The 288,358-nt window shown below is 42.1% G+C and overlaps 7 protein-coding genes, 1 non-coding gene and 1 pseudogene across 14 annotated transcripts in view; 2 read left to right on the top strand and 7 right to left on the bottom strand.

The window, feature by feature from the left end:
- LOC117450890 (sterol regulatory element-binding protein 2-like) overlaps window positions 1-23,886 on the bottom strand; it is a 45,401-nt gene extending 21,515 nt beyond the window's left edge. Inside the window, exons 1-11 of one of the 6 annotated variants that reach the window (XM_034088906.2) lie at window positions 23,567-23,886; window positions 12,063-12,475; window positions 10,791-10,980; window positions 10,109-10,165; window positions 9,605-9,753; window positions 8,252-8,401; window positions 6,389-6,673; window positions 4,770-4,884; window positions 4,505-4,656; window positions 3,582-3,789; window positions 676-851 (exon numbers count right to left, since the gene is read on the bottom strand). In XM_034088906.2, the coding sequence (XP_033944797.2) occupies window positions 676-851; window positions 3,582-3,789; window positions 4,505-4,656; window positions 4,770-4,884; window positions 6,389-6,673; window positions 8,252-8,401; window positions 9,605-9,753; window positions 10,109-10,165; window positions 10,791-10,980; window positions 12,063-12,475; window positions 23,567-23,657 (1,986 nt within the window). In that variant the 5' untranslated portion in view covers window positions 23,658-23,886. The remainder of the gene's footprint in view (window positions 1-675; window positions 852-3,581; window positions 3,790-4,504; window positions 4,657-4,769; window positions 4,885-6,388; window positions 6,674-8,251; window positions 8,402-9,604; window positions 9,754-10,108; window positions 10,166-10,790; window positions 10,981-12,062; window positions 12,476-23,566) is intronic. The other 5 variants (XM_071204116.1, XM_071204115.1, XM_071204117.1 and 2 more) reach the window with 5 other exon arrangements.
- An 851-nt stretch (window positions 23,887-24,737) lies between these two features.
- LOC117451379 (uncharacterized) lies at window positions 24,738-28,255 on the bottom strand. Its single transcript, XM_034089649.1, has 2 exons — window positions 28,097-28,255; window positions 24,738-27,236 (listed from the first exon to the last, which is right to left on the bottom strand). The coding sequence occupies exons 1-2, from the start codon at window positions 28,104-28,106 to the stop codon at window positions 25,357-25,359; spliced, it is 1,890 nt and encodes a 629-aa protein (XP_033945540.1). The 5' UTR covers window positions 28,107-28,255; the 3' UTR covers window positions 24,738-25,356.
- A 72-nt stretch (window positions 28,256-28,327) lies between these two features.
- Window positions 28,328-42,388, bottom strand: LOC117451673 (coiled-coil domain-containing protein 134-like). Its single transcript, XM_034090073.2, has 7 exons — window positions 42,112-42,388; window positions 35,738-35,856; window positions 33,766-33,887; window positions 32,514-32,598; window positions 31,809-31,990; window positions 30,319-30,390; window positions 28,328-29,504 (listed from the first exon to the last, which is right to left on the bottom strand). The coding sequence occupies exons 2-7, from the start codon at window positions 35,832-35,834 to the stop codon at window positions 29,379-29,381; spliced, it is 684 nt and encodes a 227-aa protein (XP_033945964.1). The 5' UTR covers window positions 35,835-35,856; window positions 42,112-42,388; the 3' UTR covers window positions 28,328-29,378.
- trnar-ccu (transfer RNA arginine (anticodon CCU)) lies at window positions 33,306-33,378 on the bottom strand. The gene has a single exon. It is a non-coding gene; the product is annotated as a tRNA-Arg (tRNA).
- Window positions 42,389-56,580: 14,192 nt separating the features above from the next.
- Window positions 56,581-228,181, bottom strand: LOC117451744 (meiosis inhibitor protein 1). Its single transcript, XM_071203907.1, has 33 exons — window positions 228,117-228,181; window positions 227,613-227,770; window positions 226,737-226,860; window positions 223,522-223,572; window positions 212,026-212,099; window positions 210,114-210,219; window positions 202,320-202,529; window positions 192,035-192,238; window positions 188,579-188,698; window positions 187,402-187,501; window positions 178,683-178,817; window positions 177,005-177,119; window positions 172,880-172,971; window positions 171,666-171,813; window positions 167,789-167,900; window positions 160,404-160,464; window positions 159,583-159,680; window positions 147,808-147,988; window positions 141,726-141,876; window positions 133,831-134,013; window positions 133,508-133,648; window positions 126,493-126,682; window positions 121,850-121,852; window positions 105,673-105,789; window positions 99,556-99,666; window positions 91,996-92,171; window positions 89,803-89,887; window positions 86,793-86,977; window positions 78,198-78,279; window positions 77,976-78,010; window positions 77,040-77,174; window positions 62,103-62,215; window positions 56,581-56,762 (listed from the first exon to the last, which is right to left on the bottom strand). Exons 2-33 carry the CDS (start codon window positions 227,754-227,756, stop codon window positions 56,699-56,701), a joined length of 3,846 nt encoding a protein of 1,281 aa, XP_071060008.1. The 5' UTR covers window positions 227,757-227,770; window positions 228,117-228,181; the 3' UTR covers window positions 56,581-56,698.
- LOC117450722 (apelin receptor B-like) lies at window positions 184,438-185,798 on the bottom strand (annotated as a pseudogene).
- Window positions 228,182-233,686: 5,505 nt separating the features above from the next.
- LOC117450610 (ankyrin repeat and fibronectin type-III domain-containing protein 1-like) lies at window positions 233,687-266,631 on the top strand. Of its 2 annotated transcripts, XM_071204217.1 has the most exons (21): window positions 233,687-233,820; window positions 234,706-234,791; window positions 236,617-236,720; window positions 237,303-237,660; window positions 238,508-238,847; window positions 240,378-240,578; window positions 246,310-246,423; window positions 246,791-246,888; window positions 248,032-248,122; window positions 249,550-249,657; window positions 252,352-252,451; window positions 253,101-253,230; window positions 254,053-254,172; window positions 254,367-254,473; window positions 255,966-256,080; window positions 257,074-257,240; window positions 258,633-258,810; window positions 260,648-260,810; window positions 261,906-262,072; window positions 263,562-263,766; window positions 264,543-266,631. In XM_071204217.1, exons 4-21 carry the CDS (start codon window positions 237,499-237,501, stop codon window positions 265,208-265,210), a joined length of 3,234 nt encoding a protein of 1,077 aa, XP_071060318.1. In that variant the 5' UTR covers window positions 233,687-233,820; window positions 234,706-234,791; window positions 236,617-236,720; window positions 237,303-237,498; the 3' UTR covers window positions 265,211-266,631. The 2 variants fall into 2 exon arrangements, with proteins under 2 accessions (XP_071060318.1, XP_033944353.2); XM_034088462.2 differs by lacking the exons at window positions 234,706-234,791; window positions 236,617-236,720.
- Window positions 266,632-274,539: 7,908 nt separating this feature from the next.
- On the top strand, window positions 274,540-278,764 carry LOC117451604 (GTPase IMAP family member 7-like). The gene is made up of 3 exons (XM_034089990.2): window positions 274,540-274,826; window positions 276,463-276,776; window positions 277,650-278,764. Exons 1-3 carry the CDS (start codon window positions 274,793-274,795, stop codon window positions 278,343-278,345), a joined length of 1,044 nt encoding a protein of 347 aa, XP_033945881.1. The 5' UTR covers window positions 274,540-274,792; the 3' UTR covers window positions 278,346-278,764.
- A 993-nt stretch (window positions 278,765-279,757) lies between these two features.
- Window positions 279,758-287,161, bottom strand: kdelr3 (KDEL endoplasmic reticulum protein retention receptor 3). Its single transcript, XM_034089986.2, has 5 exons — window positions 286,747-287,161; window positions 286,257-286,357; window positions 285,612-285,770; window positions 283,162-283,414; window positions 279,758-280,632 (listed from the first exon to the last, which is right to left on the bottom strand). Exons 1-5 carry the CDS (start codon window positions 286,835-286,837, stop codon window positions 280,589-280,591), a joined length of 648 nt encoding a protein of 215 aa, XP_033945877.1. The 5' UTR covers window positions 286,838-287,161; the 3' UTR covers window positions 279,758-280,588.
- Between the last annotated feature and the right edge of the window lie 1,197 nt (window positions 287,162-288,358).

The raw sequence follows: 288,358 nt of genomic DNA, 5'->3' as shown, positions 1-288,358 counted from the left end.
CTCTTGAGAAAGTTAACTGAACACAAAACTCTTATGCCAGGTTAAAATACATTTTAATAGGCTGGCCATTTGTTTTCTTGGTTTCTTTAAAGCCGGGGTAAGAAATATATTTAAATGATTGGGACACAATTCCCAAATAACCGTAATGTATTACAGAACAAAAGACAGTGAGTGATCAGAGAGGCTTTCCAGGCCCACAAGCTTGGAAGGTAAACCGGAGGGTAATACTACAAAAATGTTTGCAGCAACGGGATTATAATGAGGATGTTGGAAATAAAACTCGTCCAGCTGGAGGTGGTTGTTTTGCATTTTCTAGACAGCTACCTACCTACCCTGGGGATCTATTGAATTACGACCCGATTAATAATAATAATGATAATACATTTTATTTAAGGCGCCTTTCATGACACCCAAGGAGGACACCGTACACGTTGTTAAATATTCTAAGAGGTAAAAGCAACAGAACATGATACAAACACAAACCTACCGTCATGGAGAAGACAATTAAAGTGGACACAAATGATGGGGACAGGTTATTCAGAGCACTACAGTGAGTAGGCTGCAATATATATATGAATGTTATATTCATGCATATATATTACAGAAAGGTTATGATGGGGTTTTGTCCCAATATAACGAAGGACAGCTCTGGACACATGACTGGTCTGTCCTCACCCTTTTGAGATGCAGGTCTGCTTGTTTGCGATGCCTCCAGAAGGACACAGATTTGGGGGAGTGCAGCGGTGTGACGGGCTCCCACAGATAGAGCACCCTCACACACCCCCACACCGCCCCCACCCCACTCAGCACCCACACCATCACCCACGGCAACAGGCAGCGCAGCCAGGATCCTGGAGGATGAGAAGAGAAGGGGTTACGGTCATTTTACATTTTAGAAGACATCACAACCAAGTGCTGGGTCACAGATTCAAATCCAGACTTATAGGATCGATATAGATTGACGATATACGATAATGGATTTCCAACGACTGTTTATGATACAGAAAAAACTGAATGAAAGCTCAAACGATAAAGACAAGTTTACGGAAACCCTGAGAGAAAGAAAAAACGTTATCAAGTCTGATTTAAATTGTTATATTTACTGTGTTTATGACTTAAGAACAGCTGAAAAAAAGGCACATACTACACATGTTTAAAATATAAAATTCTGACTTATAAATTCAAGTAATTTCCATTTTTAATTCCTCAGATTTTAAAAAGAACTTGCCTGGCATTCTCACCATTAAAGGGTCCCTTATTACACTGTTTTTCATCTATATATTATAGGTGTCAGTTATATACAAACATGTCTCTGAAGTGTTTGGCTCCAAACACAAAACAGATCATTGCAGCATTACCCATAATCCCCTCTGTTTCAGCCCTGTTTCCAAAGTGCTGATTCTCTGTCTGTTACTTTAGATGAAAATAAGGAGCCCCTCCCCACGCCCCTCTGAGAGACATTTGGTTACAAAGAACTCAATGGAGCTCTAGAGGAGATTCAGGTGATAAGGGGGGGGGGGGGGGGGTTACCCTGGTTGCTGATTGGCTAATGGTTACTCAAGACAACACATCGTTATGACATCACAAAGTGGCCAAAATCTGATTGTCAGAGGATAATTGATTCCTTACTCCTCAGATATTTAACTTTTCGCCTGTTGACGTTAATAACCAACCCTGACTCTGTCATCTCCTTTAAAGAACTCTCGGTCACAGAGCCTAAGAGTCAGGCAAGTGATTCAGTATCTCCAGATGTCGGGGATATCTCCAGTGTGCCCAGGTGTTTACGCACCGTCCCCCAACATGTGGATGAACTCTCTGTGAACTAGTTCAAAGGTCTATCGAGAGAGCGGCTGGGCAGATTTGATGTGGCAACCCGCCGGGCCGTCAGAACCTCGGGCTGCTGTGACTTGTGATGTGAAGTCTCCAGCTGATGCTTGTGATAAACTACCAGTGTTTGACATCGAAGCTCCAACTCTCCTCGTGCCTCTCGGAGTCCTGACTCTCCATTGCTGCAGAAGCTTCCCTCACACTGATCAGCTCACTTTCAGACAGGTTGTTATAGAAATGGATCAAAAAGAGAGAGAATCTTTGTCCCTGAAACTTTCAGAGTCTCTTTAAACAGAGGGGACACATGTTGATGTAGAAGAGACATGAGGAAGAGGGGACACATGTTGATGTAGAAGAGACATGAAGGAGAGGGGACACATGTTGATGTAGAAGAGACATGAAGAAGAGGGGACACATGTTGATGTAGAAGAGACATGAAGAAGAGGGGACACATGTTGATGTAGAAGAGACATGAAGGAGAGGGGACACATGTTGATGTAGAAGAGACATGGAGAAGAGGGGACACATGTTGATGTAGAAGAGACATGAAGGAGAGGGGACACATGTTGATGTAGAAGAGACATGAAGAAGAGGGGACACATGTTGATGTAGAAGAGACATGGAGAAGAGGGGACACATGTTGATGTAGAAGAGACATGAAGAAGAGGGGACACATGTTGATGTCGAAGAGACATGAAGAAGAGGGGACACATGTTGATGTAGAAGAGACATGAAGAAGAGGGGACACATGTTGATGTAGAAGAGACATGAAGGAGAGGGGACACATGTTGATGTAGAAGAGACATGAAGAAGAGGGGACACATGTTGATGTAGAAGAGACATGGAGAAGAGGGGACACATGTTGATGTAGAAGAGACATGAAGGAAGAGGGGACACATGTTGATGTAGAAGAGACATGAAGAAGAGGGGACACATGTTGATGTAGAAGAGACACGGAGAAGAGGGGACACGTGTTGATGTAGAAGAGACATGAAGAAGAGGGGACACATGTTGATGTAGAAGAGACATGAAGAAGAGGGGACACATGTTGATGTAGAAGAGACATGAGAAGAGGGGACACATGTTGATGTAGAAGAGACATGAAGAAGAGGGGACACATGTTGATGTAGAAGAGACAGGAAGAAGAGGGGACACATGTTGATGTAGAAGAGACATGAAGAAGAGGGGGTACATGTTGATGTAGAAGAGACATGAAGAAGAGGGGACACGTGTTGATGTAGAAGAGACATGAAGAAGAGGGGACACATGTTGATGTAGAAGAGACATGAAGAAGAGGGGACACGTGTTGATGTAGAAGAGACATGAAGAAGAGGGGACACATGTTGATGTAGAAGAGACATGAAGAAGAGGGGACACATGTTGATGTAGAAGAGACATGAAGAAGAGGGGACACGTGTTGATGTAGAAGAGACATGAAGAAGAGGGGACACATGTTGATGTAGAAGAGACATGAAGAAGAGGGGACACATGTTGATGTAGAAGAGACATGAAGAAGAGGGGACACGTGTATGAAAGACGTGAGAAAGTGGATTTTGCACAATAGGTGACCTTTAAAGCTCGACATGTATAAACAAGTACACGGAAGCCCGGAGGAGGAAAGTAAAAAGACCACTTCTGATCTAAATGGTTATATTTTCTGTGGTTAATATTGAATATGACATTGCACATGTTCCAACACGTCTTAGATGTTGCCATGAACCTTGAAACAAACGACCGGACCACCGACTACTCACCAAAGTCCTGAGTGGGACTGGGGAACCACCAGACGAGCGTTCTGGACGGCCCGTGGCCCGGAGAGAGGCCGGGGCTGCCCGAGGCCTCGGAGCCCAACATGGAGGGCAGAGGGTTCAGAGAGAGGCAGAAGAAGGTGAGAGCGCAGAGGAGGAGGCGAGAGCCGTCCATCACTCCCACCGAGGAGGGAGAGTCTGGCTCACTCTTCAACTGGGAAAGAACAGGTGAACGATAACGAGTCATTATACTTTCAAATGACTGGCTTTTTTTTACACTTGAGATGTGTGTGATGTGTTCTGCTGTTGTGTGTTCCTCTCGGGGCTCCACGTGGTCTGCGTTTTGTTTTTATGTCGACCTTACATGTCTGCCTCATGTGGTTATTGTATTCATGTTTGAATGTATGCAAGTCGCTTTGGATAAAAGCGTCTAACAAGTGACATTTAATTAATTAAATGTAATGTTTCTGTGGTCTTAAGTTTAACTTTTGTTCTTTCTTGTGAAGCACTTTGTGAAATCTATTTCTGTGAAAGGTGCTATACGAAATAAACATATTATTAAATAAATAGAATATTTGTAATAAATACTGTATTTTATAATAATAATATTTTTCTTTTTTCCCCCTCTTGTTTATTTTACTTCACATTTTCTAATTTTTTTTATTATTAGTTTTAATTATCTATTATTCTTTTTTGTATTTGTATTATAGCACTGGTCACTCTTTGGCTACTATTACAGCTAACATGACAGTTATTTTAACGTCAAGATTCAGATCAATACAAGGAGGGTACTGCCAATTTGGAAATAACTTAAAAAGGTATTCTGTCTGTGTTTCCACGGACACTTCATTAAAGCCATTTGGTATCCTAGTTTGAGAGACACAAGCGAGATGTTGTTCTACCACCACTCGAAAGCTAAGGTGTGTCACCTGGTCGTGGTCCAGCAGGGGGCTGCCGGGCTCTGAGTCCACACAGTAGGGAGAGAACTGGGAAGGAGAACCAGAACCAGAGTCCGAGGCCGGAGGAGACATCATCACGATCTCCTCCTTCATCTCCACATCTTCCGAGCGAATCACTGTTTCTGAGAGAGAGAGAGAGAGAGAGAGAGAGAGAGAGAGAGAGAGAGAGAGAGACTCAGAGACATCCCTACAGATCACACTCCACTTCTAAACATTCACTTTGTAAATCACTCACTGTTTTTCTGGTTGCCCATCTTTAGCGCCATGTTCTCCTGCCGCAGCTTCTGATTGGACGACTGCAGGTATCTGATGTAGTCGATGGCCTTCTTCAGCACTCCTGATTTGTGCATCTGGGGAAAAGGGCACAACAGGATGCTGGGATTAATTGGAGAATTCAGTGGATTATTTTACACATTTAATAAACACTAAAACAATTAATGTTACATTTGCTTGATGTATTTATTAAATGTAATAATGATGAAAGGCCTTTAAATGCCACAGTACTGGTTCTAAAGGTCCCCTGTTATACTGTTATTCATCAATATATGACAGGTCTCAGATATATCCAGAGCCTGTTTCTGATTGGCTGAAACACCAAACAGATCATTGCAGCATTACCCATAATCCCCTCTGTTTCAGCCCTGTTTCCAAAGTGCTGATTCTCTGTCTGTTACTTTAGATGAAAATAAGGAGGGGGGGGGGGGGGGGTTACCTTGGTTGCTGATTGGCTAATGGTTACAGAAGCCAAAACATCGTTATGACATCATGAAGTGGCCAAAATCTGATCAGCTCATTTTCAGACAGGTTTTTATAGAAATGGATCAAAAAGAGAGAAAATCTTTGTTCCTGAAACTTTCAGAGTCTCTTTCCACAGAGGGGACACATGTTGATGTAGAAGAGACATGAAGAAGAGGGGACACATGTTGATGTAGAAGAGACATGAAGAAGAGGGGACACATGTTGATGTAGAAGAGACATGAAGAAGAGGGGACACATGTTGATGTAGAAGAGACATGAAGAAGAGGGGACACATGTTGATGTAGAAGAGACATGAAGAAGAGGGGACACATGTTGATGTAGAAGAGACATGGAGAAGAGGGGACACATGTTGATGTAGAAGAGACATGAAGAAGAGGGGACACATGTTGATGTAGAAGAGACATGAAGAAGAGGGGACACATGTTGATGTAGAAGAGACATGAAGAAGAGGGGACACATGTTGATGTAGAAGAGACATGAAGAAGAGGGGACACATGTTGATGTAGAAGAGACATGAAGAAGAGGGGACACATGTTGATGTAGAAGAGACATGAAGAGGAGGGGACACATGTTGATGAAGAAGAGGGGACACATGTTGATGTAGAAGAGACATGAAGAAGAGGGGACACATGTTGATGTAGAAGAGACGTGAAGAAGAGGGGACACATGTTGATGTAGAAGAGACATGGAGAAGAGGGGACACATGTTGATGTAGAAGAGGGGACACATGTTGATGTAGAAGAGACATGAAGAAGAGGGGACACATGGTGATGTAGAAGAGACATGAGGAAGAGGGGACACATGTTGATGTAGAAGAGGGGACACATGTTGATGTAGAAGAGACATGGAGAAGAGGGGACACATGTTGATGAAGAGGAGGGGACACATGTTGATGTAGAGGAGGGGACACATGCTGATGTAAGAGGAGGGGACACATGCTGATGTAGAGGAGGGGACACATGTTGATGTAGAGGAGGGGACACATGCTGATGTAGAGGAGGGGACACATGCTGATGTAGAGGAGGGGACACATGTTGATGTAGAGGAGGGGACACATGCTGATGTATAAAGATGTGTAAAAGCTTCATAGCTGACCTTCAGGAGACCCACCTTGGCATCGTTTCCCATGACAAGGTCCCTGAGCTCCAGGATCTTGTCGTTGATGGAGGAGCGGTACCTCTTCTCGATGATGTTGTGAGTCGTCCTCCTCTCCCCCTCCTTCACCACACCCCCCGGGCCGATCATCCCCCCCATCATCTGGCTCTGATCCATCATGGTTCTGGCTCCCGTGTTGCTGTGGGCGTGTTGCTGTTTGATTGGCAGCTTGTCTCCGCTCATCATGACGGGGACGGTGGTCAGGATGTTGCTGCTCATCAGCGTCTGGGGGAATCACGAGCGGCACGTTAGTTTTCAGTGTGGGACGGAAACCGTGTTTTCAACCCCCGAATATCACTGATGGGACGCAAGTACACAAAGTACTGTACGGAATAACATCATTGCACTTTGTCTGTTTCTATTGTATGCTCCTCTATACTTCTACCCCACCGCATTTCAGAGGCATATCCAGAGGCGGCGTGAGGCTCAGGTTTGGGAAGGCTAAATAACTTTCTTTTACCTGACGCTGCCCGCCCCCGGCGTCTATAGACAAGAGATCAACTCAGTGAAAGCACCGCCTGCTGACCAATCAGAGCTCAGTGTGCGGAGTTTAAATCTATCAAGTCATATTACAGGAGAAAGGAAATACAGTTTAAACTGTCACATTCCATCAGATCATCGATCATATAATATCATAGCCTATTATCTCCTTATCTGAGTCAGCTGAGCCGCATCTGGCCGTGCAACACTCAGTGTCACCTACGGTATGCAGAAGTATTATTTTAAGCAACACATTAGGTTGATAAAACACTCAACTCAAATGTAATTAAAGTCAGATCCACTCGTGTCTTAGCAGTGATATCATAAAACTGTTACGCTTTCAAACACTCGGTAGTTTATTTATTTTGTAACCAGTTGTTCGTATTCACCTTGCAGGTGGCTTGTATCCTGGATTATATGTTTAAGTCATGGATGACTAATATTAGACAAATATGAACTTTAAAGTTCTATATCTGTCTAATATTAGTTTACTTTTCATTAATGAAGAATGACGCTGCGCTGTCAGTACACTTGTCCCTGTTTGTGATTGGTCAAATGTAGCTAACCCCGCCCCTTTCACGTGAAGGCGCTCTCAGCTGGTGAGAGAAGCCCTGGCTTGATTTACGGAGTTGATATTAACCAGCGTCGAGATCTCGTTTGTTAGGGTTAGTTTAGATAACTCAAACATATCCAGGGTTTGAACTGGCTTCGTAGTGCAGGGCTCAGGTGGCTGCATAGCAGCGCTAATGTCAAAGACACAAACATTATACATTATATTTTACCAGGATGCAGTGACACAAATATTTGGGAAGCCTTCCCTAGCCTACAGCACCAGCCGCCCCTGGGCATATATCAAGCTTTTTGCACTTTTAACACAAAGTTACTGCCTACTTTTTACACATAAATTCTATAGTAATATAGTCCTGTAAAAAAAGACCAATTAGTCATAATGAGTACTTTTAGCTAAATATACCTCTGCACTTCTACTTAAGTAACATTTTGAATTCAGGACATTTGTCGTCAAAAGTTTACATACACTTGTAAAGAACATGTATTTCACGACAGTCTTGACTTTTCAATAATTCCTACAACTCTTATTTTCCTGTGATAGAGTGATTGGAGCACTAAATGAACTTTGGGTCTTTTATGAATTTATAATGCGTCTTCTGAAAATGTGATCAAATCTGCTGGGTCAAAAATATACAGACAGTGATCAAACTGCATATTGGAGCGTTAAGTGTTTCTACTTTTGGCTTCGTTGAGGATCCAGTACCTCTTCCACCTTTGCTAATAATATCAAACTTGAATGCTGTGACGGTGTACCGGGACTTGCAGAGCGGTGTTCTGCATGGGCGTGGTCAGGGTTGTTATCCCCGGGCTCTGCATGGTCGACAGAACCTGCGTGCCGTCTGGTTTCAGTGTCGTCAGAACCAGAGAGTCCGTCTTCAGGATCTGAGGCTGCTGCATCAGAACCTGAGGGGAACACATGGAAATCATGGTACAATGATAAAGTCAGGCATAATGTGGGTGACCCCCCCCTGCCCCCACTGGACTTTAACTCCCCACACACACTCACACACTTTTTACGCTGCTATGGACAATCGTGCACTAATGTACATTTCCCAAACTTATTGAAGTGACTGTTATTTTGTATATATTGATTGTTGTGCTTTTATTTATGTCTTAATGTGTACATGTGTATATAAAGGATAAACATATTGATATACATATTTTTTATATATATTTGTATATTTGTATTCGGGATTGTGGGAAACGGTATTTCGATCTCTCCGTCTGTGCACACAATAAAGTTGACTTTGACCGGCTCGATGCACATTATCCCGCTGACTACACGGCTACTTACTAAATAAGAAATTAGTCACAATATTTATCCAATAAAGGATTTTATTGAGGAGTATTATCAAATCAAATCCAGTTTTATTTATATAGCACATTTAAAAGCGATTTTTGGTCGAGCCAAAGTGCTGTGAATGCAATCTACAATCACAATAAAAGACAATAATTTACAACAGAAATATAAAAAACCAGAACACAGGGAAAAGTCAGGAGTCGTGCTCCGCTCTGACGGCCAGGGAGAAGAAGTGAGTTTTTAGTGTTGATTTAAAAGCCCTAGGGTCTGGGCCGACCTCACGTGGAGGGGCAGAGTGCTCCAGAGCCTGGGGCCAGCTGCTGCGAAGGTGCCCTCGGGGTTTGAGCCTGGTCTTGGGCGCTACCAGCAGCAGCTGGTTAAAGCGCTGGAGCAGTTCTGCTATATAGGCCACAGCCAGCCCATTTAGTGCTTTAAAAACATGATAATAATAATACATGTTATTTATATAGCGCTTTTCCTGGTGCTCAAAGCGCTCATTATATGAATATCGTGTGGATTCACTGCCTCGCTCATCCGTCTGTATGCAATACGTTGGAATGACGAAGTGCAAATGCAAGGTATTTATATTTGTATACAAGATGTTTAAAAGGTCAAAACATTGGTACTAAGATCTCCTGGGCCTCTACACAGCAAACATGATTTGTGTATGAGATATCTTTTGCACTAACAAGGGTAAGAAAGTTAGAAATATTTATCTTTTATTACCAAATATCAGCAAAAAACACACCATATTGCCTCATTTCCTGAAGGTGAACACTGACTCTAAATGCAGTGGTGATACTCACAGGGAGCTGCTGCATGGCGTGCACTGTGGTGGGCGTAGCGGAGAGCGTCTGGATGGTCTGACAGGTGGGCGTCAGGACGCGCTGGTGCTGAATGGTCATTGGTTGGAGCTGTGGTGATGTCATTATGCTCTGCATCTGTGGTTGGAGGACTGAGAATGGGAAAATAGATTATAGATCATTCAAAAATACTCTGCAGATTCTAAGAAAAAACATATCATTGCGTAACATGTGTCTCTCCGTATCTTCACCAAAATAACAAAACGGTTTGATTTAACACTATGATGTTTATCATCATACCAGCATGATAGTTATAGTGAACTTATCGGTTAACTGTCATTTTGAAGTCAGATTGGGAAATGTCTTTTTTTATACATAAGATTTCTTCATTATTCACATAATTGAAAACTATTTTTCTTATACATTTATTGTTTATTTATAACTGTCACACTGACTGATTTATGGAAGGTGGCTTTTATTGTTTGCACTCAGTTCTTACACTCTTACCGTAATGCCTACCATACAGACCAGACTGGCATCGGTTCATCGCCAGGATGTCCCCTTCTGAGGGATACAAAGCAGAAGACCCTAAAGATGTCAAAGCAATTTTTTTTAAGGACGTTTTGGGGCCAGAGGGCCTTTTTTGGAGGTCTGAGAGTGAAAGGGGGAGATAGAGGGGGGAGGACATCGCCTGAAATATTCAGCCGGCTCGGGAGTCGAACCGGCTTACTAGGCAGCAATTTGTTTTTACATCAGAACATATGGGACTTTAAGACACAGATGGAAAAATGGTTTGGAATCAAAAGAGAGAGAGAGGAAATACTGTTCAATTCAAAATAAAATCCATCCAGTCAAAATGCTTTTACTATAAAGTCTTAGTCCTAATTTATGAGTAGATTGGTCACATTGACGACATTTCTCATAAGATGTCATCGTCAAATTGACATCTACGGGATCTTCTGTTTTTATCTCCCATAAAGTGGAGTGAACGTGGCGATGACAAAAGGCCGTCTGGTATACACAGGTACGGTGATACAGCGGTGCTTTCCCCAAGTAGAGGGTGCCATCTCCTCGGTCCGTCTACAAAAACACGTCAACCCTGCACTTCTTTATGAACCCTAACTTTAACCCCTTCCTGGAAACTATTGTGTCGGTTCACCACCCTCCTCCTCATCTCCTTCTTTGTCACCTTGGAAACTAGTGTTATGGCTCTGGTGGCAGATGACGGGGCTCTGGATGAAGCGCGACTGCCCGCCGTTGGAGGCGATCATCACGGTTTGAGCTTGGGTCTGGATGGGCAGCGGCGTCTGGCTGTGGGTCTGAACCAGCGTGTGCACCGGGAAGCTCTGCGTCTGCATCTGGATCCCCTGGGTGTGCATCTGCATTCAAGTACAACAAACAATTCATGTCAAGATGCAATTTCATATCAGAAGTTATTCAGTTTGGCTGCAATACAAGGAAGTTCATCTGGATTTATATCGCTGCAGATTGTAATCTCAGGTCATTTAAACATTTCAATGTATTTCCAATGTTGATTTTAAACTTTCTTCCATTTTAGATTCCCTAATTTGGGAAATGTTTGCGTTGCAGCAGCATCAAAAACACAAGGCAATGAGAGAAACTAAGACACAAGAAATAAACAGTCCAACATATTTCAGAAATAGCATTACAAATTAATGACTTGTCTTGTTTCGTTGCACTTGCTCCGAGTGTTCATGCCTAAGTAAAGCGTACTTTGTGCCTGAAAGGGGCGATACACTTTATTAGTCAGGCTGACTGCAGTTCTGCTGAGGCGGTTTCTAAGCCTGCAGGATAGTATATTTGACTGGTGTCAGAACTCGGCGTGTTCCTCCCGTCAGCAGAAGCCTTTTTAGTGCGGAGGGCACAACGACAAAGAACAACACACCGTCTCCACGACAGACAGTCACATCACAGCTGGAGAGACGGGCTGACTCATAACTACAGCACTGATCCATCACAGCAGCACTTTATATAAACCCACGCATTGATCCGAAACGCCACATAACAGTGCGTAAAACTAACGCACCCTTGGGGAATAACTAGCAGTTTGCCTGAGTTCTAACGCATGTCCTTTTTTAACTGTCAGTTTCAGCAAGTGTACAAACATATTCACACTTTCTGTTTTTATATATTATTATTGAGCTTGATTCCACAGAGAGAATGAATATATAATAAAAACGATATAATAAAATAATAATAACGAATAAATGAGTGAAAAAATAAATAGATAAATAAATAATAAAAAGAAAAGAAAGCTTGAATAAATAAAAGATACAAATAATAAAAACAAATTAATTAATGAATGAAAAATAACTAAATGCATTGATGAATAAAAACAAATAACTGAATAATTCAATAAAACCAGAAAACTTAAATAATTCAAGGAAAACAATTCATTAAAACAAATACATGAATGAATGAAAAAAATGAGAGTACTGACAGTTGTTACCTGGATGGTGGGCTGCGCTGTCTGTAGGGGCTGAGGCTGGATGGGCTGAACCATCTGAGGCCTTGGCTGGAGGAGAGGGGGGGTGCGGGTCACCTGTACCTGCACAGAGGGGACGCTGGGGGGGGAGGGGGCCTGTACGGGGGTGAGGGGAGGGGTGAGGGGGAGATACTGAGGAGAGAGAGTCTGGGAGGGGGCGAGGCCAACTGTGGAGGTCTGGTAGACCACAGGGGAGGGAGTCTGTTGAATCTGAGGAGTCTGTGGAGTTGGAGGGGTTTGGGGGGTTTGGACGGCAGGTCGTGGGGCCGTGTTGGCCCCCCCACTCTGTCCTGAGCCTGCTGAGGCCATCTGATCCTCAAACAGATCGGGGAAATCCCCCACCTGGTTGCTGACGAACTGCAGCATCTCTGAGGAGAAGAAGAACAACATTACAATTGGTCTGGAATTGATTGAGGAATCAAACTTTTGGGACAACTCTGACATTCATTTAATGGTTTGAAACATGAAAAAAGGTAAATTACAGAGAATCATTTATAGTTCAATACCATTACAATTCAAATAGGCATGTTTGTAATACAACTATATTATATAGAGTTTATTCTTCTGTCGACATAACAGTACTGGGAAGTCTTTTTCTGAACTGTTTTGGCAGTTTTATTGGCGGTGATTATTTATAAAAGAAAATGGTTTCAATGTACTGGAGCTCACTGCGGCAGACCCAGATTTGAATCAGGCCGTTGGTTTCTTTATGTGCCGATTTTGCGGGGGGGCAGGGGGGGCTAAGGACAGCTATCCAAATCTATACAAGATGCTTCGGTTGGCCCTGACTCTGCCCATCGGATCTGCCACCTCTGAGAGAAGTTTTTCTGCAATGAGGAGGATTCGGAACTGGCTACGGTCAACGATGGGAGGAACAAGATTTTCCTCACTTCGGTTCTTCACATTGAGGACGACATAACCGCACAGCTGTCACCTGAACGCCCCCCATCCCGTATCAAAGACATCCAGAATTTCAACTTCACCATTGACAGCCATTGACAACCATTGACTATCTCCCCCCCCTCACACCCGCAACCTCGGAGTCATCTTCGACAGTCAGCTCAAATTCAACCACCACATAAATCACATCACCAGGACCGCCTTTTTCCACCTCAAAAACATGGCCCGTCTCCGCCATCACTCTCCTCCTCTGCTGCTGAAACCTGATTCATCACTTCACGACTCGACTACTGCAATAGCATCCTCTACTACGGCATACCATCCAACCTCCTCAATAAACTCCAACATATCCAGAACTCTGCTGCCCGCCTCCTCACCCACACCCGCTCCCGAGACCACATCACTCCCGTCCTCCAGAACCTCCACTGGCTCCCCGTCCGTCAAAGAATCGACTTCAAAGTCCTCCTGATTACTCACAAAGCCCTCAACAACCAGCCCCCCCCCTACCTCACAGACCTGCTGCACCACCACACCCCTTCCCCCTACCTCACAGACCTGCTGCACCACCACACCCCCTACCTCACAGACCTGCTGCACCACCACACCCCCTACCTCACAGACCTGCTGCACCACCACACCCCTTCCCCCTACCTCACAGACCTGCTGCACCACCACACCCCTTCCCCCTACCTCACAGACCTGCTGCACCACCACACCCCTACCTCACAGACCTGCTGCACCACCACACCCCCCTACCTCACAGACCTGCTGCACCACCACACCCCTTCCCCCTACCTCACAGACCTGCTGCACCACCACACCCCTTCCTCACAGACCTGCTGCACCACCACACCCCTTCCCCCTACCTCACAGACCTGCTGCACCACCACACCCCTTCCCCCTGCCTCACAGACCTGCTGCACCACCACACCCCTTCCCCCTACCTCACAGACCTGCTGCACCACCACACCCCTTCCCCCTACCTCACAGACCTGCTGCACCACCACACCCCTTCCCCTACCTCACAGACCTGCTGCACCACCACACCCCTTCCCCCTACCTCACAGACCTGCTGCACCACCACACCCCTTCCCCTACCTCACAGACCTGCTGCACCACCACACCCCTTCCCCCTACCTCACAGACCTGCTGCACCACCACCCCCTTCCCCCTACCTCACAGACCTGCTGCACCACCACCCCCTTCCCCCTACCTCACAGACCTGCTGCACCACCACACCCCTTCCCCCTACCTCACAGACCTGCTGCACCACCACACCCCTTCCCCCTACCTCACAGACCTGCTGCACCACCACTCCCCTTCCCGATGCCTCCGCTCATCAGAAGCCAACCTCCTATCCATCCCCACCCGCACCAAGCACCGGACCTGGGGGGACAGAGCCTTCTCCGTCGCTGCCCCCTCCCTCTGGAACTCACTCCCCCAACCCATCAGGGACGGCACTGACCTCACCTCCTTCAACACACTCACCTCTTCAATCTGGCTTTTAATGTGTGATTGTTTTTGCATTATTTGACTTTAACCATATATTTATTTGTTGTTCCTTTCTTTTCTCTTCACTATATCTGTAAAGCGTCTTTGAGCACCTGTAAAAGCGCTAACAAATTAAATCTATTATTATTAACGTAAAAAAAGGCGTCTAAGGTAGGAGTGGACACTGGTTAATAATATTGTAGCGTGTTCAAGTAACCAAGGGATATAGTAGTTATCAAATAAGTATAAGATGTACACAGTTATGATACGTTTTACAGTTATGTAATGCATGTTGTTGGGGGGAGAGACCGCCCCTTCCATATGAGTGTGTGTGTACGGCGGGCATGAGGCGTCATGACGGGACGAGTTGTGTTCGTATGTGGAAAAGTCATACTCAGTGCGGTGAGCGCTGGCTTTATTGCTACTGTATCCGTAGCACCCCACGCAATAGTTGGGACTGTGAAAAAATGTTAAACTCCGCCTATGCTCATCCGCCTCCTACACCTCCTACACCTCCCATTTAACTAGTTCATATTGTGATAAAACTTTGATTAATTGTTCAGCCCTATTTATACCTAAGCAAAAATGATTGTAGTATTCATTAAACAATTTCAAATGATTAAATACCAAGAAATATAATTGCAATAATAAAAGACACATTGGATTTGAGATGTACAGTGTTGTTGTGTCTGAAAGCAGAATGTGGAAATGTGGAGAAACCTGCAGATCGACATATTGCTTCACTTCCCTTAAGGTCAGGCCTCAGCTCCTCCCAGTATCACAGAACTGGAAAGTAATAATCTATATATTGCTCTGCCAAGTGGCCTTGAAAACGGTTCAATTGTAACTTAATATGCTGGTAAGGTCGTCCTAAGGTGGATCTGGCCTCAGATGTGTAAAGGTTTTTTATTGCTAGCAGATAAGATTTAAGCATTTCAGGCACTGGCCTTGAATTGGCTCACGCAAACACAAAGAGAAGCTACTGTTCTGGCCGTAAACCAGACAGGAGATTGTGCAGAAAGCAAAAGGCCTTCAAACTGATAGCCTTGAAAAGGTGGGTAGTAGTTTGACTGATGGCCCAGAGAGACAAAGGCAGCTGGGTAAAGAGGACACTTAGATAACCTGATGGATGCAAGCCACTATAAGGATGAATGCTCTGCTGGTGTTAAACAATGGAGGACACCATGTCTAACACCACCTAATAGCATCCACTAAATGTTCCTCACATACAGTGGACACAAAACGTTAATCAGACTCACATTACAACAAATCCCCTCCTTATTAATATGAATTCATCTGGTTTTTGCAGATGTTTTATGAGGAAGATACCTGTACAGGTGGACAACCCGTCTCTTGTTTTGTCGAGGAATACTTAATTTGGGCACCTTTAATGCTATTTTAATATTTACCGGAGCGGAGCTCGCTTTAAGCGTGCCCGGCCCGTTTTTTGTTGCGTTTCCACTTGGCGTAGTTCCGGCTAGCGGGTACTATTTCACAGTTTTCTGGCCCCATAAAATCGAGGTTCTTTCCGGGCCAACAACCAGGCTGAGTCGGGCTGAGTATGCTAAACTAGAGAGAGAATCGCTGGCAAGGGGGCTACAACTACAACAAGATGAACATATTTGACCGTGATTTAATTAAAATACACGTTTCAAAATGATGCCGAAGTAACAACATACTGATACCGGTTAGTAAAAACCATGAATTAATGCTTTGACAAGTCTGCAGACAGACGGCAGAGAAACACCTTTTAAAATGCGTGTTGTCTAATGGAGCTTGGCTAAGCTAACGCAGTATATGCTCCGACACACACAACAACGGCCTATACAGACATAAATAAACCAGCGACTGTATTCGCCATGACACAGACAGTCTGTGGTTTGTACTTGTTTAACTTTTGTCTAGTTTCTGAACAGATATGAGGAGCTGTGAGCTTGAGTGCTAACAGCTAACGGCTGTGTTGTTCTTCTGTGGTTCTCATTGAAGATGACGTCACGGCTCCGCCTACACTGCGTTACTATAGTTACTGCCCCAGCTACTAAACTGTAATGGAAACGCAGCATAAAGTGAGCCTGTCCTAACAAGGCCTAGCCATACCGAGCGAGGCCTGCAGTGGAAACGCCCCATTGTGTCTTTGGGTTAGTTAACTTAACACCAAAACGCTGCAGTAGGAAGTGTATGTAAGCCAATTTGGATAAAAACACCAGTTAACTGACTTGTAATGTGATGAAACAGAGCAAAAAAGTAATGAAATATATACCACTATTACAGTATAAAACTATGTATACTATGATGAATAAAAAAAGCAATCCATCCCCATCACTATTGTGTGTTACCAAGTATTTTTTCACTTGAATGACTTCACAGCTATAAGACAAAAGCATGTTGCCAAAGAAAGATAAAGAAGTGGTCTGTGGTCTATTCCTGTTCCGCCGCCACGTTTCTGATGGTCCTTCAGGACTTTGGACCTCCAAGACCTTCCGTTACAGGGTCCATGCTGTGGAAGCGTCCCTCTCTGATCACTGATATCTGTGTTCAGACATCAGAGTCAACAAACACAGCCTGCAGCCTTGAACTTAAGTCTCACTGTAGAGCCGAGTGAGACAAGTACAGGCCAGGAAATCACCTGTTGTGGAACGTAATGGAGTAAATGTTATTATGTACCATACCTGTTTACTTAAAGGCCATTTTGAGGTACTTGAATTGAGTATTATCACTCTATGCTAGTGTCTCTACTTTAAAGAGTCCTCTCCTGCTGATGTTCAGGTGTATATCAGTGTGTAGTGTCTCTACTTTAAAGAGTCCTCTCCTGCTGATGTTCAGGTGTATATCAGTATGTAGTGTCTCTACTTTAAAGAGTCCTCTCCTGCTGATGTTCAGGTGTATATCAGTATGTAGTGTCTCTACTTTAAAGAGTCCTCTCCTGCTGATGTTCAGGTGTATATCAGTATGTAGTGTCTCTACTTTAAAGAGTCCTCTCCTGCTGATGTTCAGGTGTATATCAGTGTGTAGTGTCTCTACTTTAAAGAGTCCTCTCCTGCTGATGTTCAGGTGTATATCAGTATGTAGTGTCTCTACTTTAAAGAGTCCTCTCCTGCTGATGTTCAGGTGTATATCAGTATGTAGTGTCTCTACTTTAAAGAGTCCTCTCCTGCTAATGTTGAGGTGTATCTACTTTAAAGAGTCCTCTCCTGCTGATGTTCAGGTGTATATCAGTATGTAGTGTCTCTACTTTAAAGAGTCCTCTCCTGCTGATGTTCAGGTGTATATCAGTACGTAGTGTCTCTACTTTAAAGAGTCCTCTCCTGCTGATGTTCAGGTGTATATCAGTATAGTGTCTCTACTTTAAAGAGTCCTCTCCTGCTGATGTTCAGGTGTATATCAGTATGTAGTGTCTCTACTTTAAAGAGTCCTCTCCTGCTGATGTTCAGGTGTATATCAGTATGTAGTGTCTCTACTTTAAAGAGTCCTCTCCTGCTGATGTTCAGGTGTATATCAGTATGTAGTGTCTCTACTTTAAAGAGTCCTCTCCTGCTGATGTTCAGGTGTATATCAGTATGTAGTGTCTCTACTTTAAAGAGTCCTCTCCTGCTGATGTTCAGGTGTATATCAGTATGTAGTGTCTCTACTTTAAAGAGTCCTCTCCTGCTGATGTTCAGGTGTATATCAGTGTGTAGTGTCTCTACTTTAAAGAGTCCTCTCCTGCTAATGTTCAGGTGTATATCAGTATGTAGTGTCTCTACTTTAAAGAGTCCTCTCCAGCTGATGTTCAGGTGTATATCAGTATGTAGTGTCTCTACTTTAAAGAGTCCTCTCCTGCTGATGTTCAGGTGTATATCAGTATGTAGTGTCTCTACTTTAAAGAGTCCTCTCCTGCTGATTTTCAGGTGTATATCAGTATGTAGTGTCTCTACTTTAAAGAGTCCTCTCCTGCTGATGTTCAGGTGTATATCAGTATGTAGTGTCTCTACTTTAAAGAGTCCTCTCCTGCTGATGTTCAGGTGTATATCAGTATGTAGTGTCTCTACTTTAAAGAGTCCTCTCCTGCTGATGTTGAGGTGTATCTACTTTAAAGAGTTCTCTCCTGCTGATGTTCAGGTGTATATCAGTATGTAGTGTCTCTACTTTAAAGAGTCCTCTCCTGCTGATGTTCAGGTGTATATCAGTATGTAGTGTCTCTACTTTAAAGAGTCCTCTCCTGCTGATGTTCAGGTGTATATCAGTATGTAGTGTCTCTACTTTAAAGAGTCCTCTCCTGCTGATGTTCAGGTGCATATCAGTATGTAGTGTCTCTACTTTAAAGAGTCCTCTCCTGCTGATGTTCAGGTGTATATCAGTATGTAGTGTCTCTACTTTAAAGAGTCCTCTCCTGCTGATGTTCAGGTGTATATCAGTATGTAGTGTCTCTACTTTAAAGAGTCCTCTCCTGCTGATGTTCAGGTGTGTATCAGTATGTAGTGTCTCTACTTTAAAGAGTCCTCTCCTGCTGATGTTCAGGTGTATATCAGTATTTAGTGTCTCTATATGTCTCCATGCTTTAATGTTCAAAAAGCTCTTTATTTTTCTCATGCTGCCTGTGCTGCAGCACCTCTTTTCACACTCTGTCTGAAACCAGAGCCCAGTCTGCTCTGATTGGTTAGCTGGACGGCTCTGTTGTGATTGGTCAACCAGCTTAGAGATGTCCCGCCCCTTAGCCTATTACGTACAATGTGTTGGAGCGCTAGCCAATAAAAGTGCAAGTGTGGCATAGTGATGTAAATATGTATAAAATAAATGTATAAACGATGTATAAAATGTACTTCTTCCACCACTGGATATCATTAAGCACAACTCTACTGTTATTATTATAATTATTAACAAATGGAAAATGTATTACAGAGATATTATATATATATATATATATATATATTATGTATGGCACTTTGCATCCACACCAAGAGATCCAAGCTGCTCCGTTTAATTTCAAAGACTAAAAGTAACAATGCGTTTTTCCTCGTAGAAATGAATTCCAGTCACTACTGTCATCATAATGCCCGACTTCATTCGTCATTGCATTCATTACATGCAAGGAGTGGCTCTCGAATACCATACTTCATTAACGCTACACAATATCGATCATGGCGCAGCGACACAAGCTTAACAGGAAGCGGAGGATAAATCAATCCTTTAGTGAAGTTATATTTAATCTCATTACGCTCGACAAACACAAACGGGATCGGATATCAGAGCAGGTGTACAAAGTTAGAAGAAAGTACATCAATTAACTTCCTCGCAAATATTACAACACCCAGACTTCTTATCTCTTTCAGCAACAGCAGCTTCCTGTCTGTCTGTCTGTCTGTCTGTCTGTGTGTGTGTGTCTCTGTCTGTCTGTCTGTCTGTCTGTCTGTCTGTCTGTCTGTCTGTCTGTCTGTGTGTGTCTGTGTGTGTGTCTCTGTCTGCCTGCCTGTCTGTCTGTCCTCTCTGCATTGCTAAAACTATAAAAGGTGTTCTTATCTGTGTGCATATAGCTGTTTGCATGTCAAGACTGTAAAAGGTGATCCGATCAACGGTCACTAGTACGTATAGAAGATGTTTGCTCCTCCAATGGTAGGCTACTGGGGACTAGACGAAAGCATACGTGTCAAATCCAAGGCTTTGCAAAGATGTTATTTGGTTATCACATACTTCTACGCCAATTTAGAGTAGTACCACCATCAACTACATGTCCCACAATGCACCACGATGCTGTTACCAGTGCACTTGCAATATTAATCAAAAAAAATCGCTATTAGTTACTTTTTCCTTCTCGTGACGCCATATTTGACTTCACTGGCCAAAAGGTTAAAAACAATGACAGCACTTCCTTGATTTAGAACATAACCAGTCCAGTATTCATGAAGGCTAAACTAGAACATTAAACGTGAAGGTTAAACATATGCAAACTGATCCTTTAAGCCACAGCCTTGTTTAAATGCAGACGCAGAATCAGATACAAAACGCTGCAGGAACATTTGTTGCCTCTCTGCTCAGGTCTTTTAGCAGCCAGTCATCACATGTCTCGTATACATGCATACACAATGTACTGAGCAGACACCAGGCACATGTACAGCTCCCTGGGGGGGGGGGGGCAGACTGTTGATGACATTCAGGACAAAGCAGCTCTGAGCCCCCGAGACAAACAAGCTCACACAAAGGGTACGTCCATCAAAGGGACGGTTTCCTAGGCAGCAAGCAGCAGGAACAGACCTTATATAACAGGAGCTGCAGTTGCTAAGAACATAATTGGGAGAGGAGGAATGTGACACGAGTCTAGGGTCAGTTGGCCGAGCCCTCGGAGGGGCCTGACCTTACAGTCTGTGAGACGCACATGGCTCACTGGAAGGGCAACGTTAAGACATAGCACTGTCTAGTTTAGATTAAAAGAAGAGGAAATACTTGATTTAAAAAATAATAGTTCACTTTGTGTTTACCGTTAGATAACATTTCCACAAACTGCATTAAGGGTTGCACAACTAATTGACATTTTTGAAATTATACAAACTTCACACGGTTTTTTATTGATTATAGCCTTTGCAGACCCATGTGCATCATCACATGACATTGTATATAGAAAGGGAAACCCCAAACAAGTATAATAGAGCCCTTTAATGTATTTTTCAATAATAATGAGAGTACTGACACTTCATATCGTGGTTCATATCTCTATTTCAAAATGTGTTTTTTTGGGTAATTCTGCAGCCCTTACTTGCATTAAATGGAGAGGTGTGAGAGCGAGGGGCTGCCGGAGCAGTTGGGGTTCGGTGCCTTGTTAAAGGGAACCTGAGCGGGGTCTGGAGAAAAGCTGGCACCTCTCCAGCTACCTGTCTGTATGATCGGGACTTGAACCGGTGACCTTTGGGTTCCCAACTCAAGTCCCTGCAGACTGCCCTAAAGAGGCTGCGACGCTTTTAAATATGGATGATGGTGCCTTCAATTTCAGTAACACGGGTTACAAATGTTCTGCAGTGTGCCGCACTTCCTGCCTGGTGGGAAAACTGCATGTATCGATTAGCCGCGGGCCAAACTGAGTGAATACAAAAACTAAAGTGTGTCTTTGTTGAAGCCTCAGTTGTCATTTCTGTCTCACTCAATCTGCACATTCCTGTCTGAACACAACGATTAAGAGGGATTACATAACTGTGGGGGGGGGGGGGGGGGGGGACAGAGAATCAACACCAGCAGACATGCAGGAAGAGATTTTTCCAAAGTCAAATTCAAGCACTTTCCCAACCTTGAAAACACCACGTCAAATTTTCAAGGATTTCAAGCACCCGTACGAACCCTGATACTATTTGTTTGCAATTTAACAGTAGTTGAAATAGCTGAAGTTGAAAACTGAGAATGAAGACAAACCGTCCCCATTACATTTGAAGTTGAAAACGTAAAAAATAAAGTCAAAACTTTGAGAATAAAGGAAGCAAATAAAGTTGAAATGTGGAGTATTAGTCACGCTTTCACGTTATGCATTACGCTAGCTGCCGTTTGACTTATTCTCATTGTGTTGAACTGAAGCTCAGTCGGTCTCGCTGACTGACACAAACATCGCTCCAGCAGTGCGGCTGGTGAGGACTTGGCATCGAGTTAAACCCCACCCTAGTGGGAATCTGGTGACTCTGCACAGGCCTGCGTTTCACCAAAATCCCTGTCCTTTCAGTGTGTGCCAAGCGATGACACTTGTTTTGATACGAGAGAGATCGGATGCCGTTTGCTCCCTGCATACAGAGAGCAGGGTCTTTACAGAGGTGTGGTCCCACCAGCTCATTCGTTCTGCAGATTTAAAAAGATGCTAGGGAACCTTTTTCTACCTCGAAATCTACGAAAAGCAGACAAGGAAGTAAACAAGTTGAAGTGATACAGATCTACGTGGTTCCCTTTTTAAATTCTAAAAGTAGAACATCTTGACGTGGAAGTTATGATACCTAAAAGATAATAATCTACATGGTTTGTTTTATGACTCACAATAAAACTGTCAAGCTTGATGAGCAAGTTTTGTTGTCTTCCTCTACTTCCCACAAACACACCCTCCTGGTGAATAACCAATACCCACACCACAAATTAACATTCTGCCCACAAATACACTCAATACACGCACCATTGAAGCTATGTCACATAACATGTGAGACATATTACTGTAGCTTCCCTAAGACTTCATTTGCAAATTATGTTTATCTGCAATGGTGCGGAATAAATGTTATAGAAGTAAATAACAAAGAAGCACATTCAAATTGGACTAACAACAGGTAGTGGGAGTGGGAAAACAAGTACTCTGATCTTAAGTAAAAGTTATGTAGAATACTTTGTTACTAGTAAAAGTATAGCACAACTCTTTAAAGTTAAAAAGTTTTAGGATCAAAATATATATTTAAAGTATAACATCACTCACTATACAGATTGGTCATTTTTGGAGTAATATATTTATCCTACCACTGGATTCAAATCAGTGATCCATTTATTTATTATATACATTTTGCACTGGTGGAGGTAAATTGAATTACTTATACTGCTGGGTATCTAAATTCATAATAGTACATCATAAGATCCACTTGCGAAGTAACTAGAAATGTATGTCCTCATTCGTCGATGTAACAAAAATAATTTCCCTAATTGGGATTAATAAAGTATCTTGTATCTATCTATCTATCTATCTATCTATCTATCTATCTATCTATCTACATGTAGTGAGTAAAAAGTATGGTTTCAAATTGTAGTGAATAAGTAGTACGAAACAGTATGTAATGGACATGTTTATCTAAATAACAAATACCGCTAAATTGTACTTAAGTACAGTTATATAGTAAATGCTACTTTGCAAAAGTATATGCAATTTCTAAAAATCTTTAAAATCACTTTTAAACACCAGTTCTGTAATTAACACTTTTAATATTAATAATTGTGTCTTGTGCATCTTTCGCAAAAATCATAAACAGCCCCCTCAGCAGGGTGAGCATCTCTCAGTCAGATCTCTAAAACTGAGCGGAAACAGACCCACACTCATTCAGGAAACAACAACAACATTTAACAGTGTTGACAGTGTCACAGCAACTCACCGTCGATGTCTCCCAGAGTAAATTCATCCCCTAATTCCGCTAACGTGGGGTCCATGTTCTCCATGGTGGAGATGTACTCTCCGCTGTCCATTCTGTCTGTTAGCACCTCGCTAACGGCTGTCACCCGAGGATAGCAGGGTGAAAAGGGTGTTTTGTGGCGCTCAGCGACGCCTACAAAACCCTTATCTAATTAACTAGTTTATTATTAACCGGAACAAGCCTCAAACCACCCTAGAAACCCCAAGAGAGGCAGACTTCGGTGTCGATAAAGTAGTTCACTGAGATATATGTTTAAGTTGTCGCCATCTTGCATTACGCTCATTACGTCATTCACAAACAGACTCTGTGGCCCAGAGCGGGTCCTGATTGGCCGAGAGAGATCTGTTGTTGTCATGAGACCAGTCGCCATCGTCCAATGAGAAGGTCGTATTTGCCGTGGTCTGATAGTACGTCAACCATCAGAAGCTTCTTTGTGATTTGAATAAACCGCGCCCCCTGTCTTCGTGAAAATAAGTGGTGGACCTCGTTTGACACAGACATTCACCACTTTGGAAGTAATGACTCATTGAGAATAAATACTTCAGACATGTCATTTCGCTTCTTGTATCCGTCACTTTTAGTCAAAAGACTGGCACTAGGCCTTACTTATCAGCAGCCAAACCATTTTAAACTGCAATTAATTATATATCTAATAACAATAACACACCACTGTACAGTATATAGTGTAATACACGTTATGTGAGTACAATGTGCACATTCTTACTCAGACATCTTACGTTTATATAAATATTTACATGATTCTTTATTTATTTTGTTATCATATCAAAATGTCAAGAAAGGCAATTTCCCCTGGGATAAATAAAGTATTGTCAATGCAATTCATACGGTTAGTGCACATAAACGTTTTGAGTACTTTTATAATATAGCACCAACAGTGCAGACAAAATACTCCAATACTTTAAATGAAAATATAAAATATGTAGGCTGATTAATATACTTAAGGTAAAAGTAAATACAAATACAGTTGAATTATTAAATGAGTGTATCCAACTATTATATCTAAGGTAAAGTACATGTAAAGATATACTCAAGCACAAGCACCTTAACATACTTCAGAAAATGCTTTTGAGGCAGTGGCAGAAAATAAAAGACAAGAAATAAGGCCATAATATTCAGTCATGGAAGAATACTTTATTCCTTTCATTTTATTGCATCAAAGTGAACACACAATACTGCTGATACATTTGCAGTAACTATAAACAAGTTGATCATAACTAGTTTTAATACATAAGTGCAAAACGGTTGACAGATGACAGGAGGTGAAACACTGCAATACAACCAGGTCTTTTTATTATTTTAATACATTAATGAAAATATAACACTTCTACTGCTTTTGTTCATTTTTCAACACCCATTAATGCATGAGTTTAACAACATCTTAGAAATAATATCGCACCTATCTTTTTTCACTTCTTTGATTCTTCTTGAGAAAGGTCAAAATGAAATGTGTGTTTTTCACTTCATTCTAAAAGTGTGTATATCAGTTCTTGTTCAAAACCAAACCATTGCGAGATGAATGACAATCTTACAAAAATTGATTCGTTTTTTTCTTTATCAAACCTCCCAGGCACGCAGCACTGCAAACGTCACTGACTTCATTCACCAGCCTCAAATAGCTCCAACCAACATCACTGCAACTGCAACTTCTGCTCTCTTTGATCTATTGTGTGATATCTCTCGCGGAGGGCAGCGACTGTGGAGTGTGGGACTTCATAGGGAAAATCAGGATCTCACTGTTTGTTCCAGTAGATCTCATACGACTTCTTCTCTGAGAAGTTGGCTTCAGTTGTTGCCGTGCCACACCTCACTCTTTCCTTCACCACCTTCACCACCAGACCCCCCGCCAAGGCAATGCCCGCTGCAGCCTTTCCGATCTCAGCCACTGCACTCAGGAGGCGTGTGGACACAGCCACCGTCCCCCAGGGGTCCGACACCACGCTGCCAGCCACAGAGGACACACTGGGCCCTGTAAACCCGCACAGAACACCAGGAGTCCCAGCAGCCACCGGGGCATTTGCAACCGCTGCAGCTAACGGAGGAGCTACACTTCCTGCTACTGAAGCTACATTAGCTACAGCTGCTGCCCCGCCCCCTACTGCTGCCGCTCCACTGAGAGCCGCTGTGCTGAAAGCTGCTCCCTCCAGAGCGGCTCCTAAAGCGGCCCCAGCTCCCAAGGTGCCTCCCACCCCTGCTGCCACCCCCACAGCAGAGGCCCCTATGAGACTAACCTGCCCCAGGGCATCCAGAGCGCCCTCCCCAGGACTTGCAGCTTCAGCAGCAGCGATAGCTCCTACAGAACCACCCAAAAGTCCACCCGTTGCCGCCCCCAGAGCCACTGCAGTTTTCCCAGAGGCCGCCGCTACTATGGCCCCCACGGCGTTCCCAACACCTGAACCTCCAGCGACAGACATCCCGGCAAATTGACTTGCAGCAAAGCCAATAGAGTTCCCCATCAAAGAAGCCCCGGCAGCGGCTGCTAAAGGTGCAGCGGCCCCGAAAACGGCCCCCACTGCCAGGCCTGTGGCCCCAGCAGCCACCATGATCTTAACCCTCTCCAGAACCTTAGCAGAGAGCGCTGCCTCCCTCCTCGTGAGAGAGGAATGGAGAGACCTGCTCACAGACCTGCTGCCTCTGAACTTATCTCGACATCGTTCAACTCTGTTTCTCAGGAAGCTAAAAGGATTGCCTGTGCTCTCTTCTGTCCACCTCTCCATCCTAAAATCCTCCTCCCTCCCTCTCTCCAACTCCCTCCTCCTGGATCCTATATCGCTGCTTTCTACTTTGTACGTCTCCAAGTCACACTTTCTTCTTTTTCTAAACACATCCTGCTCTTCCCCCTCTGCTTGCTCCCTCAACATCCTCTTGTGCTCCTCCTTGATGGCAGCCTCTGCTTCTAAAAACATGTTATTGGTATAAAACCCTTCCTTGGTCTGCCTCACCATGTCGCCCACCTTCAGTAAGAGCTCTTGAACCTGCGCTGAGTTGCTGGGGTCTTTGTTGTTGAGTACATGGTACCTGCCTCCACACCTGTCAATCAGAGCTTTAAGCCCAGCAGGTGCGGTCCCCCTGAGATAATCTTCGATCTCTACGCCCTCCAGGTCATCACCCCTGGTAAAAAGAATCACTGTGTGGTGACGGACTGCCTCCTCGCCAAATATTTTGGTTAACTCGCACGCAGCCTGGTTCTCATTCTCAGTGTATCGTCCTATTGGCACCACCAGCAGGAAGGCATGCGGCCCGGGGGCAGAGAGAGACACACATTTAGCAACCTCAGCATGGATCTGCTCCACAGATAAGTGAGTATCCCCAAACCCCGGCATGTCGACCACCGTGATCCTCCTCATCCTCCTCCTCTGTGTGACAGTCTGATCTTCCTCCTCAGCTTCCTCTTCCTCAGTGCTCCCTAGCTGGCAGCTCTGCGTGACTGAGCTGGCGCTGATCTGTGACAGGAACTGCCTTCGACCCAGGATGGTGTTTCCAGACGCACTCTTTCCGGACCCAGTTTTTCCGATGAGGACCAGCCTGAGCTCTTCAGTCCATCTGGATGCAGGGTCGTCTCCTTCCCTCTCACCCTCCATATCAACTGGGTCCTTTGTCTCTTCCTTATATCCTGGAAAATATGCAATGAAAAAGTGTCTCTAATGAACGGAGTGTGTTGGTATTTTCTGTGATGGAACAAGTACTCAGATTATTTAATCAGACTTTAGTTCCACCTGGAGTAAATCCACAAGCTACCCTGCAGTATACAAAGCCATTCAAACCAGCTTTGAGAACACTTTCATGATCAATCATTATAAAACATATCATTTATATTATTCTGAAATGGACCAATCTGTAGAATCACTACTTTTACTATTGCTACTTTAAGTATATTTTGATGATAATACTTTGCTACCTTTACTTGAGCAACATTTTGAATGCAGGACTTTTACTGTAACAGAGTATTCCTACACTCTACTTTTACTCAAGTACAAGATCTGAGTACTTCTCCAACCTCAATACATTCCTAAAGTACAGTACTTATACGTAGTTACTTTCCACCACTGCATATTTACTTTTTGATAGGTTAATTGCAACTAGAAACAATATGAAGGCGACAAAGGTCATTTACCAAGCCTAGAAAAGTCAGTGTCTGTCGGGAAGTTTCCAATGTAAACAAAGCATCTCCATTGAGTAGGTTAGCTAACAGCTAATGTTATATAACAGCTAGCCTTACCCACTAACATTAGGGTGCTTAAGTTTGATGTTTATAGCTCAAATGCTACCTAATGTCAACCAAAATCAAACATCAAATACAGAAATCAAGTTTTAATCGGAAATACTTCCCTGTAGCCACTGCTATTTATTAGCAATGCGAAGCTAGATAAAGTAAGCAAATATCAACAGCTAATTTAGCTAACAGCTAGCATAAGCAAGTTGCTATTTTATGACAGAACCAGCCACTATAACGACATTAAACGATTATCTTACCTGAGTCCATGTTAATATAATTGTTAGAAGCCTTTCTCAGTCTCAGTAAAAGAGGTCGTTGCGTCTCTACATTATTTAGTTTCCTTCTGAATGCAGTAACAGTTCAGGTTGAGCTTTGTTCAACCATAAACCAAAAACATTGGACTTTAGTCGGTGTGATTTTGGGAGGACTGCCTGCCCTCTGTTGGCTGATCTCTACAACTCTCTGTGACACAAACACACTGTGCAATGTTAACATATGAAATGCACTTTATTTTGTATATCCGAGTCACTTTATTTCATTAAATTTGATAACAAAATGGCTTGTTCATTCTGCAGCAATGATATTATTTCTCTGAATATACACATATAGTTTGATAACAGTCTATTTCAAAATTACAACAATCTCAATTCCATAGATCTAAACCACTCAAATATGTTGATTCCCAGCAAAGATAAATAGAAAAAGACAAACAAAATGAAAATAAAGAAGCTGGTGCAGGGCTGCAAGATAAATGTTTCTATTCTGGACCTCTGGTTGAGGGATACTCAACAGGATGACATTATTGTTAACTAAAAGTCAATATCTGAAACGGGGAATGATATAAAAGGAAAAATCCCTGATGACGGTGATAAACAAAAAGACACGAAAAAAAGGAACAAATTAAGGAATAGGCCTACTGTCTTTCAGGCAGACAAAACACAAGATGTGTCTTTTAAAACTTTGAGCAGCAATAAGAACATTAACCTGCCCACTCATAAACTTCACTCTAGATATATCCAACATATCTCAATTGAAGGAAAACATTTTAAACACAAATAAAAACGGTATTCCATCAATTCAAGGCGAGGACAATTTATATTTGGCAAACACACTGATTTTGAAGCATATGGGTTTTAGACACATAATCTAGAACAGACACAATACATTGGGGTTTATTTTAAGATTATACTGAAATTAAATATATTCCAAAGTACAGTTATTGAATCCTCAAGTTATCAAAAATGAGTTTCCCTTTTCAACTCCTATTTGAGACGTCTCCACTTCTTATTCAACGTTAGATTCTCCAATTATAAATCGCACATGGACAGCAATTCAAGCCTGCGTCAGCAACTGACTAACCACTTCCACTTTATTGGTGTCACCTTGAGGTTTTGTTCTCAACAGAGCACCAGGCTTTTGTACAAGTGATGACGGCTTTTTATTTCCTTCACTGTCATCGCAGTCTACAAGTCAAGCCACCCCTTGTTGACTGTTCCTCCTTCTCCTCCTCTTCTTTTACTAACGCTCTGTTTTGCAGCGCTATAGCTCGTTGCGGGAGCGGGAAATGCGAGGACCTTTCCGGATCTCTTTCCTCTTCTCCTCTTTCCTCCTCCTCTTCTCCTCCTCCCTCAGAATCTTCTGGAAAGCCTCGGCAGTGTGAAGCACCTGAAGCAAGGAGTAGAAGAATAGAGTAGTATACAAAGTATGAGTACCTTAAAATGTCCATTAAAGGTGGGGTAGGTAATTCACTTCAGAAACACTTGTTATATTCCATGGAATGCTCTTAACATCCCGATAGCAATGAATACATTAAATGCTTTGACAATAAATACATAAAAAAATGTCATCAGTGGAAGCCGTAGCGCTGTAAAAAGCATGACCAATCATCTGAGCCGGCCCGGCTAAAGTAACTGGATGGCCTACCTGCCTGTCAGCCTCCCATCTGTGCTCAAACTTATCTCGTGCCCTCATTGGTCATGTGCGCGTTCGTGTGTGTTGGGGGAGGGGCTCTGTGAGGAAGTCTGAAGGAAGGGGGAGATTTTTTTCGGCTGCGTACTTTCAAATTCTAGCGCACTCGAGCTGGTTTCTCCATTCTTACCTACCCTACCTTTAAGAGGACATACAATGCTAATTTTCAGGTTCATATTTCATGTCTCCATGCTTAATGTTCAGAAAGCTCTTTATTTCTCTCATACTGCCTGTGCTGCAGCACCTCTTTTCACCCTCTGTCTGAAACCAGAGTCCAGTCTGCTCTGATTGGTTAGCTGGCCGGCTCTGTTGTTGGTCATCCACTTACGTAATACATTTACTTCCTTACATTTCACCACTAGAGATAATGAAACAGTACGATATAGCGATATGATTGTCTGGTTGCTAGAAAGTAAAGGACATTAAAGGTCATTCGAAGAGGGTGTGTGTGTGTGTGTGTGTGTGTCTGTGTGTGATTGTGTGTGAGTGTGTGTGTTTGCATTTTACTCACGTCGTCTCTCTCTGTGCGATACGGGTTTATAAAGTCTGGGGATTTCTCTGTAATTCCCAGCTCCTGTGACATCTGACAGATTAGCAGAATAGACAGGTGACAGGGGAGAAGAGGAGAGGAGGGGGGGGGGGCACATTGTCATTTATTCAATAGAAATACGCTTTTCTGCAGACAAAAAGCAGTATAAGGAAAGCAGCAACAGTTCTTCCATATATTATTTTATCATAATAGCATTCGACCCTGTGGCTATATGAAAAATAGCGGGCTCAGAAACTAAGAGTAGCCGAGGAGAAGCTAACTGCTGCTGCTGCACCACTCAGAATTAATCCACAATATAATCCCCTTGGCACGTTGCTAAAGTCACAGATTAATGCTGCACGAGTTTAGTTCATTAACCCTTAACATTAAACAAAACACAATTTTATCTGCTTTTAAATTTCAACTCAACATGGACAAATCCGATGACGAATGGCACCTCTATCAGCGTCTGTTCAGCAAGCAATAAGGTGCCTTGTGCTGCATGTATGACATGTAGTGACATCTCCATGGATACTGTATAACCTGAACAAGTATGGTTCCGTCATGTAACCAGGCAATTTACCACACTGTGCACTGTATTGTTATTTCTTCCATGTCCTTGTCTCCTGCAGAGAAAGTGATTCATTTCATCATGTACTTACAATGGATTCTGCATCTAGACTTCAAAATAAAAAAGCAAATATTTTGGCATTGATTTAAAATGGACAGAAAACCGCAAAGAAAGACAAAAGTATTGTGCGATTTTTTCATATTTTCAAGGCCCTTAAATGTGGTCCGATTTAAGAGTTCAGCATCTTTACCAAAAGGTAAGTCTTTCTGTTTAGCTCTGCAGAATAGTGATCTTAGAAAAAAACGTCTTCCTTTAAAATTCAGTAGCTGGATTTTTATAGTTGGCATTCATTCTTTTAAAAACATTAAAGGCAGCCGTTGTTGAATAAAAATGTCAAATCCGGACTTCACTAAATGGCTGGGCACTTCTAAACAAGTTACTCTACTTAAGGCATTTCATTTGTACCATTATTTTCCCTTTCTTTATTATGTCTAACCTATTTCAACCAATGTTTAGATCATGAAAATAATGTTTTGGGACCATTTAGTATTAACAACTAGTGTAGTTTTAGGGTACTTGGTTAGTATTAGGTGTTTATTAGCTTGTAAATGTTTCTGTAGAATACACAAACTCTCTCCAATTCTAGATGTGTAAGTCACACATATTGTAAATACTTTGTGTCTAGTGTCCATTCCCCTTTTCTAAACATTCAGATAGTTTATCAAGGTGTCCCATTTCACATGACTACATTATACCCAAGGATTGAGTTTGTATTTTTAACTATTTGTGAAGAAAATGAATTGAAATCAAAGCTCAGAATCCTTTGTTTACATCAACGGACTGTGACGAGACTCATCAGCAGGTAATATTAGGGACAGGAAAGACGAGAATCCACTCTTACCAGCGTGAGGACGTGTTGGTGGGCTCCTCCTGTGAAGACCCCCGACTGGTTGCAGAAGTTCAGGCCCCAGCGCAGCATCCCGTCCCAGTCCTCGTTCCGGTCGTAGTAATGGTGGACGATCCGGGGGAAACGCAGCGCCACGTCGCCGAAAAACGCCGTGTTCTCGACCACGTGGGAGTACGCTGCAGAGAGGTAGAGAGAGACGGAAGAGACAAAAACATAGCTACATTTAAATTCTGATATACTGCACATACTGTATTGTAATAAATTAAAGTTGTTGTTTTCTTGTACTTACATTTTTTTTGTACATTTCTTCTAATCATTTTTTTCAAATATTTCTATAATAGTCGTATATTTTCTTTCTTTCTTTTTTACAACCTAACTTCTCTTACTGTGTTAATATATGCACCATTATACACCAATGTCATTATACTGTGTAAACATATACAGGTTAATTGGACAATTTTGATGTCTAATTTTGTTTCGGCAGGACTCAAATAGGTGTTGGGTTTGGAGAAGCCTGGGGAGAAGGGAAGATGATATTCGTGACATTCAGACGCTAAAGCTGACATTATTGACACCCTCTGGCACCGAAAGAGGATGAAAGACATCCCGGAGAAGCTGCTAAAGAAAGTAGCTTATATACTGTAAGAGCAGGAGACATTTCAAATGAGGAAAGAGCCGAGGTGTAAAAGCGAATCCGACCTTCTTTGATCTTGTCGTCCATCGGGAAAGGGTCGTCAGGCTGCATGTTGGCCGAGATCAGGATTTGTCTCGAATCCTCCAACACCTTAAGAATAAGAAAAAAAGCTGAGCAAAGCAGGTTTATGTACTTTACAATATGTGCTTGGGATGTAGGTTGCTGTGGTGATGCAGGTGAAAAATAACAGTGATGATTTGAAAGGAACCTGCCTGCCTATCATGACATTTTACACACCACTTCCCTGCTGAGACTGTGGGATGCAGTGAATCTGCTCAAGAAACTTTACAGAACATTAGGGTTTTGAAGTAAGAAGGTACATTGTTTTTAAAGGGGCCATTTTATGCTCATTTTCAGGTTCATATCAGTATGTAGTGTCTCTACTGTAACACGTCTCCATGCTTTAATGTGCTGCAGGGCCTCTTTTCCCCCTCTGTCTGAAACCAGAGCCCAGTCTGCTCTGATTGGTTCGCTGGCCGGCTCTGTTGTGATTGGTCAACTGCTTAGAGATGTCCCGCCCCTTAGCCTATCACGTACAATGTGTTGGAGCACTAGCCAATAGAAGTGTTGATGTCACTATATTAAAGAAGTAAACAAAAGAGTCCAATGGAGGTGTTTCAGGCAGGAGGGGGTTTGGGAACATAAGCTTATTAAGAAGACTGATTCAGTGGTTACCTCTCTTATTAATGTACATGTACACCAACCATGCACACAGACGGTGCCTTCCTGCTCAGGACTCTTTGGTCGTTCATGTTTTTTTTATTGATCTTAGTCCTAATGATTGCCACTATAACTGTCACCCCAGATGGGACTCGAACCCACAATCCCTGGCTTAGGAGGCCAGTGCCTTATCCATTAGGCCACTGGGGCTGTGCAACCATGTGAGATAGGTGGCCCTGTTGTGATTGGTCAACCGCTTATAGATGTCCCGCCCCTTACGCAGCGTCCACACGGCGGCGTGCGTTGAAGCTTGCCCCACACACACACACACACACACACACACACACACACACACACACACACACACACACACACACACACACACACACACACACACACACACACACACACACACACACACACACACACACACACACACACACACACACACACACACACACACACACACCCACACAACACACACCACACACACACACACACACACACACACACACACACACACACACACACACACACACACACACACACACACACACACACACACACACACACACACACACACACACACACACACACCTTGAAGAGTCCTTTGAGCATGATGTCTATGATCTTGTACTGCTGGTTGATGTCGTTCAGCTCCACCAGGTTCTTCAGCGCGCTCAGTTGATCCTTCCTCTTCGTCTCGAACAGACGCTTGTCTACGAAGGCAGGTCAGGAGCCAACACATGGGAGCAACTCGCATAAACGCTCGCTCGTGCATCCATCCGTCGCATTAAAAACGCACAGGAATGTATAAATGGGCGATAAATCAGTAGTTTGATGATACGATGTTTTGCTGTGAGCTCATTGAATAGAGGAAAACTGTTTCTTCATGTGTGGGTTTTCACGTTCATCTGGAAAACTGCAAATGTAGTCGGTTTTATGATGTCAGAGGAGCTCGTCTCCTATCTCTAAAGTGATCCATCACTGATAGATAATCCATACGTTGATCTGGCCACACAGACAACATGCTAAAGGGACTAACGTCATAATTCTTCTCCTTTGTTTTTGCCTCTGCTGAAGCGATCGTGGGATTTTCTGTGCTACTATAATTTTCCTTTTACCACCATTAGCCTGCCAGGGTGTGCGGATGACAATGAGCCTCCGTGGCTAAATCAGGCACATTTACCTGATGGATGCTAATTCATGGGCCTCCTCCCTAAATACATACACAGGTCCGAATGCCCACTTTCACATCGTCATATAAACGCTTGTTTTGGGTAAAAGAGAGTCTAAAAGCTGTTAGAGTCTCCGTCTTTAGACTTAGCTTCAGACTGACTTGTTGCAAGTACTTGGTCTCCTAAACCTGTGTTTTTCAAAGTCGGGCCCCAACCCCCCGGGGGCCGCCAGGGGGGTCACGCAAAGTTCGAGGGAAAGGTTTTTTTAATTTATTTTTATTTTTTTAGATGTTATTAATAACTGCATATCTATCAATTCATGTGTCCTTTTATGCCAATCTTTTAATATTTTTTAGTTTTTAAATCACACGACCCGCCCTTCAAGCCAATCAGAATCGAGCTGCCGCGACTGAGAGTGAAACAGAGTATCTGCTCAGCTTCTGGAGCGAGTGAATATTTCGCTCTGCAGCTGGATGAGAGCACGGATGTAGCAAATATTGATGTTTATATATATGAATATAAATGTTTATTGTTAATATTACTGTTGAATATTACATATAATATTATTAAGGCATAAGTAGCTTTCAAGAATGCTAAACATATATGTTAATTGTTCACATTACTGTTCAAAATTATATAATATTATAAAGACAGAAATCACTTTAAAAATATGTTTAGTGTTGAATTTTGTGTTAAGAATGTTTATAACAGAAGACACAATGAATGCAATGAATGACAAACAAAAGATAAATACCACATTTTTTAGAAGAATAACTGAACTAATCATTAATTATTAAGACAAATATATATTAAGAAAATGTATTAAGCTGTGTGATTAATTTGTCATATTCTCCATCATAATGTACTCATCATTTAAAAAAAGAAATTGCAACAGTTGGGAGTCTGTTGCGTTATATATTCTAATGTTTTAAAGCATCAGATCTACAACTGAAATGCACGCGCACACACACACACACACACACACACACACACACACACACACACACACACACACACACACACACACACACACACACACACACACACACACACACACACACACACACACACACACACACACACACACACACACACACACACACACACACACACACACACACACACACCACACACACACACACACACACACACACACACACACACACACACACACACACACACACACACACACACACACACACACACACACACACACACACACACACACACACACACACACACACACACACACACACACACACACACACACACACACACACACACACACACACACACACACACACACACACACACACACACACACACACACACACACACACACACACACACACACACACACACACACACACACACACACAGCAGAAGGATACAGATGTCCAGGCTGGAGTCGTGTCTCACACGGTGTGTGTCCGTGTCCGCCGAGCTGAAGGCAGCCAGCGCCAGCATCACCGCACACACACTCTGCATGGTCAGCAGGGAGGACACACTCCTGTCGGAAAGATCACAGTAAACCACGTGGTTAAACATCCACATACTGGCTCAGAGGGGGGAGGAGTGAGTCCCAAACCCGTCAACTAGTTAGCATCGTAACACTTCTCACCTGGAAGTCGCTGGTTATTTGAATGAGTTTTTCGATGCCTGAAACTGGACTAAAAAGGACTGCATTTTAACAGAAAGCTTGGATACGAATCATGGCGTTCAAATAAGTGTACAACGAACACGTTTATATAATTCACCAGCTTTCAACTCCCGAAGAGGAAAGGAGAAAGCTGGCAATAGTGGTGCAGGAATGAGTCCTTACATCTTGAAATGAGTCAGCACTTCTGGCTCTCGCATGGAAGTCAATGGTTTTGTGAATGTGTTTTTGGTTTGAGGCCTGATATAAGGTCTGTGGTTAACACAAGCTGAAGATGATTTCACGATTTGTTCTACGACATAAAATACATCAGGAAATACCAGAGGTGAATATCTGAAGCTTTTACGAGGAAATAAAAAAACTGTGTTTGCCAACAAGCGTCTAAATGAGACGAACATTAGCCGCCTTTAGCTTAGCGGTGGTGACATGAAGTCATGTGACCGTGCTGTAGTTCCTTTATAGCCCAACATTAGCCGCCTTTAGCTTAGCGGTGGTGACGTGAAGTCATGTGACCGTGCTGTAGTTCCTTTATAGCCCAACATTAGCCACCTTTAGTTTAGCGGTGGTGACATGAAGTCATGTGACCGTGCTGTAGTTCCTTTATAGCCCAACATTAGCCGCCTTTAGCTTAGCGGTGGTGACATGAAGTCATGTGACCGTGCTGTAGTTCCTTTATAGCCCAACATTAGCCGCCTTTAGCTTAGCGGTGGTGACGTGAAGTCATGTGACCGTGCTGTAGTTCCTTTATAGCCCAACATTAGCCGCCTTTAGCTTAGCGGTGGTGACGGGAAGTCATGTGACCGTGCTGTAGTTCCTTTATAGCCCAACATTAGCCGCCTTTAGCTTAGCGGTGGTGACGTGAAGTCATGTGACCGTGCTGTAGTTCCTTTATAGCCCAACATTAGCCGCCTTTAGCTTAGCGGTGGTGACGGGAAGTCATGTGACCGTGCTGTAGTTCCTTTATAGCCCAACATTAGCCGCCTTTAGCTTAGCGGTGGTGACAGGAAGTCATGTGACCGTGCTGTAGTTCCTTTATAGCCTAACGTGAGCTTTTTACTTCTGGCAATTGCATTTATGCGTCAACAAGGATACAAGTGGTGTTAATATGCCGAGATTATCCGACTGTAACGAAACATGCATCATAAACGTGTGTTTGCTACAGATCTTATTTTCTGCAGTATTCTGTAATCCAATGGAAAAATCCCATTGGTTTTTGTCGAGAGAGCCCTTGAGATGCTAACTAACAATCGGCCTAACATACGTCATCCCTGCCCTCTATGCAGAGAGACAGAGTGGAAAGGGAGAGTGGACGACATGGTGTTCTTATACAACAAAGATCTTTTGTTATTCTCTGAAGATGGAACTCAGAACTGAATTAGTTTGGACTTCCACAGATTTCACTTTCATCTGAAACAGTGTTTCTTATTCATGAAGCCCCTCTTTCTTCTTGCAATGCTGCTTCATGTCTCGTGATACTTTGACACAGAGACATGCTGGGGATAAGTGGTCAGCGCCCTGGAGGGGGATCCGCCTTTTAAAAAGACACATCTGATGTCTGGCACTTGCGTAATCCCCAGAGGAACATTCCCTGAAGCAGACGCTCCCCCGGCTCTCCGTCGAAAGCAGAGGTCTTCTCCGATATCTTCACCCCCCCCCCCCCCTCTTCGTTTTCCCCTCAGAGGCTTTTTATGCTTTTGAAAAAGGGAGGGATGAGAGTGAGGAAATAAATACAACAGTTAAAAATAGAAGCCTCATCAAATTAAAATGTAATGAAAGCCACATTTTAAGAAAAACATTAGCAGAGGGCGGAAAATGTTGATGAAAAGCTAAAAGAATATTTCTCACATGCATAATTTATCATTGGTTCCCATCATGGTATTATCTCAGGGACGCAGACGGGGGCGCAGGGCGTGAAGGGAGAGCCAGGTTGTGAAAAGCAGGTGGAGAGCAAGAGATGTGTCGAGGTGAACATTGGTAGATATGGTGGCCTGACGGGGACAAACGCACTACAACGGCACAAAACACTTACATTAGGAGAAACGCGCTCCAGTTTAAAAACAATTCAATTTAAAAAAACACAAATAGACCAAAACATGCAAATGAAGAAACATCTTCACCAAACACATCGCACAGGTTACTAAAAGTGCTGCATTAATGAAACCCTGCGACTACAAAACGCAGCATGAAGCTCAAACCACATCGGAAACGAAATGGGGACACTAAAAAGTGCACGCACACAGCTGGGAGTGGAGCGCTTGTTGACGTTCGGGGATTAAAAAGTACGACTATCACTGGAAACTAGGGCTGCTCGATTATGGCAAAAGTCATAATCTCGATCAGTGTTTCCCCGAGGTGTACTGCTTTGGGGGGGGGGGGGGGCTGCCTGAGCGGGGGGTCATGGTGTCATTGGGATATATATTTTTTATAAATCTTCTGGAGCAGAGAGAGGTGCTGTGGATTATTGTTATTGATTAGTGCATCAGTATTTCTTAGGGTCAAAAACACTAAACTCACTTCAAATGAAAGCGTTTAGTTTATTTAATAAAAGGGCAGATGTGAAAAGGGACAGTAGATATAGATTAGTTGCAATTTGGTTCCAAATTAAAAATGTTTTTATTAAATATATATCTTTTTTAAAAACACCTTGAATTTCAGGGGGGGCGCGGGGCTCCGTCGGCGGGGCTCCGTTGGCAGCGCCCCCCCAAGACAATGGTAGGGGAAACACTGTCGATTATTTGGGTCAATAATTGATATCACGATTATTAAAAACGATTATCCATTTACTTTGAAAACATCAATGTATGAGAAAAAAAAAAAATCGTTTTATTTCCATTACGTTGTTTTCGTAATCGTTGCAAGCCATAATCGTAATTGCGATTAAAATACGATAAATTGAGCAGCCCTACTGGAAACTAACCTAAAATCTAAGTTTTATCGGCTTGTTTTATCTGCTGCTAGCTAACGTAGCTAACCTAGTCATTTCAAATATACTGAGGACACATTTAAAGTTATGAAACAGACTGAATCTGCAAACAGTGAAATGTGCATCACTTTGAGCGTTGGTTTCGGTTGCGTTTTGAGCTTCTTGCAGGGTTTCGTTTAGGCAGCACTTTTCGTAAACGCTGCTCACGTTTCGTCAAGTTGGTGAAGACGTTTCTTCGTTTAAATGTTTTTTGGCACATTGGTGTTTTTATATTTGCATTGTTTTTCAGTGCAGTGCGTTTCTTCTAATGTAAGTGTTGTGGGTCGTTAGTTGTCAGCCACGGTGGAGGAGCGTGAAGGCGAGAAATACCAGCTTTCCTGGTGAATATTTCCATCAGTCACACCTTTAAAGACACCGTGGGTGTTTCTCAATGTCGAGGAAGGATGCTCCAGAGCCACTATTTAAAGCATACTACGTCATCGAGTCCCGCCAAAGACCTGTTCCAATGTCCAACATACTTGGAATTCTACCGAGGCCGGCGTCCTTCGTAGCGAGAAATTTCGAGGCTGCACATGTGTATCCTCCGGTTTTAAAATCCCCACAATGCTTTGCGCACGGACGAATTTCCAAATCTTTGTCGGAAATCGCGCTCCATTTAAGGCGGGGCCTGTCATATGACGCACACCTGTTAGCCTGTTCCACCATTCTTCGTTTTCCGAGGCCAGGAAGGATTCTTGCCTCGCTTCTGAAGGACCTGACTCGGAGGGACACGTCCTACCAAGGAAGCCTCCTCGACATTGAGAAACAACCCACCGTTAAACACTCCCAGATAGGAGTCAATGGAAGAAGATAGCGATCACCAGGGACTCCATTTTGCATGTCAGAATTGATCTTTACAAGGCGGCCAATTCTTGAATCTGAAGGACTAGTAAGTGCACAAAGAATGAGTGTTAATTTAGGCTGAATGAGCATCACTTAAATCAGAAGGAAACCAACCATATGCTGCTAAAGAGCAGATAACATCGAGCACCTGCAAACATCTCGTACTTAAACGTCCTCCTGTTTCCCCATCAGCTTTGCTTTTTACGGCACATCCCGACAACTTTCCAACGACTCCGCAGTAGATCTCGATAAGATTCTGCCAATGTGACATAAAATAATCCCTTCTGTTGCAAGCGGTGTCGTCTGAGGTCCCTGAAGTCTCGCATTTATATTAAAAACAGCAACTTTTTCTTCCCGAGTCAGCAAGAAAAAAAGTGTTTCCCGAAGACAGCCGAGTGAAAACAATGTTCGATTAAGGCCAATTTGTGCGTTCTGAAAACACCTTTTGGGTAGCTTCCCAGCTTTCTGAGACACGCAGCGCTAAATATCCTTAAGTGCTGCTCCGGAGCCTCAATATTTCTAGATAACAACCAAGATAAAAAAGGGGGCCTTGTCTCTCCTTGTCGACTTATTTGATGTCCTCCCCCCTCAGTGTGCTTCCATGCAGTCAGCCATGTAGCTCCGACAGCTATTTAAGGGCAGAAAGGTTATCGCAACCAGCACGATTTAATGCCGTCAACACATATATATATTTAATACATCCTTTTGCCGTTTCCGTGCAATTGGGCGAAGTGCTGAGTCCTTAAAAAGGAGAGGGAGTGCATCAATCATCTCCTAATGTGGCATGGGCAGCACGGGAATGAGAGTCTAAATGCGTCCATTAACCCGGACAAGGGTTGATCATTTAAAAGAAGCACTTATGTTCTGAATCAGATTACTCTTGAGAAATGAGACCTTTGACATGATGTCTCCTTTTGGCTTTCTCCCTCGAGTTGTACAAGACAGTACACACATTATTACAACACAGATGCTCTGCAAGATGCACGCTTCGGATGGGTTTCCCTGCAGCTGATGCGCCAACGTCGGTTCAGATTTGGTCTGTCAATGTGGCACTCAAGTCGGGCGAGATGTTTTCGCCTCGGGTTGTTCTGTTCTGCGGTACAGCCGTCGTTGAAGCCGTGTACATCTCTTGGCCGGAGGCGTTTCTCTTCCCTGCCAACAACCGTCTCCTGTGGCAGAGAGGCTGAAGTCTTGATTTCCTGTGTGGGGGATCCAGGTTTCCAGCTATGTCATATAAGTAGGCTAGCGTATATATCTGATCGTACACACAACCTGCAGCGGTTAACATCCCTGTGGTGTGCATGAGATATTCTCTAGAGGGAAGCAATCTTCAATCAAAAAGAGATCCAACCAGCTCTGTGACGTTAACTTCAAGAGGCAAAACTCGCCCTGGAGGCGACTCCTAAGCAGATGGAGCTAGAGGAAAGGATACAGAGAGATGGATGTGCAGCAGGAGTGGATCCATATTCTGTCTACGGACAATAAGAGCGAGTTCATTTTGCAACTCTGCAACACATCACAATTATTCATGTCGGAGGGCGCCTATGGGTGATTATGGTAAATACACCAAGTACTCCAAGTCTGCGTTTATAGATAGGAGATGTACCTTCAGGACTTTTGGTTTGTTTCTTCATGGCTGATTGCACTTATTGTAAGTCTCTCTGGAGAAAAGCGTCAGCTAAATTAAATGTAATGTAAGAGTCGCTCCTAGACTATTCGATCAATCCCGTTTTTCAAAAACTCTTCAACCAAAAGAGATCCATCCAACTCTGTGACATTAATGCCAAGAGGCAAAACTAGCCTAAAACACGACTCCTAAGAAAAATATAAAGCAAAAATAAAAGACGCTTATCTGGATTTGTAGCAGCAATAGATCCAGATTTCTTCCCCTCGGGCTGCGGGATGTTTGAGGTCCAAGGACTGACACACCATCTCTCTCTCTCTGTTATCATTCATGCAGAGGCACGGCTGCACGGACATGCGTAATGGTGATGATGATGGCAGAGCCTGGATAAAGACTGTCATGTGGACCATCAATCATGCATTGCCTAATTGATTGCAAGCCCCCTTTACCTGACCCGAGTTCGAGACTCGCTACGGACAATACAATTATTAAAAAGCTGCGATGTGGGACTATTTCTCCTGCTTTAACTCCGCAATACAACACCATCATGTATGTAAAGGAGGGCGCGCAAAGGGCAAATTCACCAAGTATTTGAAGTAGCTCCTATACTTTACTCGATTCATCGCATTTTTGCAAAACACAGGTGACAGTACAGTCAGAAAACTCGCCTTTCACTCACCGTGTTGCAGAGAGAAACAGCCCGATTAGCGCACAGCGTTTCCCCCAAAGTAGTGCAGATGAATCTCCTTTTTATATATAGATATATATATATATATATATATCTCCACACGAAGCGTTTAAGGTCAGCTCGGAAAACAGCACGTGTGATTGTAGACTCTCAGGAGGTGGAGGAGTTCATTTGCATGCGGATCTCTTGTATCCACTCCGCCAGCGCCACGATCCCACCCGGCTGGCTCTCTTTGGACGAATGACAGCCAGCGGGCGCTAACCGTGGAGGAGGATGCTGTTTCCGCACGGACGGTTTATGAGGAGACACCGGTCGGAGCGTGGGGTGCGTTCCGTTTCCCTTTTTGTGTGTTTCCTCTGAGATAATACAGGGTTGCCAACTCTCACACACCTGGCTTGTGACACACGCTTTCACTCTCAATCTCACGCTGCCCAAACTATTCTCACGCCAAAACAAGAATACCGAAGACTAGAAACGGTTTTGAAAACTGTTGTCACGTAGTGATCGTCTTCTCAATAGAACATCTTTGATAATGTCTTCTGGCCAATCAGAATCAAGATAACAGCGTGGTGTTGTTGCAGGAAATCCCGACGGAGAATACTCTTGCTGTAGTACTTCTCTATATACATCGATACAACATTACGTGTTGATAGAAATCAACACGTAATGAAATAAGACCCCACGGTTTGATAGGTGTGTGGGCTGTCTTTCATTTTGACAACAGAACAATGGGGGCTATCCACCCTTATCCACAATGTAAAGTAATTCACAGCCTCTTCCCTCTTCTCTCTGTGAGGAGCAGCAGGTTCAGCTTCATTTAAATATGTCGTGTAGTAATAGATTTATTTATTTTTCTTCTCAAGAGAGTACCAGAATGTGTATTTTATGTTAGGATTTCAAAAAATCTCCTGGGGGAGAATCCCCACAGACCCCCCTGCAGGGGTTGGGTTTTCAGCATGTCAACTCTTTCACCTGTGGGGAAATTGCAGGATTGGCTCCAGGTCGCCCTTTTTATTTACTACAAGACAAATGTGCCTTTTTGTTTCATACAGTTCAATTTGGATTGAGACAGGGAAATAATCTAAACCTCACGCGTGGCGTTTCACTGTCAGGGGGGCGATATAGCGTGTATGTAATTACATTGCAAATACTGATTTGAGCCCCACCACCGTATGGGTTAGCCCTACCATAGATTACCCAACACAAATACTCCGGAGCCGATAAGTCAATTAATTGCTTATCGCGACAGGCACACAATAAAACAGTGGAAACAAAGATGTGTTTGACTTTCATTAGTGAATGAAACTGTGTGCCCTTTATAGTCGGTGTCCAATATTGTGTATTTGTATATATATCCTAAATAAATGCGAAGGTCCCGCTGCTGACACGATAGCAGTCATTTCGTGCGCATGTGTAATTAAACCCATGATATCAAAATCTCACTCCAGCCAGGTACCCAAAGTTGGCAACCCTGGATAATAAGACCTCCCTAAATTAATCTTTATGGAGGAATTCATTAGCTATAAATGTGGCTAGAGATCAAGTCTTGAATTATTAAAACATTATTAGTAAAAATGTAAGGAGGTGACTGTACTACTGACTAGAAGAACCATGTTTATTTTGCTCTATCACTTTAAGTGATATATCAGACATATTTATATATTTTTAAGGGGATCTGTTGGACAAAGATCTGTACGTATGTTCCCGTTTTGTGTTTATATAATGTATGATGTTATGTGTGTTCATACATTTCGTTGACTACATCAGTTGTGTTTCCTCTTAGAAAGTGTCCTGAAAGGGTGAAGGAAACTTAATGAGTTCATTTTATCAATAAGAACCTCTGACTTTACTATTTCTTTGAATTAAATTAACATAATTAGACCATTTGTACTGTCTGACTTGATTAGAACTACTTTAGTACAAAACAACTACTAATATTAAGTTTCCTGCAATACTTAAATCCTATCCAGACATCCTAATTATGAACATTATAGTTACGTTTTCAGCTTTGTTAAAGTGCTGATGGGTATCCAGTACTTCATGTCTTTAATGGGACACAAAGGTTCTCCCTGGATACACGAGGGAAAGAAGAGCTGAGGTTTGAGGTTTGAGGAAATTATCAGTGGATTAATTACTTCTGTGGATAATTTCTTATTTTCATGTGGTGCATTAATCACAGTCAGCCTTTTCACTGCTCTCTTTGTTACTGAGCTCAAAAGCCAACTCTGTAATAAATGGCTCCATTAATGGCGGCTTTCACCTTGACCGCCGCTATCGCTCTAAAGTTGTACAACTCTAATAAAACACAAAAATGCCAGAGGCAAGTTTTAGGTTGTATTTTGTCCTTTAGGAGGTCAGGGATTCTTAAAGTGGAGAAAAGGCACTCTGCCAACGAGGCTGCGGGAAGTTTCAAGATGTATTTAAAGGTAACCTACTAAGAAAATCCACTACTCCGTGTCTCTTCTACATCAACATGTGTCCCCTCTTCCTCATGTCTCTTCTACATCAACATGTGTCCCCTCTTCTTCATGTCTCTTCTACATCAACATGTGTCCCCTCTTCTTCATGTCTCTTCTACATCAACATGTGTCTCCTCTTCTTCATGTCTCTTCTACATCAACATGTGTCTCCTCTTCTTCATGTCTCTTCTACATCAACATGTGTCCCCTCTTCTTCATGTCTCTTCTACATCAACATGTGTCCCCTCTTCTTCATGTCTCTTCTACATCAACACGTGTCCCCTCTTCTCCATGTCTCTTCTACATCAACATGTGTCCCCTCTTCTCCATGTCTCTTCTACATCAACATGTGTCCCCTCTTCTCCATGTCTCTTCTACATCAACATGTGTCCCCTCTTCTTCACGTCTCTTCTACATCAACATGTGTCCCCTCTTCTTCATGTCTCTTCTACATCAACATGTGTCCCCTCTTCTTCATGTCTCTTCTACATCAACATGTGTCCCCTCTTCTCCATGTCTCTTCTACATCAACATGTGTCCCCTCTTCTTCATGTCTCTTCTACATCAACATGTGTCCCCTCTTCTTCATGTCTCTTCTACATCAACATGTGTCACTTTGGAAACAGGGCTGAAACAGAGGGGATTATGGGTAATGCTGCAATGATCTGTTTGGTGTTTCAGCCAATCAGAAACAGGCTCTGTGTATATCTGAGGACCTGTAAGTAAACAGTATAATAGGGGACCTTTAAGATGAAAGATTTGTAGCAATTCATGAACAACGAAACAGATCAGACTCAGAAATGGGTTTATTGCCAGCTTCACACGTACATAAGGAGTTCGACTTGGTGTCGCGCTGCACTGCATACGTACACATTTAAAACAAAAACGATTCCAGCCAGATTCATGGCTTGTTGAGTTTTGGAGTTTACTGGAAAACTTCGGATTTCACTGTGAAGTCAGAAAGACAGATGGAGACGCCTCCAACTCGCCTGAGGACAAAGGTTCAGGAGCCATGAAGCAGATGTGTGTGTGTGTGTGTGTGTGTGAAAGTCAACAATGGGACACAATTACTGGACATAAAATACACAGTTTCCACACATTCATGTAAATATATCCAACATGTATATATGACCCAACATGTATATATTAGGGATGCCAGCGATTATTCGATTATTCGCTACAGTCTCCATAATCGAATATTATTTTTAAAAATCATTTTATTTATATATATATATTTTTTTTATTTATGTTTTTGAGGCGGGCGGCGGGGACGGTCGAATAATCAATTATTATTCGCCAGGGCTGCCGAATAATCGATTTTGATCATGGTCAGTTTCTGGAAACCCTAGTATATATGTTCATCTGAATTAATCTCTTATTTCAAAGTCTTTTATCATGTGTATCTTTGATTGTGTTAATCTGGGCGGTCCTGTTTTCCCTTCTAACCCTGTTGCTGTTAAACATTTCCCCACGGGGATTAATAAAGGTCCATCTTGTCTTATTAAACAGTAATAATCATTATTTTGTATCGAGGTATTAATTAAATCGCTGCCGATATTGCCATGTCGCATTAATAGAAAAATAAATACACCCCAAGCTTCAAAACGAGGCAAAAATACAAATGAGAAAAGCCTGAAAAGTCCCCAGCGAGGCTCGAGCTTCTGCCGACTTGTTACGTTTTATTTATTCACTATAAACGTGACAAGGCAATATTGTGTTTATGTGAAAGTCGCCATTAAAGCCGAGCGCTGAGTGTGTGAGAGTCAATCAGCACGACAGATGCACTTAGCCCCGCGGTGGAGACCGACTGAAATACAGTAACGACCCCGTGTTGCACTACACACGTTCGAGGAGGAGATTAAGTTGAAGGCACGGCGCAGACATTCAATACTTGGCTGGGAAATCAATGAAGATGCTCTGCTGAGGTTTGAAGTGCAGAATGTGAATCCATCAGGTGTGTGTGCAGCGAGTCAAATGCATACGGACTGCTTCTGCGCCGAGAGGAGGAACCAGTTTACTTTCCAGTGACCACGAGAGGATCAACGTCATGAGGGCAACATTTCCCTCACAACAACAACAACAACAACAACAACAAAAGAGGGGTGCAGGAAAGAGTTAGCATTTCAGCACTTCTGGGGCCTCTACTACGAAGCTGGTTCAACCTAACCTGGATATGTTTGAGTTAGCCGGTTGGCCTAATCCAAAACATACGCGCTCTCGCTAAACTGTACTACGACGCTGGTTATCAAGTGGATCGCTCAAGCCAGCCGTGTCCTATCTAGTTAGGTGCGCGTTCACATGAAAGGGGGGGTATCTGGAGCATTCGACCAATCACAAACATGGAGAAGCATACTGACAGCGCAGCGTCATACTTCCTGAATGAAAAGTGAACTTTAATATTAGACATATGAAGAAGTTAAACTTTAAACATCCATGACTTAAACACTTGATCCAGGATCAAAGCCACAGAGCTGCAGCTGCAAGGTGAACACAGCTGGTAACAGAACACGTGTTTGAATGCGTACATTAACAGGTTTATGATATCACTGCCCCGTCTAAAACACGATCTGACTTCAATTACATTTGTCTCGAGTGTTTCGTCAACTTATGTGTTGCTTAAAATAATACTTCTGCATACAGTATGTGACGCTGTGAGTGTTGCACGGCCAGATACGGCTCAGCTGACTCAGATAAGGAGATATATAATACATTATGATGTGATATGCCGCGGACTGTACTTAATGTACTCTGATCCGGTTACTTATGTTGTGTCCGATATGTAAGTAAGCTTTCTTAACGCTAATGTTATAATAGTCAGATTGCTCTGAAGATGGAGGTAATATTCTATTCATGTTCACGTTCACACAGTCGGTGATTTTTGCCGGCCGTCTTTCCTGCAACGGCAGCTTTTCTGTATTTCCTCTGAGTCTATCCTGTAATATGACTTGATCGCTTTAAACTCCGCACACTGAGCTCTGATTGGTCAGCAGGCGGTGCTTTCACTGAGTTGAGCTCTTAGCCTGCAACCTAACCTGGTCCCGACCAGGTTAGCCGCTAAGCATAAGTTACCATGGAGATCTAGCCCGCTAAAAAGAGAACCAGCTTCGTAGGACCGGAAAGCCGGAGTTTCCCCTGAATTTAGCCGGCTAAGCGAAAATCCTGCTTCGGTAGTATACCCCCCTGGTTTCCTCGTCTCTCATGCGGCTTTCACTCCAGCGCTTTCCTCTCTAGCTCCGAGCGGGAGCTTTTCTGGTTCAGCTCCGGTTTCCCTCTTCTGCTCCCGCTCTGTTCACACCGCCCAGAGCTGCCGCTGCTGCGTCATGACGCCACCGTTTACGTGCCTGCTTCATCAAATCCAAACCGCGCGGAAATCCCTCACATCGACAACAACAACAATGGCCGATTGTATTGAAGCGCTGTTCGCTTTGGTTATCCTCTTACGCAACGACATGGAAGGCATCGGGCGACTTTACAAGGGACGACTTTACTTGGAACTTTACAAACATCACATGCGAAATGCAAGACTTCTTCTCTGCCCCCGCCTCGACGTAAGTGACGCCGCCTCTTAGCTCTGAAGCTCTTGCCTCTAGACCGACCATTTTTTGGAGCTGGAAGTGAACCGGATTCCGGAGCTAAGAGGCGGCGCCTCTGCGGTGTGAACAGGAAAACCCGGTACTTTTCAACGCGTTGGTGTGAAAGGGGCATCAGTGAAGGTTTTTCAACTACCTTTCGGTTAGCTGCATGAAATTAAGAGATTTTAAAATGTTGTTCTTTGACATAAAACAGGTCAGTAAATATATACATACAAATACAAAAATTTAAAGACATTCCTGTTTGGGTAACCGGTGTGCTTGATTTTATTCTATGCTTTGGTGCTTTTACGACTTCTTAACGCGTGGCTTTGTGGTCATTTATCATTGTATGACTCCTATGATGTTTTATTGTTTTGTCAAGCACTTTGTCTGTGAAAAGCGCTTTATAAATAAACTTTACGTACTGCTTCTGCACTGAGAGGAACCAGTTAGGAACCGGTTTACTTTTCCAGTGACCACAAGAGGAGCAACGTCATGATGTCAACGTTTGTGTCGTGAACTCTCCTCACAATAACAACAAAAGAGGGGTGCAGGAATGAGTCCTAAAACCCCGGAATGAGCATTTCAGCACTTCTTGTTTTCTCGTCTCTAGTTTTTGGGTTAATGCCTGAAACAGTCAGTAAAAACCTCACTGATGAAAGTCTGAAGCTTCTGTGTGTCTTGAAAACAGCTGTTTGTTGAGCAACATACAGCCATGGCTTTATAGCGCGTTCTGGATGATGTTAGCTTATAGCCACCGAATCCAGTCTGACGAATCAATAACAAGATTTAGAGCTAACAAACTAAATAAAACAAGTATTAGTAGGTACTTGTTGCTAGGTAATCCACAATGATAGCAAACTGGTTGTAATTAAAAGTATGGGTCACGATTCTCATGTTATGTCACGTTTTTAGTTTTTATGTCTAGGTTTGGGTTTATTTTGCTGTTCGGTTCTCCGGGGCCCTTTCTCATTTCTCTAACTCCCCTCCTCGACTCCCCTCCTCGACTCCTATCCTCGATACTTAGTCCCGCCCACAGGAGATGCGAGCCGAGGAGGGGAACCGAGGAGAGAGGAGGGGAAGCAGCAGGCGGTTAGAGAAATGAGAACTCCTCTCCTCTGAGCGGTCATTTTAAAGAGACGTCCATTAATGATGACAGGAGGCAGCAGCCCTCTGTCTGATGGACAGATGTGTTCATGATGACTTATATATTTACTTTGATTCATTCACAGTGCGGTATCATGAGACAATAACAGGCTACAGATGCGGACACACACCCGTCTGTCCGCTGCATCTACGCACTGTACAACACACACACCTCCTACACACTGTACCACACACACGCACCTACACACTGTACACACACACACGCACCTACACACTGTACCACACACACCTACCGCTAACAGCCGTTGTGTATTTTATTGTGAAGACTAAATGGTTTTAGAAAAATATGGACTCTTTGTTTGTAGATATCTACTAAACTAAAGCAAATACAGAAAGTAGGCCTGTTATACTGAGTGATATATATTATACACACTGCTCTGCTTTCTGCACGGACCTCACAGCTGTTCTCTCTGGAAAGCAGTTAATAAAATAATATCCAGGGGATGCATGCAGAGCTGTCATTGGCTGAGATAAGTCCGGCCGTGTGTCACGATTCTTTGAAACATCTCTGTTCCCGGAAATGCATCCACGAAGCAGCCGTGGAGGACCGTGGAGGACCCATCAGTGTATCCTCGGTTAGAGCTCCTCCAGAGAGCCTCCTCGACGCTCGGTCCTCGGAGTGCATTTAGAGAAATGAGATGTCCTTCAACATGGCGCGCTAAAATTCATTTCCGGGTCACTACCGGAGGACCGAGGAGTCGAGGAGGGGATTTGATGAAATGAGAAAGGGCCCCTGTCTCCCTTGTGTACTGTCTGGTCCCTCTCTGCGTTCTTCCTCCCTGTCGTTAGTCTAGTTGTCTGATTGTGTTCACCTGTTGCCCTCGTGTTTCTCCTCCCCCGCCCGGCTGTTTCTCGTCTCGTGATTACCCCTCCCTGTATTTAGTCTCTTCCTGTGTTCAGTGTTGGTTCGAGTTTTATTCATATCCTTGAAATAAAGCTGTTATCAGTTTACTCTGCATCTGGGTCCTGCCTGCTTCACTCTACCGTAACAGTATGCTGCACAAAAACGTTGACTTTAATTATGTGTTAACATATTTCACACAACTCTATTAGGTTAGCTGAAAGCAATAATAGTAAGTTGAGCCTGATATTTTGTATTTAAACCTAATATAATTGCTTTCAACTAACCTAATACAGTTGTCTGAAATCTGTTGACATAATTCATTTAATTAAAGTCAGTGTTTCATTTTCTTCAATGTGAATAATGAACAATATGACGCCTCATGCCTTGTTAATGTCACACGTCGTTTTTATACATATTTGTGATGCGTATATTTTTGATCTTGGCACTTCTGCAACTTCCTTCCCTTCCCTAACTGTTGCTGTTCAACTAAAGTCTCTGCTGTATGCAGCTCTTGGCTCTTGGAGCTCGCCAAACTAATATTTTGTGCCGGAGTTGAACCAATTTTCGCCGCCGAGAGCGAGCGCTGCTTCAGTGGAAACATGAACAACTTGTTTGCAATTGGGCAACCGGCTGGACAAGAGGTAACAGAAGTATGTTTGGAGGTTTTTGCAGGGTGTGAGATTGGTGTGAGATTGGTGTGAGATTGGTGTGATTATATATATATATATATAACACATTTGACAGATGAAGGATACAGGACCTTGCTGGGCAGATTTGGAGGAGTGTGAAGGGCGAGGGACTTGATCACACTCTCCACTCTCTGCTTCTGCTCCTCTGTGAGCGGAGGCTGCAGGACGCTCCTCAGGGTCTGGGGAGGAAGAAGAAGAGGGAGAATAAAGGGATTACAAATTAAAGGAGAGTGGAGAAATGTATATAAAGAGCACAAGGTGTAATGACAAGATTGGCGTTTTTATTCTAACAAACATATTACTATAAGAATCTGCAATTATATTTAAAACATGTCGGATATCTTACCAATACATTTCTCTTGTGCTGTTATGTCACATTTCTAATATTTGTGTTGTATGTTCTCTTGCTTATTTATTGAACATGTCAGAAAAAGCCAGGCTGTGAGTGTGAGTGTGTGCTCAGGCTGAGTTCCTCGCTGTCTTGCAGACCCCACGCAGCAACCAGGAAACGACACCAGTAACAGCTCACACTGTCCGCTCCTCGAGCCTCAAAGGGCGGAGCAGCGAGCGCCGCAACGTCCCGCCAACACGGCACCCAGACCCCACGCAGCATTCTCATCGGTTTGTCATTACTGGTGTCATTTTCTGGTTGCTAACAAACACCATGGTAACACATAATCACTGATGTTCCGCTGTAACCGTGGTGGACTCATCAGAACAGAGTGGGCGAGCTGACCAATCAGAGCACAGTGGGCTCACAGGGAGGAGGGGGGAGCTCCAACAAGACGTGTAGGACAGAGAGTGAATACACATACTTTACAGAGATGCTGTGAGAAACCAATGTGAGTTTGGAACATTGAACAATGTAAATCTATTCTAGTCGACCTCAACAATGGAATTATGATCAGTAGAAATGGACATGGGACCTTTAAGAAATACATTCTCAAATAGTCTCTGTTACGTTCAACAGGGGCAAGAGGAAGCTTCAAAACACGTTTCTAGTCCTGCCCCCTCTAGCGTATTGCTCATAAATGAAGAGTAGAAAACGATTTAAGAAAAATAAATAAAAGCGAAACACTCATAAAGTATATTTGAGTGCCTATAGTTAAAAAACTATTTGATCTGTTAATGATTAAAGATCATAATTTATTCAACTGTTTATATTCCTGTAGGTAAAAACGTCTTTTAAAGAGCATGCAGTAAAGGTTAATGAAGGGAGATGAAAGATATAATCATAGCCATAGAAGCCCGGCTCCGCATCTTAGAAAGTAACTCAGCTACAGTAAAGCCCATGTTAGCCAGTGCGGACCGGCAAAAGGAAGCTCCTCTTAGCCGTCCCCCGGCAACTCCCGAGCAGCAGGGAGGCTGGGTGACTGTTCAGAAGGGGCATAACGCGAAACCCGCAGGTCCCCACCAACCCGTTCACGTATCTAACAGATATTCCCCACTCAGCGAGACACCCGCTGAGAAGCCAACTCTGGTTATTGGTAGCTCTATTATGAGACACGTGAATTTAGAGACCGAAGCCTCCACAGTCACATGCATTCCGGGGGCCAGAGCGGGCGACGTTGAGGCGCATCTTAAACTGCTGGCTAAAAATAAACATAAATACGGTAGGATTGTTATTCACGTCGGTGGTAATGATGTTCGTTTACGCCAATCAGAATGCACCAAACTTAATGTGGAGTCGGTGTGTAGTTATGCTAAAACAATGTCGGACACCGTAATCTTCTCTGGTCCCCTCCCCAATCTGATCAATGATGACATGTATAGCCGCATGTCATCATTTCAGCGCTGGTTGTCTTGGTGGTGCCCAGCAAACAATGTGGGCTTCGTAAATAATTGGACAGCCACCTGGGGAAAACCTGGTCTGATTAAGAGAGACGGCATTCACCCTACTTTGAAAGGTGCAGATCTCATTTCGGCAAACATTTCAGGGCTTTGTGGACGTAATCCATGACAAACTGGAGTTGAGACCAGGAGGCAGAGTCACAGTCTTACACGCTTCTCTGCGTTCTCTCCTAGGCAGTCACCCATAGGAATCCCGAACCCAATAAAATACCCAATATTAGCGGTGTGTGTGTCTGCCCAAGGACAATTTAAGGTAAAACCTAATAGAGGTGTCATACATAATAACCTAATAAAAGTAAATGTAACAACTACTACAGTGCAACAAAACAGGAAGATTAAATGTGGTCTCTTAAACATAAGATCTCTAGCATCTAAAGCAATATTGGTAAATGATTTAATATCAGATTATAAAATTGATATATGCTGTCTCACTGAAACTTGGTTGAGACATGAAGAATATGTCAGCATAAATGAGGCCACTCCACCCAGCCCCTGTCAACACTCATATTGCTCGAGGCACGGGCCGAGGAGGTGGAGTTGCAGCAATCTTTGACTCAAGTTTACTTATCAATACTAAACCAAAATTAAATTATACCTCCTTTGAAAACCTCGTTTTTAGTCTTACGCATCCGACCTGGAAAACTTTGCAGCCAATCTTATTTGTTACAGTGTACGTGCACCAGGTCCTTATTCAGAATTCTTATCAGAATTCTCTGAGTTTTATCAACTTTGGTTCTTAAAACAGACAAAGTAATTATCGTAGGTGACTTTAATATTCATGTTGACGATGATAAAAATAGCCTTACTGTTGCATTTAACTCTATATTAGATTATGTTGGTTTCTGTCAGAGTGTAAATAAACAAACCCACTGTTATAATCACACTCTCGACCTTGTTCTGACTTATGGTATTGAAATTGAGCAACTATTAGTCGAACCGCATAATCCTGCTTTATCCGACCATTTCTTAGTAACTTTTGAAGTACTGTTACTAGACTACAAAGCATTAGTCAAAAGCTCTTGCAGCAGAAACCTATCTGTTAGTGCTATAGCCACATTTAAGGAAGAGATTCCACCAATACTTAACTCGATAGCATGTCTGCATGTAGGGAGGAAACTTATACAAAAGGTACACCAACCCAAATTGATCATGTTGTTGATAGTGCTATAGATGCGCTGCGAATAAAATTAGACTCTGTTGCTCCTTTGAAAAAGAAGAAAATAAAACAACATAGATTAGCTCCATGGCATAATGCCGAAACCCGCAAAATAAAGCAAAAGTCTAGACAACTTGAAAGATATGGCATTCCACTAAACTTGAAGAATCTCGTTTAATTTGGCATATTACTCTCAATGAATATAAGAAAGCACTGCGTAAAGCGAGAGCAGCCTACTACTCTTCATTAATAGATGAGAATAAGAATAATGCAAGATTTCTTTTCAGCACTGTAGCCAGGCTGACAGAGAGCCACAGCTCGATTGAGCCTTCTATTCCCATAGCACTCAGTAGTAATGATTTTATGTGCTTTTTTAACGATAAAATTGTTACTCTAAGAAACAAAATTAATGACCTCTTGCCTTCGACCAGTATAGTGTTATCAACAGCTCCCGGAATCGTAAGTTCTAATATTACACTAGATAGTAAACTAGAATGCTTTTCAGCCATTAACCTTGAACAATTACATTCAATGATTCTCTCTTCTAAACATCAACGTGCATGTTAGACCCAATTCCAACTAAGCTGTTGAAGGAAGTTTTTCCATTAATTAGCACTTCTTTATTAAATATTATGAATATGTCTTTATTATCAGGCTATGTTCCACAATCATTCAAAGTAGCAGTGATAAAACCGCTTCTTAAAAAGCACAACCTCGATCCAGAGGTTTTAGCCAACTATAGACCTATTTCTAATCTTCCGTTCCTCTCAAAAATTCTTGAGAAAGCGGTCGCAAAACAGTTGTGTGATTACTTAAAAAACAATGATTTATTTGAAGATTTTCAGTCTGGCTTTAGAACACATCATAGCACAGAGACAGCTCTGGTTAAAGTCACAAATGATATTCTAATAGCCTCAGACAAGGGACTTGTCTCTATTCTTGTTTTGCTCGATCTTAGTGCTGCATTTGATACTATCGACCATGACATCCTATTGCAAAGACTAGAGCACTTAGTTGGCATACAGGGAACTGCTTTAGGCTGGTTTAGGTCCTATCTATCTGAACGCTCTCAGTTTGTACGTGTTAACGATGAATCTTCCACGCAAACCAAAGTTAGCTATGGAGTGCCACAGGGCTCAGTGCTCGGACCTATTTTGTTCACATTATATATGCTTCCGTTAGGCAATATTATAAGGAATCATTCTGTAAGCTTTCATTGTTATGCGGATGATACTCAACTATATTTATCAATCAAGCCTGATGAAATTAATCATCTAAATAAAATTCAAGACTGCCTTAAGGACTTAAAAACGTGGATGACCTTAAACTCTTTGATGTTAAACACGACCAAAACTGAAGTTATTGTACTTGGCCCGAAGAATCTACGAAACAAATTATCTAAAGANNCTGCAATACTTAAATCCTATCCAGACATCCTAATTATGAACATTATAGTTACGTTTTCAGCTTTGTTAAAGTGCTGATGGGTATCCAGTACTTCATGTCTTTAATGGGACACAAAGGTTCCCCTGGATAACAACGAGGGAAAGAAGAAGAGCTGAGGTTTGAGGTTTGAGGAAATTATCAGTGGATTAATACTTCTGTGGATAATTTCTTTTTTCATGTGGTGCATTAATCACAGTCAGCCTTTTCACTGCTCTCTTTGTTACTGAGCTCAAAGCCAACTCTGTAATAAATGGCTCCATTAATGGCGGCTTTCACCTTGACCGCCGCTATCGCTCTAAAGTTGTACAACTCTAATAAAACACAAAAATGCCAGAGGCAAGTTTTAGGTTGTATTTTGTCCTTTAGGAGGTCAGGGATTCTTAAAGTGGAGAAAAGGCACTCTGCCAACGAGGCTGCGGGAAGTTTCAAGATGTATTTAAAGGTAACCTACTAAGAAAATCCACTACTCCGTGTCTCTTCTACATCAACATGTGTCCCTCTTCCTCATGTCTCTTCTACATCAACATGTGTCCCTCTTCTTCATGTCTCTTCTACATCAACATGTGTCCCCTCTTCTTCATGTCTCTTCTACATCAACATGTGTCTCCTCTTCTTCATGTCTCTTCTACATCAACATGTGTCTCCTCTCTTCATGTCTCTTCTACATCAACATGTGTCCCCTCTTCTTCATGTCTCTTACATCAACATGTGTCCCTCTTCTTCATGGTCTCTTCTACATCAACACGTGTCCCCTCTTCTCCATGTCTCTTCTACATCAACATGTGTCCCCTCTTCTCCATGTCTCTTCTACATCAACATGTGTCCCCTCTTCTCCATGTCTCTTCTACATCAACATGTGTCCCCTCTTCTTCACGTCTCTTCTACATCAACATGTGTCCCCTCTTCTTCATGTCTCTTCTACATCAACATGTGTCCCCTCTTCTTCATGTCTCTTCTACATCAACATGTGTCCCCTCTTCTCCATGTCTCTTCTACATCAACATGTGTCCCCTCTTCTTCATGTCTCTTCTACATCAACATGTGTCCCCTCTTCTTCATGTCTCTTCTACATCAACATGTGTCACTTTGGAAACAGGGCTGAAACAGAGGGGATTAGGGTAATGCTGCAATGATCTGTTTGGTGTTTCAGCCAATCAGAAACAGGCTCTGTGTATATCTGAGGACCTGTAAGTAAACAGTATAATAGGGGACCTTTAAGATGAAAGATTTGTAGCAATTCATGAACAACGAAACAGATCAGACTCAGAAATGGGTTTATTGCCAGCTTCACACGTACATAAGGAGTTCGACTTGGTGTCGCGCTGCACTGCATACGTACACATTTAAAACAAAAACGATTCCAGCCAGATTCATGGCTTGTTGAGTTTTGGAGTTTACTGGAAAACTTCGGATTTCACTGTGAAGTCAGAAAGACAGATGGAGACGCCTCCAACTCGCCTGAGGACAAAGGTTCAGGAGCCATGAAGCAGATGTGTGTGTGTGTGTGTGTGTGTGAAAGTCAACAATGGGACACAATTACTGGACATAAAATACACAGTTTCCACACATTCATGTAAATATATCCAACATGTATATATGACCCAACATGTATATATTAGGGATGCCAGCGATTATTCGATTATTCGCTACAGTCTCCATAATCGAATATTATTTTTAAAAATCATTTTATTTATATATATATTTTTTTTATTTATGTTTTTGAGGCGGGCAGCGGGGGACGGTCGAATAATCAATTATTATTCGCCAGGGCTGCCGAATAATCGATTTTGATCATGGTCAGTTTCTGGAAACCCTAGTATATATGTTCATCTGAATTAATCTCTTATTTCAAAGTCTTTTATCATGTGTATCTTTGATTGTGTTAATCTGGGCGGTCCTGTTTTCCCTTCTAACCCTGTTGCTGTTAAACATTTCCCCACGGGGATTAATAAAGGTCCATCTTGTCTTATTAAACAGTAATAATCATTATTTTGTATCGAGGTATTAATTAAATCGCTGCCGATATTGCCATGTCGCATTAATAGAAAAATAAATACACCCCAAGCTTCAAAACGAGGCAAAAATACAAATGAGAAAAGCCTGAAAAGTCCCCAGCGAGGCTCGAGCTTCTGCCGACTTGTTACGTTTTATTTATTCACTATAAACGTGACAAGGCAATATTGTGTTTATGTGAAAGTCGCCATTAAAGCCGAGCGCTGAGTGTGTGAGAGTCAATCAGCACGACAGATGCACTTAGCCCCGCGGTGGAGACCGACTGAAATACAGTAACGACCCCGTGTTGCACTACACACGTTCGAGGAGGAGATTAAGTTGAAGGCACGGCGCAGACATTCAATACTTGGCTGGGAAATCAATGAAGATGCTCTGCTGAGGTTTGAAGTGCAGAATGTGAATCCATCAGGTGTGTGTGCAGCGAGTCAAATGCATACGGACTGCTTCTGCGCCGAGAGGAGGAACCAGTTTACTTTCCAGTGACCACGAGAGGATCAACGTCATGAGGGCAACATTTCCCTCACAACAACAACAACAACAACAACAACAAAAGAGGGGTGCAGGAAAGAGTTAGCATTTCAGCACTTCTGGGGCCTCTACTACGAAGCTGGTTCAACCTAACCTGGATATGTTTGAGTTAGCCGGTTGGCCAAAACATACGCGCTCTCGCTAAACTGTACTACGACGCTGGTTATCAAGTGGATCGCTCAAGCCAGCCGTGTCCTATCTAGTTAGGTGCGCGTTCACATGAAAGGGGGGGTATCTGGAGCATTCGACCAATCACAAACATGGAGAAGCATACTGACAGCGCAGCGTCATACTTCCTGAATGAAAAGTGAACTTTAATATTAGACATATGAAGAAGTTAAACTTTAAACATCCATGACTTAAACACTTGATCCAGGATCAAAGCCACAGAGCTGCAGCTGCAAGGTGAACACAGCTGGTAACAGAACACGTGTTTGAATGCGTACATTAACAGGTTTATGATATCACTGCCCCGTCTAAAACACGATCTGACTTCAATTACATTTGTCTCGAGTGTTTCGTCAACTTATGTGTTGCTTAAAATAATACTTCTGCATACAGTATGTGACGCTGTGAGTGTTGCACGGCCAGATACGGCTCAGCTGACTCAGATAAGGAGATATATAATACATTATGATGTGATATGCCGCGGACTGTACTTAATGTACTCTGATCCGGTTACTTATGTTGTGTCCGATATGTAAGTAAGCTTTCTTAACGCTAATGTTATAATAGTCAGATTGCTCTGAAGATGGAGGTAATATTCTATTCATGTTCACGTTCACACAGTCGGTGATTTTTGCCGGCCGTCTTTCCTGCAACGGCAGCTTTTCTGTATTTCCTCTGAGTCTATCCTGTAATATGACTTGATCGCTTTAAACTCCGCACACTGAGCTCTGATTGGTCAGCAGGCGGTGCTTTCACTGAGTTGAGCTCTTAGCCTGCAACCTAACCTGGTCCCGACCAGGTTAGCCGCTAAGCATAAGTTACCATGGAGATCTAGCCCGCTAAAAAGAGAACCAGCTTCGTAGGACCGGAAAGCCGGAGTTTCCCCTGAATTTAGCCGGCTAAGCGAAAATCCTGCTTCGTAGTATACCCCCCTGGTTTCCTCGTCTCTCATGCGGCTTTCACTCCAGCGCTTTCCCTCTCTAGCTCCGAGCGGGAGCTTTTCTGGTTCAGCTCCGGTTTCCCTCTTCTGCTCCCGCTCTGTTCACACCGCCCAGAGCTGCCGCTGCTGCGTCATGACGCCACCGTTTACGTGCCTGCTTCATCAAATCCAAACCGCGCGGAAATCCCTCACATCGACAACAACAACAATGGCCGATTGTATTGAAGCGCTGTTCGCTTTGGTTATCCTCTTACGCAACGACATGGAAGGCATCGGGCGACTTTACAAGGGACGACTTTACTTGGAACTTTACAAACATCACATGCGAAATGCAAGACTTCTTCTCTGCCCCCGCCTCGACGTAAGTGACGCCGCCTCTTAGCTCTGAAGCTCTTGCCTCTAGACCGACCATTTTTTGGAGCTGGAAGTGAACCGGATTCCGGAGCTAAGAGGCGGCGCCTCTGCGGTGTGAACAGGAAAACCCGGTACTTTTCAACGCGTTGGTGTGAAAGGGGCATCAGTGAAGGTTTTTCAACTACCTTTCGGTTAGCTGCATGAAATTAAGAGATTTTAAAATGTTGTTCTTTGACATAAAACAGGTCAGTAAATATATACATACAAATACAAAAATTTAAAGACATTCCTGTTTGGGTAACCGGTGTGCTTGATTTTATTCTATGCTTTGGTGCTTTTACGACTTCTTAACGCGTGGCTTTGTGGTCATTTATCATTGTATGACTCCTATGATGTTTTATTGTTTTGTCAAGCACTTTGTCTGTGAAAAGCGCTTTATAAATAAACTTTACGTACTGCTTCTGCACTGAGAGGAACCAGTTAGGAACCGGTTTACTTTTCCAGTGACCACAAGAGGAGCAACGTCATGATGTCAACGTTTGTGTCGTGAACTCTCCTCACAATAACAACAAAAGAGGGGTGCAGGAATGAGTCCTAAAACCCCGGAATGAGCATTTCAGCACTTCTTGTTTTCTCGTCTCTAGTTTTTGGGTTAATGCCTGAAACAGTCAGTAAAAACCTCACTGATGAAAGTCTGAAGCTTCTGTGTGTCTTGAAAACAGCTGTTTGTTGAGCAACATACAGCCATGGCTTTATAGCGCGTTCTGGATGATGTTAGCTTATAGCCACCGAATCCAGTCTGACGAATCAATAACAAGATTTAGAGCTAACAAACTAAATAAAACAAGTATTAGTAGGTACTTGTTGCTAGGTAATCCACAATGATAGCAAACTGGTTGTAATTAAAAGTATGGGTCACGATTCTCATGTTATGTCACGTTTTTAGTTTTTATGTCTAGGTTTGGGTTTATTTTGCTGTTCGGTTCTCCGGGCCCTTTCTCATTTCTCTAACTCCCCTCCTCGACTCCCCTCCTCGACTCCTATCCTCGATACTTAGTCCCGCCCACAGGAGATGCGAGCCGAGGAGGGGAACCGAGGAGAGAGGAGGGGAAGCAGCAGGCGGTTAGAGAAATGAGAACTCCTCTCCTCTGAGCGGTCATTTTAAAGAGACGTCCATTAATGATGACAGGAGGCAGCAGCCCTCTGTCTGATGGACAGATGTGTTCATGATGACTTATATATTTACTTTGATTCATTCACAGTGCGGTATCATGAGACAATAACAGGCTACAGATGCGGACACACACCCGTCTGTCCGCTGCATCTACGCACTGTACAACACACACACCTCCTACACACTGTACCACACACACGCACCTACACACTGTACCACACACACGCACCTACACACTGTACCACACACACCTACCGCTAACAGCCGTTGTGTATTTTATTGTGAAGAACTAAATGGTTTTAGAAAAATATGGACTCTTTGTTTGTAGATATCTACTAAACTAAAGCAAATACAGAAAGTAGGCCTGTTATACTGAGTGATATATATTATACACACTGCTCTGCTTTCTGCACGGACCTCACAGCTGTTCTCTCTGGAAAGCAGTTAATAAAATAATATCCAGGGGATGCATGCAGAGCTGTCATTGGCTGAGATAAGTCCGGCCGTGTGTCACGATTCTTTGAAACATCTCTGTTCCCGGAAATGCATCCACGAAGCAGCCGTGGAGGACCGTGGAGGACCCATCAGTGTATCCTCGGTTAGAGCTCCTCCAGAGAGCCTCCTCGACGCTCGGTCCTCGGAGTGCATTTAGAGAAATGAGATGTCCTTCAACATGGCGCGCTAAAATTCATTTCCGGGTCACTACCGGAGGACCGAGGAGTCGAGGAGGGGATTTGATGAAATGAGAAAGGGCCCCTGTCTCCCTTGTGTACTGTCTGGTCCCTCTCTGCGTTCTTCCTCCCTGTCGTTAGTCTAGTTGTCTGATTGTGTTCACCTGTTGCCCTCGTGTTTCTCCTCCCCCGCCCGGCTGTTTCTCGTCTCGTGATTACCCCTCCCTGTATTTAGTCTCTTCCTGTGTTCAGTGTTGGTTCGAGTTTTATTCATATCCTTGAAATAAAGCTGTTATCAGTTTACTCTGCTCTGGGTCCTGCCTGCTTCACTCTACCGTAACAGTATGCTGCACAAAAACGTTGACTTTAATTATGTGTTAACATATTTCACACAACTCTATTAGGTTAGCTGAAAGCAATAATAGTAAGTTGAGCCTGATATTTTGTATTTAAACCTAATATAATTGCTTTCAACTAACCTAATACAGTTGTCTGAAATCTGTTGACATAATTCATTTAATTAAAGTCAGTGTTTCATTTTCTTCAATGTGAATAATGAACAATATGACGCCTCATGCCTTGTTAATGTCACACGTCGTTTTTATACATATTTGTGATGCGTATATTTTTGATCTTGGCACTTCTGCAACTTCCTTCCCTTCCCTAACTGTTGCTGTTCAACTAAAGTCTCTGCTGTATGCAGCTCTTGGCTCTTGGAGCTCGCCAAACTAATATTTTGTGCCGGAGTTGAACCAATTTTCGCCGCCGAGAGCGAGCGCTGCTTCAGTGGAAACATGAACAACTTGTTTGCAATTGGGCAACCGGCTGGACAAGAGGTAACAGAAGTATGTTTGGAGGTTTTTGCAGGGTGTGAGATTGGTGTGAGATTGGTGTGAGATTGGTGTGATTATATATATATATATATAACACATTTGACAGATGAAGGATACAGGACCTTGCTGGGCAGATTTGGAGGAGTGTGAAGGGCGAGGGACTTGATCACACTCTCCACTCTCTGCTTCTGCTCCTCTGTGAGCGGAGGCTGCAGGACGCTCCTCAGGGTCTGGGGAGGAAGAAGAAGAGGGAGAATAAAGGGATTACAAATTAAAGGAGAGTGGAGAAATGTATATAAAGAGCACAAGGTGTAATGACAAGATTGGCGTTTTTATTCTAACAAACATATTACTATAAGAATCTGCAATTATATTTAAAACATGTCGGATATCTTACCAATACATTTCTCTTGTGCTGTTATGTCACATTTCTAATATTTGTGTTGTATGTTCTCTTGCTTATTTATTGAACATGTCAGAAAAAGCCAGGCTGTGAGTGTGAGTGTGTGCTCAGGCTGAGTTCCTCGCTGTCTTGCAGACCCCACGCAGCAACCAGGAAACGACACCAGTAACAGCTCACACTGTCCGCTCCTCGAGCCTCAAAGGGCGGAGCAGCGAGCGCCGCAACGTCCCGCCAACACGGCACCCAGACCCCACACAGCATTCTCATCGGTTTGTCATTACTGGTGTCATTTTCTGGTTGCTAACAAACACCATGGTAACACATAATCACTGATGTTCCGCTGTAACCGTGGTGGACTCATCAGAACAGAGTGGGCGAGCTGACCAATCAGAGCACAGTGGGCTCACAGGGAGGAGGGGGGAGCTCCAACAAGACGTGTAGGACAGAGAGTGAATACACATACTTTACAGAGATGCTGTGAGAAACCAATGTGAGTTTGGAACATTGAACAATGTAAATCTATTCTAGTCGACCTCAACAATGGAATTATGATCAGTAGAAATGGACATGGGACCTTTAAGAAATACATTCTCAAATAGTCTCTGTTACGTTCAACAGGGGCAAGAGGAAGCTTCAAAACACGTTTCTAGTCCTGCCCCCTCTAGCGTATTGCTCATAAATGAAGAGTAGAAAACGATTTAAGAAAAATAAATAAAAGCGAAACACTCATAAAGTATATTTGAGTGCCTATAGTTAAAAAACTATTTGATCTGTTAATGATTAAAGATCATAATTTATTCAACTGTTTATATTCCTGTAGGTAAAAACGTCTTTTAAAGAGCATGCAGTAAAGGTTAATGAAGGGAGATGAAAGATATAATCATAGCCATAGAAGCCCGGCTCCGCATCTTAGAAAGTAACTCAGCTACAGTAAAGCCCATGTTAGCCAGTGCGGACCGGCAAAAGGAAGCTCCTCTTAGCCGTCCCCCGGCAACTCCCGAGCAGCAGGGAGGCTGGGTGACTGTTCAGAAGGGGCATAACGCGAAACCCGCAGGTCCCCACCAACCCGTTCACGTATCTAACAGATATTCCCCACTCAGCGAGACACCCGCTGAGAAGCCAACTCTGGTTATTGGTAGCTCTATTATGAGACACGTGAATTTAGAGACCGAAGCCTCCACAGTCACATGCATTCCGGGGGCCAGAGCGGGCGACGTTGAGGCGCATCTTAAACTGCTGGCTAAAAATAAACATAAATACGGTAGGATTGTTATTCACGTCGGTGGTAATGATGTTCGTTTACGCCAATCAGAATGCACCAAACTTAATGTGGAGTCGGTGTGTAGTTATGCTAAAACAATGTCGGACACCGTAATCTTCTCTGGTCCCCTCCCCAATCTGATCAATGATGACATGTATAGCCGCATGTCATCATTTCAGCGCTGGTTGTCTTGGTGGTGCCCAGCAAACAATGTGGGCTTCGTAAATAATTGGACAGCCACCTGGGGAAAACCTGGTCTGATTAAGAGAGACGGCATTCACCCTACTTTGAAAGGTGCAGATCTCATTTCGGCAAACATTTCAGGGCTTTGTGGACGTAATCCATGACAAACTGGAGTTGAGACCAGGAGGCAGAGTCACAGTCTTACACGCTTCTCTGCGTTCTCTCCTAGGCAGTCACCCATAGGAATCCCGAACCCAATAAAATACCCAATATTAGCGGTGTGTGTGTCTGCCCAAGGACAATTTAAGGTAAAACCTAATAGAGGTGTCATACATAATAACCTAATAAAAGTAAATGTAACAACTACTACAGTGCAACAAAACAGGAAGATTAAATGTGGTCTCTTAAACATAAGATCTCTAGCATCTAAAGCAATATTGGTAAATGATTTAATATCAGATTATAAAATTGATATATGCTGTCTCACTGAAACTTGGTTGAGACATGAAGAATATGTCAGCATAAATGAGGCCACTCCACCCAGCCATGTCAACACTCATATTGCTCGAGGCACGGGCCGAGGAGGTGGAGTTGCAGCAATCTTTGACTCAAGTTTACTTATCAATACTAAACCAAAATTAAATTATACCTCCTTTGAAAACCTCGTTTTTAGTCTTACGCATCCGACCTGGAAAACTTTGCAGCCAATCTTATTTGTTACAGTGTACCGTGCACCAGGTCCTTATTCAGAATTCTTATCAGAATTCTCTGAGTTTTTATCAACTTTGGTTCTTAAAACAGACAAAGTAATTATCGTAGGTGACTTTAATATTCATGTTGACGATGATAAAAATAGCCTTACTGTTGCATTTAACTCTATATTAGATTATGTTGGTTTCTGTCAGAGTGTAAATAAACAAACCCACTGTTATAATCACACTCTCGACCTTGTTCTGACTTATGGTATTGAAATTGAGCAACTATTAGTCGAACCGCATAATCCTGCTTTATCCGACCATTTCTTAGTAACTTTTGAAGTACTGTTACTAGACTACAAAGCATTAGTCAAAAGCTCTTGCAGCAGAAACCTATCTGTTAGTGCTATAGCCACATTTAAGGAAGAGATTCCACCAATACTTAACTCGATAGCATGTCTGCATGTAGGGGAGGAAACTTATACAAAAGGTACACCAACCCAAATTGATCATGTTGTTGATAGTGCTATAGATGCGCTGCGAATAAAATTAGACTCTGTTGCTCCTTTGAAAAAGAAGAAAATAAAACAACATAGATTAGCTCCATGGCATAATGCCGAAACCCGCAAAATAAAGCAAAAGTCTAGACAACTTGAAAGGATATGGCATTCCACTAAACTTGAAGAATCTCGTTTAATTTGGCATATTACTCTCAATGAATATAAGAAAGCACTGCGTAAAGCGAGAGCAGCCTACTACTCTTCATTAATAGATGAGAATAAGAATAATGCAAGATTTCTTTTCAGCACTGTAGCCAGGCTGACAGAGAGCCACAGCTCGATTGAGCCTTCTATTCCCATAGCACTCAGTAGTAATGATTTTATGTGCTTTTTTAACGATAAAATTGTTACTCTAAGAAACAAAATTAATGACCTCTTGCCTTCGACCAGTATAGTGTTATCAACAGCTCCCGGAATCGTAAGTTCTAATATTACACTAGATAGTAAACTAGAATGCTTTTCAGCCATTAACCTTGAACAATTACATTCAATGATTCTCTCTTCTAAACCATCAACGTGCATGTTAGACCCAATTCCAACTAAGCTGTTGAAGGAAGTTTTTCCATTAATTAGCACTTCTTTATTAAATATTATGAATATGTCTTTATTATCAGGCTATGTTCCACAATCATTCAAAGTAGCAGTGATAAAACCGCTTCTTAAAAAGCACAACCTCGATCCAGAGGTTTTAGCCAACTATAGACCTATTTCTAATCTTCCGTTCCTCTCAAAAATTCTTGAGAAAGCGGTCGCAAAACAGTTGTGTGATTACTTAAAAAACAATGATTTATTTGAAGATTTTCAGTCTGGCTTTAGAACACATCATAGCACAGAGACAGCTCTGGTTAAAGTCACAAATGATATTCTAATAGCCTCAGACAAGGGACTTGTCTCTATTCTTGTTTTGCTCGATCTTAGTGCTGCATTTGATACTATCGACCATGACATCCTATTGCAAAGACTAGAGCACTTAGTTGGCATACAGGGAACTGCTTTAGGCTGGTTTAGGTCCTATCTATCTGAACGCTCTCAGTTTGTACGTGTTAACGATGAATCTTCCACGCAAACCAAAGTTAGCTATGGAGTGCCACAGGGCTCAGTGCTCGGACCTATTTTGTTCACATTATATATGCTTCCGTTAGGCAATAGTATAAGGAATCATTCTGTAAACTTTCATTGTTATGCGGATGATACTCAACTATATTTATCAATCAAGCCTGATGAAATTAATCATCTAAATAAAATTCAAGACTGCCTTAAGGACTTAAAAACGTGGATGACCTTAAACTTTTTGATGTTAAACACGACCAAAACTGAAGTTATTGTACTTGGCCCGAAGAATCTACGAAACAAATTATCTAAAGACATACTAACTATGGATGGCATTCATTTGGCCTCCAGTGAGACTGTAAGGAATCTTGGTGTTATATTTGATCAGGATTGATCCTTTAACGCCCACATAAAATCAATTTCAAGGACCGCCTACTTCCATCTACGTAACATTGCAAAGATCAGGCATATCTTGCCTCAAAACGATGCAGAGAAACTAGTCCATGCATTTGTTACTTATAGGCTGGATTATTGTAACTCTTTATTATCAGGGAGTACCAAGAAGTCAATCAAGTCGCTTCAGCAGATTCAAAATGCTGCGGCTCGTGTACTAACCAGAGTTAGGAAAAGGGACCACATTACTCCGGTTCTGGCTGCCTTACACTGGCTCCCTATAGAACACAGGATAGAATTTAAAATTCTTCTTCTTGCCTACAAAGCCCTTAATGGGCAGGCGCCATCTTACCTTAAAGAACTCATTATACCCTACTGTCCTACTAGGGCATTGCGTTCCAAGAATGCAGGGTTGTTGGTTGTTCCTAGAATCTCTAAAAGTACAATGGGAGCCAGAGCCTTTTCTTATCAAGCTCCACATTTGTGGAATCAGCTTCCAGTTTGTGTTCGGGCGGCAGACACCCTATCCGTTTTTAAGAGTGCGCTTAAGACCTTCCTTTTTGATAAAGCTTATAGTTAGGGCTGATTAGATTCAGCCCCTAGTTTTGCTGATATAGGCTTAGTTTGTCGGGGGACATCTTACTTCTTCCTTCTCTCTGTCTATACCCGTGTACACTCATGTTCCGATTAACCCAGCTTCCCCAAATGTCTTTCTTTTTGGTGTCTATATACGCTGGGATCCGGAGTCATGGATGATCCTGCGGTCCTGTGTCCTGGATCGCGAGCGCTGGATCTTGAGTCGTGGCTGTGGTCCTGGATCATAGGTCCTGGATGGATATCCTCGTGGATTCATCTTCCTATTATACACACATGCATTTCCAAACATTTGGACTACCTATGTTGCAAATGTATTATCTTTTCAATTTACACACGGCATCTATTGCACGTCTGTCCGTCCTGGGAGAGGGATCCCTCCTCTGTTGCTCTCCCTGAGGTTTCTCCCATTTTTCCCTTTAAACTGGGTTTTCTTTGGAAGTTTTTCCTTGTACGATGTGAGGGTCTAAGGACAGAGGGTGTCGTATTGTCATACTGATATTCTGTACACACTGTGAAGACCACTGAGACAAATGTAACATTTGTGATATTGGGCTATATAAATAAACATTGATTGATTGATATAACCGTGTCTGAATCACACGAACAAATCTCAAGGCCTTTTTTCCCTACATTGTAGATGACATTATATTTTTTGTTTATCTGTGTTGACCATAGACTGTATATATAAAGGTGTTGACACAAGATTTTCATCAGCATAACTACACTGTAGCTATGTTCGTATGACTAAATAAAGAACCTTGAACATTTCCTAAAACACTATATATTTGAAAGCACGCTCAGAGGGAGACGCACAGCTGTGATTTTGAGTGCTCAATAAGTAACTATTTATTTCAGCTGTCACAGAAGAAGTATAATCATATGAACACAGAACCGTTGTGAGCAGCTGAGTGTTGTTATTAAAGCAAATCTCTTGTTGTCTTCTTCATGATTGCTATAATCATCATTTTCTACGCCGCTGGGAGAGGAAATGATCTGAATCCTTAATTTCCAGAGAGGAATTGTGATGTTTGTATACAAAGGAGTGTTGCACAAAGATGTTTATATATGTGAGGAAGTTTTGAAGGCAAGGGAAGAAAAGGGGCGAAATAAAAGATGTTACGCAGCGTCCACACGGCGGCGTGCGTTGAAGCTTGCCGGCGGGCGTGTCTGAAACTCGACCAACAACCAATCACATGAATCTCCCGCCCCGGACACACAAGCAGGCGGTTTGATTGGCTAGAGCTTGTACTGGCATATGATTTGATTGGCTGACGCTTCCGTCGAAGCTTCAAAAGTTGAACATTGCTCAACTTTTGAAGCGAGCAAAGCGAAGCGACGCTCCCACAATGCAGTTCGGCAAAGCATGACGTCACCCCATTCAAAGTGAATGGGCAGAAGCGTTGAAGCTTCAACGCATGCCGCCGTGTGGACGGACCGTTAGCATCTCAAGGCGTCCCTCAACTAAAAGCCAATGAGATTCTTCCGTTGGATTTTGGAATATTGCAGGAAACAAGCTCTGTGGCGAACACACGTTTATGATACTTACACGTTTTGTTCAGCAGGATAATTTCCACATATTTGGAGAGACTACAAATATGTGTAGGAACTACAGCACGGTCACATGACTTTGTGTCACCACCGCTAAGCTAAAGGTGGCTAATGTTCAGCGTGATGACGTTTAGTCGTCTCATTTAGGGTTAATAGTCTCATTTAGACACTTGTTAGCAACCGCCGTTTTAATGACACATAAAAGATTCAGATACTCACCTGTGGGGTATTTAGTGACGTATTTTATGTCGTAGAATACAACGTTAAAATCTCTTCAGCTCGTGTTTACCACAGACCTCATCTTATCAAAACACATTCGAAAAACTTTGACTTTAAAAGTGCTAAAATGCTAACTTTTTGGTTTTTTTTAGAACTAATTTCTGCATTGCTTCTTTAAAACCAATTGTATAATAGTAAATGCAATCGCTAAAATTAAAAAGCTAACATTAGACTATAAAAGAACAACATCACAGTCACATGACTTCACCACCGCTAAGCTAAAGATACACTCACTTGTCGGCATCCGCTGTTTTTAAGACACATAGAAGCTTCAAGCATTCAGTGAAATTGATGGATCTTCCTATATAAGGGAGCGTTGCACTCAAAGCTAAAGCTGTATATATCTGGAAACATGAAGTGACTCAAGAGGATGATATTTTGAAGGAAGAGGAAGGTAAAGGAAAGGGCAGAATAAGTTGGAGGGGTGAGAGATAGGCAAAGGAATAACGGGGAGAAGCAGGAGAGGATTGGGAGGAGAAAGGTCAGTGCGTGGAGGACTGCGAGTCGGAAAGAGTGACGGATATCTGGGGGAAGATATTAGAAGTCTGTGAGCGGTACAAATTATAAAAAGGGACTCTCCCTCAAGACTGGCTCTGATCTGACGAGCTAACTCAGTATGCAGCGCGACTGCTAACACTGACTCTGGATCAGATAGATATATCATGTCTTCACACCCTTTATTGCAAAATGTAACGAAGTACAGCGTTTGAATACTTCATTTATCTTGGGGGGAAATGTGGTTTTGTTACTCTTTGATGATTCAGAAATGATGTTATAATCAAGTAAAAAATTGTGATTAAATGATTGATTGACACCACATATATGTACATAAACACAACATGTTAAATTAGAAATAAAAGGAAAAAAAAGTCCAATAAAATATGAAAAAATTAAGAAAAACTGCTTAAATATTTACAAATTAAATAAAAAATATTTCTGTTCTAAAAATGTGCGATAAATAACGAATAAATATAATAAAATTATGTATATAGCATATGTTATATGTAGCACTTCGAGATTTGTCTTGGCAGATGAGAAGCGCTATATAAATTAAATATATTATTATTATTATATAAACATTAGCAGTTCAAGTAAAAATGTGTAATACATACTGTTAGGGAATAATTTGCTTAGGTATTCAACCTTCGACCCAGTTCATCGTTGTCTCCACTCACTGTCTCCTTTCCCGTGGCATAGTTCTACGGCCTTGGGTATTGCTGCTGTCTCTCTTAAGGAGGAGCAGCTTGGGCGCATTGTTGTTGCCAGTCTGTGACCGAGCACAAGCTGCCATGAGGTAGTTTACTGTTCAGGGACGTAGGTTCCCTGGCGCATATACTTCTCTTTGGACGACAGCTCTAGTTAGATTCAGGGTCCATAATTGTTTGGTCTGCTGTGTCCACTCGTGACACACCACCTTGTCAATTCTTCGGCCGTAACTCCAAATAAACCGTCAGTGTTTGTCATCAAAGCTCCAGCTCTCCTCGTGCCTCTCTGAGTCCTGTTTCCAATTGCTTCAGAAGTTTCCCTCACACATATGAAATAACATTTTCGTATAAACCTTGGAAGTTTGAGTGAAAGTGTCGTAAAAATCCATTATAAATATGTATATAAATAACTGTTGATTGTTGAGTAATTAAGTATCTATAAGGATGTGATATCTGAGTACTTCTCCCACCACAGTTAACAGTTAATGTCATGACTCATGGGGAGGAAGCCAGATAGTGTTAGACACCAAATCTCTGACTAACGTGCATGCAGCGCTTCCGATCGTCCTGACACTTCACTTTCTTCCACGGCAGATCAACAGGACTCACGCACACGGTTCAGAGCGAGTGTGTGACGGATCGCAGCAGAGAGGATGACAGGAAGGAAAACTTATACTGTCTCGTGACCGTTAAGAGAAGAGTGTGACACACACACACACACACACACACACACACACACACACACACACACACACACACACACACACACACACACACACACACACACACACACACACACACACACACACGCCGGCTGCAGTTGGTGCCATTCTGTCACCGCTCTGATTCTGAGCCACTTTGCAGAATATTAAACGTGTTTCTGCTCCTATATGTGATGCCAACTTTGCGCTGAGCAATCTGATACCGTTTCTGTGTTTTATAACATCTCAGAGCAGATGGGGTTTTATGCGTTTCGCTGCGAAGGGCAACGACAAGGACAGAGTTCATCTTGTTTAACTTATGCTGAAACACAATATTCACAGGGATTTACAGCCAGTTCATAAACATTACAAATTATAGTATCGGCTCAGGATTTTAGTTTAATAAATCAGGTGTCCAGCACAAGATATTTAAAGAGTCCTCTCCTGCTGATGTAGTGTCCCTGTATGTAGTGTCCCTACTTTAAAGAGTCCTCTCCTGCAGATGTTCAGGTGTATATCAGTATGTAGTGTCTCTATTTTAAAGAGTCCTCTCCTGCAGATGTTCAGGTGTATATCAGTATGTAGTGTCTCTACTTTAAAGAGTCCTCTCCTGCTGATGTTCAGGTGTATATCAGTATGTAGTGTCTCTACTTTAAAGAGTCCTCTCCTGCTGATGTTCAGGTGTATATCAGTATGTAGTGTCTCTACTTTAAAGAGTCCTCTCCTGCAGATGTTCAGGTGTATATCAGTATGTAGTGTCTCTACTTTAAAGAGTCCTCTCCTGCTGATGTTCAGGTGTATATCAGTATGTAGTGTCCCTACTTTAAAGAGTCCTCTCCTGCTGATGTTCAGGTGTATATCAGTATGTAGTGTCTCTACTTTAAAGAGTCCTCTCCTGCTGATGTTCAGGTGTATATCAGTATGTAGTGTCTCTACTTTAAAGAGTCCTCTCCTGCTGATGTTCAGGTGCATATCAGTATGTAGTGTTTCTACTTTAAAGAGTCCTCTCCTGATGATGTTCAGGTGTATATCAGTATGCAGTGTCTCTACTTTAAAGAGTCCTCTCCTGCTGATGTTCAGGTGTATATCAGTACGCAGTGTCTCTACTTTAAAGAGTCCTCTCCTGCTGATGTTCAGGTGTATATCAGTACGTAGTGTCTCTACTTTAAAGAGTCCTCTCCTGCTGATGTTCAGGTGTATATCAGTATGTAGTGTCTCTACTTTAAAGAGTCCTCTCCTGCTGATGTTCAGGTGTATATCAGTATGTAGTGTCTCTACTTTAAAGAGTCCTCTCCTGCTGATCTTCAGGTGTATATCAGTATGTAGTGTCTCTACTTTAAAGAGTCCTCTCCTGCTGATGTTCAGGTGTATATCAGTATGTAGTGTCTCTACTTTAAAGAGTCCTCTCCTGCTGATGTTCAGGTGTATATCAGTATGTAGTGTCTCTACTTTAAAGAGTCCTCTCCTGCTGATGTCCAGGTGTATATCAGTATGTAGTGTCTCTACTTTAAAGAGTCCTCTCCTGCTGATGTCCAGGTGTATATCAGTATGTAGTGTCTCTACTTTAAAGAGTCCTCTCCTGCTGATGTTCAGGTGTATATCAGTATGTAGTGTCTCTACTTTAAAGAGTCCTCTCCTGCTGATGTTCAGGTGTATATCAGGTGTCTCTACTTTAAAGAGTCCTCTCCTGATGATGTTCAGGTGTATATCAGTATGCAGTGTCTCTACTTTAAAGAGTCCTCTCCTGCTGATGTTCAGGTGTATATCAGTACGCAGTGTCTCTACTTTAAAGAGTCCTCTCCTGCTGATGTTCAGGTGTATATCAGTACGTAGTGTCTCTACTTTAAAGAGTCCTCTCCTGCTGATGTTCAGGTGTATATCAGTATGTAGTGTCTCTACTTTAAAGAGTCCTCTCCTGCTGATCTTCAGGTGTATATCAGTATGTAGTGTCTCTACTTTAAAGAGTCCTCTCCTGCTGATGTTCAGGTGTATATCAGTATGTAGTGTCTCTACTTTAAAGAGTCCTCTCCTGCTGATGTTCAGGTGTATATCAGTATGTAGTGTCTCTACTTTAAAGAGTCCTCTCCTGCTGATGTCCAGGTGTATATCAGTATGTAGTGTCTCTACTTTAAAGAGTCCTCTCCTGCTGATGTTCAGGTGTATATCAGTATGTAGTGTCTCTACTTTAAAGAGTCCTCTCCTGCTGATGTTCGGCTGCATATCAGTATGTAGTGTCTCTACTTTAAAGAGTCCTCTCCTGCTGATGTTCAGGTGTATATCAGTATGTAGTGTCTCTACTTTAAAGAGTCCTCTCCTGCTGATGTTCAGGTGTATATCAGTATGTAGTGTCTCTACTTTAAAGAGTCCTCTCCTGCTGATGTTCAGGTGTATATCAGTATGTAGTGTCTCTACTTTAAAGAGTCCTCTCCTGCTGATGTTCAGGTGTATATCAGTATGTAGTGTCTCTACTTTAAAGAGTCCTCTCCTGCTGATGTTCAGGTGTATATCAGTATGTAGTGTCTCTACTTTAAAGAGTCCTCTCCTGCTGATGTTCAGGTGTATATCAGTATGTAGTGTCTCTACTTTAAAGAGTCCTCTCCTGCTGATGTTCAGGTGTATATCAGTATGTAGTGTCTCTACTTTAAAGAGTCCTCTCCTGCTGATCTCCTTCTGATGTTCAGGTGTATATCAGTATGTAGTGTCTCTACTTTAAAGAGTCCTCTCCTGCTGATGTTCAGGTGTATATCAGTATGTAGTGTCTCTACTTTAAAGAGTCCTCTCCTGCTGATGTTCAGGTGTATATCAGTATGCAGTGTCTCTACTTTAAAGAGTCCTCTCCTGCTGATGTTCAGGTGTATATCAGTACGTAGTGTCTCTACTTTAAAGAGTCCTCTCCTGCTGATGTTCAGGTGTATATCAGTATGTAGTGTCTCTACTTTAAAGAGTCCTCTCCTGCTGATGTTCAGGTGTATATCAGTATGTAGTGTCTCTACTTTAAAGAGTCCTCTCCTGCTGATCTTCAGGTGTATATCAGTATGTAGTGTCTCTACTTTAAAGAGTCCTCTCCTGCTGATGTTCAGGTGTATATCAGTATGTAGTGTCTCTACTTTAAAGAGTCCTCTCCTGCTGATGTTCAGGTGTATATCAGTATGTAGTGTCTCTACTTTAAAGAGTCCTCTCCTGCTGATGTCCAGGTGTATATCAGTATGTAGTGTCTCTACTTTAAAGAGTCCTCTCCTGCTGATGTTCAGGTGTATATCAGTATGTAGTGTCTCTACTTTAAAGAGTCCTCTCCTGCTGATGTTCAGGTGTATATCAGTATGTAGTGTCTCTACTTTAAAGAGTCCTCTCCTGCTGATGTTCAGGTGTATATCAGTATGTAGTGTCTCTACTTTAAAGAGTCCTCTCCTGCTGATGTTCAGGTGTATATCAGTATGTAGTGTCTCTACTTTAAAGAGTCCTCTCCTGCTGATGTTCAGGTGTATATCAGTATGTAGTGTCTCTACTTTAAAGAGTCCTCTCCTGCTGATGTTCAGGTGTATATCAGTATGTAGTGTCTCTACTTTAAAGAGTCCTCTCCTGCTGATGTTCAGGTGTATATCAGTATGTAGTGTCTCTACTTTAAAGAGTCCTCTCCTGCTGATGTTCAGGTGTATATCAGTATGTAGTGTCTCTACTTTAAAGAGTCCTCTCCTGCTGATGTTCAGGTGTATATCAGTATGTAGTGTCTCTACTTTAAAGAGTCCTCTCCTGCTGATGTTCAGGTGTATATCAGTATGTAGTGTCTCTACTTTAAAGAGTCCTCTCCTGCTGATGTTCAGGTGTATATCAGTATGTAGTGTCTCTACTTTAAAGAGTCCTCTCCTGCTGATGTTCAGGTGTATATCAGTATGTAGTGTCTCTACTTTAAAGAGTCCTCTCCTGCTGATGTTCAGGTGTATATCAGTATGTAGTGTCTCTACTTTAAAGAGTCCTCTCCTGCTGATGTTCAGGTGTATATCAGTATGTAGTGTCTCCATGCTTTAATGTTCAAAAAGGTATTTATTTTGCTGCAGCACCTCTTTTCACTTCGAGTAATATTGTTTACCTGTAAATGCTCGTAAAATGACATCTTACTGCCTGTCTAAATAATGACAGTAACATAACAGCTGATCTGTAATGTCCCTTTTGACCTTTGGAAATAAAATAATGGCGACATTCTACTATTAAACTATAAACAATTAACACAATCCCCCGAGGCAATTAGACCAAAAGCTTCACTTGACCTTTAAAATGTCTATTCATTCATTTTTTTTGCAAAAGTTTTCTTATATTCTATTATACTTTCTAACTCATGTGCAATGACTACCAGACATGCTGCTGCGACCATTTCCCCCCCAAATTTGGGATCAATTAAGTACATAATATCATCTAATCTATTTGTTTTACCATGTCCATAAAGGATCTGGTAAGGTTAAAAGCTAATGTGTTTCTCATGCAGGTATCTCTGCACCTGCTCACGGTGTATATCGAGCACAGCAACATCCTCTCTCACTGACATGTCATTTATTATAGTGTCCAGACACAATTAAAACGAGTGCCTGCGATAATCACGGAGGTAAATTAGGAATTTATATTCAGTCTCCAGTTTCCGTGACAACACAGATGAGTCATTAGTGCCGACGTGACCAATGAGTCTGGATACTGCCGGGGTTACTGAGTTAATGTTAATCACAAGCTCGCCTAGAGAGCAGTAGCTCTCTGCTTTGTGTGTGTTAGGGAGATCATTAATGGTAAGAGTGTAAGTGGTGTGGAGAAGTGAGGCTGATGGGGTCTGATTAAAGGCAACATATGCGTGTGTGTGTGTGTGTGTAAAGGGGCCTACACACCAAACTGACACCGAAGAACACGTCCCGACGGAACACGACTGTTGTGTCGCCTCACGTCTCTGCCATGTGTCGCACTGGAACACACCGCTACGCATGCGTGAGTGGCAATAACTCTCCTTACCAGCAGGGGGCGGTTGTGTGTATTCGTCATTCAAAAGAGGCAACAACCGGAAGACAGACTGCGTGATAACCGAGAGAAGAAGAACAGACTGCGTTTTCACTCCACAGCGAGAAGCTCACGGGGCTTTCCCGAACCTGTGTCGAGAGCTAGAGTTAAATGAAATCTCAGATTTGCCTTCTTAATCGTTTGTTTGGGTCCCTCACTTCCGTTTTGCTTCTCATGCACTGATTCGCTAAGCTGAACAGCCAATCACAGTGATTTATTTGGCCGACGGCCTTCAGCCGACAGGCCGCGGCGGAAGGTGTCGGCACGGCCGAAAAGACACGACGGGGCGGGACACACCTATCTGAGTAGGGCGACAGGACGCTCATCGACGGCCCGACATCTATCGACGGCCGAAATCGGCTTGAAGGACATTAAGAGGCATCAGCTCCAGACGATAGGTAGGAAGCACACCTGGGATCCATTCCTTCTTAAACCTGAAACCACTGCTGTTGCTAACAGAGTGGTGCAGGAATGAGTCCTAAAACCGATAAATGAGTCAGCATTTTACCACTTCTGGTTCGCTTGGCCCAAAGTCAATGGTTTTCTGAACCTGTTTTTGGTCAGATGCCTGAAATAAGGTCTGTGCTTAATAGAAGCTGAAGAGATGTTTACGTTTTGTTCTACGACATAAAACACATCAGTAAATACTCCACTGCTGGAAGTCTGGAGCTTCTACTTCTACCAGAAAAAGGTGGTTGCTAACAAGTGTCTAAATGAGACGACTAAACGTCATCACGCTGAACATTAGCCGCCTTTAGCTTAGCAGCAATGTTGACATGAAGTCATGTGACCTTGATGTACATCAGTGTAGATTAAATCACTAGGGTACATTGGAGGATGTACATGAGTCACAGAATGGTGCAATTTTGCATTTACGTCTTACAATTGCATAAACTATGGTTTAAGTTCTATTTGCATAAACAAGCCTGGTCCCAATCTAAAGGCTCTTCTTTGTGAAGAACAGCACGAAGAGAGAGGAACAGCACGACTCCAACTAACACTAAACTTTGTCTGCCTTTATTTCCTTTCTAATTAAGCAAGGTAGCAGCATGATAAAAGTCTATCCTAAAAATCCACAAATGTGTCCATTGTTTGATCTCTCTGTGTGTGTATGTGTGTGTGTGTGTGTGTGTGTGTGTGTGTACCTGAGTGAGCAGCAGCCTGAGGCTCTGTGTTGCCTCCTCGCTGAGCTCCTTCACCCCCCTCCACTCCACTGCCTCCATCACCCGCAGCAGGTCAGGCTCCCACAGCACCGCCGCACTGCTGCCGTGCTTCAGGAGCTGCACACACACACACGCACGCACGCACGCACGCACACACACACCATTAACAGACACAGGGAGAGGAGTGAGAAAAGTTAAAAGAAGGACAAGAAGGTAGAAATAAAGAGAAAGTCTAAAATAAACATGTCATCGTTTTAAAGGAATTGAATAATGTGGATAATGAAGAGTTCAATTAAATCTGCTACATATTTGTAAAGATATTAAAACATTGTTGTGAACCGTGCCTTGCAAATAAAATGTTTTTTTGTTTTATTTATTAGAAATACATACTAATTGAAAAAAGTAATTACATAATGTACTTATGTTATTATTCATATAAATATTATATTTTATTGTTATATCAATATTTTGCCCAGTCACGTCAGATTTTCTTTTATTTATTTGATGATAAATGAAACGTTTTAGAGCCTCAGTTGCCAACACAGAATATGGAAATGTTCCTTTAATTCCCATCTGTGTTGACCTGCATATATACACTTTCATTACTCATGCGATCCAGATACTTTAATGTTTTTATTACCTTCATTAAAGTTTTACGATTTTGATATCAAATATTTATTACAGCTCGGAACTATGCCCAATAAATTATACTTGATTTGAGTTTGTGTGTGTTTCTGTGTGTGTGTGTGTGTGTGTGTGTGTGTGTGTGTGTGTGTGCAAATAAACTATCCCTTGCCATCTAGACGTCAGAAACATTTTAAGAAAAAGTGAAGCTGTGTTCACTAAATCTCTGAACATGGTGTTGGTTGGAAACAATAACATTTGGAGGTGGTCTTGGGAACATTTTCTGAGTATAACTGTGTATCCTGTGCCGTAAAATCCATCGATCTGATCTGTTCATAGCAAGAAGTAACTTCAAATGGAGCTTTGGCATCAGTAATCTCCTGTGGGACTTTGTGGAATATGTACATGAGGAAAAGGAAAGTTAGCAATATTTGATCTTCTACGCGCCCTCTTTGATCTGTATATACATTTGCAGGTAACGTTCACTCCCTATTAGCCTGAGCTGTCGATCTGTACCTGTGGAGGGACTCCTCCTCTGCAGGAAGCCCAGCAGGGAGCCCAGACAGTTCACTGAAGCTCTCAGCAACAGCTCGTGCTTCTGAGGAGACACAGTGGGGCGAAAACATCAGAGAGAAGTCAAGTATACACTGAAAAAATATATATCCCAGCTCTTAAACGTCAGATCACTGCAAGTCATGGAAAATGTGTGAAAACCGCTTTATAGTTACTTTATTATTTCTTTTAAAACCAGATTCAACTTTTTTTCCCCACAATTTTAGCTTTTGTTTTTTACTTCAGTTTATTACATTTTAAATATAAACGGCAACCATTCTGCACACTTGTACAATATTTAGATATAGTATAGTAGATTGGTTTCTATTTTCTATTAGTAGATGGTCTATTATAACTTATTAGGTATATTAGATATGGATTAATATTTTTCTATAAGTGGACGAAAAACAATTCAGATCCTTTATTTAAGTAAAGTGCTTAAACTAAACTGTACAAATACTCCATTTCAAGTAAAAGTACTGCATTGAGAATGATCAGTATCAACAGGAAAAATATATAAGGAAAAGCAGCAATCTTCACATTTGAGAAAATTGAATTGTAAAATGTTTTTAAATAGTAAGAATTAAGTAAAGCACTTGAGTAAATAGATATAATTGGGAGGGATGAAACCCTCTTTAATGGTCACACATGCAGAGCACACAGCGCAGTGAAATGTGTTCTCTGGTTTTAACCCATCCTAGTACCAGGAGTCTAGTACTAGGAGCAGTGGGCAGCTATTGTACAGCGCCCGGGGAGCAATGGGAGTGAGAGGGTGTCCGGTGCCTTGCTCAAGGGCACCACGGCAGGGCAGGAGGTGAACTGGGACCTCTCCAAGTAGCAGTCCACACTCCATATTTAGTACATTTCAAAGCCCATGCTTCTGTACTTTTACTTGAGTAAAGAAGTTTAGTCAGTACTTCTACTTTGACCAGAGTATTTTTAAACACGAGTATCTGATCTTCTACTTGAGTAAAGGATGTGTGTACTTTTGCCATCTCTGAAAGTGGAGGAAAGCAGCGGAAAAGTAGAGAAGAGGAGCTCCAATGTTTCCTACTGCTACTAAAGCAAAGCATCAAGGGAAAAAAGAGGGAGATAGTGAGAGCAGGGAAGGGTTCCTGATATCGGCCACGCAACAGCAGAGTACAGAGCAGTGGAGCGTGGAGCACGACACTACTGTTAGCACGACAGCCTTTCACACAGCAGAAGATTTTAAAACACAATTTGATTTACATTTGTTTTAACTATACACACACCCTGCAAAAGAGTTGGGAAAACCCTAATACATTACAATTTCAAATAAATAAATAACCAGATTTTCATGACTACCAAAATAAATATCATTTGAAACATCGTACCCATTTAAAAACATCCTCGTTTACACACTTTAAAAACAAAAACTACAGCTATCTTTTCAAACTTCAATACTAGAGAGTCAATCTCCCCCAGTGAGCACTGAACCCGCCCAACAGATCAGCGGGTAGTACGCATGCTCCACCCTCAGACAGAGCACTGCATCCGTCCATCCCACTCCAGCAAGTTGGTTCTTTCTACTTTTCCAGATCGCTCATTTTGCATTAGCAAACAAGAAATGTATCAATACTAGAGTTTTCTTACTTTTCAGGGTGTATTTGGGGCCATGGACAAAAAGTGGTATGGAGAAAACCTCCACCCAACCCTTCCACCCACTCCTGTAAACAATTTTTAAGACCAGCCAATCGGGGACAGGACACCACTAAATGTTCCAATGTTTCTGCTATAAAACAGAACGGACAGCCCCCCCTTGTGCCTGGCTCAAAATGAGCTCTGTATAAAAAGGAAACACAATAACTATACCAGTTTCCATATTTTATCCACATTAAATGCAGATTGTCAATACACATTTTTATATAATTGCAGATATATATATCTTCCCATTATTGAGGCATCACTAATATGTTTCTGTCTTTATTATCCATTTCATCACATCTTGTTTTTACATTTGTTTTTGTTTGAATGCTTTAATTCAATGTTTTTTATTATAAAGAGTCTTTGAATACTTACGGCGTTTCCGCCAGGGGGGCGTCTGGCCGTCATTTGACGCCCTTATTCAGCTCGGAACGCCCTGAACTTGAGCCGAGGGCGTCCAAAAAAAAAGAATAATTTGAGAGAAGATCGAGTTTTTATGTTTTTATGACGAAAAGGAAAAAAGACAAGGACATCCCTTGGATGGAAAGGAGTCTGGTGGGATTCTTTTCGCCACCAGCAAAGCATGTTCCTGTGACGGAAAGTGTACTGCTGGCGAGCCTTGACTGGGGGGGGGGGGGGTTCTTCGGTTTAGTTCCGGCTCTTTTCACACCACCCAGAGTCCTGAACCGTGAGCGTGCCTGCTTCATAAAGCCAAACCGCGTGGAAACCCCTCACAGCTCACACCGACAACAATGGCCGATTGTGTTGAAGCGCTACTCGTTTTGGTTTCGCTCTGACGACCCCTCCACACCACGTGGGGTGCTGTTTCTGTGTGTGCTTTGTGGGTGTGCTTAGGTTCACAGGTTCAGGGGCTGATGAGCTACACCTGGAAAGGAAAGGATATAGGAGGAGCCCAGCTGGTTACGGGGGGCGAACTCCTCTGGGCACTCTCTCCGTGCCAGCCTCGGGGACCTGTGGCTGGTGCTGTTATTTAATTGTTTATAAGAAAATAAACAATTGTTATTTTCTTACCCTTCGTCTCGCCTCCCTGCTTTTTTTTTGCAGCCCAGGAGCCGGGTTGAAACAAAACGAAATGGAAGAAATGGGACGACTTTACTTCCAACTTTACAGTCGTTACATGCTACATTCAAAACTGCTTTACAATCGTAATCATCAACTTCAACGACGATCCCGATTCCCCCTGCCCCCGCCTCGACGTAAGCGTGGCGTATGCGGTGCTTTTGCCCTAGCCGGAAAAAATGTTGGTGCTTGAAACAAACTGGATTCCGGAGCTAAGAGGCTGCTCCGCTGCGGTGTGAACACGAAAACCCGGTGCTTTTCAAGCTCCAGCTCCGAACCGGCCCTGAAACACCGTTGATGTGAATGAGGTGTTAGTGAGCCGAGCCAAATGATCCGGCTCATTAAAAAGAGCCGGAATTCCCATCACTAATAATAAAGAGATAGTATCTATAACTTAAGGGACGGCTCAATTCAAATCACGGACTCTCTCAGCCCTGGTCTGCTATATAAATTAAATATTTTCTAATTATTATTTACTTTGAAAGGATGGTATCTGTCATTTCATTACATCATGTGTTTAAATGTTTGTATGTCTGTTTCGTTGTATGCTTTTATTAAATGTTTTCATTGTTAAGTGTCTTTGATTATCTTGGAAAGTGCTATATAAATGCAAAGTTAATTCATCTTATCTAATATGTGTGGATATATATGTAGAATATCATTACTATAAGCAGATGGTGTAGTATTGCCCAGTGTACTGGAGGAGATTGACTTCACTTCACGGCTGCATCTCGAATGCAAATGAGCACCAACATGAGCGCAGAGTTATTACACTTCATTAGCTGGAGGTGATGTTTTTAACCTATTCAAACACACCAACACAGCTCACACACCTGTCCTTTAGTTCAAACAGCATTTTGATGACCTCTCAACCGCATGCTGATAGCTTTTTACATATTTGTGTCTCTGTGGGCTTTCACAGGGGCTTTTTTAATGACGTGATACTGTGGCAAACAAATCATTAAGCTGTGACTAATGTATATAGACAGGAGAATATGTTGATTTGAGAAGTCCTCGTTAGGCTAATAAGGAGCAAATGAATGCATTTAATAATAATATGTAGATATTATTAGGCTCCAGTTGGACTTTAGTCTAATTTAAAGCAACAAGTGCTATAGTGTAAGGCGTCTTTGGGTACTGTTACAGCTCAACCGTCAGCTGGTTTCCACTTTTTGAACCTGATCAATTGCATCCGTATCTTTATATATACATGTATACTTACTAATATGATCAGCACCAGCATAGCACGCCACATTATATCAATATGTCCGGATTTTATCATTAGGATTGGAAAAACTGCATTAGTAAGTAAGTAAGGGCTTAAAATCACGATTATTAATTGATTTGAGGGAAAAAATTGCCTAATTGAACTTTCAATACAAATTTAAATAAACAGAGCACTGCTAGTTTCAGGCAGTGCAAATGTAAACACCATTACAAAATCAAAATAAGACTTAAAATTAAATATGTTTTATTTTCTAACTTTATGCAAAATGCACTTTTTTATGTCTTTTATACATAAACATGTGTCCCCGGTGTGTCGGGGAACTCACACAGCGTCAGGAAATAAAACCCTCTCTCTTTTCCTCCGTACTCAAATCTCTAAAAACGGGGAACAACGGAGCTGATCCAGATTTGCGTCCGATATGACGTAATATCTGAAATGTGGACCCACGGCCCAATCAGAACCGTTGCTACCAGAAACAATGCCCGACTGTTTTGGACGTAATATGGTTGTGTTTACATTAGCATCGCTAACACTCAGAGCTAACCTGTACTGGAGAGCATGTGTGTGAAGAAGCAGGAAGTAGAAAGGAACTCACCTTGTGGTATAACCGGCAAGAGAGAAAGCCTTTGAGCTCCATGCTGTTTCAGATCCTTGATAATCCATGATATGGCGTTTCATCACGGCAGCATTTAGTTTAGACAGTAGCTGCCGGGTCCCGCATGAGCTCAGACCCCTCCTCTTTTTTAATACATTTTTTAAAGCTTTATACCCCAAATCAGCACTTTTGAAACAGGAAGTGAAATAGAGGGATATGAGGCATGGCTAGAATGGGTGATCTGTTTGGTATTTTGAGCAAAACACTTCATAGACATGTTTTTTATATATTTGTACTAGTGCTGTCAAAATTATCGCGTTAACGGCGGTAATTAATTTTTTGAATTAATTGCGTTAAAATATTTAACGCATGTGCAGAATGGCCCGCCCCATACGTGCCACCAGTGGCAGCGCCAGGGTATGGCTGGGGTAGGCTACACCCATACCAAGAAATGGCTTAGCCCCACCATGAGAAATGATGTTAAAGTAAGCAAAATAAAGTCTGCCAACTCGCGGAGTAAATTGCACAGACAGCAGTTAGTAAGATTGATTTCAGTAGCCACGGTTTTGAAAACTTTTGTCACGTCGTGATCGTCTTCTCAATAGAACATCTTTGATAATGTCTTCTGGCCAATCAGAATCAAGATAACGGCGTGGTGTTGTTGCAGGAAGTCCGGACGGAGAATACTTTTGCTGTAGTACAGGGGTGCACATAACTGGTACGCAGGTTATGTGCGTAATCTGAAATGCGTACCGTCACCGCGCATTTGCGTACCGACGTACTTGTGAAGCTTTTCCAGAAGGCGGTTAGATCACCGGACGACAGAGTCGGTCTCCGTGTGCACAGCCAGGGCTGCTGTTAACGTCGGTCTGTGCCAAAACTACGCCAACCGGCTGCGGAGGGAGACTCCCCCCTTCACTGGAGAACTGCGCTAAAACAGCTGATCACAACGTTCACACTCTGTGGTCACGAAGTACTCCACAGCCGGCTGATCACAGCCGCCCCCCCCCCCCCCCTCTGTCGACTTTCCTGAAGTACTCCCCCGTTGATAGAAATCAACACGTAATGAATTAAGACCCCACGGTTTGATGATTGATAGGTGTGTGGGCTGTCTTTCATTTTGACACACAGAACAATGTTATAATAAACATAGATACTGTATGTGGATATATCTTTCCATTCCCACAACAATATACATAAAGAAATGGCATATTTTGGACATAGTTCGAATGGTGATTAATCATGATTAATGAATTTTTAAGCTGTGATTAATCTGATTACAAATTTTAATCGTTTGACAGCCCTAATTTTTATATATCTGAGACCCATGCTATTGCCTAGAAATATCATGATAGGTGCCCTTTAATCCTGGGCATTTTAGTTCTGCCCATCTGCTTCTAAAAAAACCGCATCTAAAACCTCAATATCCTAGTTCATAATTTACTTTAATACAATCATGAAAAGCCCATATAAAGTGGTGCAGGAATGAGTCCGAAACCCAGGAATGTGTCTGCATTTAAGACATTTTGCCGGTAAATGTCTGAAGCTTTTACACGGAAAAATTCCATGGCTTTTTGTCGGGAGAGCCCTTGCAATGCTAACTTTCGGGTCAGTCTACAAAAATACACTGCACCACTTTATAGTTATCGCCTTTAATATTTGATTAATTGTTCCTCATTAATTAGAGTAATGAGGGTACAGCGCTCTACTTCGGTCTCTGATGTCTGCAGGTCAGCAGCTCCTCAGCACGACTCTGCATTTCCTTCAGATTTCCATTATGTTTTAGTTTACCAAACACTGCTTTACTATAACGTGCTTATGTTAATGCTGGAAAGGTTCAATTGAATTGAAGCAAATCCTTCCTTTAACACTAAGCACAGATACGTTTCCAACCACCACTTGTTGAAAAGCAATACATATGCCAGCAGATACCTTTCATATCAACACAGAATTGACTGTCTGTGTGTTTTCTGATATTTCCGTTTTCCACAAACAAGAAATGTGAGAAATAAAATGTTGTAAAGGCAGTCACTGGTGTACACTCTTGATGTAAAATCCAGACTGCGCTTAAGACGATTCAACAGCTAAAACAACTGAGCCATCTGTAACGATATTTATTTAAAGTGGACCTATCATGCTATATTTGAAAAATATATTGTAGGGCCATACCTATACAAAACATGTCTGTGAAGTTTTGTGCTTCAAATACCAAACAGAACACCCGTTGTAGCCATGCCTCATACTGCTCACACCCCTCGTTTGAAGCCCTGTTAGAGAAATGCAGATTTTGGGTCCTTAGCTTGAAATAAATCAAAAAGAGGAGGCGGAGCTAATGCCTGATCAGAATTCTACCGGAGATAAAGTTAAATTCTGCTGTGATAAAACGGCATCCTGTTTAAACCACATCAAGGATTATTTCTGAAACAGTATGGAGCTCAAATGCTTTTTCTCTTGCGGGTTTATCACAAGGTGAGTTCCTTTTTTATTTCCTGCTTTTTAAACACACGTGCTCTCCAGCACAGGTTAGCTCTGAGTGTTAGCGATGCTAATGTAAACAAAGACGAGATTACGTCCACAACACGTCAGGCATTGTTTCTGATAGCAACTCTCTGTGGGTCCGCTGCCGATTTGACGTCAGTTCGGATGGAATCTGTATCCGCTCGTTGTACACCCGTTTTTAAAAGATTTGGGTACGGAGGAAAAGAGAGGGTTTTATTTTCTGACGCTGCGTGAGTTCCCCGACGCACCGGGGACACATACTTATGTATAAAAGACATCACAAAGTGCATTTTGCATGATAGGTCCCCTTTAACTGTTAGCTAGAAGAGCAAATATTTTGTTCATATATCTATTTTAGGAGATGTATTAGAAACACAGCCTGTCCTCCTGCTCTGTTGGTGTGTTTTTCAATAGCTCTTTGCCCGAGTGATCACCTACAAACAATCATCAGCACAATCAAGCCATGTCGGGATCCAATTTTGTTTCAGTCTCCCTCAAGTATTCACCAGATGGTCTTGTTTTCTGCCGTCTCACAGGCCAGTTTTACAAAGACCTGTCTTAGTCACCTAATATTGACTCTTGATTTTAGTTGCGACAACGCCTTTTTCTTGCCTGCAATCCTTTTTTTATCATACGAAATTCTGCCTTACAACGGTAAAATGATGCATCGTCTCTCGTCACCCTTTGTTTGAATTAGAGTGGAGTCTTGCTAATGGATATACGCAGCTTGTCAGGAAAAAATTAACTTTCCATTTGGGGAATGTCTTTCAGTACTGAAGTGGAAGAAGTACTCACATATTGCACTTAAGTAAAGGTTGCAATACTAAGGTTTAATAAAAAAATATTGGACGAGTAAAATTTCTGCATTGAAATGTTTACTTGAGAAAATATGCAAAAGTATTAGCACCAAAATATACTAAAAGTACTTTAATTATTGTATTATAGTGATGCATGAATCTGTGTCACTTTAATGTTGTAGCTGGAGAGTTACGGTTGATTTAAATGTCTCCTCTACTGTATATAATGATTTGGTAGCTTAACCTTTAATAATGTATCATTATTAGTTGTATATTAACATTTATAGTATGGATTCTATTTTATCAATCTTAATCTGCAAAGTAGCTACTAACTAAAGCTAATAAATACATTTACTGGAGTAAAAAGTACAATATTTGCGTCAAAATGTCGTATGAAGTAGCATAAAGTGAAAAGTAGATGTACCTCAAAGTTGTACTTCATTACAGTACTTGTACTTCACTAGAGCATTTCCATCGACAGTATACATACATGAGAGAAAAATCACAAAATGCATTAATGTCGCCTTCGAACTCAACAACACAACCAATAATAATAATAATCTACAATAATCTATGTTATGTTGACCCGAATCTCTTCAGGTTTCTTTTTTACACCCGAAGGTTTTGTGATTACCTTCAAATACAGTACACGCAAACCCCGACTCATGGATAAATCCCCCTCGATGGATAAATACCTGCAGAAGAAGTCCGCTGAGAGCCGTGGAGAGGCACTGAGCTCCTCTGGTGCCGAGAGGGTACAAAGACCCGTCTTCCACCCCCAGGGGACGAGGCCCCACCAGGCTAGGACCGCTGGTCAGAGACACCACTTCTGGTTCCAGGTCAGCATCAAGGAGAGCCTGCAGCAACCTCAGGAGGCTGACTGCAGAGAGAGCAAAGAGAGGAGGGGGGTCAGGAGGGCAAACAAAGAGTATGGAGATAAATCTGGTTTAGTAAAGTTTTGATCTGAAGGTTCAAGTTGTGATTGGTCTTTTCATGTTGAATATTATTATTCATAATGATTCACTCTATTATGCTTTTAGGGGTTTTTCCTTTCCTGTAGTGCAGCGGTGCCCAACCTAATCAACTCAGGGCCCACTTAAGAATCTAAAAAATGTTCGCAGCCCACATTCAACCATAAACAATAGAGTGCCACAGTGACGCGTCCTAAAACCCGGAAGTAAGTTAGCATGTTACCACTTCCGGTTCCTTCGACAAAAACCAATGCAATTTCTCCATAGGACTTTGGAAAATAAATCGATAGATAGATTTATGATTAGAAAATTATAAAAGTAGGGTAGACATAGTGGATATTATCCGAATGAGTGTACTTCCGTGTTTTAGGACGCGTCACTGTGGCACTCTATACGGAGGGTAAATAAAGTTCTGATTGGTCAATTCAGAACATGTGACACGTTGTTAATCCAGTAGAACAGACCGCTGTCAAGGACTGTAATGACCGTTGCTAAGGAGGATCAAGAAAGGTTAAGAGGTTGAAATAAAATAAAAAATCTTGATAATGAATTGTTTCCACGCAAATCATAATGTTTTGCAATTATTTGGCGGCCCGCTTGCAATGCAGGCCGCGGCCCTAAGGTTGGAAACCGCTGCTGTAGTGTGTTATATCAAATCAAACTTTATTTGTATAGCCCAATATCACAAAACATGTTTGTCTCAGTGGGCTTTACAGATTAAAAACATACAACAACATTGTATATGATGGAGTTACAGCAACATAAGACAAGATAAAATAAGATACAACAAAAGACAATACAAATACATAAAACATTCAAACCAATACCATAACATGCAAGCTCTAACTGAAGGCTATGTTAAATATGTAAGTATATAGGTTTTAGTGCATGTAAATGGTCTGCAAAACATCACGAAGCGTTGAGGGTTTTTCTCTCTCCCAATAGATATTTTGATATTTGAGTTCAAAATCTTTGTGTTCCCGATCTTTTCACAGATCTCAGAATTGTTTGATTGATTTAGCTCCATAGAAAAGGAGAAAGCAAACACATGTGAAGGGCAAGGCCACAAGAGAACCAGAGTGTACTATGTTTTTGAAATAGAAGATGCTAAAAGCAAGGGGGAAAGAGAAGCAAGAGGTAGCAGCTGAAAGGAATTGAGGGCCGTTTTTGTGCTGGTACGTGACAGAAAGAGTCTAAGTGAGGGACGGGGTTAAAGAAAGGTCCAGGAACCAAAAGAGTGCTGGAGATAAACAAAGAGACACAGACCAAAACAAATCGCTAAAACCCAAAGGGATCCCAACTGCCAGCCATCTGACTCGCACTCGATGCCACGTACTCTGAGATTACAGCTCTCCGAGGGAGGGACGACTCAATTAGCGGCAGCAGAAGAGGGGGAGGAGAGATGGGGAGAGGAGAGGGGGAGAGGAGATACATCACAGCAGCCTGACAGGCCACTTATCCAGCTGACAGACACACACACGGAGCAGCCGGATGATCTGTCTCCGGGCGCTGCAGCGGGATGTGGGTCACTTTATGTAATGAGAGTGAGAAATGTATCCCAGGGTTTGGTTAGCTCCGCTGAGGACGAGGGACAGACGCTACCTGCTTACATTTAACAAATTGGACTGTCAACGCTAACAGGTTAACAATCTCGATTAATCTGGAAACCTTGACGTGTTAAAAGCAAATTAATCACACTATCAAGTTGCTTCCGTAATTCTAGTGCGGATGTTATGGTTCGTTTCAGTTGTACCGGGAAGTAGGAGTATCAGAGTTCCCAGTCGGAAATTTGAGCCCCATGAGGTCTGACTCAGAGATATCTCACCATACCCAAGATCACCACCACGATGGAGTCTCCGCAAGATGAACATCAAGAGAACACTTTGATAACATAACATTTGTAGCTCTTCTGTGTTATTTGTGTCATTAAATCAACTTCACTTCCATCTGTGGATACGTTGCTTCGGTGTTTGCATTCACAAAATAAAGCGTAGTTATCAACCGGTATTGCTAACAGCGGCTAATCTGAGGTGAGTGCTAAAGCTGTGAACAAGACAAACTACTTTCCTGCGAGCGTCCATATTTTTCCGCGCTACTGATTACGTCACGCCCAGTTCTGACTTCCAATGTAAATTAATCGAACATCAACCATGAATCGCTTGTTAATGAAAAACGATAAAGAAAGCGGAGGAATCGGCACACGCTGCATGTATAACACTGACTGGAGACAGATCCAAAATGGTGGAATGAGCTCCCCATTGACATCAGAAAGCTTATCCATCTTCCGGCGCAGACTGAAAACTCTTTCGACTCCACTTCGAGCAATAAAATTACTAACAAACAAAAACAAAATAAAAAGCACTTATATACTAACAAAGCACTTGCTCGCCAGTTGAGTAGCACTTGAAATGTTTTGGCTCTATGAAACCTGATGTACTTTTGATTCTGTTTTCTTCAAGGTTGTATCTTCTTGGTCGAACGCACGTATTGTGAGTCGCTTTGGATAAAAGCGTCAGCTAAATGTAATGTAATGTAACCATCACTGCCTCGCTGTTTAGAGAAAATAACGAGAACGTGAAGCTAAAAAAACATTAAGAGGAAAGCACAACACAGGTAATGGGAGAAAACATGAGCTGAGCACACACAGATAAGATAAGGGAAAATCACTTTTCAGGTTACACACACTTTCAAGTTTTACAAAAACAATCATCAAATGAAATCCTGAGTGTGTTACCCAGCGAGAGATTGTCCGTGTTTCGTTTCTGAACGAGGAGTCGCTGCACAGCTTCGTCCAGACTCCAGCTGATGCTCTTTTGGACCTTAAGTAATGGAGAATAACAAGAATCTTAATCAGTGATTCTGTTGGGAATCTCTCTGCAGAACAGAGATTAAACAGCGCTTGATTTCATGTTGGCAGCAGCATGCCTTAATTAAAACGTTATGAGCCAGACAGGCCTTCTGGATTATTGTTTGACAAATGGTTTTTATTTAATATGATCATATAAAGCCTCGAGCTGAGGGAAATTCTTTGTGTTAAGAGTTACAGCCTGAGCTTGCATAATGACTCTAGACGGGACTGTTATATTAAAAATAGTGTATTTTTAATATAACCGACGACGTGCCTTGGTGATGTCTTACTTTATTTAGATTTCCCATGTTAACTAGTTTTATTAGGCCCCCGTGAAGAGAACCAGGCGCTGAAGCAAGTGGCCAAACGGTGGTGCTGCAACTTCTCTGATAGTTAAAGGTGGGGTAGGTAATTCACTTCAGAAACACGTTTTGTTATAATTAGGGCTGTCAAACGATTACAATTTTGAATCAGATTAATCACAGCTTAAAAATGAATTAATCATGATTAATCACCATTCGAACTATGTCCAAAATATGCCATTTCTTTATGTATATTGTTGTGGGAATGGAAAGATACATGAAAGAATGTTTATTATAAAAAATGTCTGTGTGTCAAAATGAAAGACGACCCACACACACACCTATCAATCATCAAACCGTGGGGTCTTAATTCATTACGTGTTGATTTCTATCAACGGGGGAGTACTTCAGGAAAGTCGACAGGGGGGGGGGGGGGGGCCGGCGGCGGCTAGTGGAGTACTTCGTGACCACAGAGTGTGAACGTTGTGATCAGCTGTTTTAGTGCAGTTCTCCAGTGAAGGGGGGAGTCTCCCTCCGCAGCCGGGTGGCGTAGTTTTGGCACAAGTCCGTTGTACAGACCGACGTTAACAGCAGCCTGTCTGTGCACACGGAGACCGACTCTGTCGTCCGGTGATCTAACCGCCTTCTGGAAAAGCTTCACAAGTACGTCGGTACGCAAATGCGCTTTGTGACACAAGTGACGGTACGCATTTCAGATTACGCCATAACCTGCGTACCAGTTATGTGCACCCCTGTACTACAGCAAAAGTATTCACCGTCGGGACTTCCTGCAACAACACCACGCCGTTATCAAAGATGTTCTATTGAGAAGACGATCACTACGTGACTAAAGTTTTCAAAACCGTGGCTACTGAAATCAATCTTACTAACTGCTGTCTGTGCAATTTACTCCGCGCGAGTTGGCAGACTTTATTTTGCTTACTTTAACATCATTTCTCATGATGGGGCTAAGCCATTTCTTGGTATGGGTGTAGCCTACCCCAGCCATACCCTGGCGCTGCCACTGGTGGCACGTATGGGGCGGGCCATTCTGCACATGCGTTAAATGCGTTACATATTTTAACGCAATTAATTCAAAAAATGAATTACCGCCGTTAACGCGATAATTTTGACAGCACTAGTTATATTCCATGGAATGCTCTTAACATCTCGATAGTAATGAATACATTAAATGCTTTGACAATAAATCCATACAAAAATGTCATCTGTGAACACACAAGAGTTAGACCTAACCGATTATAAATATATGTATTCTTCACTGTCGGGTCACTCATTACTAGATCAGTGAGCTGCATGAGATACTGACAGGCTGTCAGGAGAGGGAGAGAGAGAGGGGGAGAGAGAGGGGGGAGAGGAAAAGAGTGCGCTTCCGCTCATCTCTCCCGTGTTATTCTCCAAAGTGAATGTAAACTTGAATAATGTACATAATTTGAATGTAATAATTAAGTTGATTGTTGTTTGTGGAAGCTCCAGTGAATGAGCCCCATTAACTGAGTTTAAACATCACTTTAAATGGAAGATTTAAAGTAATGTTTAAATCTTCCATTTAGGCCCCGCCCACTCGATCGGATCGGCGATCGGTATCGGCCGATACTGATTCCGTCGATCGGCCCCGAAATTGGCGATCGGAGCATCCCTAATAAAAACAGTGATCTGAAGCCATGCTCTATTTCACTCTAAGTCCTGGGATTTGCCCTCGACTTTGATACATTCATTGCAGAAGTTGTGATAAGAGCAAAGCAGAGCTGTGGCGTACCTGAGACGAGTGAACGTGCTGCAAGGTAACGAGGGAGGACAGAAGGAGGTGGCTGCAGCACAGCAGGGCTGAGGGAGGACAGGCTGATGGAGCAAATAAGGAAGAGGAGGAGGAGGAGGAGAGGACTGTCTGCAGCTGGTCCATCAGGCCGCTGTTGGAGAGCAGCACGGAGACAGCTGGGGAGGAGAAGGCAGCGTGTCATTACACTTTGATGGGATCTGCGCTTGTATGTCAGTGTGTGTATGTGTGTGTGTGTGTGAATAGCAGTTGGTCTGCAAAACTGCATGGTGCCCACACACAACTACACACACTTTAATTTTTCTTTGTGGTGGCTTTGAGGACTTTGAAACATTACAAATTGATAAACATGTTAAATTTAAAACGGATTCAGGCAAAATCACACACACACACACACACACACACACACACACACACACACACACACACACACACACACACACACACACACACACACACACACACACACACACACACACACACACACACACACACACACACACACACACACACACGGTGCAGATATCTTTTGGTTTGACAACAAATATAAGAAGTTAATGTAACCTGAAGCTAAAATGAATGGAATAAAAGGAGATGTAATTTGCATAACGTTGGGGTTATATACAGTACACTGGCAGCCAACCTGGGAATTATTTAACTACGCATAATTTAATGTGGTAATATCTTTCTCTTTGCCTTGAGATAGAGGATTGTGTTACTCTTCTATTCACCGTCAGTTTAATCGACTTCTAGCCTGAAGCTGGAGGACTTTTCATCCTCAAACTCACCACTAGTGATAATGAAGCAGATGGTTAATGTAGGTACGATACTGCAGAAGCATTTAGGTAATATTCTTGGGGCATAATTAGCTTGGCTTCCCAATGGCATCCCTGCTCTCTGGCCACTCTTCTCATCTTAGAGCAATATCCCCCTTCTACTTGTCTTTTTTCTTATTTTTGTTTATCTTTTCTATTTATTAACGTTATATTTCATTAGTTTTCACATTTTATTATGTTATTGTTTTCATTTTTTTGTTTTTGTTTTTAAACGTTTCCATTATATATCATTTTTATTAACTTCCTGTCAGGATTATTATGTTTGCCCAATCCCAAACCACTCCCTCGACGCTACCCCTCCGTGATGGAGTGAACTCCGTCTGCAGCCACACTCGCAGCTCAACGAGGCTCCCTCCTGTCAGATGGAGGGAGTAATACAGCAGCAAGCTTTGGGACGGCCTCCCCTCTCTCCGGCAGAATTAGGGCAATTAGAATTGCCAGCAGCCATGGTCCCTGCTCCAGAACCAGACCTTACAGCCATGTTTCCGGATCCAAAACCGGCCCACACAGCCATGATCCAGGCTTCAGCTCCGGACCTTACAGCAATGTTTCCGGCTCCAGAACTGGATCTTACAGCCATGGTCCCTGCACCAGAGCTGGCCCATACAGCCATGGTTCCGGCCCCAGTTCCAGCCATGGTTCCGGCTCAAGTACCGCCCCCCAGCAGTCATGGTCCCGACTCCAGCACCTCGTCTCCTGCTGGCTCTCCAGCCGACGCCAGCTCCCCGTGTCACTACACTACACATATTCAGATTTAGCAAGGTCACAAACAGAGTTTCCGTTAGCCGGTAATTACCGGACTATGACCGGTAAAATATGCTGAAGACCGGCAAATCCAAATCTCTCCGGTCAAAATGATTTCCCCTTAGCGCAATACCGCATCAGTTGGAACACTTATGTGACAGACAAGAAGAGTGTGTGAGAGACAAGAAGAGTGTGTGACAGACAGAAGAGTGTGTGACAGACAGAAGAGTGTGTGACAGACAGAAGAGTGTGTGACAGACAAGAAGAGTGTGTGACAGACAAGAAGAGTGTGTGAGAGAAGAGTGTGTGAGAGACAGAAGAGTGTGTGACAGACAGAAGAGTGTGTGACAGACAAGAAGAGTGTGTGACAGACAGAAGAGTGTGTGACAGACAAGAAGAGTGTGTGACAGACAGAAGAGTGTGTGAGAGACAAGAAGAGTGTGTGACAGACAAGAAGAGTGTGTGACAGACAGAAGAGTGTGTGACAGACAGAAGAGTGTGTGACAGACAAGAAGAGTGTGTGTGACAGACAGGAGAGTGTGTGACAGACAGGAGAGTGTGTGACAGACAGGAGAGAGTGTGTGACAGACAGGAGAGTGTGTGACAGACAGGAGAGTGTGTGACAGACAGGAGAGTGTGTGACAGACAGGAGAGTGTGTGACAGACAGAAGAGTGTGTGACAGACAAGAAGAGTGTGTGACAGACAAGAAGAGTGTGTGACAGACAGAAGAGTGTGTGACAGACAGAAGAGTGTGTGACAGACAGAAGAGTGTGTGACAGACAAGAAGAGTGTGTGACAGACAGAAGAGTGTGTGACAGACAAGAAGAGTGTGTGACAGACAAGAAGAGTGTGTGACAGACAGAAGAGTGTGTGACAGACAAGAAGAGTGTGTGAGAGACAGAAGAGTGGTGAAGACAAGAAGAGTGTGTGACAGACAAGAAGAGTGTGTGACAGACAGAAGAGTGTGTGACAGACAGAAGAGTGTGTGACAGACAAGAAGAGTGTGTGACAGACAGAAGAGTGTGTGAGAGACAAGAAGAGTGTGTGACAGACAGAAGAGTGTGTGACAGACAGAAGAGTGTGTGACAGACAAGAAGAGTGTGTGACAGACAGAAGAGTGTGTGACAGACAGAAGAGTGTGTGACAGAGTGTGTGACAGACAGAAGAGTGTGAGAGACAAGAAGAGTGTGTGAGAGAAGAAGAGTGTGTGAGAGACAGAAGAGTGTGTGAAGACAGAAGGTGTGAGAGACAGAAGAGTGTGTGAGAGACAGAAGAGAGTGTGACAGACAAAAAGGGAGTGTGACAGACAGAAGAGTGTGTGGTAGAGAGTGTGTGACAGAAAGAAGAGTGTGTGACAGACAGAAGAGTGTGTGAGAGACAAGAAGAGTGTGTGAGAGAAGAAGAGTGTGTGACAGACAGAAGAGTGTGTGACAGACAAGAAGAGTGTGTGACAGACAAGAAGAGTGTGTGACAGACAAGAAGAGTGTGTGAGAGACAAGAAGAGTGTGTGACAGACAAGAAGAGTGTGTGACAGACAAGAAGAGTGTGTGACAGACAAGAAGAGTGTGTGACAGACAGAAGAGTGTGTGACAGACAGAAGAGTGTGTGACAGACAGAGAGTGTGACAGACAGAAGAGTGTGTGACAGAAGAGTGTGTGACAGACAGAAGAGTGTCTGACCGACAGGAGGGTCTGTGACAGACAGGAGAGTGTGTGAAAGACAGGAGAGNGTGTGACAGACAGAAGAGTGTGTGACAGAGTGTGTGACAGACAGAAGAGTGTGTGAGAGAAGAAGAGTGTGTGAGAGAAGAAGAGTGTGAGAGACAAGAAGAGTGTGTGACAGACAGAAGAGTGTGAGAGACAAGAAGAGTGTGTGAGAGAAGAAGAGTGTGAGAGACAAGAAGAGTGTGTGAGAGAAGAAGAGTGTGAGAGACAAGAAGAGTGTGTGAGAGAAGAAGAGTGTGTGACAGACAAGAAGAGTGTGTGAGAGAAGAAGAGTGTGAGAGACAAGAAGAGTGTGTGAGAGAAGAAGAGTGTGTGACAGACAAGAAGAGTGTGAGAGACAAGAAGAGTGTGTGAGAGAAGAAGAGTGTGTGACAGACAGAAGAGTGTGTGAGAGACAAGAAGAGTGTGTGAGAGACAGAAGAGTGTGTGACAGACAGAAGAGTGTGTGAGAGACAAGAAGAGTGTGTGACAGACAAGAAGAGTGTGTGAGAGACAAGAAGAGTGTGTGACAGACAAAAAGAGTGTGTGACAGACAGAAGAGTGTGTGACAGAGTGTGTGACAGACAGAAGAGTGTGTGACAGACAAGAGTGTGACAGACAAGAAGAGTGTGTGAGAGAAGAAGAGTGTGACAGACAAGAAGAGTGTGTGACAGAGTGTGTGACAGACAGAAGAGTGTGTGACAGACAAGAGTGTGACAGACAAGAAGAGTGTGTGAGAGAAGAAGAGTGTGACAGACAAGAAGAGTGTGTGACAGACAGAAGAGTGTGTGACAGAGTGTGTGACAGACAGAAGAGTGTGTGACAGACAAGAGTGTGACAGACAAGAAGAGTGTGTGAGAGAAGAAGAGTGTGACAGACAAAAAGAGTGTGTGACAGACAGAAGAGTGTGTGACAGAGTGTGTGACAGACAGAAGAGTGTGTGACAGACAAGAGTGTGACAGACAAGAAGAGTGTGTGAGAGAAGAAGAGTGTGAGAGACAAGAAGAGTGTGTGAGAGAAGAAGAGTGTGTGACAGACAGAAGAGTGTGAGAGACAAGAAGAGTGTGTGAGAGAAGAAGAGTGTGAGAGACAAGAAGAGTGTGTGAGAGAAGAAGAGTGTGAGAGACAAGAAGAGTGTGTGAGAGAAGAAGAGTGTGTGACAGACAAGAAGAGTGTGTGAGAGAAGAAGAGTGTGAGAGACAAGAAGAGTGTGTGAGAGAAGAAGAGTGTGTGACAGACAAGAAGAGTGTGTGAGAGACAAGAAGAGTGTGTGACAGACAAGAAGAGTGTGTGAAGACAAGAAGAGTGTGTGACAGACAAGAAGAGTGTGTGACAGACAAGAAGAGTGTGTGAGAGACAAGAAGAGTGTGTGAGAGACAAGAAGAGTGTGTGACAGAAAGAAGAGTGTGTGAGAAGAAGAGTTGTGACAGACAAGAAGGTGTGTGACAGACAAGAAGAGTGTGTGACAGACAAGAAGAGTGTGTGACAGAGTGTGTGACAGACAGAAGAGTGTGTGACAGACAAGAAGAGTGTGTGAGAGACAAGAAGAGTGTGTGACAGACAAGAAGAGTGTGTGACAGACAGAAGAGTGTGTGACAGAAGAAGAGTGTGTGACAGACAAGAAGAGTGTGTGACAGACAGAAGAGTGTGTGACAGACAAGAAGAGTGTGTGACAGACAAGAAGAGTGTGTGACAGACAAGAAGAGTGTGTGACAGACAAGAAGAGTGTGTGACAGACAAGAAGAGTGTGTGACAGACAAGAAGAGTGTGTGACAGACAAGAAGAGTGTGTGACAGACAAGAAGAGTGTGTGACAGACAAGAATAGTCAACTCTAATGTCTAACACTTAATGTGGACAAAGAGATGTCCTGTATGGGTTGATTGTGCGTTGATCTGTTGGTAATGCCTCTGGGTTCCGGTGGGCATGTAAACAAATGCATAATGCTGCGCTATACTTTCCTTACGGCCTCACCCGGTTGCATAGCGACGCTTATTGTTGAGGTGTCTTGATAAGCAGGTAGTCCTATCATTAGCTAGAACTAGCTGGATCTGATCGATATGGACATAAACGCGAGTCTAATCTGACGGGAGAGAGAGATCAGCTGCTGCTGACGAGTCGACATGCAGCTCTGCATGATCACCTGCAGCGGACAAAACACACACTTCAGGTTAGAACAGTGGTTCTCAACTGGTGGGTCGCGGACCCGTTTCGAGTGGGATAGAGTGATAGAGAGATGTGTGAGTGAAGAAAAAAAAAAATTGGAATTCTTTCTTTTTTTGGGGGGGGAAAGTCAAACTTTTATTCTTAAGGCCCGATTTTCTAACGATGTGCATGCAGTCGGCGTTGGACTGGAAGTACCGGAGACCATAAACGGTTTAAAAAACAGTCACACAGACATCTCCTCTTTACTCTTCTCGCAGCAAAATGTCAGAACAAAGTGGAAAACAAACAATGGCATAAAATATTATTAATATGTCGGGTAGTAATAGATTTATTTATTTGTGTACCAGAATGCATAGTTTATGTTAGTATTTCTAAAAATCTCCTGGGGGAGAATCCCCCCAGACCCCCTGCTGGGGTTGGGTTTTCAGCATGCGTGCCTTTTTATATAGTTCAGCTTTGATTCCATCATCTCATTAAACCTTTTTTAAAAGCATACTTTAGTTCTGTGAAGGGATATAAGGATATATGCACTGTACTTCACTTTTATTAATATTGTCTGCTGAAAAGCGTATATATTACAGCACGTTTTTTTTGTTGAATAGATTTGAGTGCTTCAAAATGTTGGGTCGCGATGTATTGACCAGTTGAGAACCGCTGGGTTAGAATATCACACGTAGCTATTTTAATCACCTCTCAAACTACCTAAACTAGTTATAGATATGTTTAGTTTTACTGTCGGGTCACTCATTACTGGATCCGCGAGCTGCATGATACTGACGGGCTGTCAGGAGAAGGCGAGAGCACTCCGTTTATTATTACCGTGTTATTGTAAGTTACTCTACACGTTTGAATAATGTAGTTCTCTAGGTCGTCCTCAGACGAGCCTTCCTTCGTCGCTTCCAGTCATCCCGGTGCTCCATACATCTGGCCAGTTCATTGGTACTTTGTGCTCCTGCGTCGTACTTGAGTACGTCCACGTATGTTTGTGCGGGACGTCCTCGTGACCGATGCCCGTGTGTTGGTTCCCACGGCACCAATTTTCCGGCTGGCAGCTCTTGATGCCTTTGGCAATGTCCTGCTAGTCTCATTCTCCTGGCTGCAATGTTCTCGCTCACCCTTGTATTCCCTCGTACAGGATGTTGTTGGTTAAATGTACTCTTGCTGATGTTAAACATTCTGGTGTGGCATCCGTCTAGAGACTTTTGCAGGGTTGGCTTCAGGGGCCAGCATTCACTGCCAAAGAGGAGAACAGACTCTACCGTTGCATAGAAGAAGCTGAGGTTGATTTGACGGGGAGGTTGGAGTTCGATACACTGGTCATGCCGTTCAGGGCCCTCCATGCAAGTGCCTTCCTCACCTTAAGATCTTGCTCGGTTGAGTTGACTCATGAGCCCAGGTACTTGAAGTCCTTGAATTCTTTAAGCACAGTGCCTTCTGTTGTTGTCAGAGGTGGATGTTCCGGTAAGATGTTATAGGTAATAACCTAGTTAATCTACTATAATTAGTAGTAGTAGTTTAATATTGAATGATATCAATTTGTTTTAAAGCTCAATAAATAACAAAGAAGAGCTTTGACCGGCACTTTTCTCATTTTGTCCAGAAGATTTAAACTTTATGTTGACCGGCAAAAAAAGACTCTAACGGAAACTCTGGTCACAACAAAACATGTGTGAGAATCTCTCCAACTTCACTGCATTATATGGAGAAATTGCAATTATCTTTTTTTGAATATTATGTATTCATTTTGTAGAACACCGTTTGCAGCATTACAATAACAATACAACTACAATTGTTTTGCCTTTGCTATTTGGACATTGCAATAGTCCATATTTCGCCATATTGTGCATCCCTGGAGTAAGACAATGTGCAGGACTGAGCCACTTCCTGTGTGTACAGTTATGTGAATATATACAGTAGGTGTCAGCTTGTCTAGGTCATACTCTCCCTGTTGACAGAAGAGGGCAGAAGAAAAGACACGGAGGAGAGAGAAACAGGCAGAGGGTGAGGAGGCTGAGTGTGTGAAAGATGTAACTTTGGGAGAGGGGGAGAGGAAAACACACAAGAGGAGATGTAGAGACAGGGAGTGTGTCTCACCTCTGTCGGTGCAGTGTGCCGGGGACAGGCTCAGGCAGCAGTACAGGAAGTTGAGGGCGGGAAGCAGGCTCTCTGTGTCGCTGGGCTTCAGCCTCCCTGCTAAATTACTCACTGACAGAGAGGGCAAAAGTACACACATCCTTTACTCAAGTAGAAGTACAGATACTCGTGTTTAAAAATACTCTGGTGAAAGTAGAAGTACTGACTAAAGTAAAAGTAAAGAGGCTTTGAAGTGTACTTCAGTAAAAAGTACCCATAACTAGCAGCTGCTTTAAAGAGTACCTGACCTCCCTTTATATTAATAGAACAATAATGTCATTGTTAGCTAATGAATGTTTCCATGCTGAACAACGGCAACATGACAACGTTTCCATTGGTCCCTCTTCTTTGGAGAAGACCAGGAAGTGATGGATACACGGATTGTGTTCAAATCAATAGGCACGCAGTGACTCTAAAGAATAATGACCACGCACCAAACACACATTCAGACTAAAGGAACCAGCTGCTTGGGAAATGAGAGAAGTAGAAAGTACAGGTATTTGAGTTCAACATGTAAGAAGTAGAAAGTACAGGTATTTGAGTTCAACATGTAAGAAGTAGAAAGTACAGGTATTTGAGTTCAACATGAGAGAAGTAGAAAGTTCAGGTATTTGTGTTCAACATGTAAGAAGTAGAAAGTACAGGTATTTGGGTTCAACATGTAAGAAGTAGAAAGTACAGGTATTTGAGTTCAACATGTAAGAAGTAGAAAGTACAGGTATTTGAGTTCAACATGTAAGAAGTAGAAAGTACAGGTATTTGGGTTCAACATGTAAGAAGTAGAAAGTACAGGTATTTGAGTTCAACATGTAAGAAGTAGAAAGTACAGGTATTTGAGTTCAACATGTTAGAAGTAGAAAGTACAGGTATTTGGGTTCAACATGTTAGAAGAAGAAAGTACAGGTATTTGAGTTCAACATGTTAGAAGAAGAAAGTACAGGTATTTGTGTTCAACATGTAAGAAGTAGAAAGTACAGGTATTTGAGTTCAACATGTAAGAAGTAGAAAGTACAGGTATTTGAGTTCAACATGTAAGAAGTAGAAAGTACAGGTATTTGGGTTCAACATGTAAGAAGTAGAAAGTACAGGTATTTGAGTTCAACATGTAAGAAGTAGAAAGTACAGGTATTTGGGTTCAACATGTAAGAAGTAGAAAGTACAGGTATTTGGGTTCAACATGTTAGAAGAAGAAAGTACAGGTATTTGAGTTCAACATGTAAGAAGTAGAAAGTACAGGTATTTGGAGTTCAACATGTAAGAAGTAGAAAGTACAGGTATTTGAGTTCAACATGTAAGAAGTAGAAAGTACAGGTATTTGGGTTCAACATGTAGAAGTAGAAAGTACAGGTATTTGTTCAACATGTAGAAGTAGAAAGTACAGGTATTTGAGTTCAACATGTAAGAAGTAGAAAGTACAGGTATTTGTGTTCAACATGTGAGAAGTAGAAAGTACAGGTATTTGTGTTCAACATGTAAGAAGTAGAAAGTACAGGTATTTGGGTTCAACATGTAAGAAGTAGAAAGTACAGGTATTTGAGTTCAACATGTAAGAAGTAGAAAGTACAGGTATTTGAGTTCAACATGTAAGAAGTAGAAAGTACAGGTATTTGGGTTCAACATGTAAGAAGTAGAAAGTAAAGTTATTTGAGTTCAACATGTAAGAAGTAGAAAGTACAGGTATTTGAGTTCAACATGTAAGAAGTAGAAAGTACAGGTATTTGTGTTCAACATGTAGAAGAAGAAAGTACAGGTATTTGAGTTCAACATGTAAGAAGTAGAAAGTACAGGTATTTGAGTTCAACATGTAAGAAGTAGAAAGTACAGGTATTTGAGTTCAACATGTAAGAAGTAGAAAGTACAGGTATTTGAGTTCAACATGTAAGAAGTAGAAAGTACAGGTATTTGAGTTCAACATGTAAGAAGTAGAAAGTACAGGTATTTGAGTTCAACATGTAAGAAGTAGAAAGTACAGGTATTTGAGTTCAACATGTAAGAAGTAGAAAGTACAGGTATTTGAGTTCAACATGTAAGAAGTAGAAAGTACAGGTATTTGTGTTCAACATGTAAGAAGTAGAAAGTACAGGTATTTGAGTTCAACATGTAAGAAGTAGAAAGTACAGGTATTTGAGTTCAACATGTAAGAAGTAGAAAGTACAGGTATTTGAGTTCAACATGTAAGAAGTAGAAAGTACAGGTATTTGGGTTCAACATGTAAGAAGTAGAAAGTACAGGTATTTGAGTTCAACATGTAAGAAGTAGAAAGTACAGGTATTTGGGTTCAACATGTAAGAAGTAGAAAGTACAGGTATTTGGGTTCAACATGTTAGAAGAAGAAAGTACAGGTATTTGAGTTCAACATGTAAGAAGTAGAAAGTACAGGTATTTGAGTTCAACATGAAGAAGTAGAAAGTACAGGTATTTGAGTTCAACATGTAAGAAGTAGAAAGTACAGGTATTTGAGTTCAACATGTAAGAAGTAGAAAGTACAGGTATTTGAGTTCAACATGTAAGAAGTAGAAAGTACAGGTATTTGGTTCAACATGTAGAAGAGAAAGTACAGGTATTTGAGTTCAACATGTAAGAAGTAGAAAGTACAGGTATTTGGGTTCAACATGTAAGAAGTAGAAAGTACAGGTATTTGAGTTCAACATGTAAGAAGTAGAAAGTACAGGTATTTGAGTTCAACATGTTAGAAGAAGAAAGTACAGGTATTTGAGTTCAACATGTAAGAAGTAGAAAGTACAGGTATTTGAGTTCAACATGTAAGAAGTAGAAAGTACAGGTATTTGAGTTCAACATGTAAGAAGTAGAAAGTACAGGTATTTGAGTTCAACATGTAAGAAGTAGAAAGTACAGGTATTTGAGTTCAACATGTAAGAAGTAGAAAGTACAGGTATTTGGGTTCAACATGTAAGAAGTAGAAAGTACAGGTATTTGAGTTCAACATGAGAGAAGTAGAAAGTTCAGGTATTTGAGTTCAACATGTAAGAAGTAGAAAGTACAGGTATTTGGGTTCAACATGTTAGAAGAAGAAAGTACAGGTATTTGTGTTCAACATGTAAGAAGTAGAAAGTACAGGTATTTGGGTTCAACATGTGAGAAGTAGAAAGTACAGGTATTTGAGTTCAACATGTAAGAAGTAGAAAGTACAGGTATTTGAGTTCAACATGTAAGAAGTAGAAAGTACAGGTATTTGAGTTCAACATGTAAGAAGTAGAAAGTACAGGTATTTGAGTTCAACATGTAAGAAGTAGAAAGTACAGGTATTTGAGTTCAACATGAGAGAAGTAGAAAGTACAGGTATTTGGGTTCAACATGTTAGAAGTAGAAAGTACAGGTATTTGGGTTCAACATGTTAGAAGAAGAAAGTACAGGTATTTGAGTTCAACATGTAAGAAGTAGAAAGTACAGGTATTTGAGTTCAACATGAGAGAAGTAGAAAGTACAGGTATTTGGGTTCAACATGTAAGAAGTAGAAAGTACAGGTATTTGAGTTCAACATGTAAGAAGTAGAAAGTACAGGTATTTGGGTTCAACATGTTAGAAGAAGAAAGTACAGGTATTTGGGTTCAACATGTAAGAAGTAAAAATTAAAAGTCGTCCAATAAGTAGTGGAGTAAAGTACTGATACCAGAAAAATGTACTTCAGTACAGTAACAAAGTATTTGTACTCCACTACTCCACCTCTGTTCACTGACGCACGCACGCAAACAAACAAACACACACACACACACACACACACACACACACACACACACACACACACACACACACACACACACACACACACACACACACACACACACACACACACACACACACACACACACACACACACACACACACACACACACACACACACACCGACTGTGGCTGTGAGGGAGTGCGGTCGTCTTTCGACTTGAAGAGGTTGTGGGTTCGATCCCAGTCCATGCAGTCAACATGTCGATGTATCCTTGGGCAAGATACTTAACCTTGAGTTGCTCCTGATGGCCAACGGTGTGTGAATGGGTGTGAATGTTAGGTCCTAGAGCAAGTGGTACTGCTCTGTATGAATGGGTGAATGATATGTAGTATGTAAAGCGCTTTGAGGGGTCGTAAAGACTGGATAAAGCGCTATATAAGTACAGTCTATTTACCATTTACATTCAAATGTTACGACTCACTTAATATTTTATCTCTCTAACGCGTGTCAAAAGTAACGCTACGAGCTTCGCTAATTTACCGCCTGACACGACAAGTCTCCCACCTGTCAGAGAGGACTTAATCTGATCCGGTGGTGAAAATGTCATGGATGAGAAGCTGGAAAACTACACACACAGAATGATGCTTCACAGATGGGGGAAAAAAAGACAAGTCAGAGGGGATGATGGGTGCCGAACATCAAGGCAAAAAAAGTAAATGTGACTCCTATCATATTACGCTAAAAGGTTTAATTATTCAGATATGTCTATTTCTGAGCAGCGTTTGCAGATCAGCCACGAGCAATCCCCCGCTGATAAGAATATTTAATCAAAAACAAGTGGTTCTGCTTATCGATTCCGGTTCTTATCGATTCCCTGTTTCGATTCCAAAATTGTAAAAGAAAGAGGTCAAACGTTTAGATAAAAAAAATATCTTTATTCTTTTAAGCTTTAACTGACATTTTTACAAATAAAAAATATACATGCAATACAAATGTATTACACAATAGCTGTGCTTTATTTTAACTGAGCTATGCCTGTGGCAAGCTATTAACAGGCATTACACTGTGCCTTGTCTTTTTCTTTTTTAGTGTAGTGGAGCCTCACTTCAGAACGTTTACCGCGACCCTTCTTTGGAGTTATGAAGTGACTGAGCTCGTGAACTGTCTACGGGAGGGCGGCGGAGCCTCGCTGCGGGAAAACTGTGGACCTCTGTCGCCGCAACTTACATGATGGCGCTTAAAAAAAATTAAGGGCTGACGACCGGCCGTTCTGTGATTCTCCAGAACACACAGATGGCCAGTCCGTACGCTGAATTCCACCGGGTCACCGCGGCGCAGGCGGACCCGGTGGAATACAGGGTCTACCGCGTTTAGGAACCGTTAAGCAGAACCGAAATTGTGTATTTTGTATGGGTACCCGGTACCCGGCATTTTCTTATCGGTTCTCACCTGGAACCGAGTTTCGGTTCCTAACCCTACTGCTAATACACCACTGTGTTTATTGTGATGTACACGTCATGTGTCGTATGAGAATCCATTTTAAGATTTTATTGCTGACTTAGTTTCAAGGCCTTGAGAGGCATCCTCAGAGGTAAAGCTGCTGGTCGTTCAAAGGTCACGAACACAAAGGAGACAGAGCCTTTGCTGTCAGAGCACCTGGACTTTAAAGCAACCTTTCCTGAGGAGATCAGCGCTGCAACATCTGTCTGCTGTTTTAAGTCACTTAGAATTGCTTTTATGTGCATTTTTTCTTCTTCACTTATTTAGTTCCACGTATTTCTGTTTTATTATTTGCGATGTATTCTCATGTTTAGTTTCAGTCTTGCTGTCCATGGATTTAAAGATGTTAAAGCACTTAGCAAACTATGTTTCGACAAGGTGCTATATGAATAAAGTGTATTATTATTATTATTATTATTATTATATACTGTAGTACAATGTGCATATTTTTATGGATACTTTTTTATGCTAATTTATTGTAATTCTTCTTCTTTTTTGGACTGCCGTGGCCCGTGAGGTCGCAAGGAAGCCGACCCCAAATGGTAGCAAGTCATCATTTTAAACTTCACATGCACTTAATTTTAAATCTTCTTTTTAATGCACATTCTTACATTCACTTCTGATAATTATAGTAATAATGTATTCTAATATTTTGTTTTTTATTTATTTCATTCTCAAGTGCAGCAACCTGCCACAAAACCCAATTTCCCCAGGATGAAAATGTAAAGCAGCATGTTCCTGCCTGTGTGAGGGAGACACATCCTGAAGCTGCTGAAGAAGCACCGGCCTCTAAAGTAGGGCAGGTGTTTGATTCTGCAGAGTAATGTAAACTCTGTGTGTTTGTGTATGCTAATAGATAAGGGCTATGGGGAGTTACGCTCAGTGTGACTCACCGTGATACAGCAGCTTGAAGTGCACGCCGTCCATCTTGCTGCTGTCGGAGGAGGATGAAGGCGGGTCGCTGGTCTCCATCACGCAGAGCAGCTTCAGCAGCAGAGGGAGCGAGTTCACTGATGGACAGAGAGAGGAAGAAACAACCGTCAACACAGATGAGAAGAGAGAGGAAGGGAGACATTAGGGCTGCATGATATAGGGAATAACAACTCATCTGTATGTACATTTCCCCTCTGTGGGACTAATAAAGGTATTCTGATTTAAATTAGGTTACGATTCAAGACGTTGGATTGATTATTCATTTTGTAATCAATACTGTCATATATGATTATTTAAAGATATGTTTAAAATGACCACGGTGTGATTTTTAAGAGGAACGGTACCAAACAAAGATATTTTATTAAGTCTGTAGACTAAGAATTGAAGGCTGGGATAACATAGGATGTAATTTATTGATCCCAAATTGGGAAATGTTTGCGTTGCAGCAGCATCAAAAACGAGGCATAAGTAGAAATAAACTATTCAAAAATGTAAACATCTCAAAATGTATTGAAATAAAACAGCATTAAAAAGTAAGAATATACAAGTTGACCGTGAAGATAACAAATCTATAAACTATCTGACGATAAATATATAGTATAAGAGACTTCTAATGAAACTTCTAAACGTCGTCATGTGACACAGTGGGTGTTTCTCAATCTCGAGTAAAGCTGCTCCAGAGCCACTATTTCAAGCATGCTACGTCATCGAGTGCCGCCGAAAGACTGTTCCAATGTCCAGCATACTTGGAAATCTACCGAGCCCGGCGTACTTCGTTTGGAGAAATTTAGAGGCTGCACATGTGTAGACTCTGCGGTCTTAAAATCCCCACAATGCTTTGCGCACGGACCAATTTCCCCAAATCTGTGGCGGAAAATGTAAGGCGGGGCCTCTCATATGACGAACACCTGCACACTTGCTCGCCTGTTCCATTCTTCGTTTTCCGAGGCTCTGAAGTATTCTTGCCTAGCTTTTGAAGCAAGACGCTCAGAAGACATGTGCTACCAAGCAAGCGTACTCGACATTGAGAAACACCTAGAGCAGGGGTCTCAAACTCAAGGCCCGGGGGCCAAATCCGGCCCGCGACTTTTATGTGGCCCCGCAAGAGCTTGCAAAGATTATAATACGTTTATTATACGGTTACATGCCACTTTACAGAAGCAGGTTGCCCATAAACTACATGTCCCACAATGCATCTCGTTTTGTGACATGCCCACTGAAGAGACTTGCAATTATTTGCCCTGGACTTCTGCTTTGAAACGTAGTTAATTGCTAAGTTATTATCCTATCCGATAATAATCCAATTCAGAGACAATAATGTAATATAATGCGTTATTTTATATATATATATTACATATTTATATAGTTACAACCGGCCCTTCGTGTGCAACCTTTATGCGAATGTGGCCCGCGATGAAATTGAGTTTGACACCCCTGGCCTAGAGACTCAGATTAGCCGCCTTTAGCTTAGCTGTGGTGATGGGAATCCATGGGACCGTGATGTCGTTTGTTTTTAGATTTGAATTACTTTTACAAGTGGTCTTAATATGTGGAGATTATCCTGCTGAACAAAATATCATAAATACATGTTTCCCATGGAGCTTATTTTCTGCAATATTACAAAAAAAACCCACTAAGAAATCTCATTGGCTTTTTGTTACGGGAGCCCTCGCAATGCTAACTATTAGAAATATAAGCCATCACTGCACTAATCTATTGGTAACATTGCTCAAACTGACACTGAAACATTGATATTTAATTTCTCTAACAAGCTGAGTATCAACAGGAGGCAAGAAGATGAAGCACATCTTCCTCAGAAATATATAAAAAAGACAATGCCTAATTTAAATAACAATATTCCCGATCCACGAGAGTAAGGGGTGGAAAAGAGAGCAGTCATCTACATACTTCCTTCACCTCTGCAGTGCATCATATTAAAACGAGTCCCCTTGGGACGCTGCTGCATTACAGCCTAATATAAAGTTTATATTAATGCAAATTACAGTGGATTTAACTGGAGCACGTGCACGGATAACGGCCTGTGATCCCCAAAGGGCGGGAGATGAGCGGAGTCGGTTGTACCGCAGCTACAGTTAGAGTTTCCCCAGCTGGCTCTCTGGTGTTTTGCCCTTTCAGCTGCACTCATCAATCTGGGCCAGTTTATAGATATTATAACACCATCTGGCACACGATTCCACCAAAAAGCACCACATATCAGGTCTAAAACCACCAGACTCAGGGCAGTTTCATCCCACAGGCCATCAGACTGTTAAACACCTGAACTTTTGAAAGAACATCCATAACATTCACCTGTTTGCAACTTATATATATCAATTTTCCAATTACTTGTATATAGACTATTCTGCACAATTTCTACTATATTCTATTTCCTTTTATTTACTTGCACTATTTTATCTGTTGTATTGTGTTGCCCTGTTGGAGGAGCCTGTGACCTAATATTTGCATCGTCATAACTACACTGTAGCAATGCACACATGACTAAGAGCATAATGACATGACACATGAATAAAAGCCTTGAATCCTTGATATAAAGGCAGGGATGGGCAGTATGTCTGAACAAATGAACCATGGGAGAGCGTTCATGATGGGGACAGGCAGCAATTGTATCGAGAATCAAATAAACATCTGAAGGAAAAGTCATTAAAACCCAGCATTTGGGGCATATTTGCTTTTCATTTTCAGGTTTCAAGGCTTTTGTTGCCATAGCTACAGTGTAGTTATGACAACAAACATCTTACGTCACAGGCTCCTCCAACAGTGCAACACAATAAAACAGATAATAGTGCAAGTAAATAAAATGAAATATAATATAGCAGAAATAGTGCAGAATATATATACAAGTAATTGCAATATTGATGTAAGTTGCAAACAGATGAATGTTATGGATGTTCTTTCAAAAGCTTACAGACATGTTACGGCCCGTCCACACAGCGGCGTGCGTTGAAGCTTCCAACGCTTCTGCCCATTCACTTTGAATGGGGTGACGTCACTTTTAGCCGAACTGCATTTTGGGAAGCGACGTGGAGCGTTGCTGGCGTTGCTCGCTTCAAAAGTTGAGCAATGTTCAACTTTTGACGCCTCGACGGAAGCGTCAGCCAATCGAATCATATGCCAGTACAAGCTCTAGCCAATCAAACCGCGTGCTTGTGTGTCCGGGGCGGGAGATTCATTTGATTGGTTGTTGGTCGAGTGTCAGACACGCCCGCCAGCAAGCGTCAACGCACGCCGCCGTGTGGACGGGCCGTTAATGTTTTTAAAGTCTGTCATGTCTCGTTCTCATCTGCTTTTCTAACATTCATTAACTTTAAGCAAATCGATTGTGATGACATGTGATGATCTTATTGCTTGTAGATGGCACTGCATATTTTGTTACACACAATTTTACATATTTGTTTTTGTTTATATTGTTGTTATGTATTGTATAATATTGTTTCGTATATTTTTATTGCACATTTAAACTTGACTTCTTATGTTTGTATAAATCATTCGGTTCAAAATAAGTGGACTTCCGGTTATGACGTGGTTCAGTCGTCGCTCTGTCCTAATATTGTAAATTAACTATTTTGAACGCGGGAGGTAAAAGGAAAACGCATTTTACACAATCATAACGGTGTGACTAATGCCTCCACGCAAGAAAACAACTAAAAAGGACAACGTTTTGGAAACTTTATCCGAAGAAGATTGGCCACCGCTGTCTCAACCTGGCCTTACTCCCGGCATGGAACACGAGGCGGGAGAAGAGCTGTCGCAGGATAAATCCTCGGGTGAAATTCTGAGTGCAATCAACAATTTAAAGAAAGACCTGAAGGAAGACTTTGCATCAAAATGTAATACGGTGATACACTCAATACAATCTATCGAAGGCGAACTAAAACAATACTCTGGCCGATTAACGGAGGCTGAGGAGCGGTGGAAGACGATGCCTCAGCGCTGAATAAAACAACGAAACATCTGAGACAACAGGTGGAAAGCTTGGAGGCGAAAATGGAAGATCTGGAAAATCGTAGCCGCAGATCTAATGTGCGACTGATAGGCTTGCCCGAAAACGCTGAAGGGAAGGATGCATGCACCTTTCTGGAAAAATGGATCCCTGAAATTCTGGGTGCCGGTTCGTTTGCAGCACCGCTCGCTATTGAAAGGGCGCACAGAGTTCCATCTGGCAGACCGAAGCCAAACGCACCGCCTCGAGCACTTCTGATTAAGTTCTTAAACTACAAGGACAAAACCAAAGTGATGTCGGCTGCATATGAAAAGGGTAAAATCCACTTTGACAAACATCATATCATGTTTTTCCATGACGTCGCTAAGGAGACGGATAAAAAGCGCAGGGCCTACGATGGAGTTAAAACGAGGTGCAGAGACATGGGTCTACGGTATGGAATACAATATCCATCCTCTTTCCGAGTGACACATGACGGCAACTCTCACCTCTTCACCTCTCCTACGGATGTACACACGTTCCTGGAAAAGATCAAGGAGAGGCCCAGAGATTGAACAGTTCTGTGAAAGCACCTGGTGAGATTACCATAAAGAATGGCCTGCAGTATATTACTTGTTACTGTAAAAGGACTAAATCTACTATATACACTGTCAAAGTAAAGTTTTGTCTTTGCAGTATTTAGCAGTAATAATATGTATGTAGGCTATACACTGGTATAGCTGTTGAAGAAGTGTGTTTTCTGTTATTGATACTGTTAAGAATAAGTGCTGTCCTTGAACGGTTAAATCTAAGTTATGCCTTTACACTCCCAAATTCACATTTTATATAATTTTCATTAGATATAAAACAAATTAATAATCCACATTTTAGATCCTAACAATGGCAGCTAAACTCGGTGTTTACTTATGAATACATTTTATTTTAAGAGCTTTAAACTTGCTGCCTAGTGAATGAAAACATCGACAAAAAGTGAAATATTTTATAGAAGTGTTTTGTTTTATTCATTCCCTTTGTTAACATTTCTATAATTTGTATGGAAATTAGGGCGGAGCGACACTTTAGGGACTTGTTTGTGGACATTTATTCTGTTCCTCAGTTTGGTGGACCAGATAGCTCCATGATTAGAGTCTTTAGGAGGGAAAGGGATGCTCATCGTTTGAGCAAAGGGAGGGGTGAGGTTCGTTTGGGGAATTTCACATGGGGTGTTTTGTTTTATTTGTTTTATGTCATGGTGTGTTTATTTTCTGTTATGGGGTCGTGTTAAGCAGTCTGATAGGCATTTTTATTTCAGTCAGGTGTTTATGGAATTTTCTGTTTCTTCTAAATACTGTTAGATAACAGAATATGACTTCCAATACAGAATTTAAGATAACTTCATGGAATGTACGTGGGCTCAATAATTTATCGAAACTCAAGCAAGTGTTAAATAGAGCACTTGAATTCCAAAATACTGCTTTTACAGGAATCGCATTTGCCACAATGTGATATTCATAAGATCCAGAGAAGATGGAATGGTCAGGTCATCGCAGCCTCCTATTCTTCCCATGCTAGAGGGGTGTTAACTCTTATACATAATCCATTCCTTTTAACATAATTAGGACTATCTCTGACCCAAGAGGCAGATATTCCATCATTCACGGCACCCTTCTTACAGAAACCTTGAATATTGTCAATATATACGGCCCTAATGAGGATGTTCCCTTGTTCTTCAAAAACATTGTTCTAACTTTATCCTCCCTCCCAGGCCATTATATCATGGGGGGAGACTTCAATTCACTGGAGGGTTGTATTAAAGATTTGGAGGATAGGATTGTTACCCAAGATTCCCCAGAACTGCAAGCAAAACTTTTGGTCCTAAGGACTCAATATAGTGAATTACCGAGTAACCAGACAGCTGCTAGCTTACTAAGATTAAAACAAAGCTACTACGATCAGGGAGAAAAGGCGGGCAAAATATTGGCTTGGCGTATTAAAAAATTGCAATCTGAAAGGGCTATCAACAGCATTAAAACAAATGGTAAATTAACAAATGACCCTGCAGAAATAAATAGTGCTTTTAAAATGTTTTATGAAAAACTTTATACATCCGAACATGAAGATTCAGGCCAACAGGAACATTTTCTAAGTTCATTAGTTTTCCCCACTATTTCAACTGATTCAAAAGGAAAACTAGACCATATCATAGGAACTGACGAGCTTTCAGAAGCCATAACCAGCATGACGGGGGGAAGGCGGCTGGTCCAGATGGGCTTCCTATAGAAATCTATAAACGATTTAAAGATAAGCTACTACAACCTCTTTTGGATATGCTGTTGGAGTCATACGACCACCATCTCTTAGAGGGGCACTAATCACTCTGATGCTAAAACCAGGAAAGGACCCCACTGACTGTGCATCGTACAGACCAATCTCACTGCTTAATACAGATAGCAACATTTTATGCAAGACGTTGTCGAGACGCCTAAACAAACTACTGCCTTCCATGATTAAAGATGATCAAAATGGTTTTATTCAGGGAAGGCAAGCTTTTTATAATGTTAGAAGGGTACTAAATATTCTTTATGAAAAAAGAGGGTCACCTAACATGGCACTGCTGTCCTTAGACGCAGAGAAGGCCTTCGACCGAATTGAGTGGAAGTATTTATTTGAAGTGTTGGAGAGGTTTGGAGTAGGCGAAGGCTTTCTCAAATGGATCAGAACGATATATAAGAACCCAACAGCTGAAGTGGTGACACATAATATTACTTCTACATCCTTCTCATTGTACAGATCTACACGTCAGGGCTGCCCCCTCTCCCCATTGCTGTTTGTGTTAGCAATGGAGCCATTTGCCATGACTATTAGAGACTCTCCATCTATATCTGGGATCTCAGTAGGTGACTTGGATCATCGAATATCACTTTATGCGGACGATGTTGTTCTTTTTTTATCAAATCTTGAGTATTCTATACCATCTCTGTTAGAACTAATTACGACCTTTGGGGAATTCTCAGGCTACAAAATAAATATGCATAAATCCTCAATACTTTATCTAAATGAACAAGAGAGGCAGCAACCTAGAATACAAACTCCCTTTTCAGCTCATAGGGAAGGATTCACCTATTTAGGAATACAAATCACACCTGAAATGAATGATCTGGTTCCAGCCAACTATAACCCTGACTCTGTGGTAGAATCGCTTAACAGATGGACCTGCCAATCTCCTTAATCGGTCGTGTTAACATCTTAAAAATGAATACATTACCCAAATTGCCATCCCATGTGTAGCAAGCGGAAACATGAGATTAAAGCTGTCATCTTTGTTTGAGCAGGGTGTGTTGCAGAAGAGTGAGTCTGGTGCGGCAGGGGTCGTGCCGGTAGTGGGTCAGACAGCTGGTTTGACGTTCGAGCAGCAAAAGGAGCTTTTGGCCATGCAGTTTAATCAGGAGAAGTTGAGGTTGGATCAGGAGAAGTTGCAGTTGAGGTTGGATCAGGAGAAGTTGGAGTTGAGGTTGGATAAGGAGAAGTTGCAGTTGAGGTTGGATCAGGAGAAGTTGCAGGAGAAGTTGCAGTTGAGGTTGGATCAGGAGAAGTTGCAGGAGAAGTTGCAGTTGAGGTTGGAGCAGGAGAAGTTGCAGTTGAGGTTGGATCAGGAGAAGTTGTAGTTGAGGTTGGAGCAGGAGAAGTTGCAGTTGAGGTTGGATCAGGAGAAGTTGCAGTTGAGGTTGGATAAGGAGAAGTTGCAGTTGAGGTTGGATAAGGAGAAGTTGCAGTTGAGGTTGGATAAGGAGAAGTTGGAGTTGAGGTTGGATCAGGAGAAGTTGCAGTTGAGGTTGGAGCAGGAGAAGTTGCAGTTGAGGTTGGAGCAGGAGAAGTTGGAGTTGAGGTTGGAGCAGGAGAAGTTGCAGTTGAGGTTGGAGCAGGAGAAGTTGCAGTTGAGGTTGGAGCAGGAGAAGTTGGAGTTGAGGTTGGAGCAGGAGAAGTTGGAGTTGAGGTTGGAGCAGGAGAAGTTGCAGTTGAGGTTGGAGCAGGAGAAGTTGGAGTTGAGGTTGGATTAGGAGAAGTTGAGGTTGGAGCAGGAGAAGTTGCAGTTGAGGTTGGAGCAGGAGAAGTTGCAGTTGAGGTTGGAGCAGGAGAAGTTGCAGTTGAGGTTGGATCAGGAGAAGTTGCAGTTGAGGTTGGAGCAGGAGAAGTTGGAGTTGAGGTTGGAGCAGGAGAAGTTGGAGTTGAGGTTGGAGCAGGAGAAGTTGCAGTTGAGGTTGGATCAGGAGAAGTTGGAGTTGAGGTTGGATCAGGAGAAGTTGGAGTTGAGGTTGGATCAGGAGAAGTTGCAGTTGAGGTTGGAGCGGGAGAAGTTGCAGTTGAGGTTGGAGCAGGAGAAGTTGCAGTTGAGGTTGGATTAGGAGAAGTTGGAGTTGAGGTTGGATCAGGAGAAGTTGCAGTTGAGGTTGGAGCAGGAGAAGTTGCAGTTGAGGTTGGAGCAGGAGAAGTTGCAGTTGAGGTTGGATCAGGAGAAGTTGCAGTTGAGGTTGGATCAGGAGAAGTTGGAGTTGAGGTTGGATCAGGAGAAGTTGGAGTTGAGGTTGGAGCAGGAGAAGTTGCAGTTGAGGTTGGAGCAGGAGAAGTTGCAGTTGAGGTTGGATCAGGAGAAGTTGGAGTTGAGGTTGGAGCAGGAGAAGTTGGAGTTGAGGGGTTGGATCAGGAGAAGTTGCAGTTGAGGTTGGAGCAGGAGAAGTTGCAGTTGAGGTTGGATTAGGAGAAGTTGCAGTTGAGGTTGGAGCAGGAGAAGTTGGAGTTGAGGTTGGAGCAGGAGAAGTTGGAGTTGAGGTTGGATTAGGAGAAGTTGCAGTTGAGGTTGGAGCAGGAGAAGTTGGAGTTGAGGTTGGATTAGGAGAAGTTGCAGTTGAGGTTGAATTAGGAGAAGTTGCAGTTGAGGTTGGATTAGGAGAAGTTGCAGTTGAGGTTGGAGCAGGAGAAGTTGGAGTTGAGGTTGGAGCAGGAGAAGTTGGAGTTGAGGTTGAATTAGGAGAAGTTGCAGTTGAGGTTGGAGCAGGAGAAGTTGCAGTTGAGGTTGGAGCAGGAGAAGTTGCAGTTGAGGTTGGAGCAGGAGAAGTTGGAGTTGAGGTTGGATTAGGAGAAGTTGCAGTTGAGGTTGGAGCAGGAGAAGTTGGAGTTGAGGTTGGAGCAGGAGAAGTTGGAGTTGAGGTTGGATTAGGAGAAGTTGCAGTTGAGGTTGGAGCAGGAGAAGTTGGAGTTGAGGTTGGATAAGGAGAAGTTGGAGTTGAGGTTGGATTAGGAGAAGTTGCAGTTGAGGTTGGATCAGGAGAAGTTGCAGTTGAGGTTGGAGCAGGAGAAGTTGGAGTTGAGGTTGGATTAGGAGAAGTTGCAGTTGAGGTTGGAGCAGGAGAAGTTGGAGTTGAGGTTGAATTAGGAGAAGTTGCAGTTGAGGTTGGATCAGGAGAAGTTGGAGTTGAGGTTGAATTAGGAGAAGTTGCAGTTGAGGTTGGAGCAGGAGAAGTTGGAGTTGAGGTTGGATCAGGAGAAGTTGGAGTTGAGGTTGGAGCAGGAGAAGTTGCAGTTGAGGTTGGAGCAGGAGAAGTTGCAGTTGAGGTTGAATTAGGAGAAGTTGCAGTTGAGGTTGGATCAGGAGAAGTTGGAGTTGAGGTTGAATTAGGAGAAGTTGCAGTTGAGGTTGGAGCAGGAGAAGTTGCAGTTGAGGTTGAATTAGGAGAAGTTGGAGTTGAGGTTGAATTAGGAGAAGTTGCAGTTGAGGTTGAATAGGAGAAGTTGCAGTTGAGGTTGGAGCAGGAGAAGTTGGAGTTGAGGTTGGAGCAGGAGAAGTTGGAGTTGAGGTTGGAGCAGGAGAAGTTGCAGTTGAGGTTGGATCAGGAGAAGTTGGAGTTGAGGTTGGAGCAGGAGAAGTTGCAGTTGAGGTTGGATCAGGAGAAGTTGGAGTTGAGGTTGGAGCAGGAGAAGTTGGAGTTGAGGTTGGAGCAGGAGAAGTTGGAGTTGAGGTTGAATTAGGAGAAGTTGCAGTTGAGGTTGGAGCAGGAGAAGTTGGAGTTGAGGTTGAATTAGGAAAAGTTGCAGTTGAGGTTGGAGCAGGAGAAGTTGCAGTTGAGGTTGGAGCAGGAGAAGTTGAGTTGGAGAAGTTGAGTTGAGGTTGGATCAGGAGAAGTTGGAGTTGAGGTTGAATTAGGAGAAGTTGCAGTTGAGGTTGGATCAGGAGAAGTTGGAGTTGAGGTTGAATCAGGAGAAGTTGGAGTTGAGGTTGGAGCAGGAGAAGTTGCAGTTGAGGTTGGAGCAGGAGAAGTTGGAGTTGAGGTTGGATTAGGAGAAGTTGCAGTTGAGGTTGGAGCAGGAGAAGTTGCAGTTGAGGTTGGAGCAGGAGAAGTTGCAGTTGAGGTTGGAGCAGGAGAAGTTGGAGTTGAGGTTGAATTAGGAGAAGTTGCAGTTGAGGTTGGAGCAGGAGAAGTTGCAGTTGAGGTTGGAGCAGGAGAAGTTGCAGTTGAGGTTGAATTAGGAGAAGTTGCAGTTGAGGTTGGAGCAGGAGAAGTTGGAGTTGAGGTTGGAGTAGGAGAAGTTGCAGTTGAGGTTGGAGCAGGAGAAGTTGCAGTTGAGGTTGGAGCAGGAGAAGTTGGAGTTGAGGTTGGAGCAGGAGAAGTTGGAGTTGAGGTTGGAGCAGGAAAAGTTGCAGTTGAGGTTGGATCAGGAGAAGTTGCAGTTGAGGTTGGAGCAGGAGAAGTTGGAGTTGAGGTTGGAGCAGGAGAAGTTGCAGTTGAGGTTGGAGCAGGAGAAGTTGCAGTTGAGGTTGGAGCAGGAGAAGTTGCAGTTGAGGTTGGAGCAGGAGAAGTTGCAGTTGAGGTTGGAGCAGGAGAAGTTGGAGTTGAGGTTGGAGCAGGAGAAGTTGGAGTTGAGGTTGGAGCAGGAGAAGTTGGAATTGAGGTTGGAGCAGGAGAAGTTGGAGTTGAGGTTGGATTAGGAGAAGTTGAGTTGAGGTTGGAGCAGGAGAAGTTGGAGTTGAGGTTGAAGGAGAAGTTGCAGTTGAGGTTGGACAGGAGAAGTTGCAGTTGAGGTTGGAGCAGGAGAAGTTGCAGTTGAGGTTGGAGCAGGAGAAGTTGGAGTTGAGGTTGGAGCAGGAGAAGTTGGAGTTGAGGTTGGATCAGGAGAAGTTGCAGTTGAGGTTGGATCAGGAGAAGTTGCAGTTGAGGTTGGAGCAGGAGAAGTTGGAGTTGAGGTTGGAGCAGGAGAAGTTGGAGTTGAGGTTGGAGCAGGAGAAGTTGCAGTTGAGGTTGGATCAGGAGAAGTTGGAGTTGAGGTTGGAGCAGGAGAAGTTGGAGTTGAGGTTGAATTAGGAGAAGTTGCAGTTGAGGTTGAATTAGGAGAAGTTGCAGTTGAGGTTGGATCAGGAGAAGTTGGAGTTGAGGTTGAATTAGGAGAAGTTGCAGTTGAGGTTGGATCAGGAGAAGTTGGAGTTGAGGTTGAATTAGGAGAAGTTGCAGTTGAGGTTGGAGCAGGAGAAGTTGCAGTTGAGGTTGGAGCAGGAGAAGTTGAGGTTGAGGTTGGAGCAGGAGAAGTTGGAGTTGAGGTTGAATTAGGAGAAGTTGCAGTTGAGGTTGGAGCAGGAGAAGTTGCAGTTGAGGTTGGAGCAGGAGAAGTTGCAGTTGAGGTTGAATTAGGAGAAGTTGCAGTTGAGGTTGGATCAGGAGAAGTTGGAGTTGAGGTTGAATTAGGAGAAGTTGAGGTTGGAGCAGGAGAAGTTGCAGTTGAGGTTGGAGCAGGAGAAGTTGGAGTTGAGGTTGGAGCAGGAGAAGTTGCAGTTGAGGTTGGATCAGGAGAAGTTGCAGTTGAGGTTGGATCAGGAGAAGTTGCAGTTGAGGTTGGAGCAGGAGAAGTTGCAGTTGAGGTTGGATCAGGAGAAGTTGGAGTTGAGGTTGAATTAGGAGAAGTTGAGGTTGGAGCAGGAGAAGTTGCAGTTGAGGTTGGAGCAGGAGAAGTTGGAGTTGAGGTTGGAGCAGGAGAAGTTGCAGTTGAGGTTGGATCAGGAGAAGTTGCAGTTGAGGTTGGATCAGGAGAAGTTGCAGTTGAGGTTGGAGCAGGAGAAGTTGGAGTTGAGGTTGGAGCAGGAGAAGTTGCAGTTGAGGTTGGAGCAGGAGAAGTTGGAGTTGAGGTTGGATTAGGAGAAGTTGGAGTTGAGGTTGGAGCAGGAGAAGTTGGAGTTGAGGTTGGAGCAGGAGAAGTTGGAGTTGAGGTTGGAGCAGGAGAAGTTGGAGTTGAGGTTGGATTAGGAGAAGTTGCAGTTGAGGTTGGAGCAGGAGAAGTTGGAGTTGAGGTTGGAGCAGGAGAAGTTGGAGTTGAGGTTGGATTAGGAGAAGTTGCAGTTGAGGTTGGAGCAGGAGAAGTTGGAGTTGAGGTTGGATAAGGAGAAGTTGCAGTTGAGGTTGGATCAGGAGAAGTTGCAGTTGAGGTTGGAGCAGGAGAAGTTGGAGTTGAGGTTGGAGCAGGAGAAGTTGCAGTTGAGGTTGGATCAGGAGAAGTTGCAGTTGAGGTTGGAGCAGGAGAAGTTGGAGTTGAGGTTGGATCAGGAGAAGTTGCAGTTGAGGTTGGAGCAGGAGAAGTTGCAGTTGAGGTTGGAGCAGGAGAAGTTGCAGTTGAGGTTGGATCAGGAGAAGTTGGAGTTGAGGTTGGAGCAGGAGAAGTTGGAGTTGAGGTTGGAGCAGGAGAAGTTGGAGTTGAGGTTGGAGCAGGAGAAGTTGGAGTTGAGGTTGGATCAGGAGAAGTTGGAGTTGAGGTTGGAGCAGGAGAAGTTGAGGTTGGATCAGGAGAAGTTGGAGTTGAGGTTGGAGCAGGAGAAGTTGGAGTTGAGGTTGGATCAGGAGAAGTTGGAGTTGAGGTTGGAGCAGGAGAAGTTGAGGTTGGATCAGGAGAAGTTGGAGTTGAGGTTGGATCAGGAGAAGTTGGAGTTGAGGTTGGAGCAGGAGAAGTTGGAGTTGAGGTTGGAGCAGGAGAAGTTGGAGTTGAGGTTGGAGCAGGAGAAGTTGGAGTTGAGGTTGGATCAGGAGAAGTTGGAGTTGAGGTTGGATCAGGAGAAGTTGGAGTTGAGGTTGGAGCAGGAGAAGTTGCAGTTGAGGTTGGATCAGGAGAAGTTGCAGTTGAGGTTGGAGCAGGAGAAGTTGGAGTTGAGGTTGGATCAGGAGAAGTTGCGGAGTTGAGGTTGGATCAGGAGAAGTTGGAGTTGAGGTTGGAGCAGGAGAAGTTGGAGTTGAGGTTGGATCAGGAGAAGTTGGAGTTGAGGTTGGAGCAGGAGAAGTTGGAGTTGAGGTTGGATAAGGAGAAGTTGCAGTTGAGGTTGGATCAGGAGAAGTTGGAGTTGAGGTTGGATCAGGAGAAGTTGGAGTTGAGGTTGGAGCAGGAGAAGTTGGAGTTGAGGTTGGAGCAGGAGAAGTTGGAGTTGAGGTTGGAGCAGGAGAAGTTGCAGTTGAGGTTGGAGCAGGAGAAGTTGCAGTTGAGGTTGGAGCAGGAGAAGTTGGAGTTGAGGTTGGAGCAGGAGAAGTTGCAGTTGAGGTTGGAGCAGGAGAAGTTGGAGTTGAGGTTGGAGCAGGAGAAGTTGCAGTTGAGGTTGGAGCAGGAGAAGTTGGAGTTGAGGTTGGAGCAGGAGAAGTTGGAGTTGAGGTTGGAGCAGGAGAAGTTGCAGTTGAGGTTGGGAGCAGGAGAAGTTGGAGTTGAGGTTGGAGCAGGAGAAGTTGCAGTTGAGGTTGGAGCAGGAGAAGTTGCAGTTGAGGTTGGAGCAGGAGAAGTTGGAGTTGAGGTTGGAGCAGGAGAAGTTGCAGTTGAGGTTGGAGCAGGAGAAGTTGCAGTTGAGGTTGGAGCAGGAGAAGTTGGAGTTGAGGTTGGAGCAGGAGAAGTTGAGGTTGGAGCAGGAGAAGTTGCAGGAGAAGTTAGAGTTGAGGTTGGAGCAGGAGAAGTTGCAGTTGAGGTTGGAGCAGGAGAAGTTGGAGTTGAGGTTGGAGCAGGAAAAGTTGCAGTTGAGGTTGGATCAGGAGAAGTTGAGGTTGGAGCAGGAGAAGTTGGAGTTGAGATTAGAGCAGGAGAAGTTGCAGTTGAGGTTGGATCAGGAGAAGTTGCAGTTGAGGTTGGAGCAGGAGAAGTTGCAGTTGAGGTTGGAGCAGGAGAAGTTGGAGTTGAGGTTGGAGCAGGAGAAGTTGGAGTTGAGGTTGGAGCAGGAGAAGTTGGAGTTGAGGTTGGATTAGGAGAAGTTGCAGTTGAGGTTGGAGCAGGAGAAGTTGGAGTTGAGGTTGAATTAGGAGAAGTTGCAGTTGAGGTTGGATCAGGAGAAGTTGGAGTTGAGGTTGAATTAGGAGAAGTTGCAGTTGAGGTTGGAGCAGGAGAAGTTGCAGTTGAGGTTGGAGCAGGAGAAGTTGCAGTTGAGGTTGGATCAGGAGAAGTTGGAGTTGAGGTTGAATTAGGAGAAGTTGCAGTTGAGGTTGGAGCAGGAGAAGTTGCAGTTGAGGTTGGAGCAGGAGAAGTTGCAGTTGAGGTTGAATTAGGAGAAGTTGCAGTTGAGGTTGGATCAGGAGAAGTTGGAGTTGAGGTTGAATTAGGAGAAGTTGAGGTTGGAGCAGGAGAAGTTGCAGTTGAGGTTGGAGCAGGAGAAGTTGGAGTTGAGGTTGGAGCAGGAGAAGTTGGAGTTGAGGTTGAATTAGGAGCAAGTTGCAGTTGAGGTTGAATCAGGAGAAGTTGCAGTTGAGGTTGGAGCAGGAGAAGTTGCAGTTGAGGTTGGATCAGGAGAAGTTGGAGTTGAGGTTGAATTAGGAGAAGTTGGAGTTGAGGTTGAATTAGGAGAAGTTGCAGTTGAGGTTGGAGCAGGAGAAGTTGCAGTTGAGGTTGGAGCAGGAGAAGTTGCAGTTGAGGTTGAATTAGGAGAAGTTGCAGTTGAGGTTGGATCAGGAGAAGTTGGAGTTGAGGTTGAATTAGGAGAAGTTGAGGTTGGAGCAGGAGAAGTTGCAGTTGAGGTTGGAGCAGGAGAAGTTGGAGTTGAGGTTGGAGCAGGAGAAGTTGGAGTTGAGGGCTCAGCAGCAGGAGGTAGAGAAGCGTTTAGAGGTGGAGAAGGTGCTGGAGGCGGAAAAGATGAAATGTGAGGTGGAACATGCTAGATTACGGCTGATTGGAGAGGGCAAGCTTTCTCCGGTGGAGGATGGTTCTGATTGGTCGGCATCAGGTAGTGGCGATATTATTTCTTACTTGCGGTTAGGGCCAAAGTTTAATGAGCGTGACCATGACATTTTTTTTTACTCCATTTGAACGCATAGCAGAGGCAAGAAACTGGTCAGACAAGTGCTGTTACTTCAGTGTGTACTCACTGGGCGAGCACAGGAGGCCTATCCAGCTGTTTGTGGCGAAAAGGCTTTGGACTATGCCAGAGTAAAATCAGCAGTGTTAAAATCATACGAACTGGTTCCTGAAGCGTATCGTCAAAGGTTCAGAAGTCGGGTCAAGGGGGATAAGCAGACGCATGTGGAGTTTATCCGTGATTTGACTTCTCATTTTCAGCGGTGGTGCGCGGCAGCAAAGATTGCCAGTTTAGACGGTCTTTGTGAACTCATTGTATTGGAACAATTTAAAGATGTTATCCCTCAGCGTGTGGCCACTTGTGTAAATGAGCAGAAACCTTCCACCGCGCTTAGAGCTGCTGAATTAGCGGATGATTTTGTGTCGACACATCAGGGCAGTTTTACAGAGAAGTGGTCCAGGGGTGATTGGAGACGTGGAGAAGACGGTGGCTATTCCCGCGGTGGCGTAAAGTTTTCACCAGGCTCCTCCCGTAGATTTGCAGGTCCTGGGCGATCCGAGGGCGCCAGAGTCATTATTGCCGAGAAGAGGGTCATTGGAAGGAGCAGTGTCCGTTGCTGGAACCTGAGGGGAAGCCTCGTTCTTCATCACATGCTCCAGCCATGCGTTCGGCCGTTTTGGTTAAAAAACCGCAGGGTGTAGGATCGGGCAAACCGTTGATTTATGATTCAGCGGACAATGTAATAATTATTAATTTATGTTATTTCTGATAGGATATACAATCCACAATAGATTTTTGAATGGGAGTTAACGGACGGGTGGCGCAGGGAGTTAACTGACGGGTGGCGCAGTGGTCTGTGCATCCGATCATCAGATCAAGGCGGTGCTGGGGAACTCCAGTTCGAAACCCGCTCCTGCCGCCACTGCGTCAGGCCGTTGTGTCCTTGGGCAAGACACTTCACCCGGATTTGCTCTGTGGGTATTGTCCACAGTACATGTATAATACCAATGTGTACTTGTAAAACCGCCTCGATGACCTCGAGGCGTGAAGATGGATGGTGTGGCGCAGTGTGCTGTGCAATGATCATCAGATCAAGGGGTGAAACCCGCCGCTGCTGCGTCTGTAAAGCCGGCGTGGTCCTTGGGCAAGACACTTCACCTGAACTTGCTCCTGTGGGTATTGTCCACAGTGACCATTGCATGTATGATATATGTGTAATGTGTGTATATGTAAAGCGCATTGTAAAAGCGCTAAGGAATTATTAATGTTTGAATTCATTTCGTGTCACTTGTTTGACACTTTTACCCAAACCATCATATCTCAAATCGACATAATGGTTATTCGTCAAATGGGACTCCACGTCACGATAAGCAGTCTGAAGAGTTAAAGTGTTATACAGAAACATTAACAAGCTACAAAACACCTTAAAAAACGAATCTAATCCAACCCTAAATAATAATAAACCCTCAAAAAGTTGTGTATCTGAATACCGGATTTTTGGAATAATACTAAAACACAGCTTACATAAATCAAACAGTCTCTCAAATAAAAACAACCGTAGTATGATAGCAACCGAGAGTCTGTAAAACTCTATTTATCCTCATCACTTATATTCCAACTGGGTGAATTAACTACATAAACAACCATCTCATTTCCCACTGTGTGTAATGACAAAGGATGTTGGGAGGATTACTGGCTCTTCACTTCCAACATTAATCAGAAGCGACAAGTGTTCCTACTTCGGTCCATTTAAAACGTTTTAAAAGAGACTTTGAGGGAAAGCACGTTTCTCCCGACAAAACGGATGAACAAAATCCCACCTTTTGCCACTAACATCTAAAACCATGATATAGTTGTTTTTTCGGACGTGTCGAGCATTCCTAATTGGTGTTCAATCAACAGTCATTTAAATAAATTCAATCCAAAGTGACCGTTTCTGTGTTTGCCCTCTGATAAGTGTCCTTGATAGTTGAATTGCCACCATTTTGGGAGTATTTTGCATAATGTGTTCGCTGACAGAGGTTTAGAAATATGCAGAATTGTTATGTGATCATGTGATGCTGACAATTGAGCGGCCCGACCAAGCAAGGAGGCAAAGGCAGAACGTCCAAAAATATAACCCGGCGTGGGCATTTATTAAAAACATGGGCACAAAGTTCACCGTCTCAATCTGCGGTTCTCCTTTCACCCATCCTGCAGCCACAAGGATCTCACACACACACCCAGCCCCCTCAACAGACAGGGCAACAGAGCCTAAATACCCACCCTCCAATCATCACAACAAGACACAGGTGAGGGGGGAGGAGACAACACAGGACACCAGATGCACACAATCATCAGCCACAGCAACATATACTGTGCAATCACGCCAACAAAGTGCCATATCACCCGGCCTGAAGCCGTCAGTCCATAGTGACGAAGCCACCTTCGCCACAGATCATAATTAACCCCGCCTTTATTGCCGTCTTTGTAATGGATCACAATTCAAACAGTTCTAAGAACCATCAGAAATAAAACCCTGGCTCGTAAAATGACCCAACAAACATAAATCCACGCAAATAATCTTTCACATGATCCAATATGTGAGAATAATTAAACTAAGTGCCCTCCATTAGGTTGAAAAAAAGAACATTGTGGCCGACTCACAGCCTCGCCTCGTCCCGCCGTCTCAGGGAGGAGAAATCGGCGGAGCTGCAGCTGAGAAAAGATTGTGTGTGAGGAAGTCCGCGGATTGGTCAATCTGGACCAATCCTCGGACTTAACGTAACGGCTCCGCGGACGTAACGTCACTATACCCAAGAAGTAAACAATGGAAAAAGATAAATCTCCAACGAGGGTTCTGGGGCAGCACAGACAGGTCTTCTCTGTGTTAGAGTTTTACTTTTATCGTTTACATGCAGAAAAAGCTACATAACAAAAGGGGACGGGGAATAACCGGAAAAGCATGACATGGGACCTTTAAATATGAAATTGATAAGTCTAATTGGAATTCTGGTGGTATTTCAGTGGAGGGACATGTAACCAAAAATAACCTTTAACACAATTGGATGACTTTCTTAGAGCAATGTGTTTTTTGTATGAACTTGTACTGATGGGAAGATATCATGAAATTATAAGCTGTCGTTTTGCAAAGCTTCAAAGTGTCCGACTGAGGCAGAAACAGTGTCTGTCGCATTATAAAAACTGAACTCAGGGGAGTAAACGGTAAAAATGACCTGTATCTATCAACTGGAAATGAATGTATCTGTGTTTTAATGATATATATATAACTGGGAGCGTCAGACTAAGTCAGTTGGCATTAATCTTGAACTATGATTGTGAATAACCACTGCTCTATCATCCGACATTCTTCTGTGAGAGGAACTGAATATATTACAGCAGCGGTGGATTCTGCGGCCTTGAGAGTCAGAAAGCTATCAAGGCTTTAGTGTGTGTGAAGGACTTTGTTAAGAGTTTTGAAAAAAAAGAGAATAATTACATATGTATATTAGGAAGTATAAAAGACATAACTCCTTGAAGATTATGACTCGGCGAACTAAAGGTGAATATTAAGCTTTCAAAAGACGAACAACATTTGACAGTTTTATGGCCCATGAGGATGTCAGCTCGTAAAGTGTAATGGCTTTGATCTATCTGTGTGTGTGGGGTGTGTGTGTGTGTGTGTGTGTGTGTGTGTGTGTGTGTGTGTGTGTGTGTGTGTGTGTGTGTGTGATGATTCCCAGTGCGTTTGGAAGTTGGTACCTCACATAATATATTCACAGCTCCCTGATTATGCACATTAATTTCAAACGAGAGAGCCCATCACTGCGCTGCAGGTGCATGAAACAGTCAGGTCTGTTTTACGCCGTGTGCTTCTTCTCTGCATTGCCTATAAATTGCTAATAAATCAAAAGCCTTCCAATTCTCCTCATCGCTCCGTGAAGCGTTTCTGATAAAAACATTACCACACTGACTTTAAAATTCATTATCGGAATCAGAATGAGGTTTATTACCAAGTAGGTTTACACATACAAGAAGTTTGGTTGGGTGTATAATGGGGCCGACATTAACACAGTAAGAGCAATCTCGTCGTAAAAAGCAGCAAAATATTGTATATCCTATTTTAAAAACTAAAAAGAAATGTTTAAAAGAAATATAAAAACACCAAGAAATCTGAAAAAAAATTATGCAAAGGAATTGCTTTTGAAAACTAACTTTTTGATAAATGCTTTTATTCAATTGTATTTATGTTGAATGACTTTCTATTTGTTTACTCTGTGTTTTATAATATAATTTGCTGTTTTTAGATTAATTGTATTCTGTGTTTTAAAGGTGGTCTGTTGGTGCATAATTATCATTTTATTATTATTATATGAAAAGGAAAATATGTGCACTTTATTAGAACTTAAAGTGGAAAAGCAGTGCAGTTTTAAAAGAAGTAGTATTGAACAGAAATGTACAGAGAAGTAGATTTGAATTGAAGTTATTGTAATAACGCTTTGTTTCAACATAATTATAACACATCATCATGTTTTGATTGTGTAAATATAGGTGTATAAAGAGGCGAAGTCCCTCCCTTTCCGGGGACCTCCATGGGACCTTGTTTCGGAAAAATTATGTATTGAAGTCAAACGGGATCGAAAGTTTATCTTTCGATCCCGTTTGAATTGTGCCACGAATTACACACATGATGTTTGTCAATTTAAAAGATAATTTTGCAAGTCAAAAAAATTAAAATGAGTTGTAAAACTGAAGTAACACTTTGTTTGTGTGAAACCGCTCAATGAACTACATCTCCCGTCTCGCACCACACACCCAGACGGCCGTCACGTTGAAACATTTCACTTCTTTCTCTCAGAACGAGGCGGAAAGTATTAAAGAGGTGAAAATCACTGCAAGTCTGGGCACGTTGAGAGCTGTGCACACACAAGGGGAGTTAGTCGGTCCGTGAGAGCCAGCATGCGGGACCGGATTCTGGGATTTGTAGTCTTTCTAGTTGCGTATTGTTCATAGTCTTATATTTCAACAGTTTTACGACAAACTGTGACTTTTTTTCATGGAAATTATTTTTTAAGATTGACAAACATCATATGTGTAATTCGTGGCACAATTCAAACGGGATCTAAAGATAATCTTTCTCTCTCCATTGACTTCAATACATAATTTTTCCGAAATAAGGTCCCATGGGTCGGAAGTAGATGGGCGGGACTTCGCCTCTCTATACATATTTGTCTTTTTTGTATTCGGGATTGTGGGAAACGGTATTTCGATCTCTCCGTCTGTACACACAAACTGAAAGATTGACAATAAAGTTGAATTTGGCTTTGACTTTCTTGTATTATCCATTACGGTAAACTTGCTTTTAACCGTGCACAGATTTCTCCCTTAAGATATTTCTTCTCGAGGAATGCAACAGGTGTTTGTATAACTCTCCCTGTGTGTCTCTCTCTCCCTGTGTGTCTCTCTCTCCCTGCATGTCTCTCTCCCTGTGTCTCTTTCACCCTGTGTCTCTCTCACCCTGCATGTCTCTCTCTCTCACCCTGCATGTCTCTCTCTCGCTCTCTCTCTCACCCTGTGCAGCGTGTCCCTGGCTGAGTCCATTTCCCATGCTCTCCACACTGTGTCTCTGCAGCGCCTGCAGCACGGCCGGCCTCAGACTGAAACACAAGTCAGACTCAAAGTCTCTCTGAGCTCGCAGAAGGACTTCCAGCACTCCCAGAGCTCTGCCTGCCAGGGGGGGCTCTCTGCTGGAGACCATGTCCTGTAAGACACACAGTCAGACACATTTAGGAGGGGTTTGTGTAGCAATAATATCTTATATATATATTTGTATACACATTCAAACATATTTATTTTCCTAAACTGATATATTCCTGCACTTTAACTGTATCTGCATATTGAAGTATGAATGCTTGTTGTTTGTATGTTGTCTTCCCACCTTAAAGAAAGGAGTAGCTCTACTCATCTCATTGTACCTGTATAATGACAATAAATGATTCTATTATATTATATTAACACAGTCATAACTAAGGGAATGAATCCAGGTAAACATAAATAACATGCTGCTTAATATATTTGTGTTTTCTATAAACTAGCTTGATCTAATTGGTATTTAATTGTACTTCAATGATTGAAATATGATTGGTCACCGGCAGTGAATGTATGGATTACTTTAGTCGTTGCTATTGTTTGTGTGTGTTCTTTGTAATTAATTGTGTCTCTTTTTACATTCAATCAGCACAGACCACTGTCTCATTTGTATGCATATATTTTGTTTTCCATTTCTAAAAGACAAACACTGGTTATGCATTGTCGAAACGCAACACAACGATTTGTGATCAGAAAAGACGATTGGTTTTCTGACATCTAAGGGTACTATGAGAAGCCTTACTATCAGAACTACGATGTGGTCTGAAAATAATCTCATCTAATAACCATCTGCTCCCTACTTTGCATTAAGAGATGTTTTCATGTGGAGTGGCCTGTCGCTGAGCTTGGTCAATTAACACGAGTGACGATTTCATTTAAATCCTTAATTACAATCTGGTTTCCCTTATTTTATTCTTATGCCTGCTCTCCATAAGAGTTGTACACCTTTTTCTATACGACTTAGACTGGGATGAACTATGGCTGCCCCCTCTCTTTTTGAGACACTATGAAGGCTTCTCAATTCTCTAATTTCCCCTCCTCGGTCCTCCGGTTGGATTTCAGCGCGCCATGTTGAAGGACATCTAATTTCTAATTTCGAGGACCGAGGGGAGATAAATCCAGTGTCGCATTGTGTGACGTTATGAGAGTGCTCTCATACTTGTTAGATTCTGAAATTGTATATATTTATAGAAATATGTGTGTGTGTGTGTGTGTGTGTGTGTGTCCACATCTGTAGCCTGTTATTGTCTCATTATACCGCACTGTGAATGAATCAAAGTAAATATAAGTCGTCATGAACACATCTGTCCATCAGACAGAGGGCTGCTGTGCCTCCTGTCATCATTAATGGACGTTTCACTAGCAGGAACCACGCCACAACAAGGTGATGTTTGTAAGTTTATTGAAGTAACATGTGAATGATATGAGGGGGGTGAAGAGATGATCTGGGAGGACGAGCTGTGGTCCGTGCAGTGGGAGACTCAGAGTGGGGGTTCCGTCTCCGGCATGATCTGCGTGGGCTGATTACGGGCCCCCAAAAGAGTCGGATTAAAGCAGCTGACTTAAGCGTGTGCGTGTCTGAGATCATTAAGATTGTTGCGGATGTAAGCGTGATACGCTTGGGATGACGAGCGGCCGAGGGCCTAGATGGTTGTATACGGGATGCCCGGTCTAGCTGCTGTGGACGCTGCGCCAATGCGGGAGGAATGGCTCGAATAATATTCTGAGCATATCCCCAAAGTGAGCAACACGTTGTGGAAGTGTTTCTGGAACCAGAAACGTGTGGCCCTTTTCCCTGTTTCGGTGAGAGAGAGTGGGTGTTGAGGCGTTGCGTATGCATCGTATCTTGCGCTGAAGTATTTGGTTAGTGGCTCGTATGGCTGGGATACGAGTTCAGGCGGAAGATGTGGATGGGGAAAGAAATTCCCAGCTGATCCGTTTTATTCCGGAGTGTGAATATGAGAGTCGTTTGCCGTGGAGGGCTAACGGCTGCCGTTTCGTGCATCTGTCTGCCTGTAAGTAGTTTGACAAGAGGAAAGTGATGCGCTGTACTTTCTCTGAGGATAGAGAAGCCCGGAAAGACATTGAGTCCAGGGTGATGCCTAGAAACTCAATGGAGGTTGTAGGCCCTGAGGTTTTCTCCTCAGACGGAGGAATGCCAAGGTCTGAAAAATATTTGTATGAGTGTGCTCAGCCCGTGGCAGGGGGGTGAGGATGGTGGAGTGACTGTGAGAAGAAGTCGAGAAGATGGAGCACGTGGGGGAGTCTGTGGTTGTTTGGGGACTATTGAATGGCCTATCATGAATCCTTCTTTGGCCAGTAAGGTGTCAAAGGTGTGAGGTTCTGTTAAAGCGGACTGAAGGTTGTGGCAGATGTGAGATGTGTCAGGCAGTATTGCTAAGCCTGGGTGGAAACCATGGGTCAAGCCTTTGGTGAGAAAGTAAACGGACTATCTGGATGATTCGCTGAGGCGGTAGCTAAGTTGCTTATCTTGACGGGTGTGCTGAGTTGCCGTGCTAGTCAATCTGCTGATGTAGTTGGGTTGTGGGGGCAGGTGCTCCTGGCATGAGCGCCGCCGCAGAAAGAGCAGATGTGCATGAGGCGGCAGCTAGAAAAAGAGCAGCCTAGGTCATTGAAATTGTTGCACGCCGTCCTGCCTCCCTGCGGGTGATAGACGGTTAAAGTCTGAGGCGTTGCGTGATGGAGAGGAAGGTGAGTGAGGTGTTTGAGATGGTGGAGAGCTGACTAAGCATGCTAAGGCTGGGTGGGCAGGGGGCTCCGCATAATTGGCAAGGGAGGGATGCGCGTGCTGCGAAGATGCTGCAGTAACGCTCGAGTCTGGAGCACCGGTATGTTCCCTGGTTGAGCGGGTTGATAATAAATAATAATAATAATCCTTATATTTATTATGGCGCTTTATCAATGACTCTCAAAGCGCTTTACAAATACACTGCACGTACAGATCATACATACATGTAATGGTCATCTGATGCGGCCGGCGGCTTGGCTAGTGAAGTTTATTTTATTATTTGTATTATTTTTTTTTTTTCTGAGAGAGAGACCGGAGCGTCTGCTCACTGCGAGGGTCGAGAGAGAGAGACCGGAGCCTCTGCTCACTGCGAGGGTCGAGAGAGAGAGACCGGAGCGTCTGCTCACTGCGAGGGTCGAGAGAGAGACCGGAGCGTCTGCTCACTGCGAGGGTCGAGAGAGAGAGACCGGAGCCTCTGCTCACTGCGAGGGTCGAGAGAGAGAGACCGGAGCCTCTGCTCACTGCGAGGGTCGAGAGAGAGAGACCGGAGCCTCTGCTCACTGCGAGGGTCGAGAGAGAGAGAGACCGGAGCGTCTGCTCACTGCGAGGGTCGAGAGAGAGAGAGACCGGACGTCTGCTCACTGCGAGGGTCGAGAGAGAGACCGGAGCCTCTGCTCACTGCGAGGGTCGAGAGAGAGAGACCGGAGCCTCTGCTCACTGCGAGGGTCGAGAGAGAGAGACCGGACGTCTGCTCACTGCGAGGGTCGAGAGAGAGAGACCGGAGCCTCTGCTCACTGCGAGGGGCGAGAGAGAGAGACCGGAGCCTCTGCTCACTGCGAGGGTCGAGAGAGAGAGACCGGAGCCTCTGCTCACTGCGAGGGTCGAGAGAGAGAGAGACCGGAGCCTCTGCTCACTGCGAGGGTCGAGAGAGAGAGACCGGAGCCTCTGCTCACTGCGAGGGTCGAGAGAGAGAGACCGGAGCCTCTGCTCACTGCGAGGGTCGAGAGAGAGAGACCGGAGCCTCTGCTCACTGCGGGGGTCGAGAGAGAGAGACCGGAGCCTCTGCTCACTGCGAGGGTCGAGAGAGAGAGACCGGAGCCTCTACTCGCTGCGGGGTCAGAGAGAGAGACCGGAGCCTCTGCTCACTGCGGGGTCAGAGAGAGAGAGACCGGAGCCTCTGCTCACTGCGGGGTCGAGAGAGAGAGACCGGAGCCTCTACTCACTGCGGGGGTCAGAGAGAGAGACCGGAGCCTCTACTCACTGCGGGGGGCAGAGAGAGAGACCGGAGCCTCTGCTCACTGCGGGGGTCGAGAGAGAGAGACCGGAGCCTCTACTCACTGCGGGGTCGAGAGAGAGAGCCCGGAGCCTCTACACACTGGGAGGGGCAGAGAGAGAGACCGGAGCCTCTGCTCACGGGGAGGGCAGAGAGAGAGACCGGAGCCTCTGCTCACTGCGGGGTCAAGAGAGAGAGACCGGAGCCTCTACTCACTGCGGGGTCGAGAGAAAGAGACCGGAGCCTCTACTCACTGCGGGGGTCGAGAGAAAGAGACCGGAGCCTCTACTCGCTGCGGGGGTCAGAGAGAGAGACCGGAGCCTCTACTCACTGCGAGGGTCGAGAGAGAGAGAGAGCGGAGCGTCTGCTCTCTCTGAGGGTCAGAGAGAGGGAGACCAGAGCGTCTGCTCACTGGGTGAGGCGCTGTTGCTACGGGGTTAGCTGCTAGAGGAGGAAGGTAAGCGGAAGCTGGGTTGCTGTGGATTGCTGAAGGTAGGAAAGAAGAAGGGATGGAGGGATGAAGGGATGTATGTGCAAGGGGATTTTTGTGAAGCCTGTGAGCAGGTACAGAGGGCAATACGACCTGGCCCCCACCAGGGGGTGCTGGTGAGTCGGGCTGTGTCCGTGGAGGAGGACGGCGGCCTGTGACGTCACGACCCGTGGTGCGCGCGCCGCACGGTGGTTGGCTCTGGAGCAGGAAGAGCTGTGTGTGTCGTTGCTCTTGCCGTTGTGCTGCTGTAGGCTTTGTAGAGATTGAACAGTCTAGCCTTGTTGTCGTTTCGGCGAAAGTGGATGCCGTTTTCTCTCAGGAAACGTTGGAGTTGAGTGACTGTCCACCTCCGTAGTTCGGGCTCCGTAGTTCGGGCTCCGTTTCGGAGCGCGGCTCCGTCCGAGAGGCGTGTCAAGTGCGCCGCTGCGAGTGGCTGGGGCAGCTAATGAGGCAGGCTGCCGGTGGTGGGGAGATTGGAGCTGGCTGTGCCTGTTGTGGCCCCGGTTGTTTGCCCTCGCTGGCGGAGTAGACGAAGCCTGGGACCTGTCTGGAGTTGGAGGTGTCTCGTTGGGGGAGCTTGAGTGGGAGCTGTGGCGGCTGGTGTGTGGAACACTGATTGCCGAGCGCACGCGGCTCCGTTCGGATGCTTGGCTTAGATCCAACTGCTGAAACGTGGATGGCGGGTAGCCGATGTCGAAGAGATCTTCGTCTGACTCTGGTGAGTTGATCAGCAGTTCGGGATCCATGGTAAGTTGAATGTTCTGGTGGTAGAGTGTAGCTTGTTTGAACCGTGACGACGCGCGGCGTGAGTCACGGTCTGGCTGTCAGTCGTTGAAAGGATGGAGACGAGCAGTGGCCGGAAGTTTTGCCGGATATAAATAGGGGTGGCCGTGGTTCGAGGCGGAGTTTTAGGCGTGGCCATGCTCCTGAACCTATGTTAACAATTTAACCTCATCTCTTTAAAATGACCGCTCAGAGGAGAGGAGTTCTCATTTCTCTAACCGCCTGCTGCTTCCTCTCCTCTCTCCTCGGTTCCCCTCCTCCGCTCGCATCTCCTGTGGGCGGGACTCAGACACGAGGATAGGAGTCGAGGAGGGGAATTAGAGAATAGAGAAGCCTTCTATGTATTTCTTATATTATATTTCGATTGTCTCGCAACAGAATGAAAACTGAATTTATTTTTATGGATTTATGATGTATTTTTTCTCCTTTATATTATAAGATGATATCATATTGTAGCACCAAGTAATCCTTTTCTGAAGGGAGGCATGGATAAAATCATCACTCTGTTTTCTAAATGCTTATTCATTTAAATGGATTTTTTTTCTTTGACAGTTATTTTGTCATCCATGCTGGCATTTGACTTCTTAATTTCCCCATTCCCACATATTCGACAATATGAAAATAGGAACAATTGCCCAATCCTAGCACAAACTATAACACCAAGTCTTTTAACAGGGTATATGCAGGAATCCTGAAGTCAAATGTAAAACCTTTTAATACCTTTTTTAAATCGCCACTTGGAGTTCTAACCGGTTACCTTGGCGACACACTTCACCTCACATTGACTATATACAGTATTGATTGTCCTTCCTCCTTATCTTCCAACCATTTGGACGCAGACTTGCATTTCCCCATAACGATGTTGCTTAGCAACCGGCGTAAACGGACCTTCGCGCTATCAAGCAGTGAGCGTGCGATGTCCTGTTCAGATGACGTCAAACCCAACGGGATGCCATCAATAAACTACACAGAATCACACGACACACCTACGCCATGACTACATTCAGGCAGACTGTAGAACACAACCTCTTTGGACCATTTAGATACTTAGTGAAAACAAGCTACAAAATGCAACACCTTGGAAAATGCCGTTTAATAGCCTTAATTTTCGCTAAATTGATTTATCAACTTTTAATACTTTTTAAGACCCCGCATTTAAAAGCATCTTCACTTTATTATTGTAAGGTTTCAGCGTTAGAGTTCTTTTAGTTTATTGTTTATTCTTGTGACCTTGCATTTTATTTTGGTATTGACTCTACCCTCTCTTGTCAGGTGTCTACACTTCCTGTCTTTGTGTGTCACCTGCCAGCTTGATTGTGGTCTCCTGCTCATGATTGTTTTCACCTGTGCCCCATTAGCCGTTGTGTGTATATATAGCCCTTCTCTCCTTTTGTCTTTTGTCGGTTCGTCTTGTCTCAACACCAAGTCCATGTCTGTACTCCCTCGTGAACTATTGAGCAACCTAGTCGAACCTAGTGAACTTATGAGTATCCTAGTTGATCCTAGAAACCTTTTACTTTGAGAAGTCTTTTGTATAATAAAATATATTTTTGAAGCATGTGCATCTGAGTTCTTGTCAGTCCTTCGTGTCAATTATAGCCAATTAAAATGCAGCTTCTTGTTTGGGGTCTTTAATTCTCACCAGGAGGGTCAGCAGGACAGCTGGGTGTTTCTCTATCAGAGTCAGCAGCTCCCGTGTTTCTGTGTCCGGCTCCTTATCCTCCTCCGCACCGCTTTCTCTCTGCTCTCCTGTCTCCTGTACCAAGAAATAAAAGCCGACCAGCTTTTCATTACAATTAATTTGCGAGAAGTTAAAGACAATGATTTAAAAAAAACTTTAGTGCATTTCTAACACTTACTGTTAGTGAAATAATTAGTGAAACTTGTTGATGTGTTTTTAATCAAAGCACTACAATTATTTATTGATGAATACTTGAAAGAAGTGAAACTATCTGCCCCTCTTACCATGCTCTGCTCTGCATCTGTGTGCTGAGTCTGCTTGGTCAACCAAAGCTCCAGGACCAGCGACCCGAATTTCTCCACTAGATCGGGATATCGATAGATGAAGTGGAGGAGAGCAGGGTGGTGGATGTAGAGGGAGGAGAAGCTTTGGGAGGAGAGTGCCTTGCTGATGCAGCTCAAAGGAGCCTTCGGTGTTGGTAAAAAAGATTGAAACATACTTTACTTGTGATAAGCACACAAACGAGGTAAATAGTTTTGAAAACAATCAAATTGTCATATATGGAGCTACCTGCTTCATATTCATATGTTATGCCTCTACCGTGATCTCTAGGGTTTCAAAAATCTGGGACTTTTCAAAGATTGAAACTTTCCGTGGGAATTAACGGGAATAAATGGGAATTTTCAAAGTTGAAGGTTGGCTCTTCGGAGGGAACTTAAATATAGTTGGGGAAAGAATATTTTAGCATAATCTTGACTAAAACAAACAGAAGCCATTCAAGTACACTTGAATATCCATGCCATTCCTCAATCACATGCACATCGCACACTGCTTACGGCATGGCTATTGAGACCACACCGCCTACAGCACTGTGCATTCCTCCATCACATGCACAGATGATTTCTAGAAGTAATATTTAACTCAACATTCATGTTTTTGTTCTTCAATTAAACAAATGATTGTTCAATAAAAGAATGTAAACTTTTTCTGTTCTACTTACAAATAAATCTGTTGAAATGTTAGGTTTTTGTATCATTTTGCATGGATGTTTTCTTATGACAAAACAAAATGTTTATATTTATGCTTGGTTATGACACAATTCGATTACATTACCTTCAATTCCCAGTTAGTTCCCATAAAATCCAATTAATTCCCATGGAAAGTTTCCAATATGGAATATTTCCCGAATTTACCGAAAATGTTCCGCCCCTTTGCAACCCTTAATGTCTCCATGCTTTAATGTTCAAAAAGCTCTTTATTTTTCTCATACTGCCTGTGCTTTTCACCCTCTGTCTGAAACCAGAGCCCAGTGAGTGTTACTTAGTGATGTCCCCATATGGAAGTAAACAAAGGAGTCCAGTGGAGTCAAGTGTGCAATAATATAATGATGCTTTTTGAAGTAAACAGAAGAACATTATTTTGAGGAAATACTATTTGTTGCATCCAAAGATGAATAAAAGCTGTCCTCCACCAGAGCTCCAGCTGCAGTGCATGCTGTTCTTTCTTTGTGAACAGGAAAAACAACACTTTGAACTCCTTCAACTTAACCCTCCGGTATCACTGTGGACGTTTTTGTCCATATGGGTAATTTTTCACTTTTCATTTTGCAATAACTTTGGGTGTGTTGGTGCAAACGGCCTGCATTTTTGTAACAAGGCTATTTTCTCGATCTATTATGGAATTCAATTTTCAATTTTTCAAATCGGTCTTTAATTCACTGTGTAACAAATCGACTACGCAAATTAGTCATTCGAGACAAAAATGTCCACTGCAAAAGACTTTGATAAAAACATTATATTAAAAGGTTTTTTTCACAACTTTTTTGGGTTCAATCTTTAAAGCAACTTCCGCCCTAATAGAAAATACCAAAAATGTAATCATTTTCAGGATTTTAACCCTTTCAATGCCATTTTGAAAACATGAAACCGCTGTTTTTTTTCATGATGAAAACAGAGAAAATTAGTTATTTTCCCAAAAATATATATCTGGAGACTGGCTCTTTTTTTTTTATAACAGTCTTGGATATGTCAAAGATTAGCAACAAAATGGATTTTTTGCATTATTAGTTTTTGCACAAAATCAGATTGAACAAAAAAGTTACAAATTAGTCATTCGGGACAAAAAAGTCCACTTCCAAAAACTGCTCTAAAATGACAACAGATTAATATTTTTTTAAACTTTTTGGGGTTAAATCTTTCAATCAACTTCAGTCCTGATCAAAAATACCAAATGTTAAATTATGTTCAGGATTTTAACCCTTGAACTGCCAGCTTGAAAACATGAATTTGCGTTTTCTATGAAAAACATGCACAAAAAGGCAGTTATTTTCCATATAATAAATGTTGGGGGGGTCGGCTTTTTTTTTTTTATCACAGTCTTGGATATGTCAAAGATTAGCAACAACATTTTTTTTTTGCATTATTAGTTTTTGCACAAAATCAGATTGAACAAAAAAAGTTACAAATTAGTCATTTGGGACAAAAATGTCCACTTCCAAAAACTGCTCTAAAAGGACAACAGATTAATATGTTTTAAAACTCTTTGGGGTTAAATCTTTCAATCAACTTCAGTCCTGATCAAAAATACCAAATGTTAAATTATGTTCAGGATTTTAACCCTTGAACTGCCAGTTTGAAAAGATGAATTTGCGTTTTCTATGAAAAACATGCACAAAAAGGCAGTTATTTTCCATATAATAAATGTTGGGGGGGTCGGCTTTTTTTTTTTTTATCACAGTCTTGGATATGTCAAAGATTAGCAACAACATTTTTTTTTTGCATTATTAGTTTTTGCTCAAAATCAGATTGAACAAAAAAGTCACACATTAGCCACTCGTGTCCCATCCACTCCCATTATAACCACATCTTTTGATCTCTCCGCCATACCGGTATATAATCATGCATTTTATAATGTCAGGGTTTTATATTGGAGGAAAATAGTTCAATGTGTCCCTTTTTACTGTATATCACCAGATGTGACATTTTACCATTGAATTATATGACCTGAAAAACACTGAAGTAATACTATTTTCAACTTTCTTTGAAATCATTTTTAAATCAGCATCAGATGTATCAATGTCAACATTTATTTTCCAAACAGCAAACTGCAATCAACATTCATGAACAAATCAAATTGTCAAAACAGAACAATGATATGTATGAGTGTGTGTTGAATACAATGAGAGATGGATGAAGATAGAGCAAGTATGTGTGTTAGAGACGGAGTAAGATAGATGGAGATAACAAATAATGTGTGTATGTGCGTGTGAGATAGAGAGAGAGATCAGTTCATCCAGCAGAACCTGCAGCAGGGGATTTGGTGCTCTCTGCAGGTGAACTTTTCCCAGTGCACATCCAGCACAGTCCCCTCTTTTTTGTGGAGCCGCTTGCGGTTTGCGTTTTCTATGAAAATTTGCATTTTCTATGAAAAACATGCACAAAAAAGCAGTTATTTTCCATATAATAAATGTTGGGAGGTTCGGCTTTTTTTTTTTTATCACAGTCTTGGATATGTCAAAGATTAGCAACAACATTTATTTTGGTTGATTATTAGTTTTTGCACAGAATCAGATTAGACAAAAATGTCCCATCCACTTCCATTATAACCACATCTTTTGATCTCTCGCCATACCGGTATAAAATCATGCATTTTGTAATGTCAGGGTTTTATATTGGAGGAAAATAGTTCAATTTGTCCTTTTTACTGTATATGACCAGATGTGACATTTTACATTGAATTACATGCTTGTCATGTCTTGGTTTACAGTTTACAGCATTCACAATTTCCCCCTCATCTCTTTACCTTTGATGTGTGTGAGAATGTAGGAGTAAGTGTTCTCTCATGGCATTTTGTTTTTCATTTGTGCTGTTTCATGTGTCTTAGAGGTAAACAGAGGTATGATCTTGACCCAGCTTGACCTTTTTGTTTAGAATTGTTTGGAACTTCAAAGGCTTTGATAATGTCTCTTTAGCATACAAACATACACAGCCATACATGCACTAAGTCAATAAGCGAACACCTGGCTGCAAAGCCAGATCCATAAATATGTGTAGTTTGGCTGGCTGGTCGTTTCATTCCTGTGATACGCAACAAGCGAGTAAGATGAAGAGGCGCTTCTCTGTGGAAGAAGCTAGGGATATGGTGATGCAGCCGGCAACCTCCAGCGAGCTGCTTGACTCTTCTTCTGAATCAGAAACAACCTCAGAAGAAGAATGTGATGTGGAGTTTGTAGTGGAGTCTGATCCTTCTTCTTCTGACCCTTCCACTGAAACTGCAGAGGAAACAGAAGATTCTGGCAGTGGGTGGACATCAACAAATTGTGAAATCTGGTCTCCCTCTAACAACGACACGCTGCGCTACATTCCCGCTGCCAGAGGTTTGGTTCCAGGGCCCACGCGTTATGCCATTACAAGAATTGATGACGTGGAATCCTCCTTCAATTTATTTTTCACTGCTGAGATCATCAGTAGTATTGTCGACATGACAAACTTGCAGGGGGGATGTTCGGTGGCAAACTGGAGTGATGTGGATGCCACAGATATTCGTGCATACATCGGTCTCCTGATGTTGGCTGGAGTGTACAAATCGAAGGGCGAATCCACCCGCAGCCCCTGGGATGACCACAGTGGACGTGCCATCTTCCGTGCCACAATGACCCACACCAAATTCCGGTTGATGAATACCACCCTCGGTTTGACGACAAGCTGATGAGACCTTCCTGTCACAGAGAAGACAAGCTTGCCCCCATCCGCTCTCTCTGGGAGAAGTGGACACATCGCCTTCCGATGCTTTTCAACCCTGGTGAAGATGTGTGTGTGGATTAGCAGCTTGTCCCCTTCAGAGGCCGCTGCAAATTCCGGCAATACATACCAAGCAAGCCAGCAAAGTATGGGCTAAAAATCTGGATCACCGCTGACGTTGAAACCTCCTATGCCTGGAAGTGCCAGATTTACACCGGTAAAGCTGCTGGCAGTGCTGCCGAGGTGGGCCAGGGAAAGCGTGTCGTCCTGGAAATGACAGAGGGGCTCCAAGGGATCACTGTGACTTGTGACAATTTGTTCACGTCATATGCACTTGTGCTTTTTACTGCTGTGGATCCCTCCTGGAAGCAAGCCAAGTCCTTCAGGAGGAGGCTTTTCTTGGAGGAGTTGGGGAGATCTCTGGTGTCTGCAAAAATCATGCGGAGAAAGCATCCACCTCGTACACCGGCTGCTGTTACCATAGTGGCGGACATACAGGCCTCGGCAGCTGCCCCTGACACCGGCACAATCGCAAGCGGCTCTGCCCCCGACACCGGCACAACCGCAAGCGGCTCCACAAAAAAGAGGGGACTGTGCTGGATGTGCACTGGGAAAAGTTCACCTGCAGAGAGCACCAAATCCCCTGCTGCAGGTTCTGCTGGATGAACTGATCTCTCTCTCTCTCTCACACGCACATACACACATTATTTGTTATCTCCATCTATCTTACTCCGTCTCTAACACACATACTTGCTCTATCTTCATCCATCTCTCATTTTATTCAACACACACTCATACATATCATTGTTCTGTTTTGACAATTTGATTTGTTCATGAATGTTGATTGCAGTTTGCTGTTTGGAAAATAAATGTTGACATTGATACATCTGATGCTGATTTAAAAGAAAGTTGAAAATAGTATTACTTCAGTGTTTTTCAGGTCATATAATTCAATGGTAAAATGTCACATCTGGTGATATACAGTAAAAAGGGACACATTGAACTATTTTCCTCCAATATAAAACCCTGACATTATAAAATGCATGATTATATACCGGTATGGCGGAGAGATCAAAAGATGTGGTTATAATGGGAGTGGATGGGACACGAGTGGCTAATGTGTGACTTTTTTTGTTCAATCTGATTTTGTGCAAAAACTAATAATGCAAAAAAAAAATGTTGTTGCTAATCTTTGACATATCCAAGACTGTGATAAAAAAAAAAAAGCCGACCCCCCCAACATTTATTATATGGAAAATAACTGCCTTTTTGTGCATGTTTTTCATAGAAAACGCAAATTCATGTTTTCAAACTGGCAGTTCAAGGGTTAAAATCCTGAACATAATTTAACATTTGGTATTTTTGATCAGGACTGAAGTTGATTGAAAGATTTAACCCCAAAAAGCTTTTAAAAACATTAATCTGTTGTCCTTTTAGAGCAGTTTTTGGAAGTGGACATTTTTGTCCCGAATGACTAATATGTAACTTTTTTGTTCAATCTGATTTTGTGCAAAAACTAATAATCAACCAAAATAAATGTTGTTGCTAATCTTTGACATATCCAAGACTGTGATAAAAAAAAAAAAAGCCGACCCCCCCAACATTTAATATATGTAAAATAACTGCCTTTTTGTGCATGTTTTTCATAGAAAACGCAAATTCATGTTTTCAAACTGGCATTGAAAGGGTTAAAATCCTGAAAATGATTACATTTTTGGTATTTTCTATTAGGGCGGAAGTTGCTTTAAAGATTGAACCCAAAAAAGTTGTGAAAAAAACCTTTTAATATAATGTTTTTATCAAAGTCTTTTGCAGTGGACATTTTTGTCTCGAATGACTAATTTGCGTAGTCCAATCGAATGATACCGGAGGGTTAAGGAAATCTTCACACTTTAATGTTGTACTGCTTGAATCTTGCTGAATATGCCTCGAGGCGGACTACCTGCCTCTGCTGTCAGTGTGTGTTGTGGTGAGATTTAAAGAGATAAAAGGTAACACTGTTGAAAATACTGAAAAAAGGCAAATATACAAAATGGTCATTACTGAAAAGCATAAAACACAGTTAGAGGAGGAAGAAGTACTCAGATCTTTAGTCAACGTTCTGCACTTCAAGTCTAATATACTTTAGTGCCAAAAGTAAAAGTACTCGTTATGCATGGCTCATTTTAGAATCATAAATATGAAATGATTGGATTCTGATTATCGGTGCATTAATGTGTTCATCACAGCTTGTAAAGGTGGAGCTAATTTTAATGACTTTATATTGAGCTTCTAAATATCTGACCCTATAATTATATGTCGCTATAGAGTGCCGCAGTGACGCGTCCTAAAACCCGGAAGTAAGTTAGCATTTTACCGCTTCCGGTTCCTTCGACAAAAAGCAATGCAGTTTCTCCATAGTTTAGGAAAATAGCTGGAATAAGGTCTGTGGTTGAGACACGTTGAAGAGACGGATCACGTTTTGTTCTACGACATTAAATCCGTCAGCAGTGAGCCCGCTGGTGATTTCTGAAGAGTTTACGTGTCTGAAAAACGATGGTTGTTACCGAGTGACTACAGAAGTTGTCGAGGCCGTTGTACGTCATTACACCGAACACGTAAACACTCCCGCTAAGTGTGTTTGCCCTGTTCTGCTTGAAAGCAAGTCCCTGCCTCCTGCAGACTGTTGAAACAAACGCTTCAACTTGTTCCATTTAGAATCTGTATTTTGAATATGGATCTTAAGTCGGCGTGACGTTGAAGCAGCGACCCTGCTGTAGTTCGTTGATAGCATAACGTTAGCATTTTGCTTCTGGCGACTAGATTTATGATTAGAAAATGATAAAAGTAGGATAGACATGTGGAGATTATCCGGCTGAACAAAACTGATCCGTCTCTTAAATGTGTTTCAACCACAGACCTTATTTCCAGCTATTTTCCTAAACCCTACGGAGAGATTGCATTGGTTTTGTTGAAGGAACCGGAAGGAGTTTACTTCCTGGTTTTAGGACACGTCACTGCGGCACTCTGTGGTTAAAACTGTGGTTTAATTATTAATTGATATATATTTTTGTACTAGATATTAATCATTTTTGTTAAGTTTTCCAATAGCATACTGTTGTTACATCAGAGCGTGTAACAGTATGACGCTTGAAATAAAAAATTAGCATTGCTTAACCATTAGCTGATAATCTATATCTATATGAGCTAAAGATGTCCAAATAACCTAGTGGAGTACAAAGTACAATATTTGTTTCTAAAATGTTGTTGAGGAGAAATAATTAGGTAACATAAAAAGGAAAATACTATGAGTACAAATACCTCAAAATTGTACTTAAGAACACACATATATTAAATACAGTACTTAGAAAAAATACCATAATGCTTTTCTCTACTGTGAAAATGTGGAAGTTACAGAGAAGAATATGTTTTGATTTCTGTGCAGCGATGATCTGAGTTACCCCGTCGAGGTTTGGGATCTTGTCTTGTGTCGCTGCCAGCAGGTAGAGGGCGGAGCGGAGCACGAAGCGAGGAGGAGCGCAGTCGCCCTGCGCCTGCACCGAGTGCAGCAGCCACACCACACTGGGGAACACCGTCTGGTCCGGGAGGAGCCTGGGAAACACAAACATGGGCAATAGTGTCACACAGCGTTTTCGCCAGGGGGGCGTCTTGCCGTCATTTGACGCCCTTATTCAGCTCGGAACGGCCTGAACTCGAGCCGAGGCTGTCGGAACATTTTTATAATTCGAGAGAAGATCGAGTTTTTATCGCTTGAAATGACGAAAAGGAAAAAGGACAAGGACATCCCTCTGTTGGAGGGGCAAAGGAGTCTGGTGGGATTGTTTTCGGAGTATTGAAGATCGTTTCCCTGACATCGGCGGTGCCTGCCACAGGACAACACGGAACGTGCACAATTTGGACGCGATGGGGGGGGGGGGGTATTAGTGGAGCACGCGCGTGAACTGCGAGCGCCGGAACCTCGCAGCGGCGAAACTGAGGCTCCGTGGTAAACTGTGGTAACATGAAGAGACGTTTCAGCGCTCAGAGCCAAATGATCCGGCTCACTAACGTAAAGACATAGTATCTATAAGGGACGGCTCAATTAAAAACGAGCCTGGTTAAATAAAGGATATATACAACGGCTCTCTCGACTAACAGCAAAGGAATATTGCAGAAAATAAGATGTGTGGCAAAAACATGCTTATGATGTTTACACGTTTTGTTCAGCAGATATTGTTCCACATATATCAACACCAGTTTGTGATTTTTTACCCATGAATTGGCAGAAGTTAAAAGCTATCGTTAGGCTATAAGGGAACTACAGCACGGTCACATGACTTCACGTCACCACTGCTAAGCTAAAGGCGGCTAATGTTCGACGTGATGACGTTTAGTCCTCTTATTGAGCCACCTGTTAGCAACCGCTGTTTTTAAGACACATAGATGCTTCAGACATTCACCAGTGGGGGATTTACTGACATATTTTACGTTGAGAAACAAAACGTGAAGACTTTTTGGGGGAATCTCACCTAAAACCCGGTTACAAGTGCTTAAAAGCAAAGTAATTTACGGGTTTAAGACTCATTCCTCCACCACTCTATAAGGATGACATTTACTTTAAATATCAAGAGAACTAATAGATGTGGTCAAATATTTACACTTCATTATATATAAACACTAATACCATTTTTCGGGCTCCGGATATTGGGTAGTAATCAGCAGCGAATATTCGGCCCGTGAGGTTGCATAGTAATCAGCAGCAAACCGCTTCAACACGCTTCATTTTGTTATTCTACAGCAGGGGTCGGCAACCCCTGGCACGCGGCACCGTAACCAGTGGCACACTAGGAATAAGTGTGCAAAATATTTTAATTGTATTTTCGGATCCTGAACGAGACCGCCACCAGAGCGCGTCTCCCCGTTACCTGCAGAAGGAAGCCATGCACGCAACGCAGCCCCGCTCTCTTTAACTCCAGGCGACTTTCTGCCGCTTTCCTCCGTGGTGCCGTGCTCATCGTTTCACCACGGAGGAAAGCACTTCACTAATTGCAGTACCCATAAGGAGCTGTACAAATGCCGCAGTTTTTGCGTGGCTGTGTATTTAGTTGAAAGCCCAGGGGCGATCTGCTGCGGACTGGCCATCTGTGTGTTGAACTTTCCTGTCGGCTCCCAGACCGTAGTCGAGGAGGGCAGAAGCAACAAGCTTCAGGTTCAATAACCCACTTTAGCTTAAATGACTGGAGAGAGGCGAGCTCTTCTTGGGAGAACGTTGCATTTATTTAGCTGTTCTTCTGTTTCACAAAATACATCACAGACCTCTGTTTTTCTGCTGCCTCGTTTCACTTCCAGAAACATACACACGCTCGCTCACTCTCGCTCTACCATCCCCACACACACACACACACACACACACACACTGATATCGAGATTTTTAATGGCACTTCATATCAAAAAGGTTGCCGAGCCCTGTTCTACAGTATTGTTGTTTTATAGTTATTTGTTTATGTAAATAACCCAATTTGTGTTCTTTGAAATTGAAAAGGATATTGCATTGTGTTTGTTACTTTCGTTGCAGTTGTATATGTCTTAAGTGTAATTTGGCTTGGCTTCCTATTTTGTATGGACATGCTTTTATTTTGAAGGAGAGTTAGCGCTGTTGACAGGAAGTTGTTGTTGCTATGGAAACAACGTGACGGAGATTAACGGAGAAAAAGTCATATCTACATATAAAGACGGAGAAAGTAAACAATAACATTTATGGTTAAGTGTTAGCACCCCCAGAAGAGGCACAAGCTCTTACGTTGATATTGGAGATTTCAATAAATTCAATTTGGCAGCCGCAGTGCATATATTCGGATATTTGGGTACAGCCCTAATAAACACTCATACATACACATACTTGAATTCATGTCAAACACACAGTAACAAAGGGGAAAAACACTAAGTGCTGCAGGGGCTTGTTGATGACCCACACTTGTTATCTCTCTTTCTCACGCATAAATACACACAAACAGTCGGGATGTTTAGCAACACACGGACACACACAAACACACAGATCTTCTCCCCGCACACACTCAGCCCTCCCACGCTATGTAAATATCTGGCCACAGCTCCCATTAATCTTAACGAGACCACACAGTGCTGGGGAGGCTTTCATCCCTTTTCCCCGGGGGGGGGGGCAATGCACAGCCGAGGTTCCAAAGAAGGACAAATCAAGCTTTCCGTGTAAGCCCACGTTTTCTCTGAGGTCATAAAAGATGTACTTAAGAACGCCATCGACAGGCCGCAGAAGTGCTCATGAAGCAGCGAGAGAGTTACATACAGTACAAAGACAGCAGCTTTCTTAATAGAGCTGGGTGGCAGAGTGGTGCAGGCATGAGTCCTTAAAGCAGGGAATGAGTTAGCATTTGATCACTTAGAGTTCCCTCATCTTGAAGTCAATGGTTGTTAGATTCCTATGTGTGTAGTAAAATAACGTTTAGAGATTTTTACGTTTTGCTTTTAAGACATGAAACTCATCAGTAAATCCCCACAAGTGAATTTCTTCTACGTGTCAAAATACAGGTGGTTACTAACGAGTGTCAAATGAGAATACTGTTTGTCATCAAGCCGATCATTAGTGGCCTTTAGCTTAGCGGTGGTGACGTGAAGTCATGTGACCGTGATGTAGTTCCTTTAAAGCCTAGCGTTAGCTTTCTACTTCTGACGATTGCAATTTCGCTTCAAAATTCCTAAAATGGTGATTATATGTTGAAAGTAGGGATGCTCCGATCGATCGGCCGCTCTCTAAAAATGGCGATCGCGATAGCCGATCGCATGACGTAAAATGATGACTTAAAATACATGACACTTTTCTCTGTGCGCGGCAAAACAAACTCGACAAAATGGCTTCACCGGTCTGGCAGTATTTTAAGGTGTCCGAAAATGTCAATAAAATAGCGGTATGCAACGTGTGTGAAGCAGAAATCCTGCAGCTCCGCCCGCTGTGACGGACCGGTGAACGGAGCGACACACACTAAGAGTTAGACCTAACACACTTAGCTATTTTATCTATTTCTGGAACAAGATAAACTAGTTATACATGTTTATTCTTCACTGTCGGGTCACTCATTACTGGATCAGTGAGCTGCATGAGATACTGACTGGCTTTCAGGAGAGAGAGAGAGAGAGAGAGAGAGAGAGAGAGGGGGAGAGAGGCTTCCGCTCATTTCTCCCGTGTTATTATCCCAAGTTAATGTAAACTTGAATAATGTACTTCATTTGAATGTAATAATTATGTTGGTTGTTGTTTATGGAAGCGCCAGTGAATGAGCCCCATTAGCTGAGCTTTATACATCACTTTAAATGGAAGATCCCCATAGGCCCCGCCCACTCAATCGGATGGGTATTGGCCAATACTGATTCCGGCGATCGGCCCCAAAATTGGCGATCGGAGCATCCCTAATTGAGATTATTCTGATGAAGAAAAATGCGCAAGTATTATAAAAGTGTGTTTACCACAGATCTTAGTTTCTGCAATAACTCGAAATCCATGGACTAGCTTTCTGTCGAGGGAGCCCTTGCGATGCTAACTTCGGGGTCTGCCTATAAAAACACCTCATCACCGCAGAGTAACTTTTGTCTTGTTATTATACATCCTACTTCTATATTAGCTTGTTTTAATATCTATTCTCTTGGCTTATTGATGCATTTAAATGTATTTGTAATATATGTTCACTGTTTTTTGTAAAGCATTTCAAAATGTCCTTATTTTAAAATGTACTATATAAATGAAACTGCACCTCCTTTAAGAAAGGCTGTCAATGTATTAATTAAACTTAAACTTCAATACCTGTCCTTAGTGAATATGTTTTTAAAGGGGACCGATCATGCAAAATGCACTTTTTGATGTCTTTAATACATCAACATGTGTCCCCGGTGTGTCAGGGAACTCACGCAGCGGCAGAAAATAAAACCCTCTCTCTTTTCCTCCGTACCCAAATCTCTAAAAACGGGACTGCCCGACTGTTTTGGACGTAATATGGTCGGTGTTTACATTAGCATCGCTAACACTCAGAGCTAACCTGTAAAGAAAGCCTTTGAGCTCCAGACTGTTTCAGAGAGAATCCTTGATAATCCATGATATAGCGTTTCATCACGGCAGCATTTAGTTTAGATGGTAGCTGTCGGGTCCCGCATGAGGCATGGCTAGAATGGGTGATCTGTTGTATTGTATTTTGAGCAAAACCCTTCATAGACATGTTTTTTATATATTTGTATATTATCTGAGACCCATGCTATTGCCTAAAAATAGCATGATAGGTGACCTTTAAGACTCTCGCCCATACCACAAAAATATTTCAAGGTTTTAAAATTGAGAAATATTTGATTCTGTCAATGATTTTCAAGACATACTTAAACTATAAGTGCATTCACAGCAGAAGGCTACCGTTGTACATGTTTATTCTTCACTGTCGGGTCACTCATTACTGGATCAGTGAGCTGCATGAGATACTGACAGGCTGTCAGGAGAGAGAGAGAGGGGGAGAGAGGAAAAGAGAGAGAGAGGGGGAGAGAGAGAGGGAGAGAGGGGGGAGAGAGAGAGAGAGAGAGAGAGAGGGAGAGAGAGAGGGAGAGAGGGAGAGAGAGGGAGAGAGAGAGAGAGAGAGAGAGAGAGGGGGGAGAGAGAGAGGGAGAGACCGCTTCCGCTCATCTCTCCCGTGTTATTCTCCAAAGTGAATGTAAACTTGAATAATGTACATCATTTGAATGTAATAATTAAGTTGATTGTTGTTTGTGGAAGCTCCAGAGAATGAGCCCCATTAGCTGAGTTTTAAACATCACCTTAAATGGAAGATTTAAAGTGATGTTTAAATCTTCCATTTAGGCCCCGCCCACTCGATCGGATCGGCGATCGGTATCGGCCGATACTGATTCCGGCAATCGGCCCCGAAATTGGCGATCGGAGCATCCTCAATTATATATTCAACTATGCCTAACACACATAAAGAGTTTTTCATAAATATGTCTCCTCCATTCAAAGCTTTTCACAGCTTTATTTAGGAGAAAATGTAATTATAAGTGTTCATGGCTCTCTTTGGAGAACATTACTTACATTTTTTAAGGACAACGTGAGGCTTTTATTTCTATCTGGAAACTTTTAATGCATTTTTATTGAAAATTAGGATATGTCTGAAGCATTGAACGGCGAGGAACATTTGACTTTTTCAATTTTATTTTTTATTTTACTTTTAGATGTATTAATGTTTTAAATGTATTTTATTAATTTTTTGATTTATATTTATTTGTATTTTCTATTCATTTATTTTTATTTAAATGTATTTATCATGTATTTATAAAAATGTTTTTGTATTTTCATCATTTCCATTATGTATAGGTTATTTATTTGAACTGTATTCACTTTAATTGGAGTGATGTCATCTGTTGTATTTCATAATTTATGTTTACTTTTGTTATTTTTATTGTGTTTTTGTTTTATGTGGACAGAAAAAGTGAGTAAAATGGTGATTCATTTTAATTTTTCTTGTATGTATTTATGCTCACCTGTCTCCATGCTGCATGGTGAGGTGCAGCAATATCACCATGCAGTACTGGGTGGCCCTTGGTCCTTTATATTCACTCAGCTGGAGCCCCGGGGTGTCCCTGAGCAGAGAGGGCCAGTCTGACAGGCGGCAACACAGAGACGGGAGGTTGTGCAGCAGGAGATTCTCCACCTCCTCAAAATCTAGGGGAAGAAAATGGAACAGAAAGGAAGAGGCATTAATAATATATGCTAGAAACAGGGACAGGAGGAAGTTACATAAAGAGACACAAAGATAAAAAGGAAAGGATATGGATGAGGGAGTGAGATGGATGGAATAAAGTAAAACACAGCAGGAGAGGTCCTGAGGGATTATTAAAAGGGATCATTACTCACCAATGTTTACGGCTAAAAACCAAGCCAAAACTGAGGTTTCTGAAAAAAATATCTGGAGCCGAAAATGAGTGGGTTCACGTGGATTTCTAATTATCTGTGTTGCATTAAAACAGAAAGCCAATATCCATCATTAACCAAGCTCTGGCTGTCATGCATGGTTCAATTGAAATGTTAAAAGCCATCTTAAAATAGTTATATTACCTTATAAAGGAATGGATGGTATATGAATAAGGTCCCTAGAGAAGAGGAAATCAAGACGCAAAGTAGGGCTGCACGATATATCGTGTCGTGACGATAATCGCGATATTCACATCGCAGGACGTGGACTTTTTTAAATAATTTTTTTAGGACGTGCGATAATAGGCAAATTAACTCAAACACGTCATGTTACAATTGTTTTGCTGCTTGCTACAAAAGGAAAACTCGCGCAGCTCTCATGTCACTTGAGTGAGTGACAGCAAACCACCAGTCACAATCAAATCTCCAAAGCAACCGGACCCGGTGATTAAAGGTAAAAACACTGAATAAAGTAGTTTCATGTGTTTCTCCAGGGCAGTTCGGCGCTGCTAACCGAGCAGGCTCAGCTTGTTGCTCTGATAACTTAAGATCCAGACGTCCGTGACTAAAATCCTTCATCCGGTTAAATTTAGTTCGAAAAATACCAATCGTATAGCATTAAAGTTCAAGAAAGGATGGTTTGCGGACAAAAAAAAACTGTCTTTTCTTCAATTCCTGTATTTTTTCATATCGCTATATATAATGCGAGGGCGGGGGGGAATCGCAATGTCAGTTTTTTCCAGTATCGTGCAGCCCTAAGAGCATGTGATGACGGGTGAAACAAGAAAAGCAAACAGTAAGAAGGAGAGTGAAATTCTTGATTTAAAGTCTTGCACATGAGGCAAAAGAACCAGATAAATAATAATAAAGAACAGAAAAATCAAGATGAAAAGCAGCATGCGGAATGACTAGACTACAAGGGATTGCATGCCTGAAAGACTTGCACATGAGGCATGAGAAAAAGATACTTGTATGTAAATAAACAAAGCCTATAACGTTTTAGACCCCATTTACACGCAAACGAATCGCAAACGAACCGATTACGATATCAAAAAAGTCTTCCGTTCACACGAGACATCTCGGGAGCGCTGGAGACGCTGTAGTACATATGCCCAGCCTGTAAGTGGCGCTATAATTTTGCCACAAAATACACCAAAAGCAGCGAAGAAGACCCCCGAGCATGGTTGCCCTTCTGGTTATTCTCCGCGGTGGATTTAGCAACATAGTTCATGTAGTTCTCCATGTCCACTTGTTGCTGATGGTTGTGGTAGAGGAGCTGTAGATTTTGCACTAACATCTGTAGCATGGTCAATAGCTACTGACTGAGAGTGGCTTCATCGTTATCAGGAAATGATCGTATAGGACGTACACACGGAGCCGTTTGGCCCTCCAGAGCGTTCCGCAGATCTATCCACCTTGGGACCCATTATCGTTTTAGGGGTCAGTTTCCGCGGTTCCGTTACGGCCTCATGTGAACGAACAAGAAAAGTAGCGAATACAACCGTTTGCGTTCTCGTGTTAACAGCACCTTAAGTGAGAAAATGTAGGGATGAGACTATTTTCTCCTATTATCTATGTTGTGTTCAAGTAGAAAGCCAATATCCATCAAGCTTTGGATATCATGCGTCCTTTAATTACAATTTTATAATCTTCTTAGGATAGCCATATTCCCATATTTAGTAAATGTCAAGGCTTTTTTTAAATAAATGAGGTCCCTTAAGAATAAGAAATCCAGATGAAAACTGAAATGATGAGAAAGACACAGTAGGAAGGGGAGTGAAAGTACAAGGCACTCGATAACTAATAGACTAAAAAGAAAATACAATGGTAAGAGAGGAGATGCAGTGAAAAGACAAAGGGAAGGGAAGATGTGAAGCACAGCAGGGAATTCAGATTTTCTTTTTCCAAGAAGGATAAAAGAGCAGGACTTTCTGCAACCAAGCACTGACTCCATCTTTGGGTGCTCTTCAGGGAACCGAATAAAGTGATATAGGGGTGAGAAAAGGGAAGAGTGGGGGAGGAAAATGAGATGCAGCTTATACGGAAACTAAAAGAGACACAGAAAGAGAGGAGAGAAAGAGTACCATTGAAACATGACACTGAATAGAGAAATTACAGATCAAAATAAGGTATTTCAACCTTTAACTTAGGAGTTAAAGATTAAACTGTATGCAGTAGTTGAAGGGGTCACAAGAAAAGTAAAAGGATAGATAGAAATATGGGTCACTGATGCACGACTACACAAGAGGCTATAAAGCCACTGGAGGAGACACTACCAATCAACCAGAGAGGAAAACAAAGGTGAAGATGGGAATAAGAGCTGAAGAAATACAGACAAAGGAGGAGAGATTAAATATAAACAGGGACCAAAAGAGGAGAGGCCAGGGCTGCAGAACCAGAAAGAACTCCGTGGGGAAAAGGGAAGGAGAAAGACGCAGAAATAAATGGTGTTGTTTTAGAAAGAAAGGGGAAATGAGGAGAACTGGGGGCAGAGGAGAGAGGCAGAGGATGGACGGATGAGGAAGATGAGAACAACAGATGGGAGGAAGGCTACAAACAGATCTACAAAGCAGGCTGCAGTGACATGTCGCCTCATGCTCAGGTTTTGATCACACCAATAAAGCTATTTGAATTTGAATAAAAAGGCCAGAGAAGAGGAGAGAAGATAGGAGCAACTTTGTCAGCTATTGCACATCTTTGCCAATAGACCCCTTAAACACTCTTTACATAAACAAGTCAGCATTCACCCATGGTTGTGGCCAGCGTTTCCGCCAGGGGGGCGTCTTGCCTTCATTTGACGCCCAGCTCGGAACGTCCAAAAAAAAATCGCTTGAAGTGACGAAAACGAAAAAGGGGCATCCCTCTGTTGGAGAGGCAAAGGAGTCTGGTGGGATTCTTTTCGCCGCCAGCAAAGCGTGTGCGTGTGATGGAAAGTGTACTGCCGGCGAGCCTTGGCGGGGGGTGCGAGTGGAGCACGCGCGTGAACTGCGAAACTGAGGCTCCGTGGTAAATTGTGGAGAGCCGAAAGAGCCGGATCTTCTTAGTGAGCCGAGCCAAATGATCCGGCTCACTAAAAAGAGCCGGAATTCCCATCACTAATACGTACAGAGATAGTATCTATAACTTAAAGGTGGGGTAGGTAATTCACTTCAGAAACACTTTCTTATATTCCATGGAATGCTCTTAACATCCCGATAGCAATGAATATATTAAATGCTTTGACAATAAATACATAAAAAAATGTCATCTGTGGAAGCCGTGGCGCTGTAAAAAGCACGACCAATCATCTGAGCCGGCCCGGCTAAAGTAACTGGACGGCCTACCTGCCTGTCAGCCTTCCATCTGGGCTCAAACTGACCTCGTGCCCTCATTGGTCATGTGCGCGTTCGTGTGTGTTGGAGGAGGGGCTCTGTGAGGAAGTCTGAAGGAAGAGGCAGATTTTTTTCGGCTGCGTGCTTTCAAATTCTAGCGCACTCGAGCTGGTTTCTCCATTCTTACCTACCCTACTTTTAAGGGACGGCTCAATTCAAAATTCAAGTGACGTCACCCCCCCCCCCAAAATGCTATGACTAATTTCTGAGTCACAAAACACATTCCTGCAGAGTTTACAGAACAGAATGGCAAATAGAGGAAAGAAAAAGAAACATTCCCAATTCTGTATAACAACGTCTGAAATAACAGAAATATCTTGCAGAGTAAAATGTAAAAATTCACGGCCGAGAAGAAAACAACAGGCTGAAAATGAAAGTAACAGATACGGGAGATGCAGGCAGCGAGGAAGAGGAACAAACACCAGTGTGGCGCTGCAGAAGCCATTATTCAAAGACAAACACACACACCTACACACTCGCTCATTACCTCTAAGAAATATTTTAGTCAACTCGGGTCTCAAAGTCACACCCTGTCTCCAGGGAACAACTGCAGCTTACCATCAAACGTTTCGGGGAAGTTAAAGCGGCTTGAAGGAAGAAAGGACCGTATTTTGGCATGTTTTTACTTAAATAACAGCTGACACCTTCTGAGCACAGTAACTTTAAAGTGAGCTGTAAACGTGTTTAAATACACAATAATATAAATCACCAGAACAAAATATCGCAACATCTTGAATGACAAACTATTAAGTCGAAGCTTTTTCAGAGATATTTATAGGTCTGGACGTTTAGATGAAGGTAAAACCACCTGGAGTCCTTATCAGACCTGACCTACTTTACTCATAACAAACAAATCTTGCGAGCAGTAACAACAGTTAGACAGCGCGCCTTTTTAAATGACTGGTATAATGACATCACTGCTTGGAAACTGACAGGAACAGCCCCGGTGTGTGTGTGTGTCTGTCAGTGTGTGTGTGTGTGTGTGTGTGTGTGTGTGTGTGTGTGTGTGTGTGTGTGTGTGTGTGTGTGTGTGTGTGTGTGTGTGTGTGTGTGTGTGTGTGTGTGTGTCTCTCTCTCTCTGTGTGTGTGTGTGTGTGTGTGTGGTCTCTCTCTCTGTCTCTCTCTGTGTGTGTGTGTGTGTGTGTCTCTCTCTCTCTGTGTGTGTGTGTGTCTCTCTCTGTGTGTGTGTGTGTGTGTGTGTGTGTGTGTGTGTGTGTGTGTGTGTGTGTGTGTGTGTGTGTGTGTGTGTGTGTGTGTGTGTGTGTGTGTGTGTGTGTGTGTGCATACCACTCTGGCAGGAGCTCGCAGCAGGGTCTGACTGGAAAAGTAGAAACATGCTGAGTTTCTGTAGAAAACCACAGAATGATGCGTTCAGACGTTGGTGCCTGAAAGGATAATGAAGAATCAGAAATACAAATCTGGTTTATTGCCAGGTAGGTTTTCACATGCAAGGAATTTGCTTTGGTCTCTAATGGTGCGTACAAAAACAGAAAAATGACTACGTTGTTAAGAACAAAAAAGGAGCTAGTAAACAAGTGTTTTTAGTTTACAATTGTGCCAAAATTGTGAGATATACAGAGCAGTGTGCAATGTTTACAGTCTGCACAGAAATGCACAGAAAAGTCCGACAAAGTCCGACTGGAATACATAAAGAAAGGCAGAAAGAAAGTGAGAAAAGGGGCACCCAGAGCACACCTTTCCCACAATGCACGGTCCGAACAGCGAGGACTGAACTGTGAGACACAGGACAGGATGTGCCTTGACTTGGTCTTTTCAAATATGAAACCAAGACCCTGCATGGTTCAGTTTCATTGCAGCTCAGAGCAGCGGGGACCTACCGCCTTCATGACCACAATCTCACACACACACACACACACACACACACACACACACTTTTGTCTTTGAAGCTGCAGATCCGTTGCTCTGAGGCCGACATGCTGCTGAGCAAAAACTCCGGAATAAAAAGACGCCTGAGTCGAATATCTGTTGAATTTGCTCCGACAGGGAGGGTTGGTAAAATACTTTCTGAGTCACGACAGTTTAACACATAGACACACACTGTAGCACTTTGTTCATTGTGTGTGTCGGGTTATCTTGTTCCACTGTACCTGTTCCCCGCACAGAGCAAGCCTTTGTGCTCCAGAGGCAGCCTGAAGAAACCAGAGGAGGCTGCAGAAGAGCAGAGGACGAGGAAGGAGATAAAGATGGAAAAATACCATTCATTAAACACTTCTCAAAACAAAAGTTCTCCAGCAGAGGAACACCATTAACTTGACGAAAGAAAATGCAGTCACACTCAATGACACCCAAGCCTCACTACTTTAATATAGAACAAAGCGGCGCAGAAATGAGTCCTGAAACCAGGGAATGAGTTAGCATTACAGCACTTCGGGTTCACTCGTCTTGAACTCAATCAACTTTTGAATGTGTTTTTGATAAATGCTTGAAATAAGTTTGGACATAAAATACGCCAGGAAATACCCCACTGGTGAATGTCTAAGGCTTCAATGCGACTAAATATGGTGGCGGAGGAATGAGTCTTAAAGACCTGGACATGAGTTATATCACAATTTTAGTTTTGTCTGTCTTGTCATGGTTTTATTTTGAAATTCCGTGTCTGGTCTTCCTTCCTGTGTCTGATTGTGTCCCTTGTGTTTCTGCCTCCCCTGCCCAGCTGTGTCTTGTCCTGTGATTACCCTTCTGTGTATTTAGTCTTGTCTCCATGTCGGTTCGTTGTATTTTCTCACTCTCCATGCTTTGTCACTTACCTCATGTTACCTGTTCATGGTTTTTGTCTTGTTTTTTCATGCCAACAGCTTTGTTTGAATAAAGCTTGCTTTTGTTTGGAAACCCGCTTCCAAGGTTAGCATTTAAGCACTGCTGGTTTTATTAAGGTCTGGCTGACACAAGCTTGAGAGATTTGTCCTACGACATAAAATACTATTAATACTTTATAGCCTAACATTTTTACTTCCACCGATTGCATTTATGCTTCAAAATCATGAAAGTGGTGTAAATACGTCGAGATTATTCTATGTATCATAACTTATTATTTCCGGCAATATTCCAAAATCCAATGGAATTGGCTTTTTGACGAGGGAACCTGTGCGATGCTATCTTCCGCGTCGGCTTACAGAACAACGACATCACTGTGCCACTGTATTAGTCCTCAAGCTACACCCCCAATGCACTCTATATTCTAAAATTACCCTTCATCACTTGGCCACAGCAGAGGTAATAGGACAGCAATCCTGTTCTAATTCTATGAGGAGAAGAAGCTATATCGTTAAGATGTACTTAATGCCTTGGCAGTATCAGTGGAGCATGGAAAGTGAGAGATACTGTAGCAGCCCTCACTTATTAGAGGGAAGTTTAAATTTCATAAAGCTACCTCTCTGTGGACCTGAGCCAACGTACAGCTCAGCCGTATCAGCAGAAAGTTTCCGTTCTGCTCTGTTGACCGCTCGCAGCATTAATATAAAGATCCCTCTTTAATGCCACCACTGTGGATTGTCTCGATGCCCGGGGCGACGTGTTTCCTGTCAGTAATTGGGGATCATCATGTGGACTGTCAGCTTTGGACAGATAACTGAGTTTTTACCCCCTGCAGGGATATTAAATTCCATCAACACTAATTTGAGTGAACAGAATCAACACGTTAGCATTATTTTTTGCTTAAAATGTTTTTTTTACTATTTTTAAGTATCCACGGAAACAGGAAAGGTTTAACTGTATCAGAGGAGAATACAATCTATGTGGAAATAAAATCCAATTAGGGTTTTTGCTCTTTATATGATTAGCTGTGAACTTTAATAGCATAATTGCTCCGGTTTAGACATTCAAGGATTTGACAAACTGTATTATAAGTAAGGTACTTAATTGGCAAATCTGCATTAACCCTGGTGTTGTGTTCGAAAGCTGTTACCGTTCCTGGTGTTCGCGGGTCAATTTTGACCCATGATTTATCTCAGTCCAAAACACACCAAAAAAAAGACTATCATCCAATATTGTTTTAACCACATCATAACTAACTTATTATGCATTCATAACCGTACAATGCTGTTGTAATTTTATGTTATGGCCCAAAACACATTACACCACATATTGCACACGTGCATGTGTGTGTTCAAGTTCAAGTGTTAGTGTACATATTCTTTGAGAAAGGGGGAGTTCCCGTGGGGGGAGGGGGTCGGAGGGAGGGGAGACCAGGTGCATGTTGCGAAAAATTATTGTTACAGTTGATGAAGGGGGTGGGGGGGGGGGAGGGGTCTCTAAAGTCAAAGATTAATCTTGATTGAGCCAAATTTGACCCTGAGTGACCCACAACAATTCTGCTGGGTCTCCCCAGACCTTCAGACTTGGCTAAAATGGTCAAAATCAGTTTTGTAGAGTTTATATAGCTGCTGTGGAGGATATCATGAAGCCTTGATCTGATACAAAAAACTAGAGCGTAGTTATTATATCATTTTAACGGGAGACCCGAACACAACATGGGGAACAAAACAGAAGGCTTTTTTAGAAGTACAGTATGTTTGATTATCGTGATGTTTTTCTTTCCCAACATTGTGGGCTCGACACTCACAGGCCTTTAGTTTTCCAAAACCAGCAGTATGTTCAGTAACAAGTCAAAAATCTGAGGCTAATTTAAAAAACACCAGCTGACTCAAACCTCAGTGCAGTTTATTAGAACTGTATCTTTTTATTTTCATCACCCTTGACATCCATCAGTGCAGATTTGGAAATATTTTATACCTAAACTGCAATAAGAACTCAAATACTGTGCCATAATTCAACCGTGCAATACTTATTATTAGTACTGTGTGACATTGTGCATGTTGTACAATTATCTGGTTTTCATCATTATTAGCTTATCCACCACTTCATAATATTTACTTTTTTACATATTGTTAAAATTGTAGTACAATATTTTGTAGTACATTTGCATTTTTTTCTCTTAAAATAATATAAATATTTGTATTCCTTTAAATTTTATCTTTTTATGCACATTATTAGTTTAAATACTTAAAGGTGGGGTCGGTAATTCACTTCAGAAACACTTTTTGTTATATTCCATGGAATGCTCTTAACATCCCGATAGCAATGAATACATTAAATGGTTTGACAATAAATACATAAAGACATTTCATCTGTGGAAGCCGTGGCGCTGTAAAAAGTACGACCCGGCTAAAGTACTGGATGGCCTACCTGCCTGTCAGCCTTCCATCATTGGTCATGTGCGCGTTCATGTGTGTACTTTCAAATTATAGAGCACTCGAACTGTTTCTTTATTCTTACCCACCCTGCCTTTAAGCTCTTACATTTATGTGAATATGTTATTCTATACGCCCTTTGTAAAAAAGTATTCAAATTAATGAAATGCTTTTTTATTGAAGCACACATGTCTTTTATCTATTTAAAGATACTTTACAAATTCAGATAAGCTGAGTCATGCTAAGGATGCTAAGGTGGAAGAGATAAATGTAAGAAGGGATGCCAGTAAAGTGTCAGAGGCAGACTGTGAAAAACCCAGCACGTCGAATGTAAGCCGGCAGCAGCCTTGGCAGTGAATCTGATGAAATATTAGCAGTGAGTGAGACAGAGAAAGGGTCTGTTGGCCTCGCAGAGCAAATCATCCCAAGGTCGGACCATTCACAACAGTACTGGAGAGAGAAAGCTTCGCAATTACTCCAAACTGTCTGCCGTCAATTCAAACGTCATTAATGAGAAGAGGATCCGGCTGTCTGCTAAGATGCTTATTTTCCTCAACAAAAACCTTCGCTTCAGTTTGAATTTAAAGTGGACCTGTCTTGCTATATTTGAAACATATATTGTAGGGACATACCTATACAAAACATGACTGTGAAGTTTTTTTTAGCTTGAAAAAAAAAAAAAAAGAGGAGGCGGAGCTAATGCCTGATCAGAATTCTACCGGAGATAAAGTTAAATTCTGCTGTGATAAAACGCCATCCTGTTCTAAACCACGTCAAAGATTATTTCTGAAACAGTATGGAGCTCAAATGCTTTTTCTCTTACAGGTTTATCACAAGGTGAGTTCCTTTTTTTATTTCCTGCTTTTTAAACACGTGCTCTTCAGTACAGGTTAGCTCTGAGTGTTAGCGAGGCTTGCTAATGTAAACAAAGACGAGATTACGTCCAAAACACGTCAGGAATTGTTTCTGATAGCAACTTTCTGTGGGTCCGCTGCCGCTATTACGTCACAGCGGATGGAATCTGTATCCGCTTGTTGTACACCCGTTTTTAAAACATTTGGGTACGGAGGAAAAGAGAGAGGGTTTTATTTTCTGACGCTGCGCGAGTTCCCCGACGCACCGGGGACACATGTATGTATAAAATACATCACAAAGTGCATTTTGCATGAAAGGTCCCCTTTAAAGTAGGGAAACTAAAGGAACAACTCCTGTCAGTGCTTCAATAAAAGCTAGGGATGCTCCGATCGATCGGCCGCCAAAATGGCTTCACCAGTCTGGCAGTATTTTAAGATGTCCGAAAAAGACAGTAAAATAGCGGTATGCAACGTGTGTGAAGCAGAAATCCTGCAGCTCCACCCGCTGTGACGGACCGGTGAGCGGAGCGACACACACTAAGAGTTAGACCTAACACACTTAGCTATTTTGTCTACCTCTGGAACTAAACTAGTTATACATGTTTATTCTTCAGTGTCGGGTCACTCATTACTGGATCAATGAGCTGCATGAGATACTGATGGAGTACTCGAGTCCTGGACTCGGACTCGAGTCGGACTTGAGTGCCGATTTTCGGGACTCGTGACTCGACTCGGACTCGCGCACTGATTGACGCGACTCGGACTTGGACTCGTGAATTCTCGCACAGGATGACTTGGACTCGGACTCGTGTTCCCCCCCCCCCACGATGACTCGGACTCGACTCGTACATTGACGCTCCGACTTGGACTCGGACTCGAGCACATTTTCTCTGGAGTCTGATGTCCTCTATCCTGTATGGCGAGTTCACGTACTGGGCCCCGCTGTTCCAGTCTAGAGATGTCTACAGACACACCCCGCATCATGCTGTATGCTTTCACACATTCTGCTTCCACATTGGAAAAGAGCAGCGCAAAATGCTCGTTATGTGGAAACAATATAGAAGAGAAGGCTCCGTAACACATTACTCTAAGGATCGAGTTCAGACATATAGGCTGTCTTGAACACTATCATCAGAGTAACGTGATCTAATCAATAAATAAAGATTCAGCCGATAACGAAAGCACATACTTAACATGCAGAATGACGTCATTTTGCATGCTAAGTAGCCATGTGCTTTCTGGGGATAAATCTTTATCGGTAAACTGATTTAACCGTAAAGTTCCTTCAAAATAAGAGTCCCGATCTTATTACTATCAAAATAAAAGTGCAAAACGAAAACTTTACCATAGGAAAATATTGGCATACAAATATAATCACTTCTCTAAAAGGTAACTCATTTTAAATATAGTTTATTTATATATAATAATAATATTAATATTAGAAATAAGCTTTATATTTGTATAGCACCTATTACAAGAATTGTAGCCAAACTCGCTTCACAGCAGTTCAATAGACAGGATAACAGCAATGTAGAGGAGCAGCTACATTTCAAAACATATATCCACGAAGATTAATACATGAAGACTTGGCTTGACTTGGACTCTTCTTAAGTGACTCGGAATTGGACTCGGACTCGAACACAGGTAATGATGACTCGGACTCGACTTGGACACTCCTTGGGTGACTCGGACTTGGACTCGGACTCGACTACGACTCTCCCTTGGTGACTCGGACTTGGACTCGGACTCGAAGAGTGGTGACTCGAGGGTGACTTGGACTCGTGAATTGGTGACTTGATTNTTCTCTGTGTGTGGTGTGTGGTGTGTGTGTGTGTGGTGTGTGTGGTGTGTGGTGTGTGTGTGGTGTGTGTGTGTGTGTGTGTGTGGTGTGTGTGTGTGTGTGTGCATACCACTCTGGCAGGAGCTCGCAGCAGGGTCTGACTGGAAAAGTAGAAACATGCTGAGTTTCTGTAGAAAACCACAGAATGATGCGTTCAGACGTTGGTGCCTGAAAGGATAATGAAGAATCAGAAATACAAATCTGGTTTATTGCCAGGTAGGTTTTCACATGCAAGGAATTTGCTTTGGTCTCTAATGGTGCGTACAAAAACAGAAAAATGACTACGTTGTTAAGAACAAAAAAGGAGCTAGTAAACAAGTGTTTTTAGTTTACAATTGTGCCAAAATTGTGAGAGATATACAGAGCAGTGTGCAATGTTTACAGTCTGCACAGAAAAGTCCGACAAAGTCCGACTGGAATACATAAAGAAAGGCAGAAAGAAAGTGAGAAAAGGGGCACCCAGAGCACACCTTTCCCACAATGCACGGTCCGAACAGCGAGGACTGAACTGTGAGACACAGGACAGGATGTGCCTTGACTTGGTCTTTTCAAATATGAAACCAAGACCCTGCATGGTTCAGTTTCATTGCAGCTCAGAGCAGCGGGGACCTACCGCCTTCATGACCACAATCTCACACACACACACACACACACACACACACACACACACACACACTTTTGTCTTTGAAGCTGCAGATCCGTTGCTCTGAGGCCGACATGCTGCTGAGCAAAAACTCCGGAATAAAAAGACGCCTGAGTCGAATATCTGTTGAATTTGCTCCGACAGGGAGGGTTGGTAAAATACTTTCTGAGTCACGACAGTTTAACACATAGACACACACTGTAGCACTTTGTTCATTGTGTGTGTCGGGTTATCTTGTTCCACTGTACCTGTTCCCCGCACAGAGCAAGCCTTTGTGCTCCAGAGGCAGCCTGAAGAAACCAGAGGAGGCTGCAGAAGAGCAGAGGACGAGGAAGGAGATAAAGATGGAAAAATACCATTCATTAAACACTTCTCAAAACAAAAGTTCTCCAGCAGAGGAACACCATTAACTTGACGAAAGAAAATGCAGTCACACTCAATGACACCCAAGCCTCACTACTTTAATATAGAATAAAGCGGCGCAGAAATGAGTCCTGAAACCAGGGAATGAGTTAGCATTACAGCACTTCGGGTTCACTCGTCTTGAACTCAATCAACTTTTGAATGTGTTTTTGATAAATGCTTGAAATAAGTTTGGACATAAAATACGCCAGGAAATACCCCACTGGTGAATGTCTAAGGCTTCAATGCGACTAAATATGGTGGCGGAGGAATGAGTCTTAAAGACCTGGACATGAGTTATATCACAATTTTAGTTTTGTCTGTCTTGTCATGGTTTTATTTTGAAATTCCGTGTCTGGTCTTCCTTCCTGTGTCTGATTGTTCCCTTGTGTTTCTCCTCCCCTGCCCAGCTGTGTCTTGTCCTGTGATTACCCTTCTGTGTATTTAGTCTTGTCTCCATGTCGGTTCGTTGTATTTTCTCACTCTCCATGTTTGTCACTTACCTCATGTTACCTGTTCATGGTTTTTGTCTTGTTTTTTCATGCCAACAGCTTTGTTTGAATAAAGCTTGCTTTTGTTTGGAAACCCGCTTCCAAGGTTAGCATTTAAGCACTGCTGGTTTTATTAAGGTCTGGCTGACACAAGCTTGAGAGATTTGTCCTACGACATAAAATACTATTAATACTTTATAGCCTAACATTTTTACTTCCACCGATTGCATTTATGCTTCAAAATCATGAAAGTGGTGTAAATACGTCGAGATTATTCTATGTATCATAACTTATTATTTCCGGCAATATTCCAAAATCCAATGGAATTGGCTTTTTGACGAGGGAACCTGTGCGATGCTATCTTCCGCGTCGGCTTACAGAACAACGACATCACTGTGCCACTGTATTAGTCCTCAAGCTACACCCCCAATGCACTCTATATTCTAAAATTACCCTTCATCACTTGGCCACAGCAGAGGTAATAGGACAGCAATCCTGTTCTAATTCTATGAGGAGAAGAAGCTATATCGTTAAGATGTACTTAATGCCTTGGCAGTATCAGTGGAGCATGGAAAGTGAGAGATACTGTAGCAGCCCTCACTTATTAGAGGGAAGTTTAAATTTCATAAAGCTACCTCTCTGTGGACCTGAGCCAACGTACAGCTCAGCCGTATCAGCAGAAAGTTTCCGTTCTGCTCTGTTGACCGCTCGCAGCATTAATATAAAGATCCCTCTTTAATGCCACCACTGTGGATTGTCTCGATGCCCGGGGCGACGTGTTTCCTGTCAGTAATTGGGGATCATCATGTGGACTGTCAGCTTTGGACAGATAACTGAGTTTTTACCCCCTGCAGGGATATTAAATTCCATCAACACTAATTTGAGTGAACAGAATCAACACGTTAGCATTATTTTTTGCTTAAAATGTTTTTTTTACTATTTTTAAGTATCCACGGAAACAGGAAAGGTTTAACTGTATCAGAGGAGAATACAATCTATGTGGAAATAAAATCCAATTAGGGTTTTTGCTCTTTATATGATTAGCTGTGAACTTTAATAGCATAATTGCTCCGGTTTAGACATTCAAGGATTTGACAAACTGTATTATAAGTAAGGTACTTAATTGGCAAATCTGCATTAACCCTGGTGTTGTGTTCGAAAGCTGTTACCGTTCCTGGTGTTCGCGGGTCAATTTTGACCCATGATTTATCTCAGTCCAAAACACACCAAAAAAAAGACTATCATCCAATATTGTTTTAACCACATCATAACTAACTTATTATGCATTCATAACCGTACAATGCTGTTGTAATTTTATGTTATGGCCCAAAACACATTACACCACATATTGCACACGTGCATGTGTGTGTTCAAGTTCAAGTGTTAGTGTACATATTCTTTGAGAAAGGGGGAGTTCCCGTGGGGGGAGGGGGTCGGAGGGAGGGGAGACCAGGTGCATGTTGCGAAAAATTATTGTTACAGTTGATGAAGGGGGGGGGGGGGGGGAGGGGTCTCTAAAGTCAAAGATGAATCTTGATTGAGCCAAATTTGACCCTGAGTGACCCACAACAATTCTGCTGGGTCTCCCCAGACCTTCAGACTTGGCTAAAATGGTCAAAATCAGTTTTGTAGAGTTTATATAGCTGCTGTGGAGGATATCATGAAGCCTTGATCTGATACAAAAAACTAGAGCGTAGTTATTATATCATTTTAACGGGAGACCCGAACACAACATGGGGAACAAAACAGAAGGCTTTTTTAGAAGTACAGTATGTTTGATTATCGTGATGTTTTTCTTTCCCAACATTGTGGGCTCGACACTCACAGGCCTTTAGTTTTCCAAAACCAGCAGTATGTTCAGTAACAAGTCAAAAATCTGAGGCTAATTTAAAAAACACCAGCTGACTCAAACCTCAGTGCAGTTTATTAGAACTGTATCTTTTTATTTTCATCACCCTTGACATCCATCAGTGCAGATTTGGAAATATTTTATACCTAAACTGCAATAAGAACTCAAATACTGTGCCATAATTCAACCGTGCAATACTTATTATTAGTACTGTGTGACATTGTGCATGTTGTACAATTATCTGGTTTTCATCATTATTAGCTTATCCACCACTTCATAATATTTACTTTTTTACATATTGTTAAAATTGTAGTACAATATTTTGTAGTACATTTGCATTTTTTTCTCTTAAAATAATATAAATATTTGTATTCCTTTAAATTTTATCTTTTTATGCACATTATTAGTTTAAATACTTAAAGGTGGGGTCGGTAATTCACTTCAGAAACACTTTTTGTTATATTCCATGGAATGCTCTTAACATCCCGATAGCAATGAATACATTAAATGGTTTGACAATAAATACATAAAGACATTTCATCTGTGGAAGCCGTGGCGCTGTAAAAAGTACGACCCGGCTAAAGTACTGGATGGCCTACCTGCCTGTCAGCCTTCCATCATTGGTCATGTGCGCGTTCATGTGTGTACTTTCAAATTATAGAGCACTCGAGCTGTTTCTTTATTCTTACCCACCCTGCCTTTAAGCTCTTACATTTATGTGAATATGTTATTCTATACGCCCTTTGTAAAAAAGTATTCAAATTAATGAAATGCTTTTTTATTGAAGCACACATGTCTTTTATCTATTTAAAGATACTTTACAAATTCAGATAAGCTGAGTCATGCTAAGGATGCTAAGGTGGAAGAGATAAATGTAAGAAGGGATGCCAGTAAAGTGTCAGAGGCAGACTGTGAAAAACCCAGCACGTCGAATGTAAGCCGGCAGCAGCCTTGGCAGTGAATCTGATGAAATATTAGCAGTGAGTGAGACAGAGAAAGGGTCTGTTGGCCTCGCAGAGCAAATCATCCCAAGGTCGGACCATTCACAACAGTACTGGAGAGAGAAAGCTTCGCAATTACTCCAAACTGTCTGCCGTCAATTCAAACGTCATTAATGAGAAGAGGATCCGGCTGTCTGCTAAGATGCTTATTTTCCTCAACAAAAACCTTCGCTTCAGTTTGAATTTAAAGTGGACCTGTCTTGCTATATTTGAAACATATATTGTAGGGACATACCTATACAAAACATGACTGTGAAGTTTTTTTAGCTTGAAAAAAAAAAAAAAAGAGGAGGCGGAGCTAATGCCTGATCAGAATTCTACCGGAGATAAAGTTAAATTCTGCTGTGATAAAACGCCATCCTGTTCTAAACCACGTCAAAGATTATTTCTGAAACAGTATGGAGCTCAAATGCTTTTTCTCTTACAGGTTTATCACAAGGTGAGTTCCTTTTTTTATTTCCTGCTTTTTAAACACGTGCTCTTCAGTACAGGTTAGCTCTGAGTGTTAGCGAGGCTTGCTAATGTAAACAAAGACGAGATTACGTCCAAAACACGTCAGGAATTGTTTCTGATAGCAACTTTCTGTGGGTCCGCTGCCGCTATTACGTCACAGCGGATGGAATCTGTATCCGCTTGTTGTACACCCGTTTTTAAAACATTTGGGTACGGAGGAAAAGAGAGAGGGTTTTATTTTCTGACGCTGCGCGAGTTCCCCGACGCACCGGGGACACATGTATGTATAAAATACATCACAAAGTGCATTTTGCATGAAAGGTCCCCTTTAAAGTAGGGAAACTAAAGGAACAACTCCTGTCAGTGCTTCAATAAAAGCTAGGGATGCTCCGATCGATCGGCCGCCAAAATGGCTTCACCAGTCTGGCAGTATTTTAAGATGTCCGAAAAAGACAGTAAAATAGCGGTATGCAACGTGTGTGAAGCAGAAATCCTGCAGCTCCACCCGCTGTGACGGACCGGTGAGCGGAGCGACACACACTAAGAGTTAGACCTAACACACTTAGCTATTTTGTCTACCTCTGGAACTAAACTAGTTATACATGTTTATTCTTCAGTGTCGGGTCACTCATTACTGGATCAATGAGCTGCATGAGATACTGATGGAGTACTCGAGTCCTGGACTCGGACTCGAGTCGGACTTGAGTGCCGATTTTCGGGACTCGTGACTCGACTCGGACTCGCGCACTGATTGACGCGACTCGGACTTGGACTCGTGAATTCTCGCACAGGATGACTTGGACTCGGACTCGTGTTCCCCCCCCCCCACGATGACTCGGACTCGACTCGTACATTGACGCTCCGACTTGGACTCGGACTCGAGCACATTTTCTCTGGAGTCTGATGTCCTCTATCCTGTATGGCGAGTTCACGTACTGGGCCCCGCTGTTCCAGTCTAGAGATGTCTACAGACACACCCCGCATCATGCTGTATGCTTTCACACATTCTGCTTCCACATTGGAAAAGAGCAGCGCAAAATGCTCGTTATGTGGAAACAATATAGAAGAGAAGGCTCCGTAACACATTACTCTAAGGATCGAGTTCAGACATATAGGCTGTCTTGAACACTATCATCAGAGTAACGTGATCTAATCAATAAATAAAGATTCAGCCGATAACGAAAGCACATACTTAACATGCAGAATGACGTCATTTTGCATGCTAAGTAGCCATGTGCTTTCTGGGGATAAATCTTTATCGGTAAACTGATTTAACCGTAAAGTTCCTTCAAAATAAGAGTCCCGATCTTATTACTATCAAAATAAAAGTGCAAAACGAAAACTTTACCATAGGAAAATATTGGCATACAAATATAATCACTTCTCTAAAAGGTAACTCATTTTAAATATAGTTTATTTATATATAATAATAATATTAATATTAGAAATAAGCTTTATATTTGTATAGCACCTATTACAAGAATTGTAGCCAAACTCGCTTCACAGCAGTTCAATAGACAGGATAACAGCAATGTAGAGGAGCAGCTACATTTCAAAACATATATCCACGAAGATTAATACATGAAGACTTGGCTTGACTTGGACTCTTCTTAAGTGACTCGGAATTGGACTCGGACTCGAACACAGGTAATGATGACTCGGACTCGACTTGGACACTCCTTGGGTGACTCGGACTTGGACTCGGACTCGACTACGACTCTCCCTTGGTGACTCGGACTTGGACTCGGACTCGAAGAGTGGTGACTCGAGGGTGACTTGGACTCGTGAATTGGTGACTTGATTACAACACTGCTGTCAGGAGAGAGAGGGGGAGAGAGAGGGAAAGAGAGAGAGAGGGGGAGAGAGAGAGGGAGGAGAGAGAGAGACAGGGAGAGAGGGAGAGAGAGACAGGGAGAGAGAGGGAGAGAGAGGAGAGAGGGAGGAGAGAGAGGGAGAGAGAGAGAGAGGAGAGAGAGAGGGAGAGAGACAGAGGGAGAGAGAGAGGAAGAGAGAGACAGGGATAGAGAGAGAGACATGGAGAGGGAGAGAGAGAGAGGGAGAGAGAGAGAGGGGGAGAGAGAGAGAGAGAGAGAGAGAGAGAGAGAGAGACAGGGAGAGAGAGAGAGGGGAGAGAGAGACAGGGAGAGAGAGAGAGGAGAGAGAGAGAGAGAGAGAGGGGAGAGAAAGAGGGAGAGAGAGAGAGGAAGAGAGACAGGGAGAGAGAGAGAGAGACATGCCACAACCTGAGGGACAGTGAATGACACACACACACACACACACACACACACACACACACACACACACACACACACGTGTTGAAATGTAATTATATCACTGTATATATATCATCAATAATATGTAAACATTTGAAATGTATGTTAATGTTGTTAATTATTTTGTATTGTGATGCTTTGGAAACATTGTTTAATTTAACTTTCATGCCAATAAAGCCCCTTTGAATTGAATTGAATTGAGAGAGAGAGAGAGAGAGAGAGAGAGAGAGAGGGGGGGAGAGAGAGGGATACTGATTCCGGCGATCGGCCCCGAATTGGCGATCTGAGCATCCTTAGTAAAAAGCACTTTAAAAACAGACCTTCATAAATAACAAAAGAGAGCACTCTTATTATGTGGTTGTTCCGGTTTTACTGCAACACCATTTTATGCTACACCAAGTTTGAGTGCTCCTAAATTCAGTTGAGTGCTGCACTTAGCCAGTTGTGGCTGTGACTGTGAATGTTTAAGTTAATTATTACACCGCTTCAAGGTGGGACTGTTCTTGTATTACTCGTTTAAATTGCTCTAGTTTAATTGCAAAGCTGCACCGAGTGGAATTGAGAAGAGCAATATATAAAGACTTGTTTTATTTAGTTCACTCGGTTATTTGTTCTTACAATATTTCATTTTGAGTAATTTGCCACAAACGGGGCGAAGCCTGCGAGCTAGTTCAGGCAGTCAACTCGAGCACCAATGATACATGAACACGTGACACACCTCGTCGCTCTGACAACCAACCAATCACATTCTCCTAAACATGCCGCTCTATTGAAGCTGCCAGGTCTTCCTGCTTCTGCCTCACTATGCTGCCAAGTTCATGTTCCTGCTGCTGTGTTTCATGCTGCTGCTGCTCGCCCCCCCCCACCCCCCAGCTCCCACCCCAGCTTCCACCTGTAGGCTCGGGGGACAGTTATCTAATCATCACTCAATGTTCTCTGTAAATCTGTGGAGTGATGAGGCCCGAGACTAGACGCCAAGCTCAAACTATATACTGCTTCTAATAAACATATTAAGAAACACGTGAGTTGTCCGACTGAACTGACTACAGTATAAACAAAGAAAAAGATTAATATGACCTTTATAATATATATTGTGGTAATATCGTTACTTTGAATTGTTTTGGCCCTGATAATTATGCTGTACAGTTGAACTACCCTACTCACCTAGCTTATTCGTAAAGACAGGCATGAGAGACGGAACCAGGATGAACTGGAAGGACAGGATGGAGTAGAAGTGCTGCAGAATCTGAGCGTGGGGTGCCTCCTGACTCATTTTCTACACACACAAAAGAAAAGGCATTTAAGGCGAGACACGGCAAAAACATGTTTTTTCAGGCACTGGTCAATTTTGAGATGTTGTGCTATTTTGATTCCATAACATGTTTTCTTTCAGGCGTTTGGAAGGAATACGTACAAAATACACATTTAAGTGTTTAATTTACTATAGTTATATTTGCGTCTGTAGATTTCTCCTAAATTCACCAAAAGTTAGGATTCTAACGTAACATAAAGTACCGCGACCGCTGTGTGCAGCATGTCAACAGAGGTATCGCTGGAAAGCTGTGTCTCTCCTGCACGATCTCATCGGATCCAAATATGGTCATTTCCTTTGTATCAGCAACCAATCGTGAAAGCACAGAGGGGTCTTAAACCAAGAAACGAAATCTCATTAGCTGGTGTCAATTTCTGACAACGTGATTCGTTCAGATGCGTCACGTGGTGTGCTAAAACACTTCCTGGTTAGCTTTCCGCTAGAAATTCAAATCTCAAAATGGCAAAAGAACAGCGAATAAAACGTTCACGGAGAAGACGACAACAATTGTCACTTGCACGAAGCAAGGTTATACAAAAAACAAAGGACCCCGAACATGAAATACCTTCACGGAGTGCGTCGAGGCGCAAGCTGTCATCCAAAGAACAGGAGGGTTTAGCTAGCGCCTCACTGCAATCTTTAAAGGTCGTTTTCTAAAAATGACATTTCCACTTACATACACCAAACCCTCCAGTTATATTCCTATGAATATTCTGAAGGTTTTTTTTACAGAAGGGTTTGTTCCTATATCATCCATAGCCTGAATTATATAACATTTTATACCTAGAAACATGGTGAAAATTGATATTTTAGAGCTGTTGACAGTATTTTCTGATTTAAGGAGTGATAAAAAGAGATATCCAAAATCCCTTCTGTAAAGGGCATATAATATGACTACAAAATGAAACAAGAATGTTGAACCTGGCTTTATTAATTGTTCAGGTTTGTGTTCCTGAAATGTGTTAAAATATGCGCATATTTAATGAGAGCATGGCTCATTTGCATATTTAAACATGCTATTTAACAAAACTTGTAATACAAAAAACAATTGTCTTAATGTAAGTAATTAACTGGAGACATTTTTAGCTGATATCTTTAAGTAAAAAAAATTACCCTATTCACCTGTAGTGTCTCGCCTTAACCCAAACTAAACTTTGATCACTTTGTTGATGTCTGGTTTAATGTTAGCTTGTATAGAGAAGTACAGCACGGTGTCTTTTTGGAGGACGACTCAGAGGTTAGCATTGCAAGTGTTCCCTTGACAGAAAGCCAATTGGATTTTAAAATATTTCAGAAAATTTGCTCTGTGGCAATCATGTTTATGATACTAACACTTTTTGTTCAGCGGGATAATCGTCACATATTAACAGCTTTTTATTACATGCCTCACTGTCAGCTAACAGCAACTTGTCCACTCTGCTAGGCTACAACCATAGAGGCTACAACGTTAGTTAGTCATAGTACTGTACTTGACCCTTTAGCTTTAGCCGTGTTCGTGGTGATTGAGCCTTTTAGGGAATATTGTTACAAATACCAGACAATTAAAATGTGGTGCTGTGCGCTTGAATGTACTAACAGAACTTCCAAGAAGTCTAAAATGATAATATTATACATGTTAACCCCGTTCGCAGGTGTTTGTGTGCTTGGTAGCTTAGCGTGTTACTTATTAGCCAGCTAAGGACGTAACCCTGTATGCATACATATACATTTTAGTTTATGATTCAGCCTTGGGTAAGACTTTTATAGTCTATGGCTATGACGCCCATAATGCTAAACAGGAGCAAATGTTAATAGGGGACCCAATTATCCCAGTGGTGGCCGCCGGAGCTAACGGAGCCGCAGGGAGCTAGCTCCAGCCGGCGTCCCGGAGCTAGCCCCCTGCGGCTCCGTTAGGTCCGGGCGGTGGAGTCCGTCTTTTCTCAACGTGTGAATGACAAGCATTAAGAATAACAAAATATAGCTAATTCTCTTGCAGATTGTCTCATTTGATTATGTAACGTTTATATAGGGGAACTACACTGTTAGCAGTAACTTGGTATGCATTAGGGGTGTAACGGTACACGTACCCGTACTGAAATTATTCGGTACGGGCCCTTCGGTTCGGTACACGTGTGTACCGAAGTGTACCGAACGCATATAACTTTAAACGTAAAAAATTGAGAACGTGAACAACTTTTTGGAAGTAATCTCAGGTGCTGCGTCGCAGCATTCAGAGTAATTTGCTCCCATTGGGCTCATCGCGTCATAGAGCGAGCAAGTCATTTCATTGGACGAGCTGGTCAGAGGGATGCGTTCAAATGTAATCAGTAATTTGAGGAACTGTCGAAATGGCGAACGCAGATAAAGTTGAGCTCGAAAATCCTCCAGCATCATTGAAGTCTCCGGTTTGGGAACATTTTGGTTTCGCAGTTACGTACAAGGATGACGGACAAAGACAGGTGGACCAAACCAAAGCTGTTTGTCGCCATTGTTCAACTAACATTGGTTACGCGGCTGGCAATACATCAAACTTGCACACTCATTTGAAAAGGCATCACCCGAACGTGAATATCACCGGTACCAAAAGACTGAAGTGCAAACCCAACTCCCGCTAGCATTTAGCCTCCACCACTCGCAAAAACTTCAGACCGAGCCAAAGCTATTACAAACGGCAAATATCCTTATGTTGCCATGTTAGCAAAGCGCTACCTGGCTGTATCTGCTACCTCTGTCCCTAGCGAGAGGGTGTTCTCCACAGCAGGAGACATTGCTAGTGCCAGCAGATCTGCCCTTTCGGCAAGCAATGTGGACAAGTTCATCTTTCTTTCAAACAACATGAAAATACAATGACAAGCAAGTCATTATGTCTAACTGGCTGCTTAGGTACTAGTACAGTACAGTTCAAATACAGATTATTTCAGTTCATCGAAAAGCTGCACCTTAATGTTTATTTTATTATATTTTATATTTATTTGAGTGAATATTCCTAGTTTAATAATAATTAAAAACCCTAAACTAATAGTTTATGTTTTGTGAGTACTAGTACAGTAAAGTTCAAATACAGATTATTTCAGTTTATCGAAATGCTGCACCTTAATGTTTATTTTATTATATTTTGTATTTATTTGAGTGAATACATTATTCACAGTTTAATAATAATTAAAAAAAAATATGTTATGTTTTGTGATAATTTTTTCTGCTGTACCGAAAACGTACCGAACCGAACCGTGACCTAAAAACCGAGGTACGTACCGAACCGAAATGTTTGTGAACCGTTACACCCCTAATATGCATGTATTTCATGTTAGCTTAGCTTCTTAGCCTGAGCTAGCTCTGTTTACTTCCAGTTCGGAGGCAGCAGGGGATTAGACTCTGACGTCACAGTCGAGCCGTTAGTGGCCGACTCCGCCTACTAAGGGCTTCATGGCAACTCTGCAGAATCCTATGGGTGATGTCACGGACACTACATCCATTTATATATACAGTCTATGGTTGACACCTTATTTTGGGAATCTAACCAAAAACACGTCCAAAAACTTAGAGACTTAGAGACAAGTGTTGAAATCCATTAATTTCCGGGGTTAAGGACTCATTCGTGCACCACTCTATACAACCAACCTTGAAAATACACTAGAAAATAAAACAATAACTAGCACTACAGCAGAGGTGGTGATTGACAAACTCTATTATCCGTGTGTGTGTGTGTGTGTGTGTGTGTGTGTGTGTGCGCGCGCGCGCGTGCGCTCTCACAATGACAGTGGGTATCCAGGCGGAGTCGCAGCAGTGCAGCAGACATTTGCACAGAGACTCCAGTGAGTCCTGGGATTGGCTCTGTTTAGAGGGAGCTGTGAATGTGTTTTCCTTCAGGACGGGCTCTGATGCACACTCCTCAGCCAGCCTTAGAAAACACAAATAAACACAAACATAACCACTAACACACACAAAGAAATAACATGGAAAACACACGAGAAAAACTGGCAGACCTGCAGATTTAACTCAATGACTTAATCTACATTTCAACTGAAACCTCCATGGCTCCTCTAAAATGCAATAATATTCTAATTGGGCGTTTAAAAAGAGAACACTACTACATACACTACTTTCAAAAACAAGGAGATATTTTTGTTATTAAATTGAGAAAAGCAAATCATAAAGGCAAAAGGTAAAACTTGTTAAGATTAGATTTTATTTAAAGGTCACCTATCATGCTATTTTTAGGCAATAGCATAGGTCTCAGATATATAAAAATATATATAAAACATGTCTATGAAGTGTCCCTCTATTTCACTTCCTGTTTCAAAAGTGCTGATTTTGGGTATAAAGCTTTAAAAAAAAAAAAAAAATGGATAACAAATAAAAAAGGAGGGGTCTGAGCTCATGCGGGACCCGGCAGCTACTGTCTAAACTAAATGCTGCCGTGATGAAGCGCCATATCATGGATTATCAAGGCTCTGAAACAGTCTGGAGCTCAAAGGCTTTCTCTCTTGCCGGTTACACCACAAGGTGAGTTCCTTTCTACTTCCTGCTTCTTCACACACATGCTCTCCAGTACAGGTTAGCTCTGAGTGTTAGCCATGCTAATGTAAACACCGACCATATTACGTCCAAAACAGTCGGGCATTGTTTCTGATAGCAACGTTTCTGATTGGGCCGTGGGTCAACATTTCAGATATTACGTCATATCGGACGCAAATCTGGATCAGCTCCGTTGTTCCCCGTTTTTAGAGATTTGGGTACGGAGGAAAAGAGAGGGGGTTTTATTTTCTGATGCTGCGTGAGTTCCCCGACACACCGGGGACACATGTTTATGTAGAAAAGACATAAAAAAGTGCATTTTGCATGATAGGTCCCCTTTAAAATTGATAAAACAATGGAAAACGAATTACACTTGTGACTTTATTCCCTTCAACTATCAAAGTGATCCCATTAAGCTCCCTGAATGTGTGACCGGACGATGTGCTGACCTGCAGGCAGCCTGAAAACAGATCAGCGCCTGGAGCAGAAATCCCTCGGTTCTTGAGGCTTGGCTGTCTTTGCCTGACCTCGTCAGATTCCTCTGGGAGAAAACAGAGAAAGATGAGGAGCAATTAAATAAACATCATCTTATAAAAGCACTTAATCAATATCTTAAAATGTATTTAAAACATTTAAACAACTGCTGAGAAAACCCTGAAACCCTTCTTTGTTTTCTTCAGTGAAATATTTACTCCTAACATTTGGAAATTAGCTAGCGTTTTAGCACTTCCAATTCCATTGCCAGTCAATTGTTTGTTAAAGGTGTTTTCGGTCAGAGGCCTGGAAAAAAGAATGTGGTTAACACACAATACTCACATTTAGTTCTATAGATGAGTGACACCTACGTCACTTCCAGGCGAAAATTACGGCCCCGCCCACTTTTGGGGGAAAACAACGCTGTCATTTGAACGGCGGTCGATACAAATTCTGAAGTTTTTGCCAATCTGATCAGAAATTTAAGAAAACTGTGGATTTTTGGATCTTCAAAGCGGCCGATTACAATGGCCAGTCAGGCAAACAATGAGATTAAATCATTGGAAATCGACGATCGGTCTCGATATATGGTTACATTAAAATCAACAGGCGAGGCTGTAATCTCGCCGGCTGTTAATAATTGGAAAATAATTGTTTTATCATGCCAAAAAGCTGCTGTGTCGTTTATTGCACCTCAAACATTAAAACACTGCGCACTGAGATTTGTGACAAACTGTAAAGCATTAACCCATCACTGCACCCTGTATGCAAGGGCTGGTTTGCCTTCGCTAACTGTACGGAGGCTCAGTCACTGGTACATTGTTATATACAAAGCCATGTGAGGGAAACCTCCATCCTACATCTGCTCCCTGATCTCACGGCGAATTGTAAGTGGCTCCTGCCTGAGATCGCATGCTGTGGTTTTATTAAATGTGCCAACTGCTAGGACTGTCTTAGGGAAGACAGCTTTTAGATGCGCAGCTCCTCTGTCTTGGAATAGTCTGCAATTGAAGTGGAAACTGAGCAATCTGGTGCCACTAAATGTTTTTAAAGCTCGGTTGGATGCTACTCAATCGGAAGCTGTTGGTACCTGCTCATGTGGATAGTTATGTAAATTGTAATCCCTGTAATGATGCTGTAAAATGTCCTTGTTCTGTTTATGTTTTTATGGTTCATGTGGAACCTACTTGAGCAGGTCTCCCTTGAAAAAGAGATCAAGGATCTCAATGGGATACACCTGGGTAAATAAAGGTTTGAAATGAAATGAAAAAACAAATCGTTTTCTGTACTTCTTCTGTGGCTTCAGGCTCGATCGCCGTTCAGATGACAGCGTTGTTTCCCCCAAAAGTGGGTGGGGCCGTAAAGGTAGATGTTATTCTCATCTATGGACATCGATCGCCTACTGCTATATTTAACCATACATCGAGCCCGATGTGAAGATCCAAAAATCCACGGTTTTCTTACATTTCTGATCGGATTGGCAAAAACTTCAGAATTTGAATTGACATCCGTTCAAATGACAGCTTTGTTTTCCCCCAAAAGTGGGCGGGGCCGTAATTTTCGACCGGAAGTGACGCATGTGTTACTCTCATCTATGACTAGGGTTGGGTATCGTTTGAATTTCCACGATTCCGATTCCGATTCTACTTTTCGATTCCGGTTCTTAACGGTTCTCGATTCCGATTCTTTGAGGGGCAGGGTAAACAAATGATACATGCTTCTTCCACCAAAAAAATTACATTTATTCGAGAAACTTTTACACAGGTTAGTTTAAAGTAATATTCACATTAATCAGTCTGTTTGTATTCACTGCTATGTAACTGTAACCTGAGAACCACTGAAGCTACAACAGTGCAACAGTCCAACTTTTAAAAACAGTTCTTGTTGAGAAAAACAAGCATATCTGCCTCTCAGGCATACCGGGAAGAAATGTTTGAACATTTTGAAGTAAAATGCTTCAATCTGGTGCACACGCAGAATTACTAGAGACTAGATCTAGGGGGTACAACTCTAAACACCCATATGAAAAAGATCGGTTTACATTTTAATAATTAAATAACAAATAGCCTACATGTAACGCATTTTATTTTTGTTGTTCATTCATATCTTATTTTACTATTTTATTTATGCATATTTTTTTATCTCTCCAGTTTAAAACGATATGTCTGGTTTACTGTCCTATAGTATACATTGGAATGATTTCAAACCTGTTTTATCCCAATAATTATAAAAGAGTGCCTTGGAAATATGTGTTTTGTTTACATAAATTGTGATCAAAACGTTTGAGACCCACTGAGATAACTTAGACTAAAGTGAACTATCTAAACACTCAGAGTCCTTTACCTCACTGAGCTGAAGTTATTAGCCTCTCAGTCTGACTGGAGAGGACTCTCCCTCCACATCATTGTAGAAACATCTTCTTCCGTTAGAGCAGCTAGCACCAGATGCTAATAACAACAGCGCCAGTTCCAGTGCACCCTCCCTTTCTCCCTCGCTCACGCGCACTTTGGCTGTGAGCTGCGGTTGCCAGATAAGCCAACATCCCTCATTTTCATCACTTGCAGCGCCCATCGTACAGGGCAAATGAAAAGTGTAACCGGGATGAAAAGGGTGTTACATTTACTTAATTATGAATGTTGTTACATCAAGACCGAAAATTAGGATGAGCACCAACGGTCAAAACATTTATTTTTTCTCCCAGAGCTGTCAGCGCAACGCCTCCACAGATCTGGCGCCCTAGGCGAAGATTTATAATGCCAGTGCGACGGGCCGGCCCTGGTCTCAGGTTACACTGTAGGAAATGTAGATACAACGCTACATTTCCCGCCCCGCTGCAGTCATGCAGTAGGCTACGGAGAGCGGCGAGAAACATTTCCTCAGGAATCGAAAAGCGGAACCGAAATTCACATTTCTAAATGATGCCGTTGGAATCGAAATGTTGGAACCGGTTCCGAACCGGAACCGGTTCTCGGTACCCAACCCTATCTATGACATAATCATGCTGAACATTAGCTGCCTTTAGCTTAGCGGTGGCGACTTGAAGTCATTTGACCTTGATGTAGTTCCTTTATAGCAGGGGTGTCAAACTCAATTTCATCGCGGGCCACATTGGCATTATGGTTACACTCAAAGGGCCGGTTGTAACTATAAATATACAGTACCAGTCAAAGGTTTGGACACACCTTCTCATTCGAAGGTTTTTATTTATTGTAATAATTGTCTACATTGTAGATCATTACTAAATACATCAAAACTATAAAAGAACACATATGGAATTCTCTAGTAAACAAAAAATTGTTAAAAAATCCAGAATATTTTAGATTGTTCAAATTAGCCCCCTTTTGCCTTGATGACAGCTTTGCACACTCTTGGCTTCTCAATATAAATATACATATGTAAATATATAATATATATTAAATAATGTATTATATTACATTATTGCCTCTGCATTGGATTATTATCAGTTCTCGTAATAACTTCACAAATAACTACGTCTGAAAGCAGAAGTCTAGGGCAAATAATTTAAAGCAAATATTCAAGCTCTTGCGGGCCACATAAAATGAGGTCGCGGGCCGGATTTGGCCCCCGGGCCTTGAGTTTGACACCCCTGCTTTATAGCATAATGTTAACTTTTTACTTCCGAATGTTGCATGTGTGCTTAAAAAAATCATAAAGGTGGTGTTAATATATGAAAATTATCCTGCTGAACAACTCATAAATATCATAAATGGAAAAATCTGTCACTCTATTGACACCTGGTATAAAGATATTTACTTTTCTTCTATTCCTATAGTGACATGACGGCATGCCACCCAGTCACATCTATCTGACAGTTGCATCACTGTCCGTTACACGTGTGATGCTCAAGTCTATACAAAAAAAAGAAGACAGCATTGAAGGACAGCTCAACATTTGTTCTATCATGGAAGAATGAAATCCCCCTGGATCCCACCTGTCAATCAAATAGGTAGCGTGTGACACTTTTATAGATAGAATCAAAGTCAGATATGTCGGTGTCTTTTTTTAACGCTCTCTGGAGAATCAACGAAAGTCCCAGTCTTCTTTAGTGTTTTTAATCTTTGTGGATCAAACAAACTCACAGAGATTCCACGATGAGGATGAGAGGGTAGTGGCAGCTCGGGGAATCTCTTAGTGATGGCTTCAATCAATCCTTCTATCTTCCCATAAAGCACCGGTCTGGACTGGTGGTTCAGTCTGGAGGATTCAGAGTGGCAGCACGTTCACAAAGGAAACACCTCACATTCAATTACACAGCGCTGTATGACTGTTTTAAGCAGGTGGAGAAGTGTGTGTGTGTGTGTGTGTGTGTGTGTGTGTGTGTGTGTGTGTGTGTGTGTGCGTGCGTGCGTGCGTGCGTGCGTATGGAATGGATTTGCCAGTGGCTTTCTCAAGCGTCCTTGCCTACATCAATATGTCTGTGTGTAAGGCAAAGTGTCTGAGTTTGTGTTTACTATTTACCTTTGACATGGTGCTGGTGTTCACGCTCACATGTGACCCGCTCCATCGAAATCAGTCGGAAGTCGCAACGGCTCATTTCAAAGTAAACGTGGATTTGCGTAAAAAACTATTTTTTCTGGGTTCGGGTGTTTTGTTTGATTTTAAACAAACAAAGTCTTGGCTTTCAGAATATGAATCTTTTATTTCCATCACACGATAAATACATTCTTTAAGCTTGTAAAGGGAAGACGACAGGCACTCTGCTCTCTGCAGCGCCGCTCCCCTCCCTCCGCTGACATTATGAATGTAAGCGTATAGTAATCAGATAACACGGCAGGGTCCGTTACAGTTTGTTTTCATCTTATTTCAATTAAACAAAGTCTTGGCTTTCAGAATATTAAACTTGTTTCGGCAAATTCAGAAGATAAATATAACTTTGAAGCTTCGGCATAATTACAAGCGGAGAACGGAGTAACTTGACGTCACAGCAGGCGAAACAACAGCCGGTGTTTCTCGTGAGGGTTTTTCCCGGGAAACAAACACAATACACACACACACACACACGTATACACACACACACACACACACGAGCTTCCCCCAGACCAGTAATCCAAACGAAAATATCTTCCCTCCGTAGTATTTTGATCATTTGCTAAGAACCAATCAGATCGATGGATTCCAGAGAAGAGGAAACTTTGAAGGCCTTCTTCTCAAAACGATGACTCGGTAACAGTCGTTATATAATGTGACATATTTAGCTTAATATTTGGAGTCCAACAACAATCCTGATATCATTAGAAAGCTAGGAATATCCTCTTTCCAGCAGTGGATACAACTCAAAATGTGTCTTCGGGTCAATGCGACTGATTTCGATGGAGCAGGTCACATATGTGTGTGTACTGTCTTGTGTGTGTTCATGGTTGACTCAGTAATTGACTGTGTGAGAAACTGGCTGGTTTATAACCCAACTTTGATTGTTTCCATACCTCATTATTACAGAAATGCCCCCAAGGACTTTCTGAGAACAATCATAGCTTTTATATTCCTGGCTTTGACACTTATTCTTACCTATAGTCTTATTTCTGTGGCAAATATCCTTGTTATTTTAGTATTTTATTTTAAACTTTATTTACAGGCTGATAAACAATTTGTATTTTTGAAAATAATATTTTCTCAATTTGATCCTGTTTTTCCTCAAGTTTTAATTGAAAAGTCATCTCAATGTTATATTAGTCAAATAAACACTGCACAATACAAAGTGTCCTTGACAATATGTATTTACACGCACGTATATGTAAAGCAGTGTGTTTGTGTGTGTACCTGAACAGTGCAGATGCGGCGCTGGCAGCCTGTGTGGCCACCTTCAAACAGGAGAAGGAGACTCCAGCTGACACCGCCTCAGCAACCGCCGCAAATCCTGAAGCACCAGGGAACAGACGCTCGCTAGGGGGCTGCCTACACACACACACACACATAAAGCACCACCCACAAAACAAGGTCAAGTGGAGTTGTTAACAGACAGACATTTATTACATTGTAGCCCTATGGAGAACCGCAGTGACTCGTCCTAAAACCAGGAAGTAAACTCCTTCCGGTTCCTTCGACAAAACCAATGCAATCTCTCCGTAGGGTTTAGGAAAATAGCTGGAAATAAGGTCTGTGGTTGAAACACATTTAAGAGACAGATCAGTTTTGTTCAGCCGGATAATCTCCACATGTCTACCCTACTTTTATAATTTTCGAAGCATAAATCTAGTCGCCAGAAGCAAAATGCTAACGTTATGCTATCAACGAACTACAGCAGGGTCGCTGCTTCAACGTCACGCCGACTTAAGATCCATATTCAAAATACAGATTCTAAATGGAACAAGTTGAAGCGTTTGTTTCAACACTCTGCAGGAGGCAGGGACTTGCTTTCAAGCAGAACAGGGCAAACACACTTAGCGGGAGTGTTTACGTGTTCGGTGTAATGACGTACAACTGCCTCGACAACTTCTGTAGTCCTATTCAGCCACTTGGTAACAACCATCGTTTTTCAGACACGTAAACTCTTCAGAAACACCAGCGGGGTCACTGCTGATGTGTTTAATGTCGTAGAACAAAACGTGATCTGTCTCTTCAACGTGTCTCAAACACAGACCTTAGTTCCAGCTATTTTCCTAAACTATGGAGAGATGCGTTGCTTTTTGTCGAAGGAACCGGAAGCGGTAAAATGCTAACTTACTTCCAGGTTTTAGGACGCGTCACTGCGGCACTCTATAGTGGTGCAGCCATGAGTCCTAAGAACTGGGAATGAGTTGGAGTTTTAGCACTTCCAATTTCACAATTGTTTGTAATTGTTTTTGGTAAGATGCCTGAAATACGGTCTTAGTTAAGACAAGCTGAAGAGATTTAAACAAAGTGAATACCCTACTGGTGAATGTCTGAAGCTTTTATGTGTCATAACAATCGCTAAGAAGTAACTAAATTAGACTACTAAACGTTATTAGGCCAAACATTACCCACCTATAGCTGAGCAGTGGTATCTTAAGGTCATGTGACCATGTTGTTGTCTGTTTATAGCCAAACATCTTTTACTCTTTGAGATTGCATTAACGCCTCAACAATAGGACAAGTGTTATTAATAAATGGAGATTATCCTGCTGAACAAAACCGGTAAGTATCTTAAATGTATGTTTGCCACAGATCTTATTTTCTGCATGTAATCGAAAATATAATGAAAGATTATATTGGCTTTTTGTCGAGGGAGCCCTTGGGAGCTAACTTCTGGGTCTGCCTACACAATAATCCCTACACCACTCTATTAAGCCTGACAAACAGATCCCAGAGTAGGCAGAATAAAGTGCATCTGTGATAAACTCTTCTGGAATAGCTGTTGTAAGCAAATACAAAATGTCAAAATGGTTAAAAATGCTACAGTAATATTGATCCGAGATGAGTCAGTGAGAACTAGGCCAAATGTGTTTTGCAAAGCGAGCGCCCTTTCATAAGTTCACCAATATTAGTTTTGACATGGATGTCAATAAAGGTGTCATTCTCCCGCTTGCTTTGCCAATACCAGCTGTGAATGTTTGCTGAGTCGCGACAAACCCGTCCTCCCTCTGTCTCACTTGCATACACACACACACACTCATTTTCTTTGACCTATTGGTGATACAAAGATCACCAGGAGCTGTGGACTGGCTAACTGTTGCCACAACACCAGTCAGATGGAACATTCTAAATAATACATGCATGCATATAAAAAGGTGCACACAAACACACATACACAAACACACATGCACACACACACAAATCAGAGTGGTAGCTAGCTGCTTTTAATTTTTTTAATCGTATCTTTTTTATAATATTATTAGTTTCGTGATTTATATTTTGTTAGTAGTTGATTGGTCTATTATAGTTTATACGGACTTATTCTGTATAGGCCTATTTTCAATATGAATTCCATAGTTATGATAATCTGTTTCCATGCTGCTTTAACAAAAACAATTTCAAAAATTGGGATGAAAAAAAAGCTAATCTAATATAATTTAACATGATAAAATGTAATATAATAAAATATAATATAATAAAACATAATACAAAATAAACTATAATTCAATATAAAATAATATATACAAATGCAAAATACAATTTTATATGATATGATATAATGTAATATAATTCACTGACACATATTCAGTGTTAATGGACACACTTGGTGAAACTCTCGCCCTCTCCCACACCCACACCCACCCACACCCAACACACACACACACACACACACACACACACACACACACACACACACACACACACACACACACACACACACACACACACACACACACACACACACACACACACACACACACACACACGCGCACACACACACACACACACACACACGGTTCCACTGAGCGTAAAGGACAGATTTCCCCTGCCATCTGAAATCGGTTATCCGCTGTATCTCCACCGTGTGACAGGAGGAACATTCCATTAAAATGATGTCAACCTTGCAGAAATATGACATGTGTTTTACTGGCTCGTCATGTATTCTCATAAGCAAGCCAGCAGACAGTTAATTCAAATATAATTAAACTTCCTGAAGCACCATATGTAACACGTTTTACAGGAGGTCGCTGCTCTGTGTCCAGGATGCTTAAGTAATGCAAGCTGCACAGTTTGTCTAAAAACATAAACTCATTAAAACATATATTATAAGAATGACTTTGTGTTGTTTTGATGACATTAAAACTACATTCATTGTATCTTCAGTTATAAAGTATACACTTCTCAAATGCCATAAGAGGAATGTCACAAATCCTAAATAATGTGTATTTTTATTAACAAATTAAAATAGGTTCCAGGCAATTCACATGCAGTCATTGAGTCACCAAACTCTTCACAACATTTCATGACAATTATGTCAAATCATAGCATATTTTCTTCTGAGTTCACTGGCCTATGAAGTTAATTGCTGATACATAATTAAACTACAGATGCAGTGATTCCGATTTTACTAACCTGTTCCAATTTCTGAAAAATTAACGGTCACTTCCAATTTTTGCAAGTATTTTCTAATAAGAATTTAAATTCACAGCATCCTCAAAATTAAATGTGACTTCTCCTTCATGGAAAATTGAAATGTTGTTGTGTGTTCATAAAAAAACAATGACTATTAAGAAATATTTTCACTAAATCTGCACCAAGTGACAGGTAGGTGTCTCATTCTTACTTAGGAAATAAAGTCTAACTGAAAGTGAGTAGCAGTACATCTCACTATATCTTCTGTTTTTACTTTCCCACACGGAGCAATATATTTTTATAACACACCTGACATTATAAATCCCAGTGACAGACATATTGTTTGTGTGTGTCGACACATTCCACAGCTGAACGGGGGGCTGTAAATTGCTGCTTGCTCTTGGCTATATTTTGTATCAATTCCAGAAAATAACTCGATATAAAAAGTATTTTCTGTAAGTGCCAATGTAGAATGATAGCAAGGCTGGTCAGTGTATGTTTTGGTTATTGGATTTTCTTTTCACAAAAGGATGTTCAAAAACTACTACAGATGTAGCACTTCATTTCACACGCCTACCTGTGCCAGTCCGTGATCTGCACGGGGCGGGCCCCTGCTGAAAAGGAAAACCCCCCGCAGGACTTGATACGCCCCCTTGATAAATGTAATTATAATGAAACCAGCTGCAATGGATCATGGATCCACCAGGGGGTAAGGTGATTAAGGCGAGACACCCCAGGTGAATAGGGTAATTTTCTTAACTTAAAGGTATCAGCTAGAAATGTATCCAGTTAATTACTACTAATAAGGCAATTGTTTTTTGTATTACAAGTTTTCTGAAATAGCATGTTTAAAGATGCAAATGATCCATTATCTCATTAAATATGCACATATTTTAACACATTTCAGGAATCGAAATCTGAACTTTGAATAAAGCCAGGTTCAAAATTCTTGTTTCAAAAACGGATGTTATTAAGGGCTGTAAATATAATAGGCCTATGTCTAAAATGGGCAACATTGTTAGGAGATTTAAGGGACATTCTACCAGAAACGTATATTATCTGTCCTTGGATTGTTACAGTGAATACAAATTATAATCCATAATATATCTTAAAACTGATGAGATAGTAGTGTTTTGTGAGTTGTTTGTACATAGGTCTGTGATTCACTAGGGTTTCAGGTGTTTTTTAATTTATTTTAAAACACTTTTGAAAAATAGAAGTTCTTAAAAATTGCCTTTCCCCAGCCAAATTGGAGCGAGGGGTTTACATTTTTTTATTAGCTAAAAACTTTTATTTAAAAAAATATATAATCAATAACACATTTAACTTATTATCTTTCACCACAGTTCATTACAAACATTGAATAATGCTTACATTTAACCAAAGAAAATAGTGTTTTACAACAGTCCCCATGTTTTTGGTCAGTCCTGTCATGCTTCATAAAATGCACCATATGAAATAGTGCAATACACCTTTAAGAACATGATTCTGAAGGAGTTACATCATCTGACTGAGGAGGACCTGACAATAAGTGGGTAAGTTCTGTCCTTGAATTTTGAGATTTTAATACGAGGACAAGCTCAAGAGTCAGGCGCTGTCACGTTCAAATATCCCTGAAAAGGATTATATTGTTTTTGTTTTTAAAAAATGTAGATAAATTCACTAAAATCCCTTGCTAGCAAGCTAACTATTTTTAACCTGTTAAGCCCCAAGTCTGTTTTTCAGGTCTCAGGCTCGAAAATGACATTCCCAGAACAAATGACAATATCTTCACTTCTAAAAGGGGTAAATTAATAATCTTTTATCTCAAAGCAATGCTAAACCTGTGAGTTGGATGTAGAAAAGTCAGAATCAATATAGAATTGTTTTTATTTTAAAGTAAATTCAGATTGAACATGGTAAAAACATTTAAATTATAGTGTCCTTCCAAAAATATTACTTACTGTATAGTGAAAAATAAATGTGTTTATTAAAACAATGCTTCGAGCAGTTATCAAAACATTTCTATTAAATCTTATCGTGTGTGCTTAAATGATTATTACCGCATCAGTCTAATATTGAATCATGATAATGGTTTAAAAAAGGAAAATTTACCAAAACAAGATTTAAAAAATACAAACATAACTTTTCTGAATCAATTCAATCTATTAAGTCAGTACTGTAACAAGCTGTCAGTCACACAGGGAAATATAATACAGAAATTGACTTATAACTGGTTAAGTTATTGCACTTAATTTTTTAATTCCAATTAATTATTATTATTATTTAAAAATAATTGGTGTAAAAGTTGTTTTTTACAACAATATGACTACCTGGTGATTATTATTTCCTTACCGTCTACTACAGTTAACTCAGTGGTTCCCAACCTTTTTCAGTCAGGCCCCCCTTGTGTAATTGGAAATATTTTTCGAGCCCCCCCAATCCGGTTCCCACCGAGATTGGTAGAATTAATTGTATATAGTTGTACAAACATTATATTTTCTCTTCTAATAATAACAAGAGAAAAAGATCCAACTATAATTTTATATTTAATTATGGATTGAATATGAACAAAAGTGCTCGATCCTGCCACTGTGAAATAATGAGGCCTAATTGAAACAATTACAAATATGTTTTATCGATCCCGTTCTTTAACAGTATTTGTATAGGTTATTTTTTAGGGGGAAAACTAAACAAATTAGAAACAGAATTCACATTGATTCATTTGATGTAGTGTGTATTATGGGCTGCTAGCACACATAAAATACCTGCAGTGGTGGTATTAAGTAGATTCACTCGAGTACTGTACTTATATTGAGGTACTTAAGTATTTCCACTTTTGCTTCTTTGTAATTCTGCTCCTCTACAGTCCAGAGGTAGATGTTGTACTTCTACTCCACGACATGAATTTAATGGGAACCGCATGCAAAGACTTCTTGAGGTTCAGCAGGCAGAGACACTGGGATCTGAAGTGCAGGTCGAAGAAGGCGTACAGGAAGGGGTTGAGGCAGCTGTTGATGTAGGCCAGGCAGATGGCGTAGGGGTGAACCCTTAGCAGGATGCGCTGGAAGGCACAGTTGGCGGGAAACAGCTCCAGGTAGTAGAGGGCCATCTTCACGATGTGGAAGGGCATCCAGCAGGCAGCGAACACCACTACCAGCGTGGTGAGGATCTTCAGCAGCCTCCTCTTGCGTTGGTCCTTTTTGCGCAGGGTGTTGACGTGGCGGGTGACGGTGCAGCCGATGAAGCCGTAGCACACCATCATGGCCAGGAAAGACAGAAGAAAGCCCAGAGCTGAGGAGGAGATGCTGAGCCCTAGGATCCACAATTTCTCCTGGTCCATAACCAGGCTGAAGTCCATGGCGCAGGAGGTGCGGTTGCTGGTTGGATCATACTTGGCGGTGCGGAAGATCAGAGTGGGGGAAGCCACGAGACCGCACAGCAGCCAGATGGCGGTGAGGCAGGCAGGGTTCTCAGCTGAGTGTTGGACAGGGAGTGAGCGATGGCCAGGTATCGGTTGAAGCTCATGCAGGTGAGGCAGAAGACGCTGGCGTACATGTTGAGCAGCACCACGTAGCTGCTGATATTGCACAGGGCCACTCCGAAGGGCCAGTGGTAGCCCATGGCGGTGTGGACGGCCCACAGAGGCAGGGTGACCACGAAGGTGAGGTCAGCCAGGGCCAGGTTACCGATGTAGATGTCAGCTATTCGCCGCTTACCCTGAGCTCTACACACCGCGAAGATCACCACCCCGTTTCCAAAGAGGCCGAGGATGAAAATAAGCATGTACAGCACCGGGATGACAGAGTATGACGGAGACCACTCAGAATAGTCACAGAGTTCTCTGACTCGTCGGTTGCCTCCATCTTCTCTTCTTATTCCCTTTTTCAAGAAAAAGAAATCTGTTGCAGATAGATCCACAGTATAACACTCTGAAGTCTGTTTCTGCATGTGCAATCTGCCCACCCTTAAATACTCCCTCAGACTTGTACCCTCCCCAGGGTATATGCAGGAATCCCAAAGTCAAATTGAATTCATTTTAAGACCTCATCGCAACTTCGAGTTCTAAAACAGACAGACCACTGAAGCCTCCTCTCCACATGAACTTCAACCTCTCTGTCAAGGTCAGGTTTAATGCAGTATGTTGCTTCTGTAGACTTTGTGCTCTTTCATTCCAGTAAAACTCCTCAGAAACCATTAGAAACCAGTGATTGACCACAGGGGTAGACATTAAGGGTAAAATACCACTGTCCGAAATGAAATCTTAACAAAGGAATTAAAGAGTTTATGATAAGATAAACGTGGGGTCAAAAAAAGCATTTTCAATGGTTTTCAATGGGTCATTTTCTGCCGCTAGGAACAAATGTGTCAGTTTCTGTGTAGCTTAGCCATTTTTGGCTAATTTAAGGAACTGGGACGACAATTCAAAATACAACTAAAAAAGAATATCCTTTGGCAAGTTTGAGCTATATTCATTCAACACAACCAAAATGGCAAAACCTCTATGGCTGAAAAATGTACCTAGGAACTCTTAAGGGTTAATAAAGAAAAACAAATGGACGGTAGATACACGGATCCCGTCCTCATCTACGCTCTTATTTTGTAAGGTAACTTCCGGGAGCAGAATTTGAAAAAACTGTATTTTTTTTGTTTCTGTTTAAGTGATTTTATTTTTTGTTTTGAGAAGTATAAAATGAATATCATCCAGTTTTTTTAAGTTTAGTAAATCCCTTTTTGACCATGATAAAGAAAAACGCCTTTGGTTTTTCAATATTAAAACGAAAATTAAATATCCAGTCGTTTTTTGTTTTTGAATATCCTTTTGTGAAAAGAAAATCCAATAACCAAAACATACACTGACCAAGGATCAGCCATCTTTACTTCTGGAGTCAGAGCTGATTTTTTTTTAGGTAACAGAAATGCATATAAAGCAGATTCAGTGTCGACAGAGTGTTAATGTTATTTAATGCGACACCATAGTCTGGTGCTTGCTGTCGTCCGACATCATTAAAACCATAAGTGTAAATTTGACTGCGAAAAAAGAAAAACGGATTTACGAGACGCGTTAAGACTGGTGCCTTTTCAATTAAAAGTTTATTTTTTAATTGATTAATTTACTTTTACCTCTAAATCACCGGGACATGGTTTTATAGAAGACGTCTCACTGCATAAAAACACTTTTCTTCTATGTTAATGTTCACTTCTTTTCAGTGCAAGGAGGTCTCAGCAGTAAAACACCTCTATAAATAAATAAACTCTCAACTGTGTTATGGGATTCATCTAAACTGACCTTCTACTATACCCATAAGAAAATAGCATTTGCAAGCAATTGAAAAGGAACCATTATAACTAAATGTCAGCATGTCACCCCAGAAGCCTAAAAAAAGGAAATCATTATATTATTTTGCTGCAGGTGTGTACACCCTGTTGTGGATCAAAGTACTCTGAAGTGCAGAGAAGCTGAAGTTTAGTGAAATTAGTTTTAGTCAGTGAGCAAAGAAGCTCAGTGCAGCAAGCTTTTCACGGGAACCAAATCATCACAGAGTGGTCTCACCTCTCCAGTATCTCAGTGAGGAGCAGCAGACCCTGTATCGGCACATCCAGGTTGGTCAGCAGCAGAGCCTCGTTCAGACTGCGCACCAGAGACTCAATGCCTAACACACAAGCACACACTCATAAATGTAATACAAGGCATGCACACACACCAAAATCATCCATGTAAAACAAACGGTGACAGTGGTACATCTTTTCTAATTTACTGCTACACCACGTATGCTGTAAAAATCTCGTGTTTGTTTTGACTTAAAGCAAGAAGCTAGTAGCACGAAGATTGTATTGGTAAATTAAGTTTCCACTGCAAGTGTCTCTTGCATATGCAGAAGAATACTGCAGAAAGTGCAGCAGGATTCAAGCACTTTCGATATTTCATAATCCGATGGAAAAATCTTTAGCTTCCATTAGCTTTCCCCGCTCCATTTGACATGTATTGCCGTTCATAAGGAATTTAAACTATTTGTTTTGCATTTATGTGATCACCAATAGGTTCTCTGGCCTTGAAATACACCTGAAGGTTGATCGCACTAATTGTATGTTGCTCTGGGTTAAAAAGCATCTGCTAAACAAAAGGTAGTGTAATATAATGGATGCAAATGCCTAAAACATCTACAGTTTGAGGGTGGGGCTGTCAGTGTTTGAGAAATTAGAGCAGAGTTTTGTTCATATGCTGTCACATGACCAGTATGTCCATTAATTATCCAATTGCAATTCTTTTTAGATGTTAACTGATGTGCCATGAATCACAAAATTAAAGTTTTACAGTGAGTATCGCATTCATAATTAACACACACACACACACACACACACACACACACACACACACACACACACACACACACACACACACACACACACACACACACACACACACACACACACACACACACACACACACACACACACACACACACACACCATGTATACATCACTTCAGGGGACATTACCTTGACTTACATGCATTTCCTGGAGACTTATCCTAACCTTAACCATAACCAACACATGCCTACACACACACACACACACACACACACACACACACACACACACACACACACACACACACACACACACACACACACACACACACACACACACACACACACACACACACACACACACACACACACACACACACACATATAAAGAACAGGAGCTGATGTGTTAAGCTGCCTCACCGTAGACAGAGTGACACTGGGAGAAGAAGAGTGGGTTGTCTGTCAGTAACAGCAGACAGCTGTAGGCTGGCCACAGCAGCCCACTACTGCTGCTACCGGCCAGACGGTCGAACAGAAACTCTACAAGGGAAGAGAGATTGTGTGGGAGGTTATAGAAATGAGGTTAAGACAGAACAGGAAACAAACTGTAGAAAAAAAGAATAATGTTTCCAGCAATTTCAGCCTATGATAAACAAAAAAGAATGGTAATTTCCTTTTAAGTGAGCAACATCATTTTATGAAACTCTGGGGCACGAGAGACACACCAACAGAGTCCCTACAGTGCTGAGGAGATGGCTTTATGAGCAGAGGCAAAACAAGCAGAAGGCAAAATACACACAGAGAGAGAGCGGGTAAATAACAAAAACATAGTTAACAAGACAAAAAGGAACGTACTGTAAAGGAAGGCATGGGAAAATCTTTTTCAGAAGACAAATCAGAGAAGGGAACAGCTTGTACAGCTCGCATATCCCAGCTACAGAGTGGTTTAGGGATGAGTCCTGAAACCCGGAAATTAGTTAGCCTTTTACAAGCCCCCAGGAAGTGCTGAGGAAAATATTCGTTGTGTCCAAACGGCGGTACTGCAACTTCCATATCAGTCCGTGACGTCCCTGGGCCCAGAAAGATTTTTTCCCATTGACTAACATTGGGAAAGAGACGTCTGTAAATCGTTGGATAATTTTTTTTTAACCAAATAAACTACCCAGTATGAACGCTTGTATAGCCCTTATTAAAAACATTCGGTCCTCAAGTTGTAAAATGTGCTAATAACGTTATTCTCCTCTGCATTATGAACGCGCATCTGAGTGGGAGCTCGGGGGGCGGGGCTTAAGGGGCAACTCAACTGAGCATGCTCTATGAGCGCACATACCATGGATGTATAATAAGAACTGGATACAGCGTGGGAGGCGGGGCCTCGTTCATTCCTATGAGAGTTGCTCATTGGCGCATGAAGACAAAATGGCCCAACTTTTGAGAGAGCGAAACGTCACGAAAGTATTCATATAATTATAAAATCCGTTCTTATTGTGCATCCATGGGTAAAGGTGAAACTCATGTAGTATTGAACACGTCACATGAACGTGCCGGGCGGCGCGGTCCAGTGGGTTAGATCCGCGTTCATAATGCCCGAAGAAAACTACTCAGAATAACGTTATTAGCACATTTTACAACTTGAGGACCGAATGTTTTAATAAGGGCTATACAAGCGTTCATACAGGGTACTTTATTTAGTTTTTAATTATCCAACGATTTACAGACGTCTCTTTCCCAATGTAAGTCAATGGGAAAAGTCTTTCCGGGCCCAGCGACTGATACGGAAGTGTAGTACCGCCGTTTGGCCACAACTAATATTTTCCTCAGAGTCCGGCGCACTTCCTGGGGGCTTAGTTCTTCTGCTCTGACAGCTAGGCATGATGAGTAATCTGTGACGTTTCGCTCTCTCAAAAGTTGGGCCATTTTGTCCTCATGCGCCAATGAGATCGAACGAGACCCCGCCTCCCACGCTGTATCCAGTTCTTATTATACATCCATGGGCTTTTAGCACTTCCAGATGTGTTGCTATAATCCAAAATCCATTGAAAACTCTCATTAGCTTTTTGTTCTGATCAAAAATATTTGTATTGCGTTTCGACAATGCATAAACAGTGTTTGTCATTTTGAGATGGTAAGCAAAATATATGCATACAAATGAGACGGTGGTCTGTACTGATTGAATGTACAAAGAGAAAAAAGAATGACAAAGAACACAAACAATCAATAACAACGACTAAAATAACCCCCTGCATTCACTGCCAGTGAGCCATACACACGATTATTTATCAGGAACATTGTTAGATGAATATATATGCGTGTAATACGTATGCACAAACATGCCATTAGCTTTTTGTTGATGCTAACTTGCAGGTCGGCCTACAAAAATAGACATAACTGCACCCTCACACTCTATAATTTGGGTGTGTGTGTGTGTGTGTGTGTGTGTGTGTGTGTGTGTGTGTGTGTGTGTGTGTGTGTGTGTGTGTGTGTGTGTGTGTGTGTGTGTGTGTGTGTGTGTGTGTGTGCTGTAGTAGTATGTATTTACATATGCCAGCATTTTATTATTGCACCGTACCATATATGGGGCGAAGCCTGCGAGCTAGTTCAGGCAGTCAACTCGAGCACTTATGCTGCATTCATAGTATAACGTTGCTTGCCACTCTACAGCCAACCAAATAGTCTCCTTAATTAGCCGCTCTATTGAACCTGCCAGATCTCTCTCCATGCATTGCTTGCTGCTGCAGCTACTTCCACGTTGCTGCTGCTCGCTGCCCCCCCACCACCCCAGCTTCCACCTGTAGGCTCGGGGGTTAGTTATTTAATCATCACTCATCGTGCTATGTATATCTGTGGAGTGATGAGGCCCGAGCCTAGTCGCCAAACTCAACTATATGCTGCTTCTAATAAACATGTTAAAGAAACACGTGAGTTGTCTGACTGAAACTCTATTAGATTTGTATTCTATGAACGTGTGCTTCGTTATTTAATATGTTTAAATACTCATTGTATTTGCCCTTTATCTGCGCTGTCCCCTGTGCTGCAACAGTGTGAATGCCTCGCTGTGGGATGAATAGAGGATTTCTGATTCTGGTTTAATTTCTTTTTATGTTGGAGCCCGGGATTTAAAACGTTTCATTGCGCTGCAGTTGTTGACAATAAAGCCGTTTAATTTTTTAAACAAAGCATCCAATTAGTGTCCATTAAAAGTCATTATATTAAATTACATTTCTGTATGAGTGAGGCTTATTTGATCTATATATTAGAACTAACTAGGGACGAGTGAAGAAAAAGGCCCTGAATATGGATGCATTAGTTATTTATAGACACTTTCCATAAAACCTGAGAAAACTCAGCGTGCTGTTTATGGCATCGTTTTGTGCCAACAACAACACAATCCATCCTAGAAAAGTAAATTATTCCCATAAAAGGGAATTATCATATTAGCTAGGGAGTCGTTTGCTGCAGTTTGCGGCTTTACTGCGCTGTTGTCGGTCGTAGCATCTGCAACAACATTTAATTAAAATTCCTCTTGCCTTCCAAGTTTCCTGAAGTTCCCCTAGAATTGCTTATAATTGAACCGGACATTCATTTGGTAGAATATACGACGTTAGAAAACATTAAAATAATAACGTTTTTGGCAGAAAACACATCTGGGCGATGGTAATCCTCGCATAAAGCACTCACGTCATGAGCTGTGCTGTATTGTGAGTCATAACTGAGAAAATCTATCTAGATGTAATCTGCACATTGATTTCCCAGACTGAAGCACAAATATTTGTCCAGCGTAAACCCTCCCTGGATCCCAATTCAAAGGCACATAAATCCAGGATTAGAACTGCTTGTTATGATTATGGTCAGTGTCAGAATGTGGGTCTTGGGGACGGGGGCGGGGTGTTTGGACAGAGACCTTTTTCAGAATGAGAGGCAGAGGGGATTGGTCCGGGGCCTGTTGCTCTTGGTTTTGGCTCAGGTTCTGCTCGTTGTTGGTACGGAGGTTCTGGTTCTCATGGCACGGGATCAGATCGCCAGGGCTGCTCATCAGAACTGACACTGCCTCTTGGATCTGCAACAGCAGCCACAGTAGGTCTAACGAACCAAAGACAAGATGTAAAAACAGACAGAGATTCATATTCTGCTTTGGAAAACCCTTAATAATAAACTGGTGCAGGAATTAGTCTTAAAACCTGGAAGTGAGTTAGTATTTTAAGCATTTTCCAGTTTGCTTGACTCAACGGTTTTGTGAATAGTTATTTTGGTTAAATGCCAGAAATAAGTTCTGTGGTTAAGAGATTTTTGAGACTAAATGAGGCTATTAAACTATAGACATGCAACTGGGATCTTGTTAATTTATAACAGGGGTGTCAAACTCAAATACACAGTGGGCCAAAATAAAAAAATCGGTACTAGTGGAGGGCCGGACTGGTTCAATGTTTATTGCAAGACTTATTGAAATGAACTTATTGCACATATTAAACATGGAACTAACAAAGCTTAAATTAATTATTGCCTATAAAAAACAACATTAAATATTAAATAATCAGTTGCATTCATTTCTCATGGCTCTATCTGCAGCTTTTCCTGAGTCATCTCTTATGAGTACATTTCCCCACAGGCCAACAACAGCTTCAACAAAACTATTCCCCTCAGAGAGAAAACCAAACATGCCCTGTTGTCGTGAGAGAAAAAGTGCAGAAGGAAACATCCATTGAAACTCAGGGTGTTTCTCAATGTCGAGTACGCTTGCTTGGTAGCACGTCTTCCGAGTCACTTGCTTCAGAAGCGAGGCAAGAATACTTCCTGGCATTTGGAAAACGAAGAGTGGAACAGGCGAGCAAGTGTGCGTCATATGATTGGCTCGGGGGGGAGACATCTCTAAGCAGTTCACCAATCACAGTAGAGCCGGCCAGCTAACCAATCAGAGCAGACTGGGCTCTGGTTTCAGACAGAGGGTGAAAAGAGGTGCTGTAGGGGCACACAATACTAATATGAAACCTGAAAATGAATATAAAATGTCCTCTTTAAGTTATTTTGGTTTCCATATATTTATTTTTCGCATCAAGTCTTTAACTCCTCTTTTAACACTCTTGTATTCCTCATCCTTGTTCTATCCCAGGCAGCTGCTAAGTAAGTGTTTCATACATGACCAGTGTTGGGACTAACGCGTTACAAAGTAACGCGTTACTGTAACGCCGTTATTTTTGGCAGTAACTAGTACTCTAACGCATTACTTTTGAAATTCAGTAACTCAGTTACCGTTACTACATGGTGCGTTACTCCGTTACTGCGTTAGTTTTTTTATATAGTCAACAGCCAGGTGAACAGAGATGAGAACTGTACTTAAGTACTTGAGTAAATGTACTTAAATACTTCCTGTGTCACATGCGGAGACGCGCTGTGGGCGTGTTTGTGTTGTTTACTAACAAGACTATCATGGCGGCGGCGGAGCTCAAGTCTAGTTTCTCCACCTGGTGATATTCTCACTATTTCACTTTTGTCGAGCACAAAGAAAAGAACGTTTTAGTTAAATGTAAGTTGTGTCCTGGCGGGTCAAAGAGCCTATCTACTGCCCAAACCAGTAATTCAAATCTCTTAAAACATCTGCAGAAACAACATGCTGGGACGAAGCTAGTAGCTAAGACCACAGAGACTCAGCCGACGCCACTCCACCTCCACCTGCACCTAAGCAACAGCGGCTGGATTTTAACCGAGGGACTGCTCGCCAGGGGAAAGTCGATAAAGCCATGGCACGGTATGTTGTAGAACACATGCAGGCTATTGCTACAGTGGAGTCACCCGCTTTCAAGGAGCTAGTTAGCATGATAGCATGTCCGGGCGGCACACGGCATATGGGACGGAACACTTTTTCCAACTACCTGGAGAAAGAATATACAAAAATGTAAAGCCAGCTAATATCGATGCAATCCAGATTGCATATAGTGCATGTCAAGTTGATCAACAGATTGTATTATTCTCCAATGCAATAACCGTACTGAAATGAAGGCGATAAGGGCATTAATATAATGGGAGCCCTTTTTTTAAGTAACTAAAACGTTACTTTTCACAGTAACGCATTACTTTTTGGTGTAAGTAATCAGTAAAGTAACTGAGTTACTTTTGAAATGAAGTAACTAGTAATGGTAACTAGTTACTGGTTTTCAGTAACTAGCACAACACTGTACATGACACAGGGTTTCCCACACATAGACTTTACTTGGGCCGCCCAGGTATATTAACGTCCGCCAAAGTATATTTCGCGACCCATTTAGGTTTAATCTTTTGTTATCCGTCCGCGAGCACAACGCCATCCGCGATCGATTAACTACCCCTCCTGTACCTGTTCGCTCTGCTATCGCGTGAAGGATCTGCTTTATGCGCTCCGCAGTAACTCGGCTGCGAGGCTCCGGCGAACAAGTATATTTCAGATCTGCGGGAAACACTGACAACAAACTCAATAGAAGCCAGTTCCTTACGTTGTCACTAAACTAGTTGCTGTTGTGCTTAGCTCAAATTTTCTTCCAGTTTTAATAACATCGCCCCCTTACCTTGGCTCGATAATTGTATTTTTTAAGCCATGCATTAGGGCTGTGCAATTAATCGTATTTTAATCACAATTACGATTTTGGCCAGCCACAATTACGAAAACAACATAATCGAAAAAAACAATTATTTTGCTTTGCTTGGTTGTGACAGTGCACTGCAACATGTTTGATCTAATTTATTTTAGTCTAATTTATTTGTATTTGTCATTTTCATTTCATTTCATTTCAAACCTTTATTTATTCAGATTGGTCCCATTGAGATCATAGATCTCTTTTTCAAGGGAGACCTGCAGCATATAGGTTCCACATGAAACATAAAACAATAAAGGACATTATACATTATATTTACAGGATACATAGTTATAGACATTTACAAGTGCCCATTGTATCGGCAAGCATTTCATTTAGCCTAGCTTTAAAAACATGCAGAGGAATGAGATTGCTCAGTTTCAATTCTTGCTGAAGATTGTTCCAAGCAAGTGGAGCTGCGCACATAAAAGCTGTCTTACCTGAGACAGTCCTTGCTCTTGGCACATCTAACAAGACCACATCATGTGACCTCAGACAATAGCTGCTTGCAACTCTCTGTGTTATCAGCGAGCAGATATAATACGGGAGTTTACCCAACAAAGCTTTATAGATAAAAGTGTACCAGTGACTGAGCCTCCGTACAGAGAGAGATGGTAAACCTGCCTTGGTATACAGTGTACAGTGATGAGTAAGCGCTTTACAATTTGTGACAAATCTCAGAGCACTGTGATACGCAGCATCCAATTTGCTCAGGTAATTGGCAGGTGCATTCATATACAACAAATCCCCATAGTCCAGCACAGGTAAAAGGTCACAGTGACTAGCCTTTTCCTGGCCTCAAGCGAGAAACAGGACTTGTTTCTGAAAAAGAAACCTAGCCTAACCCTCAGTTTTTTTAGCAGGTTATTGACATGAAGTTTAAAAGAGAGACAATCATCAAGCCAGATACCAAGGTATTTGTAACAGGCAACAACTTCAAGTTTTGTTCCTTGCGTAGTTACAATATCTAAAACAGGCTCTGGAGTCTTTTTAGCTTTTGAAAAGAGCATTACCTTGGTTTTCTCAACATTTAAAAGAAGCTTTAGTTCAGAGAGCTGAGTCTGAATAGTGTTAAAAACAGCTTGTAATTTAACAACAGCCTCTTTAATGGAGGGACCTGCACAATACATCACAGTATCATCCGCATAAAAATGTAAAGTAGCTTCATCCACATTATCACCTACACTGTTAATATATATGGAGAATAAAAGTGGTCCTAAAACAGAACCTTGTGGTACACCATTAGAAATGTTTAACCACTCAGAAGACAGCCCATCAAAGTGAACACATTGGGACCTTTCAGAGAGGTAGTTCACAAACCACCCACTGCATGGCTGGATATGCCTATACTGAGTAGCCTCTGCTTTAAGATGCGATGATCAACGGTGTCAAACGCTTTGGAAAGGTCAATAAACAGAGCTGCACAACTCTGCTTATTATCTAAAATAGTAGTAATGTCATTTACCACTTTCATTGTCGCAGTGATGGTGCTGTGTTTCTTTCTGAAGCCTGACTGATGTTTAGACAGGATGTCATTGTTACATAAAAACTCCTTTACCTGTTCACTCACTAAGCGTTCGAGCACCTTAGCCAGAACTGACAACTTAGAGATTGGCCTATAGTTATTTAAAATAGTTGCCTCCCCTCCTTTCAGTAAAGGCAAGACATAAGCAGACTTCCATACTTTTGGAATTGTGTTCGTGCTGAGGGAGAGGTTAAAAAGAGAAGTAAGAGGTGGAGCAATAAAATCTGCAGCTATCTTTAAAAAGAAAGGTTCTACGTTGTCCGGGCCAGCCGGTTTCCTAGGATCTAACTTGGATAATGCTTCATGAACAATACCAACAGTTAAAGGAGTAAAACTGAAAGGGTTTTCCAGACCACATTGTTCAGAGTCAAGGATTGGAGCGTTCACAGGAGCCACACAGCCAAACAGAGAGCCACAAGACACAAAATGCTTATTAAAACAATTTAGCATAGTAGCCCTGTCTGATATAGTGCCAGATGCTGTGGTAAGGCACGGAGGTAGCTCATTTGGGATATCACCAGTGGAAATCGATTTTATGGCTTTCCAAAATTTCCTAGGATTATTCAGGTTTTCTGTGGTAACCGACAAATAGTACTTTGATTTAGCACTTTTTATTTGGGATGTGAAGCTATTTCTTAGCTGCCTAAAACGTAGCCATTCTACCTCTGAGCCTGATTTCCTAGCCTTAGCCCAAGCATTATTTCTCTCATGAAGGAGACTGGACAGCTCAGCAGAAAACCAGGGATTGTTTCGTCCCTTCACTCTAAATTTACGCAGAGGTGCATGTCTATCTATAATTTTCATAAAACCAAGATAAAAATAAGACCATGCAGTTTCTACATCAGCACACAAATTGATTCTACCCCAATCAAAATCAAACAGATCATGTAAAAAACCCTGCTCCACAAAGTGTTTTTTGTCTCTCTTTGTGATGACACGTGGTTTAACCTTTTGGACCTTAGTGTCCCTAATTGTGGCTACAACACAGTGGTCACTCACATCATTAGCAAATACTCCCACAGATGAGTATTTATGTGGAACATTTGTTAAAATTAGATCAATTAAGGAGGATTTATTTGGGGACTTAATATTTGGGCGAGTAGGACTGTCTATAATCTGGGTAAAATTCAAAGAGGTACACAGGTTTTTAAAATCCTCTGACACAGAAGTTAACCAGTCCCAATTAAAATCACCAAGCAGCACTATTTCCTTGTAGGAAAGTTGCGATAACAGTTTTGCCAATGACGATAAAGAGTCCTTGACAGCCGAAGGGGCCCTGTAGCAGCCCACCACCATGAGCTGTTGACCCTTTGTTACCTCAATATTCACGGCTAAAAATTCTAGCTGTTTACTAACAGATTTGGAAACCATATTAGTTACACAAAACTTATTTTTCACATAAATGGCAACGCCACCACCTTTTTTAGGCCGGTCAGTACGATATACACTGTAACCATTTATGTAAATGTCAGAGGCCAAAATGGATTTATCTAGCCACGTTTCTGATAAGACAATGACATCAGCATCAGTAGAACTCGCCCAAATACGGACAAAATCTAATTTAGGTAACAGACTACGCACATTTAAATGAATTAAACCTAGCCCAGATCTAGATATAAAATCAGCAGGAGTAGCTATTTGACTAATACTGCTCGGTGGACCTGGATTTGGCTGTACATTTCCTGATAGTAACAACAATAAAAATACCAAGCACCTTTTCCTCTTAATCAACACACATACATTGTCAGCTGTTCTAGAGTCACCAGCAAACTTCGCGAAAGTGAGATTAGAGTTTAAAAAACAATTCTGAAGGACCATCGTGGCAGGCATGTGAGAAAGACAAACATTTTCCGAAATGAATGTCCGCGACAGTGCAACCAGCAATTGTTTGTGCAACACCTCCGAAACTGTACAGGGGATGTCCACAGCGGGCGGCAGAACATACCCGAATCCAGTAGATTGTTCAGGACGACTAGCGATCTTCTCCTTGTCCAGCACAGCCAAGAAAAGGCACAGCAGAAACACGACACCCGCCATTCTCCCAGTCCAGCACAACAGTATCCACGCTGTTCCCGGAGCAAGGTGGAGCAGGCCTCAGCTACAGCAGCACAGCACAGCAGAGCAGAGCAGGTGGAACCAGGCCTCAGCGGGCGGCAGCACAGCAGAGCAGGTGAAACCAGGCCTCAGCGGGCGGCAGCACAGCAGAGCAGAGCAGGTGAAACCAGGCCTCAGCTACAGCAGCACAGCAGAGTAGAGAAGGTAATCCCACCGCGTTACACCGGCTATTTAATCCACTTTACATCTCCGCCGGTAGCACAGGCTCGGAGAGGAGCGGCGATACGCGGTGTGAGTAGCGGCGAGAGGAGCAGCAAGAGGAGCGGCAAGAGGAGCGGCGATACGCGGTGTGAGGAGCGGCGAGAAGGGCGGCGAGAGGAGAGCCGGGACCACACTTCCGACTCTTTATCTCTGCAAGAGTTGCTCCCTCTCGTGCTAAATCCACTCGGCGGGCAAAAGTAGGATCCCAGAAGTGATTCGCCCAGTGTGGAGTGGCTCCTGAAACCCTTCCCGACGTGCCTTTAGTGGAACTCGGGTCCGCTGTGGTGGATGAGGTTGAACGTGGCCCTCATTCGGAACTCAGCAAAGGTGGATCACGTCTCAGCGCTGACGGCATGTAACCTGTTCCTCAGGTGAGTTTCAGAGTGAGCAGCAGCAGCTGTGAGTGGCGAGCAGCAGCAGCAGCAGCTGTGAGTGGCGAGCAGCAGCAGCTGTGAGTGGCCAGCAGCAGCAGCTGTGAGTGGCGAGCAGCATATTTACATATGTTTAGTAGCTTGTTGAAGTGCGCTCCAAAATATTTGTTGATCTTGTTTATTGGTATTTATTATTTTGATATTATTTAATTATGTATCATTTATTTTTTTATTGGTTTTTCAGTTGAATTATACATTCAGGGTAATCAGCAGTTAACCTCTTAAGCCCGAAGGTCCCCCCAGTGGACCCCTCCCACAGTGTAACGCTTTTTTACACAGAACTTACGGTAGAAATGCCCTTATTACTATCTTAACTGCACAAACAAGATATACGATTTAAAGCTGAGACTCCACAAATTCCACACATGTAATGTAATCACTGTACGACCTCGAATTCCTGGAGCTATCAGCCAGAAAAGAGAAAGTAAACAACATCCGGTTTCAAAAATATTACAATAATTACGTCTTGCCTTTTTTGATTTGTGATCAAAAGTTGTGTTCAACGGAATAAAAACGCCGTTCAAGGTTAATCCAATGTCTTTGTGTCACGTAGACATTTTTACTGATAATCCATCATCATATTTATGGAAATATACTGGATATAAAGTTTTGCCGTCCAGGCTTGCACTTTCAGATATGCTTCGTTTGCTTCTCTATTACGTCCGCAATGGTAATGTTTACATGGATTTGGGAACTGCCCATCGATTCTATTGGATGTAATGGTTAAGAAAAAGGTGTAAATCATACGAATCGACCAATGGGTTCCAGAAATATGGTCCTGCGTAAAGTATAAAGAATGCCAGCCAGCGTAGCAACATTACGCATCCGACTTCATTTATTGTTTACAACGTAACGAAGCAGGAATTGCAGCAGGACCCAGAGCGCACGGAGCGCAGAGCGGACAGCAGATAACGGAATTGCAGTTGTATTGCTTATAGATTATCAGAACATTTCAAAGGGGACACAGCCCCATTGGATATTAACCTATGGATTAACTACATCATCGTTTTTATCGTTGTAATGCCATTGAAGACCAGTTTAGACCAGACAACGAGGAAGGTAAGTCATTGTTAGCCTAGCGCATTAGCGCTAGCGCCACTTGTTTTGATGTACGTTTTTGTTGATAACCTCGCAAGTTTGTATCTTTCAGTGCTGAGGTGGGCACCGTTAGATTCTGTGTCTTTACGGTCATAAACAATGTGTTGAATGTGCAGCTAGGATAAGTAATAAGGGAGCTAGGAGTGATTGTTGGTACAGTAATAGGTTAGCATTTTTCGCTCGGGGCTAATTCAGAGGCTCACTATAAGAGGATAACAGAGTAGGCCTATGTTGTTGTTTTTTTGTTGTTGTTTTTTTCACAACAGTTGTATTTGGATGGAATGAATACCTATAGTGATAATTCAAAGTAATAAAATTATTTTTACAGTGAAAAAGTTCAAATGGAACTGATGGTTCCCAAATTACCCAGAGGTGAGTCCGCCTGGACTTTATCTTTCTAAACCTCTCTAAAAAGGTCAAATTTCACTTGTTTTGCATCAATCTTGATACAGGGTACTTATTATATGTTATAGTTTGGATTCCTAAAGCTTTTTAGTCTACTAACCCATCATTCAAGGGTGGTGTTCACTATAAGTAATGGGTTTTTTTAGGCGGACATTAGAATTTACATGTTTTTACTGTGTTCCATCTGAATTTACTTTAAAATAAAAACATCTATATTGATTCTGACACTTCTACATCCAACTCACAGATGTAACCTTGCTTTGAGAGAAAAGATTATTAATTTACCCCTTTTAGAAGTGAAGATATAGTCTTTGTTGTGTTAGTGGCATTTTCGAGCCTGAAACCTGAAAAACAGGCTCAGGGCTTAAGAGGTTAAAAAGATACTGTTGAAATTATTATTTGTATTTGTTTTAAAGTTCAATAAATGGATGTTTTCAAAGTCAATGAATAATCGTATTTAATAATCGTGATATCAATCATTGACCAAAATAATCGTGATTATGATTTTTGCCATAATCGCACAGCCCTACCATGCATGCTGTCGTGATCCGACCAACTTCAAACCTTGAGAAGAGAGCATTTCAATCTCACTTAGTCTTTCTAGTGCTTTATAAATCTAAATGAGGCCAGGCGTGTTTCATCCAGGCCACTAATGATGCTCTCAAGTTAGACCCTCCAGAAAAACGTAGGCTAAAATCCTTGATTATGCGATTAAACATGCGGGGTTTTTATGTGATTTTATGCGGTGAAATTGCGGAAAGTTGCGAAATATGCTAAATATATATTTTTTAATATTGGGCTGTCTTATTTATTCTCTCTCACACACAACCTGCCACTAACGTTAAACCCCTTTACTATTCAATTAAACACATTCAATGTTTATTTATTGTAAAAGCAATTGGGCCACACACACACACACACACACACACACACACACACACACACACACACACACACACACACACACACACACACACACACACACACACACACACACACACACACACACTTCTCCGCCTCATTCTGTTTTCATTTACTCGTTCGTTATCTGACCAGCTTCAATCTTGTAGGCTACTCACTTCGTTTCTTGTAGCCCTCGAAAGGGTTTTGGAGGTCGATGCCTCGGTGAACGTGAGCTGTTTGGCTTTCTTGTCCGCAGCAGCAGAAAGCACTTTCGAATGTTTGAATGAATCAAAGTGGGTCATCACCGTGGATGTTCTCTTATGCTCCAACACACAGTTGCACGGGGTGCAGAATAGTTTCCCCCAACTTTCGTGCGAGACATCGGGGAACTGCTTTGCCCGGTCTTTAGCAGAAATGTTCGTCGGTAAATGAGATGGATTAGATGTTTTCATCTTGGTGTTTTCTCTCTCGTGAGAGCTCCACACGTTCACTCGACGGTGTTGTTTACCTTCTGTGATGCGCAAGCTGATGACGTCGCGTCATCATCATCATCATCACTACTTCGCGTCAAGACGAGTTAACTTTTTTTCTTCTCAACTTTGTGTGGGAAAATGCGGGGATTATGCGGCCTTTTGATAAATATGCGGCCTTTTAAAAATCTTGCTAATTTTGCTAATTATGCGGTAAATTCTGCGATCGCAGAATCGCGTTTTTCTGGAGGGTCTATCAAGTATACTTTTACACCAAAACAAGGGGGAAAAAGTCACAAAGCTCGCTCTTCAAACATTTATAGTCATGAAGGGAGTTCAAGAAGAATATATTCATAAAGAATAAACCCTGACTCAGGATAGCAAAAAAAGTGACGTGTTTTTTTTTCTCACCAACGCAGGTGTTGATGAGTTGGTTGGATCCGGCGTTGGCCAGTGTCTGCAGCAACAGGACACACACTCTGTCCCTGATGGCGGGGGGCAGGGATTGGGCTGCCGACCCCCCCGCTGTCCCAAACAGTTTGAGCCACACATGCAGGACCGAAGCCTTCAGCGCTTCATCCGGGTAAAGCAAGGCTGAGCAGAGCTGCTCCAGGAGGGGAACTGAGGGAGGAAGATGGGAGACAGATCAGCAAACAAACAGCAGAATAAAAACCTGTTTTATCCCACAGGCCATAAGACTGCTAAACACCTGAGCTTCGTTAAGTGCCCCAATAAACATTCCTGTTGTCATCTTGCAATCTACTTATTTATATAAATAGTTATCACCTCAATTAACCGTATTTAATTTAGTCTTAACTTACATTATTTAATTTCATATTCTCTTGTACATATCATATTCTATTGACATGTATATAGACTTTTTGCACGACTTTTTATTTTGTATTTCATTATATATGTTGCATTGTTGGAGGAGCTCAGGTCAGAAGAATTGCATTGCCATTTCTACACTGTAGCTTTGAGCATGTGACAATAAAACCTTCTTGAAGAGGATAAAACGTAACCATGAGGGGAAATTGGGTCGATGCAACCCGTACCGAAAACATATCTTACATATCATAGCAACAAATCAGGTAAAGTGAGTTTAATCTAGCTGTGTGTCTCACAGATACAAATATTTTAAGATAAGAAGGGGGCAGAAAAAGACAGAAGAGCGTTAAAGGTAAAGTACTGTAACAATGAAAATGGAGCAAACAGACAATAGCAACATGAGTCTGCATTGGAGGGGAAGTTGCCATGTGGAGGAGAGGATTGAAAATGGGCTATTGAAATAAATACACAGTAAAATGCTCGGCAGAGAGAGCGAGAAAAAGAGATTAACACAATTCTTAGGGGTAGGGTAGGAGTCTCTACATTGAGCGCAGCAGACAGGAGCCAGAAACTCATGGGCTGGCTCCCTGGCAGAGTGAGATTCAGAGTGGCAAGAAAGGGGAAAGACAAAGCTAGTGGGTGAGAGTATTAGACAGATGTGGGGAGGGAGAGACATTCACTTACAGGGTGTCTGCAGGAATCCTGAAGTCAAATGTAAAACCTTTTAAAAGACCCTATCCATACATTTTAAGACCTCATCGCCACTTGGAGTTCTAACCGGTTACCTTGGCGACACACTTCACCTCACATTGACTATATACAGTATTGATTGTCCTTCCTCCTTATCTTCCAACCATTTGGACGCAGACTTGCATTTCCCCATAACGATGTTGCTTAGCAACCGGCGTAAACGGACCTTCGCGCTATCAAGCAGTGAGCGTGCGATGTCCTGTTCAGATGACGTCAAACCCAACGGGATGCCATCAATAAACTACACAGAATCACACTACACACCTACGCCATGACTACATTCAGGCAGACTGTAGAACACAACCTCTCTGGACCATTTATATACTTACTGAAAACAAGCTACAAAATGTAACACCTTGGAAAATGCCGTTTAATACTTTTTAATAGCCTTCATTTTCGCTAAATTGATTTATCAACTTTTAATACTTTTTAAGACCCCGCGGTCACCCTGACTAAAGAGTCAAAAAAAGAAGGGAAACAAGAGAAAGATACAATTAATACATGGACAGAGAGCAATAGAGTGGTCAAGGTATAACATATTTTTGTAATAATATAAAGCATGAAAAGCCTATTGCATTCTGGTTGCTGTAAAAAGCCATTTTTCTCTAGTCATTTAGCATCAATTTCAAAAATATTAGCATCTTTCTACTTGATAGACAGCCCATTTATTGGAAAAGACCATCTGAAATACTACTACTGGCTAAACTAATTATATAGTACTTTTATATTATTCGTATGCATTAATATAAATAAATGATTAAATGAATACCTTCAAAAGAACTGCAATAAAGTCAACAAGTGTGGATCCTAAAATCAGTGGCGGCTCCAGGGTATGGCTGGGGTAGGCTACAGCCATACCAAGAAATGGCTTAGCCCCACCATGAAACATGTGTTAAAGTAAGCAAAAAAAAGTCCGCCAACTCGCGGAGTAAACTGCACAGACAGCCGTTAGTAAGATTGATTTCAGCAGCCACTTGTCTGGAAATGCCGAAGACTAGAAACGGTTTTGAAAACTGTTGTCACGTAGTGATCGTCTTCTCAATAGAACATCTTTGATAATGTCTTCTGGCCAATCAGAATCACGATAACGGCGTGGTGTTGTTGCAGGAAGTCCCGACGGGGAATACTTTTGCGGGAGAACTACTCTTTATACATCCATGGATACAACCAACACGTAATGAAATAAGACCCCACGGTTTGATGAGTGTGTGGGCTGTCTTCCATTTTGACACACAGCACAATGGGGGCTATCCACAATGCAAAGTAATTCACAGCCTCTTCCCTCTTCTCTCAGTGAGGAGCAGCAGGTTCAGCTTTCAGAACAAAGTAACAAAAAAGGCATTCATTTTTTGTATAAATATGTCGTATAGTAATAGATTTATTTATTGTTCTTCTCAAGAGAGTACCAGAATGTGTATTTTATGTTAGTATGGGGAAATTGCAGGATTGGCTCCAAGTCGCCCTTTTTATTTACTACAAGACAAATGTGCCTTTTTGTTTCATACAGTTCAATTTGGATTGAGACAGGGAAATAATCTAAACCTCACGCGTGGCGTTTCACTGTCAAGGGGCGATATAGCGTGTATGTAATTACATTGCAAATACTGACTTGAGCCCCACCACTGTATGGGATAGACCTACCATAGAGTACCCAACACAAACACTCTGCCTAAAAATGATGAATGAAAATAGAAAGAACAAAATAATAATAAAAAAATAACAGACACCGTTCATCTTAAATAGCTCAGTAGAAGAAAGTAAACATTTTCCACGAGCACATCAACAACAAAGAGATCAAGTCAAACGATTTACAAATAGTAGCTAAAGTAAAGGTTTATGCCGACAGCAAAACGCTGCAATTGTATACAAGGACAACTGTGCTAGCAGAGTGGGGGGAAAACAACCCAGCGCTTTTAATGCAAAGATAACCTTGAGCTTTTAAATAACAGCTATAATAAATACTTGCTTTATTTGGGTGCAAATGCTAGGAACAAATAAAACAAATGGAAGGTCAGGCACAGAGACAGAGACAGAAGTGGCTCGGGAGGAACAAAGATTAAGAGAGTGTCTTTGAGAACAAAAATAAACAATGTTTTAAGTACAGGGCAGCGCTGGAGGTGGAGTGTGAAAGAAAAGAGAAGAAGCTGGAGCCCAGCCGCTCTGTGAAGCAGATCAAAACCCACGTGAGGCAGGAGAAGCTCCCAGACATGTTTGATTAAACCAAAATATACGAGGCGGCCGAGATGAGAGCCAGGCATGAAGAGTAGAGGGGGAGAAGGAGGAGGGAGATAAGACCTCAACAAGCAGAGGATGTAAAGGAAAGAGCCACATTTACAGTGAGGGTGGTGAAAGGCAAGAGGAAAATAAAAGGCCTTTTTACATATTTTATGATATACAGACACGAAGACACATAAATAAGGTTAATTAGCCTATCACATGCAGAAGCGCGAGTGTAACATGAAACTATCACAATGTTACGGACGTAAACAAAGGAATCCAATGGAGGTGTTTCAGCTGGGGGGGGGGCGGAGTGTGTAGCATAGAAACACAGGTATGTTTGCAGACTGCACTAAATATAACACACTACAGTGAGGGGAAACTTTTGTAAGATTTTGGATGCAGGACAAAGTATTTTTTAACAATTTAGTATTGCTACTTTTACTTATAGATCTGAGTACTTCTTCCATCACTAGTGGGATCTACAGTATTTCACTGTTGTTTTGCACCCAGCCCTATAAATCCCCCTCCTGCCCAAATCATTTTGGTATTCATGCCTTTCCCTTTTTCAGATGCCGGCACAGTAATAAAGCTAGAAGTGCAGTCTGATCTGCCAAAATGATGCATTAGTGTGTACTGTTATCAGAGATATTATGTCCCTAATGACTTAACCTGTCAGAAACACTGAAGCGTGTGCTATTCCCTCCCTTATCTTCCTTGTTATCTGTCTGCCTTCCTCTTTCCTTATCCCATTAATGCTTCATCTTCCTTCCACACACACTCAATTTGTCTGTATCCAATCTCAGTTCGGACCTAAGGGAGTAAGGGAGGAGGGGAAGAGAGAGAATACGAGACTCAGGCTGAGGAAAGTGAAAGGGTGAGAAAAACAGAGGGGTTAATCCGTTGGATATACAGACAGCGAGTCAGGGGGAGAGAGGTTTGGGCTCTCTGGGCTTCGTGTTGTCGTTGCCGCGCTGTTGTCATTAGTCCAAACAGCCCCACAGAGACGTGTTGAGTGACAGGCCGCAGACACACACACACACACACACAGACACACACAGTCAATAGTGGCAGCCCACATCTTGCATCAGCATCGACACAACTCTCCGCTACCTCTGGCAGCAGCTCATCAAAATACATGAAGGTGAACACAGGCAGCATCGTCAAAGAAAACTATGCTGCTTATTTTGCTCAAATTCTAACTCTAAAAACAGGAATTCAGGCACGAAACACACTTTTGAAGTTAATTAAGGGTGCCTAATAAACAGAGTGGAGTCGCGGTAATTATATCTGGGATGCTTTTATGGAAAATTAGGACATTTCTGAAGCATTAAACAGAGAACAGTAACCTTTATGTCTCTTAACGCTACTAATTATTTTAACGTGCAATTAACGCATGTGTATTTGCCCTCGGCCCGCCCCGTAGTTTCAGAGCCCAAAGGCTTGACATTGTTGTTGTTGTTAGTTGGATGGTGGAAGATTCGAACGAGAGATATGGATACAAAAAAAGGTGTTTTAAACAGCAAGTCAAGCACACAGCTGATGCTGACAGCATGAAAGTTTGCCGGGGAGACGCCTGGACACGACGTCTACGAGCAGCAAGCTTTCAACAGCGATAGCTAAATGGGTGGCGACAGCTTGACATTGTGGAGGACGAGGCGTTAGATAATTCGGATCGCATCCAACATGTCGACTGCACATCACAGCGCATTATTTTTGACCCCTGTGGGAACTTCAGTCTCGGGCTTTGACTGTTATGAAGACAGAGGAGCGGCATTTCGCCGACAACTGTAAACAGGCTTGTCTGTTTGAGCAACTGGCGCAGTGCACAGAAGTACACGGGGTTGGGAGAGAGTGTAAGAGAGAGAGAGGTTCCAGGTTCATTGTTCCAATGATGATAAACAAACATTTTCATAAACATATTTGTCCACTCATATGTTGATAAGAGTATTAAAAAAATATTCCTCTAAGCTGCATTTAGAACAGATAAAAAATTAACTATGGACATCATGCGATTAATCGCGATAAAATATTTTCCACTGACAGCACTAATATATATATGTTTATTTTTTATATTTATTGATTATATTTTTTTTTATGTATACACTGTATTATAATTTTGTATATTATTTCTTTATTATTATAATTTGTTTTAAATGTATTTACTTTCATTTAAGTGATTTTATGTCAGACTTTGCCTTCTGCATTTAATTATTTATTTTAAAATAATTGTGGTGTTGTTATTTGTGTGTTGTTGTTTTCTTGTGTCTTTCCATGTATTAAATGACCACAGAAAACTGTTTAAAAATGAAGCCTTTTATGCAAGATTTTGTCTTGACTGTATTTACTTGTATTTTAATGATGTCATGTCAGTCTTCATCATTTAATTATTTATTTAAGTATTGTTGTCATCCATATTTTATATTGTTATTTAAGTGTTGTTTTTTGTGTGTCTCTCAATGTAGTGAATTAATAAAGACAATGGTTAAAAATAGAGTGGAGTCACGGTTCATTAAGCGGGCCGACATCATACAGGTGGTTGTAGCAGAAATCAAATGGGGGCAGTTGTGTGTGGGAGCTGTTCTGACTTTCTGCCCTGCAGTGTTGTACATAGATATGAAGATATAAATATATATTGGCAATTTCAAGGGAAAGGTTGCATGTTATTGTAACTTTTGTGGGTTTTTCAGCTGGAGTGGCATTGGCAAGGCAGATAGAATTTAAAGTATCTCTCAGCAGCCGGCACGTAAATTGAAAAGGTCATTGCAGCTAGTGAGACAAAATTGAGAGAGTGAAGGGGAAAGGATGTGAAAAGTACCGGTTTTTTCCTATCTCTCAAGAGTAGAAAGAGTGGAGCAGAGCAAGGGGAAGAACATTCCAAAGGTGGACAGAGCGCAAACATGTCTTTGCATTAGGGATGTGATAGAAAAGGGCAAAATCGGCAGCGGTGATTGAATTTCAGTTTTCCCTCTGCACACAGAACGAGGGATGCTGAAAATTAAATATGGTGCCATATCCTTCTCTTGCATTCAAAGTGAATTCTGATATATGTGATATATTTCTGGCTCTCAGCGCTACAGGTGAATGACGCATCAGTTAAGATGGGATCTCATCTTATCCAAACTTAGTTATTTTTCAAACAAAACCAAAACATTTCTCCCATCTGCAGTCTCTGTTCTTCCCCAAAACAATATGCAACTCTCTAAATGTCAGTCTCTCAGTAATGACATCACTGTTGTGGCCAGTATCTATAAAGTTAACAAGGCAAAATGATATGATTGGCTGACAATATGCCTTGTTTCTGTATTGTAGTCTGTAACTAATCGCTGATCACTAATGGCGCGTTTCCACTACACGGCCTCGCTCGTTAGGACTGGCTCGCTCGTTAGGACTGGCTCGCTCGTTAGGACTGGCTGGCTCGTTAGGACTGGCTCGCTCGTTAGGACTGGCTCGCTCGTTAGGACTGGCTCGCTCGTTAGGACTGGCTCACTTATGGCGCGTCTCCATTACAGTTTAGGAACTGGGGTAGTATCTATAGTAACGCAGTGTAGGCGGAGCGATCGGCTTGTTGTTGTCTTTCACTACGCGATACTCACTCTTCATCTTTTTCAGTTTTTCCCTACACTGCAAGACAGTCCTCGAGTAACCTTTCCGCACATCAGTGTAGAGACCTCCTGGAATACTTTCATATTGCGAGCTGTCCCGTCGAGCTCCCGCTGGATCTTGTCATCTGCAATAAAGTGTAGGAACGTTGTAACTTCCTTGGCGGACCACGGTGTGCTTTTCTTTGCCATTTTTGTTGATCCTCTGTTAACAAAAATGCTGCAAGCTTCGCTATATATATATATATTTATATGCGACGCGTCGACGCTGACCAATCAGCAGTCGAGAGTGACGTCACAGCCTGGTTGTTCCTGGCCCTAGAACCCCGATTTTATGGGGCCAGAAAAACTGTGAATTAGGACCCGCTAGCCGGTACTAGGCCAAGTGGAAACGCAACCAAAAGCGGGCCGCTGACGTCACAGCCCTCTTAGCGCTGTAGTGGAAACGCGCCATTAGTTGTTATTTATGTTTTCGTGAAAAACTGCTGCTGTGTCTTCATTTGCGTACGGCGTACTAACTTGTGCTTTTTTTTGTTTGAAAACCTTAAGTTTGTCCCAATGCAAAGTATGGCAAAAAGGAACTATGAGTAGCCTGATTCATAATGTTTAAAATGTCAGTGTGGAATGCTGGAAACTTCTCACACTGTTATCACATGTCCTAGAACAAAGCAATGTTGACACCAAAGCAGAATCTAACACTCCACATTTTACAGCTTTAGTGCATCTTGATTAATAAGGACATCATGAACAAAATAATTATCATACACTTATTATAGCTGTCACAATACAACTGTGAAATGTGCCTCACCATACTGGGTCACCAGACTCTGGGCCACATTGGGGACTGCTTCCACCAGGTTCCCCAAAAAGGTGAAGGTGGGCAGGAAACTCTTCATATTGAGCTGGTCGTTCAGCTGGGCAAGTAAAGCACAAAATAAAAAGACTTGATATACAACAATGTAAAGCTTCAGTATACTGTAGGTATACGGCACAAGATGAACAAGCAGATACGCTACACAGAGACAGTCTATGACATTGTGTAGGATTATTTAAATCTACGCTTTTCGGGCAGACGTGGAAGCAAGTACTTGAACACACCAATCGAGAAGTTCTAACTCGGGAATTTAGTTAGGACTACTACGAATTTTAGCACTTTTGGGTTCGTCTTGAAGTGAATTAAATGTCAATGTTTTTGGTTAGATGCCTGCAATAAGGTCAGTAAATACTAGTGGTGCCCGATAATTATCGGCCCGATATTAGGAATGATGACGTCATCCGGATAAACCCGATAACAGTATTAATAGCCCCGATAATAAACAATATATTTTTTGGGTACAAAAAGAAAGAAGTACTGCGGTGTGGGTGGATTGGGATGAGGGGCGCTTGTTTTTCACTCGGCTCCTCCCGTCTTGCCAGTACTGTGGTATAGTGGTTTAGGAAGAGGGGAGTTCTTCACAAATCCAGCGCTCCCTAACTCACGCCTGGCTGTGACGTAAATGGCGTGCGGCCGTGAAGCCAGGACAGTAAACAAACATGTCGTCGGTAGTATGGGACTATTTCAAAGTTTCAGAGTTAGATAGTTCGCTTGCTATTTGTATTAACAAATGCAGAAGTTCCACGAGGAGGGAAGAAGGCAACGAGCTACAATACTTCCAACCTGATTAGTCACCTGAAACATCGCCATGGCTACGATGGTGTGTTAAAAGCGTACGAAGACGCCTGCGCTGCTAAACTAGCGGCGAATCCAAAGCCAGCTGCAAAGGCACCGGGGCTTTTATCTATCGACCGACGAGGCTTTTGAGAAAGGCAAGAGGTTTGCCAGAGACGACCCCAGGGTTAGTTTTGTTCATAGTAGTAATGCTCATGTCCTTTGCTCACTACTAGTCTTTTTTTACCACCAGGTGTTCAAAAACTACAGGTACATTTAATATATATAATATATATATTATATTATTATCGATTATCGGTAGGAGAAGCAGGAAGTTATCGGTATTGGTTTCAAAAAACCAATATCGTACATCCCTAGTAAATACCCCACTGGTCTGAAGCTTTTATAGGTCTTAAAAATGGCGGTTGCTAACAAGTGTCTTAATGACACTACTGGACGTCCTCAAGCTGAACATTAGCCGCCTTTAGTTTAGCGGTGGTGACATGAAGTCATGTGACCGTGATTTAGTTCCTTTATAGCCTAACCTTAGCTTTTTAATCCATTACTTTTGGTCGTGTGAGCCTTTGCCATGCTAACTTCTCCATTCACCTTTCCACCTGTGCTCCCAATCCTTTTTGATGGTAATCTGAGAAACATCCCAGTCATGTATTGTTTTCAGAACACAGAAAGACATATTCTCAGCTCAAATTTCCAGTATTCGTGACAACATTCAAGAGGGTCCCTAAATAAATGTTCTTGAAAACATTCTAATCAGGCTCTATTCAAGTAGCATACATGGGAACTGTCTGCACCTCTCCCTCCTGTTGTATCTTCCTGTCATCACCAGGACACACAGCTTTGTTATTCGGCTGCTGAATGAGGCTTTTGCACAACTGCCTTCCCCAGGGGTGACAAAACATCAGCAAGAGGAGCACGCTATCTGTTTACCAAACAACCCCAGGAAGCTTGTTCGATTTCACACGCGCTGGTAAATATTTGAAGATGTTGATGCGTGTTCTGCAGCTGCATGTGGAGATGTGCGGGCGTGATTCTCTAAATGTGTTTGCCTCACCTGTTTGTATATTTCCTCCAAAACAAAACGGTATGACAGCTCGCTCTGGAGCTCCAACAGCAGCTGAACCAGCACTGACACACACACAAAAACGTATGCATTAATACCGACACGACGAGTATCAAACACAACAGGCAAGCATTCAGTAAATAAACATCACCGTTCAGTAAAGTTTCCCACTTATCCAGGAAAAAACAGCAGTAGCAACTAACAGTTAAAGGTATTTGTTAACCAAAACTGAATGTGTCGCCCTGTGGTGTGTCGCGCTCATTAAGGCCTGTCCACATAGCGCCTATTTCCAAGCGTTAGCATCTTTTACGGTGAGAAAAGAGCCCATGCCGCCTGTAGAAAAAGCGTTGCAGCCAGTGCTTATTTTCTGAGTGCACATCAGTGAATACTTTTGAGCAGATGTTTTCAAAGTGTGGAAAAGTGAGCCTCCCCTCAGAAAACATAAGAACAGCTGCACTTCCCCTCCCAATTAGTAATGCTATTATTATTGTTGTTGCTACAGTATAATGCAGGGGTACTCAATTGCATTTCAAAGAGGCAAAATGTCATGACATTTATTTTTTTGTGTTTCTCTTAGTATCATAGGATACTGTTATGTTTGGCTGTAAAAATTATTATTATGAAGGGCAGACCATCTATTTGTATTTATTTAGTTTTTTTTAGAAAGGGGCAGGTCACATAAGATTGTATTCTTCTCCCTGCTCCTTTTCGCTCAATGGTGTTTTGGTAGAGTCATGTTTTGTGGCAATTATTGTACATTTGGTTTTGCGTACCATGAGCGGGACAAATAAAAATGAAATGAAATGAAATGCTGTTTTCGCTGTCTACCTTTCTCTTTTTTGAGCACGCCATTTGAAATTACTCCGAGTGTTTCTCTCTTCTTGTCTCGTCTCTGTGTGTTTGAATCTATCGTGCTCACTCACTGACTGCACCGATTTGATTGGCTGAGTAGCGTCACCTCCTTAAAACATGAAACAACAACTTTTTTTTCATTTTTAACATTTTCAACATCGTGGATGAATCCTTATATGCTCCCGGCAACACACTGAACGTCAACTTTGCCCCCTTAGTACACTCTACTTTAGTGGAACAATGAGTCTGCGTCTTTGATGCGCACAGGCGGATGATGCGGGGATGCAAAGTAGACAGGAATAAACGTAGATCATCCTCTGGCTGCAGCCTTGACCGGTACTTGCTTTTGATCAAAGTAAGTATTATTAAAAATTAAAATAACGGCCAGCTGACGACCGGCCGTTCTGTGATTCTCCAGAACACACAGGTGGCCAGTCCGCCCTTGCCAGGACCGGTCCATGAAAATCCTAGCTTCAAATAATCGTGGTCAGACTTCCTCCGTTTTCTGTCTCCTCTCTCACTTTAGGTAACTTCACAAAAAATCGATCCATGTTGCCGCTCGCATAAAGTTAGCTGAAGTTAACTAGCTAGATTTCACTGTTTCTCGTTATTTTTTTCTGCGCCTCCCCTGAAGCTCTCTGGCGCCTCACACTTTGAAAACCGCTGCTTTAGAGGATACGTTTATTCTTGACCCTGTTTTTCGGACGGGAAAACTATCATAAAAAAGACAGAAAAGCTCTCTTGTGTGAGAAGATTGGTCAGGCGGACACTGGATGTTGCTGCCGGTAATTGTTGCGCTTTTATCTTTTATCATCTGGGTGGTAGTAGAGGTAAAAAAAAAAAAGCCAAACAAATATTATAACAAATATTACAAATAGTATAAAATGCTAATCAACTCCAAGAGGGCGATGCGAGCCAGTCTTACAACAGCGGTCATACGTTGTCGAGATATCTTGTTTTATAGCTGTGTGCCAAAAAAAGCGCCATATGTACACATGCCCTTAGGGATTAGTTCTGTTTTAAGCAAATGCCATCAAAATTGTTCTGTTGTCATAACCTTAAGTATAAGTATAATAGCTCCAGTCCTATTATGCTGGCTTCTTCATATCTTTCCCCTTCTTTTTCTCCACCCACACACACACACACACACACACACACACACACACACACACACACACACACACACACATATATACACACACACACACACACACACACACACACACACACACACACACACACACACACACACACACACACACACACACACACACACACACACACACACACACACACACACACACACACACACACACACACTGCATTATTTATAGGGCTCAACATTTCATCTTCACACATTTCTCTGTGCAAAGAGCAAAAGCAGTGTCACATTTTAAGCACTCTACTATTACAGCTAAATGCTCCCTACGGCAATTCCAGACAGCTACCATAAAATCATTCTCTCATTTGCACTTAGCAAAAACAGTCTTTGCGTTTGTACAGACAAATCCGACTTTGCTCTAAAAACAAGTTCAAGTTCGACGAGAGGCCGACATTAAGGCAGAATCCGCTAAGCAAATCGTTAAATACTCAGAGAAAAGTTACTTTCTTAATGTCTTTCATTTTTTGTTTTTCTTTGAATGTTTCTTTTATTATCTTTAACTGTTTTTAACCCTTGTGCCCTCCTCGGGCATTTTTGTAAATTTTTCCTGACTTTTGTTTTTGATTTGGTAATCATTTCAGCTGTGTTTCAGCTTTTGGCATGGAAGTCTTCTTTTGAGTCAAATTTTTGAAATCCATTGTCGTTTACTCTTACGTGTTTTGTATACTCTCGTGATGCATTTTGTACCCTCTGGACACCTTCGTGGCAAAAATGTACACGCCCATAATAACTGCTATTAAATCATTATACATGAATTTTTTTCTCTACTTTTTTTTTCATGAATCATTTAAACAACTTATAACGTACTCAAAACTACAAAACATTCAATAATATTCTAGATTTTAACCCTTTAAATGCCTGTTTAATTATTTGCATTATTTATTACAAAAAAACACAAAACCTTACATTGTTTTCAATATAATAATTAGTAGAGGGATGGGGCTTTGGTGGTTATTAGAGTCTTGGATGTGTAAAAGATTGACAATAAAATTGATTTCACTGCATTATTATTTTTTACGTAGTATTAGATACTACCTCTGGACACCTTCGTGGCAAAAAATGCCTCATTGACTGCCATTCAAACCACCTTTTTTGATCTCACTGCCATTGCAGTATAAAACCATGCATTTTGTAATGTCAGCATTTCGGGGCCCCAACAGTGTGTGTGTGTGTGTGTGTGTGTGTGTGTGTGTGTGTGTGTGTGTGTGTGTGTGTGTGTGTGTGTGTGTGTGTGTGTGTGTGTGTGTGTGTGTGTGTGTGTGTGTGTGTGTGTGTGTGTGTGTGTGTGTGTGTGTGTGTGTGTGGTGTGGTGTGTGTGTGTATCTGTAAGCATGCACTGATCATTTCAAGGTAAAGAAAAGGGCATCTTTTGATCTTTTGAAAGATGCATTTCATGTCTTTGAAGAGTTGCTCGAGTAATTAAAAAAGAAAAACAACTGTTAGTTTGTTTACGCACCTGGCTGCTTTCACAGCCAAATGTTAACATGCAGTTTGGCTGAGGGGTTATTTCATGAGTGAGCAGAGAAGGAGAAAGTCCTGGAGCCAAGAGTAGGAGCTAAAATGAAGAGGCATTTCACTGCAGAAGAGGCCGTAGAAATGGTCATGCAGCCTTCATCTGCAAGCGATGACTCTTCTTCTGAAGAAACAAGCTCCGAGTCTGACATTGAATTATCTCTGGAATCCTCCACAACTGAGAGTGCTTCTGAATGTTTGTCTGAAAGTGGGGAGGACACTGAGGATCCGGCCCATCCTAGCAGTGAGTGGACAGGGAAAAATGGGCAAGTCTGGTCTCCATCTCATGCCGAGACGCTGCGCTACATTCAGGCACCCACCGGCATGATTCCAGGGCCCACAAGATATGCCATATCAAGAATTTATGATGTGGCATCCTCTTTTGACCTTTTCTTCACTCCCGACATGATTCAGCTAATTTTACAGATGACAAATCTCTATGGGAGGCGTTCAGTGTCAGGATGGAACGATGTGGATGCTGAAGAGATTCGGGCTTACATGGGACTTCTCATCCTGGCGGGTGTGTACCGGTCCAAAGGGGAATCTACCCGCAGCCTGTGGGTTGACCAGAGTGGGAGACCAATCTTCAGGGCCACCCTGTCCCACAAACGCTTTGAAATGATAAGCGCCAGCCTCCGATTCGATGACCGACTCACCCGTCCTGCTCGATACAAGAAGGACAAGCTTACAGCTTTCCGAAATATGTGGGACAAGTGGACAGAGCGCCTCCCACTCTTGTTCAATCCAGGGGAAGACATCTGTGTCGATGAGCAGCTCGTAGCCTTCAGAGGCCGCTGCAAATTCCGGCAGTACATCCCCAGCAAGCCAGCGAAGTACGGGCTGAAAATCTGGATCACCGCAGATGTCGCCACATCATATGCCTGGAGGTGCCAGGTGTATACTGGAAAAGCCGCTGGTGAATCTCCGGAGAAGGGCCAGGGAAAGCGAGTCATCCTGGACATGACTGAGGGGCTCAAGGGTGTCACACTTACATGTGACCATTTTTTCACTTCCTACTCACTTGCCCAGGAGCTTCTGAAGAAGAAAGTGGCCCTGGTAGGGACCATCAGGGCAAACAAGCCTGAGCTTCCCCCCAAACTGAAGCAGACTAAGCAGAGAGCTCCAGGTCCCATGCTGCAGGACTTGCTGGTCTGCTGCTGGAAATGAGCTGAGCTAAACTGAACACACACACACACACACACATTTGTTTTGCTCAAACACACACACACATACATCACATATTCAAAGCCTGGATATTTCTGTTTCAAATGTGTTCCTATTTCATATGTTCTGTTGTGTTCTCTTTTGTTGTTGAAGTTTTCAAAGTTGTTGCAGTTTGCCCAATAAATGTTCACATCGATGACTCAGACATTGATTTGAAAATGATTTCACATCACAAATCACTGTTGGCCCCCCTGGTAGTCACACGGCTCGATATTATAAACATAATTTCACGGATCGGCCTACAGTGGGAAAATGGTTGAATCTTGTGGAATACAGTACAAATGTCAAATATAACAACTTTTCTTCTAGATGGATGGAACTTTGGTGTTTATTAGAGTCTTGGATGAGTCAAAGATTAGCAACAAAATTGATTTGACTGCATTGTTATTTTTTACGTAGTAAGGTGTCCAGAGGTAGATACTACCTCTGGACACCTTCGTGGCAAAAAATGCCTCATTGACTGCCATTCAAACCACCTTTTTTGATCTCACTGCCATTGCAGTATAAAACCATGCATTTTGTAATGTCAGCATTTCCTCTACTAATTATTATATCGATTTTTTTTCATTTTTTGTGTTTTTTCGTAAGACAAAATGAAATAATTCAAATAATTAAATAGGCATTTAAAGGGTTAAAATCCTGAATATTATTGAATGTTTGGTAGTTTTGAGTACGAAATAAGCTGTTTAAGTGATTCATGAAAAAAAAAAAAAGTATTTAGTAGTAGATTTAATAGCAGTTATTATGGGCGTGTACATTTTTGCCACGAAGGGGTCGAAAGGTTGAAAATTCGAGGAGGGCACAACGGTTCAATGCCTTTGTCTGAATGTCTTTCATTTTTGTAAAGCACCTTGAATTGCCTGGTGCTGAAAGGTGCTATATAAATAAACTTGCCTTGCCTTGCAGAGTGTAGCAGTGAACAAATATGAGAGAATAAAGGCCAAAGCCCTCACAAATGTTAAATTTGGAGTTAGGATTAGAATCTCCCGCCCACCCCCCGGCATACCATGCAAAAAAAATCCCGCTACTTCTCCACTATTGCCAAAATGGATGCCGGTTTTGTAGCAAGGGTGTATGCAATGTCTCGCAGGCCACATATTGTGCGTCGCTGTTGGGTACATCCGATACTCAGAAAACGTCTGCAACGGGGGAATACCACGTTCTTGTCCAAGAGCTCCGCCTGGATGGTGTACTGTTTCAGCAGTACTTCAGGATGAGCAAAGACGTGTTCGACGAGTTGCTGGGGAAAGTCGGTCCACTGATTGCAAAGGCAGACACCCGTATATAAAGAGAGAATGCATGCAATGGATGAATGAAGTCTGTGATTTAGTTCAGATGAATGACATTAATTAAGATAGCTAGGTAAACACAGTATTGCTCCCCTGTGTGTGTGTGTGTGTGTGTCTGTGTGTGTGTGTGTGTGTGTGTGTGTGTGTGTGTGTGTGTGTGTGTGTGTGTGTGGTATGTCTTGTGGTGTGTGTGTGTGTGTGTGTGTGTGTGGCTGGGTGTGTGTGTGTGTGTGTGTGTGTGTGTGTGTGTGTGTGTGTGTGTGTGTGTGTGTGTGTGTGTGTGTGTGTGTGTGTGTGTGTGTGTGTGGTCTGTGTGTGTGGTATGGGGGTGTGTGTGTCTGTGGTGTGTGTGTGGGTCTGTGTGTGTGGGTCTGTATGTGTGTGGGGGGGGGGGGGGGGGGGGGATCTGTGTCTGCGCGGCGTATGACATTTTTTTAAATCATGTATATTACTTTTTTCTCAGGTACCTGGCAACCGGTGACTCATACAGGACCATAGCGTTCAGCTATCGGGTCGGGCATGCAACAGTGGCTGTCATCGTCAAGGAGGTTGCGGGTGCCATCTGGACCGCGCTGGTCGAGGAGACCATGCCGGTACCACAGACGGAGGACTGGAGAGCCATCGCTGGAACTTTCCGAATTGCGTTGGTGCTATTGATGGGAAGCACGTGGTGATCCAGGCTCCGGCAAATTCTGGGTCCCTCTACTTCAACTACAAGTCCACCCACTCCTTGGTACTGCTGGCTGTCGTGGACGCCCAGTACCTCTTCAGGGTAGTGGATGCCCAGTACCTCTTCAGGGTAGTGGATGTCGGAGGTTTTGGAAGGAGCAGCGACGGTGGGAGCCTGCGGAATTCCGCTTTTGGAGAGGGCCTCCGAGATGGCAGTCTGCAGCTACCACCTGACACCGTCACCCCAGGAGCAGAGCGGCTCGGCCTTCTTCCCCATGTGTTGATTGGAGATCAGGCTTTTCCGCTGCTGGACAACCTGCTGCGTCCGTTCCCTGGACGTCACCTCACACGCGAAAGGAGGCTGTTCAATTACCGCCTCAGCCGGGCCAGGTTGGTGGTTGAATGTGCGTTTGGCATCCTCTCATCCCAGTGGAGAATGTTCCGGCGTGTCATCACCACCAGCCCGGAGGTAACAGAGTTGTGTGTGAAGGCCATCTGTGTGTTGCAAAACTTCCTCCGCAGGAAGACAATAGGAAGGCCATCACGCACACCTGTCGTCCCTGTCGTCGCAGAGTCGAGTGATGAAGCTCCAACCCTGCGCGATGCACCTATGATGGGCTCCAACAACGCCACACGCCGATCCATCCAACTGCGGGACACCTTCTGCTCCTATTTGAATGAGGAGGGTGTCGTGTCATGGCAGCATAACGTGGTGCAGGGTCACCATGGCTCCTCCAAAACAAAAGCTCTTTTAAGAGCTACCCATTTTCTTTAAAGAGCAAATATTCCAAATGAGCCATTTTAAAATCAAACATTCCTAATAAACATGTTTCTTGAATTGATATTATTATATTATGATATGACTAACAACCTTTTTCTTTCAGCCCTGTTTTTACTGATAAACCACTCATAATTTCAACAGGTTTTCACTGAACAATTACAGAAGAAAGAATTATATATACCGATACACATGAAGCATCTGGTATGTTGCAACTGACAAACCACATGAACAAGTGAAGACACAGTATAGCCATAATAACATACTTTAAATAATGTTTTATTTGGTAATGTTGTGAGTGAAGTGTGTGTGATGAGTGATCAGTGTAAAAAAATGTTATGTGGATCAGTATGTGTGAAAAACTTATTAAATTAGAAATGTTTCCTGGTCCACGTCAAAAATTAGCCGGTGTATCCCGAGGCGGACTCTTGCCCTCTGTGCCTTTGTCATCAGCCTCATGGAGGCAGGGTCTGCCGGGGGACATTGCTGGACGTCTCACGGTCTATGATGAATGGGGTTAAAAACCCCATCACTGCCATGAAACGCCAGGGCTTGAACCCCCCTGCAGACCCTGCCCCGCTTCTTTTTGCCTCCTTCTCCATATTCTTCTCCTTGCGGAACCTGTCCCTCAGAGTCTTCCATCTCTTTTTGCACACATCCTCTAATAAAATGAAATAATAAAGTTAATAAATAATAAAGTTAATTTCTTGAATTTACTAAATTATTCCTCCATTTATGAATGCTATTGTTACATTCCATGCTGGCTAAATATACTGTCTATGCTTGATAGCTGTGCATGTATTATATGTTGTGTTATATATTAAGGGTAATATTGGTATATTATACATATATATATTAGGGCTGTAGCGATACACTAATCTCACGATACGATACACGATATTCAGCCAACGATACGATACGATTCGATATAATTCGATACACTTATATCATTTTCTGAAAGATTTTAAAGGGACAGATTTTGGTGACATCTTGTGAGTGTTCCATTGACTTGGATTGAATTAATTCAACTGAAAACTGAAAGCATCAATTATACAATATATGGCTCTGACAGAGAGTCTCCAGCTTGCAAATGCTGGACAAAATGAATCAAAAGATGTGGTGAGAAAATTAGTTTCATTTATTGAAACTGTGCAAACTGTAGCTGTAAAGTGCAGTATCACCATGGACAATGGAGAATGAAAAGGTGCAGCAGGTGGCGGAACACGGGGGATTTGAATGGGACTTGTTAGAAATTAAAATCAATGTTTTGATGGCATAAAGTACCATAAACATACCGTCAGTTTAAATGCTGTTTTATACTGAAAACCCAGAAGTTCTTGTGCACAACCAGTTGTTAAGCTTTTATTCTGAAAATCCTTCATCTCCGGTTAGCATTTAGCATGTGGCTAATATACAATTTCCTATAGAGGTGAATCTAGTAGCGATATGACACGGAGTGTTGCACACCGAAACCTACTGATTTCAACACTACAACTATAGACGTCGAGATATTATTATTGCTGAATATTAAATGAAGGTACAGTTTATTTGAATACGTTTGTTTACAGACGTGGGTAGCATGAGACAACATTCGGAACTACCGGAAATGATACCAGCCGTGAGGTATTTTTGGAGTATTGATTACAGCGTTTAAAATGTATTAAATGAAAAGTCATGAAAGAGATAAGGAGGAGGCGTGTTTAGTTATATATTTAATGTACAATGTCTGAATCCTCTGTAATGCGCAACAACGAACATTGGAGACGTGGAGGGCCGGCCCCAGCAGCGCCAACCGGCCCACAGGGAGGATTCAGCAGAGGATATTTAACAGCTGGAAAGGTGGAGCTCGCTCTCTTCCCTTCGCTCACGAGAGCCAGAACACAGCTGTTTTTCTGACTGAACCATCTTCTGCTTGTAACATTACCGCGCTTTTTATTAATTAAAGTATACATTTGAACATTCTCAGAGACTCAATTAGTCTCCTTTTTAAAGCTTCTCTCCTGATGCGAGAATAACGAACACAGTTATCAGACTTAATGTATCGATACCCGCGGCTGAAATATCGATACTTTCTCGGAAAACTAAATATCGATATATATCGCAGGATCGATTAAATTGCACAGCCCTAATATATATATACATTATATATTATTGGTATATTAATATATTATTATATTAAGATATAAGATTATATATTATGCTTATAATTATTATATTATTTTTGTATTATTATATTAAGATATAAGATTATATATTATGCTTATACTTATATTATTATTTTATTATTATATGTTATGCTACATTGCTAGCTGTCCATTTAATGCTAAAATGAAGTAAACTGGATATAAACTCCCCAAACAGTTGAAATCCTACCAGTTTCACCAACTGTCTCTGCCAACTCCCGCCATGCCTGGTTCCTCCGGTTTAGGTCCCGGTAGGTGAACAGAGTACAGTCATACAGGACTGGGACATTTGCCACAGCAATGATTAATTTATCCTCCATTTTATAACATATGGAAAATAGTCAAGACCTGCCGTATCAGCATTCAGCATACACGCGGTTTGATTGGCTAGCGCTTGTACTGGCGGGAATTGCATAAACGGGATTTGATTGGCTGATGCCAAGCATCGAGCCTCAAAAGTTGAACATTGTTCAACTTTTGATGCCGATAGATGCTCGTGATGCTTGCAAAGCCATGCTCCGCTCCCTACAATGCAGTTCGGCGAAATTTAAAAATCTTCTACGTCACCCCATTCAAATGAATGGGCGAAGCGTTGAAAGCATTTTTTGACGCCTGTAGTGTAGACGAGGCGTCACACTGTGCATTATATCATCGACAGAAAAAGTATGTGTCTCTATGTAGGTGTAATGTGAATAGGGTATATGCAGTGGTGGAAGAAGTACTACGATATTTTACTTAAGTAAGAAGTAGCAAAAATCCTGCATTTAAAACATACTTAAAGTCAATATTATAACTATAATGATTGATGCATTATATTGCACACCACTTGTGATTTTAGCCTGTGAAAACAATGTACATGCACAAAAACCTATATAACACACTACAGGAAAGGGAAAACCCCAAAAGGCATGACAGGGCCTCTTTAAATACAGTACATGTACTTAGTTACTACCACCACTGGGGTATGGGGGCATACACATGCACACACATTTAATATTCAAACCACTAAGGCTGCAGCCACACGAGCATGATAACGGTCGTATCTGCTACAGTTCTCTATCAGATAGACGGTCGGCCACACGAGGCCGACACGGAAACGCAGAAAACGATAACGGGTCCCAAGGTGGGTCGCTCTGCAAACGAAACGCTCTGGGGGGGCAAACGGCTCTGTGTTTACGACTATACGATCATGTCCTGATAACGATGAAGCAATAGCCCCGCCTCTCCCTACCTCTTGCTCAGAGATCAGCTGCTGGACTCTCAGAAGAGGGGGAGGAAAAGAGAGGCTCCGTGTTTTATTCTTATATTATTATTATATAGAGTCGTTATCAATTTGTTTTAAAGCTCAATAAATAACAAAGAAGACCTCTGAGCGGCACTTTTCTAATTTTTCTAACATGTTGACCGGCGGAAAAAAATCGAACTGAAACTCTGCTGCACGGTTCCCTCGTCCCTTGGAAGAGGCGGAGAGGTGGGTGTTTGTCATCTGCTGGTGGACTACCGGAGAGCAGCAGGAGCAAACGCTTGCCTCGGGGAGGGATAAAAAGAGCCAGAGCGTCCACAGCGGAGAATAAACACAAGGGCAACCATGGCAACCATGCGCAGGAAGTCTTCTTCACTGCTTTTGTGGCAGACTACAGCGCCACTTACAGGCCTGGCATATGTACTACAGCGTCTCCAGCGCTTTCGAGCGGTCTCGTGTGAACGGACACGTTTCTGGTGCCTGTTGCGTGTGGACGGAATACTTTTTTGACAACGATTGCGGTCCGTTACCGTTATCGTCCTCGTGTGGCAAGCACCTAAGAGGCATCTCCTCACCTTGATCCACCTTTTCCAGAGTGGCCTGGTCCCCCACGGTGTGAAGCATCCCTGGGGAGAGACAAATAATGACACGCTAGTTTGAGTAGATTTAAGAGTAGACTTCACAAACCCATGTTGTTGTTCCGAGGTCTCACAGAGGCGCAGCAAATAAACAAAAGCTGAACAATTACATGCATAAAATAAGATAAGTTATTTTCCATCTGCACTTTCATCATGATCATGGTGTACTGTCACAAAGGTCACATCTAATGCATCTTGGGTAGGTTTGCAGGATTATTAGAAAAGAAGTAAGTGCAGAAATACCATGTCATTTAGAAAAGTTTGCAAGAAATTATCAAATGTTTATGGCATTTAATAAATGCTACCCAAAATGTGAAGTAGGGGATATGATAGGCATGTTTTATCTTGTATTACCCTCTCATTGGCACCTGGTGAAGCTCAGTTCAGCAGACCAAACCCTCAAGCACCAAAATGGCTTTTCTAATGTGTTGTCACTTTGGTCAAAGCTTATATATCCTCTCATTTCACTAATTTGATTAGAGCTCAAATGGCGTAATACATGCTGCAATAACCAAGTGAAATTGGTACCGAGGGGAGCAAGAGTCTGTAATATCCTCTGATGAGAATGGGTTTATAAAACCAACTGAGGTGTACTTAAAGCTGGGGCAGAGAGAGAATGTATTAAACTAACACACCAGTGCTTTTTACCTACCATCCTTATATAATATCATATCCTATAAATGTAGTGAGGATAATGGCAGACAAGTATTAAACACAACACACTGCAGGAATGAGTCCTAAACACAGAAATTTGTTAGCATTTTAGCACTCTGAGTTCCTTACGGTACGTCCACACAGCAGCTTCAGAAGAATCTTCCTCCGCTTCCAACGCTTCTCTGCCCATTGACTTTGAATGGGGATGACGTCACTTTGCCTCGCTTTTCGCCGAACTGCATTGTGGGGGAGCGAAGCGAAGATTTCCAGGATTTCCAGGATTCAAAAGTTGAGCAATGTTCAACTTTTGAAGCTGAGCTGGAAGCGTCAGCCAATCAAACACGTTTATGCAAATCTGACAGTGGAAGCGCTAGCCAATCAAACCGCGTGTAAGCAGGGAGAACCAGACCGCAGTTCATTTCCTCATATTCCAAACGAGAAATTACGGGAGCAAATCACCCGGTTCTTTACGACCAGAACTATTAACGGGATACAAACCGGAGGAACCAGGCATGGAGGGAGGTGGCAGAGACAGTGGGGGAAACTGGTAGGTTTTCGCCTGTTTGGGGAGTTTATATATATATTGCTCGCATAAAATCCCCGGGGTTTTTTGCTTTGTATGTCGGGGGCGGGAGATTCATGTGTTTGGTTGTTGGTCGCATTGCTCGCAAAAAATCCCCAAGTTGTCAGACACGCCCAGCTCCAAGATTTTTGAAAAGCTGCTGTGTGGACGTACCGTCAGTATTGGCAGTTAGCTGCTTGCTCAAAGCTTCTCATCATCCTAAATTGTATCATAATAATGTAATCATGCAGTGTAATACTGTGACGAAGGTAACTGTAATATTGCGCATGTGGTTTATTTTGAAAAGTGTTCCCTTTCCCCATGTCTGTTGCTGTTGATTGTGTGCACCTGGTGCCCTGTGTTGTCTCCTCCCCCCTCACCTGTGTCTTGTTGGGTTAATTAGTCTGTGGGTATTTAGGCTCTGTGTTTCCTGTTTGTTTGGGGTGTGAGATCCTTGTGGCTGGTGACTGTGCTCACGTGAACAGCGAGATTGAGGTTGTGTCATGTGCCCGTGAGTAATAAATGCCCACACCGGGTTGTATTTTGGACGTTCTGCCTCTGCCTCCTTGCTTGGTCGGGCCGCTCAACGATCAGCTTCACAAATACTCTGCTCATTGAGCAAACAAACAAAACTGTCCACTTGAATGTAATCCATGTCAATGTCAATGATTTTCAGATTGTCAATTAGATACACAACTATGCAATAACACACATTTGATTTAATATAGCTGTAGAGAAGGAACGACAATTATATTAACGGGAACAAAATGTAATCAGTACTTAATGCAAAAATCTGCCCAGTAAATGCCATCAGTAAATGTAATGCATTAGAATAATCCACAGAAGTCTGTACTTTAATTATGCCTAACATGAAAGAAAAGCAGCATGTCAACTCTATTTAGGTGAATCAATTTATAACCGTATTATGTTGAACATTGTGGATATTTCTGTGTTCTACAGCTCAGGTATCACAATAAAATCTATTGTCTCCATTGCTCTGTCTGACCTTTTGGAGGAGAAGTGATATGACTGCAGCACAAGCACAACTGTGGACTGAAATTAGTAACAGGAAGCAAACTTTTATAAGCAAACTCAAGACAACTACATGTCCAAAACAAGTTGTGCTGGTTAGAGATGGTCAATATCGAATGGAGAATGCTCAGTTACACTTCTACTTCCAAACACATAACCACATTATGACTGCCAACCATGTAGTGGGTTGTCTCAAAGTCAATGGTTTTTTAATTAGTTTTTGTTAGCTGGAACATGCTCTGTGGTTAACACAAGCTGAAGATATTTTCAAGTTTGTTTCTATAACATAGAATAAGTCAGTAAATACCCAAATGCCTGAAGCTTCTATATGTCTAACAAGTGTCTAAATGAGACGACTAGACGTCATCATGGTAAACATTAGCCGCCTTTAGCTTAGTGTTGGTGACGTGAAGTCATGGGACCTTGATGTAGTTTCTTTATAGACTAACGGTAGATTTTTACTTTATTTTTTGTGTTTTTGCCACAGAACTCATTATCTGCAATATTCCAAAATCTAATAGATAATCACATTGCCTTTGTCGAGGCTAACTTCTGGGTCAGTTTACAAAAATAAATCTATGGAGGACCTCTATGACCAGCAGTGTAGGATAAAACAGGATCAAAAAAGATTACTCCACCAATAAACTGTTCTGTCTGCTGCCTGCAGTGAAGTTGTATTGATTTGTATGTCTAAAGCATAGTATGTTGCATTATCGGTGGAGTCTGGTTCTTCAGATTTTCATTGCCAAAAACGATGCTGTAGCTAATCGTGCATGTGACACTAAAGCCTAAGAATCTTGATTTATAAGCGTACTATATGCAGCAAAACGGACAGGACAGCTGGGATATGCAAGTCAAGCACTTGCTATTCCTTCCTTCACATATTAATTTGACTGTTTCTCACCCAGTAGAGAAGCTGTGAAGCGCACAGAGACTCGGTGGTCCTGACTGAGCAGCTCTCTCAGAGCCCCTGGAGAACACTTCAGCACCCCGCTGATCCCAGACAAGGCAAAAGACTTCCTCACAGACTGCACACCACAGAGAGGGGGGGTATAGAAGAGTTAAGTTAAGCAGAGGAGGTAGTAAGATCTTTTTAATCGAGTAAAGGTAGCAATACTACAGCCTAAACATACTCAGATACAAGTAGAAGTCTAACATTCAAAAACGTAGTCAAGTAGTAATATACCTTTAGTACCGAAAGTACAAGCACTCATTATGTAAAAGTACAGAAGTGTTACCAGCAAAATGTACTTAAAGTATAAAAAGTAAAAGTAGTAATTCTGCAGAAAATTGCCTCCATGTGTAATTTATTATTATATATGACATTATTAGATAATATGATAGTAGTATTGCATCAATTAGCATGTTACTCTTGTAGATAAACAAAGTTTTGATATAAAAATATATGTACTTTTTGTTGTATTTTGGATAATTCTACTTTTGTATACCTTCAACAGATAGTCTACTAGAAAACATTTTAGTTAAGTACAGTACTTGAGTAAATGAACTCAGTTACTTTCCACCACTCCCAAAATGTAGCATAACTTTAAGATACTCAGGTAAAGTATAACTATTTCAGAATTGTAATTTAATAACTGACTTATGTAAATGTACTGAACTACATTCCACCACTGAAAACAGTTGAGTACTGCAATGTGTATATGTAATGTAAAGGGCTTTGAGCACTTGAAAAAGCGCTCTAATAAAATATTTAATGAATTGTTATTATTATACTTCTTCCACCACTGGTTAAAAACACGTTTATGATGGTATTTCTCACCGCTATATCTTCACTTTCGATCATCTCCACCACACAGGCCACACACACCAGCAGCCCGCTGCCTTCCGCAGGCCCCAGCCGGCCACTCCACTTCGGGTCGTGTCCCAAGTGGATCTTATCATAAACAATATCCACGCCTGTCATGTTGGCCTTCAAACCTGATGAAACAAAAAATATACACCATGGTTCTCAACTATAACCGGAAGTCAGCCGGGTGAGTTAACAAGCTAGCTATCGCTAAGCTAACCGGCTAATGTTTCAAGCACATAATATGAACATCATTTATTATACAAGAAGTTGCGATCAGGGGTAGACATATTAAGTAATAAAACATTACATTAAATAAGGAAAAAGACAAATATAGTTTCATATTTCAGATTAAATGTTTGTTAAATACACAATTAGTTGTTTGAGAATTTTGAGTCCATCTTTTTATGAATATGAAATGTCTCCCCAAAATGAAATGTACTGTACAAAAAACCCATATCTGCGTCCATACTAAACTTTGAAGTAAACATGTCTTTATCCTGGAGTTGTACTTGTCGTCCCGTTTTAATTTGTTTATGATATTCTATCTAGCACAACAATACATTCATAATAAAACCAGCTAATGTACAACATTAAGCTAGCTAGCTTTCAAACTGCTTCATCATCTCAAAACGAATGTCCGTTGTTGACACGGCTACTTTTGTTTTAAAGTTATACCTAAATATGCTTACTAGTTTTAACAACGCTATAACATAAAATATATATATTATATTCAGTTGACTCACCATGAAACTTTAAAATGATACAGATGACGAAACCAGTATGGGCCGGCAACTGGCGAAAGTGGCGCGCTTCTGTAGCATTTTTTTTAAATCCCCAAAACTTTATTTAACAAAAAACGACGAACAAAATATAGCGATAGATATTTTATATTTAGGTTATTATCAAAAGAAATACACAAGTAGGCCTACAGGTACTTTTTCGTGACTATATGCCTATGTTATAAAATTACTTACAAGATAATTATTCTATGTTAAACTAAAATGTAGTTCTAGACAATAGAAATAAATAGTTTATACATAGATTTATAAAGATAAATAAAGAGATAGATATGATTACAAATTCCCTCTAATATGTTTTGAATAATCTTTTAGCCATATTGAGCCTACATTTGTTTTAGCAATGACGCCATAAAATGGGGAATAAAGTTCAGCTATTTAAAATGCAACTATGACATTTCATTATTGCATGCAATGTTTGTTTATCTCAATACTCAATAATTGGTTGGGATGGGAGTTATTTTAAACATTTAGACTGTTGGTAGTGATTGGGAAAGGGCCTGCATGTGTTTCTTCACTCAGCTCCCTGGTACACCCCCAAACTTCGCCAAATGAAAGCACAAAACTGGAACGCCTTCATAAGAAAACCACTCTAACAGTTCATCTACATGCCTACACCGACTACCTACATCAGTACAATAACGTACTAAAAGCAGCCCGGTCCAACTATACTCACAACTGATACACTCCGGCACCAGCAACCCCAAGGCTCTGTTCTCCACCATCAGCACAATCCTTAAACGCTGTGACAACGCCACCCCATCCTTCACAACCACACAGTGCAATTCTTTCCTCTCATTCTTTCAATCCAAAATCGACAGCATCTATAGAAACCTGACCTCCCCATCTCCCCCCCCTTCACCTCACAGCCCCTATCCCGGTTCTCCCCTGTGACCCCAATGCAACTGTCCACCCTCATGGCCGGAATGAACTCCACCTGCACTCTGGACCCCATACCAACTACATTTGTCAGGGAATGCCTCCCTCCCATCTCCCAACTCATAACCACAATCATTAACTCCTCCCTCTGCTCTGGATCAGTCCCCCCCTCACTCAAACTGGCTGCTGTTACACCCATACTGAAAAAACCTGGACTCACACCATGACGTCATGTCCAACTTTCGGCCCATTTCCAATCTCCCGTTCCTATCAAAGCTACTCGAACGTGTTGTAGCCTTCCAACTAAAATCCCACCTCAGCTCCAATAACCTGTTTGAACCCTTTCAATCAGGATTCCGGACAAAGCATAGCACAGAGACAGCCCTCCTCAGAATCACTAACGACCTCCTCCTCTCCTCAGACTCCGGCAATCTCAACATCCTCATCCTCCTCGACCTCACAGCAGCGTTCGACACCATCGACCACACCATCCTGCTGTCCCGCCTGGAATCATCCCTCAACATCACTGACACTGCACTCTCCTGGTTGAAATCATACCTCACCAACAGACACCAGTTCATCCACATAAATTGCACTTCCTCCACTGCCCCTCTGAACCAAGGCGTCCCCCAGGGTTCAGTGCTTGGTCCTCTCCTTTTCATCCTCTATATCCTCCCCCTTGGAAAAATCATCCGTCGCCACAACCTCCAGTATCACTGCTACGCTGATGACATCCAACTCTACATCTCCACAAAAACCATCACTGCCACAACTCACTCCACACTCACCAACTGTCTCTCAGAAATTAAATCCTGGATGCAAACAAACTACCTTCAACTGAACAGCGACAAATCTGATATCATCATAATCGGACCCCCATCCCGCACCAACACCACTCAGAACTTCAACCTCACCCTTGACAGCACCACTCTAACCCCCTCTCCTCACATTCGCAACCTTGGAGTAATCTTTGACAGCCAGCTCAAATTCGACAAACACACAAACCATATCACCAGGACCGCCTTCTTCCATCTGAAAAACATCGCCCGCCTCCGCCCCTCACTCTCCTTCCCGGCTGCTGAAACCCTCATCCACGCATTTATCACCTCAAGACTGGACTACTGCAACAGCATCCTGTATGGTTCATCATCCAAAATTCTAAATAAACTACAATACATCCAGAACTGCGCTGCCCGCCACCTCACCCACACCCGCTACAGAGACCACATAATAATAATAATAATAATAATAATAATAATAATAATAATAATAATAATAATACATTTATTTTGGGGGGCGCCTTTCATAACACCCAAGGACACCTTACAGGGTTACAGATTTACAATTTACATTTACAATTTTACCTTACAAATTAAAACAGTGGATTTAGTGAAGTATCAGCCGGGGTAAGACAAGACAAACAACAGGAAATTGACTACAAAAGAACACAAAAGGACACAGGGTACAGATTATAGAGAAAATGCCAGTTTGAACAGGTGGGTTTTGAGTTGGGTTTTGAATGTTGTTATGGAATCAGGCTGTCGGATGTGTCGTGGCAGGGAGCTCCAGAGTCTGGGAGCCGAGCAGCTGAAAGCTCGAGCACCCATGGTTTTGAGGCGATAGCTTGGGACGGTGAGAAGTCCTACGGACGAAGAGCGGAGGGTGCGGGAGGGGGTGTACTCCTGAAGAGATGTAGATGGGGGCAAGTTTATGGACAGCTTTGTATATGAGTAGAATGTTTTTGTAGTCAATACGGTAGCGTACAGGAAGCCAGTGTAGCTGAGTGAGAATGGGGGTGATGTGGTCGGATGAGTTGGTGCGGGTGATGATCCGGGCAGCAGAGTTCTGGATTATTTGCAGTCTATTGAGGAGCTTGATGGGAAGGCCAGTCAGAAGTGCATTGCAGTAATCAATCCGGGATGTGACGAATGAGTGGACCAGGATTTCAGTGCTGGGTTGGGACAGAGATGAGCGGAGTCTGGAGATGTTCCCGAAGATGAAAGAAGGCGGTGCGGGTGATGTTTTTTATGTGTGGTGCGAATGAGAGGGAGCCGTCCAGAATGACACTGAGGCTTTTCACTTGGGCAGTGAATGGTATGGGCAAGCCGTCGATGATGATGTTTGATGCTGGGGTGATATGTGAATTGGTGAGGGTGGACATCACCCCCATACTTCAAAACCTGCACTGGCTCCCTGTCCGTCAACGAATACACTTCAAAATCCTTCTGCTAACACACAAAGTTCTCAATAACCAGGCCCCTCCCTACCTCACCGACCTGATCCACACTACACCCCCTCCCGCAGCCTTCGTTCATCAGAAGCGAACCTCCTCTCTATCCCCACACAAACCAAGCTCCGAACCTGGGGGGACATAGCCTACTCCATTGCTGCCCCCACCCTCTGGAACTCCCTTCCACAACACATCAGAGACTGCACCGACCCCCCCACTTTCAAAACACTGACCAAAACACACCTCTTCAGACTGGCTTTTAATTTGTGAATTATGCTGTGTTTCTGTTTTAATATTTATTTATTTTTTATTTCTATTCTTTATTCTATCATGTTTTATCAAACCACTGTAAAGCGTCTTTGAGCACCTGGAAAAGCGCTTTGAAATCAAATGTATTATTATTATTATTCATTAGAGTTTTGTTTCTCCATTGTTGTTATCAAAAGTCTCTAGAGTTCAAGGGTAAACTGATGTCTTACATTTGAGCAAAACCCATACATAATATTTGAGATGACCTATCACTCTCAATTCATCCTCCAGCGATTGTCACTGCTGTACAACATGCTGTGAGTTTATGGTGTGATGCATGGGTTTGCCCTGCAGTATCATTTAGCAGTGAGGGCCACAATGTGGTTATCGCCATGACAACAAAAACCTCTTGGCAACCGAGCAACTATCTGATGAAGAGAGTGTGGAGGCGAGTATCAACCACTACCGACATGACAATTTCTAATATCTCTCCTCACTTCTCTTTAAACAGACCTCTCTGCACGTCATCAGTGTAGTGCATGACATGCAGCCAGAGTATGTGTTTGTGTGTGTGTGTGTGTGTGTGTGTGTGTGTGTGTGTGTGTGTGTGTGTGTGTGTGTGTGTGTGTGTGTGTGTGTGTGTGTGTGTGTGTGTGTGTGTGTGTGTGTGTGTGTGTGTGTGTGTGTGTGTGTGTGTGTGTGTGTGTGTGTGTGTCGCCTTTGACAAATTGGTGGGACCTAAGGACCTAAGACAAGCAGGTGGAAAATATTTGTTTCCAAATCTTCCATTTGCTCAGACAGGAGCTAAATCTTTCAGTCTCAGAGTTTATTGGCCCCTGAGAGAGAGAAACTGACACAGAAAGAGCCCCTCTCAGTGCTCAGGGGGGAGCCTATGCATATCGGCTTCATATATCTTGAACCACTTCCTGTTTATAGCCCCCCCACACACACGCACACATCAGTGTAAAACAATCATGCAGTACTGTAGATTAAGAAACCCTTTCAGTGACATCACTGGGCGGTGTTGAGCAACCTTAAATATAACTATACTTTTTTCCAGTCACCAACCCACACTTTGTCACACCATCACTCTGCTCACTAACGTACTGTTTCCAGTCACAATGACATTTACAAGTCATAAAATAGCTCAGCTTGTTTTGTAAGGGACATTATAATACATTTGCCTGAACCACTGCAAGCCTGCAGCTACATGTAACTGCTGTTGAGACTGACAACAGTTTGCAGGTGTGTGTTGTCTGCTAAGCTGCTTCACTGCCAAGCCTTGCAAATGTGGATATTATCTGCATTTCTATGTTTTATATTAAATAAAATAATACCATGATGTTTTAGACTGACAAAAAAGAATTCAAAAACATTAGCTCGGACTTTGAAGAACTTGGATGGACATTTTGTACTATAGGTTTTTAAATTACCAAAACGATTAATCACAGATCAGAACAGTTGATGTTGTGATGGTTGCCTAATTTTAGAATTTTTTATATATTATATTTACTTTTTAAATAAGTAAATATATACTTTTTAAAAGTTTTTTAAATATGTTTTAATATTATAAACATATTAAGACAATGAATAAATACAATTATGTAAATAAATAGTATACATATTTTAAAAGTATAAACATCATAAGCAATATGCAATCAATAAATAATTACAAATTAAAACTGAAATAAAATGGATAAGTGTAGAAAATAAATGTAAACACCACACTGAAGCATATCATGTTACTGTTTATATTACACACATTATTTGCAGTTGTTACACAAAAAGTTAGATAAGTAGGAAGAGGGCGGGGCAAAGAAGACGCGGGTGGGTGGGTGGGTGGGTGTAGAAACGTCAGTCTCTCACACGGGTGAAACGTTCAGGTGCGCTTCACCCTCAGAGGTGAAAACTCCTCAAATCGGTGCGATGGATTATATTTTATCTGAGTAGACATTAATTTTAAATAAATCTGAACGAGAGATGTTCGTGGAAAGTCCGGTTGAAGTGAAAGTAAAGATTTACGGTAAGAAAGCTTGCAATTCTTTACGACTGTTGGGCTACTTTTTGCTCCTTCTTGACGAAGTTTTTTGAACCTGTTGCACGAATGGAAAACTATGGACATGCATGATATCTTTTTATATTACAGTAGAATTAGAGTGGAATTAGTCTAAAGTGCGTTTTTTTTAAGATTAATAACCTATAGTAGCTTCAGTCATATCTGAGGTTGCTTTATCACATATATAATTTATATTCTGATTTTCATACTTTTTTAAAACGTTTTTTAGATTTAATTTTAAAAGGTTTGCCAACTTTTTATTATAAGGGAAGCTGTAGTGAGTCACTTACCATTTTCTTGACTACTGCTTTGCTGTTGTTTCTTCAGTTATGAAGTTATAGGTATTTGGCTTTTTACATTGACTTCATTTTGCATTGCATTGTATGTCCCTAAATATTTTTATAATAATCTGATATTAATATTGGTGTCAATGTTTGTTAGATTTTTTTTGCATATAATACTATGTTGTCCCTATGTCCATCAAAGTAATCTCAAATTACATGTGGCTAGCTAATGACTAGCTATAGCCTGGCTCCTGTTACTGCCTTTAATATGAACTGTACTCATGCACACAAAGGGTTGCAACTAACTATTATTCAGTATTGAATTGTCTGCTGTACTTTTACGCTTGATTAAGTTAGTTTTAGACAATAAAATGTCATTAAAAAAAATAAATCCTAGTTTCTGAAAGTCTAATTTAAATATCTAATCAACTTGTCGTTGCCTCACTTATGTTATGCCAATGAACTGTTTTACCCAGTTAAAGGTGTGGTAGGTAATTTTGGAGAAATCAGCTCGAGTGCGCTCGACTTTGAAAGTAACAGCCGGAAAAAATCTGCCACTTCCTTACAGAGCTCCTCCTCCAACACACACGAACGCGCACATGACCAATGATGGCACGAGATCAGTTTGTGCACAGACGGAAGGCTGACAGGCAGGTAGGCCATCCAGTTACTTTAGCCGGCTCAGATGATTGGTCGTGTTTTTTACAGCGCCACGGCTTCCACAGATGAAATATTTTTATGGATTTTTTGTCAAAGCACTTCAGATATTCATTGCTATCGGGATGTTAAGAGCATTCCATGGAATATAACAAAAAGTGTATCTCGAGACGGTTTCTCAAATGTACCTACCCCACCTTTAAATATAGATGTTATGTACATTATATTGTGTGCTAGAGACATATACATTTTAGTATGGCAGTGCATGTACAGTCTAATCTATTTAATCCAAACCTTTGTTTCCTTGACACAAGATTCTCTTTTTTATCCTCTTAATCAAAAAGATACATAACATTAGTGTTCAAATGCCTTTTTGGGAGCAACATAACTGTATGCTGACAACTTCATGTCCTCTGTGGTGTATTCACAGAAATAAACGAACAACATCGCTTCCTGTGGGATTAGAAGTATATTAGTCATCAGATGTTTCCATGCACATCTGAACTCATGAGCCAAAGAATGTAGGAGACTGACTAAACAGAAAGCTTAAATATGCAGCAGACTTTACTCTCAGTGTTTGGGCCTGCAGTACTGAGATAAAAACCCAACTTCACCACAGCCTGAGATACTGACATGCAGCACAACCACAATTACGCTATTGTGTCTGTTTATGGCTAGGGTCGTTTTAAAGCATAACCCTGCTCACATAACTGATATTCTCTTTTCTAGGGTTATAACTGTGTACATTAATGCCGGGAAATTAAACTCGTAGTTTGAATACATTTTGCAGTACTTTTTAGTGCAAAGTCGTTTTTGCCATTTTCTGTGTATTAAGCGACTTAAACTAAAAACAATTTTAGGGTGTAAATGAAAAGTAAGAATTGCTTCTATACTGTAGATAAACCAAATTGACCATACCTACATCCTTTCTACAAGTATACTGTATTTATAACATATATTTTCTTTTATTACATATTATACTTGTGTACAGTTTGACCTGCGAATAAGTCGGCACCTTTTTATTTAAATGGCATTTTCTGCTGGCATGTTGTTTTTTAAATACATATTGTTATATTTTAGTATCACATATACATTGAGATAACATTGACTCTCAGTAGTGAGTAAAAAAAAGTTGTAAATGGTAAAATAACTGACATAACTGAGTATTGCTTTAACCTTAAGGTACAGTCAGAGAGCCTATTGCAAATTGTAATTGTTAATATCATAGAACTTTATTTTAAAAGCTAAAACCTTTATTTTTATTGATGTTATTTTATGTTTATTCTTTTAAGGACCTTTGTAACTGATAATCGTAATAAGAGAGTATCACCGTATACCGTGACACCGAGATCTTTTCAGAGATCTTCTCCGTACCGTGACATTTCCAACGTGTTTTGCCTTGTCTTACCTTTGTGCTGCCTTAGGACAAAAAGGCAAGCACTAACACTAATCCCCCTCTCTCAACTGTCCTATCAGCACTTTCAACAACTGGTATAAGGCATAATAAACAAACAGGGGGAAACTGTACCAATAACAATGGCTGGTATTATCACCCCTATAGTACGCCCACACAGAGACAGTGCAGGTACTGTGCAAGCCGGAGAGGAAGCATGTCCAACAGCAATGTGGATCTCACATTGTGTCCTCTCAGATAGCACCAACCCGGGGAGTATTCACTTTCACTCAAGGACAGTGGACTACTCAGGGCTTGAATTGATTCGGATTACAAAAAACGCTGAAATTTGAGGCTTCTACGTAAATGGGAAAGCATTGATGTGAGAGAGGATCGAGTTTGAATGTCCCCCTTTTTTTTATTTCAAAGATCTGTATCCTCGGGGCGTGACGTAAATCGAAGCGACGTCCAAGTCACTTCAAACTGTGGGGCTGTGAGGAGAAAGGGAATGAGAAGAAAGACAAATGACAAATGTAAGACTTGCTGAGTGAAACGAGATGAGGGGAGAGCCAGACTGAATTTCGCAACAACAAAAAACGTGTGACAGATTTTCAGCCTCAAAAAGTGACTGATTGTAACGATGAAAAAGCGTCGGGATTGATAATGAACCATCATTACTGCGGTGCTGATGATGGATTTGTTTATCTTCCGGCCAATGATGCAAAAAGAGATTCATATTTATTATAAAAGGGAAGATTTTGTCTCTTTCCACACGAGATTGCTTCTTCGTCAGTTAATTAGATGGATGGGTCGGTCGCTTTGTGCGCTCACCGACTCCATTCAAAGCAAATTAAACCCGTGTCACATAATAGTGAGTCAAAGAAGAACAAAGGGGAGAACGGTAAGAAGCACGATAATAAATACTTTGAGGCATTTTTCATCCACAGGCGTTGTAACTTTTGTCCATTTATCACCCACACAACAGCACTACTCAGCTCACTTGTCAAGTCGGCAGAATATTGCATTACTGTAGAAGAATCTGTTTGACACTGACTATACATTCTGCTTTTTCCTCCCACTCTTTTTTATTTCTCACTTCATTCTCCGCCCTCCAGGTTTCTAATGACTGACCTTTTCTCACACTCTTCATTCCTCATTTTCTGATTCAAATGCCACTTTTCTCCTCTTCTCTCTCTATGGCTCTTAGTTTGGGGATCCTAATCTTTCTCTCCATTAACTAACCTATCCCTCACTTGTTCTTCTTCTTTCTTTTTTCTATTTCCTGTTTCCCTCTTCTTCTTCTCTCCTGTCATGTCTGTATCCATGAGGAATCAAGTCCAGCGCCGGCGCTCCCTGGGTCCAGTTTCTCCCAAACGCATCTACAGAAACCTGTCCGTCAGACTGAGGGGCGGAGAGTCATCTGTTTCCAGGGAATTGGACACAACCAAACATTTCAGCAAGTCTGCAGATTCTGTGAGATATCATAAAGTGGAACTGTTACGTATCTTTGTAGGCCGACTCGGAAGTTAGCATCTCAAGGGCTCCTTTGGGAAAAAGCCAATGGGATTTTCCCAGCGTGACGACATTTAATTGTTTCATTTGGACGCTTGTTAGCAACCAACGTTTTTAATAGAAGCATCAGGCATTTACCGGGGTATTTACTGACATCGTAGAACATAACGTAGAAATCTCTTAAGCTTGTCAGTAAATACCACAGACCTTATTTCAGGAATTTAACCAAACACACTTTAAAAGAAGCATTGACTTCCAGATAAGGCAACCAGAACTGCTAAAATGCTAGTTATTTCCAGGTTTTAGGACTCATTCCTGCACCACTCAATTTGATTAAAATAGTGATTACAGTAGCAACCGCTGTTTTAATGACACTTAAAAGCTCCAGACATTCACCAGTGGGGTATTTTAGTGACGTATTCCATATCGTAGCACAAAACGTGAACATATCTTCAGCGTGTGTTAATCACAGACCTTTTGACTTCCCGGCTGAACCACAAGTGGTAAAATGCTAACTCATTCCCAGGTTTAAGGACTCATTCCTGCACCACAATATTTCAAGGTTGGGTCTGAAATGTCCTCTGGCAGGGTTGTAGATTATTTTTTTATTGGAAGATCTTATTTTGACATTACATAACTCTGTTTAGCTATGAATACATTTCCCCAGGAGACACTGATTTATCATTTGATGTATGTGTCCTCCTGTCTCCATACAGCAACTCCCTTCCCTCATAAAATAAATCTCTCTCGTTTGATCTCCTCTTTCCTCACCCGAACAATCCTTTCCTCTCCCCTTCTCCCCCATTAGTACAAGACCTTGTGGGAAGCAGTGGAAAATGAGGATACTTTGGCCGTACAAAGCCTGCTGTCCAGAGACCACAACCATGCTGCAGGAGGAGGAGGAGGAGGAGGAGGAGGAGGAGGAGGAGGAGGAGGAGGAGGAGGAGGAGGAGGAGGAGGAGGAGGAGGGGGAGGGGGTCTGTGGGAGAGAGGGGAGAAGAAGGAGAAGGACTGGGAGAGAGAGAGGGAGAGGGGGGTGAACAGGGTGAGCGAACAGGGCCTGGTCCCCCTGGACGTCGCTGCCCTTACCCACAATTCCCCTCTCCTCCATGTGTTGACGAAGGCGGGAGCCCGACATAACCCTACATGTAAGATTTTTAAATGTTATACAGTTGTGCTGGTGGTCAGTGGTGGGATGTTATGAAGAATATTTACTCAGGTATTGTATTAAAGGTGGGGTAGGTAATTCACCTCAGAAACACACTTTGTTATATTCCATGGAATGCTCTTAACATCCCGATAGCAATAAATGCTTTGACAATAAATACATTAAAAATTAATCTGTGGAAGCCGTAGCACTGTAAAAAGCACGACCAATCATCTGAGCCGGCCCGGCTAAAGTAACTGGATGGCCTACCTGCCTGTCAGCCTTCCATCTGTGCACTAACTTATCTCGTGCCCTCATTGGTCATGTGCGCGTTCGTGTGTGTTGGAGGACGGGGCTCTGTGAGGAAGTGGCAGATTTTTTTCGGCTGCATAGTTTCAAATTCTAGCGCACTCGAGCTGGTTTCTACATTCTTGACTACCCCACCTTTAAGTATTGATTAGATTAGATAAAATGTACTTTATTTATACAACATTGGGATTTTTTTGTCACAGCAGTTTGTTAACATACATTACACTTGAGTTAACAAAATAATCAAAGAAGAAAGAATATATACATGTCAACATGTATAGAAAATATATAAATCAATAAAATATTTGAAGTATACACTTTTTTGCAGAAATAGCAACATATTAATTAAGAGGAATGCACAAAATATGAAAAATAGAGATGACACAAATTAAAATGTACAAAGCACACTATAAGTAGCAGTTTCAATATTTTAGAAAACCAAGGGTAAGATGTAGAAATGAGTCTGATAGCAGCCAGGTAATGAAAGTAAAAGTATATATTGCACAAGTTATTTACATATTTTGTCTAACTAAGAGATAGCAGCCAGTTATAACAATAATCTTAAAAGGGACATATTGCATAACAGAGGTGTTACTGATGCCAGTACCTTTGGTAGTAAGTAAGATTTTGAATGCGGGACTTGTAACCGAATATTTTTCACAATTTAGCTAGTTAGTAAAATATCACTCGTCACCGGCTTGAGCTTCAATATCAGGATACATGTATTTATTATCCTCCAAGAATGGCAGTAGTCATCACATACAGAGCATTTGGTCCAACTAGTTCCTGAACAGTGTCCTTCAGATGCTGATATACAAGAGAGGGAGTTACACAGTCACAAGATGGAGGAATACCGGTTCAAAGCAGTATTCAATGCTTAGTTCAGATTAGCTAAGGCCCACGTAAGCAATAGACATGACAGTCATATGTGTATCTCCATAGAGGCTGAATCATCATGTTAATCACATAGCTATCATATGCCTAAAACAGTCCTGATGCTCTTCTAGGTAATCATACATCCTGTCATGTTCACAGCTACAGTTGGGATACCTTTGTAGCATGTGCTACTCTGATATTTGGAAGAGCACATTCAGTCTTCTCCCAACAGCTACTTTTACTTAAGCAAAACGTCTGAGAAGTGAATGGATTTAATTAAATGCAAAAATATTCAGAATCTGTCCTTTCTCTCGCTCTGTCCTCGCCTGTTTCCCCTCCCTCTCAGTGTGCCGACCGGCAGACTGGGGATTCAAGCTGGACGCTCTGGTGGCGCTGGCGGGTAAACGGGTGGAGGAGAAGCAGAATGAGTTATCGAGGAAGGCGGGGGCAGGGCCTCAGGCTCAGGCTGACGTCCAGAGACAAGTCCGCCTCTGGAGCCTCCGGCTGCAGCTGTACTGCCGGATGAGACAGAACTTCCACAACACAGGTCGGTGCTCTCGGGTCAGCTCGTGACATCTTATTGAAGTACAGCTAGGGACACAGGCATTTTAAGTGCCTTGCGTACATAGGGTGACAGTGGCTCAGGAATTAGAGCAGTCATCCACCAATCAGAAAGTCAGTAGTTTGACCGCACCCCTGCAGTCAACGTGTAGATACTTAAGGGTCCCCTATTATACTGTTTTTCATCAATATATTACAAGTCTCAGATATATTCAGAACATGTCTCTGAAGTGTCCAAACACCAAACAGATCATTGCAGCATTACCCATAATCCCCTCTGTTTCAGCCCTGTTTCCAACGTGCTGATTCTCTGTTACTTTAGATCAGGGATCACCAACCTTTTTTAGGATGAGGGCTACTTTCAAAAAATAAAACAAGTCGTGAGCTACTTTTACTCCTCTTTTTTTGTTTTATGCAGTGTATATATTTAGCACATTTTAACATTATTATATGCTGACCTTTAACCTTTGTGTGCTGTTTGGGTCTGTGGGACCCATTTTCAGTGTTTACTAAAATAAATGTATGCAATTTCATTATTTTAACTTGGGGGTGGATCTCACCTCTTCTAGGGGGGTCCTCACCTCCTCTGGGGGGGTCCGGGGGCATGCACCCCCGGTGAAATGCATCAATCTGGTGCACTTTGAGCACAACATGAATTTATGGATACAGCTCTCAACACTCATGAAAGGGAGCTGTATACACAACCAATAACAAATCATTTAAACTTGTTTATTCTTATCTTACGTTAGCATTATTTCTTTTTATTTATGCATATTTTACTAATCATTCCCCTTTTAAACTGTTTTTTTTACTGTCCTATAGTACACATTGGAATGATTTCTTACTTTATCTATATTAAATAGATAAAAGTGTGCTCTCCGTAGCTCTCTCGCTCTCTCTCTCTCTCTCTCCCTCTGTCTCGCTCGCTCACAGAGGCTGTGTGCTCCTCCGTGGCGATGACGGCTTGCGTTAAAAAAAACAAAAACATATTTGTAAAGTGGGGACACAAAAACGGGATTTCGAAAAGTGCGGGGGACATGCCCCCCCCCCCCCCCTGTCCACAGTGGAGATTACGCCATGCGTGAGTGTGCGTCAAGTGGAATAAATATATATGCAAGTCACAACACACAGAGTAAAACTCTGCGCCTCATGTGCTGTATAGGCTGGCATGATAGGCTGTTCAATGGGGCTGATGTGTAGATTCTGCCAGAAGGAAAATCAGCGGGGAGGTGCCACATTGCTTTTCTTCCCGACTGCAACGCTGGTTCCGCAAATCAAGCAAGAACGTGATTGGTCGATATTCATTGTCATTGTCATAGATACTTTTAATTACATTTTCTTTTTTGTTTTATGTATTTTATACATTTCGGATTTGCTTGGCGAGCTATTTTTAGAACATGCACCGCGGGCGACTCACGTTGCCCCTGCGAGCGACTGAGTGCCCGCGGGCACCGTGTTGGCTACCCCTGCTTTAGATGAACATAAGGAGCCCCTCCCCACGCCCCTCTGAGAGAGATTTGGTTACAAAGAACTCAATGGTGCTCTAGGAGGAGGTTCAGGTGATAAGGTGGGGGGTGGGGGGTTACCTTGGTTGCTGATTGGCTAATGGTTACACAAGACAAAACATCGTTATGACATCACAAAGTGGCCAAAATCTGATCAGCTCATTTTCAGACAGGTTTTTATAGAAATGGATCAAAAAGAGAGAAAATCTTTGTTCCTGAAACTTTCAGAGTCTCTTTCCACAGAGGGGACACATGTTGATGTAGAAGAGACATGAAGAAGAGGGGACACATGTTGATGTAGAAGAGACATGAAGAAGAGGGGACATATGTTGATGTAGAAGAGACATGAAGAAGAGGGGACACATGTTGATGTAGAAGAGACATGAGGAAGAGGGGACACATGTTGATGTAGAAGAGACATGAAGAAGAGGGGACACATGTTGATGTAGAAGAGACATGAAGAAGAGGGGACACATGTTGATGTAGAAGAGACATGAAGAAGAGGGGACACATGTTGATGGAGAAGAGACGTGAAGAAGAGGGGACACATGTTGATGTAGAAGAGACACGAAGAAGAGGGGACACATGTTGATGTAGAAGAGACATGAAGAAGAGGGGACACATGTTGATGTAGAAGAGACATGAAGAGGTGGATTTTGATAATAGGTGATCCTTAAGATACCTAAATTGCTCCCGATGGCCAACAGTGTGTGAATCTGTGTGAATGTTATTTTCCCTGAGCACATTGTATGGATGGGATGTGAATGGGTGAATGCTGACATGTTAAAGCGATTTTAAAAGGTTGTTCAAACTGAAATAGCGCTTTATAAAAGCACTCAATTCACCATTTGAAGAAGCATTTAGATCCTTTACTTACAGTGGAAACATCTTACTGTTATCCCGTCCGTCCGGATCATATTGATCACTATATGCAGATGATAAGCATATAATAATACATTTTCTTTTTCTTTATTTCTTATGTGGATAACGTTTCTTTGTTTAAGTGGACCACGCAAGGTACCCTGAGGAACACCAAGTTTTGCTTCTGCGCCTTGTCACGTTTTTTGGCAGTTTGTCATTGGGGAATGAAATCTGTAATCCTCAAAGTAACTATTGCTGTCAGACAAATGTAGTTAAGCAAAAATGAAAATATTTATGTGTAGTAGAATTGAAAATAGAATAAAATGTAAATACTGAAATAAAGTTCCTTAAACGTGTAAGTAGAGAAAATGTACTTTCATCACTGCTTGCAGGAAAATCTGGTATTTTTGCATTTTATCTGTACATTTTAACCCCAATCTCAAGAGAGAACACCTATACATCACAGCTGACAAGACCTCAGTGATCAGGTATTCAGGCCAATCTCTCGCTTTGAATTTACTGATTTCCTGTCTGGACTCTTGTAACTCCCAGCTGGCCTCTCCTGTCTCTCCGGCCTCTTTTCAACTCATCCAAAATTCAACAGACTGCCTTGTCATCGCCCTTTCCAAATCATACATGCCCTCCACCAGCTGCCGGTGTCTGCTTGGATCAAATTAAACCTTGGTGCTGGAGGAAAGAAACCACACACGGAAAAAGCTCCAAGACTTTGGTGCAACCTATTTCTAATACATCGAGCATCTTCGCTTACATTCCCTGGACCGACCTGTTTAAATCCTCTTTCTCTTGGCTTTTAATTGGTTCAACTTGTCATGTTTTTGAAAGGATTATGTGACTCTGTATCTACCTAAAGTGCTCTGTTCAAACTTCTTTACTTAGCTGTCAATTAAATTCTCTTTAATGTACTTTACATTCTCTTCCCTGTTTTATTATTACAGCATTATAGTAAATAGCGTCAGAAAATAAAACCCTCTCTCTTTTCCTCCGTACCCAAATCTTTTAAAAACAGGTGTACAACGAGCGGATACAGATTTGCTGCCGATCTGACGTCAAATCGGCGGTGGACCCACAGAGAGTTGCTATCAGAAACAATGCCTGACGTGTTTTGTACATAATCTCGTCTTTGTTTACATTAGCAAGCCTCGCTAACACTCGGAGCTAACCTGTACTGGAGAGCACATGTGTTTAAAAAGCAGGAAATAAAAAAGTACTCACCTTGTGATAAACCCGCAAGAGAAAAAGCATTTGAGCTCCATACTGTTTCAGAAATAATCCTTGATGTGGTTTAGAACAGGATGGCATTTAATCACAGCAGAATTTAACTTTATCTCCGGTAGAATTCTGATTAGGCATTAGCTCAGCCTCCTCTTTTTTTTCTTTTTTTAAAGCTAAGGACCCAAAATCCGCGTTTCTCTAACAAGGCTTCAAAAGAGGGGTTTGAGCAGTATGAGGCATGGCTACAATGGGGGATCTGTTTGGGATTTGAAGCACAGACATGTTTTGTATAGGTATGGCCCTACAATATATTTTTCCAATATAGCATGATAGGTCCACTTTAAGATAAATAAATAAGATGAAAAAAGACAAGATAAGTTAAGATAATTAAAGATAGGAAGCAACAGCTAAAAACACTAACATATATGCTGATTTGGATAATTATCAATATGTTAAAAGTCTATAATGTCTATGTGCATTCTTAGGAAATTAGGCTTATACTCTTATTATTATAAATCTCCCTGGATAAGAGTGTCGGCTAAATGTTAAAAATGTAAAATATAAATGTGTTTTCATCTATTCACCTCTTGGCTAGTGCTGAGGTAATATTAATATTGAGATATTTTGTTGGTTAAAAACTGTTTTTATTAGTTCTATTCATAGGAAAGCAAGTCAGAGTGCAGGAACAGCAACATAAAACCCACAGAGCTAGGAGAGAGTCCGTGTCTCGGGGCAACACAGAGCTTGGAGAGAAAAAGCTATACATTTCAACAAGACACAGTGGATGGATAGGTTGATGGCCAGGATAACGAGAATCTTGAGGAAAGAAGGAAATAAATAATGAATCCGGTTTGTCCACTGAGAGTTGGCCTGACACTGTAGCTGTTTTTTTCCTATGCAACACTAACACTTAAACATACATCAGTGTTACATGTGTGGGAAGTTATTATCTACGCCAAGGGGTTTCCGTTTCTGTTTATCTATCAGCAGGAAGACGGAAACACAAATGTCCGGATTTGAGCATTGGCTAAAGAAGAACCAATTATATTTTTGAGCCGATCTGAATGACGGAGCACATCATTGAGGATTATTTTTTTTTGCTGTGTTGCAACCCAGTCTCACTGCATTTCGTGTTATCGTCACGAAAGTAATCTATTGATTCGTGTTCACCAACACGATTACCCCCTTTTTTTCGTGTCACACAGAACAATTTTATAAGCAATGTATTTCTATTGGTAGTATGTTTCGTGCCTGCACCACATCATAACAAATTAGAAGGAAAAACAGATTTAAAAAATACAGATTTCAGTATTCTGAGGCTATGAGCCCCATTTATTTTCCTCACGGACGGCAAGAAAATTATACAATTTAAAATAAAAACAATAATCGTGGCTTGATATTGAGTAAGAAAATGTTTTTATGAACCACACAGCTTCCAAGTCCCGACCGGACAAAAATACGTGTTGCAGGCACGAAACATACTACCAATAGAAATACATTGCTTTTAAAATCGTTGAGTGTGAAACGATAAAAAGGGGAAAATCGTGTTGGTGAACACGAATCAATAGATTAAATTAATTTCGTGACTATAACACGAAATGCCGTGAGACTGGGTTGTGTTTTCTTCTCGGGTCTGAAGGGTAGAAATTCCTGTGAACTCAAGTCGTAACAAACATTTGGGAACAACTATCTGGGCTTTCCCAGATTTTTGAAGCATAAATGCAATCTTGTAAAAAGCCACCAACGCTAAGCTAAAGGCCGCTAATGTTCAGTGTGATGGTCTCATTTAGCGACTTGTTAGCACGCAGTGTTATGACCCATAAAAGCTTCAGACATTCACCAGTGGGGCGTTAAACTTAAACATCCTTCTTAGCTTGTGTTAACAAAAGACCTTATTTGAGGCATCTAATCACAACTTGGACTTTGAGACGAGGAAACAGGAAGTGCTAAAATGCTAACTCGTTTCCTGATTTTCATTCCTGCTCCTCTCTCGAAGACCATATACAGTAAAATCATTCCAATACAATTATCATTCTCTGTGGTTATATTCATTATCATTTACCCTCAGAATAAGTAGTGCTTATTTTGAACATTTGTCTGTCTTAATGTTTCTCCCAGATCTCCCCGGGCCTCCCAGTCACGTGTCCATTCTGGTGACCAGCACCTCCTCTTTGTTTGTGACCATCAAAGAGCCGGAGGGAAACACCGTGGGGCTCATCACCCGCTGCAGAGGTGGGTGGTGAAAAAGAGTTTTAATAAAAGTCATCAAGACTTGAATATACAATAGATGATGGGATGGAGATATATTAATTATGTAGGAGGCATGAGCAAAACTAAAGAGAGAATTTAGCAGCTCAATAAAGGATTAATATAATCAAGGTCACACATAATTTAGCCTGACAGGAATAAAAGCCTCATATTTATGCAAGTCTTTTAGCTTCTCTGTTTGGTTTAACAGCTGCATAAATGTCATACTTTGCAGTCAAGGAGATTAAGCCCACGTACAGCACGTTCCCGAAACTGTAAACACTCAAATCCTCAGTTCCCTCTGAGTAAAGCCAGAGAATAACCTGACAGAGGGATTGTTTTGTGTTCACAGTGGAATGGAGCTCCGCAGTCAGCTTCAAACGCATCCTCGGCTCAACACAAGTCACAGAGACCAAGAACCCAACCTTCAGTATCAAGGGGCTCACAGCAGTAAGTCTTAAAGTATTTTCAAATACAGCACACACAGCAGAATCACAGTTGGACTCCAGTTACACACTTGATCACTTGCCAAATCAGAATAGATTGCAACTGCAGTTGGACTTCAACAGCAACGACTGCACTTTGAAAAAAATACTGATTCCTTCCAATCCAATCCAACTTGATTTATAAAGCACTTTAAAGCCTCCAGACCAAAGTGCTGTACAGAGAGATACATACAATATAAAATCACACAGCTCAGCTCAGCTCACAAAACATACAAATAAGTATAAAATCTCATAAAAGGTACACACACAAAACAAACCAGAATAAACATAACAATTACAAAATACACCTTCCTACAAACCTAAAGATTGTTGCTGTTCAACAAGTGTGCTACAAAATGTATTAATGTCATGATTCAACAACAAAGTAACGCTATTCATTTAGCACGAAGTTCACACGTAGTTCCCCTGATCCACTTAGTTAGAATCTAAAAACCTCAAATTGTCGCCAAATAATTGTATTTATTAATTTAATATTTCAAGAATAACATCTACATAAATATAGGCATTAAATAAATGTATCATGTACATTAACTTCTCTGTATATCTCAACAGTCTTAGCTCCTATTTCAATTGGTATTGTAATGCATACTGTTACTGACAAAACAAATACTGAAAACAAAAGAAAAAGCTTACAGAAAGATTTATTTTGCACAATAACAAATACATAATATACATTTAAAATACAATTAACGTTCCACCTTAGCTTATTCATTATACAAATGACCAAAAAGTATGCATGTACTGATCAGTAACTTTAAAAATGTCTTCACATAGTTTCCAAACTCGGTAATCATCTGCCCTTACCCCCATTACATCGCCTAAAAGTGTATATGTTGAAGACCCTTTAAAAATCCTTATGTCCCCTCACCACTTTTCAACACTGAGTGACGCCCACATCAGCTCTAGGCTTCACTCAGACTACATGTACCAAACCACTTTCCATAAGAGAACACTTACACCACTCAACTGCTTTACCTAACCAGATGAATGTATAATGACGGCAGCATCTGGCTTTCAATGTCCAGGAAAGGACGAGCTTAATGAATGCTGATCATTTGGCGATCTGCTGCTTTTTCTCCAACCGCAGGGAGTGCATTACTTTGTGAGAGTGAGTGCCTACAATGTGAAGGGATGGGGTCCGCCTCAGCACTCGACCCCTCTCAGCGCTGCCCCCTCCAGTGAGTACTCTGAACTGCACACTTTGATGAATGTGGCCTCGCTGCTTTGAAAATAAGCTCTTTTTATTTCTCTCTCCGTCCCCAATGTGATGAAATGACTCGGCTGACTTCAAACTCGATGTGAAAAAGTGGAATCCACTCATGGCTGCTAGATTAATTAATTATTAAAATGTGGAGAATGAAAGATGTCACCGTGAGTCAATGGGCCTGGTGCTCGTGTTTGAATGGGGTTTATAATATCTGCTGCATGCCATCGACTCTCTCTCACGCTTCATTACATGCTGTTACCTTTATGCTGTTAAATTCATTTTTGAAATTGAGGATAAAGACAAAGAAGTATTAATGTAAATCCAAATACATTAAGAACGTAGAGTGGTGCAGGAATGAGTCCTAAAACCTGGAAATGATTTAGCATTTCAGCACTTCTGGTTCCCTCATCTCAAAGTCAATTGTCTTTTTAATGGCTTTTTGGTTAAATGCCTGAAATAAGGTTTTAGGATCAAAAGATTACTAGATTTTGACTTTGTGATCTACAACATAACATACGTCAGTAAACATCTGAAGCTGTCATTGATTAAAGAGGTGTTTGCTAACAACTTTCTAAATGAGAGGACTAACACAGCGTCCACACGGCGGCGTGCGTTGAAGCTTGCCGGCGGGCGTGTCTGAAACTCGACCAACACCCAATCACATGCATCTCCCACCCGGACACACAAGCACGCGGTTTGATTGACTAGAGCTTGTACTGTCATACGATTTGATTGGCTGACGCTTCCGTCGAAGCTTCAAAAAGTTGAACATTGCTCAAGTTTTGAAGCGGCAACGCGAGCAAAGCGAAGCTCCCACAATGCAGTTCGGCAAAGTGTGACGTCACCCCATTCAGTGCAGAAGCATTGAAGCGCTTCCACGCACGCCGCCGTGTGGACGGGCCGTAATGTCATCACGGTGAACGTTAGCCGCTTTTAGCTTAGCGGTGGTGACGTGAAGTCAACTTTTTACTTCTGGAGTATGCATTTACACTTCACCTATTATAAAGTGGTGTTAATATGTGGAGATTACCCTGCTGAACAAAACGTATAAGTATCATAAACATCAACAACTTGTTTTCTTCAATATTCCAAGGGAAAAATCCTATTGTCTTTTTGTCAAGGGAGCGCTTATACCCCTCATATTTCATCACTGCATCACTCTATTACCAAAGTAGTGACAGAGAGATATTCAATATTTTGCAGTTTCACTTGCATGAAATCAGGCCAAAGTGAATCAGCACACACAGACATTCTGTAAAGCGATGGCTCTCTTCTCCTAATCACTGAGATAGGAACATTCAGATCTCAGGTCTTGCCCACAAATGAGTTATTGATGTCTTCAATGGTTTTGCCTAATTGTATAAGAGATGATTTGTTCCTCTCTTTCTCCCTGTGCAGGTTGGAGAGAGTGCATCGGTGTGAAGTCGCAGTTTAGGAATCATGAGGGCCTCGTGAGGAAACTGCTGGAAGACGCCAGAGAACCACATTACAGAGAATTCTGCCTAGGTAACAGAAACTTTACAATTGCTTATACAGTTCTGGGGACCAAACATGAAACTGCATAAGAAAATATATCATACAACATATGAAAACCTTGGTTGTCAAATGTAATGTTGTAATATATACATATTTACCGTGAAGTGAAGTGGAATTGAAGTCCCAATTTCCTCCTTTTTTCTATTACAATCCATCACATTAAAGGTCCCATGTCATGGCCATTTCGACTGATCATAATTCCATTGTTGAGGTCTACTAGAATAGATTTATTGTGCAATTTTCCAAACTCACATTGGTTTCTCAAACAGCATCTCTGTATAGTATGTGTATTCACTCTCTGTCCTAAACGGCTTGTTAGAGCTCCTGCCCCCCCCCCCCTCCCTGTGAGCCCACTGTGCTCTGATTGGTCAGCTCGCCCACTCTGTTCTGATGAGATCACCACCGTTACAGCGGAACATCAGTGATTATGTGTTACCATGGCGTTAGCAACCAGAAAATGACACCAGTAATGACAAACAGATGAGAATGCTGCGTGGGGTCTGGGTGCCGCGTTGGCGGGACGTTGCGGGGCTCGCTGCTGTGAGGAGCGGACAGTGTGAGCTGGGTTAATTTCCTGCTTGCTGCCTGGGGTCTGCAAGACAGCTAGAATGGACGCGGGAAGGGGGGGTGCTGAGGGGGCTGCAGCACCCCCATCTGCGAGGCTCCACTAGCACTCGCACCCCCAAACGCGGCGCACCTACAGTGTAAGCGCGCCCAATGGGTCCATTTGGGTATGGGCACGTCACTATACCCAGGAAGTAAAAAATGGAAAAAGAGAAATCTCCAACGAGGCGTTCTGGGGAAGCATAGACAGGTATTTTCTGTGTTAGAGTTTTACTCGCTACAGGGTGTACTTTGAGGGTTTGTGACTTTGCAGACCGTTTACATGCAGAAAAAGCTACATAACAACAAGGGGACGGGGAATAACCGGAAAAGCATGACATGGGACCTTTAAACTCCTGAGAAACACTTTTGCCGTGGATACTTCATCAGGTACTAACTAACTATTGAATAATCTACCATCCTCTGCTTAACGCCCCCTTACGGTATTTCCAACCTCGGTCAGAATTGCTTTTAAATGTAAGTACAGAAGGTGTAAAATAGTGTTGACCTTTTCTTTTATTTCAAGAATAAAGTCAGAATTTAAAAAATAAAGTCCAAATCTTCAGAATCAAGTTGAATAATCATTTTGAAAATAAAGTAAAATACCTTAAGTTCAATTTAATTCCCAACATTTGAATTTGTTCCCCTTATTGCGGTATAAATGCACATCCTTCTCATCAGTTTCTGTATTAATGACTGACCCTAATTCTTCTTCTTTCTTTCTGTAAGTAAGAGATTGGTCAGTAAGCCCCAAGCCTGTTTTTCAGGTCTAAGGCTCGAAAATAACATTTCCAGAACAAATGACCATATCTTCTAAAAGGGGAAAATTAATAATCTTTTTTCTCAAAGTAACGATAAACATGTGAGTTGGATGTAGAAAAGTCAGAATCAATATAGATGTTTTTTATTTTAAAAAAAATTCAGATTGAACATAGTAAACAACTGTAAATTATAGTGTCCGTCCAAAAATAATTTTTTACTTATAGTGAACACTAACCTTGGATGATGGGATGGTAGACTAAAAGCTTTAGTATCAAGATTGATGCAAAACAAGTGAAATTTGACCTTTTTTAGAGAGATTTAGCAAAAAAACCCACTTCTGGGGTCATTTGGGTGGATTTGACCCATCCTTGGCCCCCTTGGTCGATTTTGGTGATTGACATCTCTTTTTAACCGCTCGAGCCAATGGAATCGAGGGGAACTCCCACATACACACGTTGCCAAATAAGAAGTGAGAGTGATGTGTAGCCAAAACCGGAAGCTGCGATAACTCTGGTGGCTACCATTAGCAGCTAACTTTTATTCTCCGATTTTTACATAAAAATGGAATTATGGATTATAAATAATAATTCAAAGTAACAGACACTATTAACCTATGGATTAACCTTCAGCCGCGCTTTTCTCGTTTTAATGCCATTGAACACGACTTTTGATCAGAATAACAGTTAAGGTGAGACGATGTCCAGTTTTTGCTCCGTAATGCTACGTGTTGTGATGTCTGTGTTTGCTTCCCCTGTCACGAGTTCTGATCGCTCAGTGATGATCCTATACCTATATAATCTGTGGAGTCTCAGCTTTAATCGGATATCTTGTATGTGCAGTTACGATAAGTAATAAGGGTATCTTTATCTTGAGTTCTGTGCCAAATGCGTTAGCATTTTTCCGCTCAGGGGTCATTTAGATGCTTCTTATGAGACTTGTGTTTTGTTTTGGTAAAAATGGTTCGTATCATCAGTTAGCTGAGATTCTTCCCGTTAATCTGGTATAACACATTAATAGGTTTTTAAATATTAAGATGCCCTGACACACAGTGTCGTGAAAAAAAGGGAAGGGATCTTTGGGGCTAACAGGACAATGAACAATTGTTATGATGCTTTGTCACATGGTTTTATTCTTATTTTAAACCGTTTTATATCAGCTGCATGTACTGTATCATCCCTTATCATGACAGAAAAAGCAGTTTCACCTCCGTCACCTTTTCATATCCTGTATGTGCTCTGAGCTCAGTGATTTTACTTTGACAGGTAAAGTGTTTCTGACTGATCCGTCTCTCCTCCACAGAGAACTCTAAGCCCCTGAGTCCCAGCAAGCGCCTGTTTGTGTCTCGAGGCATCAAGCAACTGTTCCAGTCCGCCACCAAGTTTGTTCGTCTCCTGCAGAGGTAGCGCTCCATCTGTCTCACCTGACCCTCTGTGCCTGCAGGGTGTGGGGAGTAACTGTATTGAATGTGATGTGTGTACAGGCGTGGAAACTGCAAAGTCCAAACTCTCGACGACATGAAAGCTGCTGCAGTGGCACTGGCAGGATTAGTAATGGGGTCATTTGAACTGTGTGAAGGGGCACGTTAGGGATCAAAGCTTCTTCCACACCAAATTCATTGCCAGTAGATAAACATGGCAGCTTCTAAGTTATTTCTGAGCAATTAATCTATATGATACTGATATTGTATATAAGGGTAGATATCCTCTTACATTGGTACATTATAGGGGTTTTCCTGCTTTTAAAGGCGGCAATCGGAACATTTCTGACATCCTCCTGGATCCATCTTTTTTCATATACATTCACATTATCATTTGTGTCTTTGATTTGCCTTTCTTGTCATTTTTTAATCTTAAATACTCGACATCTATTTCACGTCTGTCTGGAGAGGGATCCCTCCTTTGTGTCACCTGACAGCAACTTATTATAAAGTGAACAACATAAGGAAAAAGTAGTCTGGATGCAACAAAAGTTACTTATGAAGTGAAATCAATGTATGTTTCTTTCTGTAATTTCTCTTAAATGTGGTCTGTCTCATTTGGTTTTGTTAGGGGTGTGTACCTGGCGACTGTTTTCTATCACAAGGAGAACATCCTGGTGACGGCTGAAGATCAGATCCCGCTGGTGGAGATCAAGTGCTGCTCCACCTCCATCATCCACGACTTCCTTTGGTTTGCAAAGGTACACTGTCAGCACAACACGTTTCATTAACACAAAGAAACACCATTGGTTAATTTTAAATCCAAATACAACACAGTTAATATATGTGTAGATGTAATCAAACATGCAAGACTCTTTTTGTTTTTTCAATAAATGCTGCTTTTTAATTTCTTTAGATATTACTTTTTTTGTTTCCTTCACAGCCAGCAATATTTACAGATAAATATTCATGCACTTAGATAGTTGAATACAATAAAAAAGAAATGAACAATACAAACACAAAAAAGCAGGCTTTATTAAAAACAACTCTTAAATTAACCAAAGACTCAAAATTGAACCTTATTTATTCAAATATTACTTTCATTGTTTCCCTTCCAGCCAGTATGTTTTGCAGATGAATATTCACACACAAAAACTACGCTAAAAAAAAATAAACAATGTCATAACGATGTTCTGGCTTGTGTAACCATTAGCTAATCAGCAACCCCCCCCCCCCCTTACCACCTGAATCTCCTCCTATAGAGCTCCATTGAGTTGTTTGTAACCAAATGTCTCTCAGAGGGGCGTGGGGAGGGGCTCCTTATTTTCATCTAAAGTAACAGACAGAGAATCAGCACTTTGGAAACAGGGCTGAAACAGAGGGGATTATGGGTAATGCTGCAATGATCTGTTTGGTGTTTCAGCCAATCAGAGACAGGTTCTGTATATATCTGAGAGCTATAATATATTGATGAGAAACAGTATAATAGGGGACCTTTAATGTAAACATCAGGCTATGTCATTTTTCTTTGTATCCTTTGAATCCCAGTTAAATTTAATTATGATTTGTATGTTCTCCAACAGTTATCGTGTGCGTGGCAGCAGGTGCCGTGGCTGCAGCAGGTCCTCGCCTTCGCCCACTCCTCCCCCTGCTCCCTCCTCCAGAACAGGCACAACATCTTAAGAGCTGTTTTTCAGCTGCAGGTAGGAAGCCCATCCGCTCAGTGAGAGGCATCACAGTGGGTTAATTGCTTTTTAATTACTTCTTAACATCTCTTCTCCTCACCGCTGCCTCGCTTCCCTATCTACAAACCTGTGTTGTGTTTCAGTGCATTAATCCCTAATACGCTCATATGTATTCATCCTCATCTTTCTGTTCTACCTTCCTCTGCCTTCAGTCTTCTCTGGGAACAATGGACCTGGGCCAGGTTTATTATGAGCCTCTGAAAGACCGGCAGGGCAACGTCCTACTGGTGACCATGAAGGAGTTTCCAAACCCTCCAAGGTGAGGAAGAGTAGTTTGTTACACCGTGTTAAACCCTTTTATTTTGACTCATACAAAGAGCACCCAGCTTCAAAGAAGGCTTTACACCTGTTCAGCCCAGAGCCTGTTTTTCAGGTCTCAGGCTAGAAAATGACATTCCCAGAACAAATGACCATATCTTCCCTTCTAAAAGGGTTAAATTAATAATCTTTTTTCTCAAAGTAATGATAAACCTGTGAGCTGGATGTAGAAAAGTCAGAATCAATATAGATGTTTTTATTTTAAAGAAAATTCAGATTGAACATAGTAAAAAAATGTAAATTCCGTCCAAAAATTATTTTTCACTTATAGTGAAAACTACCCTTGGTTAGTAGACTAAAAGCTTTAGGAAAGTACAACATATAATAAGTACCCTGTATCAAGATTGATGCAAAACAAGTGAAATCTGACCTTTTTAGAGAGATTTAGCAACAAAAAAACACTTCTTGGGTCATTTAGGTGGATTTTCCATATCTCTGGCCCCCCTTTGTCGATTTTGCTGATTGACATCTCTTTCTGACCGTTAGAGCCAATAGAATCGAAGGGGGATTTCCCCACACACATACATGGTAAAACAAAAAAGGTGGGGGCTTCGCGCATGCAGTTTTTCATAAGAGCAACCTATCTCTAGCTCTGACATCTGGAAACGGAAAAGCAGGTTGGTTTATGGATTATCAGAAATCATTTCAAAGTGACACACACACATTGGATTAACCTATGGATTAACTTCAGCAGCGTTGTTATATTTGTAATGCCATTGAAGACCACTTTTGACCAGACAACGACACAGGTAAGCAATGTTAGCGTTTTTAGCTACCTAGCGCCACATGTTTTGATGTCTATTTTTGTTTATAAAGTCGCGAGTTCGTATGATTGAGTGATAATGTCTGTACCCATCGATTCTGTGTCATCTCACGATCAGATCGATGGGTTGGATGTGCAGAATGGATAAATAATAAGGTTTTATGAGTGAGTTTCGGTGCAGTAAATCTGTTAGCATTCTTCGCTCGTTGCTAATTCAGAGGCTCAGCATTAGCATTGTGGGGTTTTTTGGGAAAAAAAATCAGTTAGATGAGTTTCTTCCCGTTACATGGATATAAAACATTCATAGTTTAAATGAACATGCCCTCAGACACTGTTTCCTGCAAGATGTTGCGGGAGGGCCCGGGTACCGGGGTCTCTCGGGCTTAACAGGTTTAACATCAGGCTTCTGTCAGAAGGACGTACTCCAACTCACCACTGAGCTGCTCTGACTCATGCTGAGCATGTCAAAGCTTAAGAGACTCGAAAGAGAGGAGTCAAGGCAACAGGCTTTTAAAGAAATGTGTCTTTGATGAGTGTCTGAATGTCTTTTTAAAGCAACGTCAATTACATTTGACCTGAGGCACATGCACAGTTATTCGACCTGAGTTTTTTATTGGTAGTGCCTTGTGATTTAATTTTTTTCACCCCCTCTTTTCCACACCGCTTAAAGCCTTCGTGACCCCCCGCTCCACTGGATCCCGTTGGCCCGTCTGGAGAAGAACCGCAGCAGAACCCCTCTGCTGCCCGAGCCCACCGCCATGGACATGCTTTATGAACAGCTCAAAGTAAGCTTGTTTAGTTTGTGTTCTTTATTTGTATCATTGTAAATATTCGTTTAGATCACATGTGTCAAACTCAAGGCCCGGGGGCCAAATCAGGCACGTGGTGGATTTAATTTCGGCCCGCAGGATAATTTCTAATTACTATTAGATCTGGACCGCCAGTATATTGCACGCACGCCTTCACTCCATCCTGAGGGTCTCCTCCGCTCAGAGCCTGAGCCCAAACATTGATGACCTTGCACCCGAGATGAGATGCCAAGTATCTGAGCTAGCATCTCAGAGCAGCACACTGAGTTCAATGGATGCTTCCTTCTGCACTTTCTCTCTCACGACAACAGGGCATGTTTGTTTCTCTTTGAGGGAAATAGTTTTGTTGAAGCTGTTGTTGACCTGTGGGAAAATGTACTCATAAGAAATGACTCTGGAGAAGCTGCAGATAGAGCCATGAGAAATGAATGCAACTGATTATTTAATGTTTAATGTTGTTTTTATAGGCAACCATTTAAGCTTTGTTAGTTCCAGGTTTAATATGTGCAACAAGTTCTACAATAAACATTTAACCAGTCCGGCCCTCGACTAGTACCGATTTCTTTTATTTTGGCCCACTGTGTATTTGAGTTTGACACCCCTGGTTTAGACTGTAAACATCATTTTGGATTATCATCACTTCCTGCGATTGTCACCTGGTTGTCGTTTTAGGTTTTCTCAAATCCACAAGTTCAAAAGTATGCCAGTTTTTTCTTTTGAGAAAAAGAGGTTTCAATATGTTTTGTTGACTGAATTGCAGCAACTTTTATAAAAACTTTAGGGTTATTACATTGATTGATTTTCCTGACATTATCAATGAGACATGTTTTAATCTCTTTTGCTTTTCAAACAACCCCAAAAAAAAAGCCCTAAAGATCTAAAATACAAAATTAGACACTCAATTTACAGCAACTCCAATTAACAGCTTTTGGAATTCCCAACGCCATACCTTTCCTCCCTGTTCTCCAGGAGAAGCTCTCCCTCCACAGGCACAGTATTCAGTGGGCGAAGCCAGGTCTGTACGTGGGGATCCTGAAGCTGTGCAGCTCCGTGGAACAGATCCGGGTTCTGGTTCCTCAGAGGCTGCCCAACCTGCTCTGCCACACCCGGGTCCGACACAACGCACACGTCTCCAGGTAACACAGCCGACACTAAAGGAACTACAGCAGGGTCACATGACTTCACGTCACCACCGCTAATGTGGCTAATGTTTGGCGTGATGACATTTAATCGTCTCTTCTAGACACTTGTTAGCAACCACTGTTTTTAAAACATGTACAAGCTTTAGAAGATCACCAGTGGGGTATTTATTGACGGATTTTATGTCATATATAAAGGTTGAAAAATCTCTAGTGTCTCGAGTGTGGTTAAATACCCAAAATAAGATCTGTGTTTTACTGGACACAAATATGTTAAGAAATCATTGACATTGAAGCAGTAGTTAAATGCTAACTCATTTCCAGGTTTAAGGACTCATTCCTTCACCGCTCTTTAGCTCAACAACAAGTTGTACTAAACTGACAACCCAGTCTCACGGCATTTCATGTTATAGTCACAAAATTAATCTATTGATTCGTGTTCACCAACACGATTTCCCCATTTTTTTTCGTGTCAGACAGAACGATTTTAAAAGCAATAATAACAAATTAGAAGGAAAAAAAGATGACAAAAAATACAGGTTTCAGTATTCTGAGGCTCTGAGCCATTTATTTTCCTCGCGGACGGCAAGAAAAGTCCGACATTATACAATTTAAAATAACAGGGTTAGGCTTAGGGTAAGATATTGAGTACGAAAATGTTTTTATGAACCATACAGCTTCTGGTATTCCAAGACCCGACCGGACAAAAAGACGTGGTGCAGGCACGAAACACACTACCAATAGAAATACATTGCTTATACAATCGTTCTGTGAGACACGAAGAAAATGTGAAAATCGTGTTGGTGGACACGAATCAATAGATTAAATGAATTTCGTGACTATGACACGAAATGCCGTGAGACTGGGTTGAAACTGAATACTTATTAAAGAAACTACAGTACCAGCTTTCGGGTGTATAATCCGGACAATATTTTAAATGTGGTAATCCATGGCAAAGGACTTGTATCATTTTTTATTATTAGTCTATTCATATTTTGTCTATTCTTTATACTTATTATATTCTTCAACTCTTTCTTAAAGGTTCTTCTTATATGTATTATATATTGTAACTATATTGTAACTGTATTGTATTGTTTCACAGTCTACCTCAGTGTATTACACATGCTCTATAAATAAACCTTTGAATTAGAGAGGTTTCTGTTTGGCAGCCTCACCCTCCTCTCTTGGATGTTGGACTCTCCCATAAGTCTCCCCCAACACGGCAGAGGCCCTTGCCAATTTCATATTATGTTAAATCAAAAACTTCTTTTGGAAGATACCCGTCTGAACATAAAGTATAAGCATTAAGTAGTCACAGCTCCTGAGCCGAGATACTTATTATGGCTTTTACAGCAGTGTTTTAGTAACTGCATCATCCCTGTGTGACAGAGAGGAGTGGGAATGGCTGCAGAGTCACGTTTACACCTCGACCAACGGCAGCGCTCCAGATATCCTGAGCGAGGAAGAGGAGAGCGCCATGGAGAGCAGCGGGCTGGCCGAGTTCGTCATGTCTCTGAGAGCGGCCATCACTCACCTGCTGACCAAGCTCAACATCCCCCTCTACAGGGTAACAATGTTTTTCACAGCCAACATGGAAATCAAAGCCAACTTTATGGTCAATCTTTCAGTTTGTGTGTACAGACAGAGAGATCGAAATACCGTTTCCCACAATCCCGAATACAAAAACAAATATATATAAAAATATGTATACAAATATGTATATACCTATATATATATATATACACACAATCAACGGACACATTTATACATATGCACACATTAAGACCTGAATAAAATCCACTTCAATATCTTATTATCTTATTCAATAAATATACATTAGTGCAAGATTGTCCATAGCAGCGTAAAAAGTGTCTGCTGCTGGATTTCAGTGTCTGAGTGTGTGTGGTGTCAATATACTTCCTCAGTGGTGGATTGTTACTAAGTACTATTTGGACATACTATGTAAATTACTTGAGTATTTCACATTTCAGAGGGAAATATGATACTTTAGACACTTTAGTATTCACTGTATTTATTTATTAGTATCTGTGTATTTATTCCTATTTATACATTTCCCATCTATTTACTTTTATTTTTGTATCATTTATTTTGGTATACACTTCTGATAAATGTGTATGTAACTGACTGTTTTGCAATCTGGTTAGACCATCCTTAAATTTCGTTACACTGTGCTTGCATTTTTTGTAATGACAATAAAGTAATCTAATCTAATCTAATCTAATTTTATACACATTAAACTGTTAATACTTCTGTACTTTTAAAACGTATAATTGTAATATTTTAAATTCAGGTATTTTACCTGTCATGGAGTATTTTGACTTATATATATACTATATGTACCACTGTATTTTTGATATAAATTATATCGCAAATTACACATTTGTTTCGGGGGGTTTAACAGTCTACATATCAACAAAACAAAAGTGACAGATTAAAAAACATAATACATTCACAACATAAACAGATATCATGTATACATAGCTCAGGATCCAGGTATCAACAAGGGTTCAAGGGAAATTAGAGCAAGGGCAGGGCAGCTAATACGGGAGTAATATGTTTTTTAGTCCTAGGTCTTGCAGGATGTGTATTTTGTAAATTGTGTAACTTTTTTTATTATAATTTTTTTTATCTTTAATACTTTTGTATGCATGCTTCTTAGAGCACATGTGTCAAACTCAAGGCCCGGGGGCCAAATCAGGCCCTTGGTGGATTTAATTTCGGCCCGCAGGATAATTCCTAATTACTATTAGATCTGGCCCGCCGGTATATTGCACGCACGCCTTCCCTCCATCCTGAGGGTCTCCTCCGCTCAAAGCCTGAGCCCAAACATTGATGACCTTGCACCCGAGATGAGATGCCAAGTGTCTGAGCTAGCATCTCAGAGCAGCACACTGAGTTCAATGGATGCTTCCTTCTGCACTTTCTCTCCCACGACAACAGGGCATGTTTGTTTCTCTTTGAGGGAAATAGTTTCTTGAAGCTGTTGTTGGCCTGTGGGAAAATGTACTCGTAAGAAATGACTCTGGAAAAGCTGCAGATAGAGCCATAAGAAATGAATGCAACTGATTATTTAATGTTTAATGTTGTTTTTATAGGCAATAATTTAAGCTTTGTTAGTTCCAGGTTTAATATGTGCAATAAGTTCATTTCAATACGTTTGGCAATACACATTGAACCAGTCCGGCCCTCGAGTAGCACCCATTTTGAAATGTTGGCCCACTGTGTGTTTGAGTTTGACCCCCTGTTCTTCATTAAGCTGTCTTTGGCTCTTTCTGCTGTAACAATGTAAACAGCACGTACATGTCCCCTCTGTGGGACTAATAAAGGTATTCTGATTCTGATTTGAAATGTAATGCAATATGATGTATGTGTGTGTGTTTCAGGCGTATCAGTATGGTGTGTACACCCGCGAGCTGCTGCAGTTTGGAGACAAGCTGTCCATGCTGCTGCTGCTGCCGCCCAGCGAGGACTTCAGCTCCAACTACTGGCCTCTGGTGGGGACCAAGGAGCCGGGCCTCACCATGCCGCTGCAGATCTTTGAGCTGGGTGGGTGGACCACTGGAGGGTCAAGAGTCCATAGATACAGGATCTGTCCATAGATACAGGATCTGTCAGTGTTTTCAAGCAGTGCTGAGAGAGAGGGGAACACAACAAAAACTGTGATTAATCCAATCCAACTGTATTTATATATATTTTAAAAACAACCAAAGTTGACCAATGTGCTGTCCATCAATCAATATATCAGAAAAGAAGCAGAAATACATTTAGACAAAACCGATAGGCCAAAAAGAAACGAATGTAAAGGCACGAGACAATAAAACCATCCTTATAGCCACAGACTGAAAACCCTCATACATGATGTTAAAACATTTTAAAACACAACAAAATAGAATGAATGAAACTGGGACCACTTTGGACTTTTTCTGAAATCAGCACAGTGTCCTCGGGCCAGTTTAAATGGATGGTTTGGATTTTTAGAAGTGGTTATATGAGGCACTTAACCATAGTAAGAGTGTGAAGAATCAGGAAGGATTTATATAGCACCTTTAAAACAGAATTACAAAGTGCTCTTGCATAAAAACAGATCACATTTGATACACACCAAGAATAAAAAGAACCAGCGACTTAACACTTCTTAAAACACAAAAGGAATCAAAAAATAAATACATATTCAATTGCATTTTGCTGATCACATGATGATTTTCTTGTACTCCAACCTCCTTCTGTAGTAAATACACAGACTACATGGATAAATACCTTATATAACCCCATTTCAAACTATCTTTGAACTTAAAAAAAGTAGCAGCATCGACATAATCAAAAGTCAGAAGTCATTTTATTTAATCTCTTTAAGATCAATACATTTGTCTTATCTTCAAAGTCTAAAACATTACGATAAAAAACACGAGTTTCTTTTAACCTCTGCCGGTTTGGTCGGAAAGTATAACGAGTGTAAAACACAGTGAGGTACAGCGTCTCGTCTTTTTAAGATTTCACTGTTTCTGCTTTCTCGTCCTTTGATCCCGCTTTTAATCCATACATCAGGGTTTCTTTTATCTCTAACTTAATCCATCTTCATTGCTAATGAGGCGTTTTCTCCCTGCTCTCATCTGATTTGTGTTTCCTCTGAACTCTATCCAGTTCACTTCTGGATGTACGAGCGGGACTTCCTGTCTCAGTACTGCCAGGCGTGGGTGAGGCTGGAGTTGGACTCTCACCTGGCCCAGCAGGCTCTGAGGGAGGCGCTGGACACCAAGGAGTTGCTGGAGGCCCGCGAGAGACTCAACCACATCACGGAGCTCTCTCAGGTAAGACCAGGGAAGATATTTATAGCAGCAGAAACTCCCTATGCGCTGAGAGGCTAACATGTGCTCTTTGCTGTGGCGCGTTCCATACAAGTCATTTATAGTCCATGGTGTTTAATAAAGAAGAAAAAACAAACAATATACAACTCCAGACCACACGGTCAACAGAGCCATTCACCCTCTCCTCTACGTCACATGTGTCAAACTCGAGGCCCGGGGGCCAAATCAGGCCCTTGGTGGATTTAATTTCGGCCCGCAGGATAATTTCTAATTTCTATTAGATCTGGCCCGCCGGTATATTGCAGCACACCTTCACTCCATCCTGAGGGTCTCCTCCGCTCAGAGCCTGAGCCCAAACATTGATGACCTTGCCCCCGAGATGAGACGCCAAGTATCTGAACTAGCATCTCAGAGCAGCACACTGAGTTCAATGGATGCTTCCTTCTGCACTTTCTCTCTCACGACAACAGGGCATGTTTGTTTCTCTTTGAGGGAAATAGTTTCTTGAAGCTGTTGTTGGCCTGTGGGGAAATGTACTCGTAAGAAATGACTCTGGAAAAGCTGCAGATAGAGCCATAAGAAATGAATGCAACTGATTATTTAATGTTTAATGTTTTTATAGGCAATCATTTAAGCTTTGTTAGTTCCAGGTTTAATATGTGCAATAAGTTCATTTCAATAAGTTCTTCAATAAACATTGAACCAGTCCGGCCCTCCACTAGTACTAGTACATTTTAAACTTTTTCTTTGGACTCCATTATTAATATAAATATTTATATTACAAAATTATCCGTTTTTGTTTTGTTTTCATGGGCCTTTACGTAACTACAAATCAATGCAAAATGGTAGAACTACATCATATGTGGGACAGGATTACAGGACTTTTCTATTTTATATGAATATTTATATAAAATATAAGCAGTTTCTTTTATGTAAAACTCTTAGATTTTTTTAGTGGCTTTCATATTATGTGATAATTAACTCCAATTAATCCGTCAGAATATACAGAATAAGGTAAAAAATATGCAGAACACATTTGAAATGATGATGATTAAATGTAATTCCTATTTGACTTAAAGGTGGGGTAGGTAAGAATGGAGAAACCAGCTCGAGTGCGCTAGAATTTGAAAGTACAACCGGAAAAAATCTGCCCCTTCCTTCAGACTTCCTTACAGAGCCCCTCCTCCAACTCACACGTACGCGCACATGACCAATGAGGGCACGAGGTAAGTTTGTGCCCAGATGGAAGGCTGACAGGCAGGTAGGCCATCCAGTTACTTTAGCCGGGTCGAGGCAGATTTTTACAGCGCCACGGCTTCCACAGATGACATTTTTTATGTATTTATTGTCAAAGCATTTCATGTATTCATTGCTATCGGGATGTTAAGAGCATTCCATGGAATATAACAAAGTGTGTTTCTGAAATAAATTACATACCCCACCTTTAAGTTAAATCAACAGTCTCAGTTTTCCCTCTCTCCTGTTTCCTCAGCGCCTGGATGCGGTCTGGAGGGACGCTCGTTGGATCATGGACTGTCTGCAGTGCGTGCGCTCGAAGCAGTGGGTGGGGGCGGTGCCTCTGGGCCTGGTGATGGGAGGAGACCCCCCCCCACGTCCTGATGGAGAGGAGGAGGAGGACAGTCTGACCGCCAGACTCACCTGGCCCCATCGGCTACAAGCTCAGAGAGCCATTGCAGGTAAAGGGTGATTCGGGTGATGATAAAAATACGTTCAGAAGTGAACTGGAGAGAGTTCAGAGGAAAGACAATTCAAAAGAGAGCAGAGAGAAAACGCCTCATTAGCAGATCCTGAGTGTGGGGAAGATGGATTAAGTTAGAGATAAAAACAAACCCTGATTTGTGGATTAAAAGCAGGATCAAAGGACTAATTCTATTCTAGTTAAGGAATGAGACGGTACAGTACTTAATATAAAAGTGCATTAGATAGACTTGAAAACTGAAAGTCTACACAGCAATGCTTGTGGCTATGCTACAAATGCTAATGCTAATTTCAGCTTGCTCACACTCTCACAATGATAAAGCTAACATGTTGATGTTTAGAAAGCGGTATGTTCAACATCTTAGTTTAGTTTATTTCAGATGTAATGCTGCAGGGAACTGAGAAATATCATTACCATCATTACAAAACACTATAACATATAACATGTGCAATATTATTGTTATTATTAATAATGTTCGATAAATAACGTGCAATTACGTAACTACCACTACGGTTTTTGCACTACTACTAAATACTGTTAATATTTACATGAATTATGTGACTGCTGTGTTTCCTGTAGTTATTGAATTGTTCTTTTTACTGCACTGTTAGTGTACAGTTTTATTATTATCGTGCTGCTGTGTTTATTGTATTCTTGTAACTCCGGCTCGACTTCATTCGGGATGAATAAAGTCTTATCTTCTGATGTGAAATTGAATTAAGATTGTTGTCGTCTTTCCATTGTCCCTTTCAGAGTGTTTGGTGAATGTGGCTCCACCTAACATCGTCCCCGTGGAGATCGCCGCTCCCTCGGGGATCATGGTCGTCCCTGCAGATGCCACGTTGTTAATGGAGGGTGTCGCAAAGGGCGGATATCCAGTGGACATCACCAACAAATCAACTTTAGACATGACGAGCATCGGCGGCCAATCAGAGTTAGAATGTGCGACGGCTTTGATTGAATCAGGACTGGAGCCTGGCGCTGTGGCACAGCTAGACGTCGGCTACACGGTCCTGGAAACACAAGAGTCGTACTCCGGGGAAACGGACTTTCCCTGCAGCATCACTGAGGTGATCCGGCCGATGGAGATGGCAGAGCTGGTGGACATCTTGCCCACGCTGAGTCTCATAAAGGAGGAGGAGCTGCCCTGCGACCCGGCCACTCCGTCAGTCATGGACATGCTGGAGAGCTTCGGGCTGGGCATCGGTCAGAGCAGCTTCTTCGACGCAGAGAACTCAAAGTTGATCAGCGAGGCCGAGCTGCAGAATGAAAGCAGCAGCAGCAGCAGTCATACCGTAGAGACAAACTTTGAGAATACAGAATACGTGGCTGTTTTGGAGACTCATATTCCCAGCAAGGTAGCCTGCTTTCCATTGAGAAACCAGGTGGAGTGGGACCGACCCGGCGACAGTTCCTCCTGATGGCGACTCAAGCAACAGCCCACATGGACATCAAAACAAACCAGTCGGCTGCCTGAAGCAGAGAGGATTTACAGACAGGAAGTCTGTAGTTAGACCTTTTCTTCTTGAGTTGTACATTACTTTCTATTCTTCGGCAATCAGGGTCCAACTGTGCAGTTACAGCTGGGGTACACAGCGAATCATTTCATAATAACCTAAAGTTCAGTAGCTCGAAGAGAAAACTAGACTTCTTCGCCTCCTTTTCGGTTGTCAGGCTTTAAGAAGATCCAGCAAGTGATAAGGGACTTCGGCCAATCACAAGTCATTTTGGAGAAAGGGCATACTTATTGGCTCTTCTAGAAATGCAGATGGTGAAAGCCTGATATAAAGTCCTGCATCAAAAGTTGTTATTACAGCATTGGCAACAACTGCCTTTACAGCTCTGACCTCTGACAGCAGACGCGATACATCAACAGCCAGATAACTGCTCTCCAGCTTACCCAGCTTACTTCCTACCCCATTAACCACTGTGACATCTACATCGACTAACACACGATTTATGTTTGCACATTTCTAGACCTTATGTTTATCTGTTTTATTGTTCATTATATTTGAACTAATTGTATGTTAAAAACTAAGCTGTAGAATATGTTTTTTAATGAGGTGAAACTCCATTACTCACTACAGCACAGAGCAACAATGCTGCGTGATGGATCCAGTAAACAAACCCATTAAATGCAATAATACTCTAGTGTTTGCCTTGCAGTCTATAAAAAGCTGTGTGTTATTGTTTCTTTTTGGTTTACCTGTGTGCAGTTTTAGCATCTCATAACAAAACAGTAACACGATTTATGAGCTGTTCTTGTTCCCATACCAATGTGCCAGATCTGATATCCAAGCTTAAAAATGATGAGGATATATATGCAATTCATGTGAGTGCTGCAAGAACTCAAGGCAAGGACGTGGAGGATGATTTCTTTGCACAATTATTTTCACAAATGTATGTTTCACCACAGAGGCCAATTCAAAAGCTGGTTTTCAAAAAGTGCTTTTCCGTTATTCGCCCATTATATAGCAGACACAAACTGAAGGTTTCAAACTAAAAAAGTGGTTAAAGACTAGGGAAATGTAGCTGTGACAAGTCAAGTGGTGTTCTGTGTGATGTATGAAGGCATACTGAAAACAAAATTGTGGAATACAGGTGAAAAGAACAAAATGGCTTTTCAGTTTGAAAAAGACTAAAACAGCAACAATTTAGGATTTTTATTTTATTTAGCAGGCATTGTCTTTGTAACATTTAAACATCATGAACGGTCATAAATGTTGAAACTACCTAATCTATTGTTGTTCAAAGTCCTATTAAATACTACCTGCTTTCACATACTACTTCACGATTTACGTTTGGTTTTTGACGTGGTTCGCTTTTCCTCCATATCGATACGAGACGATTCGATATACTTTATTGTCCCCGTAAGGACATTTGTTCTGGACTCTGTCCTGCAGTTCCGCATACATGTACATTATACAAACATAGTATACATTAAAGGTGGGGTAGGTAAATTCGAGAAACCGGCTCGAGATCGCTAGAATTTGAAAATACACAGCCGGAGAAAATCTGCCACTTCCTTATAGAGCCCCTCCTCCAACACACACGAACGCGCACATGACCAATGGAGATGGGTCTGGCTGCAGACCGCAGCAAGGAGGCGTTTCCTATAGGGGCGTTTCCTATAGGGGCGTTTCCTAACTTTTTTTATCCAGCTGCTTTTATAAATCCTCGCAGAAGAAGTCATTGTTCTAGTGATGGGAATTCCGGCTCTTCTTGCTGAGCCGGATCATTTGGCTCACCAAGAAGAGCCGGCTCTTTCGGCTCCCAAAGGGCTCTTCAGTTTACCACATATTATACCTTTTAATTAAATCAAATGTAGCGCTGTTTTGACTAATGATTTATATGTGTACACATATATCACTTAAATTATTCAAAACATCCTTTGTACTAAAGTATTCAAAAGTAAAAATTACATGTTTAATATAAATCATTTGCTGTGGCCAATTGTTTTCATTGCATTTACAGACCCGTGTAACTCTCTGATACCACCCAATGAATGCATTGACTTGCTTGTAGAACCACGCTACACAAAACAGATGGTAACACCTATAAAAACTATTTAAAAAAAAGGGGCTACTGTATCAACCTATATAAAGTATATAAATATAGTTTTTCTCCCTGCAGGAGAGGGGAGCGTGCTTTGAGATCAGCTGCTGGGCTGCAGCGGGGAGAAGAGGGGGACAAAAAGAGATCTCCGTCCTCCGTGTTTTATTCTTATAGAAGTAAGAAGAGAAGTAATGGGGCAGAAACCCTCCTTTTTACGCAGCGGTCCAGACATAGACATCATAGCTACGGCGACATATATTCAGTTGTCAGTTACTTTTGGCATTAGGGCAGGGATATCTTTCAAGGTTTGACATAATGAATTGCGCTACTTTTAAAGCAAGCAACGATGTTTTCAAATCTGTAATCAAAAAGCTCCTCAAAAACACTATAGAAGCAGTTCTCATTCATAACACTCCGTTTGATGTCTCACTATGGGATGCGCCTCATCGCGGAGCAAACAGAAGCATCAATCTCATTACGCCAATCCTGATTGGCCGGTGATTCTTGACGTCAACGTCAGGGGAAATCACCCCCTATAAGTAGCCTGCGCCACGACGCATGCGTCATTCAAACACCTCTTCTCGCTTCAGAGCACATCTCGAACGGTAGCCGGGCTAGCTTAACAGTCCACAGACTGAACCCAACTAATTTTCGGTCGACGGGCGTTAGCCGGCTACCCGATTCTCTCACAGAAGAGTATTATAGTCAACCTCGCCGTTCTTCCTCTGGAGTAAGGTAAGGTTTTGACTTCAAGTTAGCAACACACCAGTTGCTAACTTGTGTTTTTTCCCCTCACTACCGACACCACGGTAGCAAGGACACTTTTTTCTTCTCTCTTCCACGGAGGAGAAAAGGATTACAGGAATATTACCATACCAGGTAATATCCTTGAGAGAAAAAGACCCACGCTGTCCTTTTTTCCCCCGGATTAAAGACAGATCGGTAAAAAAAATAATTCTCGAACGTACCTGTCATGAGCGGACCCTCTCCACGCCTCACGGTGAACGAGATGGACGCCTCTCCCCCTCACACCAGAGGAGTCAGGAACTCCGAGGCTCGGCGCTGCGGTTGCGGGTTGAAAGTGTCAGGCACAGACTCACACCAGATCTGTTCGTCCTGCCTCGGGCTGGAACACGCCCAGGAGGCCATCGACAACCCCGGCTCGTGCGGGCATTGTGCCCGCTTCACTATGAAGAGCCTCCACCGAAGGTTAGCGCAACAAGTTAACCTGTCGGGACGGGACCCCCTCATGTCCACTGATCCCCGACCGGCAATCAAGACACGGGGACGTCTGCCGCAGAGACGGAGCCCCTCACTGCGGTCTGGGGCTCACCGACAGCGGCACCCGCAGAACCGGAATCCCGCGCCATATCAGGCCGAGATCCGGTGGCGGCAAGAAACGCGGGAACGGGGCCCCACGCTATACCAAGCTGGGGCTCCCGACTGGACCTCACCACGGTTTCACCCGCGGAAGATGTCCTGGAGTTAGACTGCATGGAGGACGAAGAGTACACCTCTGAGTTCCTCCTGTCTGACTCGGATGAGCAGGAAGACGACATCTTCATGTCATCGACTCAGGCTGCAAAGCCGGGAGCGATGGCTGCTCCCCCGGGCGACAGCACACCAGCTTCGCCCTGTCTCAGTATGGACCTACAAGCCGTGTGTCAGCGCGCTGCGGCCAAACTAGACATCCCATGGCCCGAAGTGGCCAAGGAGACCTCCAGGTCCCGTTACGAGGGAAAACTTTTTTCCCAAACAACGAGGGCAAAGAGGCAACTCCTCCCGGTCTTCCCGGAGATGTTGGATGAGGTGTCGGTCTCGTGGAGAGACCGGCCCTTTAGCAACAAGGCCCCAATCCAGGGTGCCTCCTCCCTTGACTGTGACGATATGGAGAGGCTCGGCCTGCTCCACATACCACCTATGGAACCGCTGGTGGCAGCCCACCTCCTACCGAGGATGGGCCCGTCACCAAGCAGGAACCCCACGCTGCCAGCAAAAACGGACTGATTCCAGTCTATCATGACGGAACGGGCCTACAGAGCCGCAGCGTTGTCCGCCAGGGCTCTGAACATTTCCTCGATGCTAACCGCATACCAAGCGGAGCTCTGTGAGGATATGTCGAGCAATCCTGGACCGGCCACTCTGGACGAGATAGCCGCGGTCACAGACATTTGTCTCCGTGTCCAACGCTGCGCCGTCCAGGCCACGGGCAAGGTAATGGGGATCATGGTGGTGCAGGAAAGAGCTAGATGGCTCAACCTCACCAACCTCCCAGACCGGGAAAAGGAAGATGTGCTTGATATGCCCATCGTTCCCGAGGGGATTTTCGGCTCCGCTCTTGCTTCCATGCAAAGGAAGTGCGAGTCGAAAAAGAAGGAAGACGAGGCTCTCCACCTTTGTCTCCCTCGAAGGGTCCAGCCGCGGCCTTTGCAACGGCGGCCCTTCGCCCACGCTGCACCGCGCTCTGCTGGGTTCAAAGTACCGGGACAGCAGAGGGCGCAGCCCACCCCGAGTCCCCAGCCCAGGCAGGAGACGAGGGCGAGTTGGTCTAGAAAATCTCCGGCTCCGGCTGTAGCCCAGGCGCAGCCGACCCAGAATTTCGGCCAGCAGGCGAGGAAGAAGAAGCGAGCGGCCTGACAGCCCCTCCTTCTCCCCCCCGTGACGGAGCTGGAAGTTCCTTCCCCGGCTCTAAATGTGTCCCCGCTGCCTCGAGAGATGCCTCAACGCCATCCTCAAGTCCGCACAAGACACATGTCACATCGTTATTGTCTGAATAAACCATTTTCCGCTGACGCATCCAGGCTCCGGCCAAGGGCGCAGCCTAAAAAAAAATGAAAAGAAAGACAATAAACAGTCCGTTAACCATAAATCTCCTTCTGAGAGCAGCTACGGCCTCTCTCAGAAGACGGATTATTGACGGGTCTGTGAAGCCACCGCCACACACATGCGCAGTGCCGGCCAGGGCTTTAAGGGCACCACCGGCACGCGCAGGCGCAGTGCCGACTGGAGCCGTGAGGGCACCACCGGCACACACATGCGCTGTACCGGCTGGAGCTGAAAAGGCACCTCCGTCACGCACATGCGCAGTGCCGGTCGGAGCCATAAGAGTGACATCCCAGCTGGCTCTAAGGAGCATACAGCAGGAGATACTCACGATGTCTGCCTGGGCTTCTCAAAACAGTTATAATTGATCTGTTTTCACAAACCCAGTGAGAGTCAACCCACATTCTGGAGAGAGAGGTTCTCTCTCTCCCAGAAAGAAGGGTTTTATCTATAAAGCCCACCGAGCGGAGTCAGATTACGGAGGAGAATGTCCTCGTAAAGCACCCGCTCAACATGGGCCTCATAATAAAACTAAACCCCGAACGCCACGGCTTACGGAGAGTTTTGGTGATTATGAATTGCGTAGTGGCACTACACCCGACTTTTCCAGTGCGGGACGTGCCTACGGGTGCTGTCCTTTCACGGAAGGTGGTCACCACGGACGCAGGTCAGACGGGCTGACAGGGGACTTACGAAGGTCGCCCGGTGAGAGGTCTCTAGAACAGAGACTTCCAGCGGGCACGCGTAAATTACCCGGAGCTTTTAGCGGTGTTCCCCACCCAAAAATGCTTCCTGCCTTCTCTCAGAGGACTTCATGTCCCCGTGAGGATAGACAACACAATATCGTGGATGAACCGCCAGGGGAGTTTGCGTTGTCTCCAGTCACACACACTGGCACACAAACTGATCCCGTGGAGCGGCAGACGTCTCCTCTCTCTGAGAACAACACAAGTACCGGGGGTTACGCACCTAGAGACAGAATTACTGTCCAGAGGTGCACCACTCTATGCAGACTGGACTCCTCATCCAAGGATCGGGAGTCCGCTGTGGGTGCGTTACGGCGGAGCCGCGTTAAATCTGTTCGCAAGGGGAGAAAATGCTCAATGACAGCTGTTCTCTTTAATGCACGATTTAAACGCACCGTTAGGCGGGGACGCACTCGTACACGATTGACCTCCGGGTCCTCTGTACACGTTCCCACCCCTGGCTCTGTTACCCCCAACTCTGGCCAGAGTGAAAGAGCAACGCCACGCATGTACTCTGATGTTTCCGCCCTAGCCCGCAATATACGGGCTGGCGGAGATATATCAGCTGTTGTGCGGGCAGCCATGGCAGCCCCCACCACGCAGGGACAGATTGTCTCAGGCGGGGGGGCGATCCTTCACCCACGCCCAGAGCGCGGGGCACTATGGGCCTGACCCGTGAGTGGTACAACCTGAATACAGTGGGACTCCCTCAGAAGGTGATAAACACTATTCAGAGTGCGAGACCTTCCTCCACCAGGTCTCTTTACGACTGTAAGTGGAGGGTGTTTGAGGAGTGGTGCCTTCAAGAAGGACACATCTCTTTTCAATGTCCTGTCGGGGTGATTTTATCATTCCTACAGGACTTGATCGAAGACACAGAGCTTTCTCCACGATCAAGGTGTACCTGGCTGCTATTGCTGCATGCCATGTGGGCTTTGAGGGTAAGACGGCTAGCCAATATCCTTTGGTTTGCCGTTTTATGAAGGGAGCGCGCAGGCTCCTCCCTGTCTCCAGGTCGCTGGTGCCCTTATGGGACCTGGCAGTGGTTTTAAATGGGCTCAAAATGACCCCATTTGAACCCCTGGAGGGAGCTGACATGAAACATCTGTCACTCAAGACAGTGCTGTTACTGGCCCTGGCGTCAGTGATATCCATGCACTGTCTGTACATCCCTCATGCACTCAGTTCGCCCCAGGGCAAACGAGAGTGTTGTTGAAACCCAACCCTGCCTTTACACCAAAGGTGGTTGGTTCGTGTACCCCAATTGACATTGAGGCATTTCCTCCGCAGCTGGTTTCCTCCGGGGAGCAGCAGCAGGATCTGTTGTGTCCAGTCCGGGCTTTACACACATATATGGACAGATCAAAAGAGCTTCGTCCTAATGACCAACTCTTCGTGTCCTGGGCTAAACCTCACAAGGGTAAGCCTGTTACTAAGCAACGACTATCCCACTGGATCGTGGAGGCGATTGCTTTGGCCTATACGAGTCAGAATCTGCAAGCACCTTTGGGTCTGCGGGCTCACTCGACTCGGGGCCTGGCTACATCCTGGGCTTTGTTCAAGGGTGTTTCCATCCAGGATATCTGTGCAGCGGCAAGCTGGTCTTCGCCACTCACTTTTGTCCGCTTTTACAGACTGGACGTCTCCGCTCCAAGCGCGGCCCGAGCAGTGCTGGGCACCTTGTTGAGTCGGGACTCCACCTGTTAAATTCTGGTTGATCGGTGATCTTCGAGATAAGCTCGTCTGGCAATACGGGAGCTACAATATCCCATAGTGAGACATCGAACGGAGTGTTATAAATGAGAACTATAGGTTACTTACGTAACCCCAGACTCAGAGTAACATGAAGTGAGATGTCTCACCAGACGGCCCTCCTTGCTATGGTGAAGCGAGAAGAGGTGCTTATTTTGAATGACGCATGCGTCGTGGCGCAGGCTACTTATAGGGGGTGATTTCCCCTGACGTTGACGTCAAGAATCACCGGCCAATCAGGATTGGCGTAATGAGATTGATGCTTCTGTTTGCTCCGCGATGAGGCGCATCCCATAGTGAGACATCTCACTTCATGTTACTCTGAGCACTGGGGTTACGTAAGTAACCTATAGTTCCTGCCGTTGTTACGTTAGTTCAAACAGTAACAACGGACTACTTTTCTTAGCGGATGCATGTCAATTTAAATCAATACAACAAACTATTTTTTAAATCAATAAAATATTTTTCTAAATCCATAAAAGCATTTCAATTATTATTGGGAGTCATGTCGTTACTTTGTTGAGAATGTGGCCATGTGTAATAAGCGGGATAATGTCCACATTGCACATTGCATAATGTGCCTTCATGCCGATCTAGATCCCTCCGCAAAAACAAAACAAAAAACGTCTCGTTCGCGGGCGAGAGCCGGCTCCCGTCGTTCACTATAGGAAACGCCCCTATAGGAAACGCCTCCTTGCTGCGGTCTGCAGACAGACTCTATTGGACCAATGAGGGCAAGAGAGAAGTTTGTGCCCCGATGGCAGGCTGACAGGCAGGTAGGCCAAAACAATACACAGACGCACATACTGACAATGGCGACCTATTGCACAACCCCCATGGCCAACATTTAAAAAGTACATTTCATGTGAATGTTAAGAAGCTTAATGGACATAGGTAGTGCTTATAGCGGTTCAGCCTGCTCTCCATTCTCAGTGTAAAAAGAGGTGCTCTTAAACAGGTGTTTTCACTGCTGTCTAATTAGACCGCATCTCCGCACTGCGTGGGTGTGAAAAGTGATTCTTTGCTCAGTGTGATTGCCATACTATTTAGAATATCGTTGTGTTTTTTTAAATAGCTGAACCCAAAGTGTTTTCTCTGCACTTGCAGGATGCTAACCTGCAGTTAGCATCCTGAGTAGATGTACTTTGTGAAAACAATTATGTGATGAAGTCATTTATATGTCATTTCTAATGAATTCAGTCCCAGTTATTCAGAACATCAAAGAGTCACTAGTTAGGAGATGAAAACAGAACTGTGTAGATCTTTTTTCTGAAATGAATAACCAACATTTCAGTTCCCCCCTTATTGTTAGAATTATTTACAATGACTGGTGCAAGGCATGGCTTGTTTACATTGGATTCTGCATCACAAACAACATTGGATATATGTATACAATGTCCTATACATATCACATCGTATATATCCAAGCTTTTTTTTTTTTTATAGCAAATTTGAACCTACTTTCACCACGACACAACACAAAGTATAATTATGGTTTCTCATATTGTATTATATTTTGGTAAGACCTTTTAATTGTGCGAATACACACCTTTATGAAATGATAAAGGCAAACATGTTGTCACTTATTTAGTTACATTTTATGTTTTAACCTTACTCGGGTCATATTCATTAGGTTCAATTTCCAAGCAAAATTATTGTTGTTTTTTGTATTTCTTTTTAATTATTATATTAATTTTACATTTGATTTAGGGAGTTTTCTTGTTTTGTTATTATTTTAGAATTGTGAATGTTGACTGCCCTCTAGTGGTCATAACGGGGAGCTACAATAATACATCATTAAATCCCAGTGCTGGCTGTTCTATCATCAAAAGTAACGTCAGAAACATCAGAATTAATGATCGCTGAAACAGCAACGATACTTATTAATAACAGCTGTCTGATATTTAGTGCATGTGACTTTATTTTATGTGGTTATCATTGACAGTGAAGCCTCTGCTCTTCAGTGACCGCAGCTGATGCTCTCTGCAGGATGCTGCTCTTCAAATAACAATCAAAGGCAAGACAACATCCGAAACGCGGTGGAGACATATGTAATACATCTCCATTATTTTCGGTCCCCCAAGGAAAACGACTGGCCAAACTGAAGGCTGTATTATCTCTATTGGGATGTCGTCATCTGAAAGTGCTGCGTCATGTAAAGGTGTGTCGATTACTTCTGTTATCATGCTGAGTTGGAGATCAGTGCATCGTTGTGCCATTACACTGTAAGAGAAGGAGAGAACAAATCAAGAGAATGTGTTTAAGACTGGTAAATGGATATATTGAGTCAAAACATTGATTTATTAAGTAGCCTAAGTATCTGTGTAGGATAATGTGCAGCAAGAAGGTCATTAATGAGAAAATATCTCAGACAGGGTGAGCAGGGAGCTGCACATCAACCCTGACTTAAAGAGGACATATTATGCTAGTTTTCAGGTTCATATATTATCAGTATGTAGTGTCTCTACTTTAAAGAGTCCTCTCCTGCTGATGTTCAGGTGTATATCAGTATGTAGTGTCTCTACTTTAAAGAGTCCTCTCCTGCTGATGTTCAGGTGTATATCAGTATGTAGTGTCTCTACTTTAAAGAGTCCTCTCCTGCTGATGTTCAGGTGTATATCAGTATGTAGTGTCTCTACTTTAAAGAGTCCTCTCCTGCTGATGTTCAGGTGTATATCAGTATGTAGTGTCTCTACTTTAAAGAGTCCTCTCCTGATGATGTTCAGGTGTATATCAGTATGTAGTGTCTCTACTTTAAAGAGTCCTCTCCTGCTGATGTTCAGGTGTATATCAGTATGTAGTGTCTCTACTTTAAAGAGTCCTCTCCTGCTGATGTTGAGGTGTATATCAGTATGTAGTGTCTCTACTTTAAAGAGTCCTCTCCTGCTGATGTTCAGGTGTATATCAGTATGTAGTGTCTCTACTTTAAAGAGTCTTCTCCTGCTGATGTTCAGGTGTATATCAGTATGTAGTGTCTCTACTTTAAAGAGTCCTCTCCTGCTGATGTTCAGGTGTATATCAGTATGTAGTGTCTCTACTTTAAAGAGTCCTCTCCTGCTGATGTTCAGGTGTATAGTGTCTCTACTTTAAAGAGTCCTCTCCTGCTGATGTTCAGGTGTATATCAGTATGTAGTGTCTCTACTTTAAAGAGTCCTCTCCTGCTGATGTTCAGGTGTATATCAGTATGTAGTGTCTCTACTTTAAAGAGTCCTCTCCTGCTGATGTTCAGGTGTATATCAGTATGTAGTGTCTCTACTTTAAAGAGTCCTCTCCTGCTGATGTTCAGGTTTATATCAGTATGTAGTGCCTCTACTTTAAAGAGTCCTCTCCTGCTGATGTTCAGGTGTATATCAGTATGTAGTGTCTCCATGCTTTAATGTTCATAAAGCTCTTTGTTTTCTCATACTGCCTGTGCTGCAGCACCTATTTTCACCCTCTGTCTGAAACCAGAGCCCAGTCTGCTCTGATTGGTTAGCTGGACGGCTCTGTTGTGATTGGTCAACCGCTTAGAGATATCCCGCCCCTTAGCCTATCACATGACATGTGTTTAAGCGCTAGCCAATAGAAACACGAGTGTTAGGGGGATGTCACTATGTTCCAGAAGTAAACAAAGGGGTCTAATGGCGGGGGGGGGAGAAACTCCGATTGGAGGGAACAGGGATTTATAGCCTTTACAGACCATTTACATGCACACAAACCCGTAGTAACACACTACAGGAATGGAAAAACCCCAAAAGCTTAAAAGGGCCCCTTTATTTGAAGATATCCTCTTAAGCCTGTTTTTCTTTTTCCCACAGTGAGTGAAGAACCCCCCCCTTCATCCCCTCCTGACCCCCTGAGGCTGGTTCTGCTGGGACGGACCGGAACCGGCCGGAGCTCCTCTGGAAACACCATCCTGGGCCGGACCGCCTTCTGCGTCAACGTGTCCCCCTCCTCCGTCACAACACACTGCGCCACACACACGGGGGCGGTGCTCGGGAGGAGGGTCTCTGTGGTGGACACTCCGGGCTTCCTGCACACACACCTGTCCCCTGAAGATGTCATGAGGGAGGTGGGACGATCTGTGGCGATGTCTTCTCCGGGGCCTCATGCCTTCCTGGTGACCCTAAATGTAAAGTTCAATATATATATTTGTTAGAAAAATATCACTGGTCCCCGGCTTGAGCTTCAAAACAGGATCCATGTATCTGTGATCCTCTCCAGAAGGGAAGGAGTCATCACATACAGAGCATCAGCTAGTTCCTGAGCAGAGTCCTTCACACGCTGATATCCAAGAGAGGGAGTTACGCAGTCACAAGATGGAGGAGTAGAAAGCAGTCTTCAATGTTTACTTCAGATTAGCTCCACGTCAGAAATGAGCATGCTTGATGTCTCTCTCCATAGAGGCTGAGTCATCATGTTCATCACATAGCTATCATCTGCCTCAAACAGTCCTGATGCTCTTCCAGGTCATCAGACATCCTGTCATGTTCACAGCTACAGTTGGGGTACCTTTGTTATCACGTTACTCTCATATTGGAAGAGGACATTCAGTATTTTCCCAACACCTCTATAGCAGGTGTGTCAAACTCAAAATGTATCGCGGGCCACATAAGCATTATGGTTGCACTCAAAGGGCCGGTTGTAACTTTAAGACTATATAAATATATAAAATAATGTATTATATTACATAATTGCATGTCTCTGCATTGCGCATGTCACAAAATGAGATGCATTGTGGGACATGTAGTTTATGAGCAACGTGCTTCTGTAAAGCCGCATGTAACTGTATAATGAACGTATTATATTCTTTGCAAGCTCTTGCGGGCCACATCAAATGAAGTATTGGGCCTTGAGTTTGACACCCCTAGATATATATCCTTCATTATTGCTATGTGTATTTTATATTGACTTCTAATCCATGTGCAATGTCTTAACTACATTTTGCTGTGATGGAAAAAGCCCCTAATTGGGATCAATAAGTATATGTTCTCTTATCTTACAGCTCGGCAGGTTCACCCCGGAGGAGAAGGATGCATTGGAGTGGGTGAAGGCCACGTTTGGGCCTGGAGCCGCCATGTTTACGGTGGTTCTGTTCACCTGGGGGGGGCAGCTACGAGGGCAACGGGTGGAGGACTTCCTGGGGAAGAGTCCTGAGCTGTGGGAGTTTGTTAACAGCTGTGGGGGGTATCATGTTCTTGAGAATAGTGAAACACATGAAACCCCAACGGGCTCACAACAAGTAGTTCAGCTTTTAAACAAGATAGATGAGGTTGTGGCGAAAAATGGAGGCAGTTGCTATAGCAATGATGCGTTTAAGGAGGCTCAGAGGGCCGTGAAGGACGCACAGGAGAGGATTATTGGAGAGAGAAGACACAACGTTGATCAAGAGAAAGAGGAGCAGAGGTCGGAGGTGGAGAAGAAGAGGGAAGAGGAGGAGAGGAAAAGGGTGGAGAGGCTTTTCTGGTGCGAGCTGGTGACAGCGGTGGGGAAGGGGGCAGCGGAGGGGGCGGGGATCCTGGGGAAGGACGAGGGGAAAGGGAAGGAGGTGAGGAAGGTGAAGGTGATGGGGAGGGCGGCGGCTCTGGCAGCGTCGCCTCTCTCCATCACTTCTGCTGCTAAAGCCGTGGGTGGAGCTGTGAGGGAAGGGAGCAAGGTGCTGTATAAGCACAGGAAAACCTTCATGAAAACTCCACACTGAAAAGTCACTCAGGTGGATAATATAAGGATGAAACTCATTTTATTTATAATTATCGATGTAATTATACAATTTTTGAAGATTTTACTAAAAGTGTACAATGTCCTATTTTACTTATGTTTTATTCTTTTTTATCCTTTGTTGCACATTTCTACTTTAAAGGTCCCATGTCATGCTTTTCTGGTTCCCGTCTCCTTGTGTGTTATGTAGCTTTTTCTGCATGTGAACGGTCTGCAGAGTCACAAACCCTCAAAGTAAACCCTGTAGCGAGTACAACTCTAACACAGAAAAGACCTGTCTGTCTGTGCTGCCCCAGAACGCCTCGTTGGACATTTCTCTTTTCCATTGTTTACTTCTTGGGTATAGTGACGTATTTCCGGTATAGTGACGTTTGGACCAATCCGCGGACTTCCTCACACACACACACACACACACACACACACACACACACACACACACACACACACACACACACACACACACACACACACACACACACGGCGGGCCGCGCCGGGCCGAGACACGGCGGAACTCATCCTGAGCACACACACAAACTCCCAGCCAGGCTGCGGGTGTGTTCGGCTGGGTGTGGCGGTGTCTCGGTGTCTCGCAGACGGCCACTGGGCTCACAGGGAGGGGGGCAGGAGCTCCATCAAGCCGTTTAGGACAGAGTGAATACTATACAGAGATGCTGTATGAGAAACCAATGAGATTTTGGAAAATTGTACACTATAAATATTTATAGTTATAGTAAATTATGATCAGTAGAAGCGATGACATGGAACCTTTAACTCTTTGTTATACAAATATCTGTACTTATTTATTTCAATGTTATCCTTTATTGCACAACGTCTTGTTTTTCTAAAAACATTTATGCTATTTCATTATAACATAAGGTATACATGCTGATTTCAACCTGCCCGATATTTCTTAGATTGATTGTTTGGTCATTAAACTGTTAGAACATTGTGAAAAATATAAATATATATGTATTTATTATTTATAAGTCCAAGGTAATGCTTTTTAAATGTCAGTCCAAAAAAACGCATTTACTATAATATGGCCAAAACAGAGAAAAGTTCATATTTAAAAGGTTGAAAACTGGATTTTCTGTGATATTACTTGTGATCTTTTCTGTCAATGAATTAACTAATCGATAAGTTGTCCAATCGTTGCAGCTCTAATGGCCAACAGAGAGGTGATGCTTGAATGAAAAAGTCCCTTAGTCATACTTTCACTTATCAGCTCTGTTTAACATTTGCACAATGCACCGGCACTTTCAGAACACTGTTAGATAAGAATGTGTGTGTGTGTGTAAGGCAAACATCCTGGTGTGTTGTAATTCATGTGTAACAAAAGAACCGAGCCACGCCTTTGACTTGACATCATTCACATAATAAAGATAATGTCATATCTGTGACTAAAACGTTTATCAAAAACAGGTAAATCTTTTACAGATATTCAACACGCTCTGCTCTCCCTGACACAAAGTACTTTCTAAGTCCCGTTAAACAAACAAACACAAACATTTTCTGGACTAAACAATTGCAGCATATATCTGTCCCATCTTTGGCTTCATTTAAGACAAAATGAAACATTTAGCCCTTTTTCCTCCCATGAGGAATCACATTGAAATATAAAAGACGACCTTTAAGAGGAAATACAAAAGGACATACACATACACAGGAATAAAGAAAGAAGGGGTTTGCATATAACACGGCACGCTCTAAGGGAGACACTTTGTGGGAGATGTACAGATTGGAAAGCCCCTAACGGCAAATTCGTGATTTCAATATTGGGATGTATAAATAAGATGAATTAAGAAACAGTAAAAATGTGGTTGTATGAAAGTCCATGACACTTTTTGTTTTCAATTTTCTGGTTTAAAACATTATAACAAAGTGTCTCTCGGACAAATATACAGTTTCCATAGCGTCACTCACTTTAAGATCCACGTTCAAATCAGTGACACATTTTTCAGCATCTCAAGAAGAAAACACACACACACACACACACACACACACACACACACACACACACACACACACACACACACACACACACACACACACACACACACACACACACACACACACACACACACACACACACACACACACACACACACTAGTCCTTTTGCTAAATCCATGTACAGTTGAAGGGCCAGGTGTGTGTGGGATGCTGAGCTGCAGCAGGCACAGAGAGTCGGCTGAGCGGCACAGACATCTTTTTGTTTGTTTTCTTTTTTAAATTGGCATCGGCAGGCTCATCTTTCCTCTTCCTCGAAGCACTGAGGACAAAGAGGCAGAACAAAGCAGGCATTAGAAGTGTATTTAGAAACACTAATACCAGTGCTCTTCAGATCCAATCAGATTCATACTGTTTGTTACCAAGAAGGATACACGTACTACACATACTCGTCAACTGGATTATAAACTAACAGCGCAGCTGACGACGGTCTTTACAGGATACAATCCGGCTGTCTTTAAATCAATCCTCAGTCAAACACTTGAACTGTAAATACAGGGGTGCGGGAACTAGTCCTAAAACTGAAAATGAGTTAGCATTTCAGCACTTTTGGATCCCTTGTCTTAAAGTCAGTTTTTTAAACTGTTTGCGGTTAAATGTCTAATATTACAAGTTAACACAAGCTGAAGGTCGTTTCACTTTTTGTTCTCAAACATAAAATACCTCAGTAAATCCCCCACTGGTGAATGTATGAAGCTTCTGTGTCTTAAAAGCAGAGGTGGGAAGTAGTGGAGTACAAATACTTCATAATTGTACTTAAGTACATTTTTCTGGTATCAGTACTTTACTCCACTACTTATTTTTCTGACCACTTTTTACTTTTACTTCTTACATGTTGAACTCAAATACCTGTACTTTCTACTTCTTACATGTTGAACACAAATACCTGTACTTTCTACTTCTTACATGTTGAACTCAAATACCTGTACTTTCTACTTCTTACATGTTGAACACAAATACCTGTACTTTCTACTTCTTACATGTTGAACACAAATACCTGTACTTTCTACTTCTTACATGTTGAACACAAATACCTGTACTTTCTACTTCTTAAATGTTGCACTCAAATACCTGTACTTTCTACTTCTTACATGTTGAACCAAATACCTGTACTTTCTACTTCTTACATGTTGAACACAAATACCTGTACTTTCTACTTCTTACATGTTGAACACAAATACCTGTACTTTCTACTTCTTACATGTTGAACTCAAATACCTGTACTTTCTACTTCTTACATGTTGAACACAAATACCTGTACTTTCTACTTCTTACATGTTGAACACAAATACCTGTACTTTCTACTTCTTACATGTTGAACACAAATACCTGTACTTTCTACTTCTTACATGTTGAACTCAAATACCTGTACTTTCTACTTCTTACATGTTGAACACAAATACCTGTACTTTCTACTTCTTACATGTTGAACTCAAATACCTGTACTTTCTACTTCTTACATGTTGAACTCAAATACCTGTACTTTCTACTTCTTACATGTTGAACTCAAATACCTGTACTTTCTACTTCTTACATGTTGAACTCAAATACCTGTACTTTCTACTTCTTACATGTTGAACCCAAATACCTGTACTTTCTACTTCTTACATGTTGAACTCAAATACCTGTACTTTCTACTTCTTACATGTTGAACCCAAATACCTGTACTTTCTACTTCTTACATGTTGAACCCAAATACCTGTACTTTCTACTTCTTACATGTTGAACCCAAATACCTGTACTTTCTACTTCTTACATGTTGAACACAAATACCTGTACTTTCTACTTCTTACATGTTGAACACAAATACCTGTACTTTCTACTTCTTACATGTTGAACACAAATACCTGTACTTTCTACTTCTTACATGTTGAACACAAATACCTGTACTTTCTACTTCTTACATGTTGAACACAAATACCTGTACTTTCTACTTCTTACATGTTGAACTCAAATACCTGTACTTTCTACTTCTTACATGTTGAACTCAAATACCTGTACTTTCTACTTCTAACATGTTGAACTCAAATACCTGTACTTTCTACTTCTTACATGTTGAACTCAAATACCTGTACTTTCTACTTCTTACATGTTGAACTCAAATACCTGTACTTTCTACTTCTTACATGTTGAACCCAAATACCTGTACTTTCTACTTCCTACATGTTGAACCAAATACCTGTACTTTCTACTTCTTACATGTTGAACCAAATACCTGTACTTTCTACTTCTTACATGTTGAACCCAAATACCTGTACTTTCTACTTCTTACATGTTGAACTCAAATACCTGTACTTTCTACTTCTTACATGTTGAACTCAAATACCTGTACTTTCTACTTCTCTCATTTCCCAAACAGCTGGTTCCTTTAGTCTGAATGTGTGTTGGTGCGTGGTCATTATTCTTTAGAGTCATTGCGTGCCTATTGGTTGGAACACGATCCGTGTATCCATCACTTCCTGGTCTTCTCTAAAGAAGAGGGACCAATGGAAACGTTGTCATGTTGCCGTTGTTCAGCATGGAAACATTCATTAGCTAACAATGACATCATTGTTCTATTAATATAAAGGGAGGTCAGGTACTCTTTCAAACAGCTGCTAGTTATGGGTACTTTCTACTGAAGTACACTTCAAAGCCTCTTTACTTTGACTTGAGTAAAGAAGTTTAGTCAGTACTTCTACTTTCACCAGAGTATTTTAAAACACGAGTATCTGTACTTCTACTTGAGTAAAGCAGGTGTGGACTTTTGCCATCTCTGCCTAAAAGTCACTGAGCACTGGTGTTAACTCACCCCTAGTGACGTAAAGGTAGAAGAAGTCGCAGTAGAAGATGGTCTGCACGACGCCGGACACCACGGCGATCTGGTCGAAGAAGCCCTCCGTGTGGTAGCGCCACACCCAGTTGGCGATGTAGAGGGCCCGGTAGAGGCCCAGGAAGAACAGGTAGTGGGTGGTGATGGACTCCGCCTCGCCCGTCTTGGTGATCATGAAGAGCTGCGGCATTATGGCCACCGACTCCAGGAAGATGGAGAAGGTCCACAGGATCTGGGAGAGACATTCATGAGTTTAACTGCTAACTGAGGTGTTAAAAGCACTAATTAAAAGAGGAGTATTGTTCAGTCTGCCTCTATGTACATCACATTATTATTATATACCAGATTAGGTTTGGAAAAGATGTGCAAGTACATTTTTGTTTTAATTTTTCACTGTTTATATGTTGTTCTTTCTGTTAGTTGAGGTTTAATCAGATGTCGAAGAAGTATTCAAAGTTAAGCGGAAGTAAAAAAAAAACTATGGTCTTTAAAAATTCCATAACTAGTAAAACTCCTGAGTTTAAAACTTTACTTAAAAGTATTAGGATCTAAATGTACACATTCTGTAGTTGTAATGCAGATTATATATGATTAGCAGTACAGTACAGCATCATGTCATATAAGGATTTCATAACCATGAATGAAGAGGTGGTTTGTGAACTACCTCTCTGAAAGGTCCCAATGTGTTCACTTTGATGGACTGTTTTCTCAACATTGCTAATGGTGTTCCTCAAGGTTCTGTTTTAGGTCCACTTTTATTCTCCATATATATCAACAGTTTAGGTGAAAATGTGAATGAAGCTACTTTACATTTTTATGCGGACGATACCGTGATGTATTGTGCAAAAGTACAACCAATCCGTTTAGACGGGCCGGCTAAACGGATTGGATTGCCGCCCTATCTGTCAGCCTTCCATCTCGTGCACGCACAAATGTATCTCGTGCCCTCATTGGGCGTGCCGTCATTGGGCGTGCATTGCAGCAGTACTTCAATGACTCGCCAGCAACAGGCGGCCACTTTCACCAGTCTGCTGACGTCATGTGCGCGTTCATGTGTGTTGGAGGAGGTGCTCTGTAAGGAAGTCTGAATGAAGGGGCGGATTCTTTTCGGCTGTGTACTTTCACATTTTAGTGCACTCGAGCCGGTTTCTGAAACTTACCTACCCCACCTTTAAGGAGGCTGGTGTTACATTACAGGCTGTTTTTAACATTATTCAGAATCAGCTCGCTGAACTAAAGCTTCTTTTAAATGTTGATAAAACCAAGGTAATGCTTTTTTCAAAAGCTAAAAAGACTCCAGAGCCTGTTTTGGATATTGTTACTATGCAAGGACAAGTACTTGAAGTGGTTACCTGTTATAAATACCTTGGTATCTGGCTTGATGATTGTCTTACGTTTAAACTTCAGGTCATTAATCTGCTTAAAAAGCTGAGGGTTAGGCTAGGTTTCTTTTTCAGAAACAAGTCCTGTTTCTCGCTTGAGGCCAGGAAAAGGCTCTGTGACCTTTTTACCTGGTGATTTGTTGTATATGAATGCACCTGCCTATTGCCTGAACAAGTTAGATGCCGCCTATCACAGCGCACTGAGATTTGTCACAAATTGTAAAGCACTTACTCGTCACTGTACCCTGTATGCCAAGGCAGGTCTGCCATCACTTACTGTAAAGAGGCTCAGTCATTGGTACACGTTATCTATAAAGCTTTGTTGGGTAAACTCCCGTATTATATCTGCTCTCTGATAACACAGAGAGTTGCAAGCAGCTATTGTCTGAGGTCACATGATGTAGTCTTGTTAGATGTGCCAAGAGCAAGGACTGTCTCAGGTAAGACCGCTTTTATGTGCGCAGCTCCACTTGCTTGGAACAATCTTCAGCAAGAATTGAAACTGAGCAATCTCATTCCTCTGCATGTTTTTAAAGCTAGGCAAAATGAAATGCTTGCTGATACATTGGGCACTTGTAAATGTCGATAACTATGTATCCTGTAAATATAATGTATAATGTCCTTTATTGTTTTTGTTTCATGTGGAACCTATATGCTGCAGGTCTCCCTTGAAAAAGAGATCTATGATCTCAATGGGACCAATCTGGTTAAATAAAGGTTTGAAATTAAATGAAATGAATACATTTGGGGGGTCAAAAGTATGATGTTTGCCTCTAAAATATATTGGAGTAAAGTATAAAGTAGCATAAACTACTGGGAGATACTCCCGTCAAGTCAAAATAATACTTAAGTACGGTACTGTACTTAAGTAAATGTACCTAGTTAGTTTCCACCTCTCTCTTTATTTCTGTTTACTTTTCTCCGTCTGGTCCTTCTTTTTGAAATGTGCTAATAAAACATAATGAAAAACTGACCATAAATCCGTTTGCGCTGCATAAGCCGTTAAATGATCTATGATGCGACACAATCTGGGTGCTCGTTATTTACCTCCATTGGGGTGAAAGCGTAGTTTTCCAGGAAGGAAAGCCCGATGACCGGCACGAGCAGGAACTCAATGCGGAACGTGTCGTTGTCAGAGTCGTACGTGCTCCTCAGGCGCATGTAGATCAGGTACACGGTGGCATAGGACAGAGCGAGGAACACCACCTGAGAGCAGAGAGGACATTAAAGTGTTGCTTTAATGTATGGATGCTGCTGCGGGGCTCTTTGACGGCGTCTCCTGTCATTGTTAACATAAAGTTAAGAAATAACAGAAGCAATACAAAATGACATGGATTATATATTGACCATGAAACAGTAAGTAAGATAGACTGACTGATGCTTATTTTGCATAGTAACTAGATAAAGTATGAACCGTGTGAGTGTGTGTGTGTGTATGTGTATGTGTATATGTATATATATATTGTGTGTGTGTGTGTGTGTGTGTGTGTGTGTGTGTGTGTGTGTGTGTGTGTGTGTGTGTGTGTGTGGCTTCAAACTAGTTCCATTTAGGCATGGCTTGTCTCACAGAGGACTAAAGGAATCACTTTAACTTTGTGACCTTACATGACCTTTTGCTAAAAAACTGTGTGTTTTCATCGAGGTCAGATTGAGGGACAGAGTGTGTGTGAAACTTGCTGGGATGTAATTTACCTTCATGACGGTGTTGTAAGGAGAGATGAAGACAGTGAACAGGTCCAGGTACCTGGTGGTGAAGACGAGGGCAAACAGCACCTGGGACTTCCCCGAGATTCCTTCATAAAAAGAGAAAAAACAAGTTTAATCCCTGTCAGAAGCAGATGATCACTTTCTAATCCAGGGAAGATCACATATATGAGAAGACAGGGTTATGACTAACTTAGTTTTTTATTATTTAACATGGAAAAGACACAGCTACACTGCAGCTATGATGTGTTCAGGATAGAGGATGCAGTTTAAAAGGTGGAAGAAGTTGCCACGTCGCTCCCACTCCTGCAGAAATTCTCAGCAAAATACAAACCCCCACCGTACTAAACTTAAAGGATATCTACAAATGAACTTATCACAGTTGTATCTATAGTATATAATTGCATGCATGTTGTTAAATTGAAGCTGTTTAATCAAATTAGTAGTTTAAAATGCAGTGATGTGAATGTTAGCATACCAGCACAGGATTTGGACCTCCATATCTTCAGCAGCAGGATAATTATAGCCGACAGATGTGACACGTCACCGGCCAAACGAAAGATATTCATGTTTGCTATCAGTTAGATACAACAAAAAAAAACTTTAATGCAACTCTTTGAAGGCCTAAAAATGTCCTGCAGAGATGTGAAGCCACAGAAATCAGAACCGCGAGTCCAGTGGATAAAAAGGAAAAGAGCTAAGCTAACAGCTGCACAGTGAAGTCAGGATCTGCTCGGTAGCTTTCTGGCTCTTTATCTAAAAGCATGAAAGATAAACAGATAACAATGCCTGCTGAATGCACTCATAAAGTGAGTCTGCAGAGCTCTGGGGGAAACGCTGTTCCAGAGGAGGTGACGTGGCTGACAGCTCCGACAGCGGGGAGCCTGCGTCAAACTAGCTAGTAACTAACAACTGTATTCTAGTTCCGGTTCTGATTTTCAAAGCAAAAGTCGCACTCGTCAAGACGCTGTTTTAAATGTTGAGAAATTCCCCATTATTGCTATAAACGACCATAATAATACATTATATTGGCCCGTTGAGTTATAACATTGATCTTGGATGATTATTACCAGCCAATACCTTACTTTTAAATGATTACTGTTTTAATTTGAAGGCAAAATCCCGCAGCTTCCGGTGTAGCTTGACTTTCTATGCTACTTTGGTCAATTCTTAGGTCGATAGGCTGCAAACAATCAGGAATAAGAACAGACCTATGGAACAGAACTGTTCATTATAATAGATTTGGAGTGGGATTTCAAAATTGGGAATTGTTTCTATTTTCCATGTTGATTTTAGTGTTGATTTATTGGGAAATGATAGACTGAAATGGAAATGTCTCAATTGTTTTGCATGTTCAAGCCCTCATGTTTTATGCATGTATTAGTCTTAAAGTATTGATTCATATATGTATTTATTTCCCTTTTAATACTTTGAATACATTATGTCACATGCTTTGTGTGTGAACTGTGCTTTACAAATACATTGCTTTCTCTAGCTCCTTTATCAGCTTTGGCAGATGAATCATACACCAATGTGTACCTGTTTTCAGGTTGAGATTTTAATACGGTTAATTAAATGTATTAAGATGCATAAATCTGATCCTATTGTAATGAGTCAGACTTAAATACAAATACTGCATTTAATAGCAATCGTGTTTCACAGTAGATGATGAATAATTATCTGTGACAGACAGTATAATTATGAAATGACTCATCCCACGCAAGGGAGGATGATTTTGGTTTTCTCCGGCTGGCTGATGTTTGTGTGAATCTCATTTAGATGAGATTAAAGGATTAATAACAGTAAACATATACGAGTTATTTTAGGAAAATGTTACACAATATAATATAACAAATTCAATACAACAATACGACCTCTTAAGGTAAATGCCACAGTCAGATAACAACAAAACCTTATGTTTTGAAGATAACAATGATCTTATGTCAAAACCGTTTGTCTTTCTGAGGGTTTGTAGGATTAGCATAGTTTTGAGAGTTTTAAAATATTCTCTCAGTCTTCACTATCTTCTGGCATGGACTCTCCACCTGCCTCCTCACAAATTCTGAATCACACTCACATCCTAAAACAAC

This window comes from Pseudochaenichthys georgianus, chromosome 8 (genome assembly GCF_902827115.2).
Source record: "Pseudochaenichthys georgianus chromosome 8, fPseGeo1.2, whole genome shotgun sequence".
Classification (NCBI taxonomy): domain Eukaryota; kingdom Metazoa; phylum Chordata; class Actinopteri; order Perciformes; family Channichthyidae; genus Pseudochaenichthys; species Pseudochaenichthys georgianus.
Note: the sequence above shows the minus strand (reverse complement) of the source record. Positions and strands in the feature narration are given on the sequence as shown.

Excerpts from the sequence above, each read along its gene's own strand:
- LOC117451604 (XM_034089990.2), top strand. The coding sequence starts at position 274,793 with ATGTCGTCATCTGAAAGTGCTGCGTCATGTAAAG. Across the intron at positions 274,827-276,462 it reads AAGTGCTGCGTCATGTAAAG|TGAGTGAAGAACCCCCCCCT; the intron begins GTGTGTCGATTA and ends TTTTTCCCACAG. Across the intron at positions 276,777-277,649 it reads CCTTCCTGGTGACCCTAAAT|CTCGGCAGGTTCACCCCGGA; the intron begins GTAAAGTTCAAT and ends CTTATCTTACAG.
- kdelr3 (XM_034089986.2), bottom strand. The coding sequence starts at position 286,837 with ATGAATATCTTTCGTTTGGCCGGTGACGTGTCACATCTGTCGGCTATA. Across the intron at positions 283,415-285,611 it reads ACGCTTTCACCCCAATGGAG|ATCCTGTGGACCTTCTCCAT; the intron begins GTAAATAACGAG and ends TGTCTCTCCCAG. Across the intron at positions 280,633-283,161 it reads CTACCTTTACGTCACTAGGG|TGCTTCGAGGAAGAGGAAAG; the intron begins GTGAGTTAACAC and ends CTTTGTCCTCAG.
- LOC117451744 (XM_071203907.1), bottom strand. The coding sequence starts at position 227,756 with ATGACAGGCGTGGATATTGTTTATGATAAGATCCACTTGGGACACGAC. Across the intron at positions 177,120-178,682 it reads GCCGCATCTGCACTGTTCAG|ACTGAACCACCAGTCCAGAC; the intron begins GTACACACACAA and ends TGAATCCTCCAG. Across the intron at positions 78,280-86,792 it reads TCAGCGGACTTCTTCTGCAG|AAGCACGAGCTGTTGCTGAG; the intron begins GTATTTATCCAT and ends GTGTCTCCTCAG.
- LOC117451673 (XM_034090073.2), bottom strand. The coding sequence starts at position 35,834 with ATGCAGAGTGTGTGTGCGGTGATGCTGGCGCTGGCTGCCTTCAGCTCG. Across the intron at positions 32,599-33,765 it reads TGCTCAAAGGACTCTTCAAG|GTGTTGGAGGATTCGAGACA; the intron begins GTGTGTGTGTGT and ends CTTATTCTTAAG. Across the intron at positions 31,991-32,513 it reads GGACGACAAGATCAAAGAAG|CGTACTCCCACGTGGTCGAG; the intron begins GTCGGATTCGCT and ends ACCTCTCTGCAG.
- LOC117450610 (XM_034088462.2), top strand. The coding sequence starts at position 237,499 with ATGTCTGTATCCATGAGGAATCAAGTCCAGCGCCGGCGCTCCCTGGGT. Across the intron at positions 246,424-246,790 it reads GCTCATCACCCGCTGCAGAG|TGGAATGGAGCTCCGCAGTC; the intron begins GTGGGTGGTGAA and ends TTGTGTTCACAG. Across the intron at positions 254,474-255,965 it reads GAGTTTCCAAACCCTCCAAG|CCTTCGTGACCCCCCGCTCC; the intron begins GTGAGGAAGAGT and ends CACCGCTTAAAG.